Source organism: Anopheles coustani, chromosome 2 (genome assembly GCF_943734705.1).
Source record: "Anopheles coustani chromosome 2, idAnoCousDA_361_x.2, whole genome shotgun sequence".
Taxonomy (NCBI): domain Eukaryota; kingdom Metazoa; phylum Arthropoda; class Insecta; order Diptera; family Culicidae; genus Anopheles; species Anopheles coustani.
In genome coordinates, this window is record NC_071289.1 from 24835463 (window position 1) to 25079255 (window position 243793).

Here is a 243793-nt window from a genome sequence, read left to right on the forward strand (position 1 = left end):
GGGCTTTCATCGCGTGGTACTGGCTTACGCTTGGTTTCCTTGCAGCGTTTTGGGTCGAAAAAATTCCCATGATCAACAGGAGGTTGGAAAGCATCATCGGAACGCGTACGTGAAACATCATGGCCGGAAGGCAGCATAACTACAAAATAACTACCATTTGGCAACGTTCGTTTCTGTATTCCAAACCATACATTTTTTGTTACCAAAATAAAACAATGCCGTGGCAGTTATTTTCCTATTAGTATCGAGATTTGCAGATAGGAATAATAGCTTTCGAAAAATAGTTCAAATTTTTAAGATTCCTGAACATTTGATGTTTTTGTGCGCAGCTCTATGCCATTGCTTATTTTTTAAATTAAATTCGATTTCTGTGTTGAGTTAGTAGGTTTATACCCAATTGCAAGAAGTTTTTATTGTGACACGGTATCAGTTTTGCTAAATATTCGTAGAACGCGATGAAAATTTCCTGCTAAAACTTGCTGAGCTAAATGTAAAGCTGAATCTGACAAACTTTAAAAGAATGAAATTACATATTTACAGAGGCCGCAGAAACAGCTTTCAAACTAACTTACTTGCTGATCGCTCGTCGCTCAAACGAAAACGTTTTGAAATGATTCGAGAAACAAACGTTAGTGGTGATTGAGGTGAGCATTGTGTATGTGGGCGTACAATCAAACCAATGTATCATGCTGAGGAAATGGAACGCTTCTTAACTTATTCTACTTCACCATTATCACAAAGTCGTTAAAATTATTCCAAATTACAACAACACCTAGCGAGAATAATACAATTAAAACACAATCATTGAGGCAATATTGATCGAACTATCAAACCAAATTGCCATTGCATGATACTGGATTGCTTATATTGTTCAGTTATCAAGTATGTGATATTTTCCTCGTCTGTGCCCTAAAAGAGTTTATCCATATTTCCAATACGAGAAATATTACTGTTATGTTTATTCACATCAATACATTATTTTCTATGACCGGGTGTCTAATAATGAAATAGAGAAGTAAGGCACTTAGTAAAAACCAAAATAACTTTTCCAAAACAATCCACTATCCTGTGCAACCTTTTACCCTTTCAGAAGGCTCAAGATCAAAGCAAGGCTTAAAAAATACGTGGCAATAAATATAACTTATCTTTGACAATGCCCATGAAATGCGGTGAAGATAAGGATAAAGAGCTCCTTGGCCTATCGTGAGGCTCATACGTGCAGTGGGACAAAGAAACATGGCTGCATGTTCACCTGAACCGCACTGTCCGGGTTGTGAAAGTTGTGAAAAGTTGTCTCTGACAAACACACTAGTCGCTAGACCATAAAGCCTACCTAAGAAGTCCGGAAGTGCGTGAGGATAAATAACGCTCATAAATACATGATCCCGGCGGTATGTCAGCAGACCGTGAAGGAATGTGGTGATAAATGTCAATGTGTAATCTGATTGTGCTGGGTAAAATGAAAAGTTAATTCCATAAGCTCGCTGGGGTTGGTCTGAGTACTGTTTCGCCTTTTACCAGCCTTTACGGACTACTTGATGGAAATAGAGCGATTCAAGTAATAGAGACCTCAGGGGTCTATCGGTTTCGTTAAAGTAGCAGCTTTACCTTCCTGAGGTTTTAAGCGAAACATAAAAAGCTTTATAGATCTGTGCGGAATAAGGTGAATGTTTTTTTACAATGAAGGAAGTTGCAAAAAGGTACAAGTACTCTAACAATAAAACTTCTTTTAAATAAAAAGTATCAAAAAATTTCGTTCTCTTTGATTAATTATTAACAAGTAATGTAAACAAGGTTAACATAATTGAGTTATTGAAATTCAGTTGAATAAGCAAATCTTGAAAAATGGAAAGCTTTATTTGACTTAAGACTTTATTTTGTAAGTTGCATTTAAAAATTTCAAATAATTTGTAATTAAATAAGTACCAACGCACAAATGTAAAATCAAAACAAAACATTGGAGTTGAAAATAAAATCCACATTAAACCTGCATTACCATGCACTGATTTTTTATAATTAAAACATTTCACACCAATACTAGTGTGAGTAGTTTTCTAAATATGTTTTTTATTATTCTAGACACGCTACAGCCTGCAAAAAGTAAAAAAAAACACCGTTTGATGTAAATAAGCTATTATTAATACTTCCATTACAAGAACCTGTTCCGGATGCTTTCGCCTTATCAGGTATCTGTTCAGGTTGAAAGATGCTGAATGTGATTGAATTGACGTTTACCTAGCGGGTCCTTACTTTGCGTATGAAAGCGCTTGAGTTCACGAACCCGAGAACCTTCATAAAGCCACTCCTGTCAGATAAGATGATAATCTAGCAGCTTTTGAACGTAGCAGATGCCAGACTCAAGTACTGGCCTGATCATGTGGTGGGTGAAATTCTGAACTTTTCCTCGTCGCTCCAGAGGTGAACTGTTTCCTCATAACTTATTTTCTTCTTTTTTTATACCCGAAGGACGATGCCACCTGGAAGCCACGCTTAAAACGAGTGGAGGGTGCTCAAATACGCTACGCTAAACCTGGCGTAAGGAATTTTCTAAATGGATAGCTCCTACTTACGGATAATGCTGGCTTCAAGGACAGACAGTTTTTGGAAGAAGATGTAACAACATATTTGATGAGATTGACCAATTCGTTCAGGACTTTTTATACCACTGTAGCTTTGCTGACCCTTGTAGTAAGTTTATTGAATACTCTTTAAAGAACAATCTCATTTTGAGTATTTAATCAAGTAAGTTATCAAAAACTTAAGTAAATGTTATTTAGAAAAATCTCCTTGCGTGATAAATCTTTCTCTTTCGTGATTCTGATAAGTCTTTTAATTTTTATCCGATTTATTGCTTGATCTAAACCACTCAACAGTATCTAGTGAACGTTTTCAACGTCTTTGTTAGTTTTGTTGCGCACTGCTAAAAAGTAAAACATTGTTTTTCGCTTACGAAAAATGTGTTTCACTTATGGTTGAAATAATTTTTCATTGATTTGATAGAGACAGCATATGAAATTAGAGTCATTTTTCTGTTCAGGTTGAATTAAAAAGGACCATCAGGGCTACGATTTGACATGCTCGTGCCAATAAAGCTAATGTAGCCTACAGCATCCAATGGGTTCTGAAATTGGCCACCAATTTGGGCGACTAAAATTAAACGAATGATGGTAAAATACGATGATCCTTTTGTTTCCCCTTCGCGGATGGTTGGTTCAACGTTATCTTTTTTCGCTCTTTATTATTTATTTCATTTGAGATCATAGCTTGATAGGCATATTAGCTCCTAATTATGGGCCATGGTGCTGCTCATATTACTAGGAAGGCTTTAACTTCCTCTGAAAAGCATCAGTATTCATCAGTCAAAAAAAGGCTTAGAAATAACAGAAACAGCTTGCTCGTGTTGCGGGGCTTTTAGATTTTTTGCACTTAGCTCCGCAGTAATAAAACATTTTTCAACCTTAAATTTTTCCCCCCTCTACAACCATTTCTCCTTTCCATATTCCATTCTTTTTCTTACTACACTTTTCTTCGTATGTAGTTTGTTTTAGCGTTTGTTCTATATTTTTCGTGGATTGCTTAATCCGAAAAATAACGAATTTCATCAGTAGCGATTCATTTTATTCCGCTTGTTCTTTTTGTTACGATTTTCACAAGCAAGATGTGCCTTTTGTACGCTGTTTTATCTTTCCAGTAGTTTATGTAACATTCGTTTTTTTTAATGAAGGTTTATTTTACCAAAATCCTTTCGCTCATATACATGTGAAACATATGGATTCGGGTTCAAGCATGAAAGTGTATTAAGTTATTGTCAACTAATATTTATGTCAATCTGTGTTGAAATAACCACGATGGAAACGGTGATTATGTTTCCGTCAATCAAATATGGTTGATATGGCTTCAACCCTTTCAAATCCATTAACAATCTGTCATATTTGATAACTGATCGTACAATGGTTTTGCGTTCAAACTATATGGATCCGTTTTGGAACATTCACATCAAGTATGTTCAATGTGATGATGCCTTTTCATTTGATGCCATCGATCCACAATATGGTGTAGGTAAGGTTCTGTATTATTTTCCAAACGACACCGTCTTGACATGATTGGCTTAGCGTCTAGCTACAAGTTAAGGGCCTATATGCTTCTTGTCAAAGCTTCTTAGTTCAAAAATATACTTTTCCCAGAATAGGTTGTTTCACTTATCGTATAAGTGAGGCACCTATAACAGGGCATACCGACGATGGAGACGCATGGTGCCCTATGCTTGATGTTAATGGAGACGCATGGTGTTTTGTAAGCTGAAGTGTTGTGTTTGGCTGCAACAGTTTCCCCATTTCGTGAAGGTAATGATGAAACGATCGTAGGATTCGCTTCAAATATTTTTACTTCCAAGGATTTTTCCAAACTGAGCCTCGTTTACTTCGAAGTAGAATCACACCCTTATTTTCTACTTGGTGTAAAGCGCATCTTGGACATGCCTACCCATTAAAGGCTTACTAGACTTTTTCCCGTTTGTACGTGGATAGTCAGTCCTCTCGTACAGAAGAGGGTCTGGTATCGGCTGATATTCGAACCAACGCCGTCAAGGGGATGAGCCCCGCTGATGGGTCGATGTTCTACCCGGCGCTACCGTTCGGCTATCGTGTACCCTCATATCATTATACACGGTCCTAAAAACTGAAGACACTCCACGCAGCTTGCAAAGAAAATGGTGAAAACATTGAATGAAAAGCTTCAGCCAGCGACGCACACGTTGGCGTTTGGTTTATTTTCAATAGTTTACGTTACCAACACGTGTATACAAACTTTAGCTTCTGCGCACAACGATATCGGAACTTCCCGTGTAAACTGTCAACATATTGGCGATCCCCTTATTGTCCGAGGGGAAGAATGAGCATTCGAAAATACATGCTTTCGAACGAAGGTGATGCTGTCAGTTTGCTTTTGCATAAAAAACTTACTTTCGGGTTCGTATTGAACAAGGAACAAAACAAATGAGCATTGAACAGAATAAGCTCTGGCGCTTGAAATTACGCAAATTCTGTCTACCTACAGCCATCAACACAAACTATGTCAATTCCAGAACAGAGGATTATCTTGTATCAGTAAATGTACAAATCACAAATTTTCAATTTTCAGCTGTCTAGGTAAACAAGCAAGCGGTAAAAATCCCTTCTACGAGTCAAACTCCCTAGTTTTATCTTAGATTAGTGTAAACAACTTGGAAGAGTAAATATTATTCCCCCGAACCCTCCCCTGTACAAGTACTCTTCCTATCCACAACAAAAATTCTAGTAAGTCGTTAATTGCTGTACGTGACCGTCTATCGTTATTGCAAAAAAGATAATATACAAGACGTATTCACGTAGCTCGTTGATTTTCACCTCATGGCCCGGAGTTGGAAAAATGCACATTTTTGTTTCAACAAACTTTCGAAGGTCCATAACAGTTTAATTAAATCTAACAAATTAAAAAGGTTTTTCCTAAGTAGGACATGACGATCTGTTGCAGACTTTAATACAACGCTAACTATTATATTATTCATTGATGGCAGAAAACCCTAAGCAGGTGATGATAGCAGCCGCATTGCAGACGTCCCTTATCTCGTGAAGAGGCAAAATGATACTTGATTTAGGTTAAGTGGGTTTGTGGTTAAATCACATTGAAAAACAATGTGAAGATCAATTAGATCTAAGTTTAGTTCCATCTGGTTTACACCCAAAATGTATTATTTTTTTCTTTTTTTACAACCCCAAAAACATTCATTCGTCAATTTGTATATACCACTTGGTACTTCTCAGCCATTGAGCGGTACCTCCGGCGAAACTAATCTGTTGTTTGCTCGTCTGTTTCCATAACATCCTTAATAGGATAACTCATTCCACAGAATTCAGGCCAACTGTTCGGAATCTTAGCCAGTCAATGAGCCGAACATTGTAGAGCTGATGGCCGATTTTACCAAGCAGATAATAACCAAGCTATTGAAACACAATGGAAAACTAAACAATCTCTCTCCCACCAACAAACATTTTCTCGAAGTTGCGATGTTTTTCTTTCAAGCTGAATTAGCAATAAGTCATGAACAAACAAAAAAAACTTGGTCATGGATTTCTAAAAGCGAAGCTTCTCGGAACAACATAACAAATTAAAAGCGCTTCTCTGTTTAACAAATTCCTCGAATGATTATTCAAATATGTGTCGGCTGTCGTAGTGTACATATTTGTTTTACGTTGATGATTTTGTCAATTTCAAGCATAGATGAAAACCGCCATATACACAAAAAAACATTCGGGAAAATTATTTTTGTTATCCAATTAAAAGTAAATGGGTCATCAGGCTTGCTCCACATTTAGGAGTATCTCCGTTCAAAATCTCCGTTGGATTGAATCTCCAAATCAACCATCTTGATTAAACACTTTTCCATTATTTTGTTTAACAAAGTCAAGGTGATACCGTTAAACACCAAACTCTTTAGATTTGCTTGACCTCTTACAGTTCCTTTCAAAAACTAAGTTCCATTTTGAAGGACCAGTTGAAACAACTCATAAGGGACACTGTAGAACATTGTTTCATTGCAATACAGATTTGTCCGCAGAGGATGGATTTGTCTAACCCGGATTGATCGCTGCGATTTTTTACGATAGCAAACAATTTCAAAACAATCCTTTTCAAGTACACGCTCATCGGAAAACGGAAGTATCGTGGTTTGATGATCCTTTTTCGCGGATTGTAGATGTTTCGCTGACCGTTACTCCCTTTCTACTCTCCAGTTCCGGCTAGCCCTTGACGATGGTTTCATCACATGATCAGCACTCCATTCGAGGGCACGCGTGCGTCTGTTTCGCTGTCTACTCGGTCGAAGTCACGGTCGAAGCTTTTCATGGCCTTTTTCCGAGGCGAAAACTGTAAAAACGCCCAACCGATAGAGCAGGATTTCATTGACACCAGTTCAACCCGTCGCGAAGCAATATATTTGTTTTATGAGATTTTTATTGGTCGTCGTAAAATGCACTCACTCCAAACATCTGTGTTGAGTTCACGATAGTGGTGGGAAGGCCTAAGCATTCGTTTCCTGTTCGACGAGAGTGGTTTCGAACGAAAAAGTGATGATACTTAAACACAACATGGCACAAAAAACCGTGGAGCCAATGCGCGATCACAATTTGTGAACAGTTTTCGTTCGCTTTGCACATCAAGTGTATCGCCACTCGCGATATAAATTGCAGGCAGGAAGGACAGAAGAAAAAACAACAAGTGAATTTTACCGTGCTTGAATTTTATTGGTACCATGATCGTGCTTCGTTTGGCAGCTTTTTGCATTAAAATTTATTTTTCTACTACCGACGAGAAAGTCGATCATAACGTTGGTTTGGTGCTGGTGGCTTACAGGATTCTAAACATCATCGAAATGGCAATAGATGTTTTTTCGTGCACAGCAATCAAAACTAACGAGGAGCACCAGCAGAAATGACAGGCAATGAAGTTGAAAACGATCAACCATACGACAAACATGCACCAACATTTTTTCCGGATCCACGAAAATTGAAAAAGTAGCTTGTAAATAGTAAACAACGAATTCCAATTTCAGCTCTGAGAGAAGTAAATCGTAAATATTTTGTATAGAACATTTGAAATATTTTTTTTTTCTGAAGCCTTTGAATTATAAATTTTCAGCATGCGAATGTAGTATTCATTTAGGGTTCCAGGTGCGTTGAATCTTATAACTATCCTTCGCTATTCAAAAGCTTATCATCTCAAGTCATACTTCCTTCTTCTTTCACAAAATAGACAAGAGTAATCAATGTGGACTGTAACTTTCTATCTCTGAAAGCTGCTGTGATTAAGGATCACTTAATATTTAGTATTCTTTGTTGGTGTAAAAATGCTCTGAAACAAAACATAACATAATTGAAACAAGAAAAAGAAGCGGAAACACATTTTGAATCGCAATTTTTCTCGTTAAGCAAATATTTTTAAAGGTCGAATGGATTTGTGCTGGTAAAGCAGACTACGCTTTTATTTTGCTTGCAAACTTTCCATACTCTACGGAATGAACCGAAGTTTTCTTTTCTATTATTAGATTTTTTTTTATTTAGTATGATTTGTTATCGTTCTTCATCAGCAATCAGCCAGCTATTATTCAGAGATAGAAGAACCAAAGAGAAATAAAAAATAAAAACTAAGTTTCGTTGTCTTGAATAGAATCAGAGATTAAGAAAAAGATACACGGGATACCGAAATCGTATTTCGGTTTGGCAAATTTTTGAATGCTAAACAGGAAACAAAAGTGAGCAAGACCTAAGGAACAGAACTGCGTACTTTGTGGAGGAAAATGAAAATAAGTTTCACGGAAACAAAACATGATCGCAGATAGGAAATATTCGGATTTTATTTATATCTATATCTATATATATTTTTATAATATTCGCAGATAGGAAAATACAGAGATTTTTTACTACCATTTCATGGGCACCTCAGTTCCACCCTGCCCTCAGTCCCATCCAAGTCCTCAGTTGGTTTCAATCGCCAATTAGCTTAAAGCGTAGTACTCTCTGATTATCTTTTCCATTAAAGCTGAACACAAAGTGTAATGCAATTGCAAGTCTGGTTCCAACATCCATCGATTAGCTGCCATCATGATTGCCCACCCGATACTGGATAATTAGCGGGAAAGTTTAAGCGTCGACCTACGTTATGGTGGAGATGCCCTAAAGTAATATACAAGCACAATTCAAAGGAAACAAGAAAATGATTTAAATCACTTGTCATTTACTTCCTTCTTTGCTGATTCTGTTGAACTATCATTTTGTTTTCTTTTAAATTTCGTTTTTGATTTACTTAAAACTGGATGTAGAAAGAAACCTACCATGTTTTATGACAATATTCATAAACAAATATGGTTTGTGTTTTGTACGGGTTAATCTATTTTTATCCTACCGGAAAACTTACTGTGACATTTTAAATTAATTCGACCGACGGGCCCGTTAATACAGATATTGTGAAAAAACTTATCATTATTATTCGTTGCGTATAATCAGCGTATTCGCTGATAACTTACATAACAAAGAAACGGTAAAAGAGTAAATGAGGCCCTGGGCTTTGTGTTTTTGATCGTGGCTTCATCTCTTGTGCGACGATATACCTAAACATATGCAATTGGTGATAATTGAATTGAAATGTTCCACGTACCCGCTCCCCTCCCAACATAAATTTTCCACTTACAGTGTGGAAAAACGGATGAAATTGGTTGAAAATCGCCGTACAAGTCGAGGTATTAGATTTTATAAGTGCCAATCACACAAACACAAAAAAGCGTATACTCCCACGACATCGAGACAATTAGGAACAGTGACTAGAGAGTGGCATTATTTATGTGTAACTTTATCATTTTATTACCATTTATGCTAGATGGCGAGGGGTAGGGAAGGAACTATTTAATTTGGGTCTTTTGTACCGAAAAGGTTATAAATGAGCCCAAGGGAAGCTCACATGCACCGTCGGGAAATTATTCACAGGATGACGCTAGCAACCATGGAGGATGGATGGCTGAAACAATAAACGCTTTTGCATCCCAAGTAAATTGAAAAGGAATTCGCCTGTGATCTAGTCAAATCCAGCAAAATTAAAGTATGAGAAGAATCGAAAAAAAACTAAATAAATATATCATGTAAGCTATTTACATGAACAAAAAGAGAATAAAAGAGAAATGAATGATGAAATAAGAATGATCAAATCGTAACAAAAACTGAAATTTAGAAAATGGGCAAAAAGTTTTTTTATTACACTCTCATAACTTTAACTGAACGTATACGTGATATTTCTTCCCATTAGTGGTTGATACTTGAAAACATCACATCAAGCTTAAAATCCGTTTGAGTTTTCCTGACGATATTGTCTTATTTCCATCCTCACGCCATTCAAAATAAAAATTGCTCACTTATAAAGATGAGAACGGATGCGTAGGAGGAAGATGGCTGATAAATATACAAAAAACCTTTTCTTCTATCACCATCATCAACACCCTTGCCTTGGTGTCCTTCGTGTTACGTTTGTCATGCATTCGACTCTTGATTTCGCTAAGGTTGAAACAGGTTTCTGCCAAAAATCATAGCTGTCCGATTTTTTAACACCTAGCTCCACCCAGCTTTATCGAAATGGAGATTTTACTATCTCTTGCCACCATTGTTTCAGAAGCTAAGTCGTATTGACTCTATAATGTTTCGAAATTCACAATCTGACATTTTAATTCGGATGAACGGAACTAAACAATTTCGATTCAAGTAAAAAGCATCGTCCCAACTTGAGTAGAAAAACAACACAAACTTGTATTGAATACTATTGTTTTTTTTATTCTTTTCAATCTGTACTCCATTAAAACGTCTGACATCTAAGATTGACTTCTAGAAGGTTACTGTGATGGCTGGTCATTGGAGAGCAAACAAAAATGCAACATCTTTACAATCTGTTATGCATGTGTTGACCTTTTTGACTTTTCAAACTTTGCCTGGAAGTTCAGTTGCATGTCAAAGAAAAGCGAACCCCATATCGATTCCTTATAAAAGAGGATTCTTTTCTTCCAAGAGCGAGAGAATCGATCACCTAATAGCAACAATCAAAATTTAGGGTGGTAAGTCTCACTCACGTTGGCCTGACACTGTGAAGGGGAACCAATGGGTAGAAGCTAGCCGAACGAAGCGGTTAGAGCGCGATTGATAAAACTTTCACGTTTATGATTAAACTAATTTTCTTACGAGCAACCAAATGTGCTCTGCATACAAGATTTGTGACCTCGCTTTGAAATTTCTTCAGCACTTTTTGGAACTTTGGTGGTAAAAAAGAGCAAAATACGAAGAAGACCAAGAAATCGAGACGGAGAGATAAAGCAAAGTTTAATCGAGCGCTAGAAGAACTCGATTTGAATGTGTTTACTCTGAGGAAAAGGAAACGTTGATGGTTCTGTTTCCCTTGAGAAATTTATGATCACCTTGCGAGTGAGGAAAAAGTTTACTAACATAGCCAACTATCTACTTCATCCAACGAACATCATATTTCATCTTCTCTTTTCCGTTTAGTTACTCCACGGTAAGAAAACAGGAGATCGTTCGGGCACATCTTGTAGGACCCTTTTTTCCGTGCCCCCTGTTCGAAGTTTGGTAATATTGTCGATTAAGACTGGGCTAACTTTTCCCGAAGTGTCGACCTCATTTACATCCGAGCCCGACTGCGTGTCTACGGCTTCGGGACGTCGAGCAAACAAAAATCCGTCGCCTTGCGGGTTTGAAGAATACCGAAAAGAGGTGGAGAAAACGATTTTACAACATCCTGGCGCTTAATCGTCTGGAAAGCAAACCCGCCTCCCGTTGGAGCATTCCCGTAACGAAACTCTTTACGAGAATTTTATGATTTCGTTATTCCAAGAATTTTCAATTGAAGGTGTTGTCCACAGATTGTGGTTTAAGTTTTCAAGAATATGGAACAAACTTATATTTAGCAAACGGTGAGCCTCTTTTTGTTATTTTTATGTATTCTGTTTTTGATAACATTATTGACCAATTGTCTGAGTTCAGAATAGAAAATGCCAATATTCTTAGATTTTTGGCTATATTATAACAACAAGTGTTTTATAATTACAATGTATTGAAAGTTTATAAAGGTACATCGTATAAAACATGCCATGGAAGTATTTTTTTAAGAACCATTCTGTTGCTGAACTTCCCGTGTACTAAAATAATGTTCCCACCTTGTATCACATAAATGTAATTGCATGTGCATACATTAGCATGTGATACGTAACAAAGGTCTATGGTCTAATTTATCCCATTAGCTGCTGGTGCCATGTCCGTCATCAATAGACCAGTATTTTCCATTCCTTTTGGACCTGGAAGCGCGTAGGATTCCCGTAGGAATGGTAACAATGCACAGCACATGCCTTCCACGTAGGCAATTAAGATGATTAATTTAACAGTAAAGCGTGGAAACTGTTACAAGCATGTGTTCATCCCAGCCCGCGTGATGCCTGGTGTCAGTTATACATGCAGAATATGTGCATAATTTGACGGACATTTCAAGTCTGACTATGCAGGAACATGTATGCTCTTCTTGTCAACGCCGGAAAGAATATGTGTGTGTTTGAGCTAGCGTTGAAAACAACATACCCTCGAGAGCTGTAACCATCTCTAACCAGTTAAGACTTTCTAGTTGTCAACATGCGGTAGTTGAAGACTGTGCAGTTGCTCCACCATCGCAACATTAATTATGTAGGTAGATTTATACTAAACCCCTCTTTTTACACTCGTTTCACATCTTAAGAGAATCACAATGATTCCACCTGGTGCACCTAATCACATTCGTTTATCTTTTGCGCAACTACCAATGTTGCGACCATTTTTAAACCGACTTCAATGTTGTTGCTTCTCAGTACACAGCGCTACCGTTTTGTGAAGTTTCATACATGAAATCATACATATTTACTATTCTACGCTCCAATCAACATCGATCCAACACATTCATTTAAGCTTGTGTTGGTGGATTGCGGTATTGAGGACATTTAGCTGCCGGCGTTTACCAATTTTTATTCCTATTTTTTTCGATTCTGCAACGCAATTTGTCACTTTGAGCAATTAGTCAAGCACGTCGAGTCAGCCGTCAACCCGACCGTGGCATTGCTGTATGGTCAAATAAATCAATCTCAAACTGTTTACAGTTTCAGAACCGAAACGCAACCGTGGGTAAAAATCTAACTCGTTCGTTTTTGTACCGCGAAAAAGCACACCGCGAATTTGCAAGTGATGGGAACTGAATCCATACACCAACAAGCGTTGAGTGATTGGATGTATGCGAAATTAATTAGAAAAAAAGCATACGCGTGTTTCATTTCCCAGCCAACTAGCGAAAAACAAATTGCGGTATTTGCTGACACGTCACAGATAACGAGCCCAATCATTTGTCAAATACTTCAGGTTTACGCAAGGCTATATCAGGCCAGCCGTTCGAAGACACCGTTTATCCACCGAAAACTAATGCATAATCTAACACATAGTTGTTCTCTCATTTGTTTTAAATTTTGTATATAAACTACCTTTCAAAACGGTTTATATAGTTTATCTTTGGGCATTCTCAATTTAAAATTATTGTAACTGCTCTTTCTTTCTAACTATGATTCCATTCCTTTTGAATTTTGAGTATTCTTTTATCACTTTTTATCTAGTATATTGCTATTGCAGGGTACTTTCCCACATGGTTTATCTGTTTTTCTAAATTCGATCGTCAATCAATTATGAAGGCTTAAAACAGGTTGTTATGAATAAAATCCATATTTGGTACACAAAGTCCGTTTCCAGGGCGTTACAAAGATCAACCCCAGTTATTTTGGTGAACTTTTCTACACTTTGTGCTTTTTGTCCAAACCCAACATGAATCCAAGTGAGCAGATGGTCTACAACGGGAGTTATAGCCCAGGCCAACCAGCTTTCGGAAAGAGAATACCTAATCACGCCATTAATCCTATTCATTAAGGCTATAAATCTGATTAACGAAGTAGTGATTTATTTACCGAAAAGGTCGAGTGAACAGTCTACTCACTGCCTTACTGACTAACATGCTTCAGGGAATTTTACTAACGGTCCTTCATGACGTCCTGATAACAGTTTTCCTGGTGCTGCCCTTAGACTCTGCCCGAACCAAATAAATTGTGGGCCTTACCGTGCGATGGACAACGTACTTCAATAATTTCTGGTAGTATGAATATCAAATTTTCCGGTCGCGCCATTTCAACACATTGTCAAGGTGAGCTGTATGAGGGAACAGAAAATGCAACTTCATGCCGTGATCCTTTCACTTCAACCTTCCGTAGTACTTCAGCCTTCGCTTCAAAGGACTGCAAGCTGATAGACCAACGCTAAGCTTAATTCGGCCTTCGTAGTGACCGAGATGGTGTGACCATATTGCAATGTGCATTATTTAGTATTCACCGTGCCGTCGAAATTTTAAATACACTTCTTCGCACGGTTTCATCAACGGGAAAAGCATGAGAAAGACAGCACTTGTCATTGGGATTTGTGATATCACTATAGTTAAAATCCAAGGTATGATATAAGCGATATGATCGTGTCCATCCTTTCACTCTATTAGGACTGTAACTTAAACGCTTCTGCGATGACTATCAATAATAACACTACGCGTTCCTTTGCTGACGCTAAGTTCATAGGAGTGCTTCCGTTGAGCTGGGGCTTAGGCTACAACTAAGAAAATATACTGAATAGAAAAATGTATGTACACTGGAGCAAGTGAACAGTGAATTATTTCATCCACATAAAGAAATTTCCTTGCCAAGACACAATAAATTATTACACACTATACACCAGCAGTGCAGCATAAGTCGACGCTTCTAAATGGTTAATATGATCCGAGACGCTGTGCCCTCTCACAATTCTTTGGTAAGAAAAATAAATTATGTTGAAAAACCGGCTTCCACAACATATTAAGCCCGCTTACGAACAGGTTTTGTAAATTTGCAGAAGGATTTTTTTGATAAAGGGCCGCATCAACGCTCGCCTTACAGAAATTGGTTGGAAAACTGCTGCTTTTGCTAACATTGAAAGCATTATGGTGCAGAAATTGTATGCCGATAGCGCCAGATGGCCAAAGGTTTATCAGAAAGGGTGAAACGATGGATGGACGGCACTGAGGATCATACCGCTGCATCTCATAACATGTTTGCCGAAATGATCCATGTTGTTGTGTTGGTCCGTCGTTCCTGTTTCGCCGCATTCGCGAAGCACGCTTGCATGAAATTGAGTTTTCGTACGCTAATGAAACAACGGCCTGCATTCATTCCATCTCTATTATGCAGTCCAAATTTCCCAACGGATTTGTGATGCTAGCAGCGCCATTTCCGTTCGCTTTTTTCAATATGGATGTAGAATATAGAAAATTTGCTTTGGGAATGAATCCAACAAATGTGTTCTTCCCGAACAGCTAGAACAGTGATATTAATGTTGTGAGCTTATGTTTAACAGTACACAGTACTATTAGGCACAATTGAAAATCCTAAAAATGGGTTTCTGTTGAATTCTTTTAGTTTTTGCTAAACTGTGTTCAATTCTATCCTATTCAAATAAAATCAGAAGCTTAATTATAAATGCATCACATTTCGAGGCTCTTGAATCGATTTTCCCTACGGCAGAGCATGCAATTGTCCAAGTCCAAGTTTCCATTCTGCTTCATAAAATCAATTATTCCGCGTCAACGCGCTATATGGCGCTTTGGATGAAATTGAACTTCGAGGACCTCTTCATCTTTAGGCGTCCCCGGTTGCCATCATGCGATGAATATTTCATTGATTCAATTTTGTTCGTTAAAACTCGCTTGATTTTCCTTCGATACTGTCAGTCCAAACGCATCCCAAGGGCGTCGAGAAGATGTGTCAAGCAAGTTGCTTCGAATTTGCCACCATAAGCTTGTGCTTTGCGATAAAGATTGTGCCGGTGGTAAAGACTCGAAGACCCGAAGGGCCCTTGAAATAAAACGCTTCGCGTTCTTCGTGTTGCGTCTGCAATAACGTATAGCATGCTCCTTCTGTCGAAAATGGTGTTAGATGAGGTGAAGTGCAATTTAGAGAACATTGCCGTTTCCATCAACTTTGGGGAAAAACTCGTGTTTTTCTTACTGAAACATTTTGTTTTTTTAATTAAACTAAAAGAAACCACGAGAGATGGTGAAAGGAGTAAAATTCTTGGTTTTACACCTGTACCTCTATTTTTCAACGGTTGAAATAATTTTTGAGTTTCAGAGCATCTTTAGAGATCCAAATTTACCTTCTTCTTCTTGGCGTAACGGCCTCTTGGACAAGCCTGCCCCATGAAGGGCTTACAAGACTTTTTTCCCTTTGGACCTTACCGTGGATAGTCAGTCCTCTCGTACAGTCATGGGCCGAATTTCTAACCGGCAACGGAGTAATCGAATTCTATCGAAGTTTTGTTCGACAGAAATATCCACGACTACCAGAAAATGCTCCGAAAAAAACAAAACCGAATAACAAATACCACGACTTAGCTAAGAAACTTAACAAAGAGAACAAACCACCATTAAATGAGTATTTTGATAGAACTTTGGAGTTGTTACTGTAATACGTATTTCATTAGATAAAGAGGAACATAAATTCTTAGGTCATCGATATCTTCATCCACAATTTTCGCGCCTTACGTGATAAAACTCTGTGGCATGGACTTTTTTTTGCTCATTTCTACATAATGATCGTGGTGATGTCGAATGTTTAGCGAATCACTATGTCCTAGAATCGATTGTAATTTATTTATTTGTTCTCCTAGCTTTTGAGCCCAAACTTCTTCTGTTGGCTGTTGCTACTCTTAAACTGGTCATATTTATCTTGACTTTAACGGCCCCCTCAGCCCAAGGCAAAACCACAATCTGACACGGGCAAAACGAACTGTGCGAATAGAAGGAGGGTGATGTGTAATGACTTCCTTTCATTTCATTCGGTCCTCAACGACTTTACTCAGATTTCTTTTATAAAGTTCCGTTGGGAAAAAAGATGAATAGGTGATTCGGAAGAAGAAGTAAAAGTTGCAGAAATATGTGTGTTTTGTGAAATGGAAAATATGTTGATAGAGAAGGCGAAGGAGGCTTTTAACATGTTTATGGCATGCGAAAAATGTCACCGCCTGAAGCAATCTAAGATGAGTATCACCGATAGAGAGGTCATTAAAATTCGATTAACATAGAATCTCAAGCTATCGTTACTTGTGGGCCTCAAGTGTTATTTTTACACTAGACTAGAAAACTGTAAAATTTTGTTCAGCTGAAAATATTACTATATCCAATATATGGTATTCATAGAATGAATATTTTTACTTTAAATTGGTTTTAAATGTAATTAATTTGCGTTTACCAACAACAAATTGATGAAACATTAGAATTGTCCGTATATGCTATAACTACAGGAAACCCTTAATGCTGATTGGATGGTTTACATGATTCTCTTTTATAATTTGAGTGCAATGCATCTGTAATTTCCATTTACTACAAGTTTTGTAACTGTTAAGGAATAACCTAACGATTACTTTGCACGTTTGATAAATGTATTTGCAGTTAGCTGAAATGATTGTTTTAAAGAAGTGAGATTTTCTTCACACCCATCCCATAAGGTTTAATTACTTTTAAACACAAATTACTCTTTTAAGTTCTTAAAAACCGCAACAGCTTCTTCTTTCAACTGCGGTCTATAATTTAAAAAGAGTTTATGCCAGTAATTGAGTTGTTTGGACGATTGCACATCGAACGGAGAGCAATTTGGATCCATAAGTGTACCTTAGGGATGGTTGAACTATTTTACATTATGGTAGCACACGGTCCCTTGTTAAGTCCACTGACTAAAATGACGCATAAATTCTTGACTCTCGGGAGAAATTACAGTAATCCCTGAAAGCGTTCACAGCTGCACATAAGACTTAAGTTGAGGATAGTTATTAGAGTTAAGAATAGTTAGATAGAATTTACTATGTAATCCAGCCGTATGGAGGAGTGTTTGTACTCTATAGACTTCTTGTGAAGAACATTATATACAAAAAAGATTCAGGTTTAATTTTCAATAAGCTGCAAGTTTCTAGAAAAAAATTGAAGCGTTATGCATGCCTAATTTTACTGTGATTCATTAATAATGATTCTTTTAGGCAGCAAAATACACTTCATAATAATTTCCTATTTATTATAAATTCTATTTTTGACTGTTATTTTACGCAACCCGTCATTTTAGTGAGAATAAATTTAGTTTTCTTTAAGGAATTTTTGTTTTCCATTCACCAGTCAATTTGGCGTCAGAAACGTCAGTAAACCTAGTATTAAGAGCTATTTAAAACTAAAACTTGTTGTTGGTTTTAAGGAGCTCATGGAAGCTCAATTATTTCCTTGCTTAATTAAAACCAATGAGCCCCGTTAGTGTATTGAATAATTTTCATTAACTTCTCACTTTCAAGAAAGCATTTCTGGAGCTGTAATGAAGTGAGAAAAGAAGCGATTCATATCATGGTCGCACGCACAACGTTATCAAACTACAAGCAATTGACAGCAATTTTTTTATGTGGTTTCCAAAACAAAATTGTACCATGGAGTGTTGTCAATATTATACGATGTAAAATCCAAAGCAAAGCTCTGAATGAATTACTTATTCATATTTGAAATATTACTCAGTTTTCAAATAACTAATGTTGGTTTACATTAGCCTCAAATCTTGTCATGATGAGAATTTGTTCTGAATTTTTCAAAACGAAATGATATAGAAAGTATTTTAAAATTAACGGCAAAAGATAAATATGAAGTTTCTAGATTTCTTCATATACAGAGTGTGATAATAATTTCCTTGAAACCATTTCTTTTCAACTTCTAGCAGGATGCCGATAAACGTCGGCAAGATGAACAAACCATCATCGCTAACCTAACGACCACGTTCATTGGAGCGGCTCTACAACACGCACTCTACACCGCCACTCAACCACCCGAAGGGAAAAGATGCTGGAGCGTAAGATATACCATTCTATTGCCAATTTGCCAACATTTGCTAACATTCTTCGGTGACGAAGAGCGGCAATAGAGCTTTTGTTCCAGGCATGCGAGGTAGATGGAATAGTTTGAAAGGGGTCAAGGAAGAAGGAGAACGCCCGTTCCGGTAAACTATTGTTTCTTGTTAAGCCGATACATCCCATGTCGAAGGTAGGCATTTTTCGGGGCTCACCGGAAAAGAGGCCTACCGTTGCGGGGAAAGGTTTGCTCAATGTTGTTTCATGCCCGGGCGCCTGAGGCTGTAATGCCAATGTTTTCCGATGGAACATCGAAGATCACCGCAAGAAAACACGGGTCCGTTTGGGATCGTCTCGATGGTTTCCGCAAAACGCATTGCTAGATGACTATAACTATATTTACCGCATGCCAGTTTGCGTACTCAGCACAAACCCATCCCATGGTAGATCCGCCTGCTAGGGACGTTATGCTGAAGAAGGATAATTTTGTTTACATTTTATGGTTATTTGTTCGAGCATCCTTGCTATTTCACTTTAGAAGCCAGGGTAAAGATATTGTCCGTGTCAGAGTCTAGAAAACTCACAGTTTTGTTATTTCTTCGACAAACGACAGGTGATAACGTTCAACCTCCGTGAACCAGCCGATGATGGTTAAAGCAACATTCCATCCCAAACCGTACAATCATTCTAGTCCTTTGGTTATGGAGTAGAGCAACAAGGTTAAATTGGTACTTTAAAGCATAAAATATTGCCTGTTTATTGTTAAACTGTTACGCAAAAGGAATCATTATGATTTAATATTTCCGTTTTAAATATTATCAATAGTTTTCTGTACCATCTTTCATCATATCACACTATGTTTCTCATTCGCCGCTGCCACACAGACCGCGTTCCGCAGCGCGTTGTCAAATTTGACAACGCAGAAACTACTCGATTTGCTTGATCCTAGCGCGTTTTGCGTAGCCGCGAAGCCTCTCGCTCTTTCCCAAAGATGTCCCGTTCTACCGAAAGCTCTGATTTGTCTTTGCAAAACAATTCAAATAATCAACGTTAACTATAACGGACAACTAAACGAGTGTTCTAATACTCTCGTTTCAATGATAGGGAAACTGTATTAGGTCGTTATAAATTTACACTTGTGTATGCGACGCTATATTTTCCATTCTATGAAGACATTCTATAACGTTTTCTGATTATGGAATTTATTATATTGGTAAGACGTGAGCGAAAGGAAGGGAAGGAGACGTTGTAATCAAACAGGTGACTAGAGCTATTGAAGGAAGACATGGCGCAGACAAAATGGATCATTCTGGGAGAAATGTGTACGGATTGTGGGAATACAGAGAGATGACCTTTCCTGAAGGATATAGGAAGGGACATAAAGAGGAATATGGGACAGGAGTTCCGGAGCGTCAGTGGAGTGCAGGAGAAGTTGGGCGATGAAAGTAGCTTGAGTGTACCGGTGGCGAGTCTGACTCGTGGATAGCCCCAACAATAGACATCGTGACTCGTGAGCCAGAAGGGAGCAGGCATTGTAGCCGAGAAGACACCTTACGGCCAGACGCGTGAAGCGTCTTTGCACCCCCTCTAACCGTCCCAAGGCAATGACACCAGTTGGGGTCCATACCACGGAAGCATACGCAACTACAGCAACAGTAAAGCGCCAGCAAGCAGCGTGGGTCCCGTACCTCCGACGCTAGGGGATAAATAAGCCGCAGAGTACGGTTGGCCTTGAATACCACATTATCAATCTGCACGCAGAAGGACAAGGTGATGTCCAGCCACACCCCAAGGTCCTTGATAGCCGATACCCGCGACAAAGCTGCGCTACCAATACAGTAGTCGTGGTGGGTCACCCCAGCGGATCGTCTGAAGGATATAACAGAACAATTGAATGTGCAAAGCGATTGAGGGATTCTTGAAGGAGTAAGAAGATGGAAGGAGAGGATACGGGAAGGAATAATTTTACATGGTTAGCATACAGCAAGTGCCCGTTATTAGGCACCACACCAAACACCCTCGCTGATCTCCAGCAGGTTGCAAGTGAGGATGTCACGGGGGGTATGAGCAAGGCCCGTAGAGCCAGGGGCCGCCGACTGAGCCTGGCCAACGAACGCTTGGAAAGTGCGTGGTGAAAAGTTTACAGAAGCCTTGAGGAGAGAAAGCGGTCTCTGCGGTGAGAGACATGGAATGGGAAATGCGGGAGGAACCGCGCCGGATGCCGGATGTTAAAGTACCATCAAACCAGAAAACACATCGAGAGAGTTAAATTGTTCTAGAAGTATTCCTTCCATCCTTTTCACCATTGTCAACACGGGAAAGTAAAATCAAAATAAGAAACATTTATTATTCACATGAAGTTTTGGAATAATAAACTACTAAAAATATCGCGAATAACGAATACCATCTTAACACGAACAATAAATAATAACATGGTATCGTTTATTGAAAAATTAACTTCGTATCAAAAATTGTAACGTCCCTTTTTTTGAAATTGAAGGCATTTCTGGCGTTCAAAAAAGTGCTCGATCCAAATTTTTTGACAACGCGCTGCGTTGTCATTCCCATACAAAACGAAAAACCCACCATTTCTGGGTTGAATACTTGACGCGGTTTAAAAAGCTCTGGAGCGCTAGAGCTTGAGATGCTGCGGCAACCGCGGTGTGTGTGGCGTGCCCGATTAGTAACTTTCATAAAGCTTTATTGTGTATGAGAAAAATTTATTTTCTTAAATCCGTTTCAAAAACTTTACTGAAGTATTGCATAGTGAATTTATAAAAAAATCTTTACACAGCATCTACTATCATCTGATGCGTCTCGTTAAAGATCAATCTACAACTTTTGCATTGTTTACACGTGCTTTCACTTGGCCTTTTACCTTCCGAGGTTTTAAAGTACTTCTGAAGCATTTCTGGAAATTTCTTTCTTCCTTCATGTTGTGCTACAGCGTGTTTTCTCTGTAGGAAAGGGCAAGGAAAGAACGGCATGGCTATAAAGTTGCTTAGCATGTTGGTTGCTAGCAATGCTAGAAGCAAATAAAAAAAGCTTGTTCATAAGTAAAGAACCGGAACGTAAAGCAATTATAGCAATTTAATGCTGATATGTGTCGTAACGTCCTGTTAAAGTTGGCAGTACGGCACAGAGCTGCCCTCTGTGAACCTCGGAGCAAGCGAAATCGGCAAAAAAATTAAAAGGAGAAAATTATTTTAAACCAAATACTTATTGACGGAAATGAGTAGAAACTGAAGGATAATGTTTGAAAAATGCTCGAATCAAGATTTACAAAATGTTAAACAATATTGTACTAGACTCCACGCTTTTACCTTTCTTGAAAAAGTATCTAGTTGAGTTTGAGTCTAGTTTTTAATCTATAGTTGATGCTTTATCATTTTCAAAAAAAAAAACATTGAACTGTGTCTCGTGGTCGCGAATGCATATTACGCGTCGATGCAAAGTAGTGGGTCATTCAGTTAAATGGTTTGTAAAAATATTTGAAGAAGATAAGTTTCATTTCCAGTTTTTATGATATAATTTTGGCATCAATTCGTTCACCGATTGCAGCAAACCTTTCCTTGAATGTAGTTTACACGTCAGTGCCACTCAATAGGATATGTTGAAGGTGCAATTTCTCTATAAAAGGGATCACTCAGGACATTTGAACTATAATATTAACACTTACCTGTTTGTGATTCAATATAATATTAACACTGACCTTTGAACGCTCAAGCTCGATAATGTTTGGTTCTACCATTTCTAATAGTATTCTAAAGAAAAGAATTCTTTTCATTGCATAATTTTCCTTTCAAAGTTTCTCAAACTGACATTTAAAACACGTCACTTACACATATAAACCGTACACAGCTTGGTAAGTTCATTGAATTTATTCCCTCAGGAATTGCTGTAATAGCAACTGTAGTGGTCTTGGGAGCTTAAATGAGACGGCTTCATTCATTCAAACGATTGGCATCATCCATTTTCAATGCGAGCAATTAGATTGATAAGAACGTTTGTTACGTATCGTTACGTATAGTTCATTCAACACTGCAAGTTTCCATCAAAACGAGGCTATCGGGATATTGCTGCAAGTTTACTTCTGCGCTTGCATTCTGTTGAATGGGAAAATGTACTCTAGTGGAAACTAAACTTAGGACTCCAATTTAATATTGCCCCTTGATAGGCTTCGTTCCAGTGGTAGTTTGTCAGCAGAACACTCAAGCAACAGATCAAATAACATCCTATCCTCCAGGAGAGATTAGATTTCGTCTGTCAGGAGACGTAATGCAATCGTTATGCCAATTGGAGTGTAAACATGCAACGGCTGGTGCAATTCGATTGATATCTGTAAGTGTCTGGAAGCGACGGAAACGACGAGGAATCATAAAGACCGGGAAAAACGACCATCCTTTGAGAAATGCATTTCTTCCTTCTTATTCGAGAGCGAAGGGTCCTAGTCCTTCAAGTTGCACTTCAATTCCGTTGGCATGGCATTGATGGCATGGTGGCAGGTTGCAACGAGGATCTCTTTGCTTTACCCGTGGTTTCCTACTGCGTGTCTTCCTTTCACAATCTTTACAGCAGTCTCTGCTTGCGTGAGTCGAATTGAATGCCCTGAGTAATAAAAATAATATTGGCATTTCATGTAACGACGAGCAATTTTTCATCTTGCATCTCGAGCAGTTATGCTGCATTCAGATTGCAAGATTGTTCTATAACGGGGTCACTGGGCAAGAGATGTTTTCAGAAATTATTTAAATAACGCCTTGCGTTGTGTCAGCTACATGAGTTTCGGCTTTACGTACCATGTTCATAATGCTCCAGGCTCTTGGAAATCCTCAAAAACGCCTGTAAATTCCACCACAACATTGAATCGGTCAAACCAACAGAAGAGACTACGTATCGCCAAACTGTGAATTACGTCGGAATAAGAGGGACCAAATTTGTTAAACCGACATTTTGAAATACACTCCATGGAATATACAGTATACTTTTATACAAAGTTGTTCTTATTATTGCACATCTCATTTGGAACGCCTTTTGGAATGATGTTTGTCATTTGAAATGAATACATTGCAATAAGTAAATTCTGTAATCAATTTATTTTAAGCTATGAAAAGCCAAATGTTATTGAATTTGAATATGAATTTGTTTACTAATTTTTCCGAAGTGATAAAGTCAATGTTGTATGATGTTAACTACTAAACGGTGGACTGCGTAGAGCTACCAGACTGCTTTACAACAAGATCTATTTTGAATCCAGATGCTCACAGAAATAGAAGTTGTCTAGATAATGAATATTAATGCACTAGCAATTTGGTACCAACAAGTCTCTGAGAAGATTGCATATCACGTTTACAAACTCAAATTTGGTGTTGGGGAAAATGGAACAGCCAAAGCGTGCAAACATCAACCAAATGATAAAAAAATATAAAAAATTTTGTTCACATTTGCGTTATTTGAACGATAAAATGTCAGCTGGTCGCATCCAAAAACATTCACATTCATGCAGATCTGTTCGCCTATAAATGTAAATTTATATTCCATATTCTATTTTCCACTAAGTTCTCCGAAATTATTAAGTAAAAACCATTATTATTTGTTTCATATGGTTTTCAAGTGAGCATTTATACCTAGAGTACAACCGGAACGGATATGAGAGCATAAGTGAAAGTTTATTCCGAGTAGAGTTCATCCCAGAATCCACTTGTAGATGCAATAATTCAGGCACCCGCAAAACTAAAATAAATTGAATTGCGCACACATTCAAAGTACAGAAGCTACACAAATCATTATCCTAGCAACATCGAATCGACATAGCATACGTGTGGACAATATACTTCAGGCACTATTCGGATGGTATTTTTGTGGCTTTAGATTGAAAGCACCGCTCAGCATTTGCATTGAGTTGAAGTATTTTAAACTGAGAACGGTGTACCAATTTTTATTTTAAACTATTTGACAAAGCTTTTGTAGATTGTCGAGCTTTTTGTAGATTTGATGTTATGGTCTAGATTGCACTCAAACCAAAGTATTCTTATCAAGTCTATTATATTTGTTTCAACACTTAATTTGAATCAGCACAAGAATACATTTGTTTTATCACGTACTACATGGTTCGCGAAATGAATTTGAATCGAGCAAACATAATAGTTTCCGAAGAAGCATTTTATTCCAATACAAAACGTTTTCCAACCACAAAAGTGTTTTATTTTAACGACTGATGATTGTAATTTGTGAGGATAATAGAAAACGTTATGATCAAAGGAGACTTTATGTAGCCAATGGTTTGAAACAATACGCACCAAACAGTCATAAATGAGAGTGATTCTAAAATAGATAGTCGATGGGTCAATTTAATTTAGCAGATAAATGTCCACTAAATCACCAGTACTATGGCCGTTGCAATGACCCCAATGAGATACAGTGCATGATTTTCAACAAGTTGAGTGAAGATAACACGAACCATTTCTCATGCATTAATGGACACTCTAATAAATTCGAATCAGCGTTTGAAAATCGATTATTAATTCAATTTCTTTTTGAAAAAAATCTTGTGTGTAATAAATTATCACACAGTATATTTTTGGTAGCATCGAACGATTCTAGTGACAATTTATCAGCACTAATTGAACTAGTTATTCTATAATGGTTCCCACAACACCTTCCCACCATCAATTCGTGCCTCATTTGCTTTCCTGGCCACAATGCGATATACATCGATTTAGCGACGGTGGTAATGTTCGACGATAAATTATAGCGCAACAAGGCAAGACCAATACAGAACACGGCAAGTGTAATGGCGTGAGGTTATACCACGGTGTGTACAACTTGTTCAACAAGTTTGGGATGCACATTATAACGGATCAGCGAACCTGCGATATTTAGCCCAATCGATTTTTCCAAGCGATCGTTTGTTTCGCTTCTGCTATTTAAAGGCTACAATTTAAACGAGGAATCTAGCAAATGTTTTAGAATGTATAAAAAAATAAAGAACTCATTCCTTTCAGTTAATTTTTTTTTCAACTTGATCAAGTTATGTTGAATCATTTTTCAAAACGATTCCCAAAGCCTAAAATCATTCTGTAGGCATTAAGGAAACATCCAAAAGCATAAACATGATGTAGTGTAGTGCAACCCTGCGTGAGAACGTCACGAGAGTTGTTTGCTGGATTTAAATTTTAGATGACCACCAACCACAGAGCCATGTTACAAATAATGTCCATCAGCCATATTCATTAATATACTGAAACTCGGCCGTTTGTTCTCAACTTTTAGCACCAGCGTCTGAAGAAACGATGTTTCTTCACTTTAATAAAATTTTACACGATTTCCTTGGTTAGCTCAAGAAACGGTATACAACATCAACGCAACCGCGAAAAAAATCCTTATAAAATGCTCGTCGCGCTGGTCGAGCAACGTTAGTGTTCCAGGTGCATTTTCTACCTTTTTTCAGCCTGCTACATAAAAGCGCAATTTGTTGCATTGCTCGTAAATTCACTTTATTTTCTTCCTTCCCATAAACATTGCTGAAGCACTAAACCTTTTACATTGTACTTGTGAGGATATTTGTCAAATTCTTTAACTAACTAAACCGTCCACGTGATAAATAAAAGAAAGGAAACTGAAATCTGCAAGACTCAACGGTTGTCACTATCGATCGCCATCGTAAAAATCCAAAGGATCACATGCGGAACAAAAAAACAACAATAAGTTTTTAATCTCACATTGAGATGGAGCATTTGACAGAAAACAGAGGAGTAGCCAGAAGAGTAACGACCGATCTGGGGCAAATTTCAATAAAATGTCCTCTGTCCTTCACTTGCTCCCTAGTTTTTGGTTTTGCCTTGGCACAATGATTCAATTTTATTTGTGCCATTTCTTGAATACGACCATAACAGTTCGAAACAAACGTAATAGCTATACCGTTTGACATGCACTCGAGCGATGTGGGAGAATGAGATATGCCCTTTTGCAAAATCGCCACTAGTTAATCTTTTTCCACAGCCATTCGTTCCATTCTGGAACGGTTGAGCAATGTTGCATGCATTTATCGTTCCGCACCTTTATCCTTCCGTCCCCGTAAAATGCTCCATAATCATTCTCTGCACGATGAAAAGATGACTGTGAAACTTGTTGCCGGTTCTGGTTTGAGAGGAAACAGTGTTGGTGCAATTGCAACCAGACCAGCAACAGAAGCAGCATGTACATGCTTGATGTGCTGCCCGGCTATATGATCGTGACTTGCATAGAAAGTATGGGAATAATGTTATTCGGATTTGCAACAATCGTGCAAAAAAGGGTTACATAAATGGCAGAATGTTGATGGTGAGAAAAGACTTCATTAAGGATCTGTACATGCTCGAAACAGCCTGCCAATTCTGGACCTTGAACAAACTGTGTAAATGTTCCTCGGGATCCTGGGAAAGCAAAAAGCTCCAATAATATCATAACTATTTTTGCGTAAATTATTAAATGTCTCTCATAGTGGAAATATACTTTGGGGATGATACACCTTAACTGAAGCAAGGTCGATCGGCCAACAGAAACCATGAATGACCATGCGCCTCCATTACGCTGTTAATGACAGATGGATTCTTTTCTCAGTACACTTCGTTTTTAATATGAATTATGTTAAAACTGTTGAAAGGATATGTCGTATCAGAACCATATGTTGCTTTTAGTTGTTTAAAGATGCAACACTAGGCTACGTCTACGGCATTTTATAATATTTTGAATATAATTTACTTTGCAAAAAAAGTTATCAAGAAATTATTTATCCTTTTAAAAATCAAGTGTCGGAACTGTACTGATATGTATTTAAAACTAAGTACCAATCTTTACAATTTTATAAACACAAAGATAATACACAACATCTGCCGGCAAAACGAAGATGTAACCAATTTTGGTGTGAAATGTCGACATTTTACGGTTACTTTATTTAATGACTTCTAAAAGTACACCAACAGTTCACAGCAGACCTGACTCTTACACAGTCGAGGAGCCAATGACAGCAATGACAACAAAACAGCTTTCTTGGGCTTTACAAACTTCCTCCAACGGGAAGCATCGTTTAGGTTCCTTGTGGTGACGACTTTGTCAGATATCGAAAGTTTTGACACAGCAGTTTGTAAGGTACAAAAGTTTCTACCAACAGCAACGTGACTTCTATCGTCGAGCACAATGTTGCGTTGACAGCTCTTTTGTCAACTACAATTGAAATATGATAACTGTTTCGACGCCTTCAACTGATACAGATAATTTATGCGATATTCTGGCAGATAGTTACAGGCAACTGCCAAGTGTGATAAGGATGGCTTAATTCTATGACCAGCCTCTCTTCTCATTGTTGAATTGGCGAGTATATTAACATCAAACGAAGGGATCATTTGATTAACAGATTCTCCATCGTAAAACGTAACAAGTGCGATAATTTTGATAATAATTTGATGATCCACGCATGATCAGAAATCTTGTTAATCCATCCTCTCTTATATGGAGTTTTCTTCTGCACGGAATGTTACAAAATAAAGAGAAACTGACTGTTAGTGCCCAATGAATAGAAGCACACTTGCACAGCTGACTGAAATCTAAGTTCAAAGAAAAAAACAAAAGAAAACATTTTGTTTGCTAGCAGCAATATCAACGTCAAAGAAAGACCAACAGTGTTGTGGAACAGTTGCTACAAGCATATCTTTGTCTGCTGGTAGTAAGGTTGCACTTGCAGCACAATGCTGTACTAGTAAAACTAATTTTGCGCTCCAGCAATTCTGCCAATTTGAAGTTGTTTGTAAGAAGGTGCAGGGGAAAGAATTCAATTAACTTGAAATGCAATTGCAAGTCGATTGGTTTTTGGAAGAAAGAATGCAATGAGAAAAGAGCTTTCCAATCAGAACACTGTAATGTGATGGTGAAAAAGTAAAAATTGAAGCAAAATCGAATCTTTCCAGAAATACCAGTTCAATTTCAACATTGTTGTACAAACGCTTTTATCCTTTAAAATCAATTTCTGCGAGCTTTTGCATACAAAATAAATAAGGGCAAACAGTAATTCACGTGAACACATAATAGTTTTGTCATTAATCTTACATAATACCGATAAAATTAAAATATCCTTATCTATGTACAAAAACATTTCTGATGATTGTTTATTGAAAATGAGTTCTAAAGAATGAAAGTTAAAAGGCAAATTAATTTAATTTCAAATCAAATCATAATTAATTAGAACTTTTAAAATGAAGTAGGAAAAACTATAAATCAAATTTTGCATCCCAACTCCGTTCGATGATGTGGATGGGTTGGTTATTAATATGATAGCGATCAAGTTATCATTGTAGTAAAATTAGGTACTTCAAAACATCAATAGAAGCATCTTCTCTTCTTCTTCTTGGCGTAACGACCTTGTTGGTCATGCCTGCCCTGTAAAGGGCTTACGAGACTTTTTACCCTATGTGTACGTGGATAGTCAGTCCTCTCGTATAGGGGAGGGTCCGGTCTCGGTTGGGATTCGAACCCACGCCGTCGAGGTGGTGAGCCCCGGCGCTCATGGGCCGATTTTCTAACCGGCGCTACCGCTCGGCTGTCGCGGACCCCCAATAGAAGCATCCTCATAGTATAAATGGAATGAACGACCGATTGATGTACGCCGATCTGTGATGAATGCAACACAAAATGCCAACAACCACATATGGTGACAAACAATACTGCATGAAGAGGCATATTGTAAACAATTTTGAATCGATGGCTGTACTAGCGATGTTTCATTGTCACTTTAGGGACATGGTGATCATTGATCATATTGTGCACGATATTGAAAGAAGCATTGTTTGACTTGTCTATATTTAACGCTAAATATGTAAGTGGCTTAGAACGCTTGTGAATTGATAAATTGCACTAAGTAAGTGATATACAGGATAATGGTATACATACAGTCCAGGAACATGTGTTTTTAATAGAGTTACTCAATTATATTGAGTTCCTTAAAGTATAGTTTTGAATGCGACCAGCAAAGAAGTAGTAGTTTTTTTAATTTTATCTATTATTATGAATTTGTTACATTTTAAATCAAGTCTTGATGAAATTCAATATAAACATATAATTGAGATTCAATATTTTTTCAAGCAAAGTTTAAAGCAGTTTTCCACCTTAAGCTTTAATATACTTGCCTAACTAAGGACCATATCCCCTTACAAACTCTAGTATAATGACTTAAGAATTTAAAAAATACTGACAGAGGCCATGACACGAAAGTAAGGCTGACAAACCGGTAAATCGATGGCTACCATTTCTCTAAGGCAGCTCCAACAGCTTGTCAACTCGGGTTAGGTCGTCATTAATCATGCTTTCGTTTCAATCAATATCTACTCCGTCAAAGCACAAGCCGGTGGAAAATGTTAGCTGAAAACTGGAAGACTACTTGACAATTTTCGCATGGCACCAGTAACAGCAAGCTAACGACGAGACAGACGTAGCGTAAAGTTCATGTTAGAAGCTGATCCTGAAGTACGCCAACATTTTGCGTAATGATGGAAGGTGACTGACAAAGCAATAGGTCACTCAGAATTGCGACATTATTCAAGCCAGACGTGGATCAGGGGTTTGTTTAAAGACCTGTAACAGTTATGATATTGTGTAAAAAATATGTGATTTAATTTGAGCAAGATCGATTTAATTTGGTTTTAGTGCAACATATTATGGTAATTGAAAATTGACTTCATAGTATTGTTGAATTTTAAGAAATGATATTTGCAAACAACACGTCATTTTCATTGGCCATTGAAGAAAATTTTTACGAATACGGAGCAGTATGTTATAAACCAGAGCGTGAAAAAAGAAATAGCTCGTAACTATATCCACATCCAAAGAAGTGAGCACATATCCATCCGAAATTTCACTTCCGCTGGCCGGATGATTACTGGCAGTATGAAAGTTTTCAGGAATTTGATATTCTTTTGTTCCCAGTACTTACCGCATACGTAGAAGTAATCCTGGCGGGAATGCAAATGGCTAAAGCGGGCAGTAGTTTCACCAGTGCCTAAAATGCACCACACGGTGCACACTTGCTAAACCATGCAATGAAATAATGGTGCATGTAATATATCAAATTATTATCTGCCCAGCTGGAGCGACTGAAATATGATTCCCCGTTGGACAGTTTCAATTCAACGTCCACCGGAGGGGGAATTTTCCCAACCAATGGGTTGTAGGTGTGCTAATGGCAACGATCATCAGAACAGTCCTTACCATTCCAAACCCAGAGACCAGCTGCTTTTGGCTTAGCCTAGGAAGATAGCAAACAGTGCCTCAGGGAGGTGGTCCAGTTCTGTTCTGGCTTCCGGTATCAGGGCCCGGACTTATAATATAGTCCGGGACATCCGTTCAATCAGTCGCTCTTGCTTAAGCATGAGGCAGTCCCAATGGCTCTTTATCAAAATGTGGTTAAGATCGTACGGCTCACTTTCCAGTAGGTTTCAGAGCCGCAAGTTGTGCAATTGGAAAAGGGGATTATAATAAATGCTCATGGTTGACTTTTCTGCTTCTAATTGAAGCAAAGTCCCTGGATTGCCAGAAATTTTATTGACCATATTACAAACGAGTTTTCATGAAGGCATCCTAAGAAAGCGTAATCTTTTTCCTTCGTAATCCTTTGAAAAAATCCTTTGATCTCTTAAAAAATACAGCTTCAAATTTACAGAAAAACAGCTTCAAATCTTGTTCAATGTCATCCAAACTATTTATATGTTTTTGCAGTATAATGACTACAGGAGGCTTATTCAATAAATTCGACTATGCATATTTTGGTAGCAGAAATTTTTAGAAATTTCATACGGCAACAATTAAGCAATTTTTATAATACCACAAAAAAACCAATTCATTACCATTAGTAGGATCGCATCATGTTAATCCTAGGAAGCTAATCGTTAGATTAGTGCAGATAAATAACCCTCTTCGTGCACGAAAGTCTAATACTGCTTAGAAAAGCCAAACACAGACAAAGCAGCTTGAAAGCAGCTCCAATGAAATTAAAAATTGAAACAAACAATGGTTTGGTTTAGATTTTGGCTCTCTTTCTCTATCTTTTTCTTTCTCTCTCTCCTCATAGCTAAGGATGTTTGTTTTAGGATCTTTTCGAACGCTGATGTCAGAAACTACTGTTTTTACGAGTTCAATTTGAAGGGAAGCAAGAAGAATAGATTTAAAAAAACCAAAGCTACCAGCGAGTTGAGAAAGCATTTTTGAAATGCCCATTAGATCTTTAAAATGATTGCACTGCTTACGCTTATTCATGTTCTGCTTCACTGACGCAAATAAGCAGACGTGAAAGCTGGCATCCCATGATTTTTATCCTCTATCCACTGATTTTTCGATGGGGTTGGAGTTGAAACGGATCTCGGAGTTTAAACCATAGCACCGTCTTAAATAATTTTGTTACTGCTTTCGGCAAGTTATAGTTCAGGGTCGATTTGCTCGATGCTCGTCTCTACCAGTTCAGAAAGTTGTCTGCTTTAAATTTCTCTCTAAGTTTTAAAAAGTATATTTTTCTGAAAAAGCTCTGCCGAGATTTACTTGGAACGTAAATCAACACGATTCACGTAACTCTCTAGTATAGCTTGTATTAAAATACGATCAAAAGTTAATTTACTTGTTCGATTACTTTCATTTTCATTCTTTCTTTTCTTTTTGTATTATCTTCTGTTTTTCACTCTATAAGTTTTCAAAATCTTTTATTGTTTTTAATCTTAAACCATGAAGCTTTTTTGGCGTTTGGATTATCGAACTAGACAGTCTAGTCACCGATCCGTTGTGTGTTTTGGCACAGCATGGAGGACGACTTTTGGAGCTTAGCCGATAACTATCGATGCCATTGCTGTCTGAATGGCGTTAGACCACCGATTGGTGGGGTCACACAATACAAACAGCTCAACCAATTCACTCGCCACCTTTTACCCTCCATATGCTCCTCTTTGAAAATTTCCCTCTCAGTCTTTCTGCTTAATTCTCGGCGATCATCAACCCCCGGGGTTTTACGTTGTGAACTCCATGCCAGCTACCACACTACATCCCAAGCATTATATGCTTAGTAAAGATTCACCCAGCATGTCGAGGGAAAACTATAATCTGGTCATCGTGCACCCTCATCACTGCTTCGTTGCCATCACTCTCTTAGCAGCTTAGCAGATACACTGACCTGTTTTTGTGGAACGTGTCGATTGATATTCGAGACTATACCATCGAAAATGGTAAACGGCCAACAGCAGTACCACACAAAAGGTTCGGTTCAGGGATTGGATGGCACCTCACTCACGTCAGGGTTTCCAGTTGTTTGTTTTTCGCCCGATATTTCGAAATGGTTTTGAACCTAAACGAATATACACACATCGATACTCCAAACAGTTTCACTTTTTGTTATCTAACCATCCTCCCTATGGTAGATAAGTCGATTCAACCTCCTTGACCCAGACGGTGTCAAACCTATTATTGATAATCAGTGCGTGACCTGAAACTTTCGCTAAACTTTTACACCCATGGCTGCCGCGCTCATGCCACAAACATGTTCAAAGTTAACTGTTCTCATATTCCAACGGTCTCGCGTCGTTTCATTCGCGGTATAAATTACCGGCAGTCACTTGAGATCGAGCTTGATAATCAATTTGCATTTATAATGTTCTACACGCACACACGTGTGGGCCGTCATTGGACTGCAGAAACGTGCTCGTTTCTTGCCTGGAGATACGGAATGCGTCGAAGCGATGGTAAACAACTGTTTTACGCTTGGCTTACGAAGCAAACGAGGATATACGCCGGGAGAAAACAACATACCAGCAATGTCCTTGGTTGGGTGTTGAACACATTAGCAACCACTTAGGGCATCATGCTTTTTGGAAACAACAATATCCAGAGAACAGCAACACTGAAACTGTTTGTCAGGAAAGCAAACGAAGTATAATGACTCTAAACAATGCTTGATTGTGATGTGTCTAGCCAAGCTCTTAGGGCAAGGTTCTACAAAATGCTTAATGTGTTTTGTTTTCATAGCAGACGGTAGGATTGCTGTTTAGTTGAAACCAGTTGTCATTTCATAATTTCATACGTTTGAATAAATTATGTTACTTTTTGAAGATTTCTTTTGACCAAATCCTATACTTAATCTATAACTTTAATAGTGGCCTATTGCATTTTTTCAACGAATAAGATCACAAATTATTTGCGGGGTTAATTACCTTCGATTCCAGTTCGACATTTCAATGCGTTAGTATCCGCAAATACATCCATCAATAAAAATTATTCAGTGTTACTTCGCAAAATATGCTGTATATCTAACTTGCGCTGACAATGTAACTCAACTTCCCGGCATCATGGCAAGTAATTTCTGCTCTCATCTGCGGAACAATATGATACGGCATTCGACAGGATCCATTTGGTGCCCACTTGAACGTTCACCATGGCTGGCATCTTCGGCACAGACTGGAAGAAAAAATCATTTAACATCCAGCTGAGTCGTAAATCAACCCGCCCGTAGGATAGTCCGTGGGGCGTAATCAATCAATTGCGTTGACTTCTTTCATTATCGATTTGAAACGTTCTCCATTTTCACGAACACTGTCTTATGATAGGAGGACAGCGGGTCACGGGTTGGATACATCAAAATTGAGGGATGTAGAAACAGCTTCTTTTACATTTCGGTGGGTAAATATATGCGAATGCTCAATCTCTGGTCATTAAAGTCATCCCGCAACGGTTCGCTCATAAGACAAAACGGATGTTTATACACTGACACAAGTTCATCTGTTCGTTCTGGTACAACAGTGAAGATTTCCAAAAAACTCGATTAAATATTAACACTTTTATTACTTTTTAAACCACTTCACCGAACTCATCGTTTCGAGCATAATGCTGATGGGGATGAGAAAAGTAATCAAACTTTCAGTGTACCTCAAACCATTCCCAAGCTCCTCTTCAAATGCTTCGGTGAACAAACATTGAATTGGAACCTGAGGTAAGCATAACAATCATAAGTTTAACCACATACGTAAATGCGTAGATCGTTGTGCGGAAGCAAACAACTTTTCGTTATTTTTCTTCCCCTGGTGGTGGTGCAAAGCCGTAAAATTTGTTCCTACAGAAGGGAACCGCACCTTTTGCGCCATGAATTAGTAAGCGGATCAAATGCGAAAATAACGAGAAACGGGAAGGGATCGCTTTGGTCGAGATCAAATCAAAATGCGCCCCATAGCCGTTTGCTGAGGTTGGAAATTGGATTGGTCGTATTGAAAAAATATTTCCGTCATCGAAGAAAAGCAAAGACATAAAAACCCATAACGATGTGCTTTCAATGTCAAAAAGCAAGCATAGGGTTACTGAACGTTTTTTTTTTTTTTTTTTAAGTGGCACGACATCCCCTAGTGGGGCAAGGCCTCTCTCCGAAGAGAGTTTGTGTGACCGAAATACGGTATATTATAGATCGGTGGTCAGCCGTTCGTAATACCGGAGGGTGCCAGACTCGAGATTCGATCCCACACCTGTGGTGTGGTGTTTCCTCGCGCTACCGCTGCGCCATGGGCACCCCCAACTGAACGTTTAAGGTTATGAAAATATCGTTAATTATTTTTTTATTTACGCAGACTAGCCTAAGCTGTTTACTTCAAACGGAGTTTGTTCCAGAGAGAACCAAATTTAGCCACTCAGAAATCGTTATTTGTGCATAAAGTAGCCCAAAAACTGAACATGTTTGGAGTTAAAATCAAACTCCTGTTTCAAATCTGAAAAGAAATTAAATTGGAGATGCAAGGATATAAGTAGGTCCTCTGTTAAACATGCATCTGCTAAACATGTAATGAAACGAAAATACAATCCCATTGAATTGTACATCTATAAACAATTGATTCGCAAAGATGTGAAAATAATATCCCGCGCTTGAAGAATCTGGCCGAGAAAGTAGACTGCTGTAATAGATAGACCCTTCAAAAACTAGTCAAGTGGAGAAGAGAATCATTCTAACACGTCCGATGGAATTACTTTTCCTAGATGAACCCAAAACTCTTGGCTGTCCTCGGCTTGGTTCCACTTCCCATACAACTTTCAGTGGCTTAGCCAGCTTTGAACGTGACTTTCGACGAAAAAACTTCTTTGGGTTCAAGCAAAAGAAAAGGAAAATCATTATTACGCTTCTCAATAGCACGGTCAAAGTCTGTGCAACCCACGAACGCAACGATTTCGGGCAATTATTTGTACTTCACAGCCAGACAACCATTCATTTCCGGTAGATTTGTATTTGAAATGCACAAGCAAGTGGAGGAATTCAAGCTGAAAGGCTCAAAATGACAAACTACTTCCGGGTGCCATGGGACTAACTTGAATTCAGTTGGGAAAGGAATGGTAGAATATTTCATTGTAAAGCACTACTGGAAGCGGAAATCTCAAGTTACGCTTGGTGACTTCAGCCGAAGTAAAGAAGTAGTTACAGAAGGAGCTAACGAGCGACAAAATGCCAGTTAAGCATTCCCGGAACGAATATTTTGCCTCATTACTTCAACCGGCGCAACAGTAAAATCACATTTTCAAAGAAATCTTGCAGATAAAGCATATTTATTGAGAAAAACTACCTAAAATATTTGATGCTTATCGGATGGATAAAAAACAGCCTTGTGGATTATGCTACACGAAAGTGTGACAAAATTTGGTTTAACTTGATTGATAGGTTGGTCATTTTTAGATTCTCTTCTTCTTGACGTAACGACCTCTTGGTCATGCCTGCCCATTAAAGGCTTACGAGACTTGTTTCCCTGTTGTACGTGGACAGTCAGTCCTCTCGTACAGGGGAGGGTCCGGTCTCGGTTGGGATTCGAACCCACGCCGTCGAGGTGGTGAGCCTCGGCGCTCATGGGCCGGTTTTCTAAACGGCGCTACCGCTCGGGTGTCGCGGACCCCCAAAGAATTATTAATATGATAATCTAAAAATGCTTAGACATAAATCAAATCTAAGCATTTTTAGATTATCATATTAATAATTCTTAATTGTTGATTTAAAGCTGAATTTTATGTACATTTAATTCATGCCAAACACGGAAAATATGCTTTGACGAGATTACACGTTGGAAAATCTGCTATTAAGTTTTCCAAACGTGTCTTTCTACATTGCATGTGTAAGCATTAAACCCCCTTCTCTTCGCTCTAACATTCATACAGAAAAATAACAAACTCGTCTATTTGACTCCACACAGAAAACTTTCCCGGAAAAGGCCAATTGAACCAGCCTGTATGATTCGTTCTCATAGTGCTGGAGCCACGGGGTGGATTGAGTTTACCAATTTTATGTTTTGCTTGCAGCCACTGTGAGAAGATTACATTTATGGTGTGAAAGTCTTCCTGAGCTGATTTTTTATCCCTAACATACGGGTTTTGTCGTCACGCATAGACGTAATCAATAAGAAAAAGGCACGTGACCGAAATGAATTCGCTGCTCACCTAAAGAAATAGAACCACGTATGGTTTTGAAGTGGTTGCTTTTAATTTATGGTTCTTTATGATTTCAGATTTTTAAATGGTAAGAGATTTTTTAATTATGTTTCATTATACAAGTGTACATGAAGCACCAAATCTATTTAATTATTAATTTTTTTGAAACAATTTTACTTGTACTGTTGAAAACATCCTGTAGAGGAATTTAAAAATACGATAGCGACAGACTATTGAAAATTCATATGGTGTATGAAATTCATGCGTCTCCATCTTATTTATCAATCAAGTGTTTCATGATGGTTGAAGCTGTTAAAATTTGATTTTAAACATTCAAACATTATTTTTCATTTAAATTATTCAAAATTACACCCTAAAAGTATATTGCATAAAAGGCTTTAAAAATTCTTTCAACACGCAAACGTGGATTGTTCGACTAAGTTCAAAGTTTAGTAAATTGGTTGGTTTGTTTTTTTTTTCTCACAATTCAAACAATGTACCAACGAAGGAAAGTTTGCCTCTACGATGGAGACGCATGGTATCTTGTACCACATGGAGGCGCCTTGTGCTTCATGCGTAGTGGAAGCCATTGAATGAGCAAATGTGACCCGGTTTGGTTTACGATTGTGCTTGCATGTGCTTGTGCAAAAATTAAACTTCCTCATAAAGCTGCGCTCCTGACACCTTGTTCAGTTAACAACATCATGCCGTAGCGCGGAAAAGGAAATGTGTATTTGTCATCACCCAATACGCTTTTCTTATGTTCAAGCCGTGTGATCGGTGCGATGTTGCAGGCAATTACCATACGGGAATAAAAAGAAGAAGACAAATAGCTCTAAATAAATACAAGCTGTTTTCCGCTCTTGAAACCAAGTTGGTGTAGGGAATGAAAATTTCGCATTTTTGTTCATTTTAGATAGTCTGATACCGCTGCATGCCTTGGAGAAAAGAGGGACAGATGGAGAGCAAATCTGGGCACCCTGGCAGCCGCATCGGAAACCTTTAGTCACATCCGACGGTTTTTGGCCGGTTACAACGAGAGCCACGGAAAGAAATGTGGCATTACAAAGTGGGGTAATCTTATTTTCCAAGTAATACAGGTTTGAAATTGAATTTCTTTCGTCTTGTTCTTTTGGAAGAGAAAGTTGTCTACCAAGCACTCGGGAGCTTGTTGATTCTGGTGTCATGGAAGACTTATTTTGGGCCTGTTTCGAAATCAAAATTGGTTTCCTCCCATCCTACCATTGGTACTGCCCGCCATCAAGCAGTAGCAAGCAGAATTCTCATCGCTTCATGTTGATCTTTTGCGCTGGTGTTAGCTGCAAACTGTGTACTTTTTCTCAGCCGTCTTCTTTCCATCTCGCATAAATGAAACTGGCAGTGTTTGGTTTACGATTCTGTTGACATTTCGTGAGATCATGTTTTGGTCCTGCCTCGCTTTCGCTCCGCGAAGGTGGATTAAGGTATCTTTCCGGCATGGATGAAGATGTCGGGTTGGACACGGAGTTCAAGGTGGGTAGCACTTTGCTGATTTGCGTTGGAAAGATTTTAATCTCAATAAGCATGTTTTGACGGATATTATTCATTTTTCATGGTTTGGAAACAGGATGAGCACATTCATTCTATCTGATTTTTTGGGGAACAGTTATTTAGTATTACTTTATTTTTGATATTTGAGTATCAACAGGATTTAAGTCTGATATTCAAATCCTTAATTCTCCCAAAGTATTTTATAAATCAGCATTTGCAAAATCTATGAAACATGTCTTAACACCGTAAAAAGCCGCAACGTGTCAACAAATGAAATTAGCAAACAGCAAGTATGCTGGTCGCAACGTGATGATCGCACTATCCTCATTCAATGTTGTGGTTTTTCTACCTAACGAATTTTCACACCATCGTCAAAGATTTCAAAAGTGAAAAACACCCGTATCAAGCATTTCCTACACACTCTCCCTGGAAAATGTGAGCAGAACGAAACCCAGTTTGAAATACAGCGGGAAGTACAAACGAAAAAAATGTACATGCACCGTGCATTTCCAGCTAAAAATCATTCTTTTTTTTTCATTACTTCTGTATGCGTTTTGAAACGCAACCATGTAGATCTTCAGTTGTAGATCCGCCATAGAACTGGATATGATGAGGATTCGCGTTAACAGTCTATGGATTGTGTACATATATAGGTTTGCTTTGTTTATGTTTTTTTTTCTTTAAGTTTTCCGTAAAATTTAAAAAATGCATTCATTTAACTAGGAATGTACTAGAAAATTATCAACCCAATCGCGTCTACAAAAATTTAAATTCAAAAGCCTCATTTATCCGTCGACCACTCGTCATTCCATCCTTCGTCATCCATTCCAACCGATCGCGCACAGACCAGCCTAGATGGCTAGAAAACACGAACTGTGCAATGGGATATTAAGAGCTCTCTCTTTTTCGCTTCCTTAAATTACTTATGCACAGTTCCTTCCTGCGAAATTGGACAACAGGCATTGAAATTCGATTATTCAGCCTATCGAACCGAGAATGGAAATATCTCTGCACAATGCAGAACTGCCACTCTGGGCTGTAGTTTGGAGCGAGCAGCGAACGCGAACAAGAAGCTACCGTTTGCAGCTCCATTATGTGGTAAAGAAAAGAAAATCGTACTCGCTTTCTCTTCACTCGATTCCATCGAATGATTCCATGTCTTAAACTGAGCGCAAACGAAGTGGAAAACCATGATTGATAAAGTGCTTGCCGGCATAAAAGGTTCTCTATGCCATCCGCGCAAACAGTGTAAAGAAATGCATTAATGGACCCTTCACACTCCCTTTTATTTTGCAGGGTCATTACAGGGACAAACATTCGGTAAAAGCGTCGGGCATTTCAACGCAATAGACCGTCTCAGTCGATGATTGTGCTTCGCCATTTTTCCAGACAGAAGGACAGCAGTGCAAAAAAGTGCTAATTTATGAGTAACCAACAGCGAGTGCCCAGCTGCGAACCATGATGAGCAAGAAAACAAAACGTGGGTGGAAAACCAGAGTAAGGAATGAATAGTCACGATTCAATGGTGCACTCATGTAGCCAACCTTACAAGTTGGGTAAATTGTAATCTCATATTGAGATCTTCTTTGCAAGGAAGTAATTTTATCATAACTATGCTATTTGTAAAACCAACGAGAGCTGGTTTGAATAGATGAAGGACGATTACTTCAAATCAAACCAAACTATATCAAAGAAAGATGTATTGTCTACTGGTTGTCTACTCATACGTTATGTTAAATCTCCTAGCGAAACTCGTATTGTTCAGCATAAATTTTGGATTTATATTCATGTAGCAATCATAAGTCTTATCAGTCAAATCTATAAGAAATCAAACTCTACAATAGACGGATCTATAGTTCAGTAAAGATGCAAGACTGGCTGACAGAAAAATTCAAATCAAGTTATCCCATCTCGCATCAATATGTATTGGTTTTGTAAATTATTACCATTCAAATATCACGGTAGACTGGTTACTGATGCTTATTGATTAAAACATCGGTCTGGGTGAGTCCCGGGGTTCATTCACATTTGCATCCACTTGCCTGCTAGAAACTTTTGACACGCGACTCCATTTGATCTGACATGAAAAGAGCAGGAAAACATACAAAAAAAACACTCACATCAGCAGACGATCCTGGTGCCGGTTTTGCGGTGACCTATTGTACGATACAAAAGAAAAAGAGAAAAGGTAAACAAAAATGCTCCACAGCGCGAGGGTTGATTGCCGTTACCAATACCAGTGCGTAAGCTTTAGCGTCTACATACAAGGACATCTGCTTCCCCTTACAAACTGTCACGACAGTCAGTTTCCCCTTATCGAAACGGAAAACAGCAACGGGGAAATAAGCATTGGAGAACTTGTACGAATAAGACTCGGCCGATGCTGTCAGTTTGCGGAAATCGGGGAAACGACGAGGACGATTGTGCCAGCATCCGACAGCACCAAGATGTGTTCGAAAAATCTCGGGTACCGTCGCCCGTAAACAACAGGCAGCCAGTTGACCAGCACGTTCAGACTCGCTCCAGTCTAGCTCCAGACATCAGCGCGGACGGTGGAGCTTTTCGCGTTAGCAGTTCTGATCTCAAGCGGTAGTTTAATGGGAAGACAAGAAATCCCTTTTAAGGACAGTTCATACTACGGCTGAGAGTGAACGTGAGTTGAAAAGAAAATAAATCGTGTACAGTTTGTGAACACTAAAGCCCACAGAAGCTCACATTGTTCAAAAGCCGAGAAAATCTCAATTCGAGACACCAATTGTGGTTTCGCTACGGGCTACTGGTGGATATTATCTTGGAAACCACAATCGTCAGTGTAAGGTAGTGAAAACATAAGAGAGCACCTGGTTCTTTCATACTCTCTCGCTTACTGTCTCGACCGTTTGGATTGTTGTGGTTAAGTCGGACGGAAATGCAAAGCTGGAAGCCGGAAATCCTCGACCGCACAATAAGCTGAAGGAAAGGGAAACTCTACAGTTTCCTTGCACAAAAAAAAAGGTTCATTTGTGTTCGAAGTGTGTACGTGCCAGTCGAAGAAAATAGAGAGAGTGTTATTTAGTGCTGGGTTCGTACAATACAATGGTACTTGTCGGTGAAATGTGTTGTCGTTGGTTGAGGTCAATGGATGTAGAGGAGCTTGAATAGAATTATAACGACTGTTGAATTCTAAAGGAAAAGATTATCCTGTAGAATTTTAACATGCCATATAGATGTAAAAAAAAGTTTAAAAATAAGACCACATGAAAATTTACCTTTCTCATAAAGATTTTGACTATACGACGCCACCTGTAGGCAATAAACTTACACATACTGGAATGTCATCGTTTCTTATTTATTACGCGAATTTCATGCACCATACTTTATTCTGGAAACCAACAAACATCTTACACACTCTCTCCCTCGGCGTATGATGATTTTCGCAATATTGACACATCTTCGATGTTTACCTTGGATCTGACGCAACGATAAAAACCAGCAAGATAGCGTAAAATATGTTTCATAGTGCGCCACAAAATTTTCGCCCTTTCGACAAACCATAAACCCAAGGTTAGCTTGTTGACTGTGAAGATTATGACGAGGGGTGGTCGATACTACCACCAGCCTTCGCTTCATACATTTCTCAGACCTCGTGGGGCGTGATGGTCCACATGATAATAATTATGAAGTGTTGACGACGATAATCTACGCTGCCTAATTGCCGTGATATAATTTCCGAATTAATTCATAAGCGCCTCGATGTCGTGAGATCGTTTTGTAGTTAAAGTTTCTTCCTCATAGTTCATCTAGCTCAAGTCCGTTACGTGGAATTATTTGCAAAGATAAGAGATGCAGACTGTACATAGTTTGATGGAAGCGACACAAAAAGTTCTTGTTTCTACTCACTACTCAACAGATCGAGTGGAACCTTACGTCAAGCGATTTAAATTTCAAACTGGCTTGTTGCTTTCTACTCATTTGTTATTATTTTTTCCGTTGTATAGCTCACTGTGATTCCGAGAAGTAAACGAACAACCAATCCAGCTTGTAAGGAAACGTACATGAAATTACAATGAATGAAGTGTTATATAGCTAATGTGCGTACCGTTCATAAGCCGGGAAAGAGCGTAAGCATAAAAATGGTGATAAGAAGCATTCCCTGCAAGGCCGCTAACGAGTTCATCCCTCACGGGAGGTAATAAAAGCAAAACGATCCCAAATCCACCCGAGTATCTGTGAGTAGCACCGTGAGCATGTGCCCGCCGAGGGTTTGCGAATCCGGTGAGATGTGAATTGTGTGGTTATAGCGAAAGAATGGTTCGCAAGTCGGGAATTTAATATCTCCCAGCTTTACGCATCGGGTCTGTTCGGTAGAGTGATGGTGAGCTGGTGGAAAAGGAAGCCGTACGGTGAAGGTTTACAGCACATAAAGTGGTGCATCTTTCAAGAAGCAAGGTGTGTCTATAGCAGTTGCGTTATGTGAAATAAAAACTACGAATGGAGAAGATAAAAACTTATCCTCGAGCTACAGGATATACTAGACGAAGATGCAACTAATTGGAAAAAACGGCATGTGCATGCAACGTAAGTGGTAAAAATATATACAAAAAATATTAACTTAAACCGAGTTAATACACACATACACAAAACCCATTAACCGGTGTGCAAGGTTGTAAAATTTGACCAGGAAGCCAATTACAGTTACATTCGTGGGCTGAAGTCCAATTCAAAATTTTCATTCCTTTTTCACTGTGATTAATTTTATAGTTTCTTTTCCAAAGCATAACATTTAAAAGTGGAGCAATGTTCTAAGCTCTAAATAAAAACATTATTTTCACAGCGGGCCATGAGCGCCGTGGCTCACCACCTCGACGGCGTGGGTTCGAATCCCAACCGAGACCGGACCCTCCCCTGTACGAGAGGACTGACTATCCACGTACAACAGGGAAACAAGTCTCGTAAGCCCTTAACGGGGCAGGCATGACCAACAAGGTCGTTACGCCAAGAAGAAGAAGATTCTCACAGCGATTTTTACTTTGAACGACAAAGCTTGTCATCTCTCCTTTTGAAACAAAAATTTTCTGTAGTACTCTAACTCAAATAATTATAAGTTAATGGGACTTCTGCGACACATCGAATTCTTTTTTGGGAATGTACTACCGATAATTTTGACCTGACAACACTGACTTACCGAAGTTCGAAAAACGGAAACCATTGGTACCAACTACGCTAAATTTAAATCACAATCTATTTTAGACATACACCATTACCATATGAACAATATTATGCTTCATAAGGTTTTCCAAGTACTGACAAACAAGTTTCGGCAAAGCATTTCATAGAACCTGGGTTCTTTGTTGATGACCAGCAGCGATCCAAAGCTCGTCGTCCATCTTCTCATGGCGTGTACCTTTCTCATCATGCTAAATGAGTGTTGGCAGATAAATTGCCTTGTTAGGGCTAGTTTCGGCCACAACCATTAAGCGTTGACCATAATGAGACCCTTCGGATTTAAACGCACCTACGTCGTACCGACCGTGTCCTTTTCCTCATAGCCTTAACAAAATGCTAAACAACATCCCCGTTCAACTACGCAAGCATGAGTCATTTATCAAGCTCCGAAGCTTCCCGATGACCGAAGCCGGTGTGGGATAGAAAAGCCACCTGACGATGCGATGAATTGGTGAAATGTATTCACGTCAGCAACGCAAAATGCGCGAAACCTTGCACGCAGAATATTTCGGAAAAACAACGGTTGACCTACGCCACCTTTCCGGTGACTGGTAGGATCATAAATTATCCCACGCAGGAAATAATCTACCGCTCATGAATACTAAAATCGAACTTTTCTTTGCCCATCAATGGTGCTAGCTTACGGTAAAGAAGTTTAAAATAACAACAAATTTTAAAAACATGTACAGAATTTTGAAACTCAGGAAAAATCACTGCCCGCTAGTAGTAATAAATACCTGTTATATCTATATCCGTTGGACTTAGTACTCATCATATTTTAGAAACACTCGGCCTTTTGCAATCTCAACTTCTGAGGTTAATTTTTAGTAAAGATTTTGTGAAGAACATTCAATTTAAAATAAAAACCTTACCTATCCAACTAGTAAACGTCTGATTGAGAACCACATGTTGTAAAGCTGGGGATAGACGGATGCAATATTTCACTGCAATGAAATAAAGTTTGACATTGCTACCAAAACTGACAGTGAATGCAATATTTCGATGCTTAACCATCTCGTTTGGATCTTTGCAATATTGCAATGAAATACGCATAGCAATATTGCAATGACTGTCATTTTAGGTAGAAATGTCAAATTTTATTTCATTGCATTGAAATATTGCATCCGTCTATCCGCAGCTTAACATACAAAAAAATCGCTTGTGTGTGCAGGTTCACACACAGCACTGCGTAAAAAACCCCAGTTTTGACGACATTAACAAGACAATCATCGTCACTAACGATAAAATACCTTGGAGAATATTTGTCAGTTTCTATCAAACAACTCATCTTCCAAGGGCACTCAAGAAAATTCTAACGCATACACACTAGATAAAACAGATGAAAGAAGTGAAAAGAGCACAAGTAGACCCAAGCAGAGCCCCCAAACACATGATACGCACGTGGTAAAAAGTTTCATTGAACTTGACTGCTTTATCATTCCCCCTCGCAGCTCAATTTTTGCCTGCTGAATTTTTCCCCGAGAATCGCATGTTTGGTTTTATTATCTTGCCAGTCGTGGGAAATTGTGTAGCGTACCTCGAATCTCCGTGTCGATACCGCGTAGGCTTACCTTGAGAAAACAAATGGCAGAAGCGAAAGAAAAATAAGCTTTTCGACGACTTTTCCAGTCTACGCCAGGGAGAAAGTTTTACCATCGCTGGCAAGGGGTTTTCCACCCCGAAACCGTTTCTACACCCATCGATGCCACCCGTAAGCGATCTGCTACGGTGTTGGTTATTAATGTCAACCATAAGTAAAATTGATAGCCATTCTTAAAACCATGTCCGTTTTCCATTCCAAAACATCGACATGGAAAATGTTTGCACCCCTCTGGAAGACAGTTGGTTCAGACATATTTTCTTGTATGCTTCGTTTTGGGGTGATTTTAATATTTGTAACATATTTGGCGTTGCAGTCTTATTTTTGACGTGTATTTGATGAAAAATAGAAAATATTACAGTTTCAATTCATACCATGAACTATTTGAAAGGCGCTATGAATATGAATATGAATATGAATAAGACACTTTGACCATCTTGTCGAGTTCATACAAGCAACAGTCTTCTTATTTCTATTCAAACTCCTCAGCATTCATTACGTAACCTTTTCAAGGGTTATGTACGGTTCTCCAAAAGGAACCCTTCAAGGCCGTAAGCCCTATCGGTTAAGCCTTCGCATAAACTGGGTCGTTGTATCTTGCAATTTTCATCCAAACAAACGGCAACCCCTTTCTATTTTCTTAGGAGTTGCAATTAAACAGCCCAATTGTAAGCTAACTGTGTGGCGTGAGCTCTAGTGAGGTGAAAGAAGAATAGATTCAGATACATCCCAAGGTTCAGCCAACAGAACAACTCTTACGAGTATTGTTCCGGTTTAATGGGAATGATCTTTCCCCCGAAGGTGAACCAAGAGCCGTACGATTGTTAATACTATGCTTTGTCTAGGTTGCTGAAGTTCGTGTTATATCTTTGAGGATATAGTTGGCAACCGAGACACTACATGGGAAAACCCAAAGAAATTGAATCAAAAAAGAATTTTTTGAGATTGGGTTCCATGCTGATGACCATTTTCGTTCGACGTAACTCACTGTCGTGTGCTGGAAGTACGTGAAATTGGTGAATATTTGTTAAAGTTACTCAAATCTCCTATCCGTTTACCATTCTCCCTTCCACAACCAAGGATTTGACGTCCGTCCAATGTGATTTACGGATTTCTAGGCGATGGATGGAGCGTTCTGTCCTCATGTATGTACATGTAACTGCACCGACGTCTACAGAACATCTTAAAACCGAACGGAAACTGATGTTCTCCGCAGAAGGTCTTTGTCTTTATGTGGGAGAATGCAGGCTCTTCGTGGAGCATTGTCCCATTCAACGACAGAATGCTTACAAACTAACGACACACAACGCTGCAGGGAAAACGATGATTCATTTCATGGAAGAAGGATGTTCACGACAAACATGATTCTTGACATAACGCTACAATCTTGCCTGCTGTAGTAACGTCCAACATTTGTATTTTATTGTGAGTATGGTATTAAGTACTTTCGTCCAAAGATTGAGGTAACATTCAAACTATCATGCAAAAATCATGGAAAAATAAAGAAATCATTATGGCCACTAAGTAATTCAATTCAATTTCTGAAACATTCATTCATACAAATTGATAAATTATCTCTATGTTGAAACAACAACTGTTAAAGCTCAATGCAAAATTATTTGAATAGCTTTTTATTTGAAAAATTATAGATTGAATGCAAAAAAAATTATGGACTACAGTACGGCAAGAAATGAACAATAATCAAATTTAAATCCCTTCAAAACCCCATCTTCGCACAACCACCATTTTATAGTTCTCTTTGGAAATGCATTAGCAAATGAAATTCTCATGCCAAACTTTTCCAAAATGTCCTCCACCCAAGGTTGGTAGTCAAAAGTTCACCAGATGTTTACCTTACCTTTAAGGAACAGAAAACCCATTACATGCCCTCGCTTCTATGGCAGAAATATTTTCTTTCCATGTGATGTTTTGAAACACGACATGTGGCCATGTCTTTCTGAATTGGATGGCAGGTAAACAATTTAAAATATCGATCTATAAATTAGAATGAATATTCATTTCGATACCAAGGGGAAGATGCTATGATTTCTCTTTCAAAGAAACTTATAACGTTTAGGATGACAGATACTATTATTTTAACATCTGACTTTTCACTATTTATCAATAGTTGATGAGCCTTTTATAAAATATTATTTTATTGTTTCAAATATTATTTTTAAATAAAGTGTATTTACAGTGATAAGTATAGCCTAACATGCTTATTTTTTATTTGATGAGAAATAGAGTTCCTCTCATAGACTGGTTTTGTCATTATCAGACTTTTGCATCATATTTCTATTCATCATCACATTGAAGGCAAACATTCATGCGTTCTGAGAACCAAGTGAAGCCCTTGGCACCACGTGGTCCAATTTGTGAACAAATATCTTCATCTTTATTACATTCTCCACTCCGCTTTCATGTCTGACGTCTTTGTTCTCGGTGGCAGAAAACGGTCAAAGGAAAGCGATCGCATACATTCATACATACTCGCATGTGTAACTTGCCACCCGTTTTTTCACGAACCAACAAAGGCTCACATGTCGCTTCACCGTTGGAGGGACGATTTTATTGAAATTTTTCCCCATCTGCATCGACCACGGGTAAAGGAAGAAAAAGGCGATGACGAAGGAGCTTTGCGATTTTTTTTCCCCCCACGGGATTCGATTCAAGTACACGTCAACAAAGATGACGCGAACGACAGCTTGGACTTTAACGAGACCGGGGCTCGCTGGTCAGCTTGGACAGCGATTTTGTCGCACATGCGTTCGAAAACCAGTTGGCAGAAGAATTGGAAATGAAATGGCACTTTTTCCCATGCCATGACGAACGAAATCGAAGCACCCAGAGGATAACATAGCAAATCCCAAACGCACCGTTCGGAGCGATCAGCATTAAAATGATGTGCCTGCTGCAAACAACAATCATGCTGAGACAGGCTAAAACAAAGAAACATTGGTATCGTTACGTAAAAGGAACCATGTCATGGCAGCTAAGATCTGCAATGCTGCATGCGCTTAAAGTGAAACGAGCACGTCTGGCAGACGAATCATCCAATAGCCCTGAAACGGGTTTGGTGCTGTAAGGTCCAGAGAGGGGATCGTTACACGAAAGCCGTCTAAGAGAAATATAAAACGTAAGGAAACAAATGTAAAAATAAAATAAAATAGAAGAAAAATGATCAAAATGCAAACGATGCAGAACGAAAATGCAAAGGACAAAAAAAGAATGATTTGAAGCCCTTGTGGTGAACGTGACGGCTTTGACTTGGATTGGAAAATAAATCACAAATGCTCGGAAGCAGCAGCAACACAAATACACACACGAGAATAATTTTATTCGACCATGCTTCTGAATGATAGTGCGGAAAATATTCGAGCAGGCAGGAAACAGTGTTTTACTTCGGCCGAATGAGCTCGAGGTATCGCTGCTTATGGCATTCCCTTACCAGCAAACCTCAAAACTACGACGGCATACAGACAAGATGTATTCTACTCAAAGCAGGATCTATCAGGATTAAAGGGGTACATGCAGGGATTGAGGTTGTACTTGCAAGGAGTTGGTGTTTGGTGAAAAATAGTCACCATGAGATTTTGCGAAACGAAAGGGATCGTTTTCAATCAATACTCGGTTTTAGCTATTTGTAGTTCAATCTATTTTCCTTGCGAAGATCAATGGTGGTAGATAAATACGTTTTAGGAAAGAAAGAAGTATTTTTCGTGCAAGCAGAGTTTATCAGACAAGCAGTAAACACAAACTATAACTTTTTCTTCTACTTCATGAGGTTACAACATACTCTCCCAGAAGAGAAAGAGATGGAGAAGAAACCAGAACCGCTCGCTTTAGTTTATTGAAAAGGAAAACTTTAAGGCCTTCCATTATAACCACATAACCATTATCTACAGTCCGAAGCCCGGTCAATTCTTTGGAATACTTTTCGCTCACAAATTGCACCCGACAAAACTTTCCGTAATTGGATAAACCGGTCCGTCTACCGGCCAGCCCACAACCTTAATCTGCCTCAATCATTTCCAGCATTCGCGTAGCTCTAGGGAAACGGTGCTACCGGAAAACTTCCTCTTCTTTCCCGAACTTAGTTCACGTGTGAGTAGTGTGCTGCACAAGATACAGTTTCTTGAAACTACGGAAGCACTAAGACGCTCCTTCGGGATGGGAAGCGAGGAGGTCGTTGACGTCAACCCTTTCGAACACACCGAAGCCTGAGGTTTGACTCCAAGATCGACTGCTTTTTGAACTATTCAACGAACCTCAGTGTGGTCTGTTGCTGCCAACCTTACTATTTTGTCAAGTGCAGAAACCCGGAACTGATGTCGTTTGCATAGGGAAGCGTAGGCTTTTAATTGAATCTAATTCCAGGGATACAAGGGAGCGCACAATGGGAGTCTCAGAGTTGGTCTCCCGAGTATTCTATGCTCGGCAGCGGGAAAAGGCCAGTATTAAAAGCAAATATTTCTTTTCTTTCAAACGCACAGCAGGGAAAAGGGAAACCGAATCGACGCCCGGGACGGACTCGAGAATGTGGGATGGTTTTTTTTTTTTTCGGGTCAAAAACTAACATAAAAGATCTTGATGGCTCGAGACGAGTGGAGCTGGCAAAGCCACAAGAAACATGGCGGATTGCTTGGCCTCGAGGGGAAACAACGAAAAAGGTTAATTTAATTTCAGAATACGTTTTCCCCATCGCTTCGCCTTTGACCGAACATCCGTTTTCCGTCAGTCATTTGCGAAGCGTTCGGATTCCAGTTTGAGGTACGTTTTTTTTCCATTCCAGGCACCGACGGCGAGAGATGTTCGTTCCCTAATTTATTTCGCCTCATAAATGTTTCGACTGCCCGTTCTTCTCGGCAGAAGAAATCTCGATTTCGGCCATTCAACAAATAGATTGAATCTGTGCTTTTAACGCACGTGCCGATGGGGGTTCGTGGGACGGTTTCCGTGTCTGAGGCTTCTCGTACTCTCGATGAAATAAGGGCACATAAAAAATGGAAAACATTGAAAAATTGCGTCCCGATTTGGGGGTTTTAGGAAAAACAAGGATTGAAAAGGCCCGAACGGTAGAAGCAGATGGAACAAAATATGTTCCTGTTCCTTTTTTGTTGTTTTGTAGCTTGTGGTTCGGTGTTAATAGATAAAGATGTTTCCGTTCGATAGTCTCATGGAAAAACCTCTCCCGTCACAGGGTGTTAGAGAAGGGCAAAAACCTCCCCATAGGGAATATTGTAGTACCGCATGCTTCCTATCTCCGTAATTTTTCAACACATTTTTTTCTTCTCTATCTTCAAAAAATTCAATTCAACTACCAACCCTGGAACCCTAAAATCCTCGTTTTCCAACTCAACGAGTCCGGTTGTCGTTTCATAGTCGAACTGTTAGAACTCCGCACGTCTCACTTTGTGTCATCGCTTGTTTTCTGCACGATTGTCGACTATCGCTTGGGAAGCACTATTGAGTTGGACAGTTTCACAGCAAAATCCTTAAAAGGATTCACGCAATGGGTGGCGTGTTCCTTTTTTCATGCACCCTCGTGTGTTATGCCCGGGAGTAAAGGGAAAATGCGTACATCTCGTAAACCATTCGCGCGGAAGCGACTTATCGGATCAAAGAATCAATTCTTGTTCGGGTTGTTTATGCTTTTGTCTGATTTTTTTTTCTCTGTCGTAAATATTTTTCACACCAGATTGTAGAACATGCTTCCCATCTAACGAATCTTTGGGACACACTTTTTTTATCTCCGTTCAACAACGTTTCAGTAACGGAAAAAGAAAAAAAAGGAAACTCGTCGATTGTGTTGGCGCACTAAAAGAACAATCGAATCACCCACGATTGAAGACCGAAAAAGGCGTCCCCGTTTTTCTCGGCTACATTAGGGAATTCGGTGTGTCACTTTTTTGTCGCTCTTCGATTTTTGGCACAGAATAGTCCTGGTTCGCTTTCGCCCGGCATAGAAATCCATTTCAAACGACACAGTAAATGGATTGTTGGAACTGACTGAGCATTCATGTAGCAAGTGAGTTTTCGAATCAATCTGCTCGGCTTTTCACGAATTCGCACATCCAACGTTTGACCGAATTTAATTGGATTGAAATTGAATCGCAGCCAACCTATAACCGGGCGTGGTAGCAAATGCTGGTTTTCAATATAGTGGCCAAATTCAAAAATAACAACAAAGATGAAATGGATATTGAATTCCCAAACATACATAAAACTCGTTTGCAACCAACTGAAAACAGTTGCCACGGAGAGGTCAAGTATTTGCATATTGATCACTAGCTGCAAACATAAACAATTAATCAACTCGCAACATATTTGCAACACGAATCATTTTTTCAAGCTTTTACCAGGACCAAGTGCACTCTTTCATTGTATGATATGTTTTTCTAAGCACATCACGCCCATGCCATTTGTTAACAAGCATCTGCTAGTGATACACGTTTCCCCAAGCGAAGAGTTTCGAACATTGTTCAATTCCCTCGGCTGATACTACTCCATTTCCTCATATCATCGGTCTACAGGGATTATTCTCTGCCCGAAAGGTGCCTCTTGCATTGTTATCAGCAACATGGCAATGTGCTTATGGATGGATGGCCAGTTGCAAACGGGATAGAGGTATAAAAACGTGATCGAAAAAGCTGAAGGAAGCATGCAACACATTGATTATCGATGGATAGTACGATAGTTGTTTAGACCAATGGCTGGAGCTATAGGTCTAATATAGTCCCTTCCAGTTATGATGTAAAAACGAAACCAACAAAATAGTACTGGTTGAAACACCATTGAGGCTCCAACTGCAAAGCTTGGGAAAAGAAATGTGGTCAAAAATTTGTTATTGATGGGTATCGATGTTTTGTCCATAAAGTTTGTTCGGTATTTTTAGGCCCATACGTTTTTCTTTTCGTTTTGTTCAACAGTAAACCGACATGAAAAACTGAGTGTCTACATTAAGACTGCGATTGGATGTTTGCGATCGGCACAACAGCATGGTCCGCAGCGGATATCCTCGTTCACCGTGCCACGAGAGCAAAGTAAACTGTATGAACACATGTAAGCAAACGAGAAAATTTCCAGGTTTACGAAACAAACTAAAAAAAACCGGACGGATAGGAGAGGAAAAGAGAGCAACGTCATAAAAAATGGCACGTTTCACTTAGGGAGGAGTTTGGCCGATGGATGAGGAAAACTTTCACAGCATAGTCAGCAAAATATGATGATTTTCCAGCCTGGGTTGGCAAGAACCGTGGAGAAGAGAAACTAAACTGGGAACGTACTTTGGATCGGCCGTAGGAAAAAGCACTTGCAAACCATGTCATGTTTAGATTAGTTTCGGTTTGTTTGTTGTTTTCTTTAGCTTGTTTCAAGTGGCACACAGGTTTCTGTACAACTAAATAAGTTGATCAAAATGTTTCATCACAATCTTATGGTGGAAACATATTTTCTGGCTTAGATCCATCTTTTCCATTTCCTTATCGTTCGTTCAACATTTTTCGCTCTTCCAATCAACATTTTGTTTTGCGTGGGAAGACCTCGAGGAGGTATTGTTTCTGTATTGATAAACAGCAGCAACCTTTTGGGATGGGTTGGTGACGCCAAACGTTGAGTTGATTCACGGAAGCTAAACTATAAACACCCCTAGAGCGATAATCATTCAATTTTCTTGAATCAATCAACCGCTCCACAAGCGTTGAGGGATGTTTGCGGGGTTAAAAATCCCTTTCGCTCGTTCGAAGCAATCCTGATTGCTTGGTGGATTTTTTCGGGCCGTGGCTGATGACCGGGAAGGTTCGATGGTAAAGCTTCCACTGCAAACCATCAGATTAGGTGAAACAAAATATTGTTTCCCAGAAGGAAGCCCATCTGCTGCGTTCAGCAACTTCACCACTGCTGGTGTTTTTGATTACTTTGCAGCTTCCCAGATGCGATGCGGAACTCTGGATCATGTAAACGTGGTATTTTCTGGAACGTATTTTATCTAGCCTAGACGCGCTATTTTTCAGCTCGTTGTGCATTTTCCGTAGTGCGAACGTAGTGTACTTCCAATTTTTCGGGTCAGTATGTATTAACAAACTTTTTCGACCAGCAAAACAACATATTAGTTTCCAACATATCCAGAAGATGAGAAGCAACAAAAAAACGCCTAAGTACTCCTAACACGTGCACAAATGTCACGTTTACTCACTGCTCACTTCGCAAAAGTTCTTTTAAAATGCTTTTTATTTTTTGTATCAAAATAGCGTAGCATAATACCCGAAGCCCATGTTTTTAAATTCTGTAGAAAATTGAAATACGAGCAGTGAATCATTATTTGGAACGTTTATTATTTTTTAAGTCCACTCTTGTCGGCACCGATTGCTATCCAGGATAAATTATTCATCACTTCACCGCACACCCTGTGTCAGCACCGGCGTCATAATTTACGCTGCATACATATTTTTTAAAATAAACTGGCCTATTTACAAAATGGCGTTGCGGAGCGCCACCGCATGTCATTATCGTTATTCAATGTACTTAACACCAAATCTGGTCATCAATCAAGCATACTTTCAACCGGCCAACAAAAGCAACATAAGCGTCAACTGTCGCAAATTGCACGTTTCGTGACTTCGTTTCAACTTAGTTTTTGTTAGTTAACTTGCTGTAGTACTTTTACAAGTGCCATAATCAAATTCAAACCCTAGCAAATGTGGTGAAGTTGTCGATATTTTCTAATATTCGTATCAGTTTATTTTTAAAACAGTTATCTTTCTTTTTTGGTTCATTTGTCATAAAACAAACTGTATTTGCTTAAAAATACTTGTTTTCATACCCAAACACGTAAAAATGGACCGATAGCGAAACAAATCGTAAAAATGTCATCAATCGTTGTTCGCCATCCATTGCAAACGGAATTTCCTTTTCCCAACCAGCGGCCATTGAACTGCGCCATCGTCAGACATCCAATGCACACCCAAAGGCACACATACAGGAACGAGGCTGCTCGTCGTGATCGGAAATTTCAATTTGTTCGATGAAAATTTATTTAGCGCAATAAAGCATAATAAAATAATCCATTAAACGGCCCACCCCCTAGCCGACGCCGTTAGTCAGACACTTTGCCTCTCCTCTTCGCAAACCGGTTTCCTTTTTGCATCCAACATCTTGTACGTCCGACGGCAACTGGCGTTCCTAATGCATCGGAACGGGATTAGAAATTGAGGGCAAATCAACCCTGGCTTCGAGCTGGTCCAAACGCTGGGTAATTTAGAACGGAAGCGATGGCAACTGGCCCATTCGAGTGTGTCTAATCTTCGATTATAAATGCGCTTTAAAATCGAATCGCAACAACTACTGGAACGTTGGACGATATATTAGTTACCGAAGTGTGGTCATGTGAAATAATTGGTGTTGGTATATGCAGCTGTGGTTCGTTTTTATAATCCCATCGGAAGACTTCTTGATCCAACCGGATAAGCAAACCATCACACAGAATGACAAATTTGCATTTGAATTGCATGGGACAATAAATTGAACATCGGAATGTGTTTCACTCGACAAAACCCAATTCATCAAAAAACTTTAACTTATACGCTTATGCTGGACCTGTGTAAGCATTAATACAACTATTTTCAAAAAGAAAAAAACAGTACTCGTTAGCTTGTTCTAGAGTTCCGTGAAAATTCCCAAGTGGCGTTCAAAGGCTTGTGGTTCATTTTACGGTTATTGAATTAGCCTGAACGAGGGCAATGGATTCGCATGTCGATGCTTCCGCAATCGCTTCCGATAGTCTCCAAAAATATTCCTTCTAGACCTATGTTCACCCGAGACGGGTGGATGAATAAATCATAAATCAATTTACATTCCGTTGGCACATCATATTACCACACATACGGTAACGATAGGCGTTTTTTTAACTTTGTACACATTTTCCATCCCCATTGTATCGATCGATTTTCTCTGGCCGACATTTTCGGCCAGGGTTCGCAGACCTTTCGGATGACCAGCGTGTTAGGAGCTTCGATCTAGTTCACACGTCTGATGTTTTCTCTTTCACTCTGGTGCTCTAGTTTTCTGCGTGCTTCTGGCGCTCCGGAGGCATGGGCTGTATTTGACATCTGTCCAGTGCCGGCAAGATTCTCATTTTGATTAATTAACCTACTTTCAATTTATTTTCGCTTGAGAACTCCGCCAGTTCCAATAATCGGTCGACTAACGAGGCATTCTCTGATTTTCGGTCTTTTTTCCTGTCTGGTTAGGTCAAAAACGATGGCATGAGTCTTCTGTGGCACTCGTTCATATGGAGTTTCACGATGTCGACATCAAAAAGCTACACCATCCATTTGAAAATGGTCACTTGAAGCGGAATAGTGTGTGTGTTTGTGATGCGGGTTCTCATTTGCGTAGCTAATTAACGAATATTCCCACTTTCTATTTTCCACCAGCATCAGCTTCTGCTTATTTGCGAGCATAAAAACCAAAAACAAAGAGTAAGGCAAAAAGCCATCGTCCTCCATTGTGGACAGTTTTACTATAACAGGGCATCTGTTGTGTATATCGATGAAAATATTCTATTTCTCGTTTTTACAATGAGAACCGCAGATAAGGAGCTTTTAAATGACAGCTGCTTCATAAAAAGCTTAACTGTACAACGTCCTCTATCCGTCTCTCTTAACCTGAGGTTTCGATTGGTGATGATAATAGACAGATGAGCTGATAATGATGATGATGGTGAGATGGTGTTTAATCTTTTCTTGGGATTAAATCAATCGGTTTGCACAAAGGCTAGTCTTATTATCAATTACCAATCGATTGTGGTGTCATGAAACAGAAATGGAAGGACATTGACCGTTTCCTAAATTTATTATGATTTACTGTTTTACTGCCTGATGGTGATTATTTAGAATTTATGTTCACAATGTTAACACGATCAGTTTTGCTATAATAAATCTTTTTTAAACTTTACATTCAAACATTTTATTGAAAATATCGTTTATCTCATTACATCATACAATTTGTTAAAAAAATGTCCTTTCTCTAAAAACATCGTTGGGAAGAAAAGTTTGTTGTGTGATAAATTATATCATCACGAATGTGCCAAATGTTATTTCCAATTTATCAAACCCATATATTTGCCGACTCGCACGCCACTGATTGCAAATCAATGACCAACGAACAATCGGTAAAAATATGACCCAATAATTGCACCGATTCCTTTTTATCACCGACGCGGAAAGTGAAGGATTCGCGGAAAGATAAATGTTTTCCTAAGTTTGGCCACGGCGCTAGGTTAGCGTGTTTTATTGCTCTTTATTCGCCGCGCCAAGGAAAACTCACACATACCACGTACAGCCGGAGGGAGAGTGTCGGTGAATGATTTGTTCACTAACCGAAGAAATCTGCTTCATCCCATTTGATCCCATTTGGCAGCGAAAATAGTCCCAATATTCGCGGAAGTAAATCACGCCGAGGTTCGGGCCGAAAAGCGCGATTTTGTGGTGCGGTTCGGATAAATTCGTTAAAACCCCGAAAGTCGTACGTTCCATTCGAGGCACGTCCGCCATACTTAACATGCCGCACCATTATTGAGGCAAAATACTATTGATTCGGCCCGGTTTCACTTGGAATCCCATGACTGCGCGCTGGCTTACGCGAGTACTGAGCCAGACGGCCGCATCGGCCTTTGCGCTGTTTCGGCATTCGAATGGTTGCAAGCTATCAGGCAGTTGAGGCATTGGGCTGTAGGGACTGATAAATCAAATTAAGGACCATGATACGCAAAGTCAGTGTTCAATCGCAGACAATGTATTTTCATTTGTAGTTTACACAGCAATCTAATTTCAAATATTCTATTAATATAAATTTGTTTACTCCTTTTTTGACAACAATATAATTTCGCCGGAGGCTTGCCGGAAAATTTTATTACAAAAGGCTATTATTTTTCCATGAAAAACTAATGCTTCGACTCAGCTAGCAACTTCAAGAGAAAATTCCTTCTAGCTCTCTTTGTACCCTGACGTTAAAATAACCTACTCCATATACCAAGCACCAGGCGTCTCCATTGAAACCGATTTGGTTGGATAACATTTCCTTCCCGTGCCCTGACTCCCTTGAAGTGCTGCTTCAATCACCTTTCATTCCATTTATTCAGCTAATGAACTCATCCAGTGATAACATTTACCGGAAAAATTATGTTTTACCATTAATTGGTAAAGCTCGAGCGTAGTTCAAACCAACGTTTCCCTCGGCCAATTGTAGCAATTTGCCCGTACTTCCGTCGGCTCTCCTGTTAGTACACTACAAAGGCCAGCGTTAATCTCACTGCCTATTGATGGCCGGAATTCCCGCCGTTACGACTTGGGGAATGAGGATACCATCCACGATGGAGGCGCCTGGTTCCTGGAAGAGGCAAAATAACACTTGAGTTGGCGGGAGCTAGAGGACGCAAAAAACCACCTTCTTCATATACGCAGATTGAGCACATGGACATCGTATTAAAGCGCTATGGGAACCGAGTTTCTGCTTGGCCGACTATTAGCCGGAAACGGATCTCGGAACTGTTCGTTAGCGTCCGTCCAACAACATCATCATCATTCTTTCCGTACTCTTAGTGGTCGGGTCTGGTGTGATCCTTGACGTGTTCGACTGAAGTCGAGTGATACGTGCTGCGAACGCTGCAGGCCCAGCATTAGCTACATAAATACATTGTCGTGGTTTTCCGACCTGCTTATCTTTTGCCCACTCGTTATACTGTCCTTCTTTATCCCCATATTCACATTCACCCATCCATCTATCGATCCATCATCCATCGTTAATACGTTCGGTATTATGGCGATTCGGTAACAACCTTAATAGGATAAACCATTTCTCCTAGCACGCTCCAAACGCCAGACATTACAATTCAAACGTACACCTGGACTGATGATGGAAAAAAAATCTCCTATTAAAAAAAAGAAATGAAACCATAAATCACTATTATACTATTTGCCCATTATCGCTCATTTAACAATGTGATATTTGCATTCGGAAAATGTGCAAACAGTTTAAAAGTCAATAACAAATTGCTATAACAAGGTTTATATTTGCTTTAAAAGATATAATACCATTGTTTCATTAAGTCAATTGACAGATCCAATTAAAACCAACAAATCCCATATTATAATAGCACCACAACAATCCGTCAAACTGACTTTGAAGCTTTTTTCATCGATGTATAATCCCTCAGGGACAGCCTTGAATGGAATGACCGTTCATGTTATAAATCACCATCACCCCATTCCTTCCCAATAAGTGTTTCATTACCAGGCAGGACTATTTTTTATCGCTGATTTAATAGCATATTAAATTCTCGATGGTGTAATTTTTAAATGAATCAATCAAATATTTGTATACTCTCGAGTACTGACCAAACTACAGGAACTTTAAACATTATACATCAGTGATTCACGTAAAAGAGATTATTTTACAGCGTTGTTAAAATGAGAAACGTTCGCAAATACGAAGAGGAAGAATAAAATATGATAACCATTGCCAAATACTTTATTACATCGAGCAAATGGATATTCTGGATTCGAATGAACTGCATCGAATTCCAAAATGTTACAAAAAAAAAACAGTTTGGTGGGGAACGAGTCAGAAAAGATCCACAATTTTCCAACTTACAACTGTTCTAAATTGACTCGTATTTGCACATATTGTTACATCACCATGTCAGGACATCAATCCTCTCTGGCTTTTCGGTATTCAGTAATAAAACATGACAAAACCACAAACGCATAAACACTCGGAATCTAAATCAGCATGTGTTCGCCACTGCACTCTCATAAGAGCATTCAATAAAACCTCTGCTTTGTTTCCTTCCATTTCTCCTGCTAGGTTTCAGCTAGAATCTTTTCACTGGCACGAATCGAACGCAAGAACATATCTTCAGAAACTTGAATATCCAGCATCCCAACGCAATCCTCAGGACTTGCGCCAATGGACAAGGCATCAGCACAAACGAAGACTGCTGCAAAAGCTACGACAGTGTGTAACAAAATGGCCAGGAAAATAAAGCACACCGAATGGCGACCGATGTTAATCAATGTAGCTCTCGGCTAATAGAGTAACGAACGAAATAGGTCACCACTACCTGGCATTCAGTGGTCCAAAACCAACGCTAGAGTATGTGATTTGGTCCGGATATTCTTGTGAAACGTAGGGAAAAAACATGTTCCAACAAAATTTTATCAGGACTAGCCCCAACACCGTTGGAAGATAACGAAAGTAATGTAGTGATACGACCAAGGATACGAGAAGAGAAAAGGATTTCTTCCCTCGCTGGTCGAGTAAGAAATGGTAGGCATCAGACCGGATCATTCGATTGGCCCAACCGGTATTGCTTGGATACTTCCTGCAGCAAATACCATACCAACGTTGGATGGGCGTTTTGGTGTGCGCATCGCAGAAGAAGAAAAGTACACCGATATACCTGTGTTTCTTTTTTCGCACTGAAAGGCCACCAACGAGGAAGTGTAGTCCGGTAAAATGAGTCCCATCGGGTGCATCGACAATTCAAGGCTACGGCACTTGCCTCGGAAACCGTTCTGGTCACGTTCCTTGATCCGTTTTCAAGGTGAATGGTTTGCCCTGTTTTTCCTCCCTCTCTTTAACAGAGAGTGTAATTTTATTTCTCGCTGCATGTGGCTGTGGTAGAAGCTTGTTACCCGTTTGGCTTTAATTTTACCTACTGAAAGCATAGCATAAGCATGCTTGTTTTTGTCCCTCCATTCGAGAGACTGAACGGCTAACAATTTGTTTCCATAGCAGGTCGCTCAGGGACGCTTTTGTCGTAAGATTTTTGTTCACGCAGGCTGTTCATTGTTAGTTTCTTTGGAGGCCAGTGAGATTTTTTCCTTTTTAATAAGTAGTATCTTGAGAGTGATTTTTCTATCCGGTGTAATTCAATTCAGTTATTTCAATATACAAGCTTCAAGTTACATAAAAAGTGGTTGTAAAGGAGCAAAAAATAAAAAAGGTGTTTATGCTGCACAAAACGAACTGAAATTAATTAAAATACAAAACTAGTTGCAAAAAAACTTGAAACACAGCAGTTTGAACCATCAAATAATTTATAAAAAGTGTGTATGAAATGTTTACTTATAAAAAGGTGCTCATTAATTGCTCTCACTTTCAACAAAGGCCACAGCATGACCTCATCACAGCACAGCGATGTTGCAAACATCCCGAACGGACCTTACCTTTGTGATGAGTGGTGTCTTGATTCTTATGCGTAAACAGTGAGTGTTTGATGTGAGACAAACAAAAGGGAAAAAAAGAATAAGACATTCAAAATGCCGCCATGACCAAAGTGTTACTTTACAAAAAAACAGGAAACATTTGTTGCACACGGCAAATGCTCGTTTTAGGATCCAGCTGGGTTCCAGGAAACGATTGAAACATATACTGTATGAGCCAAAAGAAACCGTTACATTTTATAGTTTCACCTTTGAACCGCTAGACCTTCTGTCGTCGACGCGCGGTCCCACAAAATGACCGACATCAATCGAAGCGGCAAACACCAAAAACACAATGGCAAAATCGATGCGCAATCAGCGCTATCCCCGCCGGGTCCGGTTCAACCCTCGGGGGCTGCGACCGATTATGTTCGTGTTGCCAGCAACGCTATCACAACCGGCAACGGAAGCTCCTCCAGAAGCGGCTCGTTGAAACGCAACAATAGCCATCATCAGCGGACGAAAAAACCCCAGCATGCCAATACGATCGAACGGGGCTTCGGTGGCCATGGAAGTCTGGACCGGAGCGGGAGCTCCACGAACGGCCATTACCATCTCCACCAGGTCGGAACGAGATCCGGCGCCGGTTCCGGTCTGGCGCAGGGCTGGGGCTCGAAAAATTCGACCAGCACACAGTCGACCTCGGTTGGGGGGATCGGTACGCCAACGCCGACGCCTCCCGGACCGGATGCTGGCAACACCGAGTGTGTGGGCTCGAGTACCAAACTAACGCACGGCGTAAAAACGGAAGCCACGCTCGGGGAGGATTTTAAACGCTTCCACACGCTCCGCAACAGCTACGGCGGGAAATCCAATTTAAATGTAAATAACACCGATCAGACGATAAAGACGCAGGTCCTGCTGCACCAGCAGAAGCTCCGCGAGTATAGTCGGCAGCAGCAGCAGCAGCAGCACGTGGACAACGACAGCTACTCGACCTGCTCGTCCTCGCAATCCGATTACCAGCATCCCCAGCACAGCCAGTCCCATCGCCACAAGCACCATACCCACCATCGCCAGCATCATCATCAACACCACCATCAGCACACACAGCAACAACACACTCAACAACAACAGCCGCAACCGCCTCCAAGCACCTACCCTATCTCAGCGACGGTCGCGGCGACGGCCACACTCACTCGAAGCGGCGGCGTCGGTGGTGGCTCGATATTGAAAAATGCCACCAACACCATCGGCCACGGGGAAGTCTCGGCGGGGTTCGGCGGGAACCGGAACAGCCTCCGGCGTGGCCCCGGTGGATTAAGCACTCTCTCGCTGTGCAGCTGTGATGCGGAAACGGAGGTGAGTAAGTCATTATTACCAAGCATTTCCTCTTTCCATCGCATTCCTTTTTCGTTTTCATCTGGCTTTCGCATCATTTTTCGTCCCATCCATTTTTCATGCAACGTAAAACTCCGGGTTACGAGAAGCATGAAATGACCGATATGGTTTGTTAATCACTGGCACTGACTTTTATGGTGCCTTTGTGGACTATTGTGGAAAGGGACGCCTCGACTGCCTGGAGATGATTTTTGCCCTTACGATTCCATCGAGGATGTTTGGTCGGTACATTAACCCTGGGGGTGGAAAGCTATAATACAGTTGCATGTTTCTGCACCAAAAAATTGTCTCATTATTATCGGTTGTTCAATTGAGAATCGGACCGACAATTTTTCAACAGAAAAATGAAATAGCCTTTAGTGGGCACAACAAACGTATTACTTACCAATTCGTTTAAAGGTGTAGCTTACTGGAAAAGCTGTTTCGGCTTTTTATTATTTAAATTATGCTGACTATTGATATATTATCCAAGAAAAGTAGATATCGTGTAAATATGAATGATCATTTTGATGTTACTTCTACTCAATTAAAGTTTATATACAAAAACACCTAGTTCATGGTTTGTTTTCATACCATCTTTGATAATGGTTTGTAAAGATATTTTAAAGTTTTATTTGGTGTCTTTAATTTTGAAAAGAGAAATGTAATCCTGAGTTTAAGAACTCTGTAAATGTGTGTAAGTTGCCAAAACAAATCCAATCAAAATTTCTCTGCAATGATATTTATTTTTTTTTCGTATTTGTTATAATAAATCTTAGCTTATTGGAAAAATTCCTGCTCTCATAAAGGAATTTCGGTTTTTGTAAGCAAGGTGCTATTCATGCCACATGCCACGAGGCTTTCTAAACTTAGGAATGTTGTAGGCGGTCAAAGCTGAAATACCATCAAAATTGGCCCAAACAACAAAGTCGATAACAGCTCGTCGGTATTATCGTTTCTTCTTCAAAGACATCACCGAAATGTCTTCACTTTCTGGCCCCCGCTAAGTGCGATAAATGACCTTACGGCCAACCGCGGGTGGTGACATAACCTGCTGACTTCGCGACCCCCACCCCCCAAACTTCAGGCCAAGCCAACGGTGCTGGAAGTTTGTAATTAATTTTCTTAATCACATTATCATCATGGTTTGCCCCCTACTGTGTACTTTTCGGCGTAGCCAGTGGCGTAATGTAACGTCGATACTTGAGCCACCCGAGGCAATCGTTACAAAAACACCACCGATACCGACAACCGTCGTTCCCCCGTAGAAGTTTAGACATCCTGAAAAAAAAGACCCATCCAACCTACGGACCATCTCGAGCCTTCCGAGTGGTGTCTTGGAGGGTAGTCTTGTAGAAAAGGGACGAAAAAAGAGAGAGTCAAATAGAATAAGCTGGATTAAAGGCCGGATCTTATCGCAGGGATTCAAATTGCGAATTCCATTTTCACACCAAACGATCGTTTGGAGCTTTTCGTTTTTCTAACGGTAAAATCAGCTAGATTGCAGATGCGGGTATTTTATTCATGTCTTTTTTTCAAATGAAGTGGAACGGCCGCGTTGGATCTGTTTCCAAAATGAACTTTGCCCCCAGTAATGATAATGCTTTTATTACCGACGGTATTGGCTCTGCAGTGGCGTTCTTCGGTTCTAGGTGTCAGCAAAGTTCAATAAATTGATGTTGTTTGTATGTATGCTTTTATTATGAGTTTGAAGGCACTGAAAATATAAATTAAAAATAAGAACCCTTATGGAATACAGATTTGCTTTCGTAGACATTACATATTGGAAGTTTCTGTGATAAATATTATAAACATTTGACATTTTCGAATTTTGTTTCAAAACAAAAACAACTTTTATACAAAAAGAATTTTCAAAACAATGAAACAGCTTAATCCACGGTAGGCATGGTAAGGAATCATCCCTATTTTACATCATACCAGCTAGCATTGTACTCAGGAATTGAACCAAATATGTAAATGCAGGTGATTCTCTGAAATTTATTTTACCACCTTGAGGTACTTCTGTAGAAACGTCCCACACAACACATATGCATGTAAATCGAATATCAACTTGAAATAATCGTACTTCTATGCAATATGATTGAATCGTAAATGATGCTAAAATAATGCCTATACGTACAAAAGTGGAGGCGCTAACCGTACATTGTTCAAAATGTATACGTTTAGTCGTATATTTTCTAAGTCGGCAACATATACGACTTACGATCTACATCAGCCGTACATTGTTCGTATATCTATACGTATGCATAAAGAAAATCGTATTACATTCTTAATCGGCATCATATGCATCAAAGAATATACATTGCTCGTACATTGTCTATGCATACTGCGATTCCGATTCGAAATATACTAATATGAGATTCAATTTATTCAACTTAATACGACTTCGTGTTGTGTGGGGTCCTCTAATGTGGCCCGATAACGATAATTGACACCAATCTGTGGTCTCCAGAGCTTCAATTAGTATGGCTCAATAAACCGATAGGCAAACGATCCCGTTTGGTGCATAGCCAAGTTGCCATCTTTACTGTTGATTGCGGCATTTGGAAATACATCGGCAATCGGTTTCGTTGACGATGTTGTCTTTTGAGATGACAGCGATCTTTGTGTTTGCATTTCCTGCTTTGTTTCTTTCATGAACGACCCGGACCCGACCAAAGGACGTAATTACACAAATTATCCAATAACGGGAACGTAATGGCATTCGAACATGTTGCTTCACTGAACGATAGGGCTTCCGATAGTTGCTCGACCGTACCTCGTGGCAGTTGGCGTGCTTCAAATGTGCTAATGTGTGAAAGTGTCACTATTATGTCCTTATCTGTCATTCCATATGTTGTCTTTGTTTGCTGAATGTTTGCTCTCTAGCACATAAGCTTTCTCGTTGGACTTGAGTGTGAGATGACTTGCCAAGAAACTCCGTAGCGTTTGCTGGCCTACATTTGTGACTTGTATTTGAACATTTTCTACTGTGTCGTACAACGAAGTGAACGATTGGAATAGATTTTCTGGATTAAGTGAAAATCCCAAACCATTTTCCGAAACCAAATTTTGCCTACATCTCATATTTCGTGCTCTTGCTCTATCGTTTCCAACTCTGACTTTTTTGTTATCTCTCACATATTCATTCACATCTTTAACGTTTTATATTACCTCCACTCACCAGCGCAACATTTCGTTTCGTTCCGAATTTCTCATCTCGCTGTCCGGATCAAATATTTACAGATAATACCGAATCCATTAAGGCCATTATATCAGTACAGTCTGGACAGGAAAAATCCACGCCAGCACACGTACACGTGTGAGCAGAACGCACAAATCCTGCTACGGCTGGAGAAGGACCGCCAGAAGAAGTTTGGCTCGATGGGAAAGCTGGTAAGTGTTAATTCCGTTCCGTTTCTGGTTGTGATTTTATTTCCCCCCAGCGATTGCGGTCGTGCCGTGGAGTCGTATGGCGGGAGACGGTTTTTTTTTCTCCTAAGCAAAACATGTTGTAACGGTGGCCGCATGGGTCATTTTCCGAAGAAGTGTGCGTTCGTTAGGTTGACTGTTGCGTGTTTGAGTGCCGTATTTAACGGCTCTCTAAACGCAAGTTTTCGGCTTTAAGCAAATGGCGTTAGAGCGGGTCATTTGGATTCGTACCGTAAACATGATAATAGTTCCGGGATTCAGCCGGAATGTGTGCGTAACTTAATGGAGAGGATACCAGACAATTATTTGAAAGCATTTGAAATTAACCAACCGTAACAAACCCGCCAGTGGATAAACAAAACTACTCAAGCTCCAAATTTATTTTTAAGTGTTTTCGGTGACTAACCAGCGATTCATAGACAATCATGGTTTAATTTATCGATTCGGAACTGTATCTGTTTCGCAACGTTGAAGTGCTCTTAAAGCCTCGCAAGGGTCTTCTAATTGCTTCGCAATCCCTAGATCCTCTTACGCAATAAATGTCCGAACCAAACAAGATGAACCGAAGTAAAACATGGCTCAGGGCTTCCTGAATTAATTCCGCCCTCAACAAACCTAACACAACTTAGCAGAGCAGTTGCACGCTCGAGGCGCGGAAACCGTACGCACCGAGTTCGCATCAAATTTAAACAATGATAGACACAATTAGCTTTCTCCCTTACCCACCTACTCACCGCCATCGCCACAACGATGACGATGACGACGAAAGGCTTGAGAAAACTAATTTGCTAATGAAAACTCAACCAGCGTTTTGCCAGCTTTCTGCCGGCATCCGCTTTTCTCATTACCCGGCATTATGCTTCATGCGGTGGGTGGCCTTTCGAGTCCTCAGTTGACGTACTTTGTTCACGTTGGCTTCCTGAATGTATGCTCTATGTGCTCGAACAACTCGAGCGAGAGCGTTTCGTCATCATTTTGCAGCGAATTACCACCAAGTTACTTTCCACTGCCCTCCGGTACTTTCGGTTGTTTGTAGTGACCATTGTTGAGTTTCCCCACACACGACCACCCACCCAAAACCCAAACACGTGCCACGGCCACAACAAAGCGTGTGTGAAGCGCCTCCATCTACACCAAGGAACATCGCCGAAACCGACTTCACGAAACGATCTGCACGCTCCGTTTTTGGCACGATGTGAAAATTGGTGGAAAACCGACACTAATGCACTAGTGCTTCATTTTCTTCCCACGAAATTCTCAACGAAACCTTCGGAAATTTACTGGAAACTCCACGGTAAACTACCTCGCAGCATCTCGCCACATCGACCGGCGACCTCAGCATGGTGGCTCCGGTGATGCAGCGCCACTCGAGCATTACCGGTGCATCCGTGCCGGTTTCCTCCGCTTCCACACCGACGCCGACCCCTCCGCCCCTGCTAACGGCAGCCAGCAACGGGCTCAAGGGTACCGGAAACCCGTGTAAGGCAACGGCAGCAGTCGGCATGCTCAAATTCGACTGCCAACACGGACCACAGTTCCCACGAGGAGGTGATAATTATGCGGAGGTAAGTTTGAAAAGTGTCATTCTTTTGTCGTCTGTTTAGTATGCCTTTTTTGAAAAAGAGATCATTCAACCTTTTGATAACTCGAACATAAAGAAGTTTTAAAAAATAGTTTTGTTTATTAAAAGTTACTGATAGTAATGAGATATATTTGTAAAGCTAAAACTGAACAACAAATCTAGGGTAGCAATAGAAATAATCATTAAATTTCGTCACGTACTCATCACAAAAAATAATTTCGCCTCGGTGGTGTTTACTTGTTTGCTTTTATTGAACCTCAGATGTAAAACTCCGCAAAAGAAAAATAGACAATAATTCAAACCCTCTCTCTGTTCGTTCCCTCAAACTCCCCCACATTCACTTTCACTAAACGTCCGTAGTGGGATGTACCAGGCTAAACAAACCTATCACTTTGGGGACAGTTGGACGGAAAACCCGTATCTAACGGAAGCAGGCAAAAACCGCTGTATCATCAAAAACAAAGGCGAAAAATATTTTCTATCGATTAAACCCCGTAGAAACTTGGACTGGAAAAACGAGCCAATTCCTCATTTCTTCCCCGCTCGTGCACGCGCCTATACGTGACTGTCCATGGCACTTCCGGTCATAAATTATTTAAAAGCCATCCCGACCAACACCGGGTTTCAGTTTCCAGTAAACCTGGGGATTCCGTGGTCGAACACGGGGCCAAATTTATTGGCCATACTATTTTGCGGCCACTGGTTTTGGAGTATTATTTATGGAATGTCCTTCCGACCGCCTTTTCCGGGGGGATTGCAGAATGCCGGGAATGGTTGCCGGGGGACGGGTGGGAAATTGCACATTCCTGCTTTGTCTCGCCAACCGAAGAGCGAGTTTCTTAGACCTTATCGGAAACCGATCTGGATAGCATTCAAGGGCTTTGAGAGATGGAATTCCGTTTGCAAATTGGCACTCCATTTTCACGCCCCAGCTGCTCAGTTTGAAGCAGGCTAAATGCTTCGTCGATAGCATCTCGGGGAAAGTTTTTTTTTTCCTACCCTTACCCTAGACGGATTACGATTCAGGTTGGAAAGTAATAGATTCAAATGGGATGCGGTACTCGTTTGACTTAGTCAGTAGATAAAAAAGACTACCCTGAGTCAAGTTTACACAAAGAATTCTCTTTTACTGCAAATTGTTAGTTGGTTTTCTGTTTTAAATTATCTAATGAACGTCAAATAAATAAATAATTTGTCAAAAGTAAGTTTTCATCGAAAACACTAGACACTTTAAACTGTGAAGAAATGTAACAGTTGTTTTACAACTTTCATAGAAACAAAAAGCCAACACAATTTCATAAATACTGAGAATATATGCTAGTTCAAATGTGCAGTGCAGTGAATTGTGACTATAATTTATTAATTATTCAAACTTCCCTGCACTAAAATGTTAAGCAATCAACAAAAACATTTGTGGAATGAAAGAATAAAATGCTAGTACAAAAAATATATTTTATTCCTTCGTACGAAGGCAATCATGCTGATGATTCTTCATCGTCCGACTGTTAGGTTTATGCCTTCATTATTCTTCCAAAGTTTGTCAGAAGCTTTTTGTTTCAGCCGAACCTGTCTACTGTAAAGATATTTGTCGGCTTTTCGTTTTACTGTTATCCGTCCTCTTTCATTCGTTATCAGCAATCTGCCAGTCATTATTTTAAAGGAGTAGAGAAAACATGAAACAAAATGCAGAGATAGCAAAGCACGATACACGTGAACCCTTAGTCATGTTTCTATCCAGTCGAACTTGGTGCGATGGAAGTCTGGACAACAAATTAAAGGAGGAAAACAAATAAAAAGGGAACATTGTGTGGGAGAGAATGGAAATTAATTCCACAGCAAGAAAAAAAGATAACTACAGTGGACCGAGCTAACGAAAAAGCGTCAGAAATCGGGGGATGAAAAGTGTAGATCAAGAATGGTCCGACAAAGGGATGGAATGTAGATGATGCTGGTGAACATTTGCAGACGAATGTCCAACGGAAACACGGTCAACCATCGCAATGCCTCGGTGGGCATTGTGCATTTCATTTCCATCAACCTCGGGAAACATTTATTTTCCTCATTTCCATAGCGCGACAATGTCATAAATATCCGCACCATCTGCCGTAGTCGGGTCATTTTTCTGCTACAATTTCCTGGCCGCGCCGATGGCGTGCTGCCCTTGGCTGGCCAGTTTTGCATTTTTCCGTGGGTTTGTTGCGGTTCTGCTTCAGAAATATTTCGCCGCTCGGCGGAACACGTCAGCTTTCGAGCGAATCGGGGTTCGAGAGACGAAGCCGGTTGCATTCGGTCCGGGATACAGCTGAGTAAACTCGGCCAGGATCGTCCAGTCGTTAGCGTTTCCGTGGCGTCCCGGGGCGCAACAGCTGCACGGCGTGTCGCTTTGTGACAAGGCAGCGCTTTCTGCGGTTGAGCAGCGAGAAAAATAGATTTCCTTCGCGCCAGCAACCATTTATTACGTGCTTATGGATGAGTTCTATCGCTTCCCGTATGGCCCCGAACGGCGAAACTCTAAAAACACGTGCCCAGAAGCCAACTCCGCGTGGGACAACCCGAAGCAGCGTGCGATGGCTCTAGGGAAGCAATTAATTTCACTGAAATTTAGACGCAATCAAGCGTTAAGGCAGAGGAAAACGCATGACGAAAAACTCCCACAGGCAAGAGCAGAAACAACTGGAATAAAAACGGTTTTATTGTTGTCATAATAGCTTTTTATTTCCTTCGCAAGCACAGTTTTTAGCGAAATATCCAACAAAGATGACCAATACTTAAAAGTTTACGTTCTATATAGAGAAAACGTCAAAAATATATTTGGTTTGAGTATTCAATGTTTTTAGCTTAAATGTTTCAAAAGAATAAAACAAACACATTAACTAATCAAATGAGCTGTTTGGTAAGCAAAAGTTTAACAACAGCAAAAAGACAATTTAATTCCTCAATATACATTAAGTTGGTTGAGAAATGATATTCCCTCTACATATAATAACATTAATATACAGTTATTAAAACCTACAATAATTTGGATCGACAATCTCTCGTAAATCAAACTTCAACAACATCAAAAAGTTATTTACAAATATCTGTTGTTTGTGCAGCTACTCACTTATCAAAAATCGATTTACAATTCATAAATCCCTTGCTTCAATATTTCTTCTCTTGTGTGGTTCATTTGCAGGACGATTCGTACAGCGAAGACATGATACCTCCACCACCTCCCCCACTCAACCGAAGGCCTTCGTATGGATATGGCTGTGGTGTTGTGCAGCAACCTGTTGCGCCGGAACCGGGGCACGGCGAACATCAGCAGCCAACGATGCACGAGCTCAGCTCGTCACTAGGCAACCGGGAAGGCCTAATCGGAAACGGAAGTTACCAGCCCGCCATGAATCAGCCGGATCTTTTCAACTTTGCCTCATCGCACGACGCTTCCAGAGGTGGGACGCTAAAATCAACACTGAAATCTGGCAAACCGTTGGCAAACAGTAAGGGATCTTCCACCGTCGCCGGAACCGGTGCTAATGCGAATGGAAAGTCAAAGCTGAATACCGAGCCGCTTCCGGTGATGATGGTGGACCTGATGAATGGTAACGTCACCGGTGCACCCTCCGGCGCGAATGGAAACGACCATGACGCACTTGGAGGTGAGCCAACGAAACCGTATCCGCCTTACTACTTCGACGACAACTATCTGCACCACCACTACTACGCCGGCGAGCCGACCGAGCTGCCGCTTAAGGACGCGATGGACGGTGGCCATTTGTACCAGCTTTACCAGCCCCACCATGGTCACCACCATCCGGTGGAACCGGTCAGCGGCGGAGGCGGGATGTACATCCCGAGATACGAAGGCCTCGGAGGTTTGCCCACAAAGTACAACACAATTGGAGCGAACGGACACCTACCGGTGGGCGCCACGGATTTCCCATTGGGCGGCCACTTCACGGGTCTCGGAAGTGACGGTCCGTTTCACCACCAAGGACCCGGTATGGGGCACCACGCCAGCACCTGTAACGTGAACCAGACGTACCAGGCGGGCTCGGCCAAGAGCAACCTTATCGCGTCTCACCACTTCTCGAACTCACTCAGCAACTTCAACTTCAACCCGTCGCAATACTTCGGATCGGCGCTGGATCCTCCGCCGGGTACCACCATTATCCCCGGTGGTCTCGGAGGAGTTATGGGTGCTGGCGATGGATTTCCTTCGTCGTGCAGTCTCAACGGAACGCCCAATAAGCTTCAGCCAGCTCATCCCTGGAAGCATCGCCAGTGTCCCAGTCGGGGTTCCAGCAGCACCGGCTCGGGATCATCAAGTAAGTATTGGGGAAGGAATTCTTACCATCTCCTCTTTGAGGTTCTGCGGAATATAGTTTCCAGAAGATTGCATCAGTTTTCTTACGCGAAAGGTTGATCAAATTTTTGAATGAAGTTTTTCTGATGATTATTTGATCGTTTAAATAATGTTTAAATATGTTCCTTTTATAACTTTTATGCTTCTGATTGAGCATTTTACTTTAAGCCATGATTGAAGATTATAGTTTTACAATACCAAAATAACAATTTCGATAACTTATCAAAGTTTTTACAATTATCTAAAATAGTTTAAAAAAAACACTTTTTATTTAAAACATAATTTTTACATTCGTTTAATGAAATAATCAGCTAGTAGGAATTTAAAAAAAAGCAATAAGCGAAATGAACACTTTTGACTGTACGGGATTCGAGCATATACGATACGAAACTGAAACGCTGTGGTTTAATGTAACGAGATGCAAAAATGTTGAGCGTTTTGCGGTCTACAATAAATTTTGCCAACAATGGTCAGTTCGTCCATTTAGACGAATTTGTGTAAACATTTTCTTCATCTGAGATTAGAGTTAAATAGCCAGATTCAGAAACGTAAACATAGCAAATGAGAACAACACGCTTTTCCATTACTGCACAGTTAGTTTGTGTTCGGTTCGTTACGGTATTCAGTGAGATATAAAAAACAGACACGGGTTATTATCAAACAAGCACAACCTCAACAATGTTGGTTGTTGAGCGCATTTCCAAGAAGAGGGTCGCAAACCCATCGAAACCTGAAAGATTTTCCATCCGAAAGGCAGATACGAAAAAAAAATAACGAAAACTTAGTGGGTTGAAAACCCGGACGTCGAAAAGCATAGAAATAAACATCATTGCAATTTAGTTCCAGCGCACTCGAGCGCAAAACCCCCTTCAGTTGCTCCGTGAGACACCGGTACCGGTACCTCGCCCGGTGCAACAAATGGATGCTAATCAGGGCCCTTGGGCAGTAAAGTTTTCGAGCTGTTGACAAGCAGTAAAACATGCACTAACACACAGCGGGGTACGAAAGTGCCTGATGGATGGACTTCCCCTAACCGGGAGGACGATACGCGCGAATAAAGGAACGGGTAATGAAGGCCCTTTTCGTGGAAGCAGACTGTGTGATTCTTGGCTCAAACGATAACACTGCATTTCTGCGTAGATTACGGAGCAGAGCGATGAGAAGAAGGAACCGGGTTGAAAGATTTTTTCTAGCCATGCTCCACGCCGTAAAAAGCTTCTGTGCCTGGAAGCTAATTGCATTCCGTTAAATGATGCCGTATTTCAGAGGGCGCAAACAACTATCTTGGCAGCATAAAATCCAACTTAATTCAGTTGTTTTCGTAGGCACGATTCTAGCGGGTGCTAGCAGATTCACGCTAACGAGTAGTTCTCCTTAAATCTATGCAACTGCTTTGTATCTCCATGAAGCTTCAGCAACGCAGCGGATTAACAAGATACAGTTAGTTATCTTGACAATGAACGGCAAAATGCAGCTAATCAGAAACGCTTTTCATTTGGTTCAGATTTTCAAAATGAAATGCACAAAATAAACTTAATTTGGCCCTATCTAATGACTATTACAATGGCTTAAGCTACAATAGAATCTAATATGTTCGCAAAATTAACAGAAGCTTAACAAAAATCAATTACCAATTTCCTCTTAGATCGATGCAAAATTCCCGAATGGAGGATAAATGTGGATCCCGTTTAAATTATGAAAAAATAATATGTTTTACACCAAAAAACATCGTTATATCATTATGGAGAGGCTAACAAAAAGGAAGAAATTATGTCTTTCCCGAATCCAATTTATTGAAATATAAATAATGTAATTATTAATATAGCATCAACTAAAAACCAAGCATTTCTACCTAGTAGAACTTTCTATATAAGTTCAAAGTTGTATTATGGAACTTTTGAACGCTACATTACGCTGCTTAATATATGTTTTATTCAACGGTGGACGATGAAAGTACCAATATTTTATTTCGTCCTTTCTTTCTTGTAAAACAAATTCTTTGTTCAATTTAAGTACTTTTTTTTTACAAGATGAAGATAAATACTGCCCGGAAGAATCATGCAATCGAAAAAAAACTAGACACCCGCAGCTTTCTTCTGTACGTTGCACTTGAACCTGGGAAAAAAAACTAATCAAAAACCCCGTTTCCTTTTCCCTTGCGCTTTCTTTCTTGTGCCTTCCGTAGAGTGGGATCTACCCTCAAGGCAGTGGCTTGCGGTGACCTCCATCCTGCTGATAGCGGGGGCGGCCGGGGTGGCCGTCCCATTCGCCCTCAAGGTGTCCTCCAGCGCCCCTCTGGAGGAGCGGCTTCAAGTTGCCACCCAGCTGCTCGATACAGTGCCTTTAATCGATGGCCACAACGATCTGCCCTGGAACATACGGAAATTCCTGCACAATCAGCTAAACGATTTTCGGTGAGTGGAAACTTCATACTTTTCCTACCTTGTTGGTTTGTTGGAGTGTGTGTCCGTGTGTGACGGAATTGCGAACTGCTACGTCACGAAGTCCAATTAGTATAACTTTTTCAATCTAGCTTTATCTTCAACGCTGGTCTTGATTATTTCCTCGTTGCAGGTTTGACGATGACCTTAAGTCGATATCACCCTGGTCGAAGAGTGCCTGGAGCCATACGGACCTGCAGCGGCTAAAGCGGGGTCGGATAAGTTCCCAGGTAAGACTTATCCGCTGACAACAGTATGTGCTAGTAAACAATAATATAACGAAAGTAATTGCTGGTCTGTGTGTGCATTTTTCCTCTTATTGATATGTTTTAATCGCGTATAGTATCTGATCCCTACTTCATGCAAAGGTTTACTGTTATTCTTTCTTGTGCGGTACTTTTTAAATCATCTTGAAATAACCAGTCCATCAGCTGAGCACTGGAGAACAGGAAACGCGACCTTTTTGCGATAGCGCTTCATCACGATTCATACAGCATCCATTTTTTCAACTTCATTCACTGGAAATCTAAGCTTGAAAAAATTTACGTTTGTATGTTTCGCGCATCCACCGGACATCCTGATATTACTGTTTTGTTAGAATGAGGGAAATAATAAGTTTCCTCGATCAACAGTGCCTCTTCGAAAGGTTTCCTGGAAGATCGGTCGTAAGGTTTAATAATTCCTTTTCAATCACGGTTAAGTTGTATCTTCACTTTCTCTGAGATATGAAATACACATTGGAATTTGTCAAAACAATTCCATGATTTGTCTATACTAGAAAACTATACTCAATTGAAAATATTCAATGTTTCATACGTAGTAAACCATCTAACCTGGGTTATGATCATTTTTGGTTTCAGCATTTTCACCCAAGACGTAGCACATATAATTGAATTACATAATGACTATGAAAACCCCGTAAATAATGCTCTTCTAACAAACACCTCCAATACGGCTCGTTTCTGCAACCTCCAAACAAGACACTGACAAATTTAACGTTCCTTGCTCCACTTTATACGGCCACAAAATGGCGATCCTCCAATCTGTGATCGTTTATACCGGCTCCTTCATAATGAACGGTTTATGTGCAATCAGAAAATTTATTTCACCGTAATAACGAAACGGTAGATCCTTCTGAGGCATTTTGTTTCATCAGGGCACATTAATCGTAGAAAATGATAGTAAAACCCCGAACCGTTTTATCTTCATTTTATATTCTATCGAGCGGTTTAAACGTATGATGAAAAATACAAACGCTCATCACGATGAATTGAATTTTCCAACCCCGACAGGTCATGTGACGTGTCTCAGGATCAAATCAAACGTAAGAAACGCCATTCGATAAGGGTAAAGTTTGTGGGAGTTTGGGCACGATACGATAAAGAGAAGGATTCGCATTAACCACTCACTTGCTCTTTTGCGACCTTTAAGAAGGCGTTTGATGTAACTGTGGGTAAAATTAGGGTACCTTTCTGAGAAATCGATATATATTTTAAGAGCAATTAAATTTCAATACCAGTTTATGAGCAGCTTCATGTCATGCAAGTTGTCAAATAAAGTAGAAAAAAGTGATTGCACTGCAATTAAGCAGAGGAGGTGTTGTAAAATTTACAAAACAATGTTTGGCCTGTTCGTTTACCCTTGCAAGAAAGTTGAAAAATTGTTAATATGGGCTATTAAAAATATTTATGTTTATTGATTGCTGCTGTCAATTTTGTTCTAAGCTAATGACTTCTAAATATTGTAAATTTTAAAATGAAAAGTATTATTTTAAAACGAAAAGTAAACAATCAAAATCAGCTTCAATTCACTTTTTGTAGGATATTACTATAACTTGTATATAGACATGCTTCATTGTTGCATTTTCTAAACAAATAAAACTGAAAAGCAATAAAAAATAAGAGGTTAAATGATGGTTGATTTTCTCCCATTCCAAGGCCCTAGGGTTCCTAACACTCAATTGCGATCGTTGCGTAACCCGTTCCGGCAAAAGACTTTGAAAACTCCTTAGTTTCAAAGTACGCAATGTTTATTTACAACCAATAGGGACGACGGTGGAATGAATGCCTCTTTACGATTTTCCTTTGATTAACTACTACTCTCTCGTGTTCTGTTACGTAAAACATTCACTTCTCGCTTCTCCCATCGACCTTCCTTAAATCCTTTCGTTAACGAAGCGACCTTTCTTGATATTTGCTTTCAACTGAATTCGTCCATCGTTTTCGGTGGAAAGGAATTACCAAATTCTTATACCAGATGTAAAAACCGGTTTTAATACCCATCAACATGCGCTTCCGAACGATGATTTTGTTAAAAAAAAAACTGTAAAAGCCCTTCGGGTGAAAACAAATGATGCTGATTGAAAAATTATGTAAATTAATCTCGAACTTACTGGCGATAAGAAGCTTATTGGGCACATGATGTAACGTTACGCGGGAATTTTTTGTGCTGTACCGAAAGGTTATGTAAAATACGTGGTAATGTAATAGGCAAATGAACCCTTTCATTAGTGGTACTCGAAAAAATCTTATACCCTCGGAAAAAACGTGCGCTATTTTCACCCATGATTCGTAGCTTCCCAATTACCTATCTTCACACCAATTTCTCTAGCGCATGACTGTGTTGAAGTAGGAAGATTTGGAAATAAGAAGGAAGAAATTAATTTTATCAAACCTACCTTCGGAAAATCATCCCTTTGCAACAGACGAAGTACCACGTGACTCCATTGGTTTATTGAGTGCCTTAATGTTCCCACACAAACCCTGTGGATGATTGCCCAACCGTGAAGGGATATTATTGACCCTTGAAGGTGAAATAAACAGAAATATTATGAAATTTTGGATGGTGCACTACGGAATGAAAGAAAAGATTTTCACTCCATTCAATGTGGGTTAACACAGTTACAAAAAAAAGAGAATGAAAGGAAACCAGAAAAACCCCTTCGAAATGCTCCGATCTGTAAGTTTGATCACAATCACTTTCATTCACTAGCAGAAGGGCTTCTGAAGCAACATTCAAAGTTTAAATGAATGAATAATGATCTCAATTTGAAATTCTTTTCCTTTGAATTTTGCATTCTCCTCTCAATTATTTGTAGAAACAACGCTCTCACACTTTTCTACAATTTATTTATTGGTTAAGAACCTTGCAATTATACAACGCTTATTGATATTACCCTCAATGGCACAATAATGTTCCATCCTCCACAGAACTTCGCTTCCTTAGCAAAACCGAAGTGTAAGTTCTCAATCGGTCGCCCTCCTAATCCACTTAACTTTCACTTCCGACTAAGCTAATAATCAACCCCAACCAAAGGATACGCTTTTGTCGTTTTCACAATAGAAATCCTACGATTGTCGCTCCCGGCTCTAATCGTAATTGCTATCGGGGCGAGGTGCGATAACAAATTAATGCCGATGGTTGGAAAAGCACCCATTGGTGTCCACCATTGCACCATCGGGTCAAACGTGCTCGCGAGTTTAATGAAATGACAACCGACGGTAGCAGTGCCAGCAATCGTCAATTAGCTTAGAGCGTATTGCCGAGCGATTCTCTTGTCCACCGAAACGCTGCCGGTCGTTTGAGTTTCCACTTCCCGCTGGGTGTAATTCAATTGCAAGTCGATTTCCAACAGCCATCCATTAGTGGGCTTCATGATCGTCCACCCGATGCTGGACAATTGGCGGAAAAGTTTGAAGCGAAGTTTATATACGTCCTGCTGGAAATTAGATGAAAAGAGCTGATAATTAATAGAATTTATCCTTTCACTTCGTAGCGCGTTGGAAGCTCCCGCAGTTTTCTTTCCAATTTTCGTTTGTTTTAAGCTTCACACGCGAACGGAAAATATACTCCGAACATAACACGGACACGAACGGCTAGTTTGAAGACTAATGTTTAATTCAGCACCCATTCTTCACCCTAATTGTGGTGCATTTGTTCAGCGTTAAATCAATTCGCTTGTTGGCCGTGCTTTTCAACAATTCGTTCTATGTTTTTCTTCCACAGTTTTGGGCGGCGTATGTACCGTGCGAGGCACAGCATAAGGACGCGGTGCAGATCACGCTGGAACAGATAGACGTAATTAAAAGACTGACAGAACGTTACTCACCACAGCTGACGTCGTGTGCTTCGGTGTTCGGTAGGTATTGATCAATAGATCAATAGTTCGTTATTATTAGGGCTTTCGCGTAACTTCAAATACAAAAATGTTTAACATTAAAAACAATTCGCGTGCCGATTGGGATTAAAAAAGAAATTAGAGGACTGCTTGAACAACGCTGAACATGTAACATGTCTGGGTGAAGATAGTTAGAGAAACTTCATTTATCGTAACCCAAAAAAACCAAAGTTGCAATTAAATTTTATTTCTCAAAAGAATGAATTTAGGATACTTCAGCAAAGAAAGATTCGACATTAAACTTAAAATACATATATATAAAAAATATTTCACAATTATTGTCACTCAAACTTTAACTCATTTCATATGGGAAAACTAAACACTATACATTATCTGTGCACATGTTCAGGGAAAGTTGGATATTCACGTCCAACCATTATGGTCGTGTAGAGTCCGGCGTACATTGCAGATATTGCAATGTTCAACCATTCCCAAACCACTCTTACAGGACCGCCTTTCTATAAACTGCACGTGTAGTTGACACTAATTAGAATTTGCTTCTCACCGCACCCACCCGCAGATATCGTGCAGGCGCACAAAAACCGTCAAATGTGTTCCTTAATCGGCGTAGAGGGTGGCCACTCGTTGGGCGGATCCCTTGGCGTGCTACGCATCTACTATGCACTGGGCGTCCGCTATATGACCCTCACCTCGACCTGTCACACGACGTGGGCCGACTCGAGCAGCGCGGATGCACCGAAATATGACGTCCGGCACGGTGGCCTCACGGCCTATGGCAAGGTAGGTTGAAAGACCTTTTAAATTGAATTTCCGGCCGGTGTTCGAGAACACCCGATGATGGTGTTGCTAAGCATTGTTTCGTTTCTAATTTGCGTGCCCCAGAATCGAACGGACCTGACCAGTCCGGCCATAAAACATAATTAAGAGATTACACACAAAAGCAGGCAGTAGGCTATTAGGAGTTGCCCCTTGGTTCCCACACTGTCCTCTTGGTTCTTCACTGACAATCTGTCCCTGTGGACTCAAACAAATTATATAAACCGCTTACACCAATGGACTGATGAATTTTCTAATAGTAAGGCCATGATCTGAAGGTAGATAGAACGGAAAATCTTTCAAAAATTCGATAAAACCTGGTGAAAAAGTGGCTACACATTTGCCCTATATTGGTGTTCGTTTAATCAGGCATACATTTACAACACCGACTATTTAATACTATAAGGTACATTCTCAATTAGATTTTCAATTTCAATAGATAGAACTCACTGTTTATGAAACAAAAACATAACAAATATGACATAACACCACACAGCGCTGTGTCTTATGTATAACACGGGATAGAAGATTTATCTTAGACAGGCTCTTTACCGCACTGTGTGGTAAGAAAGCGAAAGAGATTGAAATCCATTCGATGGTTACTAGTAAATCGATGTAGAAGTGCAGGTAACCGAAGAAATGAATATTCTTCAAAAATCGCGCCCAATCGAAGATATTCTATTCTTTATTTAATTTTGCTCATCAAAAGTGTCAGATGTTTCATACAGAAACAAGATTCTAATTATTGAATAGTAATATAATAAGCTAAACTACCAGGTAAATAAACAAATAGCAAACCAGAAATAAAACAGTTTGTATTAATTATATATAAAAATTTGCGTGACTAAATAAACAAACAAATTCCCTCGAACCCGCGCGGCCGCGCAAAATTCGAAGAAAACTGGCATCTCCAGTCATTTTGTGAAGATTGCGAAACGAACGGAATTGAATTCTTACCAGCGAACTTTTTTCTGTAGGTTTGGGAAGAAGTACGGTATCTAACCAATTTCGTTATAAACAAGTCTGTAAAGAGTGTAAATTTCTCCTTGATAATAATGTGTTTAAAAGCAGAAAGAAACAGTGAAAGTTGAACTACACTACTTTTTTTATTTTGAATGCTATTATCCATAGTTTTTTATTTTATGGAGGGACATCAATGAAGGGGGCATTTTCAACAAATTTATTCGACATACTTCCACTTTTGTCCTCTTTTCGGATTCAGTAATCATGGATGGAGCTTCATCTTTTACCCTTCGCATCATCATTTCTCTTCCATTTCCCTTTTAAAAACCTGCATTGAAGAAAATTTCTGAAAATTCTTGCAACTTGTTTCGTTTTTGGTTGAACCAATTATGCATGTTCTCATATCACCTCGATTCATCTGCCTCCTCAATCTCGGAGATACTTAAGTCCATCCGTTTGCCTTTTGACTCAAATATCACAAGACAACCTATTCGGCAACCACGAGGACGACTTGTCGTGAACATGATCCAACACACAGAAAAAGTTCGCTTGTTTGTTCACTGGCCGTCAGTTTTCCATCGACCATACCCTAAGGACAATCGAGCTGCCGGCTGCAGGGTTGGACTCAAGTTTAATGATTTCAATTTCGGTTTATGATCTCATCCCTGGTCAACCGTCTGCTCTATTCAAGAGTGTAAACCATGTCACCATATCGCTTCATTGAAAGGTTTTGTGTTCGGTAGACCCGGTAGAAAAGTGGGAGAAAATTAATAAATAACGGGGTACATCATAAACCTGACAAAACGCATTTGGGTTTGACCAATCTCGTGGGTCATGGGACTTGTGCGATGGGCTCAATGCTCACAACTACAATAAACTACAAAAAAGTAAGTTGCACTATCGAGCAGTGGATTGTTGCACTTTGTACGCTAGCTCAAGTTCTGTTTTATGCAAAAATCCGTTTTTGATTCTTTTGCGTCGATAACTGTTTGTTTCAGTTACCTACCGTTCAACAGGAATGAGCCTCGAATATCATAAAACGTGCAACACTTATTATTCCATATACATTTTGGACATATCTGTTATGGCAGGAAGAAATCAATTTCAAATCAAATTACGTGCGTTGGTTGCATTAAATACTGATTTTCGTTTAAGCTACAAACTGCCTTATGTGGATTGTGTCCTTATGGTAGAGCAGTGGGTCCATTAAGTATGTTCTCAGCTAGATTGTGTTACAATTGCAACATTAATGAGTTTTTTACTTACCTTGTTGCTGTTTTTTTCATAACAATATTTCATGTGGCAAAAAATCGAACATAAACCGTTTCGTCCTATGCATCAGACCTAGCGCAATCCACGATCGAACTTTATTCTACAGTTGGACAAGTTATTTGAGTCCCCGAGGTTAAGGGGAATAGTCAACCTTGCTTGAAGAATTGTTAGTTCGTTGATCGTACAAAACTGGTCACAAACGAACAAGAAAAAACAAAGAGCTCTGGTAAATTGGAAATAGCGTAAGTGTGCAAAACTGCCGCTACCCGAAAGTGCTTCATTTTTTCCAATTTATTTTGCTCATCTCTGCCATCATTCATAGTAAGGCCGGATAACGGCGTTCTGTCCATTTCGGGGCTAAATTTCCATTTGTATTCCAATTTATGTTTGATAACTTTTTTCCTTCTCTCTGTCCGTGTGTCCGCGGCTCGCTACACATTCAATCTCCGGCGAAACAACTCTAACCGTATTGTGTTTGGATCTGCTGCCTCCCACAGACTATCATACGGGAAATGAACCGGCTGGGCATGATAGTGGACCTGTCCAAGTCATCCGTCGGGACGATGAAGGATGTCCTAGCGACCTCGCAAGCTCCGGTCATCTTTTCCCACTCGTCCGCCTACGCGCTATGCAACTCGAGCCGGAACGTGCAGGACGAGGTGCTCGAGCTGGTGACGCGGAACCGCGGCCTGGTGATGGTGAACTTTTACAACAAGTTTCTGCGGTGCAGCGAGAATGCATCGGTTGTGGATGCCGCAGGTAAGTTTCACTTTTTTATAGGTAAACTTCATTTTTTGATACTGTGGGAATCACGATTCGCAGTACGGCCAACGTTCGTTTTATCCACCTCATCATCATTACTCAACGCCAGCTTGATTTGCATCAGACCGACCCTACGCGGCAAATGTCAATCTGGATGCTTCCAGGGCCAGATATATAGAGTTCTGCTTGACATCCCAAAAGCTGCCTAGGAAACGCTTCTTATTTGTGTACTGTCCTTTGTACATTTTGCCACGGGCTAAGTTACCTGGCATCATTAAATTGTCAGAAGAATTTGAATTTCAAAACCTGCATGGTGAATGAGGCGACGGTTTAGATGATCCAAATAAGATTTGTTTTAAAAACAACCACAAGGATGTGTGTAGTGTTGAAGGAATATTTTTTCACGTCCAACGTTTTCCGATGTCCGTTTCTTTGACCACCCTCATAAGACGGGCTACCTTTAAAATTTAACCATAAACAATTTTAAAGAAAAAAAAACCTTTTCTGGTAACGACAGGTATATGTAATCGGACCATGCACGCCTACTAAACCCTATCAAAGATTAATATTTTACTTACCCCGTGGATAGTCTGCTGTACAGAAAGTAGATAGAACCGTCTCAGATCAGGAGTAACAGAGTAACGTAAAAAAGCACTGCAATGACACCATTTGATGAGGCAGTTTTGTGCTTTAAACTGATCCATAAATGTAACAGTTAACCAGAATTGGTTCAAGAAAACAAACACGAACCATAAGATGTGCATTCCAATGCGTACCCACTTGATTGCCTTTTATACGTTGAGTCCGTTTTTTATGTAATCATGAAGCGTTTGGAGGAACAGTTTGAAGCTCTGCTATGAACAATCATCAGTGTAATTTTTCTGCTAATTTTACTTTATCCGTTTAAGGACAAAAAAATTAGGCACAACACCTGTCGGCGATTTAGCTTACAAGGAAACCGTTGTTATCTGTCACCAACAGCTCTTCCATGAGGTCCGATTGTCCAAGCTGGGCCCCATGGCATTTTCGAAAGGTTTCCGCGGCTTTTTAAGCAATGGCTTATGCTTGTGCTCCTTTTTCTTTTTTTTGGTTGACCAGGATTTTGGTTTAGAAAGGAACGAGTTTATATCCTTCGGGACAGTTTTTGACCGGATCATTTGGTGGTTTGTTTTAAATTTGTGGATTTTTTTTACGAAGAAAACACGCAAAACGCGTTTTGATACGCAACATGGATCGGAGCTGTTTAGTTACATTTGTCACAAAACCTCGTTTGGTGTGAGTTAATTAAAAAATACGGTTGAAGAAAAAAATAGACAGCTTCAACAACAAAGAAACAAATGAAAACCAGAAAGCGGTCAATTCTTAGCGTTGGATAGGAATGGCAGTAAAAAGGGATGATTTAATATGATGTCTCTTTTAATTAAAATTTTGCACCCCGCGGAACCATCGGGTACACATTGGGTAAAGGACGCTAAGGAAAACCCGACTTCCAAATGGGATGATGTTTTTCCCTAAGCAAAAGAAGAAAAAAAAGGCGAAAGGCAAAAGCTGCATAACTGTTGTTGATGTCGGCTTTGGAATGAAACCAAATGTAACGAGTGAGGAATATAACTTCATCTGAAACGAGAAACACCATGAGGATATCGGAGCTTTGGCAAAGAAACCTTCCAAATTACGGTCTTGTATATATATTTTCTCAAGTGCTCTAGTCTCAACGAGGCAACACCATTGAATGCAAACATCCGTTCGCAACGAAAGTCGAAAAGCCCAAAGTGATAATTTGTTTTGGTAACTGAATTAAAAGTTAAATTTAGATTAATGCTTTCTGATGTTAAATTATTGAAATGTGCCGCGTTGTCCGTTCCAGTGGAATACCTTGTGGCGTCAGGATGGCAATATTTTTGCGCTGCCGATTCTTATCGCATTAATGCGATTCGCGATCGTTGCCAGCCATTGGACTGCCAGTATCGTCCCCATTATGCCTGTTAATTAGATGAGGAACGAATGGCTTCGGCCGGCAGAAATCAAGCTTTGATCCATTTCGATGAATGGCTTAAAATTTGTTATCTATAGCTACCAGGATGGTTCTTTGGAAGGTTGGTTGGTTTGGAAACCAATTGGTACATAATTAGAAGCTGCGAAAAGGACAACGATAATAATTACTTTCTTGGCTGCTAATAAATATTTCCTTAGTTTCAAAAGGGATGCAAATGAAACTGAAGATACTTGAGTTCGGTGGAAAAACACCAAGGGTGCAAAGTTATACACGAAAAAAAATTATCCTGCTTTTACCATTTATTTTTGTTATAATGAAATCTTCCAAAACAGTCAAATCATAAGATTATATAGTAATTCCTCGGAAATAACCAAATCACAAAAAAAAAATTTGCGTTACGCCAACTGGAACACAACATAGGCTAAAAATCCTCCTATATTTCGGCTTAATGCCCAGTCAGTGTGCGACCAGATATGAATAATATTTGTTGAAATATTTATTTCTATCCCAGTTACATTCCGCATTCAACATTCTAAACGCATTTTCCGGACCCATTCAAATGCATTATTCATAGCGCAACCGAACGTTTCTCTTTGTGCCTTTAAAGGCTTTGCATCTTTTTTCCCGTACGCTGATATTCCACTTCGTCACCTGTTTGGTAATGGACCTACCTTTTATTTTATGTGCATGTTGCACACTGCACCAGATTGCAGTGTGAACCAGAGTCCCTCCCGCACTGCAACAACACCGCTTGTAGCGGGAAAAGCCAGTCCCAAGCTGCAGCAATGGCAAATTTTCACACCAACTTCTTCCAGCCCATACCTGACTACGGTTGTCCTTCTTCGGAACGACACATAGACCAAGTTTTTTGTAGGTATTTTTCCATTTATTTTTTGGTTTCTGGTTGTCACTTTTTATCCGGGAAAACTTTCACTTTGCAGCTTGCGATGACACGGGCACCTGCACCGCGCGAACGTCAAACCATCGTGACTAAAGAGAACACGACACAATTTTAGGGCTTCGACACGTAGAAGATTTGGCGTTGCTGGGAGTTGGAGTTTGCATTTTTTATAACATGAAAATTTAATGCCTTAGAAAACTTTACTATTTGAGCGGATTTTGTTCTCGCGTTCTTTTTTATCGAAGCAACGAGAAAACGATGGACGAATAGTTTGATGAAATGATAATGTTTTAAAGATGTCGTCCAAAATAAAAAGTTTAATTTTTCCCACTTGTCTTCCATCCACAAATTGAATTTTCTTTAACGAATTTTGCTGCAGTTAGGAAACTATTTAAATGAAACTTTTTATTTGTTAGATTTGTCTTACTTATATTTTCTTTTCTTTCCGTTTCCAACACCTTTTCCATCCGATCGGCTTTAAGAGTTATGAAAAACCCATCCTTTAATCGAACACTGATCTTTCCGTCGCTCCGGGTGCGTGCCGGCGGACACTTGAAGCATCCATCCTTGCACGTTTCAGTTCGTTTCAGCTTCCGGTCGCTTTCTTCCTACGCCGACCAGCAGAGCAACAAGCTTATCCATCTTACCCGGTGACATTTATCGATGGTAAGGTTATATGCATATTCATGGGACGAAAGTGTGTCCCTTGTCCCACAAGTGGGTGGTTTCCGTTCATTCCGGTCGCAACCTGGGGCTGGTGAACATTGATGGAAAAAATGTGGATTCTGGTGGTCACCAGAAGGCCACCGCTTTTTTGTTGTGCTGAAGCACATTCCAGATCAACGAGTCCTTCGGTCGAAGCGTGGGTGATCAAGGCACAATTGCAGCATTCCGTACCCGCTGTTTCTCGTTTCTTACACTTCCATTGGAAAAAGAAATACCACATATCACCCACCGAGCCGTAAAGGTACGTGGTTTATTGCGCTGCTTGATGCAATGGGCAGAGGATCACATACGGATGCTAAATTTAGGTATTCAGTTTTTCTTGCTCCTCAGTCTCCGTGATTTTATTCAAATATGTATGCCACAAGAGCGACCTGTCGGCTCCAGACAGGAATAGACATAGCCCCGGGGGGATTACTATCGAGTGGATTTATCGTGTCTTTTTTTTCCTTTCCCAACGACGAGAGACAAGACTAGACATCATGGCCAGGAGTGCAATCGACATAAGATACGAGCAAAAAAATACTTGCACAGTATCTTGCGCAAAGCGTGAAATTGAATAGGGAATATTAACCACAAAGACGTTTTGAATATCCTTTCAGTTATGTCGTAACATTCAAATAAAACATGTATGGTGTTGTAGTTGACCATCAGAAGTAAGAAGTAGTAACAATAGCAAACAAAACCAGAGGCATAAAAGTTGTTCATATTTTAAGGATGGAATATAGTATTAAAAGCCCAAAATAATAAATTAACTTAAGATTTGAGAAATAAACTTTGGAAAATCTTGGATAAAAGGGCTTCATTTAAGAAACCCAGAAGTTATAATAAAGAAAGCTACAAAAATATTATAAGTTAAAATTATTTTCAATGCAAAGGCTGAACGAGACACTATTTTACTCTTGGCGAGGATACCAACATTTGAGTTCTTCTTTGAAAAGTTGTTATGTATTTCCCAGACGAATGAACATGAAACCATTTTTAAATTTGTATCTATAGAAAGACACACAATTAGTAGATGCCGAGCCTGGCGCATTATTTCTGCTGGAGTTTTCAGCAAAAACATCTCTATAAATTTCCATTTCTTTAAAATAAAATTTCTATCATCATTCCACTTTGAAAAGAAAGTAGTTCTTCACTTACTTCAAATTGGAAACAAAAAACCAATGATGTACACTTTCCCAACGTACACCGAACGTGTTGGTTATTGTTTTTCCACTTCGTTATTCAGCTTCCCAGCAGGACGTGAACCGATTCATTGCGACCGCTGTCGAACGACGTTCGGTTGAAGATTCGCTGTCGATTTTCATGGTTTTACTATGGTTTAGCGATGCATTTGAGCACACAACTGCATAAAGAAACGCATTTTTTGTTTTTTTCCACAGAGCACAACATGTCCGCGTCCTCTCTGTATAACAGAGTGTGTGGTACGTCATCTTGACGCTTTCCTTCAACTCAACCCTACTCCCTCCCCGTTTCCACGTCAAGCGAAGGATCATCAACAGGCGCCAACCAAAGCTTTTCCTGCTTTGCTCGTTCACCTAGCTCCTTCAAGTCCCATTATCTACCCGTCAAAGGTACACTTATACGCTCCAGGTTCTTGTACCGACATGCGAGTGGTCTCAGTATTTTGCCGTTCCATCCTTTGACCAACGACGGTGGATGTTTCTTATCGTTGCCCGGAACTACCGGAACGTTTGCCGGGGAACGGAATAAATGTGCTGCAAGTGGGGTTGCGCATAGGAAAGGAAAGCCAGCTAAAAGGCTGGCGAAGAAAGCGTGGGCTCCGTGCACGGGTCGCCTTTGCAAAGTGCCAATGTTTGTTCAACCCAGTTGAGTGGAGCGGAACGAGGGTGGAAATGGAAAGAAAAAAAACAAAACACTAACGATCAAGTAAAAAAAAAATGCAAAGGAAAAGTCTGATGAGTTTTCCCTAGCGATGAGTGTATTTGCACACACTTCACGCGATGCACTCGATGCGCTGCTGAGTGCGGGATGTGTGCAAGAGTGAAAGCTTTTCCTCTACCGGCCAGCTTCATCGTCACGTTTTTCATAAAACTCAACCCCACACCGCGGATGTTGTGAATGTATGTGTGTGTGTGTGTGTGTGTGTGTTTGTGAATTTTTGCATTTCACTTCCATAAACTGGCCAAGGCTTGGAAATGGAACGGATCCAGGCTTTCCGGATCTCTTGGATGGATTTCAACTCAACCTCATAGCAGGGACTTGGTTCAGGAGAAGATGAAAAAGAGTTCTTGGGAACTGTGGCGCGTTATCTACCGCCGAGTCGAAAACACACGGATCATACCAAATTCGAATGGTCAGTGGAATCGTCTCGCACTGACCCAAAGCTCCGATGCCGCAGTCCTTCATCCTGTTTGGTATTTCTTTCTACGTGACGGCCCGGGATGCTGACCTGGAACCAGTTTGCCCACACGATTACTACCGATGATGATCCGTGTGGAATTCGCACGACGGACCTTTAAGAATGCACAACCCTTGCAAAGGTTCGTACAGGTCGTAGGGAAAAAACACTTCCCAAGCCGGGTTCGCTCTTCGCCTGAACGAACCGAACGATAAACATGCTGAAGCGTTCAACAGTTCAGCTAACAAAAGCACGTACTGCTTCTCTGAAATGAGACGTGAAGTAGAGTTGAAAGGAACGTAATCTTGTGACGATGTCTATGAAAATTTTCTTCCGCTTGGAAGGTCTTAGATAAAAGAGCCATTGAGAGCGGTGCAACTGGAGCATAGGTTCTTCACGGAGTCCTTCTATGTGTGTACGAGCGCTCGGTAATGATGATGATGATGATGATGATTACGACGATAACAGGGACGATCTATGTTTATCAAACTGATATCAATGGCTTTTCAATTAATTCTTCGTTTTTTTTTTGTACACCAATCCATTTCTTCCACATAGCGCACATCAATCATATCCGCAGAGTCGCTGGGATCGATCACGTCGGACTGGGAGCGGGCTATGATGGAATCAATTTGTAAGTAGATTCATGAGTAATTTTTGTTTACTTTTAAATATATTTTCTAGCCATTAATGTAAAACTGGTGGTACAGTAGAATGATACAACAAGTTTTGAGGGAAAAATACACTAGAAATTAAAAAGCAAATGGCAAAACTATTTAAAATTGACTAAAAAGAAAACAAATCAGGTCTAACGTTACAAGTTAATGGAAAAGCATTCCCTCCAAGGTGGGTGTCTCAAATCAACATTATTTAATGTTAATTAAGTGCAAGAAAGTGATGATTCGGAGAGAGCGTGTTTATTCTATTGTTTCATTTTTCATAAGTTTTACAATTCTATGCTTGATTGCCTAAATTATCTAAAATAACAACTAAGCCTAACATGGTTCTAAGCCTAAGCTTGATAACCAGCTTTACTACTAGGAGTCGATTCGAGATATTTGAAAAACAAAATCGAAAAATCTGTTATAACTCATCTCTTGTGTATGCTTCTGTTAGAGTTGTTATAATTAACCAACTCTGATGAATTCCTTATCTACTAATTACTTTAGTCATTTTTTCCACGTATCAATTGAAATCATCTTTTAATTGATGTCACGTACGCTACCACAAAATTATACAAATTTTAGATACTTTAATTGCTTAGTTTCATTTATTTCCACTCGTTAATTGTGTTCAACTATGAATTTACTTCGCGCATCATCATTCGTGTAAAAGACATAGAACGATAGTCTTTTCGCAACCACCACCAGCTCATCGACTGCCACTCATCGGTTACGTTTGCATACGGACCGTTAAGGTTGGCATCAGTGCAACTATGGTACCACCAGCCTCCATGCTGCTTCTTCGCACAGTTGATCGAGGCAACACTGTCGTGATCGTAATCCATCGTGCTGAATTTTCTACCCTTGTTTAAATTCATCGAATTACCTGCCGTGCCTATATAATAACCAATCTTCAGACTATACTTTTTCGTTTCATTCCTGATCGCGAATTCCTCATAACTTGCCCAGCCATAGTGTCCCTCGTAGTCTTTCACTTCGACCATTAGCTCGTACTTCTGGGCCGAAGTTAGCTGATGAAGGTATTCCAACCCTAACCAAAACTCACCGGTGAGGTCACCGAAACCGTCGCGGTATTCAGTCCAATTGCGGTAGAAGTCAACCTGACCGTTGTAACGATGCTGAAATACTATCCAACCACCATCGTGTGCCTTCTGCTCACAATACACCGATATAGTCTCGTTGGACGGTAATTGAATCGGGTATATGCCGGACACGTTTGTGGGCACTTCCTTGCATGATCGGTAAGATGCGCCACCGTTGCTTGTTGCCAATGTTTTCACATGAGGCTTCACAGTTGTACTGGTTTGCACTTCTACGATCTCCGATTCGATGTTCTTATTGTCAACGGTAGAGGAACTTGCGGAAGGTGGCATACCATTCTGGGAGGAATTATTACATCCCAGCAACTTGACACTCTGCTCGGTCGTCGAATTGTCATCTATATTCGGCAATTCAACCCCGATTCTCTTCAGCGTCCGCAAAATCTCCTTCAAGATTTCATCCCTTGCCTTAATTTTTTTCTCGAACTCTATCAGTTTTGCTTTGGTAGATTCGTCTGCTGACTTCACAATCCGTTCCAGATTCTGCAAAGAAATATATGCTTCATCATCAATCGCTACATCTAACCGAATCTTTCACGAGGCTTTTTACTTCCAAGGAACGTTCCAATTTGTCCAATTTATCCCACCGTTGCTCCGTATCTGCCTTGACTCCACTCGCACCAGCGGCCGTTTTTTGTAAGCTACCCTGAATCTCAACTTTATCGGCAGCAGCGATGTGATGGGGGGAGCAAAATACGCCAAAAAATAACAACACGACACGCACACGAGACTTCATCCCGAAGCGAAGGAACCAACAGTCGCTTCTGCACTATTTGACTTACTGACCAACCACGGATGATTAGGTCGAAGCTATTTTAAACGTCCCGGGAACAGTTGATATGGCACAGTAGAACACGACTATCAGCCGGTTCTAGCTACGTGGGTCACAACCCTTGAAGGCTCAGGATTGTATGTAAATTAACAGTTCCTTCTTCCACTTGCTACCCTTTACCTAAGTTTTGCTTATTAAATTTAAACAGAAATTAAATAAGGACAGAATTTTCCTTTTACATTTTTAAAAATTAAACTTAAACACCGTGTATACAGTGTTCAAGATTACAACCCGGAAAACAACACAAAACATGGCATTTGAGAAAACCTTTCTTACTTCTTCAGATTAATGTTGAATTACTCAAAACAATACTTTTGCATTTAAATGACACACTTTTAAGGGTTAACATCATTTCGTCTTATCGCGAGTTGAGAGTTTCTTGCTTCTTGCAGTAAATAGCTTAGGCATGTGTGTGACCGTAGAAGTAAGCTAGAACGCAAAGAATCTTGCCAACCCCACTTCTATTATCAGTTGGTCTGTCAAAATGCCCCAAAACAAAGCAAAAATCTCCAGAATTCAATCCAACAGTGAAGAAGTTCGGCATACTGAGGCAAAAACTATGAGGCAATGGTGAAGCAATCATTTTTCTTCCTCTTGAATTTGATTGCTTGTCAAAGAGAACATTAAAAACTCAGTCTCAAACCAACAAAATCTGCTACAAATAAACTTGCTGTACAATATTGGACAACAAATGTGTGTATTTTGTCAGCGTTTTTTTTTTCAAAATAAAATTTTAATATTATTCTTCCAAAACGATCTTAGTCGTAACCTTATTCAAAACTGTCAACAATAGAGTCTTGACCAAAAGCAAACCGATAAGACATTTTGACCATCTTTGGTCATTCGTGCCTCGTGAGGAATATTTTATGAGTTTGGATTGTTGTTTGTGTTTCGTAGCGGTGATAAGCTCCAAAAAACCAAAAAACAAGGCATTTTGGTATTCTGATCGCCAAACCAAGTGGTTGAATAATCTTTCCTTCACTTAAGGTCACGTTACGTTTGTATAAATTGATTTTAAATTGTATTAATTTGAACCAGATTTGAATTAATTTACAAAACTCTACGAGTGTCAAATATCTGGGTTGGTAGTAAAATTGTTGAAATGACTGCAATAAATCGTTCCGCTAGCCATTAATTAATAGTACCTTTTTTAAAAACAAGAAAACCAACTTTTTAATCCTTCAGCTAAAGTAAATCCTCCTGCGCGAGGTTTTCGAGCCATAAAAGGCTCATGGATAGGGAAACGAAAAAACAACGACTGCTGATCATAAAACTCCACGCACACAACGGCGGGCCGAAGGACACATGGCGCGTAAGCACGCCATCATCTGGCCATTTGCAGGCGCTTCCCAGGAACCGCACTTCCAAAGTGTGGCGCGTAAAAAATAGCGAAAAGAAGCTCATAAATTTGTCCGCCGACCGTGAGTGCGCGCGCAATTTTCTGCAGACATTTCCACCCGGACCGCGAACCGAGGCCCATCGGCCCCTCGGAATTTAATGACCGCTGGTGAAAAACTCTTTCCGCCGCCGTAAAAGAAAGCCGAAACAAAAATTTTATATATGGCCACGAGTGCGAACGGCGTTCCTATATGACGCTCTCGCATTTAACGGCCCATTTCATTCTGCCTTCTATTCCGCTACCCGCCCACCTTCTCCCACGAACCGACCGTCTCTAACACATCCATAAATCTTGTTTGTTTTTCCTTCTCGGTGCTCTCAAAACCCCCAACCCACCCCCCGGCGACCGGAGCAGCACCCCGAAAGACCTGGAGGACGTCTCGAGCTATCCGCGCCTGTTTGCCGAACTGCTCGGCGACGGCTGGACGATCGATGAGCTGGAAAAGCTGGCCGGCCGCAATCTGCTGCGGGTGTTCGAGGACGTCGAGAGGGTGCGGGAAAGCCAGCGCCTCTCCGGGGTGCGACCGTACGAGGACATTCCGCCGGTCGTTCGGCCCGAGGAGCACATGAACTGCACGACGAATAGTTAATGGACCACCGAGGAGGTCTAAGTGGCATCATTCCGCGAGACAGAGAGAGGGCAACCCCTGTTCGACGGTTCAACTTGATTGGCTCCATCTGCTTTTCACCGGCCCGTACGTAATAGTTCTTGCGGGCTTGGGGGAGATTTGAGGTCGTAAAGGTACACGATTTTTTGGAGTGAGTGTGGGAAAACCGAGACGAAGAGCGGGAAAAGTTCGGTACTAGCATATTATAGGCACGTTTCCCCCGAAGTTGACCAAAAAATCCCAACAAGCCTGATAATATTAGGAGCTAGTGAAATACTTTTAAAATCGAATCATCCTTTCATTAAACCGCTCTTCGACCGAAGGAAACCGAAAGGGCGCAAGGTAAGAAAACAAAGGAACCGTTTAACGGCTTGGAAAAATCCTATCCAGTGTGGATGGGAAAATTGGCTTAAAATCTCCGCCAGGGGTAGGTTGTCGGAATTTGCTAGCCGTAGTCGACACTCTAATAAACCCACGATGGGGAAGATTAACGGCGAGAGAGCAGCAATGTTGTAAGATTGGTTGCTCCAACCCTTCCTGTGTAATTGTTCCTGAACGGTAGGTAATGAGTGGACCGACTGAACGCGTGCCGTCAGGATGAGGACTTTTTAATGGGAGTCTTTCGTTTAAGGAAGGCTGTAAATATTCCCACGGGAAGGGTGGCACCAAATTGCACACAGTGTGATGGAAAAATGCACCCGACGCTGCCGAGGGCGGACGGATGGACACGACAAACGCCTCTTAACCTGGTTGCTAAGCCCCCGGGGAAAGCTTCGAGGATCTCGAGCGAAGCCTCGGAGCTACCGAGATTAGTGCACTAGAGGTAATCGTAGGAACTAAGTAGCCGCGAGAATGAGCAAGCAGCTTAAATTTGTGCAACCGTGAGATATTAAGGCGGCTGACGGAACGAGGATACGCTGAAACGTGTCCAACAACCTAATATTTACACCGGAAAACGGGTTCCGGAACGGATATGAATGCACAAAACCCGGGAGGATCCCGGTGCAAACGCACCGGACCGTTCACGCGGAGTAACGCGGTATTAATGTGAGTATGTGAGTGAGAGTTTACGTGTGGAATGGAGGCGCTAGTAGATTCTATGGAGGGATATTTCGTGGGAAAAAACTAATTAAAATACCACCGTGCGGGTAAACCATCTTCCGCGAACAGGCTATTCGCGTGTGGAGCTTTTATGATTCACTGACCTCCGGGAGAACTTAATTATGCTATCGCGAGCGAACGGTTGTGTTTTGTGGTTAGTTGTTGAATTCAGTAGAGAGCATTCGATGGATTATTCAACTGAGTGATTTCAAACATCCTAACGTACTCCACGCAATTTCAAGCAATTGCATCGCTGTACGTACTGCAAATCTCACTAAGCTTACTTCAGTTGAAAGTTTTTCTAAAAGGACGCGAAAACAGTTACTTTATAAAAAAAAAATGTGCATTTTATAGCAACGAGCTTCTCAAATAGGAAAACTGTCAATATAAAAAAATTATAAACTGACAGGTTTCATAAAATAAAAAAAAATCACATCGCGAATTATCAGAAATTTTTTGCAAAGCTACCTTAGATTGCTTGTTTAATTTTCCTTTTGAAAGAGGACTACAACTGCATTATGCAAACTAAAAGACATTTAAACATGTAACAAAATGAAGCTCTTTCGATAAAACCCACGTTAAAACCCACCCGCTTATACAATCTATCGATTCCTTAAAACCCAGTTCAATGTAAAGCACAGTAGACCACTGTTTACGTTTAAAAACTACCTAGAAAAGAAAGGAGTCAGTTCAATCCTTAGGCATACTACATACATGTACTCATTTTTATAGTAAAGAAGAACAAGTTTCTTTGTTCGTTTGAAACGAGCGCAAAATAATAAAAGCGTCAACGGTAAAGTTTACTGCCATCATTGCCACCTGGAGGGAATGTAAAATGCAAGTGGTTTGTTGAAGGTAACGTTGTCTTGCCGGGTGTGGAAAATTGCTTTAATTTTATGCACGAGCTTTTTTCCCTTTTTTCTTCTAGTCTTTAAAACACCACGAATCGGGTGGCTGCAAACAGCATTTCGACCACTCACTTTAGTGTCTCCTGGAAGGGTAGTTAAAAAAGTAACTAGCCTGTTCCCGTTGGCAGAAGATATGACTTCCCAGAGCACAGCTCTGTGCATAATAGATTAAGAAGGATGGAGAAGTTTTACTTTAAATACAACGGTCATGCTGAAATAACACCGTCGTGCTAAAAATAACGCCTGAAAGATGGAACTGGACAAGGCGGTGAATAAATATTTCAAGCAGCTTTTCGGACACACTTACAAATGAGCCCCGGAGGCAACGCCGGTCCGTACGTTGCTTAACGGACGTTGGTCGTTGGCCTACGTCCAACCTTGAAAAAATTGATTTTTTTTCCCGCCTAGACACAAAAAGGAAACGTTAGATTACATGCTCAACACAACTGCTCCGTTTAAAGCCCGACCCTTTAAAATTAAGTCTCTGCGCCATTGGGACTACCCGCATACCCTAGTGGTGTTGTCTTTTTTTCGTGTAATGAAATTCGGGTGGGATAAGGTCAAAGAAAAGTATCCGATTTAATTATGATTAGCAATTGCATAATTAATGAGATTAATCAGAATTAAAAGTGTTCCCCATTTTTCCCTGGGAAGCTTTTGGAGTTCTAGCTGAAACGTGCTCGGGTATTCTAGTCCAGCGTGATTAGATTGCCCGGACGGATTAAGACGGTCCGAAAGTTTGCAGCATTATCTCTGGTAATCCAGAAATAAGATAATTAGATTGAATGTTTCAATCGAAAGTGCCAACAGAAATGTCGACTGAAATAGTCATGTGATTTTCTCTGGCCATTATGTAAAAGGTATCGCAAAGATAGCTCACATTTTCTATGTAGTCGTGTAAAACGGTGGCGTACTTTAAGCTTTTTTCACAGATTTATTGCAAATTCTTTAACAATTGTTCAAGTTTTCTTATTGACATTTTGATTGTAAGTTTCCTTTCTTGGAGGAAAATTTCTCATGTTCGAATACTCTTACTTCTCTGGTATGTATCAATATTTGTTTCCCAACTTATGCCCTCCGATCATTCCGAGTAATGTTATGCCGGTGAATAAATAATACTCAGGATCATGCATCGATGGATGGAAACAATTTTCGATTCAACCCCTAAGGCTCCAAGCACCATCGAAAGCAAATCGGTTAAACCCCGGGCACAAATCACTGAGCAATAAATAAGCTTAATTGAAAGTAATCGTCTACCTACGTACGACAGAACCGTCCCATGTTCTTGCAGCTTCCAGTGGGTGGAAAATCTGTCGAAATCTGTTTTCCCAGCACATCCAATCCCCATCCCCGAGGTCTGATGGAGATAATTTGCGAAAGTGTAACGCTTTGTCGGGTACAATATTTTGTTTCCCCCACGGGCTGGAAAGAGTTCGTCCCACATCGTTCGACATGTCCCCAAGGTCACCAATGGACTGCAGTTGTTTACAGGGAACTTTTCCTAAAGTTGGTAACGTTTCTACGATGAGCTGCGCTGGGGCTCCTCCTGGGTTGTTCATTTTATTTCTAAATTTTCCCTAGTGCATTTGACTGTAACCTCGGCTTACGGACATAGTTGAAACAACTCTCCCCTCACACACACTCTTTTCCAGAGTGCAGAAAATCTCTGGACGGAAAATGTCTCGTTCTTCAGTCCCTCTGAATGATATGAAAATCCAAACGGATCCAGCGCATCACAAAGCAATCACCAAAGTGCATCCCAGTTAGTCTGTACCGGCGTTGGTGCACTTTTAAAATTTTAAAATTAAAAAACTTTTTAGATTGTATCCCTGCTAGTAGAACAAGTTTAGTTTCGTGCTGCCGTTAATTGAAACATCGTCCACTGTTCATATAATTTTCCCACGTAAAGCTATTTGTCTCACGCCATAAATCATTTAGTGTGCATTCAAATGCACATTCCAAACTCTTGTATTCTAAATGTCCGAGCTAGGGTTTTACGCTCCTGTTAATGTTTTGTTTAGTGTTTTACTGTTTCCCTGATACAATCGCAAAGCACTTGGACGCGTCCAGTTCGAATGAACGATAAAGCGTCTACACGCCGCTCGTTCTGCTTTATTGCTCGTATTTAATTTCCTTACAAGTAATGCCGTGATGTCGCACAGCTCAAGAAGCGGAGATGCGTGGCCGAATGGAAGCTTTCGACCATTTTTGATCTAATTTGTTTTTTATGCCATTTTTGAGGAGGTTGGAAGAGGAGGGACATTGGTAATAAAGTTTTCTGGAATTGTTTTCAATATGAGTATTCAATTATGTTCAAGTCAGAGAACATCTGAAAATCGTGACGTCCAAACTGAAATATCGAAATTTCATGTGAAATGTGAAACTAAAACAATAGAATTTTATTTCTTTAAGCAGAAAGACGAACAACTCTTCTTTCGCGTGACGCTTCGAATAACATTTATGTTATTACATATGCGCTTTGCAAGGATTGGTTTTAACGAAATACTTTTTGATATGTTCCAAATATTTCAAGAGCAGAACCAATATTTTTTTATAACATACAAAAACAAGATAGGAAAGAAGGATTCCGAAAAACAATAACTCAACGAAAACCAAATAAGGTGAATTGAGGACGAAGCATATCGAAACACAAGCAGCCGTTGTCTGCATATCCATGCAATTTTACGGTTTGTTTAGCGCTATCAGGTTCACTCTTTTTGGTTTCCCTTGCTTAACGGAGCTAGCGCTAAGCGAACGCTATGAAAAATAATCAAACAAACGAATTGGTGAGTTTTTATTAGCAAGATTCGTGCTTTAAGCTTTCTCGGGATGTTTTGGCTCACGCTTTGGTCTTCGTCCAACTGAGTGCAACGAGTAGAACAAGGATCAAATAGCCTTTTGCAAAGAAAATCTATGAGGTGAAAAACGGTTTGGCGAGGCACTTACAGTAAAAAACAAAAACTGTTTTTTTTTTATAAAAACCCCGGCAAACGAAAGCATTTACTCTTCGTGGAATTCTGGTAAGCGATGCTACTTGAAAATTCGTTTTCCGTTTTGTGCCAAGCAACAGGTGCTGTTGGTTTTAAGATATGCACCACCGTTGCCAGGAATCGATTGCTAGGAAAAGGCACTTGTTATGGCGAGGGACCAAAAACCATCTCAGTCTTCAATAGTGTTTTGCGTAAGTGTAAGGTGTCTGAATGGCCCTTGACCGTACCTTTAGATCGAATTCGAACGATCGCAATCCGATTCTATCGAAAGGCAAGTCAAAAAAGTACAAACCATTCAACGGCTGGCCAATCATAAAGAGCGCAACTACCAACAATAAGGCGTCAACCTTACGTCAAGGCTATCCGATTTCGAACCGGCCCGAAAATGGAAAGGGAAAAACGAATTTCAAAAAGACAGCAAAAGAGACTTATGAGGCCCATAAATGGTACCGGTCGAAGGTCTTCTGAAGAAAACATACCACGTTCAGGTGTAATCCATTCAAATGGAACCACGGGCAGGACGAAAAGGAAGAATCTTTTTCAAGTGTCACCATGTTACGGCATTCCCGTCTGCAGTACACTTGCTTCCGAACCTCGTTGACTCGGTTCAACGATGAAGAACGACGAAGTTGTTTAAACTCTTCTTGAAAATTTTCATCTCCTCCTTGGTATGTTTAAAGAGGAGCGCTCTTGGGGAGAAAAAAAAATCTTCGTTTATTTTATGTATTTTACTTTTCCCTCCATCTATTCCTTTTTTGTGTCCTGCTCCCAAGCCAAGAAACCACTCGGTACATCCTAGCCCAAGGCAATGCCAACAGCATGTGTGTATCCCGCCGGGGCTGTTGGCCATTGTTTTCAGCTCAAACCGGGTTCAACTTTCAATGAGCGGAAAAAAATGATTACCAATTTTCCACCCCAATCCACGGTGCCGCTTGCCGGTCGCTGGAAAACGGGGATGCTTATGTCGGTTGGGAAAAGCTGGGCAAAATTGAGTAATTCAATCAATCGGGAGCGCGTTGCTGGTGTCTGAGAAAAAAAAAACTAGAACGAATGAAGCATACTTTAGCATACTTTAAGCGCGCAATAGAGCAATTTATGTAAATATGTTTCCTTGAGTGAACCGGTATGTGTAATTTATTATTTTCCGATTTGCAATACTTTCAAGCCAAGTCTAATGATCCGTTCGAACAGCTCCAGGATGCGATGGTTTGTTAAAATTGAGAAAAAATGCCATTCAGAAGTAATGACTACCCATTCGTCATTCGAATCGGTTTCTTTTGAGCTAAAGTGCGTCACATCAACGGGATACCAAAAATGTTTTAAAGAATTTTTCTTTTTATTTTATAGATTGTATCAAACCAATAATTTAATGATAATCTTCAACTTTTATGTTTGAATTTTTCATAAACTTTTTCTTTCATTCAAAAATGTTTTAAAGAATTTTTCTTTTTATTTTATAGATTGTATCAAACCAATAATTTAATGATAATCTTCAACTTTTATGTTTGAATTTTTCATAAACTTTTTCTTCCATTCACCTACACTTCGAGCTTTATTGTTTTACAGACCTCGTTTCATATCGATGCCTACATGACTCATAAAATGACTGTAAAGTACGTCTGATGAGCAGTAAAAAAAGGGGTTTAGAATTTAATCTATTTCAGTTTATTGGAGGCGCCTGGTGATTCCATAATGGGTTGATTGAATTGAAACGAGGATGACCGACAAAGCACCCCTAATATGACCTCAGTCAATTATCATTTACCATTTTGGCTGTATTTGGTTCGGATGAGAGTTCACATTAAAATGTTATCACATCGATCGGACGGTAAATTGATTGGTCGTTAAATAAACGAACGTCGCTTTCGCGCGTTTCCTCCTCGCTACTCCGACGGCAGACATTTTGGCAAGAACCGCAAACAAAAACGTTCGCTACAAGTTAAGCGAACGCTGCAGTACGAACCAGGTTGAAACCCGTGAAAACAAACAAACGGTAGCATAAAACGTCCAACTGGAACGTCCAACTGGAACGTCCAACCTACGGGCAGCAGACCGCAGTAAACGAAGCGAAAGGAAGCAATAATGCAATCACACATTCAATTATAACCTTACCGATATTGGACCGTTAATTCTACCGTCGGCGGCAAATGCGACTGCTCTGGTCTTACGGAATGTCCTGCAGTCCGGTGCATTCTATCTCCCGCCACGGATTATCGGGATGGCAAACAGGTTGAAAAATAAAAGGAGAACGTAACCGGACGGCCATGTCACATGACCCGCATGGAAGTGCGCAAAATCAACCGACTTTCGAATTGCTTTTAATTTCATTTCAGCGGGAACCGAGCGTGATTAGGAAATAAAATTCACTCGCTCTGACAGCTGCAACCTGCTGCTGCAGTTGCTGTCAGCTACTTATTGGGCAAGTTTTTGGCGTATCGATATGGTTGCTTTAGTTTTGGCACACTGAAGTGACTGCTCCGGAATCTCCCCGCACCAGACGGTGGCATAAAGACGACACGAAATGTTGTATCAATTTGTTTGCGATACGTTTCGTGCCCACCAGCCAAATGGAGCCGGCATTTTCCATGACGAGAAAACGCAAAAGCCTGCAGGGGTTGTTTTAAATTTCCATGCCATGTGTGCAGGTTTAAATGACAAAAACGTGCATGCGACGAAATTTCATAATTATTCCCATCCAACCATGGATGTAATCATCGAGAGCTGCAGTTCAAATCCGTGAAAAACGGTTTTACCAACTGTTGTAATTCTATTTTAAACTTATTTTTTTTAAATTGAATGAAAACAGTTAGGAGCAAATGGATCGGAGTAAATGCACCTGAATATTGCTAACTCGATTTATGTAACTTTGAAAGTGATTTACCAAAAAAGCTTGTTAATTAACTGTTTTTACAAAAAAATCATTGGTGTACATTAAAATGTTAAAGAAAAAACTAGTAAATCCGGCTTGGAGCTGAAACGTTGCAAAATTTTTTCAACTCTTTTAAGGTAAAAAACGTAACAAGGATATAAACCACATTCCTTACCTGAGCGTCAAAATGTGTTGGACATTGTGAGGCAGAATACACCTTACGTTGTCGAGTTGTTGTGTTGATTATGCTTATATTAGATCTTTTCTTTTTAACAATTAGAACTACTCATATTACTTATATATTATATTTTTATTTTTTGTGTCATTGAAATAGGAAAGAACATAACTCTTTAAATGTTTTCACTCAACAAGTAAATAACAGTTCTCCGTAATGATTCAACAGATAAACAATTTTAAAAAACGACGTATGGATAAAAAACGGGTTTTGTTTAATTGTTTATTCGCGAAACAAATTTTAAGTGGATATATAAATTATACTTGCGTGGTAAAAATACATTAAACCTTTAAAAATACCTTAAACTAATATCAAAAACATTAAAAACTTCAGTGAAACAACATTTCACCCACATCCTCCTCTGGAATGGAAACAATTATTCGCGCTGTGTAGAGATAATTTCATTTAGAACTTTGATTGCTTCAGTATCACCCACTAACAGCGTTCTTCCCACTTCTCTGCTCCATCCAACTAATACCGAGCAAACTTCCTCCCGGTGACCCCTCGGACCACAAAATCATGCTCTACAAACCCGCGTCTAAGCGCGTGGCCAAATCCGCTTGACCTGCGACCACCATTTAGCAATCTCCTCCCAAGCGGGATTGTGTGCAGTGGTCAAATTACTATCTTAATTAGCTTTTCCGCGCGGTTGGTGCTGATTGCAACGGCTAGCACCAAATCAGATCCGGAACATGATCAGGCGAGCTGCAATCACATTTCGGTAATCAAATAATGAATCAAAATGCACCATTTTAAGCCTCAACCGTCGGTGCGGTCCGCGAATAATGACAATAGTCATACAAATTCATCCCGTCCTCCCGTGGGGCCGTTGAAAGAGCAGCAAAACTACTAAACGCCATCCATTCCACCAAACTCACTCATCTGCCACATTTGACATGGGACCTCTGGCACCGGGGAAAAAGATCTACATGTAAAAATTTATCGTTTTCGAACATTCCTATGCGCACCGGAAAAAAAGTGCGCCAACACAGGACCAATTAATTGTTACTAACGGAAATGCAATTAAATTTAATATACACTAAAATAGCGGAAAAAAATAAACGTAGGCACGGATACAAACCCGAAAATAAAAATAACAAACAGCGCAAAAAACCAAACCTTCGAATCGAAGCAAAGAAAGCTGCTTCGATGTTTAATTAAGGCCGAAAACGTGAAAACGGACGTTCGGCGGCCGGAAGCATGCGATTACAAATGGAGGTTATGTTTGCCATATCGTGCGCGTTGGACGAATGCAGCGCGCTTGGAGGGGTACCCCTAAGAGTACAAGCTTAAAACAGAAAATATATAGAGAAATGAAAAGGGCGGAACAAAATGTTGCACAAACATGACCACGGCGTTCGCATTGAATTGTGTTTGGGAGCATCGAAAAAGGATCACTTTTATTGCGTAAAAGAAAAAAATGGACACAGGAAAAAGAGTAAAAACGCCGAAGCCCTTTGAAAGCGTGAACAAAATTGTACACTTTAACACATATCAGCAGTATCCATGTGTCGGTAAAAAGGTACAATGGCCAAACCGTATGCCATTGCAAAAAAAAGTTAAGAGGGAGCAAACGAAAAACATTGAGAGTAAATAAAACGGGATGGAATAATTCAAGCCAATATCTTCACCCTCCACCGATGTGAATTCAAAACGAATTTGCTCAGAAAAAATTGTAAAACCTACAAACAAACCACGGCGCACAAATAATTTAATAAAATAAGCGAAAAGAAAAAACGAACGTAAATAGTTTAAAAAAAAAAGAAAACCCTTGCATTGGGAAAAAATATAGCAAGAGAGATTTGCTTAAAGCATCGTAAATGAACATTTACAGTAGATAAAGCAATCGAACGATGGTCTACGGAAAATAAATAGGTGTTGGAAAAAAAGCATTGGTGGAAATGCGTTCCACGTTTGATGTTGCAGGTGTGGATGAAATTCAATGAATATTGTGCCAACCGTGGCTGAGGTGAATGTTAATTTAACGCTCGTTAGAGACAGGTTTAAATTATGTGTTTATTTAAGTTGTGTATCACGGGATTTTTTGCATTTGTACATTTTATGGTGCGATATTCTGATTTTAATTTACTACCACGAGGTGTTTTTTTATTGTTCCTGCTTATAGCTTTAAGGTGGACCTAGTTTTTGCACGTATCTGCAAAATGTTATCCTTTTTTTCCTCACACCTGTTCGACGCCCACAATTACGACACTAACCACAACGTGATCGGTGCACGCATCTGGAAAATGCCATTGAAATGGAATGTGCTTTTGTCCACATTCGGTCGCGAGCTGTAATCAGCCGTTGAACCCGTCGTGTTTGCGAAAAGTGGGTGGGAAGAGCTTTCCTCGCATCCCATTCAGGTTTACGGATGTTGTTTTTTTCTTTATTTTAACGCTAACAAGCCCACCATCGTGGCGCGCCATTCGCACCGGGAAGCGGAAGTATGCCGGCCATTCCCTACTGGTGTACAATAACCGGATTGTCATTGGCGTTTATCCGTCCGGATTATCTGCCACGATAGGTGCCGGCGATAAATCACCCTCGTTCGAAAGGACTATCAGTCGGTTTTAATTCGTTTTTACTACCATTCGGTTCGGCGCTGGGGGGGACCTGGTGGAGCTAAAGTGCTTCGTGTTGTTCAATGTACAATGCAAATTCAGTAGCTTAATCGACCGCGACAATGATATGCACGTTCTTTCCTGGAATCGACCGCGTGACGGCCGATGCTTCCGATGTGGTGAGATAAACAAGGACGATGGAGGGAAAAAAACGACGGCTAGCGTTTTACATTAATCCGAGGGTGTATTCTTTTATTAGAGTAGACAATTAAATAAAAGAAAGTAAAAAGGCAAACTGCACGAACCACGATGACTGAATGTGGAAAAAACGGTTGATTGTACGGGTCGTGTGGATGTTTAAGGTCATACGGTGTACGATTATTATGTTTTAAAATCGTATATCACACCCCAAATGGGTTGGGGTTGATTCGGTTGGATAACCCGGTTCGATTCAGAAAGGTAAACTAGAGGGAAGTTAGTCTCATCTTTTTGTAACAATAAACCAAATTAAATTGGGGCCGCTGAGTCAGCCACTTATTCGAACGAGGAATATTATATATTAGCACATGAATCGCATAATCGATATTTTAGGAAAAAATATAAAAATCAATAGCGGGCGCGAGATCGAAGGAAAAAAGTGCACTGCGTGTTGTGTATCGTACTCATTCCGATATTTATTGTCGCATAGTTAGGAAATGTAAAGAATGTTCGGTATGTTCGACGATCGGCAATCGTAATGTGGAGAAATTTAAGCGAAATCACTATGTTAATTGTTCACACTGAAAGATCATGTTTAAATGGTATGGTTTAAAGTTTATCAACATATTTCCTCATTATGTATTGGGCGAACACTAACGACAATGTGGGGGGGTTTAAGGAAATCGAAAAGGGCAAACGATCGCTGGATGGAAACAAATGATATTTAGACAATTGCATAATTTTTATGTCATATTTAGGATGAATTACAAATAAACGTAAATTTGACCATGAATTCAGCAGCGTTTTATTTTTACCAAATTGGTACCATGGTGAGAAAGAAAGGATACAACAAGCAGGTAATCTCATGGAGTTAAAGTCGTACCAGTCATGCGGAAAATATTTGAACGTATTTCGGTTGGACTACTAGATGTTTGAATTACTGTTTTGAAAACATCGCGGGTTTCTATGGCAACCCGACGGAAACACGTGCGACTGTCGTTCGTTGGCATTCTACATTCGCCCTTATACAAACTAACTTAATAACTGTACATTTCAGCACAAATAGGAATATTTTAAGCAGTCCACTTGAGACACCGTGTGTCCTGGTGCGTGCCAAGACAGCGAACGCAGCAATACCTAGTCCCACATGCCGTACAGGTATAGCTGGATGGAAACCCACACACCGCACAAAAGTGTCGCTCGGGAAGCTTCGATGGACCGGCTGCGGCTGTGAAATAATTCGGCGGTTCCGGGCGCTGCATTTTGTCCTCTTCGAGCAGCTGCGGGAAAGTCTTGCGATACTTTGCCCGATAGTACTCGGCCCCCTTGGTGCGTCGGTTTTTCTTCTTACTCGGTCCACTCCCATCGAGGCTGTCGTGAAACTTGGGTACCTTCTTCGACATCACCAAGTCCGCGTGGGGATCTTCGTGAAAATTGTCCTGCTCCAGTGCCTCGAGAGCTTTTCGCGCACGTCGCTTCCTAGCGGCATCGTCAAGCGTGCGCTTTTTATCGGCCTCCCGTATGCGTCCCGATTCTCGTGCTGCCATTTTTTGTTATCCAGATATTGTTTGCGCTTTCTTTCAGGAAGATGTTTGGTTGAAGCTGAGTGGGTAGTGTGTTTAGGCTTCTTTCTCGTGCAGCGGGAAACTGATGCGATCCATTAAATCGTCCACACGGGCCTGCAACACTTCGACGATCTCTACCGATATAAACAAGTGTTTCTCGTCCAGATCTTGAATGATGAACTTTTTGCCGAGTGATTGTGTTTCGTCCAGGTGCAGCAGGAACTGTTTCATAGCCGGATCACTGTGCGGAGGGAAATGCAAAAATGTTTATCAATAAATGAGACAACCCTGAGATGTTACAGGAGTTGATGCTAATACTTACCATTCAACTAACACTCCTTTCATAACATTCACCATTGCTGAGGTAAAATGTCGTTTGTAGTCAACAAACTGCACGACTAACCCAAAAATGTGAATCTTTCTCCGGCAGAAAATTGCATTTCTTTCAATAAAAACAATTTTGTTGACATTAGCTCGTAGTGTGGTAAATGTACATTGAACCTACCTTTGATCTGTTTTGTAATTGGAACTGTATCCGTTCCAGTTTACTAAAGGAACCAGGTACCTGAATTAACCTGGAACTGAAAAAATTCTGCTCGAAGAACTGCTCGAGAGCTCGAAAAATCTTCCACTGCGCATAGAGTAGTGTTGGTAAATCAATTCGAATCCGAATCCCATTCTATTAAACAGTTGCGAGACGATATAAAACAATCAATGCTGATCTGGACATCGTTTATCCTAACCTGAATCCCCATCAAAACACAACCGATTACTAGCATTTGCGATGTGAGCTTCGGCGCTGTAAGTACTTCTGTTAATCTTGAAAATCAACTAACATATGCAAACGATTTGCTTCGCAGGCATTAAAAATCGGACAAAGTGATTTTTGTCCGTAACACTGACATATTTTTAATAACGATACAGTTAAAAAATGTAAATATGCCCTAAGTCTGAATCAAGATAAATACACATTATATAAGGTAGCGAAATGTAGAGCATTTTGACGTCTAGACTGCAAAAAATCGAAAAATAGCCTTTGACAATATACTGATACTCAACTTTGGCGGGAATCGTCCTTAGAAGATAAGCAAACAGCAACGTTGGAGAACCAAACACCCGGATTCTTTAATTGCTTTCATTTTATTCGCATGGCAATTGTTTAAGAAGCCGTCGGCTGTAGTGGGTCACCGATTTTTCGAGCAAATGTGGCGAAGCTTCGCCTCTACTTCTTCTTCTTTCGCTACGCGAGTCGGGGTATATCCTCCTACGCTAAGTCAAATTTTTGTTCCCTTACTCGTAATCAGAGGCGTACCGACTCTGTCCGAACTCCTATAAAGGGGCAGGTCCTTTGTGACCGTCTATAAAAGCCATATGTCCACCCGCCGTCCACGGGAGAGATAATTCCTTCCGTTGTCAGGACACAAGAACTCGTGGTCCGCTTGATTGACTCAAACAGCACGAGATGTGCGGCAGCTAGGATTTGTCTGACATGAGCTCCAGCTCGGCGTGACCACGCGGTCGTGCCGCAAGCTAACCTTACTTTTCCGCTAACCCTTTCAGGAAACTTGTGTACTGCTAACATCCGCTCTGATTCACTACCGAACTGGAACTGAAAGTTTCACCTCACGTACCTTCTGCTTACTTGTATAGTTGTTAACATTCTATGCTGTTTATCACAATGCTGTCAAAAACCACGGTCGCCATTTTCTAAAAAAATACCTTCTAAAAAGTCACCTATTCAGTATTTAATCATCTTGGTCTGAATCATTGTCACTCCGTGGAATAAATCCCAGTCGAATCAAATCATTAAATCCGTCAAATGCCATTCGAATCTTCAGAATCCGCCTAGGGACCAAATCTTCGGGTCTTCCGAATCCCCGATTCTGCCAAAACTGCCGTCTTCGATTATTCCTCGTTCGAACCGCGGGGTGTTAGGTAACGAATTTTCCACCGGGTCTTCACCGGCGCATTGGCCGTAAGGTTAAATAAATTTCCAATTCAACAGTTTATCTTCCAGCTGAGAAGGCTGAAGATTCCGATTGCGTGTAACCGGAGGTGAAACATCCACCCTTTCGTCGTTTCGTGCAGCTTCTTTCGGAGAGTTAGCAAGATGGTGCAGTATTCTCGTCTGATGTCCGTGCAGGTTCGTATAGGAAAGTGTGTGTCCCTTTAAACGAGGTCGCCGATGCTGGATGTCCTTAAGCGCTGCAGTTCCAGTAAGAATGTCCCGGTGCAGGCGTGCTGGAATGCCATTTCCGTCGATTTACGCAGCGACATCCGGTGGGCAAAGTTTGTTTCGAGTGCTCGCGAAAGTAGAACGTTGGCGAAGAAAATTGGCTGGTTAGATAATCGATCCGACTAAGAGAAAATTCGACCTCCCTGCTCACTTTGCCTTCGAGCTCAGTTTGTGACGATGTTATGCGAATGTGTGCTTGTCCTGTTGAGTGTTTAAATGGCGGATTTTGCTGCCCCTTGAATTAGTGTAGGTGTTCTTATTTTTATCGTGCACTTACATCTTATGTGATTGAATACCCCTAGGCGATTAGATTTGATCAATTTTTCTCACTTCTTGTGGCGTTTGGTGACGTTTCGCGTGGTATCGTGGCATGGAACTCCAAAGCAGCAGTCCATGCATACTATGTTTTATCTTTAAACACCTGCACGTGTGTTGTTTGCGAGCAGCCGCTTTCAAGGACTGCTTCGTCCTTGTCAAATGTCATCCGGTGTCCTTCCGCATCGGAGACGAGATACCGAAAAGCCGGCCGCAACCGGTTGCCCTAAGAATCGAAAACAAATTACGAATTCAATTTGCCCACACCTTTTACGGTGAAGGTCATTTGGTCAAGTAGCTTCCCAGCCTACACGGAGGCTAGCAAATTTCGTGATCCGCTTTATTTACGTTGGTACAATCGCACGGTATCACGTGTCGGTAGCTGATCAAAGCAGTCTGCCTTCCTGTTGGCGAAGGAGGCTTATTTTTTATTTTTGTTTACCTTCCAACACATCACAAACGCCCCTGACACCGCTGGCGGATGGGTTTGAATGGTTTGTGCAATTTGCATCGATCACGTTCGATCGTTTCGAGAACGAAATGGCAAAAGAAGGAGGAGTCATGTTAATGGGAACAACCATCAATGATTGAGTCTGAGTGTGAAAAAAAAGAAAAAATGAACACAGCTGAAAGGAATGCTGTAGCATCTAACGGTGATTATGCTTATCAACACCAAGCAAGTCCCATAAGAACTTCCGTAGCATCTTCTGATAAGCAAATGTATTTGCTTTCATCGAAGCGCAATTGGTGAAATTTAAAATTCTCTTCGTTTCCCTCGACAGGTCCGCAAGGCCGCCCGCTACGCCGTCGATGTCCAACAGCGTCAGTTCCACGCGTCCTGCGCTGCCGCGTCGAAGGTCGCCTTGTCCAAGTTCGACCAGAATGTGTACCTGCCGTACGAGAAGCTCCAGAAGAACCTGGAGGTCGTGAAGAAGCGCCTCGGGCGTCCGCTGACCCTCAGCGAGAAGGTGCTCTACTCGCATCTGGACGATCCGGCCAATCAGGATGTGCAGCGTGGTGTGTCCTACCTTCGGCTGCGCCCCGATCGCGTTGCCATGCAGGACGCCACCGCCCAGATGGCGATGCTGCAGTTCATCTCGTCCGGACTGCCGAAGGTGGCCGTCCCGTCCACCATCCACTGTGACCATCTGATCGAGGCACAGGTGGGCGGCGTCAAAGATTTGGCGCGCGCGAAGGACATCAACCAGGAGGTGTACAAGTTCCTGTCGTCGGCCGGTGCGAAGTACGGTGTCGGTTTCTGGAAGCCCGGCTCGGGCATTATCCATCAGATCATCCTGGAGAACTACGCCTTCCCGGGTCTGTTGATGATCGGTACGGACTCGCACACGCCAAACGGAGGTGGTCTGGGTGGACTGTGCATCGGTGTCGGTGGTGCGGACGCCGTCGACGTGATGGCCAACATCCCGTGGGAGCTGAAGTGCCCGAACGTGATCGGTGTCAATCTGACCGGCAAGATTGGTGGCTGGACGTCGCCCAAGGACGTTATCCTGAAGGTGGCCGACATCCTGACCGTGAAGGGTGGTACCGGTGCGATCGTCGAGTACACTGGCAAGGGTGTGGAGTCGATCTCGTGTACCGGAATGGCGACGATCTGTAACATGGGCGCCGAAATCGGAGCTACCACGTCGATCTTCCCCTTCAACAAGCGTATGGCCGATTATCTGTCCGCCACCGGACGCTCAGCCATCGCTGCCGAAGCCAAAAAGTATCAGGCCAGCGTGCTGACGGCCGACGCCGGTGCCAAGTACGATCAGGTGATCGAAATCAATCTGGACACACTGGAACCGCATATCAACGGACCGTTCACGCCCGATCTGGCCCACCCGATCAGCAAGCTGAAGGCGAACGCCACCAAGAACGGCTACCCGATGGACATCCGCGTCGGTCTTATCGGTTCGTGCACGAACTCGTCCTACGAGGACATGGGTCGGTGCGCGTCGATCGCGAAGAACGCCATGAAGCACGGCCTGAAGTCGAAGATTCCGTTCAACGTGACGCCCGGATCGGAGCAGATCCGTGCCACGATCGAGCGCGACGGCATTGCAAAGACGTTCGACGAGTTTGGCGGCACCGTGCTGGCGAACGCTTGCGGACCCTGTATCGGCCAGTGGGACCGTCAGGACGTCAAGAAGGGCGAGAAGAACACGATCGTCACGTCGTACAATCGTAACTTCACCGGCCGTAACGATGCCAACCCGGCAACGCACTGCTTCGTCACGAGGTACGTTAGACGAAAGCGTTATCTGCTCGCCGGCAAAAGAAACGACTAACCATCTTGCACTTTCTTCCTAACAGCCCCGAGCTGGTAACGGCCCTGTCGATCGCCGGTACGCTGAACTTCAACCCCCTGACCGACGAACTGACCGGTAAGGACGGAAAGAAGTTCAAGCTGGACTCTCCGTTCGGTGACGAGCTGCCCCAGAAGGGATTCGACCCCGGCATGGACACCTATGAGGCGCCCCCATCGGTAAGACCACGTGACAACACTCGCAAAATCAGTAGAATAGTGGCGGACGGTGAACGCTGGACGGTGTCCAAAGTTCGAGCCCCCTTCCTACCTGCTAGTCTAGTAGGACGTCAACCACGAGCTTATCTTATCAGATTGTGTACGGAGTATAGTACACCGAACACCGACAAATAGCAGGCGCTCTGATTTTGTGAGGCCATTGGAGCCACACTACTTGTTGAAAAGCAAAACAAAAAGTGCTGAGTAGGTCAAGGTTTCAATTTTATTTTCAATTTTTTCCTTCCGGTAAACACGCCGGTTGATGGTTTGACAGCAGTTTTTTTTTTATAATTGTCTACTTTTACATTGCCTGGAAAATTTGTTTTCTCTTCACTTTTTCCTTACATTTTAATATTTCCGTTTTTTGACTTTATGGTGTTAAAGGAAGAATTTATTTCTTTTGTCAATTTGATTCACTCAGTTTAATATTACAGCGAAATAATAACTTTTGAAGTTACTTCCGTTTGATTCTAATATTCATAAAGTTACAGTCAATTAAGAAAAGTTTTTAACCGTTTATTTTATAAAAAAATTGTTACTTATGTGTTTAAATATATTTTTTTTAATATTCAAACAACTTTCTTCCAAATCGTAAAATAGGTCTAGTATAAATCATTATACATTATGTTATCATTAATACTAACCCTATATACTTTTTTTTAGTCCCTTCTAATGTTACGAAACTGCTGCACCAAACCCAAATCTGAATAGTTAAAATATCCCTTGTTTTCAATGTTGTGATGATCTGATGTCTTGATGTCTTAGTGTTGGAGATCTGTTGTTAACATTTATTTCCTTTTTTTACATTTATCAGGACGGTTCCAAGGTTAAGGTCGATGTGGACCCGAAGAGCCAGCGTCTCCAGCTGCTCGAACCGTTCGATACCTGGAACGGCAAGGATCTGCAGGACATGACCGTCCTGATCAAGGTGAAGGGCAAGTGCACCACCGATCACATTTCGGCCGCCGGCCCGTGGCTGAAGTACCGTGGCCATCTGGATAACATCTCCAACAACATGTTCATCGGGTAGGTTCCCTGGCGGAGGGCCCTTTGAGGATGGAATTTTACGGTGCGCTTTTCTGCTTATTTTGTTTCCCAGTGCAACCAACATCGAGAACAACGAAATGAACAAGATCAAGAACCAGGTGTCGGGCGAGTGGGCCGGAGTACCGGACGTGGCCCGCTTCTACAAGGCCAAGGGCATCAACTGGGTTGCGGTGGGAGATGAGAACTACGGCGAGGGTTCGTCCCGCGAGCACGCCGCGCTGGAACCCCGCCATCTGGGCGGACGCGCCATCATCACCAAGTCCTTCGCCCGTATCCACGAGACCAACCTCAAGAAGCAGGGTCTGCTGCCGCTCACCTTCGCCAATCCCGCGGATTACGATAAGGTGCGTACGGAAAAGGCGAATCGATAACAGAGCGCGAGTGTTTACCTCAAGGGTTTTCGTACTAATCAATGTGTTTGCTCCCGCCTACCTCAGGTTCAACCCCACTCGAAGATTTCGATCCTGGGCCTGGACAAGTTCGCCCCCGGCAAGCCGCTGGACTGTGAGATCAAAACCGACGGCAAGGTCGATAAGATCAAGCTGAACCACTCGTTCAACGAGCAGCAGATCGAATGGTTCAAGGCCGGCAGCGCCCTGAACCGTATGAAGCAAATCGCGGCCAGCAAGTAAAGTGCAATAGTCTCATCTTCCGGTTTCCCGGGAAGCCCACAACAAACCACTCCTCAATAGGTGGTTGTTTCGATCGCAACCACTACTTCCGACTGGCCGATAGAGGAGCAGTCCCTTGTTACGTATTGATGCGGGATACTTAAACGAACCGTTGCGAAGAGAATATCAACCCTCTCGACCTAACACGACACCAACCAAAGCGCACAACCGGAACACGCGGTCCAACCCCACCATCCCGCTCAAGCCGGGGGCCGGTTTGCTTTTGTGTGTGTTTTATTTCGAAACCGAATTAGAGTTAATTTGTCGCGACTTCGGTTGGTGCTTAGATTGTAAATAGAGCAGCCATTATGCAAGCTACTTATATATGGGCCGCTCCCTGTGGCGAGAGAGCAAACAACAACCAAAGCCTAATAATCGCCTCTAAAACACTTGAATCGCTGCTACTTATCTTGAACCGTACTGGAGATTGACCACGTGTCAACGTCTTTTCGATTGATTGAAGATTGTTTTACGAAACCTAAAATGCGTGCGGGAACTAATCATAGCACCGCCGCGGGCACCTTCCCGACTCGAGAGGGGGGTTGCTTTACCGCACGAATGAATGCAAGTACTACGTTTAAAATTATATAGAATGTGCAAATTTATCCCTCAAGTCCTTACACTTAGGTGCTAGAAGACAAACAAACCGAAGCGTAAAGTTAGAGTGTATTACTAATCCGTACTAAAATAAACCTCAAGCGCCTCGTTGGCCTTTGTTTTAATTTCAACGTTTTTTCTCTTTAATTTTTTAAATGGTTCTGATTTGGGAAAATCGCACAAAAGTGCCATCCAACTTCGGTTGCGAGTCAAAAAATAGTGCAAAAATAAGCTCTTCGTTTCCTTGTTTGGTTCTTTAGGCTATTTGTTTCCTTTTTGATTTACACTTCACTAGACAATAATGATGGTATGCAGTTTTGAGTAAATAAATGAAATAAAATAAAACTAGCGACAAGGTGTATTTTTTTTTTTGGATATGAGAACCAGGCCACGTAGACCTGGGATACTAAATTGTCAAAAAACGTCGGATAAGGTGGAGTCTTACAATCTTCCATTTAAAAGGCAGGAAAAAGCACGTCTCATTGTTGCGCCAAACGCTGGCAGATTTTAGAGATGCGTTGTCTTTACCGATGAGAGCTATTTATATAGGATACAATGTGCGGAAACACCCTCAAAATACCTAATTTGATCGATAAGTGATGACGGGAAAAATGGACTGACTTTTAGTCAAGAATGACTGACTTTTAGGCCTCCCAGTTCTACAGATATTTATCCAACGGGATTATTTTGAATGGCCATAAATGCTCTCAACTATAAACAAGCAAAACTAGCCCACTTCAATGCTAATGCCAAAAAGCATTGGAAGTCGTGCGTGCGTATAAAACGTAAGCTTTCAATTAAAATCAACGACATTAGTAATTGATGTTTGATTGATTTGTATGACAATTTATTGGACACCGTGTAGATACTAGGTGAACTTTAAATTCAATTTAAGTTATTAATTATCGCTTAATGTTAAAATAATGTTTTCTCTAGCTTTCTCAGTTCAAATGCAAAAACTTACTTATGTCAACTCTGGTTTCGGATGTTGATCATTCTGTGTATCCTTGTTTTTTCTTTTACTTTTCCTTACAAAAACTGAACCTCAATCGTTTATTAACGTATAAATTGTGGTATGCAGGTTTGGTGAGTTTTTCAGTGTGATGGTTTGCAATTCATTTCCATCTTCAACAAATTCACAACAAATAACAAATTTTCTTTTAGCCGCACGAACACAAATGCTTTCCACTGCCAACTTCCTCCGCTCGCTTAGGATTTAGCCGAAGAATCCACCGAAACCGGCTCCACCGAAGCCGTGCCCATGTCCGTACCCGTCGTAGCCATGGCCGTATCCGTGGCCGTACCCGTGACCGTAGCCATGGCCGCCGTACCCATGGTGTCCATGACCGCCGTACAGTCCGTAACCGCCACCGCCGTGTCCGTGTCCGTGTCCGTGTCCGTAACCACCGTAGCCTCCGTAACCTCCGTGGTACCCGCCGTAGCCACCACCGAAGCCCGGATATCCGTGTCCGTAGCCGCCAAATCCGAACTGTCGCTTAACACGATCCGCGGCCGTCGCATCCTCCGCCGAAACGAGGCAACCCAGCGCCAAACACACCACCGCACAAACGAGGGCAAACAGCTTCATGTTGTTCGGGTTTGGTACGATCACACAACTGGGGGAACCGAAAATCACGAGCACAAAACGCACCGACTGGATTCCCTTTTGCCTTCAGCTTTGCTTCACCTGTTCACCTCGCAAGATGGACACTCGTTGTGACATAACCTATGCTGCGTCTTAAGCTATTTATATGCAGCCACCCAACATCCCACCAGATCCAACGCCGACTTCTCGGCTTGGGGAAGGGGCACGAGGGCGATGGCCGAGCATTGCGCCCGGAGGAGAATGTCACCCCGCATGAGCGCTCTGTCGTTCAGGGTTTCAGGGTGAAGACAACGCCAACTTTAGTGACCGACCGGGCCCCCCTCCGCCTTACAGCACGAGACAGTCCCGGTCCGGCGAAGGTCAGCGCTTTTTCGACCGGCGTCAGGGCCGCGTAATGGTGGGAAAGCCCAGCAGCCACCGATCCGCGGGTCCGCTGTTTGTTTGGTTGATTCATCCGATCAGTTTCTACACGTTGATGTCTGGCCGAATCTCTTTCTCTGTGGCACGCGCGGAAGCCCTTTCGGACACCGAAATGGAACCTATTTACGTTCAAGTAATAAATAGGGTTTGAAAATCCGCACAATTGAAAAGTGAAATGGTGTTCTTTACCTTATAAATTTGTTTTTTGTAAGGTGATTTCAACAAGTTTAGTTGGATTGTTTGCAATTAAATAAGCTGGACTCTGATTTATTCGACCAATCAATGGCATTATTTGGTCATATTTACTTCGTACTGCATTTTTTTGAAAATTTTGCAAGCTTTAACTGTTTAGGAACTATTTTAATTTGGTAATATTTTCAAAAGTAATTGTATTCACATTCACTTAGAATACATGTGTTTATGTTTCAATTCGCACTTCTCTATGTAAGTATAAACATTCAATTGGAAATGTAGGTTATTTATGTTTTTTTCTGCAAACATATAAACCACTGTAGGCTAATGCAAGGATTATAGCGTAAACCTATGGTTTTTCATTAACATAAAATAGTTCAAATGTCTAATGATTTTTGTCTGAGCGTTTACGTTTTCGCGTTGATACAAATTTTCATTCTATTTAATTATATCTCATAATCTTTGGCATTAAAATTGTACATTGTTACTCTGTTTATTAATATTTTTAGTTTGTTAGAAGATTACAGGTTAGAGAAAAAATACTACGAAAAACAAAAAAAATAAATCAACAACAATTTTAGACTAGAAAATGTGAAGTTTGTTGTTTGTTACAACAATATTGATCGTCTCAACCGGCTCAAGGCAAAAAAGGAAACACAAATGTAGACACTAAAAACAAATGAACAGAACGCCACCAAAAGGATTGTGATTCGAGCTAGAGCGCAGTGCACTTTTTATTATTTCGTAAAACCTGATTTTTGTAGGGCGTATTCAACGGTACCAACACAAAACCGACTGGAAACCGGCCCCAGGTGAGAGGAAGAAAAGAAAGGGCAACCCATCAATCCCGTTCGTCCCCCAGTGGGGTAGAGGGCAAAATCTGCGAATCGAGCGTGCTCAGAACGACACGTCAGACGAGCCCTTCTCGTCGCTTCCGAGCGACTCGGCGTTGTTGGGCCGATGGTCATGGCGTCGATCCCGTTTACCGATCGTACCGCCGATGCATCCGATCTGCCCGACCGGCGTGTCCAGGGTGACGTTCGGTGCGTTGAAGCTCAGCTGAGGCCCCCCGAGATCCACGTCCAGCCCGATCGTCTTCAGTATGCCGCCAACGACGTCGAGGTTACGCTTGGGGCGCTTCGGCTTCAGCTGCTCGATTGACCCGAGGTTCCGGTTGACCCCGGAACCGTCCCTGAGCGACGAACGCTGCAGAAGCGTGTTTCCTGCCGGCGTGTGCGTGGGATTTGCCCCTCTTCCGGCCGGGCGGGGGAAGCCATCGGTGTGGGGTAGCAGCCGGAGAAGGCACAGTGCGAACCAGAGAACCACAGCGAGCGCCATGTCGGACGTGACTGATGGCGCGAAGGACGGCGGATGACGATTTGAACGCGCTTTCCGTGCAGCCTGGGTTGGGTTCGGTGGGATGGTAAATTGTAGAAAATTGTAGGGGGAAATATAATTTCCCATCACGGGTCAATTAAAACACATTTAGCAGCATCAAAGCTCCTAAAGTTGGTCACATTAACTTACGAGCGCAAAGTGCAATCATTCTCGACCCCGAGGGCTAGTGTGGCGCAGTATTTATTAATGAGTAACCAAAATCGTGCAGGCATAACTAATCGATTAATTAAAGTAAGTTCCATCCTAGGGCATAAATAGAGGATTTTCAAAACATTTTGCAACTCGTAACTGGAAATGGATGTTGGAAAAGCATTACAGTACATAACAATATCTATTAATTGAATTGAGCTATAATCTTTATCTTTAGCCGATATTATTGTGATTCTTTATGGATAATTTTTTGTGATTCCTTTTCTTTAAAGCGAAATGGGTTTGCTGCAGTTTTTCCTCTAAACCAATACATAAAGTAATCATTAGACATCATCGGTGTACATCAGAAGAAATGTGATACGTGTTAGTAATACATGTTATCGCAAGTTATTTTTCATAGTACGATGTCATTACCTGGCTTTCATTAGAGAATGTCGCTAATTTGTTCTTACTAGACAATCGTAGGAATAGATAAAATAAATATTACTGGGTTTGAGAACATAGGCTTGAAAAACATTTCTTGTGGCTTCCTGGAGCAGTACATACTCAAATTAGTAGATGAGGTTGAAATATTTTTCCAAATCAACAAGCATCCGAACAAACTCTCTTCCAAACAAAAAGATATTTATCAATAAAAGATAGATAAAATAGTTTCAAAACTTAATTATACTTAATTGTAAAATAAAAATGCTTCAATCCTGTCGTTTTTCCTACTATCCCATTATTAGGACCACAAGGTAGATCTGCTTGTCGAAGAAATGGCAAATCTCTTACATTTCAACTGCGACAGCAAAATGGGCCAGATTAGCAACGATCCGTTTGAGTCTTCCGATCGGAACAATATTGCAAAATTGTATGTGAATTTAAAGCAGGGGTCGCGAAAAGCAAAAGTTCCTTGAAGCATATACGATCGTCCGGTAAAAGCGCGCTAAAGACTTGTTTGCGTAAGTTGGTCTGATTGATTTTAAAAATATTAGATTATTAATGTTTGCAATAATTGTGATGATGAAATATATGAAATGATGCATTCATATATTTTTAAGTGAAAAAGCTATAAATTATTCTCAGCTAAGCCCTCGAATTAGTAGTGCCAGATCTGCATCCGAGTATCTTAGACATTTCCGTGAAATGTAATCATCGGTGGGGTTGGTTGGGTTGGCAACTGCCCAACTTTCCATTCTGATTATTGAAAGAGAGAAGAGTAACGGATAAGTTCAAAATTTCCTGAAGAGTGAAATATATCCCAATAAGTTTATACCTTCTTTCCAAGGGTGCAGTGGGGCATTCGGTGACCTCTCTATAGCAATGATGTAGTTGGAATTCTTCTGGTTAGCTATCAAATATGGACTGTTCATGGCAAGGTATTGCTGCATTAGGGAGAAGGGTAGTAAGTGTTTGAAAAGAATATAACTGAGTGGCTTCTAAAGAGACTGGAAAGGGTACTTACATCGCGCATCTCTACCGGCAGCATGTTGTTGAACGTAATGCACAGAGAATCGAACGAGGGACGTAAGGTGGCGTTCACGTACCAACAAGTGATCATGATGTCGTACAGATCCTCACTGGCGTACCTCGGCTGCTCCATGCGGTATCCGTCGATGATCTGCTGGAACAGCTCCTGGTCAGCATCCTTTCCCGGATACGGCTGGATGCCGAGCGAGAACAACTCCCACAGCAGCACTCCGTACGCCCAGACGTCGGTCTTGGTGCTAAAGACGCGTTTCGTAATGCACTCGATCGCCAACCACTTGCTCGGCAGCGGATCGTCGCTAAACTTCTTATACTGGCTGTTGCCGGTTTGGATCGACCGTGCCAGACCAAAGTCACCGATCTTGACCACGTTGTTCTCACAGAGCAGGATGTTCCGGGCAGCCAGATCCCGGTGAATGACCATTCTGGACGCGAGGTACTTCATGCCGTGCGCGATCTGAGTCGCCCAGCAAATTAAATCGATCGTGTTGAACTCGTCAGTTGCGGGGTCCCATTCAGAAGAGTTCTCACGCTGGATCCGGGTCTTCCAGGCCGCGGACAACGTGTCCAAGCAGTTGACAAAGCGTTCCGTATTTTTCTGCATGAAGTCCAGTAGGCAGCCGTGCCGACAGTATTCGAAAATAAGCATTAGCTCCCCTGTGAACATAGAGATATCATTGCAATGTCACTTGCGAGAGCTTCTGGCAAACAATAATGTACTAAATAAGACACTGTTTTGGCATTTTGTCTTTTACAGACAAAAATATTTTTTCGGTCTGACCTGCATGTTCAATCCAAAACAGAAAAATCTATGAAAATCATGATAAACATGAATGAAATATATTTCTTTTTACCGTTTCCTTTACACTTTTTTTTTACACTATCTAGGAATTTAGCTGTTAGTCACTTGCTTTTTCGACTGTTTTTTCACTATTCTTTTACTTTTAGTTAAATAATCAGCGTATATTACCATGGAAGGGGGCTGTTTGTGTTTCTAGATAAACATTACTTCGATACATGAAACTGTTTCTTTTCAGTATGTAGCGAAAGAGAGTACAGTAGCTATTAAAACTGGCCAAATATGATGAAAATACGCAAATACAATGTTATGTTCTACATAAAGCAACAAAGGAAATCAAACCTAGCAAAAAGTTTTCACATTACGTTTACATGATGTTTGGATTTTGTTATTTCTTATTACTCATCTCAAATTGTAAAGAGATCAATAATTACAAATTACCATAAAACGGCTCTGATGGAAGGAAATCTTCTTTTGAAGAACACGCTTCAATAAAACTGTCAGAGAAACTAAAAGCATGCAAGACCACGTGGAACCCTAATGTGTTGAAGAAAGTAATCATGTGTCGAGTACTCACGTTTTTGAATGTTCTTCGTGACGGCACCGAGCAGGTTCACCACGTTCAGGTGCTGACCAACATGGACCATCATCTTCACCTCCGAGATGAGCATCTTGATCACGGTGTCCTCCTGCTTGTTCCGTTTGATCATTTTCACCGCCACCGTCGTGGTCGGTTCACAATCCTTAATGTTGGTCGCTTCCGCCAGTACCACGACACCGAACTCACCCTGGCCAAGTCTCCTGCCGAACTTGAGCTTCTCCTTATCGATCTCGTACTGGGGTGGAACGATGGACGATTCCCCGCAGCGATCAGACCTCTTCGCATCTCGGCGCCGGCTTGCCATCCGCATGATGGTTAGCAGCTGCACCGAAACCGTGAGCAACGATACGAACAGGATGATGTATGTCGCATTCTCTTTGACGACGTCGAAAGGAGTCTTTTGGGTTTGGAGATAGTTCTTCCCGGTGAAAATCCACGTTTTGTTGACCGTTCCCATGAAGCTGTACGCCATACAGTTCACCTTCGAAAGGATCGCGCTTGTCGTAACGTTCAGACTGTACTTTGTGCCAACAACGCCCGGTATGAGCTGATCGTTTCTAAACCATCCAATCACCGGTTTTGGCACACCGTCGGCGTCACACTCTAACTCGACTTCCCCATTAAATGTGTCGTTCAGCGCGTAGTTCGTTATTCCTGGAGACGAATTTATCAAGTACGGTTTAATCGGCATTCGAACCGGTATCGTTAGATCCGCTTTATAAACCGTCCCATTGCTCAGCTTAAACTCACAGCGAGCAGTCGTTGTGGTACTTATTTTGGCTATGGTAAAGTTCTTCTGCAAGGTGTACTTTTCGCTCGGCACATTTTTAGTACGTCCTGCGTTGATCCAAGCGTTCTTCTTGTCATGCGCCAGACGGAATTGCCCCGTCGTGTCATTTGAGATGGCCATACACGTCAACTTCACGGAATCAGAGGGATAGACGGTGGTGTGTGGATAAGTGCGCTTTAGTACCAATGGCGCATCGCCATCCTTTACGTAGAGTGATTCGACTTCAAGAACGCCTTTCGAGTTGTTTGCGGCGCAGCGTACGATTCCGGACACCGGGCTCTGCAGCGAACTGGTTGCATTGAAACGGCCAGTGTATCGCTCGTCAGTCTGATAAAACATTTCTTAAATTAGGTTTGGTCAGTTTTTTTTATCATCCCCCACCATGATTCAATTTTCTTCAGAGTGAAATCCACCCCACACTGACTTTACTCATTGCGTGATAACAATACCACGCCTCAGAAGCAAAACTGATATAAAAGTTTGGTAAAACGTAAAGAAAAACTTGCCTTATTCACTGACAATTCGGTTGATGAGACATTGTTTTCCTTACAGCTGTCCCATTCCAATGACTGGCAGGGTATAAAAAACACGTTAATTTCAGCTACAGGATACGCGTAACCAGAACAGAGGACATCAACGCTGGTGACATTCGACATAGAGTTGGTATAATTCATTTGAAGCTGGGGTTTGCCTATGAAGCGATCATAAGATATAGTCTGCTTCCAAACGGATCGAAAAGGGAAAAGTGTAAACTTACCGGAGAACAGGACATTCAGCCGGCGGCTCTCGCTTAGGTGTTTGTAGCTGGCAACTAAGTCAAACACATAGCCTTGCTTTACGCTACCGCTTGGCAAGGAAAAGGTTACCTTATCTTTACCAGCATTTTTTAAAAGCGAAAGATCTTGCTTATAGACCGATTTGGTATCGAGCTTGGTTTCATTGTTAATACCGGGAACGTTAACCTCAAGAAGAAATTTGTCGGTGCAGTCAAATACCGTCACATTGTCGCCAGTGTGACGGTGTAGCCCTGTGAGATCGATTGCACAGTTGCTGACCATTACTGCTATCAAAAGAGTGGCACAGGGGCTGCTGTCGGAGCTGTAACAGCACCCGTAGAGACCTGCGTTGATCCTCGACACATTTTGCATGGACAACTGTCCTTCTTCAAGCTGAATGTGATGGTTTGATTCTAGTGTCTGGAAATGAACCAAGGAATTTACTTATTTCCGCTGCATATCATGACTAACTTTTATAAACTAGATCTTTTCTTACTTTTTCAGTATCGTACACTTTAAATTTCCATACGATCGAGTCGTTGTTAGGGGGAAGTGGGCATTCGGTGTGAAAATCGGTATGCTCGAGTACAAGCCGTATCCCGTAGTCGGTGGACGCTTTGGGAGGGTATTTGGTAAAACATTGCACATTACAAAAGATACAACCCATCGTATTAACTCTTCATAGATGCTGCCGTACAAATATTTTATCTTACCAGTACTATCGGTCCACACCGCACCCATTAACAGGAGAAAAGTAAGGCAAAGTCTGGGCTCCATTGGGCTGAGTAACTTCACGAGCAAAGCTGAACGTGTAAAGGAACGTAACATGAAACGCCCCTAATCTAACTAATCACCAACATTCACATACTACACATACTATACTTTCAAACCTTACTCTGTAGCCGAAACCGTTTTCACTTCTTGCCTGGTGAGGTGCTCCACTCTGACTGAAAGTTTAAAACTCAATTTCTATTTCTAAAGTTTTCGTTACTTTAACAGGTGAATCATTTTGTGCAGTTTTTGTAATTTGACGGTCGATTGTATGAAAAAGAAAAACGCTTCATTACTACGAGAAGGAAACGTTTGAAAAAAAAACCCAATGTGTGAAAAAGTTATCAATTTTCTTTTACGTCATCGTGCTTATTTACAACTAATCGATTGATTGGCTACTGTTTTAAGGTTCGTTTTTAAATGATGAAAACATTATAATGGTATGTTCGATCTAAATAATTTAATACATAAACGACTCCCAAGGTACTAGTTAGTGCAGAACGAAGTAGTAACAGAATTGAACAATAAACCGAAACATACGAAACGCAAGCGATATTTTTTTCTAATCTATTTTTATTTTACACATTTATTTATCGCATCACTTGAGACTGGCAAGAAACGATCCCGACTGTTAACCAAGCATATGTTTGTTGACGACTTCTGTGTCAATTTTGAAGCAACTTTTGCCCTGAAATCAAATCAATAATAGCAAACATTGTATCCTACTCGAAAGGGGCATTGCTTAAAGTGCTACTTACATTATCATGTTGGATTACAACATCGATCAGTGCTCTACCCTGCGCCACCAGTAGATGATGCTTGTACTTATCCAAGCTGTACGTCTTGCTTCCATCGGAAACGATCTCGGTCGGCTCCACGGGACAGTGGTTCGGGACGCCAAACATGGTCATCACCTCCGTCGCATCCTGGTTGGTGGCCGCATCGTCCATACTGGCGCACAGATCCACCGACTCCTTCACCACCGGTAAGCCATTCTTCGTGATGGTCACTTGCATCTGCGGGGAGAGATTTGGTTTGTGATCGTGTGAAGAAGTTTGTTACTCTCGAATTTCTCACCTGCGCCGTGCGGAAACCCAGGGTGCGCACGGTCGACTTTGTTTGTACGCCACAATCCTTCGTCAGTGCGACTGTGGTTCCCGGGTCGATGGTGATGACCTGTCCATCGCCGCCACAGTTTTCCACACTGTGCAGGATCATTTCGAAGCCACCGTTCTGCAATGAGATTGGTAGGTGAACAGGCGAGCAGCTTGGAGAGGATTTTTGTTAGTCTTACACACGCCCTTGCTGACCAAACGTGGCCCATCAGCAGCACGGTCAGCCAGAGTGTCGTGGTTGTACGAGATGAGTGCATTTTGCGGTCACTTGGTAAACTTTTCCTGCCACTAAGGCTGGTAGGAATGTTTATATAGCATCATTTTACTGTTTTCGTGAGCGGCCACAAATGAGATCATATGTGTTTCCGGGGTAATTAAGTCTATCTGGTATCAAACAGGGAATGCATGTGGTTGTGTGAACATGCAATCACGTTTGCTTTCAAATTAATTCAGCGTTGTAAGCCGTCAAATGATTAAATAACATACCTTACCTAACAGGTTCTTCTGGACTCCAGACGGTTCGATGAAAAGCAGATCAATTTTAAAACTAATTTATTTTTATAATAAATACAATTGATCGAACTGAACACATGATGACCAATCTGGCTACTTCTTTTATTTGAGGTTCATTTTAAAAATCATTTTCACTTTTTCATCTGCATTCAAATCGGCGCCAATGGTTGGGCGTGTGTTGTTTACTTCGAAGCTACCGCTTCAATTTTTATGCAACTGATACCCTGAAAAAAGGAATAAAAAACGATAACAAGGCATCTACCCATCTCTGATCTACGATATCTGAACGTATTTCCGACACGTACCGTGTCGTGGTTGAGTACTGCCTCGATCACTATCGTGCCCTTGAGCATGGAGAGCATTGGCCCTACGGGAATTTTCATGTTTGGATCAGTACATATTTCCCGCTAGAAAACAAAAGGAAAGAAAATTAAAACAAAACGTTTACTCGTTGGTCATGACGTGAGTGAAAATGCCGCCGCAGTTACCTCTCCCAGGGGACAGACGCCACCGGGCAGAATTTTGCCGATAATATCTTTCTTGATGGTAGGATCGCAGAGGTCAACGGATTTGCCCACAACTCGCCTGCCGTTTAAGCTGACCTGGTATTGCCCGGAAGCTGTGTTATAACCTTTCACCTTTACACACCCACCTAGCGATAGGGAACAGTCGGCATTCACGGTGATGGTTGCGTCGTCGCTCAGCGTAATGATTCCATCGGGTCCGGCGCAGTTTTCGACGTTGGTGATTTGCAATGAAGTTTTCTTTTAATATCAGAAAAAATTAAGATCGGTCGCAGCTCGTTTTTATCAAATGGAAAGCACTTGAGAGATAATACTCACACACGCAAAAGCACTACGATGTACTAAAGAGAACACTGATAGCAGAAGAATAATGTTTGCTCTCGAACCCATGGTTTCCGTTGGAAACATCAACACAGTAAAGCGGGAACAGTAAGCTTTATACCCTTTTGCCGGTGGAGTAATATCGATAGCGATGTTAACTAACTTTTACCGATTCGCTCCACTGTGTGACTCTCCTAATGCGGTGTGTTTCCGCCAAAATCACATACTAAAAATATACGACAAAGGCAGATTGTACAACCAGACAGAGAATCGCCGACAACATTGTCTAGCTAGACTGTTTGTTCAAGTGTTGCTTTAGCAATATGAAATACAGATGAAAATGTAACGATGTGGAGGTTTTATTCGGGGTTTTCTTCAATTCAATTTGTTTGAAAAGATTTTGATTACAACAATCAAGTAATGATGCTTTTTTAAGTTGTTACTTGTCCTCACTTCAAACGTATTTTGTTTTATTGTTACAAACAAACATAGCCGCAATCAGCAGGTTCCTGGCGAGCTTTTTGGGTGAATTTGGATGGCAAACCGGTTAATGATTGTTTTAACTGTCCTGCTTGTCTTCCTGCACGTTCAGCACTCTTTGAAATATGGTTGCTGTTACTTGGTGACGTCAAAACTTATCTTCAAGCAGCTTTCTCCCTGTAAAAAGAAGATCGTTGACATAAGTTAGAAGTCTACACCACACGGGGAAATCTATTCGTTTGCAAGGTACAAACCGAATCGTGTAGTACGGCCACTTCTACATCGATAGCACCCCGGACAAGACGAAGGTACTGCTTGAAGGCACTGATGTTTATCGCTTGGCTTGGTTCGATGCAAGATGTTCTCTGCAAAAGTATGAGATAAAACATAACCATAGCTCAGGGGCCACTTTCATTTTCTAATGTGTTAACATATTCAGCCCTTTTGCGCTTACCGCACTCATGGGGCACGATTCCGGTACACCAAGGCTACGCAGGAACTGGGTGAAAAGCTCCATCCCGAATGATGCTGACGAATTATCACAGATGTCAATCCAGCTCTGAAGCACTTTTCTTCCACTCTTGGTAATCGCGTATGCGGCTTTCCCCGTTTTAAAGTCCTTTATGTGCACGCATCCGCTGGTCTGTATCTCACAGTTCTCGTTCAGCACGACCGTAAAGTTCTCATCGACCGTAATAACCGCATCCGGTCCGGCGCAGTTTTCGATCTTCTTCAACGTTATCTTGTAGCCACCATTCTGAAGAGAGGTGCAAATATCAGGAAGGAAATCAAAAAGGTTCTTTTTTGAAACCGTCTTCAAGCACTTTTGAATAATGGATACCTACGCAAGCGAATGCTACTCCCAGCATGCCCATGGAAAGCAGCAGCAAACTAAACCTCACGATCCCATTCGCCGGGTGATTGATACTACTGTAAGTGTGAGCAGCCATCAGACGAATCAGTAATCGAAACACTAGAAGTTGCACTCTAGAAAACCAGCAATTAGATAGAAAAGTATCATAAAATCATAAGCAATATCGACTTACCTTGACCGATTCGTTACACTGTGTCTCTCCTAATGCGGTCTCTCCTAATGTTTCTGCAACATCTCGGGCATAAAAAATACGACAAGTGTAGATTCAAAACCAAATCCAGTGACAACCTTCTTTTGAAAGACTATTGATTCAAGTGTTGCTTTATCAATAATTTTCATCTGTAACAACGTGGAAGTTTTATTCGGGATCGCCTTTTTTGTTTACTTGAAATCTTTGTTCTATCAATTCGACAATGAATTCCTATTTTTTCAAAAGATCTTAAACAGACACAATAAGGTAATGCTGTTTTTTAAAGATGATAGTTGTCCTTGCTTTAAACGTGTTTTTTTATTGTTACAAACAAATATAGTTCTAACCATAGCAGGTTCCTGTCGAGCTTTTCGGGAGAGTTCGGATGGCAAACCGGTTAATGATTGTTTTAACTGTCCTGCTGCACGTTCAACATTCTTTGAAATAAGCTTGTTTTTACTTGGTGACGTCAAAACTTATCTTCAAGCAGCTTTTCCCCTGTAAAAAGAAGATCGCTAACATTAGTATGAAGTATCGGTAGTTGTTATTTGAACTGGTCTACACCAAACGTGGAAAACTGTTCGTTTGCAAGGTACGAACCGAATCGTGTTGTACGGCCACTTCTACACCGATAGCACCCCGGGCTAGAGGAAGATATTGCTTGAAGGCACCAATGTTTATCACTTGGCTTGGTTCGATGCACGATTTTCTCTGCGAAAGTATGAGATAAAACATAACCATTGCTCAGGGGCCACTTTCATTTTCTAATGTGTTAACATATTCAGCTCTTTTGCAATTACCGCACTTATGGGGCAAGTTTCCGGTACACCAAGACTACGCAGGAACTGGGTGAAAAGCTCCATCCCGAATGATGCTGACGAATTATCACAGATGTCAATCCAGCTCTGAAGCACTTTTCTTCCACTCTTGGTAATCGCGTATGCGGCTTTCCCCGTTTTAAAGTCCTTTATGTGCACGCATCCTCTGGTTTGTATCGCACAGTTCTCGTTCAGCACGACGGTAAAGTTCTCATCGACCGTAATAACCGCATCCGGTCCGGCGCAGTTTTCGATCTTCTTCAACGTTATCTTGTAGCCACCATTCTGAGGAGAGGGGCAAATATCAGGAAGGAAATCAAAAAGGTTATTTTTTGAAAACGTCTTCAAGCACTTTTGGAAAATGGATACCTACGCAAGCGAATGCTACTCCCAGCATGCCCATGGAAAGCAGCAGTAAACTAAACCTCACGATCCCATTCGCTGGGCGCTTAGTACTACTGTAAGTGTGAGCAGCCATCAGACGTAGCAGTAATCGACACACTAGAAGTTGCACTCTAGAAAACCAGTTAGTATACAGAAAAGTATCGTAAAATCGAAAGCAATATCAACTTACCTTGAACGATTCGTTACACTGTGTATCGTCTAATGTGGTATGTTTCTGCAACACCTCAGACTTAAAACAAAAGAGAAGTGTAGATTTGAAACCAAATGGCGACCTTGGTTTGAAAGACTATTGAATCAAGTGTTGCTTTATCAATATTTTTCGTCTTAAATATTTTTCAGGCTTCAGTTTCCATGTAGTTGGTTTCGCTTGAGATCCGAATGTTTTATTCTTGAACACGATGTTTCCTAAATACGTAAAAATACGTTTCGTATACATTTTTATAATTTTATCATTTTCTTTTGAAAAATCTGAGGTAACATAATTGTATATGTTTTTCTCTTATGCTTTGATGTGATAATAATTGAATAAATAAAATAATTAACAAATTGATTTAATAAAAACAATTCAGCAACTTTTCCAGTTGACTAATAGAGCGAGGAATTTCGTACCCGGTGGACTTGACCACTTCTCGCAGATGCCCATCCTCGCCCTGCAGAAATGGCTTTCCATCCTTGGATCATATATGGGTTGGTTGGTTTGAACGATTGTTGATTCAAGTGTTGCTTGATCAATATTTTTCGACTTTAACATTGCTTCAGCGGTAGCTTCCATGATTACTTCCATATAGTTAGGTTCCACACTCTAGCTCTATATTCTTTATTATAATCTCGATACTAAGGTAAGCAATGCTATTCTCTTACGTGTTCAAAGAATGGTTTTGATAGATGAAGAATCATTACATTAAAGATTTTTGTAGAAAATAACAGCCCCTAATTAACTTATAGAACCAATTTAGGTTAATCGATAGTAATCGTGAAATAACATTGCGATATTGGTGTATTTTATTTTTACAATCAACTGTTATCACATCACGGTTTACGCCAAACTGCTCAGAAGGTTCTGGATGGCCAACCGTTAAATGATTGTTTGATCCTGTTGCACGTTTACCAGCCTTTGACAATAGGAGGATTGTTGCTGATGAAGTTGGAAGCGCAGCTCTGAAGTTGTTACTTGGTAATGTCAAAGCGTATCTTGAAGCAGCTTTTTCCCTGTCAAAAAGAGAACGTGAAGTTTAGTTATCAGGTCCACAGCACATGGTCGTTTGAAAAGTACGAACCGAATCGTGTTGTACGGCCACATCTACACCGATAGCACCTCGGGCCAGAGGAAGGTACTGCTTGAAGCGATTGATGTTTACCACTTGACTTGGTTCGGTGCAAATTTCTCCCTACAAGAAAATGAAATGGATCACAATCGGGCCTTTGATCTCCGGTGTTCGTCACATCGGTTCTCTAACTTACCGCACTTATGGGGCACTTTTCCGGTACACCAAGACTTCGCAGCAACTCGGCGATGTGCTCCGTGCGCCTTGGACGCGATGCCTGATCACAGAGGTCCATCGACCCCTGCAGCACTTGCACTCCATCCTTGCTGATCGTATACTTGGCGTTGGCCGTTTTGAAGTCCTTAAACCGCACGCAACCACGGGACTTAATTTCACAGTTCTTGGTCAGCACGACCGTAAAGTTCTCGTCGGCCGTAATAACCGCGTCCGGTCCAGCACAGTTTTCGATCTTCTTCACCCTGACCTTGTAGCCACCGTTCTGGAAGCAGGCAGCAGTTGAATATGTATTTTTAAAAATGGTTCTTATATTCTCGCCTCAAAAAACCTTGGGAAATGGATACCTACGCAAGCGAATGCCAATCCAAGCATGCCCATGCAAAGCAGCAGCAAACTGAACCTCACGATCCCATTTGCCGAGGGATTTGCACTACTATATGCGTGGACAGCCATAGTTCGTGTTGGGCTGTTGAAGATGTCACCTTGGTCACGCCGAAAGTACCGCACAAATCGATTACCGGCAGAAATGAGCCGTGATCAGCAGACCGGAAACCTAATGGCACAGAGATATCAGTGATCGACACGCTACAGGTAAGTTGATATAAAAGTGACAACTTTTGTTGTTCGCACGTCAGTGGCGGAGAGTTCGCAGCAGAATCCCGCCGTTGTCGGTTGGTTCCGCCAATTTATGAACAATCCCGAGCGACACGAGCTAACTACACATACCCACATACACTTTCCCTCTCTTTTTCCCGAAAGCTCCACCAAGTACGTCATGGAAGATCGTGCAGTGTGCGATTGATACTAATGCTGGGATGAGTGCTACATACCTACGAACTAAAACCGGCCGGGATGATAGCCGTACCTCGTGCATCATCCGGTTTTTAGTTGCAATCCGATAGATCCTCAGCAAACCGAACCCGGGGAACACCGGTTGACCATTGTGCTATCGCTAGCAGTGGAATAAGTGGCCAACGATCGATGAGTAACCGTTGACGTCTGGCATGGAGATTGAGCGGATTGATCAATTAATGTTGAATTATTTACTAACTCCGGAGTAGACACCGATCCACCAGGAGGCTTTGTTCTAGGTTCGGAAATTTTCTACAGCAGCTAAATGAGTCAATCGGCAAGTCCCAAGTTCCCACAGCGAGCAGAGTACAAGCGTTTTCTGCCTACCCTGGTATTAGCTCAGAATCTGGTTTGTTTACATCTGTCATGGGACGCTTGATGCTAGATCAGCTAAAAGAGGAACAATAAAAGCGAAGATAGTACTAATGACAGTTACTAGGAATCGATGAATATTGTAAAATCCTGCCTACCCGTTGCAGCTTGGCTCGTGGTAGCAACTTTCGAAAGGCCACCAACACACGCCTAGTTCGAAGCATCGTGCACAGAACGTGCACTGAATCGTGAAATGGGTAGTAAATATTCCACTCATTTTAATGGTGCTACTCCTCCGATAACTGACAACACTACCGGTTGGACGATCGGTTGATCGAGCGTTGGTTTCCGGTTTTTAATCGCTGCAGCAGCGCCGCAAACGCGCCCAACGTGACCCATCGGCCAGTTTGCACTCGAGTGTGGGATCCGTCGAACTTCTCCCACCGGGTCAGTGCGCGTCGTTAGATAATGTTAGAACCACCCTAGCGGGGTTGAGGGTGCGGGATTATTTGTGTGATTCGAGGAAAGGTAAGCAATATGATGCCTCACACCATCAATCTTTTCGCACCCCGTGAGCGAAGGGGTATTCCCCGAGAAATTATGATACATTGTGCACATAAACCTCGCGCAGGGTAAACAAAGTTCCCTTTTCAGTGAACACTTTAAGTTGAACGTGTTGTAAGCTATCGGTTTGTGATATGCAGCCTTAACTTTATTTCGAATCGCTTTGCACATGTTTTTATTCAAAGATTGTATTCTTACTAAATCATTCTCATTCTCGTATAGTTAACCAACGATACTTATGTTTAGCACATATGTATCACTTAAAGAACATCACTTAAGCACCAGTAAATTACAAACGATTTTTTTTAATTTTTGTTTTCGTTAGAATTTCAACTCGTTACAATCGTTTAGCTCATATACATCCAGAACAAATAGTGAATCATGAGAAAAATTTCTTCCTGCTACTTCTTGTACCACAAATGATTAAATTCGTTGTTCTAGCAAATGCACACAATGATCGTGAGCACCCAATAGCCGAAAAAATGTCATTGAAAGGGGATCCTACGGAAAAAAAAATTATATTAATGAATATACAATACAAGATTATGTGCTACATTCTCTGATTTGCCTGAATAAGGCTATCTTATCATTCATAGTGTGTAAGAATGAGCGGGTACTCTAATATATGTATGCAATTGTTTTTTTTAAAATGGTTATAATATTTGATAATTTTTACTACTCATGATTAATGTTAAATCATCTAACCTTACTTACCTACTTATTCATGCGGCTCTACAACTGCTGAGCGATCTTAACCTGATGAAACTCTATCCGACACCACTCGCGGTTGCTCGCCACACTGGTCCAATTCCGTACATAGGCTTTTCTGCTGACTTCGTCTACGCCCTCTTTCCACCTCAATTTAGGCCTACCACGCCTCCTCTGTCCTTGGGGACAGGCTAAATGGGCTTTACGGCCAGCCCAACGGAGCCTGTTTGAATCTCCGCACGACTCGTAGGGCTCATCATTATATCTGCTGCTGCATTGCCTCTCCTCACGAAACCAAAAATCCTCCTAAGTCGTCTCGCTCTAATCTTATTGAGGACTAACCTCTCGTGTTTCTTCAATGCTCAGTGGCTGAAGCATGATTTCATCTGCAGGATAAACCTCCAGCTGTTCGTTAAATCTTAACTTAAGCTCTTGAAAAAAAAATGCATCTGTAAAATCGTGGTCGCACCATTTCATGCGATAGCTCTTCTTCGTGGTGTTTTGCTATTTATAAGGTGATTAATGATTAAGTGTAAATTGCATATAAAAGTCTTCCTCTTGGCGTAACGACCTCTTAGTCATGCCTGCCCGTTAAGGGCTTACGAGACTTGTTTCCCTGTTGTACGTGGATAGTCAGTCCTCTCGTACAGGGGAGGGTCCGGTCTCGGTTGGGATTCGAACCCACGCCGTGGAGGTGGTGAGCCCCGGCGCTCATGGGCCGATTTTCTAACCGGCGCTACCGCTCGGCTGTCGCGGACCCATATAATATATATAAAAGTATATTCAATCAATATATAAGTTATAGTACGATAGGATACAGCAGACCTATATCAACCTTAATTAATATAGCATCTCACTGTCAGAAGGATCCGTCGGTGGTTAGACGGAAACGATCGGTCTTCTTGTGCGAGCCGTGGAAGAATAAAGACGTGCACCGACAGACGAGACGTAACTTATATATATATTTTTTTTAGTGGCACGACATCTCCTAGTGGGACAAGGCCTCTCTCCGAAGAGAGTTTTCGGTGACCGAAAGACGGTATATTATAGATCGGTGGTCAGCCGTTCGTAATACTATTCAATCAATATACTGCGTAATAATTCGTTCATATTGAAATGGCGAAAAAATTAACATTTGATGCATTCCTGGTTGACAAAAATTCAATTCAAATTTTTTCCAGCTGTCATGTAGTTACAGCAAGTTTTTCCATGGAAGATTGCTCGGATTCTTGCTAGAACTACATGATAGCAGCAAAAATTAATATTTCTTTCAACCGGGTTAGTTAGTGTCTTCTACGTATTAGCATGTTGCTTATTGAACTCTACATACAATTCATGTAGTTGAATATGTTTATAAAAAGTATGCCATCGCAGCAAATATACTTAAATGGTATAGAAATAAGTATTCCAGTAACATTTTTTTAAATTATCAAATTCAACACGCTCCCCATCAGTATGCAAATCCTTTCATATCGATGTAACCTGGATTGTATTTTCCAGTGCCTGTAAATATTTTACAATAAATGATTAAAAATCTAATATAACGAGAAACAGATAAACAAACGAATCCTTACATGTGTCTGTTACTATTGTCACCTTGCCATCATTATTGTCGATCGTCAAGAGTTGTTGATCGTGGTGCTTGAGAAGTAAGAAAAATAGTTCGGTGGTGATAATTTTGTTTGCTCAAGGCATGTTTTCTGTTTCACTTTCAAGCGTCTTACCATTCGGATGTTTTGAGGTAGGAAGTTGTAGAACCATTGGTACAGCTGTTCGAAGCTCGGCCTACCGGTTGGCTCTTGTCTCCAGCAGTTCAGCATGATGATGTACATCTCGAAGTTGGCGGCCGAGGGTTTTTTCATGCGATACCCTTGCTTCAGCGCGTTAACCAGCTCCACGTTGTTGCCCTGCTCCGGATAGGGTACGTTTCCCAGGGAAAACAGCTCCCACAGGACAATACCGTACGCCCAGACGTCGCTGTGCGTGCTAAAGGTTCGATCCGTGATGCACTCCAATGCGAGCCATTTGAGTGGCAGTGGATCTGGGGACGTTTTCTTGTAAACGTTGGTCCGGTAGAGGGTCCGAGCGAGGCCGAAATCGCAAATCTTCACCACATTGCCGGGACACAGGAGTACGTTGCGCGCTGCCAAATCACCGTGGAGGACGCTGCGCGTGGCCAGAAAGCTCATTCCCCGGGCGATCTGCGTTGCCCACGAGCAGAGATGTGAGGTACTGAAGGTGCACCCAACGACGGTGTCACTGCAAGGTAGGAGGCCTAGTGTAAGTGTTAGGGACAACATTGGTCGTTCACTTCTTACTTTAAATCTAGATCTTCAAAGTTGCGGTTGCTTGTGTACTGTCCCGTCACTGGATCCAGCTCATCGACAAAGTTTGTCCGATTTTTGAACAGGAAGTCCGAAACGTTCCCATACTTGCAGTGTTCCACAATAATCATCATTTCATCTAAAATAATTGCACCGCTTTAAAAACTATCCAAAGTGTTCTTTTCTGTTACGGTGGTGGCACTTACTCTTAGGGACATTCTGCGTCACTGCACCGAGCAGGTTGACGACATTCAGATGGTGACCGATGTGAATCATCACCTTCAGCTCCGCGATGAGCACACTGAGTATGTTGCTTTGATTGGTATCACGCACCTGCTTCACGGCGACCGTCGTTTCCTCCCCTTCCGTCACGATACCATCGGCGACCGCTTGCAGTACGACACCAAACTGCCCAGAACCGATCAGCGAACCAAGTCGCAGCCGCTCCCGGGGGAACTCGTATTGCTCCGGAATGACCAGTTCTTCATCCTTCGCTATCGGGGGCTTTCTGAACCGCACAAAGCGCCGAAGTCGGCGAACAACGACCACTACTACCAGGGTAAGGACAACGAGCAGACTTACTATGACTCCCTCCACGGCAAACTGGAGCGAAGAATTAACGATGATCAAGTAGCCCTCCGCTTGAGCCTTTCCGTAGTCGTTGGTGACGACGCAGAGTACAATTCCAGATTCATTGGCTTGAAATTTGATCGTATGATGCACCTCGATGATGCTTATGATAGTTTCCTTACTATCCATCTGGGAAGTAGAAAAGAAGTATACATTCTGGTTGAGCCTAGGTCGTTTTCCATGTTTTAAGCTGCACGATAAATTACATTTTTATACTGTGAAAGATTTCCCAAGCAGGTTTTCCAGTCTAATAAATGGCACGGCAGGAAACCGATGTCAAAAACTGGTTTCGGAAAGGCGTGACTCTCGCAAACGAATTCTACCATCATTCCAACCGTCGTATTGATGGAACCCAGTTTCAACGTAGGTTTGTCTGGAAGAACAAGGATAGATGAAAATTCGTTCTATGCAAGGTCCGTTCTTTCGCGACGATCGATACCGTAGACGAACACGCTGACGTTGTAGCTATCCTGTGCGGTGTCTGTCTTTGCAACGACCGTATAGAGGCCGACATCGTCCAGCGATACGTTGTTGATCACCAGCTGCACGTCTGTATCCGTTTCCGTCGCTTGATACCGATGGTCCTGTGGAATGCTAAGCCGACGTCCATCCTTGTACCACTCGACGGACGTCAGGCTCGGATAGGCATCGTACTCTATTACCATTCTCACCGGCCGATCTAAAGAACGGCTCACGTTAACCGTGGTAGGATTGTTTTCCGTGTGAAAGAAAACAAAGTCGTCCGAACCCGCATCCCGCGAGATGCGGTTGGATCGGTAATTTCTCGGTTTCAGCTCCAGCACGTACAGTTTGAAGTCGGTATAGTTGTCATCGCGCGAATCATTGACGGCGCACTTGTACGTTCCCGCATCGTCTAGAGTCAGCCTTTCGATGGTTATCGTTTGTCGAAGGGTGTCCAGACAAAAGTCTTCCGGGTTTTCTGTGTGGTTCACGCGGCTGATGTTAACTCGTGAACTCTGGGAAGGCAGAAAAATGGGTACGATCACCATATGGCAGTATTAGACAGAGATCGGCATCGTTTACCGGCATAATGGGTATTGTATCGTGAAACCACTTGATTTCCTTTTTGAGACATGTGCAGCAAGCAACTTCACACGTGAGAACTACAGTTTTACCCAACGGGACGATGTTGTTCGTTTTGCTGGTAATATGCGGACGGTATAAAATTACGGGGCGCGCTGGAAAACAAACATTTCATTTAAAGCTTTGGTTAACTAAACTTTTGGGTGTTTAAAATATTGGGCGGTTCCGTAACTCACCCAAATTCAACGTGGCAAGCATTATGTTGATACTCGGAATGTCTTTATCGCGGCACAAGTACTCCTTCTGGTTATCAATATCGTCAAACCCTAAGTACACCCCTTTTTTACGATCAACAAACCCGATAGAGTTGTGTAGCTGAAAGAATTATCACAATTATATAAAATGACTAACGACTGTTGCTATCGTATGGTCACAATAATAAACGTGCAATCGCAAACTTACTCCATCGTTAGTCACCAGCTCTACAACTATTTCTTTCGAGGTTGGTTTGCACTGGGCCACAAAGTCCAACCCGTCGACTGCTTCAATGAAATTTTGTTCCTGCGGCACGATGGTATTCAGGAGGCCCGTTACAAATACATAGATACTGGTTGCATTAAACTGCGCCTCCAGGTCGTCCAGATGGAACTTGTACTCGTTTAAAAAGTCTCGTGTTTTCTCCTTGATGCAGTAGTACTGGCCGACATGGTCTTCGTTAGCTTTCGTTATGTGAATGGAGCTGAGGTACATACCATCGACGAAATGATCTGTTGTTACGACATCTTTCTGCAATTTTTAACAAAAAACTGTTTCGAATCAAAAGTAATCATAAAAGTTGCCAAGAACTTACTATATTATTGAAAGATTCTGCAAATTGCCATACTATTTTCTCAGGTGATGAACATCTTATCCACAAATCGTCGTTAGCCAAAAGCGTTATTTCGCTACTGTTTGGATATACGATCGGTGCTCCTCTTTCTCTATCGAACTTGAGTTTGTAGGCGTTTATATCTGTAAAATTGTAAACAGCAAGGCTTTTCATTGCCTTTTTCTATACAAAGGTTATAGTGGTTGTATATCCGCTTTACAGGTGAAGCTACGGTGCTGTTAATGAATTTTCTTGTGGCTCTTCGCACACTCTTTTAATAAGACGGTTATAAAGAAAATAATGCAAAGCAAAAACTGTTCTATTAAATTTGCTTGCTGTAAGTATTTCTGTTCAGAAGACAATGGACAAAACGTGACGATTATTTATGTATCGCTTATATACGTAAATGAGTTACAACTCCTAGCAAATGGCACTTAACCCGTACGCTTGTCTTTTACACTCAATGTAACTCCAATGTGTATTTGAACAAATGTTTGTGCAATGTTTTGAGTTGCTCTGTTTCTTAGATCTTTTATAGTTGTTGGGGGTAATCCATGGAAGTGGCCTAACTACGGATATCGTATTACCGTTTGCCTTAAAGAATTTAGAGTGTATATACACTCGTATATGTTCTCTCTTACCCAAAGCACGAATTTCTGGTAGATAGGCAACATATGAACAGAGTATGATGATTGCCTTCATCAACTTTTTGCAAACCATTTTCCAATTCTTCAGATTGATTCTTTTTTCACAATAATGCGCTCATTAGTTGCCCGTAAGTATTTTTTTTTTCAACTTTTCCAGGAATATATATATATATGTATAACACTAAATAAATACGACACTTCACAAGTACACTCTTTAATCCTCAAAAGACGATTGGCTCTTCAAAACTTCACAAGCTTCGGCTTTCACACGCGATGGTGAGGAATGGAGACAGCATCCGGTTGAGTCTGCGGGAAACCTTGGACTAACAAACTAGAGCGAAGGCTTTGCAGATGGTGGCCTTTTCATGTTAACATTATCAGTTTTCGACAGAAACAGCAATGGTCTGGTTAAGTAAATTGAGTCATTGCTTTAACATACAAACATTATCAACACTTGTTTTTATGTAAAGATTGCTGTTTTGTGCGATCAAAATTAGCATGAACAAACGTGAGTATGTATAACAACTGCTACAAATCTTTTTCTTAAACTTTCACTTGTTGCTTTTCTGAACTGTGTCATTAGGAAATTTTCAAATGAAATAAAAACACTAGTTTTATGTCGCTGTCTGACACACAGTAAAAACAGACAATCACTGCTATAAGAGCTCTTTGAGTAAATGATAACTTGATTATAACTTAGTTTTCCAACATCGAATATATTCGTGACGTGTGTCTGCTGTCTCACCGGCGAACAGTTGCAAGCGAATGAACGAGTTCCACAAATAGAAGAATCACAAGAAAATACGATACGAGAATACTTCGGTTACTAAAAAAACCGGTTAGGACAATATTAGATATGCTTGGCTTGTTTCAGTTCCACCTTGAACAGATCGTCAAAACCGGTCCAATGCTTTGAGATTTATCGAGCTGCTAACGTCTTTGTATCACAAATGAATTAGAAGGAATAACTTATTTGAGTAACGAACAAACGAACTTAAAATAAATAATTTCACATCAATTTAATCTAACTGTTATTGTCAGTTTTTTTTATCATTAATTGCATAATTGTTCACTTGTTTAACACTCACATCCAAAGAGCGGTCATTTGTACAATTTGTACATTTTATGGAGTTCAATCATTGATGGAGGTGTGGATCCCTGAACGTTTCCGGTCAAGTACGAACAGCTTGAAGTTGCCATATTCGTTTTGATTATTGACTCTGTCAGTAGTTACACACTTGTATGATCCTGCATCATCCATAGTGAGCCTTTCGATGGTCAGTTGTTGGTTTATGGTGTCTAAGCAAAAGTCTTCCGACGAGGTGTTGTAGCTCATTCGACCGATGTGTATTCGTCGGCTCTGTGAAGATGTAAAAGCATGATTTGTTTAGCAGAGGAGTGTCAGTTCAACAGGATGTGCAAATTCTATTTACCGGTGTTATAGGTTCACCATCATGGTACCAGGATATGTCTTCTTCTGATATCTTATTACTAGGACATACTGCTGCTCTGCATGTAAGTGTGACCGATCGTCCTACAGGAATGATGCTTTCCCGAATGCCTTCGGTTTGGTCTTCCGCTTTGACTGTTATATGATGTGGGTACATTTTAACAGGACGTCCTGTAAGTAAACATTTTCGAAATAACTTATCCTCCTCATCAACTTGCAGAATTTTCATGGTAAACTTACCGATGGACCCTGTTTGTAGCATCATAAAGTTACTATGCCTGTCCTTATCACGACACAAAAATTTCATATTACTATCAATACTATCGAAATCAACATAAATACCCTTCTTTCGAACGAGTCTCCCAACCGGTTTTTTCTGAAAAAAATTAGTTAAAAAATAATCAAATGTTCGAAGTGGAAAATGTGATACTTGAATAAAATATTTCTTACTTCTCTGTAAGTTACTAACTCGACTTCGACATCTTTTGCGGTCGGTTTGCACTGCACCACGAAGTCCAGCCCGTCGACTATGTCGATTTTAATAGTTTTTTCTGTTTGTGGGACGACGGTGTTCTGGAGGCCCGTTACAAACACATAAATACTGGTTGCATTAAACTGTGCCTCCAGGTCGTCCAGGTGGAGCATGTACGTGTTAAAATAGTCTGTTGCTTTCTCTTTGATGCAATAGTACTGTCCAACATGTTCTTCGTTAGCTTTCGGTATGTGAATGGAACTGCGATACTCTCCGTTGCTGTAGCTATCGATTTTTCTAACATCTTTCTTTAATGTGATGTAAATTGTAAAATTGATTAAAAAGATTAATTAATAAATAGCGCAATGTTAAGCATCAGTAATACTTGCTATGTTTAGAAAGGATTCTTCAAATTGCCATATTATTTCTTCGGACGATGAGCAGTTCAGCCAAACGTCTTCATCTTTGGAGAGAGTCATTTCGCTCCTTGCTGGTAAAATGGTCGGTGCTCCACGCATTTTATTGAAAGCAATTTTGTAACCATTAACGTCTGAAAACATTGTGTAGTAAGTACGCATAATCCTTTGCATATTTTCATGTGTAAGTTATCCTTAAAAACACTTACCGACCGCTTCTACGTATGGTAGAAAACATTTATGGAAGCAAAGTAACGCAACAATAGCGAATTTTTCTTTCCAGAACATGTTCGGTGACGAAACTGCAATATTTGAAGTTTTTCTTTCAAATGTTAGCAATGTTTTCACTATTGTTATAAGTTGAACATTTATAAAACCTCTGTTTGTGCCCCACATCAAAAACACACGAAAACCGACCTTGCCTGATTAATTGCTAACGGATGACTGAACATTAGAGCCTGCAAAAGACCGCAACTACTTTATCATTGCAGCTGGAAGAGAACAGCCGCATACTGATAAGCGGGGGTTTCATAAAACAAATTACTCTGTTCAGCACGCCATTTCCGTTTTCAAATCAAAATTCAGCCAGCATCTGTTTCACAGGAAAACCGAACCGATAATTCTTCCGAGCGGCTTAACTTATGTAACACAATTTAATTCGGGTTGCAATCTTACTCACACGCACTTCATATAACGTGATACATTTAATTTCGACGATTGACATAAGTTTCTCTTGAATGAAATAGGCTGCATTGTGTTTCAATTACTTTCAACACAATCTACATTGCGATTTAATTCAAATTATTCCTTTAAAACAGAAATTGAAATCGAATCGGATTCTGAAACTCGAAAGCATGCAGAATGTTTATGTCTTCAGCATCCAACTTTAGCTTTCACATAAAACATTGGGCATGCAAGCTTTTTGAATTTTGCCCAGCTTATAACCCTTGGATAGCGAAGGAGATGTCGATCCCGTTAGTTATCTATCGTAAACATATCGTGGGGACGTTCGGGGGTTTTAAAGTGTGTTTTTCTAATTAATTTGGCTTTAACGGTGCTGATTTTGTTGCAGTAGATTGAAAGAACAAACAGTAGAACAAAACAAATAACGAATACATAGGTAAGCATACCAATAAACATAAGAACACACTTCTCTCAAGTTTTCTTTCCGCAGATTTTAAGTAATTTCGTTTCGGTGCGCTCACATTCTCGTCTTAGGCAAGCTTGCTTCCTCATAATTGGTTGCAAAATTGGTGAGAAAACGGCTGAATTATTTTTCACAACATGCCTATCTTATAATCCAAAGCTACACCTAAAACAAAACTTTCAAATTTTTCTGTTCAACCAGTTCTGAGAATCAACTTGACTATCCCTATATTGTTTCTTAGCGGCAATTTTGACCGCTCTTTTTGAGTAGCTTTAACTGTTTTTAGTTTTGAAGATTTTCTGTAAACAGCTGCTTGTAATATATTTGTTGTCTATCTTTTGGCATGTTTGGTGTTTTGAAGCATCACTTTATTATTCCGCTAGCTTGCTATAAAGCAAAAGTTGATTCAATTAACAATAGGAAGAACTTTAAATTTATTCCTCACAAATGAATAACATCATTTATCAACTAGACAAAAACTAAATTATGTTTATTCTTCCTCTTTCGTAATCGATGGAGTTGAGAAAGGAATTTAATCATTAAACGAGGTGTGATTGCTTGGACGGGTTTTAGGTTTCAGGTCCAGTACGAACAGCTTGAAGCTGCCATATTCGTTTTGATTATTGACTCTGTCAGTAGTTACACACTTGTACGATCCTGCATCATCCATAGTGAGGCTTTCGATGGTCAGTGTTTGGCTTATGGTGTCTAAGCAAAAGTCTTCTGACGAGGTGTTGTAGCTCATTCGACCGATGTGTATTCGTCGGCTCTGTGAAGATGTAAAAGCATGATTTGTTTAGCAGAGGAGTGTCAGTTCAACAGGATGTGCAAATTCTATTTACCGGTGTTATAGGTTCACCATCATGGTACCAGGAGATGTCTTCTTCTGATATCTTATTACTAGGACATACTGCTGCTCTGCATGTAAGTGTGACCGATCGTCCTACAGGAATGATGCTTTCCCGAATGCCTTTGGCTCGGGCTTCTGCTTTGATTGTTATATGATGTGGGTACAATTTACCCGGACGTTCTGTAAGTAAACATTTTTGACATAACTTAACCTCCACATCAACTTACAGAATTTCCATGGCAACTTACCGATGGACCCTGTTTGTAGCATGATAAAGTAACTATGCCTATCCTTATCGCGGCACAAATATTCCGTATCACTATCAATACTGTTGAAATCAACATAAATACCCTTCTTTCGAACGAGTCTCCCAACCGGTTTTTTCTGAAAAAAATTAGTTGAATAATAATCAAATGTTCGAAGTAGAAAATATGATACTTGAATAAAATATTACTTACTTCTCTGTAAGTTACTAACTCGACTTCGACATCTTTTGCGGTCGGCTTGCACTGCACCACGAAGTCCAGCCCGTCGACTATGTCGGTTTTTATAGTTTTTTCTGTTTGTGGGACGACGGTGTTCTGGAGGCCCGTTACAAACACATAGATACTGGTTGCATTAAACTGTGCCTCCAAATCATCCAGGTGAAGCTTGAACGTGTTAGAAAAGTCTGTTGCTTTCTCCTTGATGCAATAGTACTGCCCAACATATTCTTCGTTAGCTTTCGGTATGTGAATGGAACTGCGATACTCTCCGTTGCTGTAGCTATCGGTTTTTCTAACATCTTTCTTTAACGATATGTAAATTGTAAAATTGATTAAAAAGATTACTTAATAAATAGCCCAATGTTAAGCATCAATAATACTTGCTATGTTTAGAAAGGACTCTTCAAACAGCCATGTTATGTCTTCGGACGATGAGCAATTCATCCAAAGTTCTTCATCTTTGGAGAGAGTTATTTCGCTCCTTGCTGGTAAAATGGTCGGTGCTCCACGCATTTTATTGAAAGCAATTTTGTAACGATTAACATCTGAAAACATTGTGTAGTAAGTACGTATAATCCTTTGCATATTTTCATGTGTGAGTTATCCTTAAAAACACTTACTGAACGCTGTCACGGATGGTAGAAACCATTGATGGAAGCAAAGTAACGCAACAAAAGCGAGTTTTTCTTTACAATACATGTTCGGTCACTAATATGCAATATTTTAAATTTTCTTTGAAATGTTAGCAATATTTTTACTTTTGTTATTAGTTCCACCACTTATAAAACCTCTGTTTGTGCCCCACACCAGAAACACACGAAAATCGAACTTGGTTGAGCGCTAACGGATGACTGATCAACTGAACATTGGCTTATACAAAAGACCGCAACTACGTTATCAGTGTAGTTGGACGAGAACAGCTATATACTGATTAGTGGGATTTCAAAGTGCCGATTTCTTTAAAAAATTTATCCAAACAGGAAAACCGAACCGATAATGTTTTTCGAGCCGAGCTCCAGTTTTTCTCACACATAAAATCACGTGAAAAGGCACTCATATCACGTGATAAGGCTTGGTTCATTTAGAAATGGGACACTTTGTATTGAGTGTATCTTTTATACCATTCATCCAATTAAACTTTGTTAGAAAGAATCATAGGTTTTGATTTAATATATTTAAAAAAAATATTGAAAAATATTACGTTCTGGTTTTACGAAGAAATTTTCGAACTTTTTTGTTGATACCGCCCATCAACCAGCACACAACAGTTTTAGTCACTGTTCTGGCCAGTAAATTAAAAAAATTCTTCAGTTGTATTATATCCTTAGTTACTGCTCTCTTCTTCTTTAATTTTTGTTTCATTATTGTCCATTATCGCTCTATTGGGCGGATCTGGGGGCAATTCGGTGCATTCATCATTTTTATATGAATTTCACAGCAGTATCGTTGTACCATTGTAACACATCCTTGCTATAATGGCAGCTTACTAGATAAGGCCAAAACATAACTGGACCATCCTAACACCTAACAAATGGCAAAATTTGTTTCATAACGCACTCCTTCTTATATAAGTCCGAATTCATGTTCTTATTCGTCACAAACACGGTGGTCTTTTTGCCACATGTGCAGAATCCTTGCCAAATCATATTTTTTAGCGAATTTGTCGGCGAAATAAAGTTTGAGCCTCTTGGGGACGTTGGCACGAGCATAAACCTTATGAAATTTAATGCTCGAAATTTGTTTAAAATCGACTTAAATATAGGTTCCATGGTACATCAAAATGCAACCATGTGGTTTGGTCAGCACCTGATCGTATAGCTTCCGAGCCCGGTTTTTGACCATTGTTTTTTGTTTCAAGTTTCAATTTGGATGTTTGCTGACTCGAAAACACTTAAAGCCTTCTTGGAGTTGGATTTGCCGTTCAGAAGAGCGGTCGGCGTTAAGATTTTTGGCCAAATTATAGTGCGAGATGTTTGGGTTAGCTTTGATTTTCAAAATGACTCTCAACCACAGTTGACGATTCACGGTTCCACTCCATCGCTTAGTTTGCACCTTACGGGCACTCGTCTGTGTTTTCTTGTACTTTTTAATCACTCACGCAACGGTCGATTTAGCAAACTTAACCGTTTTGCCAGCTCCCGAGATGACACTGATGGATTCTGCAGATAGTTGTGCACAATTAGTTTTCGCTTCTCCTCTTGCATGCCGAATATCTTGGAGCAGGAATAACCAAATGGCGTGAAAATTTGACCAACTAAAGTATATACTTTTGTCACCAAGCTCTGTAAAAATTGTTCATTTTTGTCGACTGGGGACTCCGCTATCATTCAAACAAACTGTACCATTTCTAAATGAACCAAGCCTTATTTCTTATTTTCACGGTAGACATTACTTTTTCTATAGTAAAATAGAGTGTCTTATGTTTCAATTATTTTCAACACAATCTACATTGCGGTGTAATTCAAATTATTCCATTGAGAACAGAAATAGAAATCGAATCGGATTCTCAAACACTAAAGCATGCAGCAAGTTTATGCTTCTTGCATCCAACTTTAGCTTTCACATAGAACATTGCATGCAAGCATTTGCACAGCTTATAACCTTTGAACGGCGAAGGAGATGTCGATCCCGTTAGTTATCTATCGTAAATATATCGTTGGGACGAGTGATTGAGTTTCAAAGTGGGTTTTTTCTAACCAATTCAAGGGATTAAAAAATAATTATGTACCGCAAAAAAAACTTAATTATGTTTGTTATTTTTCTGTTTCCTACTAAGCGATGAATTTTAGACAAGAATTCAATAGTCACGGGAGGTACGGTTGCTTGGACGGATTTTAGGTTTCAGGTCCAGTACGAACAGCTTGAAGTTGCCATATTGGGTTTCATCAGTGATTGTGTCAGTAGTTACACACTTGTACGATCCTGCATCATCCATAGTGAGGCTTTCAATGGTCAATGTTTGGCTTATGGTGTCTAAGCAAAAGTCTTCTGATGAGGTGTTGTAGCTCATTCGACCGATGTGTATTCGTCGGCTCTGTGAGGATGTAAAAGCATGATTTATTTAGCACAGGAGTGTCTGTTCAATAGGTTCTGCAAATTCTATTTACTGGTATTATAGGTTCAGCATCATGGTACCAGGAGATGTCCGTCGGATTACTAGGACATACTGCTGCTCTGCATGTAAGTGTGATCGATCGACCCACAGGAACGATCCTTTCACGAATGGCTTCGGCTCGGGCTCCCGCTTTGCTTGTTATATGAAGTGGGTGCATACGATCAGGACGTACTGTAAGTAACATTTTCGTAACAGTTTATCCTCCACATCAACTTATGGAATTTGCAGGACACGCATACCCATATATTCTGTTTGTAGCAAAATAAAGTTACTATGCCTATCCTTATCACGGCACAAATATTCCGTTTTATTTTTAAAACCATCGAAATCCACATAAATACCCTTCTTTCGAACGAGTCTCCCAACCGGGTTCTTCTGAAAAAATGTGTTTAAAAATACTCAAATGTATGAAGCAGAAAATGTGATCCTTAAATTAGGCATTACTTACTTCTTTGTAAGTGACTAACTCGACTTCGACATCTTTTGCGGTCGGTTTGCACTGCACCACGAAGTCCAGCCCGTCGACTATGTCGCTTTTTATTGTTTTTTCTGTTTGTGGGACGATGGTGTTCTGGAGGCCCGTTACGAACACATAGATACTGGTTGCATCAAACTGAGACTCCAGGTCGTCTAGGTGAGGTTTGTGCTTGCCATGTAAGTCTGTTGCTTTCTTCTTAATGCAATAGTACTGCCCAACATGTTCTTCGTTAGCTTTCGGTATGTGAATGGAACTACGATACTCGCCGTCGCTGTTACTATCGGTTTTTTTTACATTTTGCTTTGATGTTATGTAAATGGTAAAATTTATTAAAACGCTTAATTAATAAATAGCGCAATGTTGATCATCAGTAATACTTGCTATGTTTAGAAAGGACTCTTCAAACAGCCATGTTATGTCTTCGGACGATGAGCAGTTCACCCAAAGTTCTTCATCTTTGGAGAGAGTTATTTCGCTCCTTGCTGGTAAAATGGTCGGTGCTCCGCGCATTTTATTGAAAGCGATTTTGAAGCCATTAATGTCTGAAAACATTGTGTAGTAAGATCCTTTCACATATTTTCATGTGTAAGTTATTCTTAAACAATCCTTACCGAACGCTGCTACGTATGGTAGAAAACATTGATGGAAGCAAAGTAACGCAACAATAACGAATTTTTCTTTCCAGAACATGTTCGGTGACGAAACTGCAATATTTTAAATTTTCTTTCAAATGTTGGCAATATTTTTACTTTTGTTATAAGCTCCACCACTTTAAAACCTCCGTTTGTGCCCCACACCAGAAACACACGGAAACCCGACCTTGCCTGGTTAATTGCTAACGGATGACTGAACATTAGCGCATGCAAAAGACCGCAACTACTTTATCAGTGCAGTTGGACGAGAACAGCCGCATACTGATAAGCGGGGGTTTCTTAAAATAACTTACACTGTTCAGCACGCCATTTTGATTTTCAATTAAAAATTCAGCCAGCAGCTGTTTCACAGGAAAAATGAACCGATATAATGTGATATTTCTAATTTAGACGGTTGACATTATTTTTTCTAGAATAAAGTAGAGTGTCTCATGCTCCAATTTATTTCAACACAATCTACATTGCGATTTAATTCAAATTATTCCTTTAAAACAGGAATTGAAATCGACTCGGATTCTGAAACTCAAAAGCATGCAGCAAGTTTATGCTTCTTGCATCCAACTTTAGCTTTCCCATAAAACATTCCATGCAAGCATTTGCCCAGCTTACATTTGTATAACCTTTGAATGGCAAAGGAGATGTCGATCCCGTTAGTTATCCATCGAAAATATATCGTAGGGACGAGTGACTGACTTTCAAAATGGGGTTTTCTAATTAATTTGGTTTTAAAGGTACCGATTTTGTTGCAGTAAATTGTCAAGCGTGATTTTTACAGGCATTGTATTGGTTTGAAGTTAAATATCTATGGCTTACATTTATACTTGTTTAGCTGGTTTCTATAAAACACATTTCAACAAAACAAAAACATATACATAAACATACCAATAAACATAAGAACACACGTCCACTCCCAAGTTTTCTTTCCGCAGCTTTTCAGTCACTTCGCTTCGATGCTCTCTCATTCTCGTCTTAGGCGCGCTCGCTTCCTCTGTCGGTCGTCCTCATGCAGGGACGATCGTGCGCCATCAGTGGCAGATGAAAATCTTCGTCCACACGATCAGTGTGTGTCGGGACTTGAAACCGTACGGTTCGCGAGTACGTTTGTTCGCCGTTCGCTGGCTGGTGGCATGCATGGCGCGCGTTTCACGCGGTTTTGTTTGCAAGTAATTGCTGAAAAATAGAAAAATAAAAACATCGAACTCGGCGACGGAGTGCAGGGTGTTTGACAAACTGTTGGCCACCTTAGCCGAGCACCGCCAGTTGAACTACGGTCTGTGGCCCACTGGAGCTTAAAATAGCCGAATCCCGTGTGCGAGTGAATTGCAAACGTGCGAAACAGACGACGGATGGCAAACGGCGACCGTTTTTTTGGCATGTTGTCACCGGCTGTGCGTGCGTGCGATTGATCGTGAAAAACGCGTTTTCAGGAAATCTTAAATACAATACATGGTTGATGCTGCAAAATAGGGCTCTCCGTCAGGTAACACGGTTCTGTGCGTGAGAAAATATCGACCCATTGTCGGGGCGAACCGATCGCGTTGATTTAATGCAACAAGAAAGCGGTGTGTCGAGTGCAGGAAAAAGTGCAACACGCGGTGCGAGTAATTTTCGAAAATCCACACTGTTCTGTTTTGTTTTCTACCTTCGCCGAAATGCCCTGAAAGACGTCATGAAAGGAATGTCGGTAGGTTTCCACGCGGCAAACGATCGAAACGTGCAGCGCGAGGAAAAGCAGTAATTTTTAAACGTGATCATCGATCGTTCCGTCCGGACGAAAAACAAAAAGTGCGAGGGGCCCTCGATGGCATAATTTAGATGAATTGTGTGAATTAGGATGTCCGTATAGGGGCGTGCAAGGGCATGCTTTCTGCCCTTCGATTGTGCGTCGAAAGGCACCGAGGTGTAAGTACGAGGACGAAGGAAGTGTACTTGTGGACGCGCGAAAACCTCACCAAAAAAAAATGAAACAAAACCAGGGTGTTTTTGTGTGAAGAAAAGCATCGACACCCTGATTGGGACACCGTTGGGTGCGGCGATACTTTTCGGCCAAAGCAAAGGAGCCGCCAGCACCGTTTGGTGAAGAACGCATCCGCAAGTGCATCGGGAAACTGCGGCCGGCAAAGTGCAAGACGCTGCGACGCGAACGCTGCGAAGAAAGTAATTATAGACGCCCTTATCAATGCGATGCCATTTTTCATCTCGTCTCCGTGGTCGTTGGTCAGTGCCTGGAAGTGCTTTTCTTCGCCGATGACGACGCCGAAGCCGATGATGGTTGCGATGCCGAAGACGCAGAAGGCGATGAGCATGACGCTTTGTATGCCGATCGCGACCCTTGCCTGAGTTGCCGACGATAGTGGCGAAGTGGATGGTACGATCATTCTTTGCCATGTGATTTTACTTTAGAAACGTTGAAGATTATGCTGTTGTTGTATCAAAGGGAAATAATTTACACTTATTTATTGGCCACTTGAGTGTTAGTAAACGAGAGCAGTCGAAAGTGGGATTGTACTTAGATTTGAGCAAGGCGTATCTAAATTTAATGGATAAACAAACGTCACTTGTTACGAACATATTTTAACAAAAAACAGTCACAATTTTCTCTAACGACAAGAAAGATGAACAAGTCATAAAATCAGAACATGACTTTTTAAAAACGTGATTGTACTAGAGCAGAAACACGAGGAGGTTCAGAAAAGGGCACTTGTTCTGATTCATTGTGTACATTGCAGAATAATAGCTAAGTCAACAACATTTTTCCGCTATGAATAGATAAAGTCGTTCAAGAAAAAACCCTATTTTATCATTCATAGGAATTATGAATCTCTTCTAAGTAATGTTGATCAATGGAAGTTTTGTGGGTCTTGCGTACAGGGTATTTCAAAACAACTCCCAATCATATAGAAATGACATTTAAAAAGGGTTTCGATTGAGACCAAGTGACTTTATTTCCAAGCCCTTTTAACCTTTCCGGTCGATTGTGGAATATTAATTTGAAGAGCCTCATGTGGCGATAATTTGAGCATCACATTTACATACCAAAGGCTAAAAGATAAAATCGCTCACACTTCAACACCTGAAGCAGTTTTATGTTACCCCAAGATTTGGTTCGTCCCGCAAATAAGCGACTCCACATGGCGATCCCCGATCGTCGATCGCCGTCCGTTTCCTACGCCAACGGCTGACAGATTAGTGGATTTCAAACCGCTGTCTGGCGTTTTTTGCCTAAGATTGAATAATTTTCCATCCATTTGCTTGGAATGTTTGGACACACGGGAGGCCAATAAACCGTTCCCTCGCCCGCATACGCATGTTGCGATAAGGTTCCGCGTGCCGGGGTTTTCGGTAAGGAACCGGTTTGCAAACTCACGCTCCTCGGGACGTCCGGATACGTTCTGGTCCGAGTTTGCTCGGCAGCTGATTCTGCTCGGCCGAAAACCTTTTTGGCGGTCGTTCGATACCGGTCGGCATGACTGAGTTTCGGAATGAAGTCGAAAGTTTACGGTTCTGGTGTGAGGTGAAGAAGTAAAAAAACGACCAACAAAAGCAATAAATACGCTTGTCCGACTAGTGTTCATGATGGTTCGGCTGTCCGCTTGACGGGAGCCATCAACGGGGGATGATTTTGACGATCGGTACCGACGGGAGCGAAAAATGTAGCTTTTTTATGGTGGAATCATAAAGTCGACGCCAGTAGCATAATAGATTTTTGAACCTATATTTAACAATAGGTTCCTTGGCACTGTTGGTATAAGAAGAAATAGTTCAGTAGACAATGGGCAAAACGAACAAGATAATATTAATACAAAAGTATTCATGCAAGTACCAAAGACGTCCCAAATTTACAAAATCAAACTTAATTTGTTTACTCAAAGGTTTACTTATGTATGAACGCTAAGCAACTTGTTCTAAATGATAAGTCAAAAGATTACGTTTCTGTTATGGTTTTACTCTAATCTTCTGTTCACTCTGTTTCGTTTTGCAGATGCGCTTTCTTGCCGTCCATATGGAGAACAACTTCGATACCGTTAACCAACCACGAGGGTGTTTTTGTTGTTGTTAATGTTTCGCGCACGATAAGCTACAAGCCGCATGTGCAGAATAAATGATACGGAGAGTAGGAAAAGCAGCACGCTGCGAGAAGAAAGTGTGTGTCGTTGCGTTTAGCGGTGATTTGGCGCGAAATGTGAGCGATTTGTGCAAAAACGGAAGCAATAGAGTGGAGATTTGTGTCCGCAGGGTGAAGAAAGATAAGAGAAGAGCGTGGAAGAGAAAAAGATCGGCCTTAACGAGGCGTGTGTTGTGGCAGTGATATCGTGGAAAATGGGCGCCAACGGTGGTGGGGTCGTAGTGTGGTGGCACAGTGTTCTGGTGACGTTGGCCTGCGCCTGGCTGTTGGGTGTGGGGGGCGTTGGTGGGAGCGGGAAGGAGCGTGACGATGTGACGGTGGAGGAGATGCTGCGGCGCGAAAGTCGTGACACGAGGCCGGAACAGCAACCGTTCGGCCGTCAGCTGACCGACGAGGAAAGCCGCGTGGATGCAGAAGAAGTCTTTGTTGGCCACTCGGCGAGACATCGGCAGGCGGCGAGGACGAGGCAACCCTGGCGAGGGCCACATCGGACGCGACATGCCGGAAGGCAAGGTAAACGGATGCGGGCGATTTGGATATACCATTCTCTGGAGGAGTCGGAAATATTTCGTCCACCTTTTGTTGCCATCGAAAACAAACCTTTATTGATAGAAGCAATAAGAATCGAGTCGAGAGAAACTTCTTGCTCGTTGTCCCTGCGCTCGTGAGGATGTAATTTGTGGCCGTTAATTATAGGGTTGTACGTGCTAATGAAGTCACAATAACCTCAAGCTGCGGTGACTAATAGCCGCTCTTGAGCGTTGCTTAGCAGATTGGTTCTTGATTTCGGAGATCATAAAACTTCCCAAAACCATACACAGGTATATGGGCGGAAGATTCTTTCGACATGAGTGTAAATTATTTTAAGTTGTGTCTGAAGCTCGAAACGGAAAGTTTGAGTTGGGAAATGGGATATACTAAGAGGGTTTCTTTGCGTTTTTTAACAGCATTTCTTAAAATTACTTCGAAAAGGTGAAATTGATGAAAGCACATTTGAAATTGATTGGGCAATAGCTTAAAGAACAATCATCGATTCCAATGTTGAGATTTATCAGTTTTGTCTATTTAACTTTATTTAGTTTAGTGTTTAATATATTAATTAATTTACTGTTCTTGTCCTTTTCTCGTGTTTTATTACTTCATCTCTAGTTTTGTTTAATTAAAACAGGAAGATGTTCAAAAAATGTCAATTCAGTAGTTTACGTAGATTAATAATTGGCAAGTAAGTTGGAGAGCATTTAAATCAATACTCTTGAGCAATTCTCATCAGCTCTAACTTATTTCTGGCAGTCGATTCCGTGTTTTGTATTTGTCTTTATCTTATATCGATTTTTCCAATATTTTATATTACTTGATACACGTTGATTGAAAACATCAGAAGGAGTTGAAATTGACAAATTTCCATAAGCTTCTAGAACATTGTACGAGAATTAAAAACCTTAAGTTCATTTCGTGTGCTGCTGGTTCTTACTCGTTTGATTGCGGCCTTGTTTAATGTCTTATCTTCGTTGAATACAAATATGAGGAATTTATGAAAATGATAAATTTCCATTTGCTTTATTTCAAGAAACTTGTAAACACAGTATTATCAATATCCTCGAGTTATTTCCGTGAGCTACTGGTTCTAACTTATTTCTGGCAGCCACTTTCACACTGTTTTAAACCTTTTCTATTTTCTCTACCTATGATGTTCTCAAGCATTGCACACGCGATGCATCCTCCAGTTTTCCGAACGAGATTCCAGCGTTATGCGCTACAAGCAAACAAAGCAGTGTTCTTGAAAAGGCTAAAGAGACTCTCGAAAAAGCGTCCTACAATCACCATTTTAATTGCTTACATTCCGTTGCGCATTGTTCGGCGTCATTATGCGCGCATTGTGGAGTGGAGTTCCAGGGAATTTCGTTCGTACTCCGCTGTTCGCTCACGTGTCGCCAGTTCTTTATCGTTCTTTACGATGCGAGAAGTCGGCCGGCATCTGCCCCTGGCAAAGATGCTCCGATGCTGCTGGTTTTCGTTGCGGGGCTTTTCAGAAGGCCCCGGGTCTCCGCTCTGGAGGCCTTCTCGGATATTCCGCCGCTGCCGGTGGAAGGTGTGATAAAGAAACTCATAAATCTACCACCCGCATTACGATCCCTCGGGGACCACGCGGTTCCCTGCCGATGCTCGATGTGGCCACTATGGCGGAAAGGAACGCTCGCTGTTGAGCGCGCAGCCATTTGTTGCCTACGAGCGCCGGGCCCAGCTGGTCGAGGGTCCTTTTGTTTCGCTCGAGGACGAAGGATTGTTTTAAAAGCGACAGCAACATCCGTTCTCCGATCAGCCGTTTGCTGCAGCGATAACACCGGGGCGGGATCCTTTTCTCGTTGGGATATTCCCAGGGATCTGTGGGCAGGTACGGCTGTCGCTTCCCTTCTTCCAACACGCACACCTAAAGACACCAGAGCAAAGCACACAACGCACTCCTGTGTTTTCGTTCGGTTCTAACGACAACCGTAGCCCTACAGAACGCGACCAGGATGAGCTTGCTTACGTTCATAGATGATTATAGTTATCTTTTCTATCGATGCTGCTAAGTGGGACGCTTTATGCTGCCGGCTACATGAGGATTTCCTTTCCCTCTGCTCGAGTACCCGGCAGGAACCTTGGTGGCGTGTTGCGTTACGAAATGAAAGTGTTTTGCTTCGTTCACTCGTCCCCGCCGCGCTGAGGATGGGAAAGCAACAACGCTTCCAAGCATAAATATAATGCTACCCGGGCGGTCAAGAATCTTTCCCGCACCTACCGGGAATTGGCCCTTTCCACTCGGTCAGTCATCCTCCCGGGGTCGTTTTGACCGAGGGGAAAGACAGCGTTTAATGTCTTTTACCCGAACAAACACTCACAAGCCGCAGAAGTGCAAAGGCGGCCCTTTAGAAATGCTTTATTGCGGTCCAGAGTGTGGGGTGGTGGGGAGAGAGAGTGAGGGGTGTATTTTGTAACAAATATCCAATAATTATAAGGCCACGGTCAGGATCGCACCGCGCATCGAAGGAACTCTCGTGATCTTACGTCTTGTTCGGTCTTTGGTGAGTTTTTCGAGGATGATTTTAATAACCGCGTCGATCGACAACGAAGACGGTGGGTTAAGTAGTTGACGTGTTGTTTTCCGGTGAAAAATCGACCACTAATTGATAACTGATCGGACAGCGTGAGGCACTTCTGTATTCAACGGATGAACCGTGATTCTTCTTCTTGGCGTAACGACCTCTTGGTCATGCCTGCCCGTTAAGGGCTTACGAGACTTGTTTCCCTGTTGTACGTGGATAGTCAGTCCTCTCGTACAGGGGAGGGTCCGGTCTCGGTTGGGATTCGAACCCACGCCGCCGAGGTGGTGATGAACCGTGATTATTGATAACGATTATAATGTGATGTGTTATGTGCTGTTTTGATTGATTTAAGTCACGAGAGGTGAAGTGAGTGAAAGATGCTTGTTTTAAATAAATACACATAAGGAAATTATTTATCTGAAATTATTTGAAATCATAACCATAATTCAATAATTTTGAAAGTCTAACTCAAATTTTATTCGATACAAAGTTATTACAGCAGTGTTCCATTTGAATCATTTTAATGTTTCATACATTTTCATACTGCCATTAAAATCATGGAAAATTTGTTACACTTTCCTGAATTATACTTTAACCACGCAAAAAAGACTCCAGCCAAAAACGCATTCCCCATTTATCAACCCACTTTTGGTGCCTATAATTAAAGGCAAACAATGAATGATTTATGGCCACCCGGTTCGTGGTTGGCGCAGTGCACGAACTAATTGATTATTAAATGTGTGGCTGCACAAACTGCAAATTTGTTCAAGGTTTACCAGGAGCATCATCATCAGGAGCAGCTTCTTCATCCTCAACCCGAGACTTTGCTGAAGAAGGCCAGTCTTTGGTGTTCTTCCATCACAGTTGCCTGTTTTCTCCAGGAAGGACCAAAAGGGCTCGTGGTTCCTTTTTATTATTGCTCCGATGCCTCATTTTTTGGGTGCAATTTTTTAACAGCGCCTAACCTCCTCACCATCCTTCCCGGGGTTCCTTCATCTGTCTTGGGTAAACATTGGCCTAATTAATTTCTTTCATCACCGGTCTTTTGGGTTCCCGCGTTGGATGAAGTTAAAAATTGCCTCACATTATGGCTGCACTTGCACGCGTCGAGACGCACCTGAAGTCAAGTGCCGTGTCAGGTTGGCAGTTGATGGTAATTTTATTGAAATTCAATCACCAAAGCCCCCAAAAGTGGCTCCGAACGGGGCTTGCCGGCATCCACGGGCCGATTCTGGGTGGTCCCGTTGTAATGGACGTACCTTGAGGGTAGGAGTTTATGAATTCATTAACTTCGCTCGCGAGATGATATGTGACGCGAGTTACGTGGTGTATTTAAGATTCTATTGAAGCTTGTTGATACCAGTTATAAACTTTCTCTTAACAAACGGTATAACATACACATTTTTATTCTTAGAAAACATTTTTTAAAAGTTATTACTTTCAAACTTTTTATTTTGAAAAATACATTGAACTTATTTTAACTAAGAGTCAAAGGAAGAAAAATGAGTTTAAAAAAAACGGGTACATAAGAAAGGACACTCCTTCTGGATGAAATATTTCTTCTCCAGATAAACGCTCGGTCTAGAAGGCCAGAAAAACAGATTGTCCCATCGATCGACGCACCTTACCTTAGGGCTCAGCAGTACTACAAGTGTCCATCTCGTTCGGATGCGATTAAGATAACTAATGGGTTGGGTCGAATTATAATAAAACCGTCGTTACTTCCACGTCACAAACTAGAAACGAACCGCCACCGGACCGAATGCTGCAGCATCGGCTTCCCTTCGAAGCATCGAGGAACGTTGAGCCCTGAAGGAAAAGCAAACCAGTCCCATCGAAGGGGCTGGTGGAAATTGATTTCGATTCCGTTTTCATGACCATCGTTGACGGCCGGGGTTAGCGCGGGAAACCGCGGCATTTGATGCGCTAACATTATGCACGATCGGGCGATAACGCCTCGCGGTGTTGAAGTTGAGCTAATCGGATCCGATGCGTTCGGGTTTTGTTTATTCGACACCTTTACTACATTTTCCACCTTTCTCTCCGGCTCGCAACGATGGGAAAACGAAACGATTCCCAGTGGGTGTGTTCGTTTACACTGCCGTTCGCCTTCCTTTATGCAACCGGTGGGGAAGCTTTCGTTTATGAGCATCGTTGGCAATAATGGTCGGTTTGAATGCGTTTCGATGACTGCCGGTGTGCGTTTAACGTTCATTTTGGGATAAGATTCTTAATGGAGTCGACAATCGATCGCTACTTCAAGGGAGAAACGGAATGTGGGCGAGAGAATTGAAAAACCATCCAAATCCAGTCACCAGTTTGTGTTGGTAGAGTCAATCTTTTGTCCGTCCACAGCGGACAGTCTTGCTGCAACATAATGTTTAGCGGTTTCAGACAATGCGTAAGGAAAATACCGCTCGGTTGCCACGCAAAATGCAAGCATTTTTCTGAACTGCAACGCTCTTTACTTCACCCCGGGAGACTTGATCGACAGATTTGGTTGCCATTTTGAGAGCAACTAATTGCCTTCGGTTTCCTTTTGCTTGCGGTTTTTCCCTTGCTGTGAGATGCGTAAAAACCAATCCTTGTACCGGTTTACAATTTTGCATGGGAAGCAAACGGGGCTTTGTTCATTCGTCACCGGAATGGACGTACGTTGCAGCCCAACAATGCATTGGGCAGCGGGTTTTATTTTAAATGATGCTGAAGAAATTATACACAAATGGTGTGGTTAGTGGCATTTTTCGTTCTTTCTCTTTGGGTTGCTGAAGAGTTCTACGAGAGTTGATAAAAGCACGCTACCGATAAACCGCGGATCTTTATTTTATTCCTCATAAATCTTGCATCTGGACAGTTACCGTTTTCGGAAGGTAAATATTGATCAACCAAATAGGTTAAAAACAACTACACAAATTGGATATTCGAAACAATGTTTCGTTTGCCACAAAACCGCATTATCTACCAATTTCTGGGAATAATGGTTTCAGATGTGGTTATCTTATTTATTTTCATCTCACATTCCAAAAGTCGAAAACTTTGTTTGTGTTGTTAAATTAGTTATTACAAAAAGTCTTCGTTGATCTTGTTACAAAACTCTCTACACTTTCTTGAAACAATTTAGAGTATGTCAAAACTTAGTCAAAATTTTTTGATTCTTTGATTCTATCATTCTAAATTCTTCAAAAGGCGTTTTTTTCTGTTGTATATGGTAAATTCATCAGCAGAGCCTTAAATACTTGCACTAAAATTAACGATTAAAAGGTGTATTAGTAATGATATTGAATTGAATGGTTTGAATTTTATAATTTGTTGAACTTTTAGAAAAAAAAACAACTTTTCTTTGAGAAACTAGTGTTTTTGGAAAATGATCAAAAAACATCAAAATATTTACATTTACAAAATACATACATACAAAAATACATTTTAATTAATTTTAACATGTACCTTTAATACAACTAAGAAAACAAACTATTGCTCGGAAAGAGAAAAACTATAATTGCTCCGAACAAAATAATTTCAGCAACTCTTCTACAATGTTGAGCAGTAACTGTTTTCTATCGTCGCTTGATTGACATTCTGCTCAACTGGGTCAAACCAGCTATCCAAAGCAATCCCGTTGGATAGCCAATAGTTTCCATCATTTTTCACTACATTCTTCCAAGCTCATCTAAGTTTCCTTTTTGTTTGCTACCAGAGAGTATGTTGAATGTTTTCGCACGCCGATGCATGCTCCCCAGATGCGATGAAAAAGTCGTAAAACTCCGACCCCGGCTCACCGCACAGCTGGTAGTCAAATTGCATTGGAATTGCCGCCCGTCGGCGGGTTGTGCAATTTGTGCGTCGACGTCGGGTTTCTCGCATAACTTTTAATGTTCGGGCATGTTGTTTTTCCTCCCTGTTTATGGTCGGCGTATCGCGACGGGCCGATCTCCCGAACCGGCTGATCGATGGGTTGCACTTTTGCATAAGGTGCAAATCACGGGTGAACATCTCTCATAACCCACAACCCACCATCCATCCACCATCCTTGTTGGTCGGCTCGGATGCGCTGTCATTGAGTCCAACCACTTCACCCAAGCAAGCGAGCTCCAATCGCGAAAGCATCGGAAGGGCCGGTAGCGATAATCATACCTTTCAGCGGAATCTCTTCCCGACCACGCTCATCGCAGCATCAGCGTGTGGTTAGCGTGTGTTTTTCGCCGAACAGCTGCTGCTGATCACTGGCTCCGGGATGCTGAAGATGGCCCTAGTAGCGATCGGGTTGAGCTCGGACGACCGGTGGTCTGAGGCGCCACTTGGCTAATGCCATTTTAAGTGAGTTCCCTTTGTACCGGCGGCTCCACTTGCGTCGACAGCTCGTTGCGCAGTTCGCCCACTCGAACACCAACGGGCTCAGACCGGCGAGATGAATAATTCATAGCTTCGCCTAGAAGTGCATCATGCCAAGGCGCATCCTTTTGCATCCGGGGCGCCCGCGCGCGCGTTACCGTCTACGGCTCCACAGCATCTGCATCACGTTCGAGCAACGGGATGGCGCGAAGAATTTGCCCGCTGCTCTTCGGGAAAGCTCGCTACAAACAAATCTCCCGTAAAGCTTTGGGTCATTCGAGTGGCTTTTCCTGGAGGATGCAATAAACGATGGCCATAAGTTTGAAGCAAATTGGAATGCGAGTTCTTATGAAGATGATGATGATGAACAGATGAGTAGCTTCTGGTCGTCTTCAATAAGTCCCGATGGTTTTTTGGAGGTGTTCCTTTCCTTCAGGTTCGAGTTTGAAGTGGATAATCTTACTCTTTGCTTATCAGTACCGACAAAAACCAGTTCAAGTACCTTTGAGAAATATAATAAGCTAGCCAATAATTTTATTATGTTTTTAACGGTTTCAAATAAATTTAAAAACATTTTATTTAGTTTAATTGTTGCTCGATCCTTGAAATCAAACTCAATTTGAACTTGGATTGGGTCTTTGAACATTTTCGAAAACTATTTCAAAATAAACACGATTGCATAATTTCACAAATGTAAGTATTGTTTACTCCTGTTCAAACAAGGTGGACTTCTAAGAGCAAAACCATTTCTCTTTAGCTATCCCTCCTTTGGTTTATATTCACTTTGTTTTTCTTTAAAAAATTGTATGTTCTTCTGGTGAAAAATACTTCGGCATTAATTTGGTAAGCACACCAATACCAACCTAAAAAAATTACTAATTCATTGGTATTGTTATAAGATTAGATTAGCTAGATTTTAGTTACAAAATCAATTGCTTTAAATAAAAAGTCCCTTTGGGTAAACTAAAAATCCCTCAAATTTTAAAATCTGAAATGTTCATCGTGTTGTATGTGAACAAATTGTCTGGCTTCAAGCTGACATTTATTCCCCAGTTATGAACTTGTTTGACGGGGTGCCGTCGCGTTGAAAAGGAAATTATGATGTCCCAGCGTGGTGAGGCGTGCACAAATACGATAATTCAAAACCTGGGCCGGAGAAATTTCTTCTACCACATCAAAAGTCACGACGCACGTGGTGCTGGCAAGCGATTGCATCGCGATGCACACAGGCGGTATGCAATTACCGGTAGATCACGTCAAATGCAACACAACCCGGTTTGCGGCTGAAATGGAGCCTGTGGCCGTCCGCCTGCTGATAGGCGATCTTCATCGACGCTCAGCTCCGGTCGGTACGGTGGTTTGCCACCGATCGCCCAGATCGGTCTCCCCGTCGTCGGGGTGGAGCACATCTGACGGGTGGAACCGGTTTAGCTACGGGATAAGTCGCAACTGGAGATCCTCGGCCACGGTGAGCCGTAGAACAAACCCACAAAACGATCGGACGGATGACTCGGAAAGATGAGCGGCGTAAGCAGAACAGAAACCCGCCGTGCCGGACGCACGATACTGCAAGGGGGAGTGGGCTGCTGTTTTCCATATCACCAGGGGTGGCTGGAATGATACAGACGGCCCGGGCCGAGACCGAAGAGTGATGGGCGCATAAACAAATCAACGAGCACTATCAACGCGCCGGCGGCGAAGGGCTACCGGGGCAAAGGGCATCGCCCATGGTTTAGACATGCGCACTTACACGCGAGCGAACTCTTCGGATGAATCGAACCCCGCCAAGGAGGCGTGCGGAGTTGGGCATCCGGTACGAGGGCGGAATTTATGATGCAAGGAAGCGAGCGAACGAAAGGTGCATGTAGGACAGGAGTACGGATTGGGAAATTGTAGGATGCACTGCACGGAATAACAATCATAGACATCGTACTTCCTGATAGAGAAGGAAGATATTTAGATTTTTACAGCCCGACAAGCATTACAATGTTATATGGTCCACATCAAGCTAAATCTATAAAGTTACCTATCTGTTATCTTTGATTATGGTTGCATTGTATTCACTATTTTATTAGAACAGTTCAACAAACTCAAACAATTGAACAAAACTCCATAGAAAATGTAATCGCGTTATCAAACAAAAAGAACGCGTCATTATTTAACGATAACCTCAAATGTTTCATTTCAATTGGAATTCAATTATAGTGCTCTAAAAATATTCAAGTAAAACATTCTAGTAGTTCAAGCTGTTTGTTTAGCACAAATTTGAGCTCATATTAGGAATTTGGAAACTTTAAACCTTAGTTATGCCATTTTCTGTTTCAATGATCATGTTTGCTAGCCTTCATAGATTATATGCAAAACTGCATGTCTGAATATATTTGGTTATTATTTTTGTTACAGCTTCATGTTGAAATTCGTTTGACAGAACATTTATAACGTTACGTACAGAAAATTCATGTTGATGCTTCCATTATAGGATGTAGCAAAACGTCTGACGTCTGATTTCCTTTTCTATGTACTACAAATGAACTTTTGATTTCCTTTCTTTTACTTTATAAAAGTTAAAGACTAAAGGTATTGCAGCTGCAACGTGAGTAGGAAATAGAAGTTCAACTCTAAGAATTTAGTAAGAACTTTGCAAAGCGTAGAACTAAAAAACTAGTTCTTTAATCACTTATTTAGTTTCCCCCTGGCTCGTGCTGCATTTTATCTCGTCCTTTTCTCTATGTTACTGTTTCTCTCTGTGAGGATCACTGTCCGTTACTGCCTTTTCTGCCGTTACAATGTTTAGAAGGCGTTTCAATCAGGTTTAAATCAGGTTCAAATGTATCGCTTGATTGAGGGAGAAATTTAAAATTAATAACAAAGTCCGAAAATTAATAAGATCATGTTGAGTGTTTATAGGTTTTTTGCAACAAAGTGAAGCGTGTATGCATCAGTTCTTGAAGCGTCGCGGGTGGTTGGCCACGACCGATGTAGTTTAATTATCGCTGATGTAATAGCATCCTCCAGGGAAGGGCGTGGAAAATGTAACCCGGCCGACAAAGCCTCCAAATAAGGCACCACCTTACTGCGCAACCACACACTCACATACGCCCGAGGTTGTTGATAATCTTCGCTTGCTCCCGAAACGTAGGGAACAACATGCAAATTGCGCCCAACACCCGAGCGTGGTCGCGGTGGTCGGACGCAAATGGCGTGAAGTAATTTCGCCGTCGGACTGTTTCGATTTTGGTTTGTGTGCTCTTATTATTTTTCGTTCTGCGAAGGTAGGAGATTATTTTCGTTCGAAGCTCGATCGAGCAGATCGAGAGCGATGGCGAGAACGTGGTCCCGACCGTTTGCTGCACGCACGCTTAAGCGCACCGAGCTGCAGTCGGCTAAGAATGGGAGCAAACCCCAATATGCATACGCCCGGCCCAGGGTTCGGTACAAAGGAAACCGCACCATAATTTAGATGGCGCCTTCGTCGAACACGTTGCCGCAATGGTGCAATGCCTTTCTTGGTGGTTTCGATTTGATTTGATTTTCCCGTGTTTTCCTTTCTCGAACGCAACGCCCGGTTTCGGTAGGTTTGCTCACGCGATCGTATACGAAGATCTTGCCAAGATCGACGCTAAAATGGGACTCCCGATACCGACATTAGCGTGCGTCGACCCGATAGTCGTCGGGAGGGTCCTTCAACACTTCAACACCTCGGCTGTTAAAGTGTTTATGGTTCTACTCCGAAGGTCATGCGTGAAATAAAAAGAGACATGAGTTGGTAAGTTTTTCTAGAACACTGTCAAGGCAAGCTGTTGGTGATGGGGAGGACTTTGACCAAAGTATATTCTTTTTATTTGAATTTCAAATAAACGATCGTGTTGTAAAGATTTCATCACGTCACTTTTTTATATTTTTAGTCACCTGTTTCTATTTTTCTCTCATTTGTCGGTGTAGGGTATTGCAAGTTTTTCTTTATTAAGAGCAATATTAAAATTTATTTTCTTAAAATTATTTCAACTCCTTATGTCACTTATTTATATTCTAATCACCTGTTTCTATTTTTTTTTCATTTGTCGGTGTAGGCCCTACACTGTAGGGTATTGACATTTTTTCTTTGTTAATAGCGCTATTAAAATTTATTTTCTTTATTTTATTTATTTCTGTTCAACTATTATTTTGATCAGAAAAAACAGTGTCATGACAAGCTGTTGTTGATGCAGAGGATTATAACCAAAGTATATCTATATCTATAAAATTCTTGTGTCACGGTGTTAGTGTTTAAACTCCTCCTAAACGACTGAACCATTTAAACTCAAACTTTGCACACACGTTCCTTAGGTATGAGAATAGGTTTTTAACTATGTCTCATATCTGTAAATTTTATACTTTTTTAATTAATTACAATTTTCTATCGTCATACATTGGTTTGTTTGTTTTGTTTACATTCAGCAATGACACATAAAGTGAACTACAACAAGTATAAACGGACACAGCAACATGCCTTTTGACATACTGTGGTGGTGAGTTTAATACAAAAGTGGTGAATTTAATTCAAACAAGTCGTTTCATATAAGTGACGATAGTAAAATCTTTGTTAATTTTTGGTAATAATAACTAATGTTGTTAATTGGTGGTAGTAGAATATGTGTTCAAATTATTGTTGCTTAGAGCAGTGAGAAAACCTTCTCATTTACCAGTGTTGTGAAAACGAATTTCAGTATAGTTACTACAGCGAGGCTATGAACTCGCGAGTAGGGACGAGCATGCTTATTCGTCACGTTTACATGCAATCCAATGTGGCGTAAGTTTTACTGTTACCAGGACAAAATGCGGCGCATAGTCATGATAGAACAAAACGTGTGTTCAAACATTAATGTCGCTGAATTTAGTCCTACAAGCTATGATTAGTATCGAGGATCGTTGCATGGTAATTAAAAATTTACCGCTAAGTTATTGTTATGTTTTAGGTTCGCCGAATCGAAGTGCATTTAATTTGATGGACACTGAAATAAGTCGTGAACTGCAGCATAATATTGCAGTCATGTTGGATATCGTTTCTCACAACGTATCAATGTTGACTGATGAACAAGCATATGTTTACGAACGCATTATCATGGCAGTATCAACGGGACAAAGTGGTATCTTTTTTTGGATGCCCCAGTCCGAACTGGCAAAACATTTCTCATATCGCTCTTGCTTTCCAAAATACGAGCAAACAATGACATTGCAATACCAGTTGCTTCATCTGGAATTGTAGTTGAAAATGGAGGTAGAACGACCCATTCATCATTTAGGCTACTTCTAAACATCAATAGGAACCCAAAAGCCGTATGAAACATCAAAAATCAATCACTCATGGCCTAGGTCATGGACCAGTGAAAAATAATTTTCTGGGAAGAATGCACCATGGCAAAGAAGCATTCTCTTGAGGCGCTGTACAGAACACTCAAAGACGTGAAGTGTAATAAAGATTGTTCCAGTAATACAGTAGGTCCCTGCAGTACGCTATACTCGATATACGCGAATTAGCAATACGCGATTTTTTACAACTGACAGCTCATAGGGTTGCTCGACTTCTGATTAGTCAATTTTACTTTGTTTTGGTAGAATGAAGTTTTTAATATGCACTGGAATAGAAAAAATGAAACATTTATTAGTGATTTGGAAGATAAGTTAAATAAGCGGTTCTCTCTCAGTGTCAACTCTTCAATATGAAGTATAAACGATATGGCAGAGGAATCCGCAATACGCGAAAATTCGATATACGCTATTGCGTTTGGTCCCAAACATTCGCGTACTGCGGGGACCAACTGTACTGTGTTTCTCCTCTCAGGTGATTTCAGGTAAACTCTTCCCGTAGTGCCACGATTCACCTATGCTGATAAGATCACCTGAACTTGCCTTACTCATCGGTGTTATGGAGCAATTTTGAAAAACTTTAGCTAAGCATAAACAGGCACGTCCAAATGCTACAGGATCCATCAGCTTCTACTTTTTCCAAACAGTTATTAGACATCGGCAATACACCTTAGCAGATTCTTAAAAAGCTCTAATAGAAACCCAATTTAGAAAACTAATATGTACGTCATACATGGCTTACCAGGCGTGCACAAAACATCGTTCATTCAATTGGTCTGCTTGATTAATAACAAAATAAGGATGATAATCATTAGCAGCCTCACTATAAGCTTATTACGACGTAAAAAGGGTAAATACAATGAAATTGTAAAATGTACTTAAGAAATATAATGTGACCGTTAAACCAATTTTTAACAACATCAAACGGGTCAGCTAGTTCTTCTATATTATTTTCAATTAAACGATAGTATCGTAAAAAATTCCTCATGTTACTTATTTATATTTTAATCACCTGTTTCTACTTTTTCTCATTTGTCGGTGTAGGGTCTTGCTATTTTTTTTTTTTATTCAGAGCCCAACTAAAATTTATTTTCATAAATTTGTTTATTTATGTTCAACTATTATTTTATAGTAAGAATGGGTTCTAAAATATTTGACTTGAGACATTCATCAAATAGTAAGATAATATTTGCTTTATAACCGTATCTTGTGGAGGAAAAATTTAAATCTTTTTAACTATAACCAACGTTATGAAGCAACGCTATTCTACATACAACAAAAAATCAATTAAAATATTTTCAATCCCTAGTATCCATTTCAAACGAATATCTTTTAGCTTGTCACTACACTAAAATATAATGTAATACATATTAATTGCGTGTCAAACAAAACGGAACATTTCCAACCCTCACACAAACCCAGTGTGAAGCACAATTTATGATTCTCAATCACTGCTGCCATTTACACTTGCAGCATCTTCCTCTTGGCTCTGGGGAGCGGCACCATACAACCAACCGATTGCGGGTCGTGGCCTACAGGCACCGATGTTCGCAAGTCGGTAGCAATACTTCATCACAGAACATCATCCCTTGTCGGTCGTAATTGCGACGGGAGAACGGGTAGCAAACCACCAATGAACATATTCATTTACGTGTGTAATGTAACACTTTCTAAACAAGTTGCTACTTGCTGTAATTAGTAGCGTGCCTTAAGATTCCCTATGTTTTTGTCCATTCTTTTTTTTGCTCTGACTACGGCATCTGCCGAGGGTGCTTCAGGGCCGCATCAGGCAAGATTGTTAGCATGAAATGGGGTGTGTTGGTTTTTTTTTGCTTCCTCTTCAAATGATGCATTCCTTGGCTGGCGCTTTGCAGACCTAGCACGCACGAAGAACGGGACGGAAAAGTGCATAACGTTTGTTTGCCGGTTGTCGGCCCGCGTCTAGTGCTCCTCGTCAATTAATCACCCTGCATCAGCGCAATGCGTCGATAACTTGCGTGCAACTGCACATTTCAGTCAGCCACAGTGGCAAGAGTTTGGCTAATTGAGTGGCTGGCCATTCCAGCGGTGACGGAGGAATGCACTTCGTTGCGACAATACGAGCACATTCTCGGGATGCCACGCAACGCACCCGTTGTAATTAAGTCGTATTATCGATATTACAAAACTCGCTCGCTGCTCGCAGACCCTGGCCCTGACGTGGCGCATCTTTCGACACCAACCCGATGCTGAGGCCGACTGGCAGGAGGCCAGTGTCAAGTGCTTCGGCGGTGTGCGAGTGGAGCGTTCCCAGCTTCCCAGTTCAAGTTCATAAAATGTCTGGCAGCGGCGCAGGGTTGGAGTCGTCCGCGAGTCTGCGTTTTTCTTCTGTGCCAGTGGCTTTCTCTCTTTTGCCTGTCGTCGCGACTTCAAAACCGACTGTTTACGTCGCGGACGCACTTCACGCACCCGCTTGTTGGTCTACCCGAGCGCCCGTGTGTGTGTGTGTGTGTGTGTGTGTGAGTGATTCATGCACAATCTCGGCCAGATTCGGAGGGTTTCGAAGGCCGGTAGGTGGATGTTTGAAGTTAATTTCCCGTTCATCATCCACAGACGATGCCGTGCCGAAGATATACTGCAGCGTCGCGGTGGATTTATTTTCTTTCTGGCCCACTCAAACACTTCCCTTTCCGGCTCGGGATGGCCGGGCGGGTGCCTCGGGAACCCACCAACGTCGTCGTCGTCGTCTTCGTCGTGTGACACCCTGTTTCGTTCGTTCGTTCCGTCGTCGAGCCGTCGTCTGTCATTTGGTCGTTTCTCGTCATCACACGCATGGCCGTGCCAGACCGAGACCAGGACACAGGAAGTGACGTATCGTTCACGGTACGGCTCGAGATGCACTACATACGTCTATGCGGTGATTTGTCTTGGTAACCTTTTTCGCTGTAGCAGTGATTCTCAAGAGTTCCTGAAGTAGATAAAGGTGTGACGTAAAAAATGACATAAGTTAGGGAAGGTCGATTTCCAAGGAATTGGAGGCGTTTATCACTTTGGTGAATAAGGGTTATGTATAATTTCAATCAAGCACACAAAATAAAAACCCATACATATCTTTTGGTTTAATTTTAGGAATTAAAGGAAGTCATTATCTTTCTCAGGATGTAAAATATAAAAAAAAATGCTATAGATGTACAAACAAGAATTGTACAAGGAACAAAACAAGGTTTTTGTTGAACATTTCCAGAGAAGTCTAATTTGAGGTTCTGTTTGATTGACTTCAGGAATTGACTATGTTTTTGAATATAAAATTACTGAAAAAACAAAATAACTAAGTTTGAAAAACAGGAAAAAATAATCAAAGTGAATAAAATTTCCAAACTAGTATAATGACTAACCGAAATAATATGAAATATGAACATTATAATAAGGGATCAAGTCACTTCCTCAGAGTGCGTAGAAGTTACTCTTAGAAATCATTTAGATACCTAAATTCACCGAACCACAAATTTGTCGTTCCAATATGAATAATTCAATACTTTACTTTCAACAGTACCTTTCCAAAGTTATGTGCACCACTCATTTTCATGTTTATTGACTTATGTTGCTGCCTGCTTCAGACTTTCCGTTACATGGGTTCATTAACATTTCCCTGCCAGCTGGACGTTGGCGCAGGCGCAAATAGTTCAACAAAATACGCTCACTGTATCTGCCTTTAAGTTGCATTATTTGTGCCTCCACCGTCAGATTAATTGGTTCGTTCGAGACGCAGCCACCATTTGGGATGCTGCCAAAAATAGCACCGACGAAGCATTACCCTTTGGCCAACAGAAAGGGGGGGGGGGGGGGAGGGGGGGGGGGCAGAGAAAGCAGTTTGACACGACACGGAGGAGGGTCGGTGAGCATAGGGGAAAACGGTTACCAAGAGGGTACCCCCACAACAACAACAACAACATAAAAAACACGGTTTGTTTGAATGAAGGGAAAAGTCACCGACGTTTGTAGACGTGCGCCATTAGTCACCAAACCGTAAAAAAAGATTTATCTCTCCGTCGGAGGGTGGTGCTCGTCGGACGAGGAATGGTGCGTGGTGGGAGAGGGTAAGTAGATCATTACTTGAGCAGTTTCCACGCCCGGTGGGTCGCGTGGTCGGCATGCTATACTATTGTGTGTGCGAGTAAGTGGAGGTCAAAGTGTTTATGCGTCTTAGCGCGCGGTTTGACGAAGTGTTTCAATTGAGCGGTACCGGCGACTATGGCTCATTCGCTGGGAGTTTTATTAACGGGAAAACTGTTTTCCAATGGTATGGCTTGTCATGAGACGAATCGAGTAGGTGATTAAATAGAGCGGAACAACATTTTTTTCGATTGTTCTGCATTTATTCATACTTTGATCTAATTTTTTCAAAAATGTCTAATATTTTAATAGACACATTGACATTAATAAGAGGACCATGTTTCACATGATGTCAACTGATCTCCATTAAGCGTATATTTGCACACAAGACATAAATGTTTACAAATCGTCCATTAACAGACAATCTGGTTAAAAAAATGTGGATCAATAATAAGACAGCCGATGGAATTAGTAAACATGGAAAGTCAATTAAAATTTCTGCACGGTACCAGCCACTTTTCATGTGTTCCCTTTCGGCTGGCCATAAGCAGCTTCCTGGTAAGTCCAGCATCCCAGATTGCATATGCATTTTATGGCTCACCCTTTGCAGCCGTCCGGGTTTTCCTTAGAACTATTCACACCACCCTCCCCGTTCTTGCGTTGTTGGCTTCCCCGTTCGAAGAAACCGTCCGTGTTTGTTTACACAAAAATGCATAACAGACACACGCAGCGGCGCAAACGCGTACGGCATTTTTTTAAAGATGCACATCCTTATGATGCAGCACGCACTCGGTCGGTTCTCCGTTGCGTATCTGCATGTATTTGCTGTCGGTCGTGTTTACAAACATCGTTTATTGTTGGTAAAATTAAATTTGGTTCTTTTCCTCCCCACAAGCGACCGCGCGAAGAAAATCCATCAGCAAACCGCCGTGATGGGTTTCTCCTTTTGATCACCACGCGTGTCGGTGCGGTGTAATGTTGGCCGGGAATGTAAGCTGCTTTAAAAGATCTCTCTGTTCGATTTTTGTGGCCGATCGGAAAGTGGCCTGTATCGGCGCAACGTGTAATGGGTTGATGAAATAAATGTGCATCCCTGGAACGGTGCAGCGAAAAGCGGCTCCAAAATCGGGCGCAGCCGATCTGAAACATTATGATTTACGCACCAAATCATGCACAACAAACCCTCCCTGGGTGTTGGAAGTGATGTTGGGGAACCTCCAAAATCTCACCGAAACGGACAAAGGTTATTTTTCATATGCAGTAAAATTTATGAAGTCCGATCTTGTTATTGTATCGCAATTTTTCACGTCCAATTCAGGCATCCAATTGCTTGCTGCACAATGGAGCATAAGATGTTTCGCAGCGCTGATCGATATTTGGTTTGGAACATCTCTGCGTGAGGAAAACGCTTTCGAGTTCCTGAAGGCAGGTACATTCCGGTGCATTCATGCTGTTCTTTACGTATCAACAACAATGCATCATCTCGGGAGGGGAAGTAAAGAACACGCAAATGTGCTGGAACAAGCGAGACCCTGCAGCATTTCATCGCTTGATCGTGGGCTAAAGGTATGGAGCATCGATTTATAAGTTAATTTGGCATAAAACGCGCTCATAAACCCGGCAACGATTTGAATATTTATGATCCGAACGATGGGTGGAAGGAGTTTTACGACTCGCGCACGCTGCGCACTGTTGCATCGAAAAATCGCATGGAGTTTGTGTGAAGGTAGCTTGATTGTTTTTTAAATACACCTCTGTATGGCCACATTCTAGTGGCCATGTGGTTTTTTTTTATTGGGCAGTGCAACAAAAGGTATGGACAAACAGAGCCGTCAAATTACGTATCAAACTATCTGTGAAGGCAAACGATCTCGTTTGAACTGTACGATTTTACATTCCAAGCGATAATAAACAAAACTCGTGTAAAACCGAAAAGAAATAAGCATAAACATCTTTATGGTAACGTCAGTTAGTAATAACTATATCTAAGCAACATTTTTTCTTTGAAGATTGAGAAGAACTTACGACGTTTGTGGAATGATGATGCTGCTCTAGAACAATTATGATTGTTGTTAAAATTTTAATAATTAAATAATTTTTTTAAAAGTAGGATTCTTTTTTTAGGGTCCAAAGTTTGTCATTTTAGACAATATATTTTAGAAAATCCCAAAGTCGCAGGAAGCAAAATGCTGTATGATTTGGATGATAACAACATTTCGGAAACCCATCTTTCAATTAAGTCTTATTTTGAACAGGTTTTGTAAATAAGCGATTAATTAAAGTTATCTGCTCCACCTTGTATTATGTTTGAGCTAGCTAAATAATTCTGTATTTTAAAACCATTCACTCTTTTTGGTTCTTCATCTCTGATTGTAACTTTTTACTTACCCAAAATTAATTAATTTTCTAATTGTCGTCTAATGTTCTGTTGTTTTCGTTTGAAGGATTTTTACTCACAATATTTTTCGTGGAATGTTTATTTATTTCAACCGCTTTTTTCAAAAAAATTAGAAAAAAAAACTTCTTTTTTCTTCGATTAACCGATTTACGTAAAGCTACCTTCAAGGAAGCAGGAAACTGCTTAGGAACTGTTTATGTTACCCCTGAATGATTTATGGGTGAATAAATGCCACCAGCGTATTAATAGCTAAGTACATCTCTTTAAACTTCAAACGATTCAATCAAGCACCAGCAAACGTTTTGCCGTGCAGCATAATGGCTTCGCGGGAAGTGTTAATTAAATAGACGACAATGTACGGCACGTACGTGCGCCACCATGTCGGTTCGTGGGAAGCAGCAACACACTCGATTTGTTCGATGATCATTAAGCCGAGAGGCCGGGGTGCCTTTGACGGTTTGTGGAGTAGGAAAAAGAAAACGACAACGGCCGTTTAAGACAAATGCCCACAATAAATCATGCCGAAGAACGAAAGTAGTCAGCTTTCCTATCGCTAGCGTTGAGCGGTTTGTTCGCTTGATATCTCCATTTACAATCTTATGCTATCGGGCGGGATTCGGGCGGCCGGGAGAACAGAGATCCTAGGAAACAAACCGCTCCGTAAATAGGAGTCTTCCTCCAACGTCATTAATTTTGTCGCTGCACCGATTCATATGCACATGATTCACGCGGTGCGCTGTGTGTGTGTGTGAAAATGGAGTCTGCAAGGGAGGAGGAAAACTGACGCCGGTCACAATGAAGACGTTTTAACCACGCAAACCGAATGGAATGGGGGAAACGTATAACGGGTTGCATTAGAAGTCAAAAGAAGCTTGCAGGCGAAAGCAGCAGCACGATCGCTGATCGCTAACACTAAATCAATATTAAATTTTCATAATGCAGCCTGCCGTCGTGGTCGTCGTATTCGTGGCCATTTCGTGTTCCCCTCCGTGCGACGGTGTTCACTTGGCGCCTCCCCTTCTCCTCAACCCCCACCAAAACAAAAAAAGAGGAAACTCCCAGCGTCGTGGTAGGAAAAGGTTCTCGTGTCTTTAATTATGAAATATTGCCTAATTGATAAAACGGGAAGACAGTTTCCCCACCACCCCCAAGGGCGCCACATGCGGCGGCGGCGGTGGTATCTTCGGGGCAAATAGTGCCTTTTTTCACCCGCTCTCGGTGTTCGGCGAGGAAACCATGCAGTGGGCTACAAAAACAACCGAACATGGGCAGTATTTTTCGGCAGGTCGGTGCTTTGAAGGTGGCGAGAAAGGGATGGGAGGATGGGCCGGGGGAAGCGTCGGCATTGCCGAAGGGCCTTAAGGATGAATATTTTATCCGTCGTGCAACAAGTGGTTTCGCCAAATTCGTGCCGTGACAGTGTCTCGGTGGATTCGCGAGAACCTTTTTTGGTCAAGCTAAACGGTGGCCATTTCCTTACCTTCAGATGGTTGTATTTAATATGTAAGCTGATTGGGGGGATTCGAGAAGGCACATGCATCATGGTGCTTCTGGTTTTCTAGCAAACCAAAGTGAACAATGGTTTGAAAAGTTCCATATTGTTGTGTTGATTAATAAAAATCATTTTCATTACCAGGATTTTAAATTTCTCATAAAGATACAGTGATTTTCAATTTCGTTGAGCTTGCACAGCAACAGACCACATTAATTACATTAACTGCTGCCTTGCTTCCTCACCATCTCTTTCTTGTTCAACAGTTTCATCTTAAGAAAACCATACTTATATTGATGCCAAACTTTCACTAGCTTTTAGTGGAGGGTGTTTATTAGTCCATCATAAAACTGCCATTACGATGCGCAAGCGACACATCGTAAACTAATAATAAAAGGCTTCTTGAGCAGATTCTCGGGTAGGCTTTAGCCCAGCAAACATCTCAATATACACCCAAGCTTGGGGTCCCGTTAGCTCGAAGGCGGTTGCCCTTCCGTTGCTCTTTTTCACTTCCCGGCTAAAGCGATTATTTTTCTTTGTTCAAGATAAATGCATACAGCATCCATCTATTTCTCCCCTCACCCCTCCTCCTCTTCCCAGTGCAGTGGTATGATTTCCAAGGTTGTTTATTTCTGAGAGACCATAAGCCACCCGGCTATCTATAAAGTTGTCACTGCACTCGACCTGCATCTCAAACGATGTGTGGCTCTCGTAAACTTTAGGTTCCAACCATCATAAGGCATGCAATTTCATCAATCTCCCGACAAGTAATTCTCCGCTCGATACGTCAGAATGATTATTGTTCTGCCTTTGTTTATTACCAAATTGGGGTCATAAGTTTCGGCACAATTTAAAACATTCCCTTTGGCATAATTTATTGGTAAAGAAAAGGAAAATGCCCAATAACGGCCTGGTGTGCCTGGTTGTATGGAAATGATCGGAAATTTATGTGCCGTGAGAAGATCGTTCCTTCAAAGTGTCACTCGCCATTCCCGAGTGCACTTGGGGTCGCGCTTCCCTTCAAAATACTGTCAAAATGACCGTGTCAAAGACAGCGTTTTCGGGGTGAAAATAACTTAATGACCCCCTGTGAAGGTTTGCTTCATGCTACATACACTTGCGTAGAGCGTGGCAGATGGTCCGGGATTTCCGGGCTGGATTTCTTTATGACCTTCGATGCTGACGAGGTGAAGGAATAGGATTTTAGGTTGAAAGCATTGGAACACACGGGGGATTTGAGTTGGATTTATTTTTAGAACGATTATTACTTTGATCTATGGATCATACAGAGGCTTTCGATGATGATCTGTGGGGGGAGAAATAAAATTATTACCTTGCTTTAAAAAAAAACACCCAAAATCATCGTGCGTCTGTTTGCGCTTAACCTAACGCCCGACTGGAGCGGTTTAATTATATCGTTGGCTCCGGAATTCTTAATGTGCCTTTTTTTCCTTCTGTCATCTCCGATTCATAATTCGTTCTCTTCGTGTGACTTTATTTTTGCAGAGCTAAAATTACTTTCCGGCCTGACGGTGTCCACGGCGGACTACGAGCAGCAGCTTCCGAAGGCGTCCGGCTTGTGGCCATCGTTTTTTAATGTAGCCCTCAGGGCGACAATCTCCGTGAACGCGACCTGCGGCCAGACGGGACGGGAGGAGTACTGTCGCGCCACGCAGGAGAGCACCGGACGGTAAGAATGTCGGCCACGGCGTGTTGTTTGTCGAGTTTTATTATGTTTTTCTCGTGCACATATACAGTTTAATAAAATGCGACACAAACGACATGCTAGAGACGATCGCTCGGTTGACGAGTTTGGGTGTCCTGTCGGGTCACCCGTTAGTAGATTTTTTCCACACTGTATTTATTTTAATATGTCGCTTTTTTTTGTCTTTCGTTTTTCCCTCCATATTTTCGCTCCACTTACTACGTTTGGGCGCAGGTCACGCGGCTCGCAGTGCGGCATCTGCGACGCCAACAATCCCGACCCGGAGAAGCGCCACCCGATCACGAACATTGTCGACGGGACGAACAGCTGGTGGCAGAGTCCGACGCTGCAGAAGGGCGCCAAAAACGATCGCGTGACGATCAATCTCGATCTTGGCCAGGTAAGCGATGGGGACGGTCTCAAGAAGAAGAAAAAAACGCGCAAATGATTTCACCAACCAAAACTGGTATCTTCTTCCGAAACTCCACGCAAACGTACCGGGCGGCCGGTTCGGTTTGCTTTGAAGTGTGTGTCGGTCGCGAAAGCCGCAAAGTGTTGATGCACCAACCACCCGACACACCGAATTTGGGAGGGAAGAATTCGATAGGGCTATTTAACCTTTCACACTTCGGGGCGGGTTTGTTTGGTTCCAAGTGTCATGTTGGATCATTGGAGGCTGGAAGGCCCGAGGGCGGGAGGCACTGGCGATGGGGGCGAAAGTGGCATAAGAACGGTCGAAATCCGACGAGTTGAGGGAAGTCTAGTGCCGTTAAGCCTTAGAAATCCTCGGTGCATCGTGTGAGGATTGCACGGAACGTTGCTTCGATCGGAAGATGACACTAAGCAAGAAGACAGTCGCAAGGTGGTGAAAATTTATCCATTACGGTTTTTTATCAAATGAAAATCGAGATCCATAAGCCTTAATGCCTAAGTTTCTGGTAGGATTTGCTTGATCTAATTCTTAAACGGCAGCAGCACCGCATAATATGCAAAATGTTGAACTTAATGAGTTCAAACATAGTTGGATTTATAATATACAAAAACTGGATGGTTTAAACTATAACAAAATAGTTTAATAATTGTTGTACCTTTACGCAATTAATTTAAGACGAAAACTGCCCGTATAAATAAATATTTCATAAAAGAAAATATATACAGTTACTACTTTTAAATACAATTATTTCATTTTGCTCACACAGTTAAGATAATTTTAGCGGCTTGAAAGTATCTTTTGAAATTGTTCCAAAATATTTAAAGCTAAACAAAACTTAATCATACGCGGAAATTAATCATCGTTTTACAACAAGAATATGTTTTCTTCCTAGTTTCCAACAAAAGACTTGTTTCCGTCTGCTCTAATTTGATGTCAATGGTTTGGCCACGAAACTGCCTGCCTTGTCCCACTGTGACTCATGGTCTTAACCTGTGATCTCGGCTGTGTGCATGTAGAAATTTGTTTATCTTTTCTGAGTGTGTTATTTTGTGTTTCGATTTTTTTAACCTGTTCCCAAGATGCATCTCAGTCGGCCGGCGTATGGCTTCACCTTCCGAGAACTTGTCGCCTGACGAGAAACGTGGGACGAACCGAACCGATTCCAGACGCTCGGAGCGCGCCAGATGAGAACGTACGAATGGGGTATGGGTCACCAGAACGGTGGATACATTTCAGGGCACCGTTCCGGAATCGGGTGCATCTGTTTCTAATCTCTGCATCTCTTCGCGCCGGGTCTTGCTCTCGACCCGGTTGGTTCTGTTTATGGCAACTTCCCGGCCGCGTGCCTGCCCGCTTGCTGGTTTGGCCGAACGAAAGAGGGAGTCTCCTCTTCCTGGCGCGACTCGCTGCAAGATTTTCCTGGGGATTTTCAACCCAGACGATCGCAGCATACGAAGGGATCGCATCATCCGTTACGGGAAGGTGTCGATTTGATTTGAATACAAATTATGACCCGCTCGGCTTGGCAGCCCCCGGCCGGGGCGGCACATGCCCGGAGGGATTATCCGCCTTAAATCGGGAATCTTTGGAAGCATCGTTGGCGCGAGCGGCCGTCATCAAATTAGTGTCAAGATTTTCGGAATGTTTAATTTGGGTTTTATCGTGGAATTACACCCGCTTCTGGTACGGGGGCGACATGGTTTTTCAAATTCTGATGAACATGATGGATACGTACGACATTGTCGGCTTAGCTGTCAAGACGCACACGTGACAGTTCATCAACATGACAAAAAGAACAATGGGTGCCTTTGGTTGGCGAGGGATGTTTCGGAGACGAATGATTCAAAAGGAATTTTAATTCGATTTTGTTCTCGTCTCGATTTTCTGGGCTTATTTTTTTTCGTGAGAGGTTCTGCTTCATTTAATTTTAAAACAATTTAAAGAGAACTCCGACACTCATGAATTTAAAGACCAGTCTTATGCATTAAATGTAAATGGTTTATTTCGAGTATGTTTAAAAGTAACCCCATTCAGAATCAATTACTGTGCACAGCAATGCTTTATAAAATTCCAGGAGCTCGCTGTGCTTCTCAAGATTTTAAATGATACCAAATTGAGTAATTAATGATGGTTGACCACGAATGTCGCTCTTTCACTTCCTCCAATTTGTTTTATGACCACCTCTTGGTGTAAAGTACGCCCCAACGGCTTGACACGAAGCAAGATATTGTACTTTAACGATGCCGCACAGTTGCACGAAATTTTTCCGAGCGCAAAATAATTACCTTCTTTAGCGGAGTGAATGTAGTGGCGACCATCAAAGAGCGCGACGTCGCCCCAGAAGCGTCAGTGCAGGATGATAATTAAATTAATTCATCCAGTCCACCGCATTTTCGCATTTATCGTGCGAAATTTCTCGCTCGCGTCTTTGGCCCAACGTCTACTGTACTTTTTCTTCCTTTCTTCTTTCCGTAGGGCGAACAACGAACCGATCGTAGGGCCATCTTTGGATAACCGAACCGGGTTTTGATTTCGGGATCGTTAGGAAGGTTGAAAAATGGCCCTGCAATTAATCTCGGTCCCGCGAAAGGTTCGCCGGTGTTTCGGTGCAGTTGGTTACTGCACTTGACCCGTGCCGCGAAAGGGAAGGAACATATAAAAGTGCTTTCGAAATCTTGTGGGCTCCGGATGCACCCCGTAGAGTGCAGACGAGAACCTTTTTTGTTCCTCAAAGGAACATCACTTATCGAACGCAGCATCTTCGATGCGAAGGGAACGTTCAATTTTCGAGGGCAACTCGTTCAAAGTATTTCCAATACGTTAGTGTCGATAAAATAAACCGAAATTGGTTTACCAAATGTGGAATGCGGTTGAATAGGGTTCTGTCGTTATTATTTATGTGAATTTGGTGACCTGGTCAGGTGGAATCTCATTAGTCAGGCAAAGTACTTTATAGGATGAAAGGTTCAATTTTTAGAAAATGCAAAAAGAAAATATCTACTGTATTTTTTGGAAAAAAGCCGTTCTTTGTATTCGAGGCAATTTGATAAATTAGTTCTGGAGTTCATTCCCTAGGAAATCGAAAAAATGAAATGAACGAAGTCCTTAAATATGTTTATTTCTATCAAATCTACAACTTTCAATATCCTATTGCCATTTATCTTGACTCTTTATCGAAATAATTGCGAACAGTATGCAACAGGTAATAAGCCGCTGTATCGAGATCCTTTTAAGGATGAGGTTCTTCTACACAAACAATCTTGATTTGGTTATGGACAGTTTCGAATCATCATTACGTCGAAACGGTACAAACGGGATCAATGTGAGATCGCAAAAAGAAAAGAAACATAGAAAACAATGTATATTGTCCGCCCGTTATCTCACCGGCGAACCGAACCGTTCCGTTACTGGTGAACCATTTTCAGGCTGGGAGATGTACGTGCGGGTTCTAGGAGGCTCGCTGTTCCTTATGGACGTCAGTCGATCGGGTTAGAATTCCGTTTTTGGGAACCTCTGAACAACCACGGAAGGCAATGTAGATCGGATCAATCTTCGACCGGCGGTAAAGAACCGCACTCCGGCTCACCGGCCCGAGGCCACTCACCGTCCCGGGAATGGGAGCCCATTCGGGATGTGTTCGGGAAAATCTACCACGCACAAGGCATTGGGAAGTCTCCCGCGTTCCTGGTCTCGTTATAATTGGAAGCGGACAATGCTATCAACCTGTTTTTGGTGACCGCACCGCGGATATATGGGCATGGCCATGTCCCGGGCCGACGACGGGACCACCTCGGCAGGAACGGTTTGTGGTTCCGTTTTCCCGCGAGCCCCCAATCAGCGCACTGTTTATGGTACGTCCACCCTTTTACAGCGAGTGCCGTAGGTCCGGGAAAGGCAAAAAGAATGTTTTAATGAGTACCATTCCGGGCCGGGCCGAATGGGCCGAACCGAATGCTGCGTACGTGCTTGAACCTGGAGTGGCCAGGAAAAGCCGGCCGGCACAACCTTGACTGTCGCTTTGCTTTATTTTTAAACATTTCGATCCGTTAGTGACCATCGTGGACGGATCGGCGAGGATATTTCGTGGACGCATATGGACGCGTTGAGCCCATCCGAGGGCGTGCTTTTAATGCGATCAAATTGAAGAAAAAAGTGCCCAAACATCTTGTTATGCATTGTCAGCAAGTGAAAGGAAGTTTCTTTGCAACTGCGGGTTGGAAAGAATGCACCCTTTTTGTGTTCTGCTCTGAGCCGCGAACGGAAGACACCTGAAGGGAAACCCGGAATCGGAATTTGGAAAGTACTTCTGTGCGTTTTGTGATCTTAATTGGAATCGAATAACGTGACTGCAATTCACAACATACAGTTGAACATAATTTCTTCATTCGCGTTGATAAAGATTATTGTGAAAAACGAATCAATTAATGTTTGTGATTATTCAACAAAATGTCTTATCAATTTTTTTTTTTCTAAAATACATCTTATGCTGGAAAAACCTTTATTCTTAATCATTTGTTTGAACATCCCCCAAAAAGCTAAATCTCCTTCCTCTCGATAAATCTCTTCTTCGCTTCCATTATTGCCTCCCCTTTGCCCACCCCAAAAAGTAACAAAGGGCTTAACATACCTTCCCCATTGGGGTCGAGCTGCCCTTCACTCCCAAAAAGCGACCAAAAATGCACATTCTCTACCAAGACTTTCCAAGCGATTTCCCAAGCCGAAGCCAGCTACGTTTCCGGTGCCAATTTCGTTCCGGGGCAGGGCCCTTCAGCGGAAGGTTCGGTCGTTTGTCTTTTTTGCTTTCGTTTCGCTTGAAAACTCACCTCAATCGACGCTTAAAGGGCCCCCGTTTTAGGGTTTCGTGTACCACACGTGCTCGGGGATCTCGCATATTCGTTGAGAAAACTGGCAGCTGTGCCCTTTTTCAACATTTCGTTCGAGCCCGTCGACGGGTTGGCTGGTGAAACTGAAACGAACTAAATTTCCGTCCGTCGGACAGATTAGCGCTTTGCCCTACATTGAAGATTGTGCCTTCACGTGTGGAGATTGAGATGGAACGTGGCGTTGGGCTGGTCGTATCACTCACTCATATATCAAATGGAAACGTCTTGTCACAAGGTATGATTAGCAAGACTGGAAATGACTGAATGATGTCTGTTTTAAACGTTGCTAGTGGCTTGATGGTATTTAAAACGATTTCAGGGGCATGAGTTGAAAGTAAAAACAAAGGTCACACGATTGAGCAATAAAATTTTGATCGCAACTTCGGATCTTCAAATTCTAGAACGCGTGTAGTAATACTTACAATGGTTCATAAAAATCCTCCACTTTCTCGACCGCCTAGGTTAAACATAAAACTCTATAAAATCAGCCCAGTTTGTTTGCATCTAACCACGGAAAAGTGATTTGTAAACAGATGCTCCCGGCGAGCGCTGCGGTAGTTCGGTTGTTTCGGTGCGCTTGAAATATGATCGCTAACTCGAAGACAACACACTTCTTGAACCCCCCCGAACCTGGGCGTGACACGTTTGCTTTGCTCTTCTTCCGGTACATTCTACCGTACATTCATACGACGGTCGAGTGCTGAAGAAATGCATCTCGCGAACGGTGAGAATAACAACAACCACTGGAGATTGTTTGCCCATTTCGAACGGAGAAGGTTTTGTTTTATTTTTCCATTCGAATATGCCGCCAAGAACATTGTTTTTGAATTTGTTTTTACGTTTTTTGTACAAGAGGATCAACTAGGGTGGTAAAGTGAAGTACGACTTCAAACAGTCTCAAGAAGGGAAGTGTGTTATTTTCCTCTCCGCAAAGTCCTTAACGCGGTGGCACCTTATCCATTCGGGTGATTCAATAAATTATCCTCGAAAGTAACTCCCACATACACTCAAATGCACACTGATTGGCAATCATTTTCTGTTCTCCTGCATTGTGGAGTTTTTAAATCGTTTTTTTTATTCGTCATCGACAGAACAAAAGAAAAATGAAGAAAGCGACAGAACTTATAAAAATAGTGGCCTTGTAGAAACTTACGAAAACTTATGAAAATTTTTGAAAGCATTGAGAAATTTGTCTTAAATCAAATGTGTTCAATAGGGATCGTAAATTCTGTTGAGTTTTATTTTATTTTTATTTGAAATGCTTTATTTTTTATTTCCTTCCAATGCTTTATAAATTAACTATACCGAAAATGAAATTCAATTTGCAAAAGGTTTCTGCGTTTGTTCTTTGACTTACCTTATTTTAACCCGGCAGCGTTCAACGATTTACACCGTTTTGGTGAAGTCAACTCGAAAACCACAAACAAAAAATCACTTCTCCGCCTTCTGCTGACGGACACAATTAATGAATGTAATCGTTCGGATTATTTTTAGGCAGTTGAAACAAAACATGGATTGCGAAAGCAGAAGTCCACTGCGAATGCATCTTTCCAGTCGGGTGCGATCTTTTGGGGCAACTTTTCAAACCGGAATAAATAACCTCGCCCGAGGGGCCGTGTGGGAGAACAAACTAACCGCGGCCAATGTCCTTCCCCGGCCAATGTTGGGTTTACCCAATCGTCCAGCATCGCTCGGGAATGGGAAGAGATTTTGGAAGCGCACTCGGTTTGATTAAACGATTCCGTAGTTCCGCTTCGAGAATGAAAGAATAAACAAAAAACTACACCAAACCCCAAAACAGTACACCCATGGAGGGATCGGGTTTGGATGGTGGAACTCAGGACGCGTTCACTTAACTAATCGTATTTTATGAGCCATGATTGTGGGTTGTTTGTCGGGCCAAATTAAGACATTTAGCTTCGCGGTGGAAGTCACTCGATGCGACGGTGTGCAGTCACACGACTCTTTATGGCCCGAGGAGCGAGTCATATGACGATCGTGAAATTGGACCCCAGCGGAGAAACTGCATAATTGAGTCCTAGAGGCAAATTATCCATTTCTCCGTTTCGGAACGGGTGCACTAGACGATGACCTTTTTATCTGGTGCATCGGAGGCGCAATGTGTAATAACTCCACGGCGATGAATTACGTACCACACGATGGTGAATTGTTATTGAATTGTTCACAATTTGCGCTGATAGCGATACCGTTTTCCCATGCTTGATAATTGAGTGGTTTGGAAACGAAATTATCTCAACGCCGGCCCCATTTGTTAACTCTCATAACGAGCAGCAAAGTTTCCTCTTTATCACGATCGGATGCTCGGGCATTTTGTCGTGAGGAACATTTACACCATCGGGCGACATGGTGTGCCTTCCAGAAGCTGCTCAGCCAAGCTGAAGTGTAGTTGAATTAATCACGACAATATCCTGGGAGGTATTTGGCTTCGACAGGCCAGTGAATAATAGCACCGATGTACAAGCAAACGGGACAAACGACCACACGACTGTCTCCGTTTATTTGTTTTATTTTTTGTCACAGCCTTTTCCGCTCCCTCTTGCAGTTTTTCCACCATCGTTTCGTTGTTTGGTAGCTCCGGTTGGATTTTCTCATTTTTTACGTCATTAATTTATCTCACATTTTCCCCCGTTTCTGCTCTCGTACCGTTTGTCTCCGGCGTCTAGCGTCGGGGAGGGATCGTGTAAACATTTTTCATCTTATCGTCCCGCACAAATCTCCGATCGGGTGATCCGATCGCGCAAGCAGCGGATCTGGCTGGCAGGGAAGTGATCTTTCATGCCCGGATAACCGGGATGGCAAAGGGTCCACACTTGGCAAAGGCTTCCTCTGAACAGCTTCTACCGGTCGGCTGTCGATGGGAATGTTCCGAAACATTTTTCATCGAACAGATTTATGCTTTTCGCCGGTAGGAAAATTTACTAACGATTAGACCCAGGAACAGTTAGATCGAGCCGCTTCGGTAACCCTAAACGAAACGATAGCGATCGAGCATTGATTATTTAAATCGTGTGCGGTAAACGATCGATGCGCGAGCTGGAACATATTTTTGGGACTGTAAATTAATCAATTAGAAATCTAATTTAATTTCTCCTATCGCGTTAATATTGTTAGATTATCTTATCTTTGTAGTTTTGCTTTCGTGCCTTTTTCGTGGTCAAACAAGTTTCGACTGTTTACATCACATTCCATGGAAAAGCAATTAATATAAAATATAAAGATACAGTGACGAGAAACGCTACGTTCAGCACATATCGTAGGGAATTTATTATACAAACCAGCATATTGCTTGTAAAACATCGATAATAACACATGTTAATCCGACCATCAGCAAACACGTTACATAAATGCTATCTCATAACACATTTCAACCGGCCAATGCCTCGTACCGGTTTGTACCGTGCTTCTAACATCTCTATATTTAATCCGCAAAAAAAATGGACATGTTGAACGAAAATAGCTCTCGGCTTGCGCTGCCAGACCTAAACACACCATCGATCGAGCGACGAGATAATCGAATGCGTTTTGGCGATAAAACGTGTTGAAATAATTCGCATGTTTATCTGCTAATCATGGATTACGGGCCGGCACATTAGTAAGCGCCGCTTGACGTCCATCGCTGGCGGGAAAAGCTACCGGTGGACGGCCTCCGACTGCACCGATGCATCGAGGTGTTACCGACGGGAGCCGTTGATGATTTTTTCCCCCACCCTTGCCCCGTTCACTCACGATCGCCCGCGAGCAGAAGGTTGAAGCGCAATTGAATTAAATCAAAACCTTCCATCGAACGTTCGATTGAGACCTTACTCAAAGGAGGTCCTCATGGGTGTCGTAGGTATAAGACGGCTAAAAAAACTTTCTTTAAGAAAAACACTTCACTGGAATGCAACTGTGCACCCCGGACACCCTTCACTCGATCACTGGGGAACAGTTCATTTTCTCTGGAGTATTTATTTACATACCCGCTAGGTGCATCCAGAGCGGAACGGGTATGCAAAGCCTTTTCTTTTATGCCTGGAGTATCCCGGAGTTGCTGGTTCTGGTGCAACTGAATCCAATGTCATTACGGTTATTATGGTTATCGATATTGTTTCTCTACGAAGGAATGATAGTTATGATGAATATACTTCTATTTTAGCCAATTCTACCATTAATGGACAATTTTGTAAACGGTTAAAGGACTTTAATGAAGTTCAATTTTTCATCTGATTCATGATTTATCTAGCGGGACTTTGATTGCACATTTAAGTATACTTCTGAAAATTACTTGTTATGAAGCAAAACTTATTAATCAAACTAGTTCAAGCCAAGGTCAATAGAAATTTTAAAATCCTACAATGTTCACTGAACTAAAATTTCTACACTCAATTTATTAAATATGTATATTTGTTAGGATAAGATTAAGATATTTCAAAAGAAATTCGTTTTTAAAAATATTTATATTTTCAAGTTCCTCAAACAGCACAAATCAATATTTGATTGTTAAAGCCATACAATTATACACAACCTACAACCACCCGTCGTGGCGCTATGAGTGCATTTCCGAGAAAAGCCCGAAACTCGTGGTATTTCCCAGCGAACAGCAGTAACGGACCATGCGCCCTGCGTTCTGTTTTGTTGATTTTTACGGTTAGTAAAGTTGTTGAACGAATCGTGTAAACAAGGAATACTCCGCCGGTCTATTGTATATGTTGCTTAAAGATCTTCCCCTAAGGTCAATTATGATTCACCAAACGGTGGTGGTTAACGAAGGTTGGAATGTTGTGACCCTACGGCCATCGGAAAGAACAATTTAGTGCACAAACGATGGGTTCGGAAAAAAGTTTACAAAAATCTATCTCCTCCCAACGCTAGGTAACAGGAGTGTCTTGATTGTTTAGCTGTTCATTTGCGTGTGTGTGTGTAGTTTTTTTGAGACTCTGTTTCAACGAGCAAATGATATTTGTACTATTCATAAATTGAAAACTAAAAAAAATCTTCTCCATGAATGGCGGCAATTTCTAAGTAAATTCAAACTACGGTGATGTTTATGGCTTTCGTCCAATTTGTTTGTGCAAGGCAGGGTTTAGTGCCTTTGTAAGCTGACCACGCAATCCACAATTAGGATTGCACTGCGCTCCGAGGCACTAGAAAACCTCCGAGGAATTTGAATGGTGTTTAAGGTATCGTTTGTTGAAAGATTAACATTTGATGAATGGTTATTTTCGTCAAACAGAAAGGTCCTCAACAATGCCATCGGGACCAATGGTCCGCGCCGGCATGCCTGGTGTCCATTTGAAGCGATAATCATTCCCCCGGAAGGTGGAACGCGTACGCATTTACCCTAATGGTTTCACCTTTGTTCAGCCGGGCAGGCTTCTGTCATAGTGGTTTTCAATCGTACGACGGAGAAAAGAATCAGTGACCCACTTTCCGAAGAGGAGCTTTTTGAAGGGATTACAAAAACTAAAAACGGGAAGCTGTTTTGCCGTACCGAACGACGAGAGCCATACGAAGAAAACATCTTCATACGATCGCCATCCGCGGCGTATCGGTGAACTCGTTAAGATTATCGCGCGGTTCGTCGCCGCCCCGCTGGTTGAAGTCTTTTGATCTACCGGAGGCGTTTTGCGCCTGGGATTGATTGAGAGTTAAAAACGCGCAGAAAGGGAAACACTTCACACCGGAACTGCATCGAGGATGGGGCGCGGACACGATCGGATCGCAAGTTCTTGGAAAAATGCACTGAAATTGCTTCGATCTACGGAGATTGATTGGTTCACTGATTGAGTGAAGATGCCGGGTAGATTGATGGGATGTTTATCGTTTCGATTCTTAGAATTTAAAGTCATTTAAAAGGGTTTGTAATGCATTAGCAATGCTTGCGATTTTTTATTAAAATATGCATGAAACGAATTATTAATTAACTTAAACCGTCAGGCACTTTTATAGCTTAAATCATTCGTTTGCATTAAAAGACAGATTCTTGTTTCGTTGATCGTTGGTATAATTTTTACAGTTAACACTGTTTTATTGTTATATTTTTAAGCAATGTGATTTACTTTACTACTCTTTCTCTCACGTTCGGAATAACGTCTATCGATTTAAAACACTCGTTTTCTCGCGGACCGACATTACCCGACAGTCAAACATCATGTTCATCATTCCACACATCGCACAAATTGTCCGCCGTGAGTAAGTCCGCCCGGAATGTTCTAAGCAGCGCATGTTTGAGGGCGAGGCAAAGGGTTTTCCGATTCGTCTCGCCTAACTCACCCTCGCCGGCGAAGTGGTGCCGACTTGTGTCGCGTTCGCTTGATTTACACATAATTCTTGACAACCGATCGTACGACCGGCCCAAAACTATCTGGAGGGATGCAGCTGGAGTCGCTGGTCCGAGTTTGTGCAGGCTCGTAACGAAAATGGTCATGTCTGGAATCGCGCCGTCGAGTACCGTACCCGACTCCGACGCGGTTTCCCCGGTCGCATTATTCGATACGTGAACTTTTCTCCTTTAAATTGTGACCATAAATGGCTCTAGCAAAATAATTGTTTGCTGCGAGAATGTCACGACTTTCGTACACGTCAGCAGTCCATCCAGTCCGCACTCTAGATCGCTCCCGCCGAGGCCTAGTCCCCCGAGACCGGGCGGATGTTTATGATACTGCTGGCTGGAAGGTGAGGGAAAACTTTAGACCACCCCCGGATCGATGGTTCCATTCCGCCACCCCTTCCAACTGAAGCGCCGGAGCTCTATTTCCTTTACGGGCTCCTAGAAGCTACTTTATGATTGAAGCTAATTATTTTCAAAAAATGCACCCCCAACGTTGCCCACAGCGCAAAAAAGGTTTTGCGCGGTGGAGCAGCTCGTTTGTTCCTGCTAGACGAAAAATCGTGGCCACCATCTTCGCGATCAGTTTCAGGTGGAAGCAGGCTCCTCCGGCGACTCCGGCTGCTCCAGATGAGCACGGCACGGCGATGCAGCTTTGTGCCGGTTTTGTTTCGTTTTTCCTTCCTACAATAATGACCGACATGTCGCTTGTTCGGGCCAAAAATGGTACCGGCCGCGGGTACCCTAGAAACGAATTTTTCCGTGCCGCAAACGGGCAAACAGATTACGCTACCCATACTCGCCGTATGCGCTCCCTAAGCGTCCGGGAATCTCTGATAGCGGGGAGTTGGTGACTTTTTTTCTGCTTTGCGCCAGTTGCACGTGTTCTACGGAAAACGACGGAAGACCCACCAACGTCGATGCTGGGACTGCATCGGACCAGATTTCCAAAGCGGGAAAAGTGTCGTGGGTGTTATTTGTGAGCCAATTAAGGGTTACCGGTGGGTTGCAGCATGAAGGCAAATCGATTATTTCAATGGAAAAGCGCACATGTTTAACAGTGCAATCGAAGAGCATTTTTAACCATCTACAAAACGTTTGATAGTTGTAAAAGATAGATAATTGAACAGAAATTCAAACATTTATGGAAGAAAATACATATTCTGTGAAAGTTATAGTTAATGCAGTGTATAACATAAGTTATATGAAGGCTTAAATGATACAATCGACTAATTAATTCGTTATTTATTTATTTAACAATATTCGATAAGTCTAACAAGGGTTTAAGGGATTTATTTTAATCCACTCACTTGGTTTATCTTAAGAAAACACAGCAAACAGCAATTTTCGAACAACGCTTCAAAGCGTTTCACATAGGTATTGTCGATTCGAATTTAACATCAAATTAAAATACTTTGCCGTTGTTGTCACATGCCTTCGCTTCGAACGATTTTTATCGAGCATGCCATTACAATTATCCGTGTTCGGAACATTTTTATTGCACATTCAATTGCAGTTTATGTAGAAGGCCGGTAAACCTGTCTTCCTTTTCTCTATTTCCAACTATTTGAACGTTTCCTCACGGTAGCAAGTGATTGAATAATTTCATTTACAAGCACCTCACCAAACGTGCACACTGTACATTCTTCTCATGCTTCCTTTTGCATCTCGTTTTCTTTATATTTCAGCTGTTTCAGATAGTGTTTTTCACGATGCGTGCCGCCATTTCACCGCTACCCGCCGCCTGGGTGCTGGAAAAATCGATAGACGGCCGGTCATACGAGCCGTGGCAGTACTTCGCTTCCGACGACGCCGAATGCCGAGAACGTTTCGGTTTGCCGGCTTACAGCGCCAACTACATCTTCAAAAGCGACTCGGAGGTGATCTGCTCGACGCAGTTTTCATCGTTCGAACCGGCGGAAAACGGCGAAATCAACCTTTCCCTGATCAGCGGGCGACCGAGTGAGAAGACGACATCACCCGAACTTCAGAACTTTACACTCGCGCGGGTAAGTTTAAAAAGTTTCTTTCATAAGTCCAAGATCGGCTGTGATTCCAAAGGGATAATTAATATGCTGTACACAACCGAACATGTGTCTGCCAGGGATCCATAATGCTCAATAATGATTTGTTCTTTTTATTGTAAATAAGACTCTCCCTGAAACCTTCTTTAGGCAGAGTTTTACTGGGAAGAGTCGGTGTGTTCGGTTTTTTTAACAAAGTTTTGGATTTGGTGATTCAAATGCTTAGTCACAATTTGAAATAAATTGATCACAAAAATGAATTTGGATAAGTGATTTCTCGAATAAAAGACACACAGCTTCATTCAAAGTAAGATTTTCCCATCTGCTTTGATGTTTTGGAAAAATTGCATACCTCTGCATACTTTCTCAAAATCGACTTCGACATCGACATGGTTCTGATGCGCCTGCAAGGTATGCAATACGCAAAGCGTTGATTTGACGGTTGAAGGTGGTTTGAAAAGTAAACGGGGTTTTGGAGTGGTAAAAATTTTATTTTGCGTTGTAACGAACTCAAAAAATTAAAAACATTTTTGTTTTTGTTATGATTATTGTTGTTTATGATTGGATTATTATGATGGAGAGATAATGGTAGCTAATTGCATCGTTAGTTTGATTGACTCTCGATGATGGAATCAAGAAAGTAGCGTTGAAACGCCATTGCGATCATTTAACGTATTTATTGCTGTTTTATTCATGTTAGAGGTAGAGGTTCTAATATCTCAATACAATGTTATAGCAAAGCAAAAATAGGGATAAAGCCACGTAAATGTATTATCTGATGAACAAAAAAAAAGTGATAAAAAGCCGCAAACTTAGTAGTTCCAAAATTTGTGATTGTATTTTATTTGTTCTTTTTTATTTATTTTAGAGTAAATAGAATAACAACTTCATATATTTTACTTTTATTCCTTACAGTTCGTTCGGATACGTCTGCTTCGAATCCAATCCGCACCGCACCAGGAGGGCTCGCTGTTCGATGTTGCGAAACGCAGTTTTTACACCGTCCGATCGTTGCGTATCGGTGGCCGGTGTTTCTGCTCGGGCCATGCCGGTAAATGCAAGACGGTCGACAACAACATCGATAATCAACCGCAGTGCGAATGTGTGCACAACACGTGCGGTGCCCACTGCGATCGCTGCTGTCCGCTGTACAACCAGAGACCGTATCGGATCGGGACGCCAGTTGGGGCGAATAAGTGTGAGAAGTGTGAGGTAAGACGGGTAGTGAAACACTTTTGGATAAGCTAATCAATTTACGATTTCTTTTTCTTCGTTTTAGTGCCACGGTCATGCGAAGTCTTGTTCTTACGATAAGACAGTGGACGAGCAGCACCTGAGTATAAGCATCCGTGGGAAGATGAGCGGCGGGGGCGTGTGTCAGAACTGCACCGGCTTTACCACCGGAATCAACTGCGAGCGTTGTCTTCCGGGATACTTTCGTCCACTTGATCGACTTCCGAGCCATGAACAACCATGTCTTCCGTGCGACTGCTCGACTCTGGGAACGTCGGGAGATTGCGTTCCGTTGGGAGGAGAGTGTCGCTGCCGGGAAGGATTCACGGGTCCTCGATGCACTGAGTGCCTCCCGGGATATTCAGGCGAACGGTGTACCAAATGCGAATGTGACTCTCGGGGTACGCTTCTCGGAAGGCAATGTGATGAGGTTTGCACCTGCAAGGCACATGTCGTCGGTTCGCGTTGTGATCAGTGTGCCGCAGGATATTTCGCCCTTGGAGCGGTCGAATCGGATGGTTGTTTGAAGTGCTACTGCTCCGGAGTGGGCCAGAGTTGTAGCGAAGCGAAGGTGGCAGCGGCTAGCTACGAGACGATGTTAGGCTGGACCGTAACCAACCTGGCGATGAGCGAGAGAATCGTACCGACGAAGGATAATGAGACCGGCTACCTTGTGTTCGGGATGTTCGAGATGCCAGATACTGAGGCTGTCTACTGGAAGGCTCCGGAGGGTTATCTCGGCAACCTGCTGAAGAGTTACGGGACGCGCCTTACGTTCAAGATGATCTGGATCACGGTGCGAGGCGATACGAGCGGGAAACCGACCGTGGGACCAAGTCTCGTTTTGGTCGGTCGTAACGGAATGAAGATAGCATATGGAGAAGAGAGCTACGATGAGACCGGAGGGGCCACTGTTGACGTCCCACTCAAGGAAGACAACTGGTATCATGTGCCGCGAACGGTGAAGGATATCATCACCCGCCTTCGGAGGACGGAATACCACGGAGATCCAGTCACTCGTACCCAGTTTATGGCGGTTCTCACCGATGTCGAGGCTGTGCTGCTCCGAGGAACGTACCACACCGATCAGGTGGAGAGTGTGCTAGAGGTAGCGGAACTGTTCACCGGAAGCGACTCAAGCAACAGGTCCACGCAAAGTCTCATCGAACAGTGCGAGTGTCCTGCGGGCTACCGAGGCTTGTCGTGTGAAGAGTGTGCCTTCGGGTACGTACGCATCTTCGAAACCAGCGTTACTCACGAACGGATCGGTCGGTGTATCCCCTGCTCGATGTGCCATGGACACGCGGCCAGCTGTGATCTCGAAACGGGAGCATGTGGCACCTGCCTGCATAACACCGTCGGCACGAACTGCGAGCGTTGTCTGCCAGGATTCTACGGCAACGCTACTACCGGCCTCCAGAGTGACTGCAAACGGTGTGCATGTCCTTTGGAAGATCCGGAGAACAACTTCTCACCCAACTGTCAATCGAAGAGTGGAGCTGAAGATGACGAATACGTATGCACTCAGTGCCCCGTCGGGTACATTGGGGATCATTGCGAGCTGTAAGTGTGTAAGCCTCTACAAGAAAGGAACTTAAGAACTAATCTGTCATATTCTTTTTAAGGTGTGATGATGGCTTCTATGGAGAACCCACCGTAATTGGCAGTCAGTGTCTTCCCTGTCCGTGTCATGGAGGTCCGTGCAATGCAAAGACGGGACAGTGCATTGAGTGTTTGTAAGTCGAGCTCAGCAGTTTTTTAATGTATAAGTATAACAGTCTATATAAGAGCGTAATGTCTGTGACGATATAACGAAAAGGTTTGCTATTTGAACAACAAAGTTAAGAAAATTAGGAAAATCGAGTTGCAAAGTAAAACATGAATAACTTATTAGATGTTGTTAACCAACAAAACTTTTTTTAATTACTTACACTCTCTTAAACCCCTTTAGAGTCGTGATCTCCATGTATCATTGCTCTGAAAATTTCCTTTACTTCATAGTCATTCAATTTTATTTCTTTTTTAATCTATTCACGAACCTCTCTGGTCAAGTTCAATCACATTCGTTTTGAACTCTTATCTCTCTTACATTTCCTTTCTTTTTCTCTCGGACTGTTTTTACTTCATGAAAATGTTTCGGTTCAATCCGTTTAGGAGACCGTTTAGAGAATTTTAATTTTTAACAAAGAGTTTTTGTGAATATCAAAAACTAACTTGACGCTCTGGTGATGCTCGGTTAAGAAGAGGTGGAAAAATGAGTTATGTTTTATACTCTCTCTCTTGAGAGTAATGTTTTACGCTTGTTCAAAAGTTAAGTTACTTTCTATTTTATGAAATTTAATTGTTTATTATTTATTAGTTACAATTGATTGATATTTCAGTAGTGGAATGAACTGGTGAATCTATACGAATTGCAGTTTGGGAAAGCATTGATCTACCTCAAGGTTCTTTGACTTTAGAACCTGCCATATTAAAAGATAAGCTTGTTGAAAAAAAAAAATTGTGTCAGTAGAATAGAATAGAATACTTATACAAATTTCAAAACAAGAATGCGAACGTTCTATTGATTGATGAATCTGTTCTCTTTCTCCAGAGGAAATACGGAAGGATGGCGATGCGAACGGTGCAAAACGGGCTACTGGGGCATTCCGGACGACGGATGCGAACCGTGCAGTTGCTCCGAAGTGGGTGCTCTTGAAAATGTGTGCGACGTGACGACGGGCCAGTGTATCTGCAAGCCCCGCTACGGTGGACGTCGGTGCGACGAGTGTGATGTAAGTATTTTAGGGGGCTTCTTTGTAAAACTTTTTCGTTTTAAGTACGGTTTGAGTCAATGAATGAAAAAACCTTAGGAATTTAATTCGCAGAAGTTTCTGAAAAGTCTTTAAAAGCTTATTGTGGTTTAAAAATATTTTAAAGTACGATAAACAATTTCTGTTTTTCATGACATGAAAAACGTCGTTTAAATTTTCTTTCATAGCTATTTCATACAAATCTCTTCTCTTTCTTACGCTTCCTGAACGCAGGTGGGCTATGGCAATCTGGACCTCGACTGTCCGGCCTGTGCGTGCCATGGGAACGGATCGGCAAGCGAGGTTTGCAACACGCTGACCGGCCAGTGCGAGTGCAACGTGGGTACCGAGGGCATCCACTGCAGCCACTGTCGGGACGGGTACTTCGGCCTATCCGAGGAGCAACCGGATGCCTGCCAAGGTAAGTGCGCGCCCCGTTTTCCTTCCCTTTCCCCGCCCACCCGAGACCGTGACAAATTAACACAACACGGTTACCACTCGATCGGGGCCTCCTCCTCTCGATCAGCCCATTTCGAGTGGCGTTAAGTCCTGCCGGGTGTCGAGAGTCGGCCCGGAACGAACGAATTGCATCATGAATCATTCATTTGCAAAACGTCCATCCCGTGCGCCGGAAGTCGGCGAAACGAATCGGAACTCAAACAACCATCGACAGCTCGCTGATCGTGCACCGATACCGGGGTCCGCGGTGCATGCACAATATTTACCGACAGCTTGAACGGAGTCCTTCATCTTGCCCAGGTGGTGTCCACACCCCGCGGGACATCTCCCCCTCCCCAAATGCCCCGAGGTGGGTTCGTCGATAGCGATCGGTGATAGTAACGATTAAATGAAAATGTTCCTCCACGAAATGAGAAAACTCCTTTTCCCACCGGCAAACAGCGGGACGATCGGGGGAATGTTGCTCGGCTCGAGAAATGGTTCAGGACTGTTACCACACGTTTATTGGGGAGGGAATGAGAGGGGGGTGGGGAATACTCCGGTGCAGTTCGCCAGAGCTCGAAGGCTCGGCTGCGCCGGCGGTGAGATTAATTTTATTGTTATCGTTATTACCTTTTACGTAGATTACAATTTATTGATTATGAAGTTATTAAATCCACTCATGGGCATGAGGCGATCGATGGGTATCGGAACACGGTCCGAGGGTGGGAGTGCTGATCGGTATTCGAGGGGCGATTGTTTCCTCCCTTATTCGTGCCGGTGCATAATATGTTGCAAGCGCCGTTGCAAGCCATATTGCAGTGGAGTGATGCGTTTAGTCGCTGGTCTTTTGAGTTGCTCTGTTAGAAGACGGTTGATCTTTACGTTCATTTTTAAAACACTATGACTCCCAACCGATGATTAATTATTTAATTAATTTTTAATTCAAAGTAACGTTTTGTGTTCCCAAGGAAAGAATGTAATGAAATTTTGCAACATCATTAGTACTCACTTAATAGCCTTGAAACATGCCGTTGTACAAGCGTGTCAAATAACATACTTCGGCGTATAAGATTGCGCTCAATTATCGGTCACTTTTACACAGCACTTACCAAAACGCAATAAACCGTCTTGCGCTCCAGGATGCAACCGACCACTCGGCCAAGATGCTCCAAATTTTCCGTTTCATCCCTTTTGACCGTGAACGTGTGTGTGAAACGTTTAAAACTAAACCACGTTGTGGCGCTTAACCGTCAGCTCGTGTAAAGTCAACAAACCATCGCCGAAAATAAGACGACTAAAGGGGTGAGTGGGGAAGAGATGAGGGGAAGGGACCACAGCACGAGTGCATGAACCAGACATGAGCCATAAAATTGGCTGATTGATCGATGAGGTAATTATTTTCGGAGCATGCAAAGCAGCAGCAGCATCATTTCGATGGCGATCGCTTTTTTTTAAAGCGACTCCGAAGAATTCCGTTCGTGAGAGTTAATTAAAAAGTTTTACTCGTATCGTCAAGCGTCGGGACTTCTTCCTCGTTGTTTCTTTTTGTGGTTTAATGACGTTTGAAGTTTCTTTTTGCTCCGATTTCTGCTCGGGGTTTCGGTCGGAGGTTTATGTGTTTTTGGGCAAAATTTACATCCGATGGCATGGCTCAACCAAATCGAGCAGAAACGGTTCCGGTTTCAATCTGCTCAGAGGAAATTCACCGATCGATCGCTAGCGTTCGTCAACCAAGTTACGATTTTATTTTATTTTCTAAAACCACACTTGGTGGTGGATCTTTTTCTCCCATCGGTAGGCATTTGGTGTTGAAAAGGCTGATGTACGAAACGGTTACCCAGTTTTTTTTTCGGTTGCGCAGCCCTTTCCGACTCCAAAAGTGTCAACACACAGGCTGCGTCGCGTGGAGAGGGTGCGTGTGGGCCGATGTGTCAAGAGCCGATTTGCTCGCGGACCGGTGTGCGCAAACAATTCCCGAGCTTCCGCAAACAGATCATGGCTGCCAAGGCGGAGGAAGATGAAATTTTAAGAGAAAAAAAAAGAAAAAGATTGGTGGTTGGTGGACGTCGCGTTCGTCATACGTTTGTCAATGGGGCGGTGTTTTTCGATTGATTTTTTTCCCCCATTCCAACCAACCTCGCGACGAGCCGCCACGAGGTGCGGTTTACTTTGGATGGTCAATAGAGCGCTCCGATTGCTTTACAGATAAAGGACTAGGTGATGGAGAGGGAGAGAAACGAGGGGGACGCGAGATGCGTCTGTTGGAGAAAAAAAAACCCCTTTAAAACCGCTGCGTAGACGCAGGTTGCCCCCAAACGGCGGGAATTAATCCGCGCCTGGCCTTCGCAATCGACTGTTGCGGGAGGCTTCGGCAATTTTCCACGCTTCGTGAAAGGGGGCCACCGGCGCGGACGCGCGCGCCGTGTGTGGTCAGCCCGGCTTTCGAGCCGTGCCCCGAGGCTGGTGTGGACCCGTCTCGATCACGCCTAGGCCCGCCGCGCCGTCATCGTGTGATGAGTAATTTGTTTTTTGTTCCCCGTCGTCGACTTGCGGTGGTCCCCCCCCCCCCGGATGCGATCACTTATCGTGGCGAGGAAAATCGATCGACTTGCAAGTGGCTGACTCGATCGAATCGTAACGAAACGAACAGCATTGAGGGAGAAAGGGAAAGCAAAGGGGAAGCGGTAGAGTGAAGAAAAGAAACAGCGGGACGTGGAAAGAAAGACATCCTGACGAAGCTCCTTGGGGAAAAACGCGTAAACGCGAGATCAACTGAAAATGTGGCGGTGGGGAGGGATAGAAAAAGCCGATGAGATGAAGAAAGAAAGACAAAAAACTCAACCACATCCCACCGAGAAGGAGAACGGGTAACGGGAAAGGAGGATGTTTATAAAACGTACAACTTTATCATCATCATCATCCCCGAGTCAGCTGACGGTTCGGGCTGGTTTCGACTTCGAACACGCGTCCACGTACGCTATTGATATGAAAATTAATAATAAATCAATTATAAGCTAATGACTTAGCGGAATTTTTATTGAATAAAATTAATATACGATTCCCGGACGGACCGAGGTGCGATGGAAAAGGGTGTGATGGAAACCAGGTGGAAAGAGAAAGAGGGAATCGGTCAAAGAATGCTGGCAGTCGTCTTCCCCCGGGTAGATGGGCTTTCTATTTTGGCAAGACGAATGCACATTAAGATGCCCGAAGAAGGAGAAATCGGACGGTCGGTGTTGCAACGCAGCTCTCACTGGCCTCTTGCGAGAGTTGTTTTATTCGCTATTGACCCTTGATTGGTTTTGATTGTGTAACCAAATCGATTAGCCGAGTGAAAATGTTATCCCCCACCGTAGGGAAGCAACGTGACGCCGGGAAAATGATGGATGAAAAGTGTAGCAAATTCAATCGAAGCCGAATCTCGCTCAACTTCATCATCCACTTGCACACAACACTTGAATCGATGCAATTCTAAGCTCGAGCTTCCAAATGAGTCCACTCGCTTCGCCCGGCGGCCACGATTTTTATTCAACTTCTGCTTTCTTTTCTAACTCCTTCAAGCATTCTCCATCGTCTCATCATCGTGAAAGGTGAGCACGGGCGAGGAAAAAAAGCGACATGAAGATGATTGAAGGCGATCTCGCCACATCAAAGTAGATAAATCAATCCGGCGCGGGTCTCGGACGCGCCCGTGACGGCGGCCTGGAGAATGATGCACCGCTTCCAGAGGGTAATGTGGTCATCATCTTGATGAAGTACCCTGTTTTTCATCGCCGAACCCGTACACCGTCGAGTCGGCGGGAAAGGCTCGAGATCTCGCCATCGTAGCACGGAAGCGATTGTTTGTCGGAAAAGTGGGAAGGTTTTCGCGTGGGTGATGAAAGTTCTTTTGGGTGGATAAGAGTTAAACAATCGAGCAAAATGTATGTTTCCTTCACCTACATATGCTTTTGTAGATGTAAAGATGCAAAACAATGTAGAAGGAGGTTTCTTTACAAATGCTCTTGAAGCATTTTGTTTATGCTAACCCATTTTTCTTGTAACTTTAATTTGAATACGCTTAAAGTTTCAAACAACACACAACTCTAGGTTATAAAAGAATCAATTAGATTTCATTTTGCATAAAATACATCCAGAAAATATAAACAAATTTAGAATAATTGAAGCACTAAACTTACTTGAATTGTACACTTGCTTATTTCTCAATGAAACGTTGTGTTTCCTGGCATTGCTAACCTAATTCATTGTTAGGTTTTTGTAATTCTTAAATATATTTATTAAATTATCAACAGAGGAATTACATTTGTAACGAGAACTTTTTTGTTTGTTGTTGAACTCAATATTTTTAAGATCTTATCCCATAGCGTAAATATGTAAAACTCGTCAGAGTTTACATTAAAAGCTATCGTTTGTAATGGAAAATGATATGAAATGAACAACCCACAAGATCTGAGTTTAAAATTAAGTTTTTCATAGTTTTTTTTTATATGTAATATTAGCTTACATCATAAGGGTTGGTTATGCCATTTAATCTGCAAGGTGCAACAGATAGATGGCTTTATATGGAAGATGTACGAGTTTTTAAGACACATTTGGCGAATCGTTATGGAATGTTTCAATGCACTTTTTATCTATAAAGTCGGTATTGCAAATCATTTGACGATTCGTAACAATTTGAATGCACTCTGATGCAGTCACAGAAGCTCGCTGTAATGTGTCCGTGTATAAGTGTGTGTTTAGTGGTGAGCAATAAATTCCGCATGGTAATTTATGTGCGTGCCAGGGCGAGCCGGTTAAGTCGTTCTGTGCGGTGCAACGATGCATCTGTTCCCATCTCTATCCTCCCGCCGAGCCGGTAGTAATCTTTCAACACGACGCTTCTCCAACTCCGCTCTTGCTAAAGGATAAACCGGTGAGTGCTGAACTGATCAGAATTCCTGGTCCGTGTTGGAACTTCACGACCCGACTCAACCGGTGCATTGCGCCAAAGTGTCCACCGGTTCGGGACGCCGCGTGAATCCGTTATGAAGCTGCACATTAAAATGCAATAAAACAAAACGAGTCCCCGGTTGGAACGGGGTGGCGTACAACGTACGATGCGTACAAACACGACCACGGCCAAGATGTCTCTGGCTGCAGCATGTTGTCGTGATGGCAACAAAGCTGCAGTTCGCTCGCCCATCCCAACCTGCATCATCGTCAGATGCCGGAGGTCTGGAAGCTCGCCGCCAACTCGAGGGAGGCTCGTCGCTGGGAGGGATTAATCGCATCATCAGACAAATTGGAGCCACAGGTTCGCGCACGCGGGCTGAGTTTGCGTGAAAGTAAACCTGCTCGTCGCAAGAACTTCGCGGAGCAGGCGAGCGAAAGAAAGGAGTACAGATCGCGCCGCGTGTGTATTGGACCCGGGCCACCGGGGTTTCTCGATCGCTTGCACGGTGATAGGTGATCGCCAATTTTCCTCCACAGTCACGCCGTAACGGACCCGTCGGCTGCACCTGACAGTTAGCTTTATGGCACCGTCGACGTGATTTATATCCTTTGAAGTTTTCTTCACGAGGCTCTGCCTCTTTCCTCCATTATGTCGTTCGGTTCCCATTGGTTCAATTAAAACCATATTCGTGGAGGTATTGCATCAAATCTCTTTAGTCACTTTGAGAAATCAATGTTAATATCCATGATCCTATTATTGTCATTTTCTGTTATTATTATTGACATAAACCAATTTTTCAATTGATATACGCAGAGAGAATATTTAATGTTACAGAATCCTATTTAAGTTGTCATACTACTGCTTGTGCTAGTTGTCATAGTATATTTAAAAAAAACCTTCACGGAATCCCATCGCTATATCCATTAAAACAAAAACATAAACCATGTTCGCACTGCCGACGGATAACCCCCAGGGTCGAGCCCCATCTGCACCTTCTATTTCGGCCTGTCTTTTAGCTAAAGATTGCCAGACAAGGCGCTTGTGATGGAAATCGTGAGTAGCTTGGATTATTCCTCCGATTAGCGCAGCTCGACTGCAGGTTTTCCCGGCGCGCACCTCGCGGTGCACCGATCGGTCGAGGGCTTAGGGTTGCATTCTTTCACTCGCACACTACGCGCCCAACTCCCGGGTGGTACGCTCGCCCTGATCGGATCGTCGTGCCTAGCGTATTATCTGGTGCTGACGGAGATCCTAGCCGAAGATAAATGGTTTTTCGGTTTAGATTTTGTTAGTTTGTGTATGAGTCTTTTCTTTCTATTTTGTTTCGTTCATCCCAACGATGGGACAAGTCATGTTTTACTAATTGATTTATTCCGTTACGAGCGTGGATGGATTAGATACGTCGAGGGTAAATGCAACCAGGCCGGTTATGGGAGGGGCGGTTGCGGCAAGGACGGCCCCGTTAGATGACGGTGGAGAATAATAATCTTCTCGTTTTGATTGAGATATGAATATGAGCCTTCATATCCGTGCGATGCCGCCCAGTGACGGGGTTTATATTTATGAAATCCATCACTTAGTTGTTCTTGTCTATGAATTGCTTACTTTAAATATGCTTTTATTTAAGATGTTTTCGTGTGCCATAAACAACTTGATTATTCTAAATATTGCCAGTTTACGATAACTTTCCGAATTATCAGCTAGATTTCTAAATAGTGTTATTGGAATTTGTACAATTTATTTGATATTGATAATGAATCGAAATCATCGAAAAAGGCATTATTAATTTTGGTCTGGCCGTACTGATTTGAAGTCAACTTCAATCTTCGTTAGAATGTTTTATTCCTTCATCTGCAAAATAAGTGTGAAAATTATAGTTCATCTTAAGAATTTATTTATTTATTGGTTTAATCAATATTGCAGATCGCAGCAAAAATAATATTAGCTCCACTCAAGTCAATAAACTTCTAATCCCATTTCAGAATTTTAAGGGTTTAGAAAAATGTAAATGTTAACAAACAGAACTAAGCACATTGTTTAATTATATTTTCACTCCAATAACTCATGATTGGAAGTTACAAAGTTAATTATTTGGTAAGGAAAGTGAAAACATAGGCCAGCTATGCATTAAATTAAACGTGAGACAAAATTAAATAATATAACTAGTCAAATATCATCAAATAACATTATATCCGACCAATTTTGTGGTATAAAACAGTAAACAACAACAGTTGTTAAATTATTTAAGAAACTATCGAATTTTCTGCCTGTTTACAGCTGAAGAAAGCACTATGATGAATTGATTTTCCAATCAAATCAAGAACGGCATGGCTTGCACTGAGCTCCGATCATGAATTCAATAACTCACCGAGCAAACATTACCATGAGCAATGCATTGCGCCAATTGATTAGACATTTATGAATGAATCTGAGCAGGTTTTGCCCGAAGTCGCAGGTTGGACCGTTACCGTGGCGTGGATAATTTCACATGATTCCTTCGGCTTTATGGCACAAATAAATCACCCGCATTGCGAGGAGTCTCTCGACTTTTCGCGCCGGAAAACCTGTCGGTTGCGTCGGCAAGACGCTCGCAATCCGGCGGGAGCGCCGATTTGTTTCAGCACCGCCGACCAGCGGAGTGCACGCTAATCGGTCGATAATGGTTCCCGAAGCCCAGAAACGGAGAAAGCCCCGACCCAACGAAAGCTGGTCCCCACCGACCCCGACCGCTTCTAACCTTAACGCGCAGTGAAGGGGCGTTTTCACTGCTCGCAAACCCCTAATGCCACGCGGATGCACCGGGAAAGCCTCGTTCGGGCACCCGTGGCGCACCGTACGGTACTGGGAAGTAATAAAAAGGTTTGGAACGTATTTTACAACAGTCCCTCCCTCTCGTCTTTTTTTTTCTTCTCTCTCGCGGACGGGTGGCCCCCGCCCGGGTGGATAAATCATTCGCAACAGCAATCTGCGGCCGCACATAAGATGATGAACTCGGGGCTGTGTCGCATCGGGTTGGGGGAGGGAGGCAAAAAACGTGCTGGCTAGTTCGAGCTGCCGGAACCGGTTGGGACTTTATGGCACATTTTTCTACATGTGCATCGACCTAGTTTCCGTCCAACATAGGTCCAGCAAATAAGAAAAGTTATTGGGATTTGAAAAATAAAAAGAAATAGTAGAGAAGGTAAAGCTAGTTTTGTTTGTAAAATGAACGTAACTCGAAAGTTCAAACATTATTTAGAAATACAACAACAAATTACAGAAAGTTAAGCCTTCTTTAGTGGTCTCTTCTTAAAAGGGGTAAAAACGGGTGAAAAATCATTCACGCCGTTTAACCTTTACCATGGACGTGTCAGATATAATCCATGGAAGCAATTCCAGTTCTTAAATGTCGCCGTACAGAATCGTAAATTCGCAGCTTACCAGGAAAAGCCGCTTTCAAAGCAGACAACATTTTTAGCGATTCGTACATATTCGAACCATACATGCGTGATGATTTTTTAATCGGATTTATCGTTCGGTTAGCCAAAGATATGCGTTATGCATAAAATAAAAAGTTAAAATATAAAAGTAAATTTGCCTGCAATTTGCAATAAACACCAAACCTCTTTAAAATGGCACAAACGAACTGAAAAATTGATCAAAATGGCCACTGGCTCGAATTTAAAGTGATCGAAACGAATCGAAAAGTCACGTCCGCGACCGAAGGTGCGAACCGAATGGGGGTGTTAAACAGTATTAATTATGTGTCGTGTTGCGATGGCTTTCGGTGAGAGTTTTAATTAATTCCGAGACCGGGGCCGTAAGCGTAAGCGTGCGTAAATGCCGTACACACACCCACGGCTTGAGATTTGCCGCGAGTTTGGCATTCCGCCACAGCAAATTAAACGCATGGATTCCGGTTCCCCCTCCGGGTCGGGGTCGGTTGTTCTCGGCTCCCTATATTTCGCTGTCGAAAAAATTGATTTATAAGGTGCGTTACGCTGGCCGAGTGATCGGCGAAAAGTTGGGGAAGAAATAAAAACTACCCCATCGGTGGAAGCCGTCTCGTCGAGCTCCGGCGGTTGGGCCGAAATGAGGTTAAATAAGCATGTAGCAAACTGCCATGTTACAGTGGTCATAGATTGGCGCAAAACTTACACACACACACACTCACCTTATTGAGACAGTCGGAGGAAACGTTCCAGGCTGTGCGGTTTGTGTGGGCCAATCCACCCGACTCCGATCTGTCAACCGTCACCGCCTCGACGTACGACAGGCCGATCCGCTCGAGTGCAGCTTGTGAAGGCCGGGACGCTTTGTACACTGTCCGGTGGTATTAATTTTCCGTAGTAAAACATTAATTACATGCCTAATGAACCTTCGAGTGCAGCCGGCGCAAGCATTCGCCTAGGACTGGACCTGCACAGCATCAAAAGGATTGACTAGAAAACGTGGCTTGAAGGTGGAAAATGGTAAATTGCTTTTGCTGATGGTATAAAAATGCAAATTTTACTATCGTCATGAAAATGTTGTTTTGAAATTAGCAAGATATCGTAACGGAATGTTTTAAAAATAAACACGAAACCAAAAATAACAAGCCAACTAATAGCAAACAATTCGTCATCGCTCAACTCAGCCATCTTCAGCTCAAAATATCGAATCCTAAGAAAAAGACCTTTACACCCACGTCGGTAAGCCCGGCTCGAGTGCCACTTCTTATCATCTCCATCATTCCTTCGCCGGAAGCATTTCACGCCACATCGTACCAACCACGCGTCTGCTTCCGGAAGGCGACAAACGGCCGAGCATAAGTTATGCGAGTAAATATTTGCCACCGGCGCTGTTTCTGCCTCCGGACACATGCCGCCTGCCATTGCCACGGCCAGCTGATGTAGGAGATGTGCTTTCGGTCCCTTTAGGGGCCGCATTCCGACAGCTACCACCAACACCAGACGCGGTGTACGCACATTAAAGGCACATTTACAGATTGTGCCCCAAGCCGCGCGACGATCATCCTGGATCCTCGTTTCATCTTTAGCACCTTCCGTGCGAATGAGGAAGCTGGGGAAAATGTTGATGGGTGATGACCCTCATTCATGATCATTCTCGAGGATAAGATGGAACTTAAGACCGGTGTGTTTGTGTGGTTGCACACAATTTGTCCGTATGAAAGTTCAAGTAAGGGCAGCAACTGAGTTTGTGTCTTGGGATGAAACGCTCACATTCGATTTACTCAGCTGTGCCAATTGCAGGGAAATTGCATCTGCCCACTGGGTGCATCGCAGTGTGTACATTTCCCAGTCCCTTCTCCGCGTGGGAGTGAGATTGAAAGTCATCTGGCCCAAGGAGGCCGAGGCGATCAAGCAGCTCCATTCATAAACGCAGACTGAGTGTGGTACTTACGATAAGATAAAACGCACTTTTCATCTGCACAAACGCAAACGGGAAACAAGACAGAAAACAAGATAAAATGCATTTTCATCGCGTCCCTGGTGCAGGGTATCGTCTTCGCACAGGTAAATTGTGAACATAAACTCGATTGCGCTCGGAATGATCTTTTGCTGGCAGCGTTTGAATGCACGGTGGCAATTCGAATGGCCTGTTTATCACCTGTGTGGTGGTAAACACAGCGGGAGTTGGACGTGGTACGGTGGTCGGTCCGATCATTCCGATCGTAAAGTTTTGTGCCCACGCATGCCGATCAAATAATCTTCCTTCGAATGGTCACATCGCCATTTGAAGAAGTGGGTGTTTGAAATTTGCATCACTGCAAACGTGACATCGATGAGACGATTAGTGATAGTGGACTTAAATCATCATTTGAGACATTTGAAATATAAAGTTATATTCGTTCAAAGTTGATTTGTTGAATTTTAATTGAAGGATTTGTTGGTTCGTTCCAAATAGCCAATGAGTTGTATTTAATTTCCTCCTAATTTTTAAGGAAACATAACTTCTAATTTTAATGAGAAACATAGTTTCTAACAAAGATTTAGAAGTCGTTCATATGATTCTCTACTGATAACAGTAGGGTTTGATTATGAGCAATTTATAGTTACAAAATACTAACCTATGTTTCAAGTTGGTAACCTTTCTTTATTTGTTTGTTTGAAGCAGTTTTTACTTGACGAAAGATGGATTTGATAGATGCGTGAAACTTAAACCAACCGTCTATTCTATTTCTCTTTGTTATGGATTGTAAAATATATAACAAGGAATCAACTTTTTCCCTGACATTAATATATTTGCCACATTTGTAATATTGCCTTTCCAAGATAAAGGAATCCTGTTAGACGACTAACCGCGCTCAATCAGAGCGTCACGAACAGTCGTTACTTTCGTGAATTTAGAAAAGAGAGTAAGATATGGCAATCCATTTAGCAAAGCATATTTCCCTCCGCGCCTGAGTGAAAAATGATTCCATTTGCAGCATCCACAGCTTTTCGTTGAACTCTCGCTCGAAATGTTTCCATCTGGATGCTTCCGTGACGCCGGTCGATCGTACTACGCAAAGTCACGCAACCAATGCTCGGATGAAGAAGTTTTGAAATGGTTGGGTATGAAGCTTGAGCACAACTCTTCCAATTCCTAGCGCTTATCAATCGACCGTCGGTCAGTTAGCTTCGTGAGCAAAAGGACTTCCTTGAACCGGGCCACAAATGCATTTACTGACCGGTTAGATACCTGGCCGCGATACCCCGTTTCATTGCTGGTTTGCATGTCGCGTGCAGGCTGACGCTCGTCCATCTTGCAGTTGGAGCACTATGCCCGTTTCGTCCGACGTACCGTTTAACCGCTTCATTTCGTGCACGTCGAGGCGATAAAGCGGGTGCGCCTTTTCGGCGTGTGACGGCTTCGGAATCGAATCAACACCGAAGGAGGTACATGGAGGCGCCTTTTTCTAGCGCCCTAACTGCAGTTTAATTGCTGCCTTACAGCGCCGGGAGGAAGACAGCCAGCAGGGTGATGTATCATCGTGTGACGATAAATTTTTCTAGCACCTCTCCATCGTCGTCGTACGACCGGGTATCAATTGGTAGTTATGCCCCTTGACAAACAAGCTGCTAATTACCCTCACTGCAGTCAAGTCAGTCAAGTCCTGTTGCACAGCTCATCCATCAATGCGAAGGGAGAAGGACATTAAAACATGATCAGTACTCAGCTGTGAAACGGGAAGGAAATTGTAATCAGAACTATGGGTAACATTTAAACATTCTAGTATTTATTGTGGATTCAATAACAATCGTACCCAATAATAATATTTTGACGAAGCATTGGAACATTAAGTTTGTAAAGCCGCTCTACACTTACAATTACCTAATGCCACGCATTATCGTAAATTTTTCATTCTCCACCCCGTAAGGACTGGTTGCATCATCAACAAACAATTTATCTCCGAAAATCATACACGTGTTTGCAAATCCATCACCATTTATAACCCGTGTTTCGGGCTTATAATTTACCATCATCGGTCGGGAAACGGGAAAATTGCCCTCAAGAATGTAAACAAAAAACGACAGACGAAAGAAGAGAGACACACTTCCTGGACCGGATTCCTGGCGCGTTCGGGGGGAATGCAAAATAAGAAAATCACATCGCATGGATAGCCCCCGGAAAAATGGATAAAGTCATTATTGCCATGCGGCTTGCATTCCGAGCTTCACGTCCGTAAACTCTGTGCGGTCCTCATGGTTGTATTGGTTGGTCAAACGGAAAAAAAATCAATAACCGTCAGCCTTTCCATCATATTTTTAACCAGCCGACAGTTTTGGACCGAACCTCGTCGAAAGGGAAATAGAGGAGTTTTTCGCACGGGACAAAAAACGGTCCAATAACGAAGGCATCTGTCATCCTGCTCTTCAGAATTTGCATCCAGAAGAGAGTCTGGTTGGGTGTTTCTTTCCCCGGAGAAACCTCAAACGGAAACTTGTCCAGCAAGACGACGATGCTGATGACGAAAATGATAGGGAGATAAGCGGTGGGTCTTTTAAAAAAATATTTTCTGTCGATAAGATACGCAAATGGAGATAGTGGAGCTCCCAAAACAACCGAACAACCTACCACCGACAATCGCGGAGCACCAACGATGACCGATACGGCAGACGTGCGCCCGGATTCAGCTAACCAAACTCCAAAGAACGAAAAACGTTCGTGCCACAATGTGCTGCAATTTGCCTGGTATTCAGATGTTTACATTTCGTACGTTTACACGTTGCGGTCTTGAGCTCTTTTTTCATTCTTATTGTCCTGCCTTTTCATTCTTATGTAAAGCGATCATATTTCGTGTCTTCCCTTTTATCGGATCTCTTCGATCGATACAAGTCTTTGCTCTACTTTGCTGCGTTCCAAAAGGATGAAGAGTTCCGAAAGTGACGGTACAGTGATTTAATCGACTCGGGGTGAAGGTACAAACACTGGGGAACTGCAGAAAATAATGGACAAAATAAAAAAAATAAACTAGATCACGTCTTTTTAAAAAAAAAGAAGAGGAACGGGAAAGATTATTTATGAAACTCAATGTCTCAACCGTTCATTTTTGAAAATTATTCTTACACCAAACATATTCTACACTGTTTTAAGCTGCATGAAATTTGTAAAAAATCCTAACAAAAAATTTATCGAGTTTAGTTCTTCTAATAAAGAATTTCTTTGTTCCTGTATTGCAAAGAATTTAACTACCTCACTGTCTCCGCTGTGGGTTCTATCGAAGCTGAAGAAACTGGAAAATTGGAAGACACCCTCTTCCCCCTTTACGGCCGACTCCTTGACCCCAAAATATGTACCGAAGACATCCAAATTATCTCGCTGGAATGTCGATAACGGTTATTATATTTACTTTGAGCATATCATTAAACGACATTATAAACGACTTGTGGGATGATTTATGTGGTCGTGGCCGTGTTGGGTCGCTTCCTGTCGGTTCGAGCTATTTGGCTTCTCTGGAGGGGGATGCAAATGGAGAACAGACTCGCCCGACGCCATACTTTGTTCCTGTATGGAGCAACACTTCCTGGCCGCCCCTCTCGAGCGACTTGACGGAAAACGGATTCTCGTTGCGGAAACAACTACAGTGTAAGCCCAGCTGACGGGAACGCGTCTGGAGTAGTGCCAAAAGCGATCACTATGCTAATCATCTGCTGGGTTCGGGAATGCAGGCGCGCTATTTCCACAATGGCTACAACGAGTTGTGAAATCTCTAGCCGGAAGATATGGGTGTGGATCGGCTCTCGTGAGGAGTCGATCGGATCGATCGGCTGATTGTACCAACGCTCGAAACGTTGCATGATCGCTGCTCGGGGCGATATGTTGAAGTGCACTTCGGTGCGCTGATCGCTATAACTCAAATCGTAGTCCGCGGCTCGGCTCCTCCCTGTGCGGGAATTTATGGGCGAAGTAACGAGATTTATAGTGCCTACATTCACATTAGACCAGCATTCGACAGAGCCCTAGCTCTGAAGCCCGCCTGAGCGGTTGGCATCTAATAGAGATGTTAGAGAAGAATGAACATCCAATGTTGCCGCTAGATATATGACACCTCCGGTTTGTTTTACGAGCTTTCCCAGAGCACGAAAAATCGCCTTCATGTTTCTGGACCCAAATCGGCACAAGTGTGTCAATGTGAGGCCTATGGCATCACACTCGGTCGGCAATGTGTCAATTAGGGTAAAACCTTCCACTTCAAACATGATCCAAACGGCCCACATAATCTCAAGATATTGAGTCACTGGTCCAGCTACAGGAGTCGGCATGAGGCGGCCGGTGCAACCTCGAGTTCGTTTCGTTTTCAGACGTCAGTCTATTTGCTTAGTCCCACTGTTGCGTCCTGCAACAGGTTTTCGATCCAATTCTTTCTTTCGTTCTATTTATGTCTTCTCCCACGCGTTTTTTAAACACTCGTCCTTTTTATTTTTTACTTTAAGCGACAATGAATGTTAAAAAATTTACACGTGCTTTTACTTTTCTTTACTGAACCGAAAAGATCCCATTGTCCCGGCTGGAGCCCCTTTTATCATTTTTATCAGCCGCGTCCGTCAGCTGGTCGTCTCTTTCTTCCGGATAATAGACCCTACGGATTTGGACCAGCTAGCGGACGCGGCCCTTCACCACGACTACTGCCATCTGTTGGCGGCTCCAACCGGTTCAATTTGAACTGGCCCTATCGGACCGTTGTTTTCGCAACAGTCCCCCCAGTGCTTGGCTACGTCAAGCACTCTTTGTTGGTCCGATGGGCAACCTGACTACCTTCACCGCCGGTCTAGTTAAGGTTTTCCCGTTGGGCAGCCGCACATGTATGCGCCGCACTTGTCCGTCACTGTTTGGGTCTGCCCGAATTACTCGTCCTCGCGGCCAGCAACCACGTGGAAGGTTGTCGTCAACAATTAGTACAACGTCGTCCAAGGAGACGGGAGGTTCCGGTTCGAACCATTTAGTACGTTTTGTCAAGGTGGGAAGATATGTCTTCACCCATCTCTTCCAAAATTCATCAGCAAATAACTGTGATGTTTTCCAAGAACCTCGAAGGCTTTCACCGGAGTCGTCGTGCGTTGTAAGCGGCTTTGCGCCAGCTGAAGAGCCTAACAGGAGATGGTTTGGTGTTAGCGGGGCCTCTTCTTCCCGGTCGACTGGGACCTCAGTCAGCGGACGTGAATTAACTATAAGTTCCACTTCCTTCAACCAATTGTAGAAAACTGGGTCCGTTGGGTTTCTGGAAATTGGTACACCATAGAGACTTTGCTTTACTGACCGCACAAGCCTTTCCCACGCTCCGCCAAAATGAGGTGCAGACGGAGGGTTAAAAATCCAGCGAGTATTCGGTATGTTCATGGCCTCAACCATCTCGTCTCGGTTTACCTTTTCTAAGGCTTCACGTAGTTCTCTATCTGCACCAACAAAGTTTGTACCCCTATCGGACCAGATCTCGTTTGGTGTTCCACGTTGTGAGATAAAATTACGAATGGCTAAGATGCAGGCGTTGGTTGACATTGATGAGGCTACTTCGATGTGAATTGCTCGTATTGTCAAGCAGGTAAACAATACACCCCATCGTTTTTCCGTCTTTCGTCCATTTGTCACTAGAAACGGCCCGAAGTAATCAATGCCCGTGTACGTGAAGGGCCTGCAGAACGGGGAAAGACGCGCCTCTGGAAGGTCTCCCATCATCGGTTCACATGGTCTAGCGTCTCGGATGGCACAAAGCATACAATTATTGCGTACCTTGTGACAGACCGATCTTAATGCTGGTATGTCGAATCGCTGCCGGACTTCGTTCATCACTGTTCTATGATTCGTATGGCGATATTGTCGGTGGAAGTGATCCACAACCAATTCAGTAAGTCGTCCCTCTTTTGGAAGGATGATGGGCCTTTTCGAACTGTCTCCCACGTATCGACATGCATCAATCCGCCCTTTCACGCGTAAGATTCCTTCTGTGTCCATATATGGACTGCGTTTTCTGAGTGAGCTATTTCGCGGCAAGTTCGCATTCGTTTGCCCTTTTTCACTAAGGTGTTGGAGCTGTTTATACTCCTGGGGATATGCTTCCTTCTGCGCTTGTTTGAGTATGGTGTTTTCTGCGCTGTTGATCTCCGACGACCCTAGTGCCCCGGATTGCCGCTTGGTGGGGTACCGTGCGTTGTTTATGAAACGCCATACGTAACCAACTGATCTGAGCAAGCGGGACCATCGGGAAAAACGCTCGAAGTCCACTAGTGAGGGCACGGCATGGTGGGAATTTGAGGCCTTCACTAGTTCCTCGCCTGTTTCGACCTTCGGCAGGAACACTTGACTCCATTGTTCTTGGGGTGTCATTAGAAATTCAGGTCCTGTGAACCATCGACTTGATGTTAGATGTCGTTCAAGTTTCGTCCACTTAGTACCCTCGTCCGCTACATTCGATTTGGTGGGAATCCATCGCCACTCGTCTTCATCAGTTTTCTCTAAGATCTCGCTCACTCGGGTGGCAACAAAGGTACTATACCGGCGATGGTCAGAGCGGAGCCAGCAGATGACATCCTTTGAGTCTGTCCAAATGAAGCGCTTGTGCGGCTCCACTCGATGTGCGTCCGTGATCGTATTGGCTAAGCGTGTACCCACTACTGCCGCTTGTAGTTCCAGTCTTGGAATTGTGGCATAACGTAAAGGAGCTACCCGAGTCTTGCCTCCGATTAGCGCCACCTCGATGACATCATTTTGTTCAAACCGATAGTAGGCTACGGCCGTCAATCCGTCATTTCCGGCGTCTACAAAGATATGCAATTGAATGTCGTTATGGTCCAAGGTTGTCAGTTTCCGATAACAGCGTGGAATGGAAATGGTTTCCAGTTGTGGTAATAACTCGATCCACTTCTTCCACTTCTTTTCGAGGTGCTCCGGAATCCTTGCGTCCCACTTCACCTTCTCTCGCCATATGTCTTGTAAGACTACTTTTAAGTAGAAGAGAAATGCAGCAACCAGTCCCAGTGGATCGAAGATGGACATCAGTACGCTCAATACTTGCCGTTTGGTGGGAGCGATTTCGCCTTTGAGGATTGCTTCTTGCACAGCTGGGATTTTGAAGCGGAAGCTATCACTTTGTGAATCCCACCACATTCCTAGTACCTTGGCGGTCATGGAGGTTGGGTCCAAATTCAAATCCTTGTGGTGTAAGATGCTTCCGTCTACGGTTCGTAGTACTTCGATGGAGTTCGACATCCAATGGTGCAGTGGAAACCCTCCTTGAGAGTGGATGTAAGCTACTTCCTGCGCCAGTTTGATCGCTACGGCTACCTCTTCCACGCTGGTCAACATATCATCCACGTAGTGGTCTTCTTTAATGCATCTCGCCGCTTCCGGCAATTGATTGACAAACCGATCGGCATTCAGATTTTTTAAGTACTGGGCGCAGCTAGGAGAACAAGTAGCTCCAAAGGTCATGCGGAGCATCACATATTCATCTGGCTCGTTCTGGTCTTCCTTCCAGCGCCACAAGAATCGTTGACTTTGTTGATCTTCTTCGTTTACCCGAACTTGGTGGTACATCTCGCTTATATCGGCCGCTATCGCCACCTTGTATTCTCGGAATCTGCGCAAAACGCTGGAAAGGGACACGAGTAGATCAGGTCCTGTCAACAGCGTAGAATTCAAAGAGATACCTCTTACGGGTGCTGCCGCGTCCCACACGATTCGCACCTTATTGGGCTTACTTGCACTCGTCACGGGAAATATTGGAAGGTACCATGTTCGAGGAAAGTGAGTTAGTTTTTCTTCACTAGTTAGTAGGCGCACATACCCTTTTTCCAAATACTCCTGTATTTTCCCATTCATGATGTTTCTGAGTTGATCGTCTCGTTTCATACGTCGTTCGAGACAATCTAACCGTTTTAAGGCCATGAACCGGTTGTTTGGCAACGTAACGTCGTCGTATCGCCACAGCAGACCCGTAGTAAACCTACCATCCACGAGTACGCTGCCTTCTTGCATTAGTTTTAAGGCTCGCTCGTTGTCCTTAGATAGCACCTCTCCCTTTTGGTTGCGAGCCTCCTCCAGTGCAAAGGTTTCGCGTAGAGCTGCATCCATCCTTGCTTCCTGGTCCTGGCAGCGACAAACTTTTACGCGATGCGAGGATAAAGTCGCGTCCGGGTTACCCATTGCTGTCTCACCACATCGACCGGAGACTACCCAGCCCAGGCGCGTTTTGGTTGCAATGGGTTCATCGAACGATCTTTCCACGGTTTTTAACGGACGTGTTAAGTGGTAGTTATCCATTCCAATGATCACTCGTGGGGCTGCCGACGCAAACGACGAGAGTGGGTACGATTGTAAATGCGGGTACCGCTCGGCTAGCCTAGCTACGTCGATACTTTGTGTTGGAAGCGCCAGATCCTGTACAGTACGCACCGCAGACATCTCATGAACTTTGGCCTGCTTGTGGGTTCCTGAAACACGCACCGCCACTTCCACTGAGTCTGGTTCTTCCCGATTCTGGCCTCCAGTCCAGCTGAGGCAAAGGGGGCGCCGGGTTCCTTGTAGGCCTAGCTCTTCCAATAAACCATGCTCCATCAGTGTGAGGGATGATCCTTCGTCCAAGAGCGCCATCGTGTGTACCTCGTTTCCGTCCGCATAAAGGGTGATCGGGAGGTATCTCAGCAACACGTCGTCCTGATGAGCAGAAGAGTGAGACAAATTGACCATGTTCTTACCCTCTGCCTCGGTACCCGATTGTGCTGCGTTGTGAAGCGATGGGTGGTGTTTCGCAGTACAGCCTTCCTTGGAGCATGGCCGCGTTATCCGACATGTACCCTCGTGACGCCGTATGCAGGATCTGCAAAGGGTGCGGACCTTCACGAATTTCCATCGGTCCGCTACGCTCAGTTTCCAATAGCCCTCACAGTCCGTGAGTTGCCTGCAGTCACCGTCGCACGCGCACCCTTTCTCCGTTGATTGGTTCTGCCGCTGTGATGATGTGTGCACATTAACCATGCCCCGTTGCTGTTTTCTGTGGTCCTCCCCGCTCGATGAAGAAGAGTGCACGAGAAGAATTGCTTCCCTCGTTCTCTCCATCCATTTGCCGAAGTTCACCAGAGTAACTGCAGGTGCTGGAGCTGTGAGGCAGTGCATGCCCCACAACAACTTGACATGAGCTGGGAGCCGACCGACGAGCTCTTGCAGAAGGGGGCCGTCAAACTTGTCCCCCACACCGCTCGCTTTGACTGTTGCACACACTTCTTCCACTGACAGTGCAAAATCGATCAGCGTGTCTAGTCGATCCGGCTTGGGAGGTGGCTGGCATCGAATCTGCTCGATGAGGGTGTTCACAATGATCTCCGGACGTCCAAACATTTTCTTCAGGGTGTCCATCACGCCCTTGAGGTTCCCTGCGTGCCTCAATCTGCACTGCACCGCCTTTAGTGCTTTGCCGCGCAACGCCTGCTGAAGCCGGATCACGTTTTCCCCGTCGGAGTAGCCACACAGCCTCGTAGTCTCCTCGTAGCTGGCTTCAAACATCGGCCATTCTTCGGGTTTGCCACTGAAAGTGGGTAGCTTACCGCTTACAGCCTGCCGCGCTGACACTTGGCTCCGACTAAGTTCGTTGTATGACCCATAATCGCCTTGTTCAGTTTCGTCGAAAGCACCGAAAGCCGTCGAACTCGGAAGCCCTTGCTTCGATCCTGGTGCTTTCCTAACGTTTCGATCGTCCAAACAGCGCACAACCGATTGGATCATTTGGTCCATTAGCTTCTCCATCCGCTTGTCCTCCCTCTCCCGTTCCTCCGTCATGCGCCTAACGCATCGGCTAATCTCTCCTAGCGTGAGATCAGTATCGCTCTCCTTCGTTCCGGGTAGGGGGTGAGCGGCTGGAAGGGGTGCCGCTTGCGATCCTTGGGGCACAACCGACTCGTTGCAAGAATCAAGAACGATCGGTTGAGCGTAGTGCACCGATGCCGGCGAGCACACTCCTGCTCCAGGTGGCACGTTCGTGGGTGAAGAGATCGAAACGGGGGGGTGCTCTCCTGGCTTCTGTGTTCCGGGGTCGCAACGGGGACACAGCCAATGTCGACTGTACACGGTGTCGTCCTCCTTCACGCACTTGAGGTGGCACCATGCGCTGCAACCGTCGCACTCCACGCTATCTACCGTACTCGTCGCCTGCCCGCACACAAGGCACACTTCGTCACTCATCGTGTTGTCTTTCGTGAAAAGTCAACCACTGATCTTTTGTTCACTGCGTTCCGCGTCCAGCACTTGCAGATGAACTTTTATCTTTTGTATCGCTGTGTCCAACAGCCGCTTGCACCGTAAAATGTTCCTGCGTGTGCCGCTGAATGTTGCGAGTCCTGCACTTGCAGTTGAACTTTGCACACTCAACTTTGGCTGTGTCCTACAGCCACCACACACACAGCACTGAACGATGCTTTACTATTTTTCTTTTCTTTTTCGTTCCACCAGATGCCACGTCCAGCAGCATCCACGCGTCCAGCGTTGTCGAACGAAATAATGTCTTTTCAAGTGTAAATTTTTTAAAATGTTGCGTCCTGCAACAGGTTTTCGATCCAATTCTTTCTTTCGTTCTATTTATGTCTTCTCCCACGCGTTTTTTAAACACTCGTCCTTTTTATTTTTTACTTTAAGCGACAATGAATGTTAAAAAATTTACACGTGCTTTTACTTTTCTTTACTGAACCGAAAAGATCCCATTGTCCCGGCTGGAGCCCCTTTTATCATTTTTATCAGCCGCGTCCGTCAGCTGGTCGTCTCTTTCTTCCGGATAATAGACCCTACGGATTTGGACCAGCTAGCGGACGCGGCCCTTCACCACGACTACTGCCATCTGTTGGCGGCTCCAACCGGTTCAATTTGAACTGGCCCTATCGGACCGTTGTTTTCGCAACACCCACCATATCCGGTGCGAGTCCAACAATAAAGCATACACCGCTTTATGGCACCCATACCGCACACCGTCCAGGAGAGGATAAATCTCCAATCCGCTGCCAAACGGCTCATCGGCATCGATTGATCGCCCATCATCGGCAGCGGCGCACGATCGAAGCCTACCATTTTGGAGTTCGATCGATCCAGTTCGATCGCGTCGACCCCTCTAAAAACCGGTAGGAGGACCTTGCTACAACCGCACATGCAGGGGAAACCAATTTTCGTACCTGTTCCAATTGTATGCTTCCCACACACTCATACACAAACACCCCGATTTCACACCAACTCCGCACAGGACAGAGGTCCCCCGGAGGAAACTTAACTTAACTTTTCTCACTTCACCAACAGCTTGACGCGATGCGAGGGAGCCTTTGCCGCTGTCATGTCGGGCCATAAATTATGACAAGCTCGGCAGATTGTAAAAAAAAACGTGCAGAAACACCGTCAACATCGGGGTGACAACAGCGAAATGGAAGAATCTTAAATTTTAGTACTCACTTTTAAATTCTCATGGTTTTTTGGAGGATAAGTTCGATCGCGATCCATGCTCGCTGCATGGCTGATTATTAGCATTTGGCGTGATTTATGTTGGGGATTCTCTTTGTTGAAATTCCGTCCACGTCGTTCCAACTAATTTCCGACGGGGTGATAAACCACTGATGGGGAGAAATTAATTCTTCGATCTTTGAAGATGTCGGTAAGATGCTGATGTCAACTGATTGGGCTGATTGGGCTGATTTTGTCCGAAACCCTTCCGGGACGAAGTGTCGCACAATGATTGATGTCCTGTGGAACCCTATCCTTGGCGGCGAAAGTGTTAACCGATCGAGCGCATAATCACCGGTGGACACAGGGTCCGATTGTTTTCCGAAGATAAATTTCCCATCTAACGCCTGGCTCTCGTAATCACGATCATCTTACAATGTAACGCTTTTCCTTTCGCCTGGGACACTGTGTTGTGTTTTTTCACCGCGGCCCACGTGCTGCATTTCAGATTTCACCAATAAAAATTCATTCATTCATAAAACCCTTCCCCCCCCTCCCCCCCCTCCACCCTCCACGCTGCTGCGGGATATGCAGACCGATGCACGCAAGGGCATGCACCGTATGGTCGGCTGCGATCGGGCGGTTTGTCAATGAACCTGGCCAGCCTCGAAGGAGCCCACCGTTTGAGATCGAGTTCGGTCCGAGCGCTTGTTTCGCGATTCGGGGGGCGAATTGGGGCTCGTTTTAATGATGCGTGGGCCGCGCGAGCCAGTTTTCTTGTCAGCTAGCGTTCCTCTCATCCTGTTTTGCACGGCTGCACCTCTTATGGGGAGCGGGGGTTGGGGTTGGGTTTTTTTTTGTCGAGCTATAACCACCAATGCCGAGAAAACCCACAACGACAGCAACCCGTTGGACCGCCAGTTTGGAAGCTGTAGGTTTTTGTTTGGTTCGTTTTCTGCTGCTACTTCCATGAGGACAAGTCCACCTGTGGACCAGTCTGTTGTCGGACTTTGTAGCCGGAGCGGGGTGCGCTGCTTGCGTGGGATGGGTTGGTGAACGTTGCACAACATGCGGGCTCATTCATAAACTCGCACAAGGTGGGAAGGTATCGAAGGGGGGGGTATGGAGTGGCAAGCCGTTGCCTTCCATTACGTTCAATTCAAGGGGCAATATTGGAAATTAATCGAAGTTGTTATGAAGACAACTAAAGTGAAGGAAACTAATACCCTTTCACGAAAAAGCATGAATAATAATAAACGTTTCTCAAAGACTAAAAAAAATATAAACCTTTAAAATATAAAAGTTCTTTCTACACATGTTTCAAAAAAATTTCAAAATAAAATTAAATGTCCTGCAATTTGAAGGATGCAGTATTAATTTCTACCTACCAAATCAGCTGAAGGAAGCTGCACACGCGCAGATGAATATTCATCTGGGAAGGCATACAATGAATCTTATCTCTTTTGCCTTCATCCCTCGCGATCGCGGTTCCTCGCGCGCGAGCAGCTGAACCACTTTTTTAAAGCTCCCTTTTCCATACTTGCCGAGAGATTTAAACCCCGCGCGCGAGAGAGAATGAACTCATGAATCCGCGTAGCGGTATCCCCGCGGCTTTGGGGAGCCATGACAAAGCCTTTGCCCCGCGAAGACGCTGCAGAAGCCGGCTCCGGTCAGTCGTTCGGTGAATTTCGTCGCGGGTGAACGTGTTTTGGTCGCGGGATCGGGTTCGCGCTGTTCCATCGTCGCCAGCCAAACCGGAAGAGAATCTTCCTATCGCAGCGTGAAGGTTGACTCGATGGGGTGGTTTTAGGTTATTTCGGTTAGGGGAAAAGAAAACCAGTGCCGCAGGTGTTCTTGAGTGACTTCTATCATTTTTTTTCCTGAATTACGTGTCAGTGGTATACTATTCTGAAGTGCGTTTCGACCAAACCAGTGTAAGCTTTTTGAAGTTTAAAGTCTATGCAAAAAAGTGTGGTACAAAAAAGTGCCCAAAAAAGTGCGTAGCCTCCGGGTGATGGAAGTCTTTGTCCTTCCTCGATCGTGCCTAGGGTTCTGCCTTCGGTGCCGCCGCAAGAATGCTTTTCGGGCTGTCGAAAGCCCGCAGGGAAAGATATTTTTTCCTGGGAAACCTTAAAAAAAACCCCGGCGAGCTTAATGTCGCCAGCCGGGGAAGAAGCTGCGGCATCGTGAGCAATCGTCGCATCATCATCATCAGCATCATCATCATCGCCATGGTCATCAGCACTGTCATCAGCGCGATCGCGACCGAAGCAACCGTGCGGAATACCCTGAGGCAGCAAAGAAATATGATTTTCTGATTGATGCTTCCTTCTCGTCTCAAATGTGGTTCAAAGGTGGTCCGGTGGTCCGCTGGTTTTCTTGCAGCAATACGAAGCGAGAAGTGTCAGCAGTCTGGCAGATTTGTGCGTTGCTTGCTACCGATGCTGTGCCGGGCGCGAAAAAGACGATAAAATCGGGCGTCCCAAAACCGTTGCGCGAAACTATGCAAATTCTTCTCTGTTGTGGCGATTGTTTTTTTTATTAATTTGTTTAAGCCAAAGTCATCAAAATGAGTGTGCGTGTGTTATTTTCTTGAACCAATGTGAATTATATTTAAAGAGGTGGTCTAAACAAATTGCGCCGCCTAGCATAATTTATACCAAAAGAATTTTCATCACCACGTGCATTCTCGATAATGAAAAAATACAACCTTAAAAGCTTTATAATATAGCTGAAAATACGGAAAGCAATTAGGTGCGATTTCGTGTGCGTGTGTTGTTTTTGTGGGGCAGTTGTATTTGTTTGCTTCCTCTTCACAAATTCACCAATGTTTCGAACGAAACAAAACAAACCGAAAAAAAAACCAACGGAAAAGAACGCCAAGTGATTAAACAGCATTACCAGCTATCAGCTGAGGAGGCAAAATTGAAACATATAGCCAGAAAAAACCCACAAAAACGCACGCCTCGTAATGAAGAAACTAAAACGCCCCGTTTATGATGCTCGCTTTGCCGTTTTCCTTTTTAATCGCATCTCGGTGTCAAAAAAAGAGGGTAGGAGAGAAAAACAAAATGGGAAAGGAAGGAAGGAAAAAGGATTCGTGCTCTAGAATTCGAAGGCCCAGAAGGCTGGCTAGAAGGGGGAGGGGGGCTACACACGCTGGGACATCGTTAAGCGCTAACGTAATCAACAGATGCCTGCAAAGCTGAAACGTGGTACACGATTTACCTCCCGCAAATATTGGCAGTGCATATTTATGGTGGAGTGTATCGATGTTTTTGTTCTGCCCTCGATGCTTCTTTGCTTAAGATAAGCAGTTGGAGCTTGCTCGATGGGCTGCATCGACTACAGAAGGTTTAACTGTGGATATCGAATTTGTCATGGTATTAGGAAAGTGGTGTTAAAATCCTTACTTTCGTCAGGTTCTGATAGGGAAAATTGTTTGTTGTGCTAGTGGTTACGGTTATTATTCATTGTTATTTTTACTTTTTTTAATAACGATAACACATGATAAGGGAATATATTCGATTTGAAGTTGTTCTAAGCTTTCAAATCATTGGTGGTTAAGTCAAAAAACAAAATTGATTTAAACTATATCCCAATGTGCCGGAGAAAAACACACAAAAAATAGCTCAACATATGCTCACGGAAGACAAAAAAAAACAAATGAAAAGGCGGCTTTTTCGTGGCTTCGGTAGCGCGAAAGAATACAAAAAATAAACTCCCACCAATACAACAAACCGTCCTGCCCCCTCCCCCCTGACCGCCCTATAGCCTGAGGCGCAAAAACCGCGGATCCAGCAGCTCGTCTCCTCCCCCGCCGGTTCCCGGGCATCTTTTGAACCGCTTAATTATGCTTGCGCCACGCTCTTTGATTCGTGCAGACCAACTCGACTAGAATGTGTGGCGCGACGATGGATCGATCGACCGCTCGGGATGGATGGATAGGCCCGGTGAGATGGATGGCCGAAATTCTTACCCCACCCAACCTCTGGGCGTTTGCTTGAGGGGAAAGGAAGTGCGCCGGGGGCGATCGGTCCACTGGTCATCGGACGGGGCGCATCCCACAAGTAGCCGAGGAACGGTACATCGAAAAAAAAGAAACATCCGCAAGAAAAAGGCACCAACGACAAAGCAAAAGCGCGTTCTCTCACTCTTCAAACTGATCGAAGGGTACACATTAAATCATAATACATAAATTATGTATTGTGCCGTTGATCCTGCGCCCAGGCGGATGCGTGTGGCTTGCGCCTCGCTCGCTTAGAACCGGGTATATTTACGAGTTTCCACGTGGCTTTTTGTGTCTTTTTTTTTTAGTAGGTAACGGGGCCACGGGAGAAGGGTGGGACGACGACGCCCAGAAGGAAACGTGAAGGCGGTTCGAAAAAATCGCCACCACGCGATCGACGAAGATCGATTGGAACGAAAAGGAAGAGAGACGAGAGAGAGAGAGAGAGAGAGAATCTCGCGGTGATTTGGGCTCGATTTTCTTTCCTTCCCGGGTTTTGGTTTCTTATTTTACGGGCACCATTTTTTTTTTTAATTTTTTATTTTTTGTTTTTCGTTTGTTTCGTGTCTTTTACGATCAATTGCTTCCGCGAAGTCGTGAACTCGCCTGGCGCACGGTCGTCAAAGTTTACGATCACCGAATATTATTTCAACTCATCCACCGTGATCAACTTTGAATGATTGGCAGTTAAACGCAAATGAGGACGGGTGGGGGGGGACCGGGTGTTCCATATTTTAAAATGCATCAAATGATTTATGTTGTTTTATTGGTTTCCCGTCCATCGCGTTTCGTTTTCGGGTTGTTTTCAATAAATGTCTACAGTGAACGTAGGCTCAAGGAAGGTGAATTCCTGAAAACTTGCGTATGCAGGCTCACCCATTAGAATCGTAAGAATTAAATTCTAATGTATATTATTTATGCTTCATTGTTCACCAAAATGAAACGCGCTTCTTTACACGCTTGGTAATCCTATCCTAAGCCTCTGATGCGGCGCTCTGAAGCCCCACATGAAGATGTCAAGGGCCAGACGGATCTAATATTTCATCTCTACACGTTTCCTCGAAGGCTTCCTCATTCATCCAAAAACCACTCCCCTCCAACCCCCGCGCCACCTTCCTTTCCTTCCGATTGATCCCGGCTCAAACCGTTTGCCAGCATTTGGCGCGGGAGAAGTGATTACATCAAATTAGTGGCCGTAAGTGTACTTCTCGCCCGATCGGTGGCCACAAAGCGGGACGAAACCCTTCCGGGGCGGGTTTCGGTTGAGTTTTTGTTTTCCTGCCTGCCTTTTGTGCCTCGTAAAAGTGCCGACAAATCACTTCCCACATTGGAACCGCCACCAGCGAGCGGCGTCGAGCTTTACATCAATCCCGGCCTTACCGATCATCATCATCGGTTGAACATTTTTGGTGAGCTGGACTCGCTGACGAAGATCGCGATGATGATGATGATGGTGTTATATGTTTGATGTTTTATTGGTGGGAGGTCGACGCTGGCGGTTCCAGCTTGTTTGCCATGAGTTTTTCATTCCCTTTTTTCCATCATCCACTGTATACAACCGTGCACATGATTTAATTAAACGAAAACCAAGTAAACAAATATCCAGTATCTTCGGTTTATAAATCAAATTCCACATGAAGTGGACCGGACTGGGCCTGAAGAGCCTGTGCCTCTCTCTACCCATCGTTGCTTCACTCTGTCTTAAAGTGCGCCCCGTTTCGTCAGTGGCGGTAGCGATTTCCACTTCTCCAAATCGTCCGGGATGATCCTCCAGACGGGCGGGAAACGAGGAGAGTGGAGGCCCCATTAGCATTCGGCCAGTAATTAATGTTTACAGTACGGGACTCGTACCGCACACGGACTCATTCACCCGACCCGTAGCGAAAGAGGCTCATTTATGCGAACATTGTTTAGCTTCGGGTCGGGTGTTAGGACTCGACTGATGAATCCCGCTTGAGAGGTTCCCACAAAAGGGGGCCGTGTAGTGTAATTAAATGCAAGCGACGGAATGTTGCTGCTGATGGGTGGACCGAATTTCGTTCATTTTCTCCATAGCCATGTGTGTGGAGTCTAAATTTAGTTCAACAAAAACTTTGTGCTACAATTTATTTTCTTGAGGAACATTATTATTAAATGCATATATGACTAAGTACCTGAAAAGACATTCTTGTAGATTATTCAATGACCATGGAATTTTCATCTACCTGTTACATTGTTTTATCTGGTCAACACTAAACAATTCTATTCATTGTGACCATGATGTTTGTCACAACGAAATTCAGGGAGTTACTTGGCATTAATTTAAAGAAAACGATTGATCGCTATACTTTTACATGTTTAAAGAGCACGACATAATAATTTGGGCACTTAATCTTTGCATAGCTAGGATGAAACACTAGTGAGAAAAATTAAAAATTGCTTTGAAAATAGCACAAATTTAGGAAATTCGATTTTTTTATTTCTGGTTTTACAGTAGGTGCCGTATTGTATAGGAAATTTTAAATATGGTCAATAACTTAAACAGATTCTTCGGAAATTTTGAAACCACAATTCTAAAACGTGGTGGCTAACTATGGAGGTACTTAGTATAAAATTAAAACAACATTTTAAATAACTGCGAATAGAAAAATAACCTCTCTAGAAACGTGCCTTCAGTGGGACAACATTTTGTGCGAGCGAATTGGCCACAAAAACGACAAAGTAGCAACTAAACGTTGTCTAGAAGTAGCCGCCCTTATCGCCTCCCATTAGCACTTATCAGTTGCCTCCACCGGACTCTCCAGCTGGGAGACATTTGAGACGATTAGATGTGTTAGAAATCAGCCTTGTATGTGTGTTTGTGTGTTTGTGTTTTTGCGAATTCTGGGAGTACGCGCTGACGTAGGGAAACTGGTGTTGTGCACTAGCCCCGGTTCTTATGTCATCGTGTTCAGCTATAAGTCATCCGGTTTCTTTCGTCTCAGATAATTCCTGTGAAGTGTAACAATCACCTTGGCGCGCTGATAAGCACGCACGCGGTCCCAAGCAAAAGTGTGTATGTGTGTGTGTGAAAAAGGCCAACGATAAAAAGGCACGGTACGTTGTTGAAGGAAGAACCGAACAGATCAGGTACAATGGCCAATCGGTAGGAAAATGCAACATGGAAATGCTCGAGCGAACAGGACGACGATGATGATGGATGAACGAGCCAGAACCAACCGACAGTATGAGGCGTACCAGCGGCGCAAACGCTGCTGGCTGGAGGTCGGCCGGACGGTGCTGACACTGTCGGTGCTCGGCCTGCTGACTGTCGGGCTGTACGTGGGCTCGAACCGGCTTCACCAGCATTCGGAGTCCGATGAGCCTGCACCTCCGGAAGCCCACCTCGCCCAGAACGGGGCGGTCCGGGAACGTCGGGAAGCCCCGACGAATGTTCTCGAGCAGCAACAAGATCAACCACAGGCCGTTGATCGTGACAGGGGAAGGACTAGTGGGGGAGAGGGAGAAAGTCAAGCAGTGGTGCCAACGCGTAGAGCGCGGGTCCAGTCGACCGACCCGAAGCGACCGCGAAAACTCAACAAGTTACCAAAGAAACATAACCCCGTGCACAAGAAGTACACCAACGAGAGTACCGATTTCATCTACATCGACCGTGGGCCCACGTATCACCACCCTCGGCACCACAATCACTCCGACCACGGAGAGTACTACCAGATCGAGGATAATGTGCTGAAGCACCACCCGAACGGGGGCACCACGATCGAGAGTGTCGTCCACGTGCGGCGCTACAAGTGTTTCACGCATCCACACCGACACCATCCGCTTGGTAAGTTAGGAGGCCCCTAAACGTCTTTGACACCTCGTTAAGTCGCTCTACGAACACGCCGGGCAGTTCGAAAAGATTGGTTTCCAAAGGAATATTTTGGAGAACGATTGTTATCCATTCCAGAATTGCGCCATCAGTTTGGGTTAGCACGCACTTCTCTGGACTATAGTATAGCAACAAATTTAGTTTATGGTATTAAAGCAACTATCATTAACATGATTTGCAATCGAGGTGTTGAAACAAAACACGATAAATAATAGAACGCATAGAAATTAACGATGTTTATGATCCTCACTTGTTTGAACTATCGTAGTATAATTATCTATTCCTAAACAAAGGTCTTATTCCTTCTTGCAGCGTAAACATTTGGAGGAAAGAAATAGTTTTGATTACTCCTATTGAAGCTGTTTCTAAAATGCAATATTACTGGGACCCCATTAAGTTTGCAATAAATCGACCCCGACATGATGTTTATATGGCGCCAATAGTGTTCTATAGGGCTCGTCGTCCGATCGCGACGAAGTGAGTATGGTTATTTCGCCATTCGGTTTGTTCCACAAACGAGGCCACAACACGCAACCCCGACCATCCCGTGTAAACAATAAGTTATCCTAATGTGTACGATGAACAAATTTATCGTCTGTTTGGTCTGCTAATTTTGCACACAGGGCGGTCAGTTGTATGTCCCTAGCCCTAGCGCCGAGGGCTGGTCCACAATGTAGCGGCTATGCTAGGGCTAGGGCCCTAGTACTGCTGTGAGGATCATGCATCGCATATTGGGGCAAACTTGCGCTCCCTCCGTCAACATCGGTCGGGCAGGTCAGGTCCGCTATAGAGGAGGTTTAGTTTATTTTAGGCCACACCGGACTCACGTCGTGAGCGTGTACGTCTATGTGTGTGTGTGTATACTTGGGTGGTGTGTTCAAAGAAAGATCGTGGTGTGGCGGATGTAAAATAAAAATAAAAAGTGGTGTAAACAGCAACAGCTTGCTCTGAAAGGCAGCCGAGCTGGCAAATAAACATTTAGCACGTCTTTTGGAGGCTTGACCGGGGCATGCGTCCGGTTCGCTAAGTTTTTCGCACAGAAGACTTTGATCATTGTAGCACAATATTGTCGGGAGTACCTCATCCGGGCATCCGGAGTCCATCAACCGATTGGACGATTCGACACGGGTTAACTCTACGATCCGGATCTACCGTTTTTGAGGCCTCCCGACCTGTCATCCCTTTGGAGATTCACCCTGAGACCGAACGGTGGCCGGAATCCGGAACCGATTCAGCGAGACGGTGTTATTAAATTAGTCACGTAACCGATGGAAGAGGTACGGCGAAGAAATATCTTCAATCCGGTGGTGCACACAGTGGCAGCCGGCACAGTTCAGCGCTCTGGCGGCCATTAGTCTGTATGCAAATGTGTGCTTCTGCTGATGACGAAGCATAGTTCTATCTCTACCTCAACAAGTCGCAAACACACGCCGTCGTACGACCGTTCCGCAAAGCCACCGTGTACACCTTCCTCGGGCCAGGAATCCGGGAATGGTGACGCTTCCAAACCGGCGCAGTTATTAACGTCCCAAACGACGCCCGATGGGAACGCGCCAGGTAACGCAATGTTTCTCCTCCTGTCCGCTTGACGAACGCCTCGCATACGAAATAATGTGTATCATGTCGCGGTTTTGCTGGCGGCATTCGGTTTGTACGATTGGCTTCGAACTATTAAGTGACGTAATTTATAGGAAAAGTTTCCATTTTATTTATCTGGACAGAATAACAAGTATACCCCCGGTGACACTTGATGGATAGCGAGAGATTTGTTTTGTGTCATGCCATGTTGTTATTGTTTTTTTTTTTCTTTTTAATTCTTGTTTAGCAGAACGACTCAGGCCAGTCGGCATTTTGCGACAAACAGGGTGTCATTTGCTAGCTAAGTATGAATCCTCCTTATCGTCTCATCAGCTGAAGTGCGGAAGCCATCAATAAATAGTCTCTGACGTGCAATGTAGGAGGCAGAACTTGTCAATCGGTTTTTTTACGCATACGTGATACGTGATACGTAATTCATCATAGCAGAACTGAACAATTTAACATTTATTTTATATGTTCATCTTTCGGTTTGCTGCGTTGTATTTTTTTTAGAAATCGATATATTTTTTGTGTATCGTTCTGTTATAATTTTTAACTCAGAACCCTGAAAATTAGAACTTACTTAAATTATAATATTTACTCAATATATCCAAACATAAGAGTCATTATTACTTTTATTTGAAGTTGGTAATGTAAAAATGTGTTGGATATAACAATTTGTTTGCTTATGCAATGCTTAATGTATCACCGGCGTATGGAGTGTTGTTTATGTTTACGACAAAAAGTTTAAAGGATTTTCAATATTGTCTGAGAAACCATTAAATAATTTAAGAGTTAATACTATTTTATTTTAAAATTCCCTTTATTTGTCTTTACATATTCAGATTAAAATTGGTTAAGAATTACTTTCATGTAAAAATTTGCATCTTTCCTTTTATCAATTATGATTTCTACAGAAGACAGGTTACTCTTTTGTTGGGTTTCGTAAAGCCATCGCCAAGCAATTCACATTCTTCCCACTGACCAACGGCAGAATGTTCACCGAAGCGTACTTAGATAAAACATGACAAACGCACCTTTCACTTACCGCGGGCGAATGTCGCACGTCGCCTCTCGTGGGCAGCGGATGATTGATATTTTAACCAATTGCCCATGACACAACTGCAACTGCATCCTGTGTTGGCTGTCGGGTCACCATTCAAGCGTATCGTCCGGACGGCGAGAGAAGCAAAAGCCGGCATCGTCTCCGCCGAAGCGCCGAAGATGATTCGCACCATTCCCACGTGGCCACGCCGAGGTCGTGTGTGTGTGCGTAGGAAGGCTCCGTCTTCCTCGTAAGAAGAAGATGTCTCCCGTCCCGTATATTGGGGCTGCTCCCACACCATGGCGGGACCATCCTCGATCTTTGTCAGCCCTGTTCAACATCAGAAAAAGTCAGATCAAATCTGTCAGATAACTCAAAACACCATTCCCATGCTGCGCGTACCGTTTATTTTATTTCATTTTATCGTTTCTTCCCTCTAACTTCCTTTGGAGTTTGGGAAGCTCGTTTACGTTACACGTTCTGATGACATCTTCTCACTCGTCCGGGATGCACACGGACGGTGGGAAGCTTGATTCGGGGGCTTGGCACTTTCGAAAATGAACGAAACCCCACGGCCAGTCGCAGTCTGCTCGCATGTGTATGTGTGTGTGTATGTGGGTTTAGATTTTCAAATCGCTGCAAATTAACTTTTGACTCAGTGAAGCCATAATTTAGCGATGTTTATGATGTCTCCACAAACCTCCAACCGGAGGAGAAGATGATTCCGTGCCTTTCGGTTGCACTTGTGGGGCAGTGAAGGTTGAAAGCTTCTCAGTTTGAGCTCAGCTTTTCCTGCGAACGAGTGCAGCTGATTCGGGTTGACGATAGGAATGATCATTACGAGATTGTTTTGTCGATTTTGTCTAAACCCCCACCCAAGATCGTGCTTGTCTTCGCGTTTGCAGCAACGACACGCGGCAGTAAGACGTTAACTGGCGATCTCTGAGAAAGATGGTTTTGATCTGAAAATGGAAACCAATTAAGATACCCCGTGATTAGGTGTGTCGGAACACATTTTGAGCAAATTATCGAACTCGGTTTTAAACAAGCAAGATCGATATAAAGCGGAATGTAATAAATTACCAACTCTAAAGCTCAATCAACCAGTGTCAAACAAACAATTTGGTGTTTCGAATAACTATATTTTAAAGTCTTCCATTTTTTTAGAAAGTCACCAATGAAAGTGATAGAATCAAACGGCAAGGAAAGATAAAATGACCGGGATCAATCCGGATTAGAATCAAACATAATTTTCCAGATGAAGAATAAAATTTCATAAAAAATTGTGTAATTTTTCTTTAAATAATGTGTTCTGTTCTGTTCTGTGTACTCTTTTTTTCGTAAACGATCTATATTAGAGTTGATGTTCGCTGAAAGAGAAAAACAGATCAGTAACATTTGGTAACTCTCGTTGTTTGTTGAAATTGTTAAAAACAAGTCATCGCTTGGAATTAAATTGATACTTCTAACAAGTCCTCTTTGTTTTACTCTAAAATTTCATCTTTACTGATAATCTATTTTAAACCACCTTGGTTCATTTTAAATAATTTTTTTTGCTCTAAAACTGTCTTCCAATCAGTTCTATTTCCATGCTTCACATTTAAACCCTTGTTCGATGTGGTGTAACCTGCATAACTGCATTCGTTGGCGCCCTCTCGCTTGTCCTACTTTTGTTGGACCTTATTAGCATCGATACGGTTGCATACGAGTACCTTTCCTAGTTGTGCTTTCGTTGCATCTCAATGCCACTCAATTAGCGACTTCGACACACGTTGGTACCTTCAAGGGTTCGGCGTGTAGGTGCGACAACAATGCACTGTTCGGTCGAACGAACCCTCAACGTTAATTTCCCTTCCAACCCGGAATTGCATTGGTACGACAAAGGGATACCATTCTTCAAAGAGGAGACTCTTGAGGGGTTTTTGAATCACACATCTTAACGAAACTCCGAACGGCGGTGCTATCCGTTCGGGGGAAACGTTTCCGCGGTCTCGTCCGGTTAGATGAGTGTATGCATACGAGCGTGGTGCACGGTAATAATCAAATAAACATGCTAACATGTGGTAGGAGAGGATGCAGCACCGTCAAGCACGCGTGGACCACAAGTGGTGGTCTTTCTTTCACGGCGCTCGGAGGAGTGGAGTTTCGTACTGCCATCCCAAACGAATGCTCTAGGTGGCCCCGCCTCGGGGACAATGTCATTGCTACGGGCAGCGATGAGATGGAGGGGTTTTTCTTTTCCTTTTAATTTTACTTTAAACCGCCCTGGAATGCCCTTTCGCCAGGTCAGCCTCACCACCACCAACGGCAGCATGAATGAAACATGAATGAAGTACTGCTGCCCGGCGGGAAACTGGTTTTACTGGTCCTCCTCCCGGGGCGCTGAAGAGATACCATGTGTGTGTGTTGATATGTGCTCCCTCGGAAATGGGCGGACGCTGGGTAAACGAATCTCTTGATATCTTTACTTCCTCGGTGCCAACGGCGGAAATAACAAAAAAAACAGGGAGTACTAAATAGTCCGCCCATGCCGGAGCCGCATGCGGTAAGTAAATAATTTGCGGGAGAACATATTTCCCAACCCCGTTCTGCGGAGTAACATCCCGCCCGTTGCCCAGAGGATGGGGTCACCTTTGCAAAGGTCACGTACGGAGGGCATACTACAGTTTTTTTTCTTTCATCGTGATTTACACACATTGAGAAACATGTTGGGGCAGCGCGTTGGGGAGGGAAAGTAAGCTGATTTTGCAGATGAAACGCAAACATTTTAATCCGGCAAATTATGGCCCTAAGGTCTCGGGAGGATAAAAAAAACACACACATACGCACACACATAATGCGAAACCCTTAGAGACAGTCGACAGGCAGTCCCTTTTATCCATCACCACTAAAAGGTCTCGTTAAGAGCGAAAGTTTGCGTCTCCCCCCCAGACCACCAGGGATGCTTCGGGCATGGAACGTCGCAACCGCTCCGACCGTTAAGAGACAAGCCCGACTTTTATAATCCACCCAAGACTCCAAGGCGACGACGTTGGAAGAAACTGCGGCAAAAACGTTTGGGGAAGGGGTTTAAAAATAATTGAATTCAGATGAGCGTAGGAAGTCCGCTCGACAGCGTCGGCGTGCGCGAACCATAAAAAACAAAATAAAAACCGCCAAACACCGGACAAAACGCGACGGATTAGCGGAGTGCCCTATCGCGGGATAGGATCGCGAAGTTCTAACCGGCGACCGGCGGATACTGAAGGGGCGGGTTCGAAGGGGGAAACACATCACCCCGCCTGGAGGGGATTTAATTGAAAGTACATTTCTTTCGCAAAGTTGCAGACGACGACTTTTTAGAGGATTGCGCGTGACAGACGCTACAAGTGGAGTGCGTTTCGAACTCTTTCCCTCTCCAAGGGTACATTCCGCGACTTGGACATATAGGCGCACATGGTATGTGAGGAGGGCTACGTAGACATCTCTTCAACTGTAGCAATTATGGGATCGGAAATGCGGATTAATACGATTCGTAGCGACATATTGCGGGATCGAGCTCCAAGCATTCAGTGTCACTCAATGGCGGAATTAAGAGATAAATATAGGAACCCCTTCTGGAAGAGAGGAAGTCTCTTCGGGGAACAAATAACCCTTTGACAGTACAATTATCCAGCATAATTAATCATTTCGCAATAAAAGCGTCTCATAGAGGCCTCACGACGGCCGAAACATTTTTTCGGAGAGACACAAGGAGCCGCGTCTCAGCGCTAGAATGTTGAAACATTTTTGGTGGAACTTTCAAGGTCCAAGCCCGATTCGAATTATTCTCTCCCTTTTTTGGTGAACCATCGGTTGCGGTATGCTATCGGAGATAATGTTGGCTTGCGTAGCGTTATGCTGGGAAATGTTACGAAACCAACCCTTCGCTCCACACGGCTCCATTCTCCAACCCGCGCGGAAAGAAATGTATCAAATTCCTTCCATTCCTTACACCGCTCCAACATCGTCCACGAGCTGGATAACGAAATCAGTCCACGATAAGATCGCGCATTCGCGGTGAAGGTCAGCACCGGGTGGCGTTTGTCTTTTTTTTTTTTGTTTTTTGCTCACTCGCGTTCTTGATGACCTCATAAACGCTTCTCGGTGTCGAAAAAACGCAGACATACGAACGCCGATGCTCACTCACTGCGTGTCTCTTGGCGGATCTCTTGTATTGGCGAGCCGGTGGAGGGCAATGGCTTGTCGACGTGAAGGTAACATATTTTCCGTGAATTCCGGCAACCGGTTCGCAAACGTACGCAACGCTCTCGAACGCCGAATTTGGTAACCTTACGCTTCCTTGTACGTTGAACAGTGCTCCTTCATTTATCCTTTTCTGCTTCACGAGTTTTTTTTTTGCCATCGTTCTATCGTTTGAGCAATCTTATTTTTTAATTCGTGTGTGAGCTTTTTGCTTCCTACTCACTTGAGGCAATCTAAATAAAAAGTATTATCAGATGCTTCGTAGAAACCGTTTGACGAATATATTTTAGTTAGTGGCTATGATTGTCTTGCTTCCTATTTAAACTTCAACTGATTCAAAATTTGTTGGAAATGATAGAAAATAACTTTGGCTTTCGATTCAACGACGTTAAATGGAACTTACGACTTTGGTGCAGAAACAAACTTTCCCGTTTATTTTTTCTAAAAACATTGTTTTCAAAATTGTCGATGGATCGATTTGATCGTCTGAATGAATATCAAAGAGTAACAGAAAGTATAAGCTGAAAGAAATTGAAATAAAACTCCCCGCTGGTTAGAACAGTGTTTAGGACGGCATTGGAATAGATAAATGTCTACACTGCACGGCTTGTTGTTCCTGGAAAGTGGATAAGATATGAGATGCACGATAAAAATACTGAAATTTGATACTATTGAAAAGAAGACTGTATTTCAAAGAAGTGCCCCGGGAAATAAATTGTAAGAAGCGCTATTTTTGTATTGGAATTAAATGAAATGTAGTATAGCTCTAAGATATAAATGCCATAATCTACAATTTAAGTAAAACTGGTAAGAACACATACGCGAAAAAGTAGCTTTATTTGTTCGGCAGCTAACAACTGATATTTTCCTAGTGAAATGCAAGTATTTGCAACTATGAATTGAAGAAATCATCAATGAAATCAACTATCATTGAGCACTTGCCCTGCAATCAGCCAAGGTCTTGCGTAGATGCTTGCCTCATAAACCAATTCTCCGAAGCCTAATCTATTCCCAAGGGTGTTATATTTCCACGCACTCTTATCAGGACGTTTATAAAGGCACGTTTCACCATAAATCAAGAGATAAAGTACGTACGTGCAATAGCATCGTCAGTGCCCTAGCAACCAACATTTCTGCATCTCTATCTAATAATCGTTAACGATTGAAATATTTGCAAATGAAACAGATAGCTGCAAGTCAAGGAGAAGGAAGTGTTAAACAGTGTATAAACAATAACTCGCAATAATGGTTCATTCAGTTATTATTGATGAGAATGTGTTAACACCATTGAGCATAAGATGTGATTGACACAGATTTCATCAATGAACTGATTAATGAATGTTTTTCTCGATCATCGATCTAAATAATAATCTATTTTATAATAAATAAAAACACAGAGTCATGCAATCAAACAAATATTCTCTTTGTAATAAAAAGATACGCAAAGAAATATCCCAGCACAAAAGCAAACAAATCTGCATAGACCTTCGTTTGACTCTTCTCCTTCTACGCTAGAATAACATTTCCCTATCATCAACTCGTGAGCATCGTGTCTTTCATAACATGGTTTTCGTCTTACTTTTGCCAAGCAACCATGATCGACCTCCGGGGCACAAGGGGTTACGATCGTCATCAGAGATCAAGTATCTGATCGCATAATCCGCGCGCAAACTAGCACCGCCGGCAACATTGTGATCGTAGCCTGTTTCTGCGGCAAAAATCTTTCCCATTTCCCCAACGAGCAGGGGCAGATCGGGGATGCAACGGATCATCACCACATCTAGCGGCCCGCGAAACGGATGACGCGGGCGGTAGGGCTTTTCCCTTTTGACACTTACAACATATCCGTGGGGGCCGGTATGAAATTTCATGCCATGCTCAAACGAACCCTCGCCCTTGCCCTCGGGCCGTATCGAGGCCGATCGGATTGATCCCCCGATCGATGCCCCGTGCGGAGGTTGTGCGCTGTCTTGCTTGGTTTTCTATTTTCTTCGCTGGCAAACAGGGTAGAAAATCCTAGCAAGAAAAGCAAGAACCTACACACCGAACTCTGTTTCGTTTTTCAACGGAACAGCAGCGATAATGTACCGATTCCGCGCATGACATGGCAGAAGGTGAGGCAATCGGAAACCTTACTCCCCCAGGACTTGGAAGGTAGGCAGCCAAGGAAGGAAGCCCGGGAAGAGGCCGGGCCGAAAGATGATCATGTGGCAGGTCGCTGGCCGCGGCCCACAACACGATTAGCTCGCGGATTAATGCGCTCGCCCGATTTGCATCCACCGTTGCAAAAACGAGGGCCCGTCTCGGGAAATTCGCCGAATGCACTCCTGCGCAGTCGTGGAAGTAATTGCTCAATTTTCACTGGAACACGAGTGCCCCGGCTCGGCCGAGGAAACCCCTAATCGTCGCTCCTTCTCCCTGCGGGGCGCCGATGTCGGGAACGGCAAAAGGAACCGACCGGGGAGTTTTCCGACAAATTGCAATCGATCCGTAGAAAGAAGAGGAAACCGGGCAAACCGAGGGGTCGGAGGAATCGGTACGGTACCGGGAACTCAGACGGCAGTGCATAGAACCGTTCTGACACTTCCGAACGCCGGGCAGGCCTGCCGGGGTTCCAGTTTCCGTTACGTGTCCCATTTGTTCCCCAGTTGTGGACAGTGTTTTAAGATGGGGTTCAACCGAAAACAAGTAACCCGATAGTGTTTCTATTCCGGACTCGCGTTTGCCAACATATCCATTGGGTTTGCCGGGTTTCCTTCTTTCTGGGACATTTACGGCACGACCTGACCGCCCGACCATCGTACCAACACGTTGTACAACAAATGAGAAAGTCACGCTTTACGGAACAACACTCTCGTAAAAGTGCTGCCACCAGCTGAAGGGGACGACTCGTACACATAGCAACTTGGAACTCAATCTTCCTCCCGTGGCTCGCATTCAGAACCAGAGTGCCAGTGGTCGATAAATCATGCATTCGTGCGGTTGGCAGGTACCGGCGAAAGGTATGGTTACATCTGGCGTCATCTGGCGGCTCGAAAACCCCAGAAAACGTAAAGAAACCAACGCGAACAAGCAACTAAACCGCCTAACCTAACGACTATTGGAATCTCACCAATTTGGACATAGTCGCAATTAAATGTTTTACCATCTAGCCTATCCCCGAGTCGCTCTCGATCAAACCCGTGTTGTTTCCAGCGCCGAGTGCTTGACTAATTAAGCGAAAAAATAGTTTTATTTCATGTTTTTCGATCGAAACAGTGGAGACACTCGGATCGTGGCAAAGCGATCGCGAACGTGATCCCATGATCAGATTCACCTCGCTCGCGACGCGATTGTTTATGGTTGTTCTCCGGGCGTTTGTCTGGTTTTTGTGTTGTTCCGATCCTGGTTTTTATGTTGTGACAGTTTCGGAAACTATTTTAGCCGAATTTGTTGGGAAGAGGGTGAAGTGTGGGCCTGGTTTGGAAGATCGAAGCGGAGACCAATCAATCTTTGCACGCCTTTCACCCGATGTGTAAAGTTACAAGTTTTTCTTGCTCGTTATATTTGTTTGTCCTGTGTTAGCCCTAAAATAAAAGTATCAATAAACACACTTCAGTTGGGAAACGAAATTGATATATCGTATTTATACCAACTCCCTGATGAAAAGTTCAGTATTTTTGGAAACAATATTATTAAAATTTATTTTCTTTAATTTTGTCCTCATCCGTTTGTCAAACACACTATCAATGATGCAATCGTATATATTTGCATCATCGGGAATCATTTTTTGCATAAATTACAGTAAGTCGCTGAAATGTAAAAGTTATGACCCCCTTTGTCTGACTCTATTTCTATCTGAAACTATTAGTATGCAAAGCTTTTTTATGTAATGTAGGGGTACCTTATACTTATCAAAAGGGGGATTTCTCTTCTTCTGTTTAGAAACTTGAAATTTAGAAATGTATCTTGACATCTAAGTGGAAATCACAGACTATAGATCCGCCTTGGGAAAGACTGAGTTTTGGTCTAGTTCTTCGAGTACAGAAAATTTAACATTCGCTTTAGAATATTAACGATGAAAGTAAAGACCACTAAACTAGGATTAATTTAAGTTCAATATTGAAAGATTCCAGTAACTAGTCTAAAAATTGGGGAATTATTACGATTAATATGTGGTAGTTATAGACTGAAGGCAATTTTTCTAAGTTATTTAGAACTATCTTCTATCAATCTGCCAGTTGCAACAAACCGGAATAACGTTATCAAATTCTTCAAACCAAAGCAGGATGCTGTCGCGCCATTATTGATATCAACAACTTTCCTGCGTAAAGGCAAATTCTAGTGACTGCGTTTACATCGTTATTTCCGCTAAAGCTGAGTTTACACTATTTCGTAAGAATCGCCTCGCGCTACCAACAGCTTCCGCCTGCTAATGTGGAGTGACAGAATAAGGTGAAACAAATAAACTAAAAACTGGTTGATTAAACGGCGGACAAGGGAAAAAACATGTCATCAGTGATTGGGCAACGAATAGATGCGTGCGGCACTGCACTTCCTGGAGGGGAATCGGAAAATCAAATTCATCCGGTAGCGGACACCCGATCGTGTCGCGCTGGCGATGGGTAATTAAATTTAAAACGCCTCCTAAACGTCAGCATAAAATTTTCCTCACCAGTTCCCCAAACGAAGCAAAACAAACACGTTTGATTTGAAAAACTAAAAAGGATCCCCTCGTCCAAATCATAAACACTTATCTCCGCAACGCTTAGCATAAAATGTGCAGCCAGTAGCAGACAGGAACAAGCGAAATAAACGAGCATGAGCATGCTCTCGCATCACCAGACCTCTTGAGCCGTTTGAAGCGTTGGTTGCAGAACCCCTGCGCCAAGACTGCCACCGTGACGTGGCTCTGGGAACTCTCTTGCGCCGGGGAGGACGAACGTCAAACAGATGTTGCTGTTTTGCCGACATCAATCAAACTAACGTGGGGAGGGTTAGCGGGAGCTGGCGCTTCTTCTTCTTCGCTCGCCCAAGAACACAAACCACGGGGAAACGAAAACAAACGTGACACACAATCCTGCGGCCCAATCCCTTCTGCTTGCGCCGTCAGACGAATCGCCGTTGTCCACGATCGCGCTTACGAGATGCATCCCCCCTATCCCATCCGACGCGAGGGTCCATTCGATAGCTTTGGGTTTCGGGAAATTAAACACAGCCGCACGGAAAGCGTCCCCCTTGGCGGTGCCGGGTCTCCTCCTAACCGGGAGGGAGATCTTTTGGCGACCAGGTCTCTCGATCGTAGCCACCATCACGTGGACAGTTGGGAAGATATTTATAGGATTTGGAGATTTGATCTGGCCTCATCACCACCGGCTCGCGAGGAAACCGTGCCTGGCGAGTGAGACTAGAGTTCACGTGTTTCGGTGGTTTTCCCTCGGTCCCTTCAACTAGCTCCCCTCGAGCTAAGACGGCTAAGGGCTACAGACCGACATCATGACACATTCGTATGACTGATTAATAGGCACGCTGCTACCGGTTCCGGGAGATTCGTCGTAAATTTTCTCACCACCTTGCAACGGGAACACCACCACGGTGTCCCTTTTCCCCATTAGCACCTCTTGCTTCGGTGGCGCGATTCGTGGAACGTTGGGACGACCCAGACCTGACGTTCTCGCTAGAAAGTCGATAAATTATTACGATCGTTATCGAGGTATCGCAACGCGATCCTGGACGATTCGAGGGTACGGCTGGGACATCGTCGGCTGGAGGAGCTGTAAATTAGGTTTATCGCACCTCTCGGCTACAACACATCCACGTGCCCGTTCGGACACCCTCCTCGGGTCCCGCACCCGAGGGACAATGTTTTCTGTTTGACTTCGCAGTTTGTTTTAACGGGCCCGGGAGATCAAAAGCGGACAAGTAAATTATTACCCCCGCTTACGGGAAGTCAATCTTCCGAAGCCGGGCGATTTGTGGGATCACGTGTTGCATGTCTGATGAGTTAGCGTGCGCCATGCCCCAGTAATACCGCCGTAATTTCAACTAATCCGGGAAGAGATATTGTTTACACAAAGTTTTCATAATTGAATTAGCTCGACAATTTACTACTATAATGAACCAATTTAAAACAAATGGTTAAAACAAGAAGGTTGAACGATTGTTTTATTTAATTTTGGTTTTTTATTTAATTATCTTTTATATGCTAGTGTACCTCAAACATGTTTACATTTTATTTAAAAACTTGTGTAAAACTTTGTGTTCAATCTGAAAATTTATTTTATTTCAATCATTTAAACATTGAATTTAACTTTTAATTTACTTATTTTGTTCTAAAATCCCTCAAATTTTATTTTTAAGCTTGGTATAAAGCTATGCTCCTAGCAATGCTTTTATTACTGTAATATATTACGACGATGCAAACGTGGTTAATATTTTGTGGCTCTGTGTCACATTGCGGATGATATCACTTACGGTAGGAATTCTATTTTCATCCCTAAGCTCCCATTAAAATTCTCCAAAAACCTCAATGATCATCACATTACCGAATCGCTCGAATTAGACGGGGCTCTCGCGTACTGTCGAGTGTGACTTCAATCCATCTTTTTTCCTCCCAAAACAACCATAAATCACTGGACCGGATTGGCACCCCATAAAAACACTACACCCATTAGGCGAGACTCTTCCCTCAGGTACTGTTTGTTTCTGCTTTTCCTTTTATAATGTGATGCAATGAACACGAAACACGTACATGAGGCATTCCTATCGGATTCATGGTGGTTCTCGCGAAAGTAGAGGCTCCATAAAAGTTGCAAAGATGCCCATGTCTTACGAAGGTTTACTTTATCTAATCGAAGGTGTGGGCTGGATCTTTGATATCTAGCAGCGATCGGGTAAACATTGCTAAATGGCTTTTTTTTCCTGGAATTCAGCTCACTTCTTCTTCCACATTCATTTACACTTTGGATCGGGGCTCGGCGTAGACTAATCGTTTAATTATATTCTCATCCACCCTTGCGGTTACCCTCCCCAACGAAAAATGGCATATCTTGACCAATGGACCCCCCGCAGGCGCGATAGAAAATTTTCACAGCATGACTATTTACTTTACCGTGCCCGGTTCATTTCCATCTCTACCGTCTCCTCCTCCGCCACCTGCAGCACCCGCACTCGGATGATTCCAAGAGCTTGTCCATCCGCTCAAATTTTTGCCTGCTCGATCGCTAAGTGCGGTCGATGTACAACGAGAAGTTCCATAGCATTACTCATAATGTGTTTATGGTAAAGTAATTTTACGTGTACCTGGTCAGTTGCCGTGGCAGGTTACAGGCGCGAGGGTTCTGTTAATTAAAGTAAATCGAGTGCTAGTTTTAGGCCAAGGTGATGCTGTAACAGCAGGAAGAGTAATTTCCTATTGCGGTTCGGGATCATGATCTTCGAAGGAGGGAGGATGGTTTTTAAATCAACCATACGCTCACAGGACGTGCAGACGGCATGGGGAAATGGTTTATTTTTCCGAACGAAAGCAGAAAACCCGTCCACAAACATGTTTTTTTTTTCTGATTTTATTTTCTTATCTTGCATCAAAGTCATGGGAGAAGTAATTAAGGATAGTTTACGTATTATAATCAAGTTTAATGTTTCATGAAAATTTTGAACCAGCTCGAAAGATTTGTTAGTTATTTAGATTAATTACTTAAAAAGAAATATCTTTATCCCTGAAAAATAATTTCCCATTTTCCCTGTCAACGTTCAACGCTTCCACCATCGTTCGATCTTACCTGACCAATACATAAACCGTTCTCTACCGTTCCCTTTTGTCACGAATTTAACCCTTTACATCGATTGTTTGTGGAACTCAGCAAAATCCTCCCAGGAAGTTGAGTTCAATTATGATAAATCAAATATTTGATTTACCAAACGCGAGCGTATAAATCATTCTGATTTACGGCATAATTTGACTTTGTCAAACTGCACCAACGGGCCCCGTCGGTCATTCTGCCAGCGTCAGCATCGCTTCCATACGCAGCATAAGATTTATGCCGAAGTGAAATTTTGACGGCAGAACCCGGGTGGGAAAAAACAATCTGGAGCCCAAAAAACAAACTCTCCACCACGCTACACCGATTGACCGAGAGAGTGCGAAAGATTTATGGGAAAATTGTAGTGCCCATGCTCTCGTTATCCTGTGATCTTCTTCGTCTCATCACACACACACACACGCACAAGCACACGCACGAAATTCGTTGACAAAAAAGGAAAAATAAAACGAAATCCAAGATCCTCCTGAAGTGCCCGAAGCTCCGGTTCGAAAGATTGGCCGAGATTACTTTTACCCCGGCGGTTGCCGTTCACTTCCAGCTGTGCGCAATCGTGACGCGTTTGACGCAGGGGTGAGGAGAAAGAAGTTTACCTTTTCATTTAGGCTCCACGCGGGATACTTTGTTCGGATTGATCCGCAGGGACTCGTGGCGCGCAAACGGCCTCTCAAATGGCCGTTGTTTCGCCCGTCTCAAGTGCGGTAGCATGTTGGCGTTGGTATGCCCAATTAACGTGCCTATTAAGTGGCCGACCGGGGACATTGGGAAGGGGGAGAGGTTGGATCGCACGCCCTGCCAGCGCCATTGGAATGCCCGTCGATTAATGTCCGATCGGCTCGGAGCGATTCGTTCGGTTTCGCAAACCGGGTCCGGGGCTTTGCGCAACAATCGATCTTCATCAAGTGCGCCAGAGTGCGTGCGCGCTCCCATGCGGCGCAGAGGTGGTGGACGTCGGTCGTGAGTCACGGACGGGGTACGTGGTGGGGAGCGAGGCCGATTGACCATTTCTCCGGATCGAATGTTTACCGATATCACCGCCACGCTCAAACCCGATCTTTGATGGGTTTTTCAACATTTTTCACTAACCTCCTCCAATTCCTGGAACTTCCTATTAATCAGAATGATGTCTTGATTTCACCCACTTCGAGAAGATTTTCTTCCTTCCCAAGAGGTCCGCTTTCTAATACCTTATTTAACGATGCTTCTTTACTGCTCTTTTCGCAGGTTGTAACTGCCACCCGAACGGATCCATTGGTCCCGATTGCGACATCAGGACGGGCCAGTGCCGTTGCAAGCCGAACATCGAGGGACGCCAGTGCAACCTCTGCCGGAAGGGTTTCTGGAACCTGAACGCCGGCGATGGGTGCGTTGCGTGTTCGTGTGACCCGAACGGAAGCGAGCGGGGGGAGTGTGATCTCAACACGGGCCAGTGTTTCTGCAAGCCCGGCGTCGACGGTATCAGCTGCGACCGGTGCCAGGGTGGCTTCTACGGGTTCAGCGCACAGGGATGTAAACGTAAGTAACCACAGAATTCTTTCCCCGAAGGTATATTAACGGAAGGGTTTTCTCGCTCTCCAAAGGATGTGATGTTTGCACGAGCCCGTCGTACGTGTGCGATCCGGATACGGGTCGGTGCATCTGCCCGGCGAACAGCAACGGCCACGAGTGTCGGTCCTGCATTGCCAACACCTGGGGCAACGAGTTCCAGAAGGGATGCAAACATTGCGCCTGCGACATCGTCGGATCGATCGGGCAGGCGTGCGACAAGCAGAACGGTCAGTGTAGCTGCAAGGAAGGGTACACCGGGCGGCAGTGCAACGAGTGTGCGGCCGGGTATTATGGCTACCCGATCTGTCATCGATGTGCCTGCGACGAACGGGGCACCGTGCAGGCTGTCGATGGAACCTTCCCGTGCGACCGGAACGGCCAGTGTCTGTGCAAATCGATGGTGTACGGCCAGAAGTGTGACCAGTGCCGGCAGGGTACGTTCGGGCTAGCGGCGATCCATCCGGAAGGATGTGCCCGGTGCTTCTGCTTCGGCCGGGCGGACCAATGCACCCAGAGTGACCACTCGTGGGGTCAGGTTCGGTTGCAAGGGGCGCGCAATTTGAGTGTAGAGTATCTCGAACGTCAGGAAGGTCAGTCCGAGGTGGACTATGTGGCGATCCTGCAGCTCGAAGGTTCACGGACACACCGCGAGGACGTCAATATCACCAGCATGAACAACCTCGACCTTATCCCGAGCTCGACGGGCAACGTTTCGATCGGTTCGTACGTCATGTTCCGCTATCCACTGTACTTCCAACTGCCACCACAGTTCCTGGGTGACCGGACCAGCAGCTATGGAGGGCTGCTTAACTTCACCCTCATTACGGGCGGTGCGAGTGTGAACATTCCTGAACCATCGTTGCGTCAGTTCCCACTGGTGCAGCTGCACACGCACGAGAATCTGGTGCTGGACCACTACGAAAACCCGATTCGGTATGGGCAAACGGTTGAGTCACACTCGGTACGGTTGTTCGGGAGTCTGTGGCGTAACCACTACGACGGATCGTGGATCAACCGGACGATCCTGATGACGGCCCTTCAAGACGTGCGTCACATATTCATCCGCGCAACGATCACAATGGACTTCCAGGAAGTTGTGTAAGGACAACCCGAAAACCAAGCCCGATGTAGATCACCTGTAGCTAATCAAGTTCCTTTTTCAGACTCACAAATGTCACGCTCGACACGGGGATATTTGTTGCAGGAGCCGAAAACAATCACGCGTACGGTGTGGAACGATGCAGTTGTCCTCCGAAATACAGTGGGCTGTCGTGTCAAAATCCGGGTAAAGGATACTACCGGCATCGGTTGCCCATCGTCGACCTGGAGTGGGCCACAATCGAGGATATGATTGGGAAGGTGTTACCGTGCGGATGTAACGGACGGAGTGACGAATGTGATCCTGAAACGGGGATCTGTTTGGTAAGTTTTCCTTAAGCCTACTGATTGATCTTCAGGCGAATGTGGTGACTTGATTCCATCCAAGTAAACTCCTTACATTTGTTTTCACCCTTCCTATCCGTTGCGTAGAACTGTCATAACAATACCGGCGGCGAGCACTGTGAACGATGCGCGGAAGGGTTCTACGGAGACCCAAACATTGGCCAGTGTTCTGCCTGTCCGTGTCCAGAAACGCGCAAGAACTTTGCCCGTGGCTGCACGGTCCGTGGAAGCGACGTGCACTGTATCTGCAAAGTAGGCTACACCGGAGCGCTGTGTGACAATTGCATGCGGGGGTACTATGGCCATCCGCATCTGGATAATGGCCACTGTGAGGCATGCGAGTGTAACCGCGAGGGCAGTATTTCGGACGAGTGTGATCGCTACACCGGGGAGTGTCACTGCCGACCGGGGGTGACGGGAAAGAAGTGTGATCGGTGCGAACTGCCCAAGCATATCGTCCAGGATTATCGGTGTAAAAGTAAGTTGACGTCGCTCAAGACATTCTCTTTTATTTTATTCTTCAATTTTATGAACATTTTTATTTTTTAGTCTGCGACAACTGTACTGTCACGTTAATGGATGACTTTGAGGTGCTATCGAGCCGTTTGGACGAGGAAACATCGCACATCGATCGCAATGGTATTCCCGCACCCTGGGTGGAGCTAACGAAGTACGAAACGAAAACGCGGCAGTACGCGAATCGTGTTGCCCGGCTGCTGGAAGCGGAAGATATGGCTAAAAAGTTCACCGTGGACTTCGCCGAACCCCTAAAGCGAAATGCTACCAGACTGAACAAACGACTAGGCAAGCTGGACAAACGAGTCACGAACCGTGAGGATGAAATCGGCAAGTCTATGGGGCGTGCGATGGATCTGTTTGATGAAATCAATGTGATCGACGGCGATCTGCGCAGTACCATACAGGTACTAAAGAACTACGGCGTAGGAGATCATCACATCAAGCTGCCGCTGGCAGTGAAGGAGGCGAACGATTTGTTGACCGACATCCGCGATCGCTACGGCAAGATGGAGTTTGACGGAACGGTGATGGACTGTGCCAACAAGCAGTACGATCACTGGTCGAACGAGTCGAAAACGGTGGCGGGACAGAATAGACGTTTAGATGATTTAAAGTTCGAAATCGAACAGATCAACTATAAGGCGGACAATCTGCAGAACTACACGGTGCAGGTGTTCCGGCACGTGCAAGAGACGGAAGTGTATCAGACCACCAACCAGAAGCATTTCAACCGCGCACGTGACGCGTACGCTCAGGCACTCGAGGACGAAACAGGTATTAGGAAGCTGCTCGACACGAACATCATGTCCGCGACGGATGTTGCCCTTGTGCAGCTGGATGATAACTACGGCCAGCTCACACAGGACAATGCAACACTCCACGCGCTCATCGAGCAATTGAGCGAATCGACTGAGGATCTGATACGGGAGAAGAGTATCCTCCTCGAAACGCAAATACCCAAAGCTGTCCGGCACGCCAAGCAGCTGAAAGCCAAAGCGGATCACATTCGAAACAAGTTCCAAACCACCGAAGATGCGTCGGCAAAGGCGATGGAAGCGAGCCAGGCCTATGAGAACATCATTGGTGCGATAGTGGTCGCACAGCAGAGTGCAGACAATGCGACAAACATGGTCGAGAAAGCCGATCAACTTATTCACCCGCAGCACGACGTTACGATCAGCGATCAGAGCCAGAAGGCGTTGGAAGTATCGACGAATCTGACTAATCGGGCGAACAGGGAACTTACGAAGGCGACTGGTAAGTTTAACAAACAGTCATCTATTCGGAAAGAAGCATTCTTACATCACTGTTTTATTGTCACTCACTCCTCCAGCTCTTAACGAAACGATGATCCAGAAGGAGAAGACGGTACAGAATCTCAAGGATCAAATCTGGGAGACGGCGATCAAAAACAACAACCTCATGGATGAACTCGGTAAGGTGGAGCGCGGGGAAGCGATGAAAACCGTCCAATCAGACCTAGACCGGGCCGGTATCATGTCGGAGCAGATGAAGTTCGTGCGCCAGGACGCAATCAATCTGAACAGTGACGTGTATAAGCTGAAGCTGAAACTGAAATCCCTCGAACCGGAATGGGACACCAAGTTCGGGATGGCCGAGGAGAACGTCTCGCAGACGTTCGGAAATATTCGCAAAGCCAAGGACAAGCTGAACGGCATGGAAGCGCTCGCCCACACACAAGGTGAACGGTTTAAGGCGTGGAACCAAACATTTTCGGCGCATCTGCAAGAGCTGCGGGATTTGATTGCCATGGCCAAGCATAAGGCGGAAGGTGTAAGTACAGTAGATAGATAGTTAATTTTTACTGTGAGGAAAAAATTAACGAATGTCCTAACCTTGCAGATACGTGTCTCGATGGAATCAGCCGAAGAGTGTATTCGATCGTACGCACCGGCATCCTTTGGCCCATCGACAACCAACCGGTTGGTGATGTCGATAGCTTTAACCAATCCCAACGTGCAGAGTTCACCGCTCGCGTACATCGAGGGTGATGACCGGCGGTTCATCGCGTTGGAGTTACGCCAACGCCGAATTCGAATGCTTTGGAGCTTGAATGGGTCGATCGCGGAGATTACGCACCCGCAGGAGATTCAGCATCGTGACCTGAAGAACGACGATGCGTGGTACTTCATTGACGCAACGCGCACATTCAACCTCGGCACTCTGAATGTCCGCCAAATGTCACCGAATGGGGTATTGATCAATGCACGTCCCGTGACCGGTGCCAGCAGTCCCGCCTTCACCACACTTAACGTGAGTCCGAGCAACCGAATCTGGGTTGGTGGCATTCCAGATGATCTGCGTGTGCCGGAGCTGGAACCGAGCCAGGGTCTGAGAGTGGCAGTGAGTCAGTTGTACGTGGATCAGCGACAAATGGGACTGTGGCATTTTACCAGCTCGAGTGGGAAGTGTAACGGGGCAATGCTGGGCCCACAGGAGATTGTCAGTTCGACGAACGAGAGGAACTTCAACGGCAATGGGTATGCCGTTTTGAAACGGGCCAGCGATGCGAGGACGAAGGCCCAGTTCAGTTTGAGTTTAAGCTTCAAAACGCTCGATGAGGATGCGCTTATCTTCCTGGCGCTTGATGAGAAGAATGTAAGCCGATAACTTATTCCTCTGTTCGAGTGGGCAGTAAATAATGTTCTATTTTTATTTCAGAACCGTTCCATTTCGTTGACACTCTACCAAGGGTTGCTGGTGTTCCGAGTGGATTACGGTGACGATACGCGACTCGAACTCAACACAACGGAACGCTACAACACCGGCAGATGGGTCGAGGTGGAAGCTTCCCGAATGTACCGTCGATCAACGACCGACGTCGGTGTGCTAAAGGTGAACCACGATGAACCGATTCACGGTTCGCCAACCAAACCGATCGGAGCGACCATGCTTCCGGTGTTGAGCGATAACTACTACCTCGGAGGTGTTCCACCCGGATTCCAAACGGGCACAACCAAGGCTCCCGGAGCCGACCATGCGTTCCTGGGTTGCGTGAAAGGTCTACTGATTGGGGGCAGCTCGTACGATCCGCTTGACAGTACGACCCACTTCGGCATCGAAACGTCCTGCGATAGTACGATCGTGCAGGCCGGTTTCCTCGGCCACGGTTACGTCGAGTTGCCTTCCTTCAGTCTGAAAAAGCGAGCCAACTTTGGCTTCGTGTTCCGTACCATGCAGCCGGATTGTCTGCTGCTCTTGTCCGCGTATCCAACGCGCGTGCAAGATGACTACGATTCGAAGGACACCTTGGGCAACTACTCGGTGTTCCTTTCCGAGGGTCGGGTAAACCTCTGGATGGATGCGGGAACGGGACGCATTGAGCTCGTCTCCAACGACACACTGAACGATGGCGAGTACCACGTCCTAACCGTGGTCAAGCAAGGCCGGCTCGTGGAATTGCGTGTGGATGATAAGTTCCAGATGTCGAAGACGCTACAATCGTCGGTGGTGAACATGCCGGGCGCATCCGGGGGTCTGTTTATCGGCGGTGTTCCGGACGATCCGTCGTTCGATTCACTCTCGAAAGTGTTCGAAGGCCTCAAGGGTGTGGTGGCGAACGTGGTGTTCAACAATCAGACCCTCTCGTTCGGGCAGGCGATGAACTTCACCAACGTACAGATGGGGCGCACTGGGCCGGCCATGGGTAGCCAGGGATTGTACACGGCGCTCATGAAGACGGAACCGATCGGTCGAAGCTTCAAGGCGGCCCCGGAAGGTTGCCATCGTGTAAGTTCAAAGTGAACAGCTACGGTTCAGCTATTTCCATCTCACACCGAGGATATCATACCACCTCCTACTAGCACTCAGTGCGGCATTATTACACTAGAAAACATTAAAGATGGCTGCTACAGGGATGGTTTCTTGTTTGGAGCACTTCCAATGCAGTGATATATGTTTCCACTTGGAACTTCTCTGTACGCAGACCATCGTTAACACCGATACAGTCTATCGATCACTCATCACTTATTTCTTTTTCTCACGTCTAACCTTTCTGTACTTGCAGAGTGTTGATAATGCTACTAACTCAAAGGAAGAAGAAGGCGGTTGTTAGACACTAAACACCCCTGGGGAGTTGGTTTTAGCGAGTGAATTAGTTTAGTAATAGTATTCTAGTGCTGCGGTAGATATAAAAAAGTGGCTTTGGGATTTTCTTTTCCTGTTTCTATTTGCATGTCAAAATTATTCTAGATACAATACTATCATAGCTAAATTAGACTAAGGTTGGGATAATGGATAGTGTATGGTGTTCGGAAGGAGCAAAAACAGGTGTAACCCAAATCCAGTCGCTGAACCACGTGTAGTTCGTTAGCTTGACACACGCTAGCCTCAAAAAAAATAAAACCATGGGCTCTAATCAATGCCAACCCATCAACGCCATCGATTTACTAACCGGGCCTTTCGTGCCGTACCTACACACACTGCCAACAAATAGTAATGCACCGCATTAGACGCTTCTTGACCCCAAAAGAATAAAACCACCCCTGCGGGCGGAGTAGGTAATGTCGACACGTTCACCTGGGCCGAAGATCCGCTGACCGCTGTTTCAACTTGCGTACCGTTTTTCCCGCACAGGTCGGAAGCTACTCCTACGAACCGAACGCGTTCAAGTATGGCGATAAGCCGCAGAGCTACTCCGTTGTGACCGTCCAGGCGAGACACATTTGGCAACGAAACTTCCACATCGAGTTCGACTTCCGGACGTTCTACCCGAACGGTATCCTGTTCGTTGCGCTGGTAAGCACGTTGCTCTTATGCTGCTCCATCCTGGTGATCGTGTTTCTTACCGAGAGAAACATTCCCTTATGCCTTTACAGGGTACCAAAGAGAAGGCGAAACACTTCATCATGCTGTCGCTGAAGGATGGTGTGCTGAAGCTGACGGTTCGTGGCCGCAAACGGGAACAGCTGCTGCTGCCACCGAAGCTGAACGATGGCCAGTGGCATCATGTAACGCTGAGCAGCATCAAGAAGAAGGCGACACTGAGTGTACAGATCGGCAGCAGCCTTAGCTCGGCCCAGCTTAAACTACCAAAGAAACTGAACGCGGCCAATGCGCTGCACATTGGCGGTCTGCCAGATGAGGTACCGATTCTGCCAAAGGAGCTTCAACCTCGGCCGGAGGAGTTCAAGGGCTGCCTGCGGAAGTTCTCCGTCAATAACAACACGCAGGATCTGGCACGACCCGGTCGCCATCTGAACGTGGGCCAGTGTTTCCCTCGCATCGAACGGGGTTCCTACTTCCCGGGTGACGCGTACGCTATCTACAGTGAGTTTTTGAAGACGAAATAATGGGTGCTCGGAGCAAAAGCCTCATTTTACTTTTCTGTTCCAATTCCAGAGCGCAACTTCAACGTAGGAAAATTCGTCGAAATCGAACTCGAGGTGCGAACGTCAGAGATGAACGGTATTCTGATGAGTGTTGCCGACCAAATCAACGGATTCCCTGCGTTCTCGCTGGAGATTTCCAATGGAAATGTATGTTTTTGATGCTCCAAACACGATCATCTTTTACATCTCTCTTGTTCTTATTTTCCTCATCATCAGATTATCCTTTCGGTGGACAATGGGGATGGAAATCCAACGCGCGTCTCTACAGCGCTTCCATCCAAGTACACACTCTGCGACAATCGGTGGCATAACATCTCCGCCCTGTACGAAGATCATCAGATCGTGTTGAGGGTTAATGAATATCCCCCAACGACGCTCCTCCCGCACGGTACTACCGGATTTGGGCGGGTCAACACCAAAGCACCACTGTACATTGGAGGACTTCCAGGTGAGTGATCGCACGAGAGATCCGCCATTGAAGAAGTGGATTTAAATGATCTACCTTTTTTAACCTCCTTTCCTCAGATGCCGCATCCAGCGGAACACTCCTGATGAGAGAGAACTTCAAGGGATGCATCCGAAACATTGTCGTACGCAACGAGCGCAAGGATTGGACGGACATGGATGATCTGCACAACGTGCTGCTGAGCGAATGTTTGGCGATGAACTAGGGCGCCGTCGCCTTCGAGCGCCAAGTACTCTTTGTACATACGTAGCCATACAAATTCTCATACGCTTAGACGGAGGAGCTCCAGGAGATGCGTAAGGATGATTCGCTACCCGTTCGTTCGTGCAGATTCGGTTTTCTAATCTCTGAGTACGCCACCCAGCGCCACCGACGAGACGTTGGAGACGAATGTTAAGCCAAATACAAGACTTGTAGAACTACTCTTATAAACTGCCACTTTGTACGTAAACACATACATGCTACACTGCCCAGTCACTACTTCCCAGCCTGCTAGAGGCTTCCGAACGAATACCGCCTGGACGGCGGGACGATAGTTGTACAAAGAAAACCACCGAGCTGGCCCGCGCCATCGTCAATCTCCATAGAGCTCTAGCTATGTAGAGAAAAGCATTAACGAATCATGGCACACGCAAAC

The 243793-nt window shown here is 42.7% G+C and overlaps 10 protein-coding genes and 1 long non-coding RNA gene across 12 annotated transcripts; 4 read left to right on the forward strand and 7 right to left on the reverse strand.

The window, feature by feature from the left end:
- The first annotated feature begins 41148 nt into the window (after positions 1 to 41148).
- On the forward strand, positions 41149 to 60608 carry LOC131266256 (uncharacterized). Its single transcript, XR_009178365.1, has 3 exons — positions 41149 to 41166; positions 42288 to 42301; positions 60487 to 60608. It is a non-coding gene; the product is annotated as an uncharacterized LOC131266256 (long non-coding RNA).
- A 228-nt stretch (positions 60609 to 60836) lies between these two features.
- On the forward strand, positions 60837 to 92243 carry LOC131263643 (uncharacterized). The gene is made up of 11 exons (XM_058265874.1): positions 60837 to 61883; positions 65148 to 65297; positions 66644 to 66898; positions 70091 to 71225; positions 73449 to 73677; positions 73838 to 73934; positions 77710 to 77842; positions 78402 to 78622; positions 81391 to 81652; positions 88199 to 88274; positions 92009 to 92243. Exons 1-11 carry the CDS (start codon positions 60837 to 60839, stop codon positions 92241 to 92243), a joined length of 3840 nt encoding a protein of 1279 aa, XP_058121857.1.
- An 11208-nt stretch (positions 92244 to 103451) lies between these two features.
- LOC131267480 (zinc finger HIT domain-containing protein 1) lies at positions 103452 to 104670 on the reverse strand. The gene has a single exon (XM_058270368.1). It carries the CDS (start codon positions 104668 to 104670, stop codon positions 104197 to 104199), a length of 474 nt encoding a protein of 157 aa, XP_058126351.1. The 3' UTR covers positions 103452 to 104196.
- A 72-nt stretch (positions 104671 to 104742) lies between these two features.
- LOC131267481 (general transcription factor IIH subunit 5) lies at positions 104743 to 105132 on the reverse strand. The gene is made up of 2 exons (XM_058270369.1): positions 105011 to 105132; positions 104743 to 104929 (listed from the first exon to the last, which is right to left on the reverse strand). The coding sequence occupies exons 1-2, from the start codon at positions 105043 to 105045 to the stop codon at positions 104743 to 104745; spliced, it is 222 nt and encodes a 73-aa protein (XP_058126352.1). The 5' UTR covers positions 105046 to 105132.
- Positions 105133 to 106593: 1461 nt separating this feature from the next.
- LOC131266883 (probable aconitate hydratase, mitochondrial) lies at positions 106594 to 112436 on the forward strand. Of its 2 annotated transcripts, XM_058269558.1 has the most exons (7): positions 106594 to 106623; positions 106694 to 106831; positions 108022 to 109481; positions 109556 to 109727; positions 110581 to 110792; positions 110866 to 111157; positions 111251 to 112436. In XM_058269558.1, the coding sequence occupies exons 2-7, from the start codon at positions 106799 to 106801 to the stop codon at positions 111443 to 111445; spliced, it is 2364 nt and encodes a 787-aa protein (XP_058125541.1). In that variant the 5' UTR covers positions 106594 to 106623; positions 106694 to 106798; the 3' UTR covers positions 111446 to 112436. The 2 variants fall into 2 exon arrangements, with proteins under 2 accessions (XP_058125541.1, XP_058125542.1); XM_058269559.1 differs by lacking the exon at positions 106594 to 106623 and having other exon boundaries at positions 106674 to 106831.
- Positions 112437 to 115196: 2760 nt separating this feature from the next.
- On the reverse strand, positions 115197 to 119846 carry LOC131264137 (vascular endothelial growth factor receptor 1-like). The gene is made up of 4 exons (XM_058266426.1): positions 118694 to 119846; positions 117295 to 117974; positions 117106 to 117214; positions 115197 to 115648 (listed from the first exon to the last, which is right to left on the reverse strand). The coding sequence occupies exons 1-4, from the start codon at positions 119844 to 119846 to the stop codon at positions 115197 to 115199; spliced, it is 2394 nt and encodes a 797-aa protein (XP_058122409.1).
- A 1831-nt stretch (positions 119847 to 121677) lies between these two features.
- Positions 121678 to 122426, reverse strand: LOC131265958 (uncharacterized). The gene is made up of 4 exons (XM_058268272.1): positions 122349 to 122426; positions 122132 to 122287; positions 121813 to 122070; positions 121678 to 121742 (listed from the first exon to the last, which is right to left on the reverse strand). Exons 1-4 carry the CDS (start codon positions 122424 to 122426, stop codon positions 121686 to 121688), a joined length of 549 nt encoding a protein of 182 aa, XP_058124255.1. The 3' UTR covers positions 121678 to 121685.
- Positions 122427 to 124142: 1716 nt separating this feature from the next.
- LOC131264138 (uncharacterized) lies at positions 124143 to 124957 on the reverse strand. The gene is made up of 4 exons (XM_058266427.1): positions 124853 to 124957; positions 124462 to 124764; positions 124262 to 124372; positions 124143 to 124184 (listed from the first exon to the last, which is right to left on the reverse strand). The coding sequence occupies exons 1-4, from the start codon at positions 124955 to 124957 to the stop codon at positions 124143 to 124145; spliced, it is 561 nt and encodes a 186-aa protein (XP_058122410.1).
- Positions 124958 to 125527: 570 nt separating this feature from the next.
- On the reverse strand, positions 125528 to 126367 carry LOC131264140 (uncharacterized). The gene is made up of 4 exons (XM_058266428.1): positions 126263 to 126367; positions 125872 to 126174; positions 125672 to 125782; positions 125528 to 125569 (listed from the first exon to the last, which is right to left on the reverse strand). The coding sequence occupies exons 1-4, from the start codon at positions 126365 to 126367 to the stop codon at positions 125528 to 125530; spliced, it is 561 nt and encodes a 186-aa protein (XP_058122411.1).
- A 754-nt stretch (positions 126368 to 127121) lies between these two features.
- On the reverse strand, positions 127122 to 128435 carry LOC131265497 (uncharacterized). Its single transcript, XM_058267769.1, has 4 exons — positions 128145 to 128435; positions 127756 to 128058; positions 127572 to 127682; positions 127122 to 127503 (listed from the first exon to the last, which is right to left on the reverse strand). Exons 1-4 carry the CDS (start codon positions 128247 to 128249, stop codon positions 127462 to 127464), a joined length of 561 nt encoding a protein of 186 aa, XP_058123752.1. The 5' UTR covers positions 128250 to 128435; the 3' UTR covers positions 127122 to 127461.
- Positions 128436 to 149131: 20696 nt separating this feature from the next.
- Positions 149132 to 243361, forward strand: LOC131264141 (laminin subunit alpha-1). Its single transcript, XM_058266429.1, has 22 exons — positions 149132 to 149450; positions 171187 to 171370; positions 171620 to 171785; positions 184718 to 185038; positions 185969 to 186265; positions 186333 to 187849; positions 187912 to 188022; positions 188880 to 189060; positions 189313 to 189499; positions 235054 to 235344; positions 235410 to 236475; positions 236541 to 236799; positions 236908 to 237298; positions 237370 to 238596; positions 238673 to 239133; positions 239203 to 239958; positions 240022 to 241089; positions 241936 to 242097; positions 242178 to 242628; positions 242701 to 242837; positions 242907 to 243138; positions 243216 to 243361. Exons 1-22 carry the CDS (start codon positions 149132 to 149134, stop codon positions 243359 to 243361), a joined length of 9930 nt encoding a protein of 3309 aa, XP_058122412.1.
- The last annotated feature ends 432 nt before the right edge of the window (positions 243362 to 243793 follow it).

What these genes read in the sequence shown, in the direction of transcription:
- LOC131265497 (XM_058267769.1), bottom strand. Translation starts at nt 128,249, where the DNA reads ATGGCTGTCCACGCATATAGTAGTGCAAATCCCTCGGCAAATGGGATC. An exon ending in TTGGATTGGCATTCGCTTGC is followed by an intron (nt 128,059 to 128,144) that starts GTAGGTATCCAT and finishes GCCTGCTTCCAG; the next exon opens with AACGGTGGCTACAAGGTCAG. An exon ending in AAAAGTGCCCCATAAGTGCG is followed by an intron (nt 127,683 to 127,755) that starts GTAAGTTAGAGA and finishes ATTTTCTTGTAG; the next exon opens with GGAGAAATTTGCACCGAACC.
- LOC131266883 (XM_058269558.1), top strand. Translation starts at nt 106,799, where the DNA reads ATGGTGCAGTATTCTCGTCTGATGTCCGTGCAG. An exon ending in ACGCACTGCTTCGTCACGAG is followed by an intron (nt 109,482 to 109,555) that starts GTACGTTAGACG and finishes TCTTCCTAACAG; the next exon opens with CCCCGAGCTGGTAACGGCCC. An exon ending in CCTATGAGGCGCCCCCATCG is followed by an intron (nt 109,728 to 110,580) that starts GTAAGACCACGT and finishes TACATTTATCAG; the next exon opens with GACGGTTCCAAGGTTAAGGT.
- LOC131267481 (XM_058270369.1), bottom strand. Translation starts at nt 105,045, where the DNA reads ATGGTGAATGTTATGAAAGGAGTGTTAGTTGAATG. An exon ending in AAAGGAGTGTTAGTTGAATG is followed by an intron (nt 104,930 to 105,010) that starts GTAAGTATTAGC and finishes CCCTCCGCACAG; the next exon opens with TGATCCGGCTATGAAACAGT.
- LOC131263643 (XM_058265874.1), top strand. Translation starts at nt 60,837, where the DNA reads ATGACCGACATCAATCGAAGCGGCAAACACCAAAAACACAATGGCAAA. An exon ending in TTGGCTCGATGGGAAAGCTG is followed by an intron (nt 65,298 to 66,643) that starts GTAAGTGTTAAT and finishes ACTACCTCGCAG; the next exon opens with CATCTCGCCACATCGACCGG. An exon ending in GAGGTGATAATTATGCGGAG is followed by an intron (nt 66,899 to 70,090) that starts GTAAGTTTGAAA and finishes GTTCATTTGCAG; the next exon opens with GACGATTCGTACAGCGAAGA.
- LOC131264140 (XM_058266428.1), bottom strand. Translation starts at nt 126,367, where the DNA reads ATGGCTGCTCACACTTACAGTAGTACTAAGCGCCCAGCGAATGGGATC. An exon ending in TGGGAGTAGCATTCGCTTGC is followed by an intron (nt 126,175 to 126,262) that starts GTAGGTATCCAT and finishes CCCTCTCCTCAG; the next exon opens with AATGGTGGCTACAAGATAAC. An exon ending in AAACTTGCCCCATAAGTGCG is followed by an intron (nt 125,783 to 125,871) that starts GTAATTGCAAAA and finishes ATACTTTCGCAG; the next exon opens with AGAAAATCGTGCATCGAACC.
- LOC131267480 (XM_058270368.1), bottom strand. Translation starts at nt 104,670, where the DNA reads ATGGCAGCACGAGAATCGGGACGCATACGGGAGGCCGATAAAAAGCGC.
- LOC131264137 (XM_058266426.1), bottom strand. Translation starts at nt 119,846, where the DNA reads ATGTTTTATCAGACTGACGAGCGATACACTGGCCGTTTCAATGCAACC. An exon ending in CACGAAGAACATTCAAAAAC is followed by an intron (nt 117,975 to 118,693) that starts GTGAGTACTCGA and finishes CTATGTTCACAG; the next exon opens with GGGAGCTAATGCTTATTTTC. An exon ending in TGCCGGTAGAGATGCGCGAT is followed by an intron (nt 117,215 to 117,294) that starts GTAAGTACCCTT and finishes TCCCTAATGCAG; the next exon opens with CAATACCTTGCCATGAACAG.
- LOC131264141 (XM_058266429.1), top strand. Translation starts at nt 149,132, where the DNA reads ATGGGCGCCAACGGTGGTGGGGTCGTAGTGTGGTGGCACAGTGTTCTG. An exon ending in TCAATCTCGATCTTGGCCAG is followed by an intron (nt 171,786 to 184,717) that starts GTAAGCGATGGG and finishes TTTATATTTCAG; the next exon opens with CTGTTTCAGATAGTGTTTTT. An exon ending in GTCGGTGCGACGAGTGTGAT is followed by an intron (nt 189,061 to 189,312) that starts GTAAGTATTTTA and finishes TCCTGAACGCAG; the next exon opens with GTGGGCTATGGCAATCTGGA.
- LOC131265958 (XM_058268272.1), bottom strand. Translation starts at nt 122,426, where the DNA reads ATGCACTCATCTCGTACAACCACGACACTCTGGCTGACCGTGCTGCTG. An exon ending in TTTGGTCAGCAAGGGCGTGT is followed by an intron (nt 122,288 to 122,348) that starts GTAAGACTAACA and finishes ATCTCATTGCAG; the next exon opens with AACGGTGGCTTCGAAATGAT. An exon ending in TTGTAATCCAACATGATAAT is followed by an intron (nt 121,743 to 121,812) that starts GTAAGTAGCACT and finishes ATTTGATTTCAG; the next exon opens with GGCAAAAGTTGCTTCAAAAT.
- LOC131264138 (XM_058266427.1), bottom strand. Translation starts at nt 124,957, where the DNA reads ATGGCTGCTCACACTTACAGTAGTATCAATCACCCGGCGAATGGGATC. An exon ending in TGGGAGTAGCATTCGCTTGC is followed by an intron (nt 124,765 to 124,852) that starts GTAGGTATCCAT and finishes ACCTCTCTTCAG; the next exon opens with AATGGTGGCTACAAGATAAC. An exon ending in AATCGTGCCCCATGAGTGCG is followed by an intron (nt 124,373 to 124,461) that starts GTAAGCGCAAAA and finishes ATACTTTTGCAG; the next exon opens with AGAACATCTTGCATCGAACC.